Genomic DNA, 288,358 nt, shown 5'->3' on the forward strand with positions numbered 1-288,358 from the left:
AACTGCAGGAGAGTCTATAGAAAGATCCCAGAACTGCTCTCATTAATAAACGGTCACAATGCCCACATAGTACTAGGGACAGAAAGTTGGCTGAAACCAGCTGTAAACAGTAATGAAATTCTAAAATCAGATTGGAATGTACACCGCAGAGACAGGCTGGACAGTGAAGGGGGAGGCGTGTTTATAGCGATTAGAAGTGCAATAGTATCGAAGGAAATTGACGGAGATCCGAAATGTGAAATAATTTGGGTTAAGGTCACGGTTAAAGCAGGCTCAGACATGGTAATTGGATGTCTCTATAGGCCCCTGGCTCAGCAGCTGTTGTGGCTGAGCACCTGAAGGATAATTTGGAAAATATTTCGAGTAGATTTCAATACCATGTTATCGTTCTGGGAGGAGATTTCAATTTGCTGGATATAGACTGGGAGACTCAAACGGTCATAACGGGTGACAGGGACAAAGAAACCAGTGAAATTTTTTTAAGTGCTTTATCTAAAAACTACCTTGAGCAGTTAAACAGAGAACCGACTTGTGGCGATCACATATTAGACCTTCTGGTGACAAACAGACCCGAACCATTTGAAACAGTTAACACAGAACAGGGAATAAGCGATCATAAAGTGGTTACTGCATCGGTGATTTCAGTCGTAAATAGAAATATTAAAAAAGGTAGGAAGATTTTTCTGTTTAGCAAAGATGACATAAAGCAGATTTCAGAGTACTTGACAACTCAACACAAGAGTTTTGTCTCAAGTACAGATACTGTTGAGGATCAGTGGACAAAATTCAAAACCATCATGCAATATGCATTAGATGAGTATGTGCCAAGCAAGATCGTAGGAGATGGAAAAGATCCACCGTCGTACAACAACCGAGTTAGAAAACTGCTGCGGAAGCAAAGGGAACTTCACAGCAAACATAAACATAGCGAAAGCCTTGCAGACAAACAAAAATTACACGAAGCGAAATGTAGTGTGAGGAGGGCTATGCCTGAGGCGTTCAATGAATTCGAAAGTAAAGCTCTATGTACTGACTTCGCAGAAAATCCTAAGAAATTTTGGTCTTATGTCAAAGCCGTAGGTGGATAAAAACAAAATGTCCAGACACTCTGTTACCAAAATGGTACTGAAACAGAGGATGACAGACTAAAGACCGAAATACTAACTGTCTTTTTCCAAAGCTGTTTCACAGAGGAAGACTGGACTTTAGTTCCTTCTCTAGATTGTCGCACAGATGACAAAATTTTACACAGAGTACGCGAAGGAATTTGCCCCCATTCTTGCAGCGGTGTACCGTAGGTCTCTAGTAGAGCGTAGCGTTCCAAAGGATTGGAAAAGGGCACAGGTCATCCCCGTTTTCAAGAAGGGACGTCGAACAGATGTGCAGAACTATAGACCTATATCTCTAACGTCGATCAGTTGTAGAATTTTGGAACACGTATTATGTTCGAGTATAATGACTTCTCTGGAAACTAGAAATCTACTCTGTAGGATTCAGCATGGGTTTTGAAAAAGACGATCGTGTGAAATCCAGCTCGCGCTATTCGTACACGAGACTCAGAGGGCCATAGGCACGGGTTCCCAGGTAGATTCCGTGTTTCTTGACTTCCGCAAGGCGTTCGATACAGTTCCCCACAGTCGTTTAATGAACAAAGTAAGAGCATATGGACTATCAGACCAATTGTGTGATTGGATTGAAGTGTTCCTAGATATAATAGAAAGCAGCATGTCATTCTCAATGGAGAGAAGTCTTCCGAAGTAAGAGTGATTTCAGGTGTGCCGCAGGGGAGTGTCGTAGGACAGTTGCTATTCATGGTATATGTAAATGACCTTGTGGATAATATCAGAAGTTCACTGAGGCTTTTTGCTGATGATGCTGTAGTATATCGAGAGGTTCTAACAATGGAAAATTGTGCTGAAATGCAGGAGGATCTGCAACGAATTGACGCATGGTGCAGGGATTGGCAAGTGTAATGTGGTGCGAATACATAGAAAGAAAGATCCTTTATCATTTAGCTACAATATAGCAGGTGAGCAACTTGAAGCAGTTAATTCCATAAATTATCTGGGAGTAGGCATTAGTAGTGATTTAAAATGGAATGACCATATAAAATTAGTCGTCGGTAAAGCAGATGCCAGACTGAGATTCATCGGAAGAATCCTCACGAAATGCAATCCGAAAACAAAGGAAGTAGGTTACAGTACACTTGCTCGCCCACTGCTTGAATACTGCTCACCAGCGTGAGATCCATACCAGATGGGGTTGACAGAAATAGAGAAGATCCAACTAGAGCAGCGCGCTTCGTTACAGGATCATTTAGTAGTCGCGAAAGCGTTACGGAGATGATAGATAAACTCCAGTGGAAGAGTCTGCAAGAGATACTCTCAGTAGCTCGGTACGGGCTTTTGTTGAAGTTTCGAGAACATACTTTCACCGAGGAGTCAAGCAGTATATTGCTCTCTCCTACGTATATCACGCGAAGAGATCATGAGGATAAATTCAGAGAGATTAGAGCCCACACAGAGACATACCGACAATCTTTCTTTCCATGAACGATACGAGACTGGAATAGAACGGAGAACCGATAGAGGTACTCAAAGTACCCTCCGCCACACACCGTCAGGTGGCTTGCGGAGTATGGATGTAGATGTAGATGTAGATGTAGATCTGTTCTATTTGGGCGTCCATATCCTGCCAAGTAAAGCGTCTCAGTCCCCCAGTAACTGCAACACTTCTTCTGGCAAAGCTGTAGGGATCAACGCAGGTGTCTGTCCATTGTCATTTTGAACAAGAACCACAACTTTCTGTACAGCGAGGCTGTGCCGATGGGCGAAGTATCGGCGCAGTACAGAGTTCGTAATGCTATGCAAGGAACGAGACCAAGATTTGAGAATGTATTTTAGCAAAATGTTTAAATCTGAATCAGCTTCCGAGACCTGTGCAATTTTATTGTAGTTCAGTGGGAAAGATTGAAGCAATTCAGGGTCCTGAGCATCGACGTGACAACAAGATGGAGCAGAAGCGTCGAAGTCTGTATCAGGGGCAATCGGAAGATGTGAAAGTGCGTCCGCATTACCATGTTGAGCTGTCGGGAGATACACAGTCTCGTACCGGTGTTGAAAGAAGGAAAAAGTCCATCTTTGCCATTTCTGCGCAGTTGGTACTGGAACCGGTTTCGTCGGATGAAACAAGGACTGCAAAGGCCTGTGATCCGTTACTAAGTAGAATTTTCTGCTATACAAATAATGGTGGAATTTGGTGACACCATATACAGTAGCCAAGGCCTCTTTTTCAATTTTTGAATAGTTGCACTGAGCTTTGGACAACACTTTTGATACGAAAGCAAGACGCCTTTCTTTATCGCCAGTTCTGTGGGAAAGCACTGCACCGATTCCGTAAGAGGAAGCGTCAACTCGCAGTACAACTGGTTCGTCAGGATCAAAGTGAACTAAGCATCTACCACTGAGCAATGCATCTTTAAGTTTTAAAAAAAAACTACTTGGCACTCATCTGTCCAAACAAAGGGGGCATTCTTTCGAAGCAAGCCATGCAATGGAGCGGTGATTTGCACAGCATTTGGTATGAACCGAATATAATAGTTCATTTTTCCTAAGTCTGAGTACAGTATTGAGATTTTCGAGGTATTGGCAAGTCTCGTATGGCTAACAAATACTACTGAAGAGGATATACACCTTGACATGACCTTGTTTATGACATGACTAGGATACTGCAACTCAGGTTTTTAAAAAAAATTACACTTGACCTGCCTACACTTTAGTCCTGCATCAGATACACGAAACAAAGCAAGTCAATCTGCAGTATGTTCTTCAGGTGCACGACCTGCGACGACAATATCGTCCAAATAGTTTGAACAGTTTGGCACTTGTGCAGTCAGCTGTTCCAAATACCGTTGGAAAATGGCGGGTGCAGAAGTACTGCCAAAAGGCAAACGCAAATCTTTAAACAAGCTCAAATGAGCATTTACTACACACAATTTTTGAGATTCTTCATCGAGCAGTATTTGAAGACATGCGTCGCTCAAATCAATTTTTAAAAAGTAGCACCTAATCTGTCCATGAGATCCTCTGGGTGTGTCAATGGGTAAGTGTCAATCACAGTTCGTGGGTTGACTGTAGACTTAAAGTCAACACAGTGGCGAATGCGACCTGATGGTTTAGGGAGCAAAGCCAGTGGACTTGCCCATTGACTAGCTTATATGGACGCAATAGCTCCACTATCTTGCAATTCTTTAAGTTCAATGTTAATTATAATCCGTCTTGATCATAAAATGTTTATTCATATGACCGGTTTCGGTTCCCCTAGAACCATCTTCAGTTCCCCAATTTCGGTTACAGGAGTAACCCGTCCACACACAGCAACCTTCAGTGGACGGGTTACTCCTGTAACCGAAATTGCAGATCTGAAGATGGTTCTATAGGAACCGAAACAGGTCATATGAATAAACATTTTGCAATCAAGACGGATTATAACATTGTAAAACTACTGATAGCGTTTATCCCATCAGACATGATGTCTGTTTTGCAAAATTTTTAAGTTCAGCTGCGACTTTGTCCCATAATGCAATGGCAACAGTTCTGGCCGGCAAAATTACGGCCGAACGTTGTCTTTCATAGTAATATAAGCAACAAAACTGTTAGCGTTGCCTAAATATTCAAAAAGACCTCCAGGAATTCTTTTAGCAAACTAGCTACACTGTCTTTTTCATCGAATGCAGACACTGAGAACACATTGGCCTGAATGTTAAATCCAAGTATCAAAAGAATCAACACCAAATATGTTCGCACAATCGCGTGATTGCAGCACTGTAAAAGTCACTGTTAGCGTATGCGAGCGATACATGGCAGGCAATGTACATATTCTGAGAACGGGAGTGTCTACTATAAGCCACCAGTTGCGTACTAGTTTAGCCGGCCGGTGTGGCCGTGCGGTTCTAGGCGCTTCAGTCTGGAACCGCGTGACCGCTACGGTCGCAGGTTCGAATCCTGCCTCGGGCATGGTTGTGTGTGATGTCCTTAGGTGAGTTAGGTTTAAGTTGTTCTAAGTTCTAGGGGACTGATGACCACATATGTTAAGTCCCATAGTGCTCAGAGCCATTTGAACCATTTGCGTGCTAGTTTTAGACAGGCGTGGGGACCTAACAGTTCATATGTGTGTCGATTTAGCAATGTGACAGAGGCACCTGTGTCCAACTGAAATTTCACATGTTTCCCATAAACAAGTAAATGAACAAAAAGTTTGTTTAACTGGTGTATCACTGAAGAACTGCACGCTTGCTAGGTTTGCTAATGCCTGTTGCAGACTTTGAATATACTGCATTAATGACATGGGCCTTGTGACTGGATTTTTGTGGGGGGCCGAATTTTTATGTTTGTTCCGTTGCAAATATATGGATTGTTACCACAAGCTTGTCGGGAGGGGCAGTCTTGGGAAGACTTGATTTTTTTTGCCTGTATAGCTGCCGGCCGGAGTGGCCGAGCGGTTCTAGGCGCTACAGTCTGGAACCGCGCGACCTCTACGGTCGCAGGTTCGAATCCTGCCTCGCGCATGGATGTGTGTGATGTCCTTAGGTTAGTTAGGTTTAAGTAGTTCTAAGTTCTAGGGGACTGATGACCTCAGAAGTTAAGTCCCATAGCGTTCAGAGCCATTTGAACATTTTGAACCTGTGTAGCTGCCTTTTTAGTAAGCTGCTTACTCGCAAGCTGCTGCTGAATAGGTCAAGCGCAAATAAGGGACTCAACCTGAAAAATGACTGGCTGCTCAGATTTGTGATGGATCAGACCGTTTCGAAATCTGTTCTATGAATTTGACATCAGGTACATTGTACACGACTGCATCACGCAACATAGCATCTGAATATAAAGCAATGTAAGCACATTTGAATTTGCATTTCCTTGCCATACCCTGTAAATCTGTGACCCACACGCGATAAGTTTGTTCCGACCGTTTTTTGCAATTAAAGAATTGGTACCTAACTATTACCACATTCTCGTGTTGTTCATAATAGTTAGTTAGTGAAGCGCTAACTTGTTCGTAAGCAAGTTCACTTGGAGTGGCGTTAGGAAAAAGTTTGTTGATACGGCGGAACACTGCACTCCTACCATGGATAGTAGATCTGGGGGTTTCACAGTACCTGGTATTGTGAGCGAGTATGTGAGCTTCAAATCGGGACAACCACTTGAGCCATTCCTCTTCTTTTTCACGAAACTGTCGCAAAGGCAGTAGGTGTTGCTGCGGGTGGCGCTTGTTCTGTCGGGCGCGCAGCGTTAGCCAGTAGCTGCTGCCCCGTGTTGAGTAGTATAGATATCTAGTGCATCTGGAACTGAAACATCTGCATTAGTTGTGCAGCATCTAATGCTTGCAGCTGCGGTGCCTGAGTAGGGAGCAGGATAGGTGGGATGGGCATTTCGGAAGAGAAAAATCTACATCTACATCTACATTTATACTCCACAAGCCACCCAACGGTGTGTGGCGGAGGGCACTTTACGTGCCACTGCAGCAAACAGACAAGCCAAGCAAGCAAAATACGAGGATTGGAAATTAAATGTTGTTGTTGTGGTCTTCAGTCCTGAGACTGGTTTGATGCAGCTCTCCATGCTACTCTATCCTGTGCAAGGTTCTTCATCTCCCAGTACCTACTGCAACCTACATCCTTCTGAATCTGCTTAGTGTATTCATCTCTTGGCCTCCCTCTGCGATTTTTACCCTCCATGCTGCCCTCCAATACTAAATTGGTGATCCCTTGATGCCTCAGAACATGTCCTACCAACCGATCTCTTCTTCTGGTCAAGTTGTGCCACAAACTTCTCTTCTCCCCAATCCTATTCAATATTTCCTGATTAGTTATGTGATCTACCTATCTAATCAACAGCATTCTTCTGTAGCACCACATTTCGAAAGCTTCTATTCTCTTCTTGTCCAAACTATTTATCGTCCATGTTTCACTTCAATACATGGCTACACTCCATACAAATACTTTCAGAAAAGACTTCCTGACACTTAAATCTATGCTCGATGTTAACAAATTTCTCTTCTTCAGAAACGCTTTCCTTGCCATTGCCAGTCTACATTTTATATCCTCTCTACTTCGACCATCATCAGTTATTTTGCTCCCCAAATAGCAAAACTCCTTTACTACTTTAAGTGTCTCATTTCCTTATCTAATTCCCTCAGCATCACCCGACTTAATTCTACCACATTCCATTATCCTCGTTTTGCTTTTGTTGATGTTCATCTTATATACTCCTCTCAAGACACTGTCCATTCCATTCAACTGCTCTTCCAAGTCCTTTGCTGTCTCTGACAGAATTACAATGTCATCGGCGAACCTCAAAGTCTTTATTTCTTCTCCATGGATTTTAATACCTACTCCGAATTTTTCTTTTGTTTCCTTTACTGCTTGCTCAATATACAGATTGAATAACATCAGGGTGAGGCTACAACCCTGTCTTACTCCCTTCCCAACCACTGCTTCCCTTTCATGCCCCTCGACTCTTGTAACTGCTATCTGGTTACTGTACAAATTGTAAATAGCCTTTTGCTCCTTGTATTTTACCCCTGCCACCTTTAGAATTTGAAAGAGAGTATTCCAGTCAACATTGTCAAAAGCTTTCTCTAAGTCTACAAATGCTAGAAACGTAGGTTTGCCTTTCCTTAATCTTTCTTCTAAGATAAGTCTTAAGATCAGTATTGCATAACGTTTTCCAGTATTTCTACGAAATCCAAATTCATCTTCCCCGAGGTCGGCTTCTACCAGTTTTTCCATTCGTCTGTAAGGAATTCGTGTTAGTATTTTGCAGCTGTGGCTTATTAAACTGATTGTTCGGTAATTTTCACATCTGTCAACACCTGCTTTCTTTGGGATTGGAATTATTATATTCTTCTTGAAGTCTGAGGGTATTTCGCGTGTTTCATACATCTTCCTCACCAGATGGTAGAGTTTTGTCAGGACTGGCTCTCCCAAGGCCGTCAGTAGTTCTAATGGAATGTTGTCTTCCCCGGGGGCCCTGCTTCGACTCAGGTCTTTCAGTGCTCTGTCAAACTCTTCACGCAGTATCGTATCTCCCATTTCATCTTCATCTACATCCTCTTCCATTTCCATAATATTGTCCTCAAGTACATCGCCCTTGTATAGATCCTCTATATACTCCTTCCACCTTTCTGCTTTCCCTTCTTTGCTTAGAACTGGCTTTCCATCTGAGCTCTTGATGTTCATACAAGTGGTTCCCTTGTCTCCAAAGGTCTGTTTAATTTTCCTGTAGGCAGTATCTATCTTGCGCCTAGTGAGATAAGCCTCTACATCGTTACATTTGTCCTCTAGCCATCCCTGCTTAGCCATTTTGCACTTCCTGTCGATCTCATTTTTGAGACGTTTGTATTCCTTTTTGCCTGCTTCATTTATTGCATTTTTATATTTTCTCCTTTCATCAATTAAATTCAATATTTCTTGTGTTACCCAAGGATTTCTACTAGCCCTCGTCTTTTTACCTACTTGATCCTCTGCTGCCGTCACTACTTCATCCCTCAAAGCTACCCATTCTTCTTCTACTGTATTTCTTCCCCCCATTGCTGTCAATTGTTTCCTTATGCTCTCCCTGAAACTCTCTACAACCTCTGGTTCTTTCAGTTTATCCAGGTCCCATCTCCTTAAATTCCCACCTTTTTGCAGTTTCTTCAGTTTTAATCTACGGGTCATAACCAATAGATTGTGGTCAGAGTCCACATCTGCCCCTGGAAATGTCTTACAATTTAAAACCTGGTTCCTAAATCTCTGTCTTACCATTATATAATCTATCTGATACCTTTTAGTATCTCCAGGATTCTTTCATGATTCTTAAACCAAGTGTTAGCTATGATTAAGTTGTGCTCTGTGCAAAATTCTACCAGGCGGCTTCCTCTTTCATTTCTTAGCCCCAATCTATATCCACCTACTACGTTTCCTTCTCTCCCTTTTCCTACACTCGAATTCCAGTCACCCATGACTATTAAATTTTCGTCTCCCTTCAATATCTGAATAATTTCCTTTAATTCTTCATACATTTCTTCAATTTCTTCGTCATCTGCAGAGCTAGTTGGCATATAAACTTGTACTGCTGTAGTAGGTGTGGGCTTCGCATCTATCTCGGCCACAATAATGCGTTCACTATGCTGTTTGTAGTAGCTTACCCGCATTCCTATTTTCCTATTCATTATTAAACCTACTCCTGCATTACTCCTATTTGATTTTGTGTTTATAACCCTGTAGTCACCTGTCCAGAAGTCTTGTTCCTCCTGCCACCGAACTTCACTAATTCCCACTATATCTAACTTTAACCTATCCATTTCCCTTTTTAAATTTTCTAACCTACCTGCCCGATTAAGGGATCTGACATTCCACGCTCCGATCCGTAGAATGCCAGTTTTCTTTCTCCTGATAACGACATCCTCTTGAGTAGTCCCCGCCCGGAGATCCGAATGGGGGACTATTTTACCTCCGGAATATTTTACCCAAGAGGACGCCATCATCATTTAATCATACAGTAAAGCTGCATGTCCTCGGGATAAATTACGGCAGTAGTTTCCCCTTGCTTTCAGCCGTTCGCAGTACCAGCACAGCAAGGCCGTTTTGGTTATTGTTACCAGGCCAGATCAGTCAATCATCCAGACTGTTGCCCTTGCAACTACTGAAAAGGCTGCTGCCCCTCTTCAGGAACGATACGTTTCTCTGGCCTCTCAACAGATACCCCTCCGTTGTGGTTGTACCTACGGTACGGCTATCTGTATCGCTGAGGCACGCAAGCCTCCCCACCAACGGCAAGGTCCATGGTTCATGGGGGGGGGGGGGGGGGGAAATTAAATAGTGGAAACTATTTATTCACAACTGATACAAAACAGTTACATGTTTGCACCTGTTACTGTCCTTCAAAGCAGTCACCAGCATTGTGCAGAATCCGTTGCCAGTTATGTGGAGGATGTAGTATACCGTTAGTAGACCCTGTTCTGTTGATGGTGCGAATGGAGCGGTCTACTGCCTGTCGAGTCTCTGGAACAGTTCTGAAGCGAATGCCACAAAGCCAAAACTGATACGCCAATCCAACGAGTCACCGCGAAAGTCAAAAATGTGTTCGCAGTTTGTCAATGATTTCAGTTGTACACGAAACGTTTAAGCTTTCGTTGTTTCGATGTGTCACTTCTGTATTCATGAACGCTCGATTTAGCGTACAAAGCATAAATATGGTAGGCACATAGCGCGAGGAAGATGGAACCTGTTCCCATCTGTGGTGTAGTCTTAATTTGGGGAAGTATTTTTGTTTCCTCTTCACTCCGCAAACCCATATACATGAAGGTGCGTTTACACCTGTCCGACTATCGCACTAGGCGCATGCTGCTCTTGCTCGAAGAGTCAAGGAGGCGAATGCGCCGGTGCAGAGTCACGCATGCCTCTGAATTGTGCACACGGGCACTATGTGCAGGGCCAGGAGTTTCCCCACACCAGACGGGAGACACGTGCCTCTACTTGCGTCTGGGGCAACCACCGCCGCACGATGACTAGGTGCAAAGTGTACAAATGTAAATGATCCTCCCTCTTGAGCACTAGGCATATTCGGCCGTTGTATGTAGAGGTAAGGGAGCGCATGTAGTGATCCGAAGTTATGCAAACCTCTTATGTGTGCGCGCAGGCCACCGCGCACAGGTACATACAACAGTCGTGGGGATGTCCATGGTTCTCCCTGTTTGTTGGTTTGTTTGACAGTCACTAATAGTTCAAGGGTTCAGTTTTTCGTACGCATTTTTGTTAGCACCATGGCCGACTGGACCAATATGAAACAAATAAAACTTATGAAGGATTATCGTTCATCTCCATGCTTGTCGTTCCTCAGTTCTGCCGATTATAAAGACTTAATCAAGAAGAATGACTGTTTGCACTACCTGACAAATAAATGTAACATGTAAATAAAGAAGCCGCCCTGCTCCATGTTCTTTTTATTTACTTTTTTTGTTTAATTTGAATACCTACATCTTTTAAATATAAAATTCACCAAATTTGGTAATTAACATATATCTAACCCTCACTTTCGTGAAAAATGCGTGTCTTCTTGTTTCTAATTATATAATGCACACAAAATACCAGAGTTCATTACAAAAATAATGTCTCAATTATCGATATTTTATAAAAGACTGTTCATAAATTTATGATATTCTCTTAATGTAAACAATCCTTCATACAATATCGATAGTTAAGAATTTATATTTGTAATTAAATCTAGCATTTTGTGTGTGATGTGTAATTAAAAACAAGAAAACATGCATTTTTCGTAAAGGTAATGATTAGAAATTTGTTACTTAGCATATATTTGATGAATTTTATATAAAACGATGTAGGTATTTCAACTGAACGTGAAAAACTAGTTTTTTCTAATATGATATGTATGGAAGTTTCACACATTAACAAGATTTCAAAACGATCTTCTCTTTGTGTGCTACCACATGCTAAAAACTCGTTTCAGTATCTTGAAGCATCTGTGAAACATGATGGATATCATGAATAATTCGCTATAGCTGTATCATTGTGTGTGCAAGCGGAAGTGAGTGTGGTACATAAAATCCATTTTCTCGAGATTGGAGACAAATATAGACTTCCTCCCTAGTCCACAGTAAAATTCAATGTGTCAAGTACATTTGAGACACACCAATATATGATCTTATGTGCACCAAACGCAAACTTACAGCGCCCTGTACTTTTCATTCTAACTATCCTAATTTGGTGCAGTGACGTACATAATCCCCAAGTATTACAAGAACTGTGACCATTAACGAAAGAATAGTCAGTTTTCTTGAAGATGATATACAAGGTTGTAAATAACATAAGAAACAAAATTTTTCATCCTGTAGTTCCTATACTATGGTTAGAGAAAAATTGTAGAGTAACCGATGTGAGCACGCCTTGGCAATTGCCAACTGTTGATATTTGTGAGCATGCCTTGCCACTTACGAGGCCAGCCGCCTTACAGGACACCGCCTTGTGGACACTTCTATCAAAATAACAAAGTGACTGATGATCGAGCATGGGATGGGTTGATGTTAACTTTTCTGTGGCGTATACGACGAGGTGCAGTCTCTGGGACCCCTAGGTTTCAAGCGAGATTGAAGACGTAAATCATTTGAAAATTTTAATTAAATTTACATAACATACATTTTTTACTGTTATTTAAGTGTTGTTTAAAATCAAGCTTACAGTATTTCACTTTTCATCAGACAAATTCATATACTTTTGTGCGGTTCTTTATACAGTGTACCTAAACGAACAGTTAGAGAACTGAATTTTACATCATGAAAAATTATGGTACCCCTGTCGCAAGTAAATTCTCACATAAAACTAAATTCCATTGTTTAAACTTCAAAAATAGCACTCCTTAGGTACAAAAAGAAAGACTACAAATTTGATATTCAATGCTGGGATCGATAATTTTCTTTACGACTACTCAGAACACTTTAAGTATTTTACTGGAAAAGCATAAAGGACCTTATCGCCATTGCCCTGCAATTCTTGCTCTGGATGATCGTCGTGTTCGCTAGCAGCATTGTAGTCACTGGATAATGAAAAATCGTCGTCCTTTTTTCTATTTCTTGACCTATATCACTGACATCTTCCTCCATCCACAACTAACAACTTCTTAAAACCTCGGATCGTTAAAATTGACAAGTTTCTGCAATCACATTTTGTACTATACTGAAGAAAACAGATACGTAGTTCATGAGGCGCTGTCTATGGAATCCCAAAGCTTGTCAACAACACGTGTCAACAACAAACAAAGATGGCAATAATTCAACAGACAGTAAAACATTGCAAGATTGGCGCCTTAAGGATGTTATGGGGATTTAGACGAACTCCGCTAGAAATGACCTCGGTGTGTGAGCTCGAAAATTCCTGAAAGACCACAGATAGTGAGTTAAGGATTGTAGTACTGGGTTTGTTTATCAGGGTGGTGGTAGCCTTATCACTTTTCTGCTCACTTTCGCAACGATTTAAGGACATTGTATCACATAAAGTAATCACGCAACACCGAGAGTCAGTGCAAGCAGTTAAAACGAATCAGTTGTTCAAAAGGGGCAGTCAAATGAAACCGAAACACATCGAACAAATTAAGTAAACTGTTTATTATTTCAAAAGTAATCGTCACAGCTGTTAATACATTTATCCCACTGTGAGACAAGACAGTCAATGGCCAGTAGCCTACGGAACCCTGATAGTACCCTGGTGGGAACCTCTTCGTCCAAAGCAAATCGACGGCCACGAATGTCTTTCGTCAGCTTTACAAAAATATGGAAATCCCACAGAGGAAGATCTGGATTGTATGGAGGATGTGTAAGGGCTTCCCAGCGGAATTTCCGCAGCTTACTCGAAACAATCTCGGCAACATATGGACGGGTATTTTGTTGGTAGGTTGACTTGACCACGCTGTAGATTCCATGGCACATTTTTTGTTTTCTGAGAGGATTATTTTGCACTGTGAGCACACTGATTTTGGGGAAGTAAGCGAAATAGAATAGGAAAAGAACAAAGGTGTCTAAATTAGTACGTGAGTGTGAAATGCATGGAGATGCACTGAATTGCAGCGCCGCTTTCCTTAGCGTTATTCCAAAACTTCACACATACGTCGGCTGACACTTTTCGTTAGCCTCTCACTACAACTGACGAGTGTCAGTTTAGAGATTACATACGAAGAAAATAACCTGAAGAAGGGCTAGCATTGACACTGTTTTATTAGAGGTTTGGAAATATTTGGGTTAGTGATGGCCCTGCTTTTCAATATCTGCTGTGTCTCCGATAGTTTCTGATCTCTGCAGTGACATGTGAGAAGCACTGCAAGCATTTTATTGAAGTACCTGTATGGATAATAATGTCAATAAAATATGAATATTGAAGTTTGAGATAACCTCACAACATGTCTCACAAGCTACGTACTAAAATCTGATATGTAGATTGTTACATAGTGTGATCGTGGGTAAACTTCTTTTATTTATCAACAAAAATCTCTGACATAGATTTAGATGCATCAGCCATGTAACTACAGTTATCGTGAACATAAGCAACTGAAACGATGATGCCTTTAATATATTTTACATTTTACTCAGCTTGATTCATATTTATCCGCATTTGTTTACTTTCAAGGAAATTTATTGTGTTTGTCTTGTTAATAAAAAGAAATATAAAGTCTTATGAGCTCTGATCCCGCCTGATGCAAGCATCTGGTGAATTTATCGTCTTTTTCACGCTCCCAGTTGGACCACTGCGTCTTTCTGCAATTTTCTGAAAATTACATTCCTTTTCTTTCGACTTTTTTCTGTAGATCTCTTCGGTCCCAAAGGCACCTAAGAATGCTTATTTCCTCTATAAGAAACATTGTATCCTCCTCAGGCCATTCCAGCAATCATGTAACTCACGTTAACAACAAAAGTGTAGAAGATAGCAAACGAATGCTTCCTGTACTGTACCGAAACGGAGATTTTTTGATGGTTGGCTAAAAGACCAACACCACCGAATGCAAACCGGATACGGCGGAATGCAGTTAGCATACCGTTTCCACTAGAGAGAATTCTTGTTCTCTAACGACCTTTCGCTTGTATAAGCTCCGATGTGAAGCAGGCTTACGTGAGGCAGTGCTCTCGAGCTGAGTTCGAGCAGTACATTCTGCTGCTATTTGCATTCTTTATTGCAGCTTTTTCAGAAAAATGGATCTTGAAATAGGCAGAGAAGTTAAATACTTTGTCACAGGAAAGACAAGATCATAGACATATATACTGACGGAAAAAAAAATCGCAACACCAAAATCGAGTTGTGCGACATACATGAAAGTTGGTAGGAATCTTTCTACATGTGAAAGATAATGTATATTCAGATTTTTGAACCAGTCGTGTTAGAGTGGCACTACTATAAGGATGCAAATCGGATTTGCTTTAAACACACGCTGTAACGGTCGTGAGCGTTAGTTACATTTGACACTGGACGTGGTGAGTTGATGTTAGTCAAGAATGCCTTTCAGGCGACAAAGACGTCATTGTCAGCAGCTCACTCAGTTTGAACGAGGTCTTTTAATACGGCAACAGTAAGCTAGACATTCCTTCTGTGATATTGCAGAAAGACTTGGCAGGGATGTAGCCACCGTAAATTATCGCCGGCAGGGGTAGTCACGAGAACGTACAGTCGCAAGACGACCAGGCTCCGGACGGTCACGAGAGACTACCGAGAGGGAAGACCACCGTGTCCGGATTATGACTCTGGCGATCGTACTGCATCTGCAGCAGCAATCTGAGCAGCACTTGGCACCACAGTGACACAACAAATTGTTGCGAATCGGTTACTTCGAGGACAGCTCCGAGTGGGACGCCCTATAGCGTGCATTCCACCGATTCCAAACCATCGCAATTTTCGAGTTCAGTGTTGTAAGCGAGAGCTCACTGGAGGGCAAGGTGGAGGTCTGTTGTGTTTACTGATGAACGCAAGTTCTGTCTCTGTTGCCGTGTATTGGACCTGTTGAGTGCCTACAACCAATCGTCTGCGTGCTAGACTCACTGGCCCTACACCTGGAGTTACAGCCTGGGGTTCGATTTCGTATGACGGCAGGACCACCCTCGTGGTTGCCCCACGCACCCTGACTGCCAATTTGTACGTCAGTCTGATGATTTGACCTGTTGTGTTGCCAATCATGAACATCATTCCATGTGGAATGGTAGAGAGATACTATGATTGTGATTCGATGAACCCTCTGCCAAACACTTAAATGTGAATTGCAGAGTAGTCACGTAGATGTAGATGTAGATGTAGATGTAGGTGTTTTCCAACGGGAAAAGGAGAGCCGGAGTGCGAACATGTTGTACTGACATGCTCGATCACAAGATCTGTCCCAAATCGAGCAATTACGGAAGATCATCGAAGGACAACTCCAGTGTCATCCACAAATAGCTGTACCGTCCCTGTTTTGACCGATAGGTCCAACAGGCATCGAACCTTATCCCACAAACTGACATCCGGCACTTGTACAACACAATGCATACACGTTTGCATGTATGATTTCAACAATTTGGTGTTTACGCCGCTTATTAATGAACCGGCATTTCACATTTGCAATGGCTTATCTCGTGCTTTAATTAACCTGTGATCTTGCGATGTCAATTGCTTAAATATCTCACCTAGGCAAATGTATCCTCAAAATTTCATTACTCTACATTAACTATTTTTGGAGTTGCGATATTTTTCTGTCAGTGTATAAAGATCACACTGCCACAATGAAGGCCTCGAGAGAATTGTGTACAGCAATCAACAAATAATTTGCGGTCATTGACGAAGTGTAGAGGGGGGCCGGCCGGAGTGGCCGTGCGGTTCTAGGCGCTACAGTCTGGAACCGAGCGACAGCTACGGTCGAAGGTTCGAATCCTGCCTCGGGCATGAATGTGTGTCATGTCCTTAGGTTAGTTAGGTTTAATTAGTTCTAAGTTCTAGGCGACTGATGACCTCAGAAGTTAAGTCGCATAGTGCTCAGAGCCATTTGAACCGTTTTGTAGAGGGGATGGGGGTGAGGTGAGAGTAAAGCCATTTCACGGTTTGTGGTTGAGGATATTATGTACACGGTCACTTTTCCATCTTTGCTGTTCCAGTCACGAATGGTTCGCATAAAGAACGATTGTTGGTAAGTCACCGTGTTAGCTGGAATGTCTAAATTCACCTTCATGGTGTTCTCACGATCTATATTTTGGAGGAAGCAATGTATTGGCTGACGTTTTTAGGAATGTACGCTCTAGGAATTTTAACAGTAAACCACATCGCGATGCCACACGCCTATCATTCAGCATCTGCAACTGGAGTTGGATGAGCAGCTCCGTGACGTTTTCACGAATACTAACTGACTCTGTAACGAGACGCGCTGCTTCTCTTTGGATCTCTTCGGTTTCCTCTATCAATCCTGTCTGGTATGGATTCCAGACTGACGAGCAATATCAGGTAACGGTTTTATAAGTTACCTCCTTTCGGTGGACTACACTACCTGAGGATTCTTCCAACGAATCTCACTCTGCATCTGTTTTCCCCGCGATTAATTTTACGTGGTCTTTCTGCTGCAAATCGCTCCAAACGCGTATGCCTAAATTTGTTACAGATGTGGCTGCTTACAATAATTGCAGTGCAATTCTTTAGCGATAAAATAACAGGTCAGCAATTTAGTTCAGTATAGCGTGAGAAATGAAGAGAAGGCAGGGAGAAATCGTAGGCTCCAGTAACCTTTCGATGTAGACTCTGCATTACGTATGGATTTAATGCGTAGATTTTCTATTTCCAGCTTCCCATAATTAAATCTGCAATCAAAAACTTCAGTGAGAATGATTAAATCAGATTCCAATAGGAGTACTGAGTTTAAGGCAAAATATTAGAAGACAAAACTCTTGCCAGGTCAACCAGCTCAGCATTTTATCGCTTGCTTATTCAAGTTGCCAGGAGGAGACGGGGAGCAGAGGCCAGAGGTAGCAGAGGCCCCCTTCTGCAATATAGGGTAAAGACTTTTTTTCGGTTCAGAATTCTCAAACAATTCTAGATACGATTATCTGTGTTTGTATTTCAGGACAGATGTAGCGCTGCTGAGTGCGACGGGATGTATTGTAACTTTATTAGCAATACTTACACTGAAGCGCCAAAGAAACTGGTATAGGCATGCGCATTCAAATACAGACATATGTGAACAGACAGAATACGGCGTTGCTGTCGGCAACGCGCACATAAGACAACAAGTGTCTGGCACAGTTGTTAGATCGGTTACTGCCGCTTCAATGGCAGGTTATCAAGATTTAAGTGAGTTAGAAAGTGATGTTATAGTCGACGCACGAGCGATGGGACACGGCATCTCCGAGGTAGACATGAAGTGTGAATTTTCCCGTACGACCATCACACGAGTGTGACGTGAATATCAGGAATCCGGTGAAACATCAAATTTCCAACATAGCTGCGGGCGGAGAAAGATCCTGCAAGAACGGTACCACTGATGCCTGAAGAGAATCGTTCAACGTGCAATCCTTCCGCAAAATGCTTCACATTTCAGTGCTGGGCCATCAACTATGACAGCGTGCGAAACATTCAACGAAGCATCATCGATTTGGGCTTTCGGAGCACAAGCTCCAATCTTCTGCTCTTGATGACTGCTCGACACAAAACTTTACGCCTCGCCTGGGACTGTCAACACCGACATTGGACTGTTGATGACTGGAAACATGTCACCTGATTGGACGATTCTCGTTTCAAATTGTATTGAGTGGATGGACTTGTACGAGTATGGAGACAACCTCATGAATCCATGGATCCTGCATGCCAGCAGGGGACCGTTCAAGCTGGTGGAGGCTCTGTAATGGAGTTGGGCGTGTGTAGTTGTAGTGATATCGGACTTCTGATATGTCTAGATACGACTCTGACAGGTGACATGTACGTGAGCATCCCGCCTGATCACTTGCATCCAGTCATGTCCATTTTGCATCCCAACGGACTTGGGAAATTCCATCAGGACAATGCGACACGCCACACGTCCAGAATTTCTATAGAGTGGTTCCATGAAGAGTCTTCTGAGTTTAAACACTTCCGCTGGCCACCAAACTCCTCAGACATGAACATTATTGACCACTTCTGGAATGCCTTGCAACGTGCTGTTCAGAAGAGATCTCCACCCCCTCGTACTCTTACGGATTTATGGGCAACCCTGCAGGATTCATGCTGTCAGTTTCCTCTAGCTCTACTTCAGGCATTTTTCGAGTCCATGCAACGTCGTTTTGAGACATTTCTGCGCGCTCTGGGGGACCCTACACGATATTAGGCAGGTGTATCAGTTTCTTTCGCTCTCCAGTGTATATTACTAGGGCCTCGTACAACTCTCTAATTGGTAGACACACATTGAAATTCATGGTAAACTGAATTTGAATAAAACCACAGGCAAGCATTAATTTATGGTTTATTCACGCGATTGGTTTCTCTGCGTTAAAGCAGTATCTTCAGGTGATAACTAGTGCCACATAGATTAGCACACGAAGACGGGATTTGATTCAAATTCAATTTACTATAATCTGGGTTTGTTTGGTTGTTAGGCTGCTCAAGGGTGACAATACCTTTTCCTGTCCAGCACTGTGCTTTCTGTGCTATCATGACAGATGTGAAGATTTACACACCATAGCCAGAAAGTCCCCAATACATTTTCTGCACATTCTTCGTGCAACCCTTATCCAGCTGCAGAAAGGGATAATACCAGCGTCTATTCCTAGCACAAAATAAATATCATTGCAGTATACACGCCCAACATCCGCCCCGATTTCCGCAAGGACAACCGCTACTGCTGCTGCAGAGTTAAACGCAACAGTAGTTTACCAATTGTCTGTGGTCGAAAATGGCCCTTCATGACTTGCTGATACAACATTCAGCGATTGTAGTAGATTCCGAAAAACAATGTTCTGCAGTACCTCAGATACATGCATCTGTAATTTCATTTACGGACCAAAATATATCAATGTAATAGAGTAACTACCATTTTCTGTGCTAGGAAAGAGCAAAAAAACGTGCTTTTCATATATTAATGAAGTATGCTTACCTTTTAGGTATCGAAGTAATCTACCTTAAAAAATATTGAAGAGAAACTATCGATTGTTTGACATGCAATATGTTTAGTGTAGTTCCTGTCAGATTTATTTCTGGGGTACACGTTCTCAAACTTACTGAATCAGTTATATAAAAATTAAAATTTTGAACTCTTCCCCCCCTCTTGGATAAATTTCTGTGGCATCCATTTATGTTGCCATGTAGTGACATTGCAAGGGCTGGGAAAAATGGGACCGGGGGACCGCCTATACACGCGTCCGCTTGACTGCTATTCATGTACGTAATTGGGAAGAATGTTTCTTTTAATTATAGGCCCTGCCGTACAAAAGTAGCAGGCCCGGTACTATGCACATTCAACTTATTCATTAAAATCAGTTAAGAAGAGAACCTTATGATAAATCTTTTAACGAAAGAGCTGGGGTGGAACTAACTCACTTGAAAAACCAGCCAATATGGCCCTTCTGTGCTGGTACTGCGAGCGGCTGAAAGCAATTTTTCCCAATGGCTTGCATCTCTACTTTATGGTTAAATAATGATGACATCCTCCTGGGTAAAACATCCAGGAGGTGAAACAGTGTCCCATTCGGATCTCCGGGAAGGGACTAATCAGGAGGATGTCACCAAGAAAAAAAAAAAAAACCTTTTGAATCTACGTGGAATGTTAGATCCCTTGATCAGGCAGGTAGGTTAGAAAATTTAAAAAGGGAAATCGATAGGTTGAAGTTAGATATAGTGGGAATTAGTGGAGTTCAATGGCAGGATGAACGATAGGTAACACTTGGTTTAAAAAATCACGAAAGATGGTTGTATACGTGGAAGAAACCTGTAGACAGCAGTAGGTTTCAGATTGGTTATATGAAGTATGACAGAGATTTCGGAACCATATTTTAAACTATAAGACATTCAAGGGCAGATGTGGACTCTGACTGCAATTTACTGGTTATGAACCTTAGATTAAAACTGAAGAAATTGCAAGAAGCTAGGTAACTAAGAAGATTGGACCTGGGTAAGTTGAAAGAATCAGAGGTTCTTGTCAGTTTCAGAGAGAGCATTGGGCCTTGATTGACTAAAACAGGGGGGAGGAATAGAATACAAGTTGAATGGGTAGTTTTGAGAGATGAGATAGTGAACGTAGCAGCGGATCACATAGGTAAAAAGACAAGGCCTAGAAGAGAAAATATAAAAATGCAGCAAATGAAGCAGACGAAAGGGAATACAAACGTCTAAAAAATGAGATTGACAGGAAATGTAAAATGGCTAAGGAGGAATGGCTAGAGGACACTTGTAAGGACACAGAAGCTCACATCACTAAGGGAAAGAAAAACAGCCTATAGGAAGCTTGCAGAGACGTTTGGAGAAAGGAAAAGTAGTTCTATGAATATCAAGGATTCAGATGGAAAACCAAAGCTAAGCGAAGAAGGGAAAGCTGAAAGATGGAAGGCGTATATAGAAGGCTGCAAAAGGTAAATTTTCCTGAAATCAATATTATACAAAGAGAAGAGAACGTAGAAGAGGATGAGATGAGAGCTATGATACTCCGAGAAAAATTTGACACAGCAGTGACAGACTTAGCATGTAACGAGACGCCCAGAGTGGACGACATTCCTTCTAAATTACTGATACCCTTGGGAGAGCCAGACACGATAAATCTGTTCCACCTTATGTGCAAGATGTGAGAGACAGGTGAAATACCCTCAGACTTCAATAAGGCGGTAATAATTCCAGCCGGCCGCGGTGGTCTCGCGGTTAAGGCGCTCAGTCCGGAACCGCGCGACTGCTACGGTCGCAGGTTCGAATCCTGCCTCGGACATGGATGTGTGTGATGTCCTTAGGTTAGTTAGGTTTAAGTAGTTCTAAGTTCTAGGGGACTGATGACCACAGAAGTTACGTCCCATAGTGCTCAGAGCCATTTTTAATAATTCCAAAGAAAGCAGTTGCTGACAGGTTTGAGTATTGCCGAACTATCAGTTTAATGAGTCACGGTTGGAAAATACAAAATATTAACTTTAGTTATTTACAGAAGAATGGAAAACTGGTACAAGCCGACCTCCAGGAAGATCATTTTGGATTCCGGAGAAATATAGGATGAAGCAAGGCAATACTAGCCCAACGACTTATCTTAGAAAATAGATTAAGGGAAGGCAAACATAAGTTTATAGTTTCTGTAGTTTTGGAGAAAGTTTTTGACATTATCGACTGGAATACACTCTGAAGTGTGAAGGTAGAATGGGTAAAATACATCCAGTGAAAGGTTATATATAAATCAGACAGCAGTTATAGGGGTCAAAGCGCATGAAAAGAAAGCAGTGGTTGAGAAGAAAGTAAGACAGAGCTATCGCTTATCCCCAATGTTATTCAATCTGTACACTGAGCAAGCATTAAGGAAAACCAAAGAGAAATTGGAAGAAGGGTTTAAAGCTCAGGAAGAAGAAATAAAAACTTCGAGGTTTGCCGATGACATTGTAATTTTGTCAGAGAAAGCAAAGGCCTTGGAAGAGCAGCTGAACGAAATGAACGATGTCTTGAAAGGAGGATATAAATGGTCATCAAAAACAGATAGACAGGTATGGAATATAGTCGAATTAAATTAGGCGAAGTTGAGAGCATTAGTTTAGGAAACGAGACAATAAAAGTAGTAAATGAGTTTTGCTATTTGGACAGCAAAATAACTTACGATGGTCGAAGTAGAGAAGATATGAAATGTAGTCTAACAATGACAAGAAAAGCGTTTCTGAAGAAGAGAAATTTATTAGTATCGAATATCTCTTGTGGAACTGTTTGTCTGAAGCGTAGCCTTGTATGGAATTATACATGCATATAGAATAATATTTGGTCATAATTTAAATAATTTAAGTATAAAATAACAATGAGGAGGCCTGTTAATACCATGAGCTGCATGAAACCGTGCCTGGTTCCTCGTCTTTTCAGTCACAAACAAAGGTTGGTTTAGCTATAAACTTATATAGTAAATGTATTCGCAATTCTATAAGGGATAGGCAACAATGAAAATTTGTACTGGACTGGGACTCGAACCCGGCTTGGCATCACTTATCACTAATGGATACTGTATTCACATTTGTGAAAGTCTGATCGCTTTACAATCATCCTGGCGGATCGATACAACAGCAGAGCACAGAGTGATGGACTTCAAGGGTACAGATAAACATACAAATGGTAAAACTGAGTTGTGTGTTTCCTTACATTTGTTGCGGTAAGGCACGTTTATGAGACCTCTTGTGAAGGGCAATGGTTTGGTTCATATGGCTCTAAGCACTATGGGACTTAACATCTGAGGTCTTCAGTCCCCTAGACTTAGAACTACTTAAACCTAACTAACCTAAGGACATCACACACATCCATGCCCGAGGCAGGATTCGAACCTCTGACCGTAGCAGTCGCGTGGTTGCGGACTGGAGCGACTAGAACAGTACGGCCACCGTGGCCGGCGATGCCACAGAAAAAGTATATAGTTCGATAACGTAGGTATCACTTCCAACAGCTGTAAACGTTAAAATTTACTTGCCTACGTGTACATATGAAAGTCCGCCTTGTTGCCCACTGTGACACAAATGTAGAATTTCACCTAGCTCGCATGCAAAATTGACAACAAAACGGTATTATGGGCAAAGTTGCTAAGTTAACTGAAGATCAGTTGAAACGTATCAGGAATATCAAACGTAGTAGTGCCTATATAAAATAAGTAGTGCAAGTCGTAAATGTAAGTCGAGTCTGCATAATGCAATTACATAAAATCAGATAAACGCAACATGCTAGTCGTTATGGACGAACAAGGATATAACAGCAAGACCCAAGAGATTTTTAATAAATAATAAAGTTACAAAAATTAAAATCCGCAGCTCGTGGTCGTGCGGTAGCGTTCTCGCTTCCCGCGCCCGGGTTCCTGGGTTCGATTCCCGGCGGGGTCAGGGATTTTCTCTGCCTCGTGATGACTGGGTGTTGTGTGATATCCTTAGGTTAGTTAGGTTTAAGTAGTTCTAAGTTCTAGGGGACTGATGACCATAGATGTTAAGTCCCATAGTGCTCAGAGCCACTTGAACCATTTTTTTTTTGAACAAAAATTGAAAAAGATGCAATTAATAAGTTTAATGCAATGATTAAAATAAGTTTAACAAAGTGAAATGATCTTCTCAACACAATAGTTATTTGGTAAACGTGATAGCGTTACGGAGATGTTTAGCAAACTCAAGTGGCAGACAGGTTAGTTACGTTTAAGTAGTTCTAAGTTCTAGGGGACTGATGACCATAGATGTTAAGTCCCATAGTGCTCAGAGCCACTTGAACCATTTTTTTGAACAAAAATTGAAAAAGATGCAATTAATAAGTTTAATGCAATGATTAAAATAAGTTTAACAAAGTGAAATGATCTTCTCAACACAATAGTTATTTGGTAAACGTGATAGCGTTACGGAGATGTTTAGCAAACTCAAGTGGCAGACGCTGCAAGAGAGGCGCTCTGCATCGCGATGTAGCTTGCTGCCCAGGTTTCGAGAGGATGCATTTCTGGATGAGGTATCGAATATATTGCTTCCCCCTACTTATACCACCCGAGGAGATCACGAATGTGGCTTGCGGAGTATAAATGTAGATGTAGATGTAGACTGTTTAATAATGAACCCCAGAAGTCCTACCCTTACGGCTGAAGCAAACTTCCACACGAGTAAAGTTCCAGTTCGTTCAGTCATTAACTGCATAATTAGCAAAAAACTGAACAATGTGATAAAAAGGCTATATACTTTTGAGACAAATTACTCAGTTAAAAATAAAAAATATATGCATCCCCAGTCGAGGGAAATTTATCTCATTTTATATTGTTAACTAATATTCTAATTTGCCCATGTTGGAAAGAATTACTATTATAAAAGATAATCTGCTTCATTACTGAAGGAATAGCGTAACAGAGGTAGACGAAATTGTTGGCTTACAACAAGTGATCTTATCATTTAACTACGTTTTTTAACTTTCAGGTGTCTCGACCACAGTTATTATTCCCAAAATCGTCTTACGCATTTCGACGTTCTGTCATTTTCAAAGACTATAAGATACAACACAATGTGTTATGTCAGTCTCAGAAAATTGTTGAATAGACACATTGTGTCTCATAAACATTCTTGGCCAAGAGACAAATTCACTCGCCTCATGATTATGAATGTTCACAAGATACATGTATCTATTGAATAGTTTTCTGTGATTGGCATACATTGTTTAGTATTTTATTTTACAGCCTTTAAAAATGACTGAATGTCGAAACGTATAAGGCGATGTTTGAAATAATAAAAAGTGTAGACAAGACATCTGCAAGTTATTCAAGTGCATCCAAATGCCAGCTTCATCTCATAGCATTTTCATGTAAATTGCAGGTAAGTACTTATTATTTAATGACGAGTTGTATTCTCAACCTGATGGAGTAACCATGGGCAACTGTGTAGCAGACAAAACAGCAGATACTTTCGTAAATCACATTCAGAATTGATTTTTTAATAAATACACACACACACACACACACACACACACACACACACACACAGAGCTGAACAGATAATTTACTACAAAAGATATGTGAACGACACACTAGTCTTATTCAACGGAACCACAGATGCAATCGACGTCATGTTAGCTGACCTAAACACTGTACATCCTAAGATAAACTTTACATTGGTAGTAGAGCATTAGTCCAGTATTAATTCCCTTGACACGAACATCAGATTAGATTAGATTAGATTAATACTTGTTCCATAGATCATGAATACGACACTTCATAATGATGTGGAACGTGTCAGGTTAATAAAAGATGTCTGTACAAGATATTGCATTACACAAAATATTGCATGACACTAATGTTTAAGGTTTTTCCCCTTAATTTATATCTAAAAATTCGGCCAATGAGTAGAAGGAGTTGTCATCTAGAAATTCTTTTAATTTATTTTTCAATGTTCGTTGGCTATCTGTCAAGCTTTTGATGCTGTTTGGTAGGTGACCAAAGACTTTTGTGGCGGCATAGTTTACCCCTTTCTGTGCCAAAGTCAGATTTAACCCTGCATAGTGAAGATCATCCTTTCTCCTGGTGTTATAGCACACTGCTATTGCTTTTGAACGGGGTTGGATTATTAATAACAAATTTCATAAGTGAATATATATACTGTGAGGTTACTGTGAGGAACCCTAGATCCTTAAATAGATGTCTGCAGGATGACCGTGGGTGGGCTCCAGCAATTATTCTTATTACACGTTTTTGAGCAATGAATACTTTTCTACTCAACGCTAAATTACCCCATAATATGATGCCATACGAAAGCAGTGAATGAAAGTAGGCATAGTAAGCTAATTTACTGAGATTCTTATCACCAAAATTTGCAATAACCCTAATAGCATACGTAGCTGAACTCAGACGTTTCGATAGACCATCAATGTGTTGCTTCCAGTTTAACCTCTCATTAATGGACACACCTAAAAATTTTGAAAATTCTACCTTAGCTACAGACTTCTGTTCAAAGTCTATATTTATTACTGGAGTTGTGCCATTTACTGTACGGAACTGTATGTACTGTGTTTTATCAAAATTTAAAGAAAGTCCGTTTGCTGAGAACCACTTAATAATTTTGTGAAAAACATCATTTACAATTACATCACTTAGTTCTTGGTTTTTGGATGTTATTACTATACTTGTATCATCAGCAAAAAGAACTAACTTTGCATCTTCATCAATGTGGAATGGTAAGTCATTAATGTATATCAAGAACAGTAAAGGACCTAAGACCGAACCCTGTGGAATACTGTACTTGATAGCCCCCCCCAGTTTGAGGAATCAGCTGTTGTTTTAACATTACATGAACCACTTATTTCAACTTTCTGCAATCTTCCAGTTAAGTATGAATTAAACCATTTGTGCACTGCCCCCCTCAAACCATAATGATTTAGCTTATCCAAAAGAATTCCATGATTTACACAATCAAAGGCCTTTGAGAGATCACAAAAAATACCAATGGGTGATGTCTGGTTATTCAGAGCATTTAATATTTGATTAGTGAAAGCTTATATAGCATTTTCTGTTGAAAAGCCTTTCTGAAAACCAAACTGACATTTTGTTAGTACTTTATTTTTACAAATATGGGAGGCTACTCTTGAATACATTACTTTCTCAAAAATTTTTGATAGAGCTGTCAGAAGAGAGATTGGGCAGTAGTTGTTGACATCCGACGTATCCCCCTTTTTATGCAATGGTTTTACAATGACATATTTCAGTCTATCAGGGAAAACACCCTGCTCCAAAGAGCTATTACATACGTGGCTGAGAATCCTACTTATCTGTGGGGAACAAGCTTTAAGTACCTTACTGGAAATTCCATCAATTCCGTAAGAGCTTTTACTTTTCAGTGAGTTTATTGTTTTACTGATTTCAGAGGGAGGGGTTGGTGGAATTACAGTTGTTTCAAACTGCACAGGTATGGCCTCTTCTATTAGTAGCCTTGCCTCTTCTAGTGAAGATCTAGATCCTATTTTCTCCACAACATTTAAAAACTGATTATTGAAAATATTTTCAGTTTCTGATTGTTTGTTGGTACACTTGTCATTCAGTTTTATGGCACTAAAGTCTTCCTGTGCTCTTGGTTGCCCTGTTTCCCTTTCAATAATATTCCAAATTGCTTCAATTTTATTATCAGAGTTACTGATCTCAGACATGATATATATGCTTCTGGACTTTTTAATAACTTTTCTTAGTACTGCACAATAGTTTTTATAATATTGAACAATTTCGGGGTCAGTACTCCCTCTTGTTGTTAGATACAGTTCTCTTTTATGGTTGCAAGATATTCTTATTCCTTTAGTTAGCCAAGGTTTTTTTATATGTTTTCTTGGAATTACGTTTAACTATTTTCTTGGGAAAACAATTTTCAAATACCCTTAAAAATGTATCGTGAAATAAGTTATATTTCAATTTTGCATCGGGTTCCTTACACACTTCATCCCAGTCTAGCTGCTGTAGGTTTTCCCTAAAGTTTGCAATATTTATATTGTTAATTGAAAGCACTGCTTTGAAAGTCTGATTTGATATACTGCATGGAGCTATGTCATGTACTGTAACTAGCTGTGCACCATGGTCTGAAAGACCATTCTCAACAGGATAAGCATTTATGTCCTTAAACTTATCTTGGTCTATGAAAAAGTTATCTATCAATGTACTGCTAATCTTTGTTATCCTGGTAGGAAAATCAATGACGGAGCTCAAATTGAAAGAACTGAGTAATACTACAAGGTCATTCTTCCTATTACACTCTTTCAGGGAGTCAACCTTGAAATCCCCACAAATGATAATGTGCTTCCCCCTGTCTGACAGATAGCACAACAAAGCATCCAAGCTTTCTAGAAATAGCTGGAAGTTCCCTGAGGGGGACCTATAGACTGTTACAATTATGAAAGTGCCATCATTTAATTTAAGTTCAGTGGCACATGGTTCCATATGTTGCTCTACACAAAATTTTTTAGTTTCTAAATTTTTTACACTGTGGAAGCTTTTGACATATATGGCAACTCCTCCTCTCATCATATTATGTCTACTTACATGTACAGCTAATGTGTACCCATTGATGCTAACCTTTTGCATATCAGTGACAATGTGATGCTCAGACAGGAAGTACATCTATTACATTCTCAGTTTCTATATCTTCTAAACAAAGCAGAAGCTCATCAATTTTATTCTTCAATCCTCCAATATTTTGATGAAATATACTAACATTGACATCTTTGGGTGTCGGGTGTTCTGCCGGATATCAGCGTCGTACTTGCACGATATTTCGGTCACGTAGCTCGTAACCTTCATCAGGTGCGACCTGAGACTGCTCCTCGAGTGGACCTGGTCCAGTATTTATGCCTATGGCCTTCCCCCTCCACCAACGGCTGCAGGTGCTTCCTCTGTGGTCCGCGCCCATTCCCTGCGACCTGCTGGAGCGTTGCTGCTCCGTTTTCCGTCCGCTGCGGATCTAGGTGTTCCCTCTGCGGTCCGCGCCCACCAACCACGCTCCTGGGGGTTTCATCTACGGTCTGGGGTACCAAGCGTTCCCCCTGCGGTCCGCGCCCGCTCACCACGACGTGTTGGAGCGTTGCCGCTCCGTTTTTCGTCCACTGCGGCTCTGGATGTTCCCTCTGCGGTCCGCACCCACCAGTCCCACTTCTGGGTGTTCCATCTTCGGTCTGGTGCGCCTGGCAGTCCGTCAGGGGCTAGTTTTCCATCTCCATGTCTCTGGTTCTTCTGTTTGTGCAGTGTTGCAGCTGGCCCCGTTGCTCCTTTAACAATTCCAGAGCCGGATCCCAGGCTCTGCTTAGCTGGTACCCTGTGTCACGGTTCATAAGATCGTCAGCCATTTTAATTTCTATCGATTCTCTTATAACACTGTCCCAAAATCTGGCTGTTTGTGCTAGAATCCTGGTATCCTCATACTTCATGGCATGATCTAGTTCTAGACAGTGTTCAGCAATGGCTGACTTAGTCACCTGTCTTAATCTAGTGTGCCTCTGATGTTCTTTGCACCTGATCTCCACAGTTCTTGTCGTCTGGCCAATGTAGGACCTGCCACATTGACAAGGTATATTGTAAATCCCTGATTTTCGTAACCCCAGGTCGTCTTTGACACTCCCCAGCAGTCCCCCAATCTTGTTGGATGGACAGAAAACACACTTGATATTGTGTTTACGGAGGATCCTATTGATTCTGGCAGAAATAGAGCCAGCATAGGGCAGATATCCCACCTTCTTTGTTTCATCTTGGTTTTCTTCAGGAACCTGTGGTGTAGTGGCTGGTTGGAGTGACCTCTCAATTTGTCTGTCCGTGTATGCATTCTTGGAGAAAACTGTTTTGAGACGTTCTATCTCTATAGGTAGATTCTCTTGGTCTGACAGGGCACGTGCTCTGTGGACCAAAGTCTTCAGAACCCCATTCTTCTGTGCAGGGTGGTAACAGCTGCTGGCCTGCAGATATAAATCAGTGTGTGTTGGTTTTCGGTACGTACTGTGGCCAATTGATCCATCTGCTTTCCTCTGGACTAGTACATCCAGAAATGGCAGCTGGCCATTCTTCTCCAGTTCCATGGTGAACTTGATATTAGGGTGGCATGAGTTAAGATGTTCAAGAAACTCATTGAGCCTGTCCATCCCATGTGGCCAGATCACGAAGGTGTCATCCACATACCTAAAGAAGCATGTGGGTTTAAATGTGGCTGTCTCCAATGCCCTCTCTTCAAAACTCTCCATAAACAAGTTGGCAACCACAGGGGACAGTGGGCTGCCCATAGCTACTACACCTTCAGTTTGCTCGTAATATTGGTTTCTGTACAGGAAATACGTGGATGTCAGTGTATGACTGAACAGGTCCAACAGAGCACCGTCAAATTTCTCTGCAATCAGTTCTAGTGAGTCCTTCAGTGGGACCCTGGTGAACAGCGATACCACATCAAAACTAACCATGATGTCCGAATCTGTGATGTGCAGTTGCTTGAGGCGTTGCAGGAAATCTTCTGAGTTGCGGATGTGGTGAATACATTTGCCCACATATGGAGACAGGAGACCTTTCAAGTACTTGGCTGTTGTGTACGTAGGTGCCCCAATATTACTGACAATTGGACGTAGGGGCACTCCCTCCTTGTGTATTTTAGGCAGACCATACAGTCTAGGTGGCACTGGCGCTTTTTCCCGTAGTTGTCTGATGATCTTATCAGGCATCCCTGTTTCCTTCAAGAGAGCACTAGTCTTCTTGGCCACCTTGTCCGTGGGGTCACACTCCAGAATTCTGTATGCAGGGTCCTCCAGAAGTTGCGTACTTTCTCATCATAATCCACGCGCTGCAAGATGACAGTGGAGTTCCCTTTGTCTGCTGGCAGTACCACAATGCTGTTGTCTTCCCGGAGTTTCTTGACTGCAAGCCTCTCCTCGGTTGTGATGTTCGATTTCGGCGGCCTGGCCTTGGTGAGGGCCCTGCAGGTCTCTCGGCGGACTTCCTCTGCCACATTAGGTGGAAATGTGGCTGCAACTTGCTCTACTGCACTGACGAAACCTGAAATGTACCCATTTGTACGACTATGTAAACAGTGGTTCTGAAGTTTTTTACTGGAAATTACTTAAGAGATGACGATACTCTACAGATATAAAGGGGCAGCAAAAGTATTTAGCACACTAAACTATCAGTAAATGCACTTAAAATTGCGGTACGAAGTTTAATCTGAAAGCTCAAAAGTTCGGCCTGGCCGCGATATGTAAACAAAACGAACTTTACGTGATTACTCTGAAAATACGCGAGTAAGACAAAAACCTTTAATTGTACGCTTGAAGAGCACTATAATTAACGTAATAAATTAGTTTAAAGTGTTAAAAACAGTTTATTAGTACTTAAATTAGTTATCTTGTACGAGAACTGTGACTCAGACGTCCGTATAGTAGGCGCAGGGCTACCAACAACAAACAATAAAATTAACTACTACTTCAGTATTAATAGAAAACAACAGACACGGTCATCCACAGCTCCTAATCCCACCCAGAATCACACAGAAAGGCTTATTTTAAATTAATATTGAAGGAAGAGATTACCACGGTGTTGTTGATACTGGGAGACGTTGTTGTTGCGGCCGGGTATGAAAGCAATATAATCGACCAACTGGGCAGAAAGAAGAAACATGAGCACAAAAAGTTATATTCAGACATATAAATTACTCCTTGTGGGGAATCTGAGAACAAAGGAAAACCAAAATATGTTATTCTCCCATACTATGACAAAAATATCTGACAGAATAGGTCGTTTGTTAGGAACTCGTTGGGCAAAATAACCCGCCAAGCCACAGAAAAACATAACCCATTTACACAGTAGGGAATTCATATAATAAACTGTGGACAGATCATTTAACAAGAGATTCGGGGAACACATTCTTCGTAATGATAGCAACGCTTCATTATTAAAGGCCCACGTGCATAGTAAGAGTCATGTCACTAAAAATATTAACGATGGTCTGCATACATTGCATAAAGTAGATAAAACAGGTGTCATGAATATTTTAGAAGGGATCGAGATTTACAACCATTTTAATAAAAAACCAGGAAAGATTTTAAACGAAAAGACGGAGTTGAGAAATAGACGGTTTTTAGACAATTTTTTTTATAACTTTGATACAGTTACAATTTTATACTGTTTTCCCTTGTGCTTGGCATCGCTCTTCCTTTGTATAAAAGTGTAGAAGGTGTAACTTTGTATAATCGATCGTCCTGCCACAAGTGACTTTAGGCCAATTATGTGGACCTTCCTGCCACGAGTAGTGTGTTATTCCCCGATACTTGAGACAGTTTTATTTTATTATGTTGTATACATATCTATATCCATTTTAATAATTTATTCGTTATCTGTACTACTGTTTTAAAAGATCCCATTTTGCAGGATAACAAGCAGTGGTTATTTGAAATGGTTCCACTAGCTGTGAGAGTATCACATGCAATCTCTCGTCGAGCCAGCAGAAGACATGGGGAACACAATCCTTTGTTTCATACGTGTATTATAGCTATTATATGACGGACCCATGTTCTTGTTTTTATTCTATTTTGGAAGGCTCTTTGCTCCGTAACACACATAATAAAAGGTTTTTACACCTCGCCCCCCCCCCCCCCCGTCCCCACTTCCCTCAAAACATTTAAAATTCCACGTTTCTACGTTGTAAGCATAATCCATTTACGAAATTTTTGCACAACTTTTAGTTTAGGCATATGCAGTGTTGTGCTTGATCAAGCGTTTATTTCTTTTGTTTAACCTATTTTCATATCTCTGACGACACAATCGTACAGTTAAATTCGTTGACATGTTTGCCATTTGATTTTTAGACGTTGACCATGTCCTGTGCAGTTTTATTTTAAATGTGAACTAGTGGATTTGGTGTGACTGTCGATGTCACAGCGGGAAAAACCCGCATGAAGATTGCATTTGATCATCTTACACGTGGAATTCACATCCGTGTAAGTAACTGCAACGTCATTTGACGGTAATATCAAACGTAACTCAAATTATTACGTTTTTTATATGCAGCGTGATAAGTAGTGATATATGTGCAGGTTGTGTCCGTTACCACAACGTCCATGAGTAACCTTTATTAGAGATAGAGCTTCCACCACACATATGCTTGAGGAATAAGATAGTGATTACAGTTTTTCATTGTGACGGAGGTGTGTAAAAAGCTCTTATATACATTATGACTATTTATCTATCCTTGAAGCTAATAAAATTTTTGTCGTTTGTTTCGCTCCCGTGTCGCTTGAAAATGCTCAAGAGAGCTAATAGCGCAAAAGCATGAAATAAAGCATTTATTTCTAAAATAAAAACGGTCTATGCAGGACAATGACATCCCTGACAGATATACTTTCACCCTTAATTTTAATACTGCTCCTGACCTTTCTTTTTATTTCCTTCATTGGTTCGTCGATGTGTAAGTTGAACAGTAGGGTGGAAGCCGGCACCCCTGTCTAACAAGTTTTTTTTTTTTTTTGTTTCTTTTCATCCAAGCACTTCGTTCCTAGTCTTCCATTCATTTTTTTCTTGTTGGTTCTGGCACATATTATATCTGTGTTTCCCTTTACGTTTACACTTACTTTTTCTCAAAATTTCGAACTTGTTGCAGCATTTTACATTGTCGGACCCTTTCTGTACATCGACAAACCCTACAAATATATCTTTTTTTTAATGTTTTGCTTCCGTTATCAAGCCAATCTTCCATTATCAGCCTTTCCTAAAGCCAAACCGATCGTCATGTAAGACAATGTCCATTTTCTTTTCATTCTCCTCTACATTATCTCTGTATTCTTCATATCAGCTCCATTTTAGTAACAGTATCTAGGCCACACTTACCTGCCGCCACAGGCGGTAGTCTTCCGGCCCACCATCTGAGTGACGTCATCAGGGACGACCTCTGTGAGTGGACGGTGAGCGCTTCATCGCTCCTGGTGCCTTATCTCGTCGTCCTGCTCCAGTACGCCAATAATGCCATCACCTGCTGCTTTGTTGTCGTGCTTTGCCGCATGAAGGGATGCCATGAAATTGACGCCCCACTTTAATAGCACGTGCTTGGATTTCCAGAGCCTCGTGTTAACGGTCAGTATCTACAAAACATTTAAGGCAATAGAATTGTAAACTTGCATAGAGGAAACAGTGATAGTAGTCCACGTAAAGAAAATGAGTTGCATTTTTCAACAGGATTTCTACGATGAGTTGGTTTAAGTTTCCTTTAATTATTTGTATTCAGAGGAATTTCGGTAATAAAATAATAGCAGACGCATAAAGAAGATTTCATCGCAAATAGGCAAGACAATAACTAATTTTTATAGGTGGCACAAAAAAGAACTTACAGTATCCTCGAGAACTAATGGTTATCCTCTCATATAAGATTGTAGGCGGAGGGTGGGGGCGGGGAGCGGGGGGGTGGGGGGTGCCCCTATGCTCTCTTGACAGTTACACTTTTACATGGGAGAGATGATAAGAAGCGAAACAGGTAAGCGATTTTTTCTCTAACATTCCCAATCCTCTTACCTACTGCATTATTCTGTCAAGATTCATGAACCGCCTCTAAGCTTCAGCCTTCCAGCACCATTCCTCTATTTTCCAAATGTTATATTCTCTGTACTGACACCTTAAAAATGAACGCGAAAACAGTACAGGTATACAATTGAAAATGCCTTTACTGGATTTAACAGCCCTAGTGTAAAAATGTAAGAGCTGAATAGATCATCATTAGTGAGGAATATACACTTCAGAGTGTAGGACAAAACAATGTTCACAACCACGAACAGGTCTTTAGCAAAGACACAGTGCGAACATGTGCCCAGCGAAGGCACTATTCTGAGCAAAGTATCGATGCTTCCCCCATTTCTTCACTGGACCCATTGTACACAAACTCCATATAATCACTGTTACATACCATTCGTAGGAGAAAAGATTTCCTTTATTGGCAGTCAAGAGGGAAAAAGGATAGTGAGGAAAAATCACGATCTCGACATTATATCCAGAATGAATCATTCTCTCTGCAATGGAGTGTATGACACGGCTACGTTTCCCGACATACGAAAACTATGTACCAGGTTGGAACTGAAACCTATATAGCACGAGTGTCACCTACACTAAGGTTGATTTGATACACCTCTCCATTCTTCGCGCTGGAGAGTTTTCCTCTTCATTGCAACATTAATGCTGCACCCACCATCACCAACGGTCTGCGGTCCTTTCCCTCTGCCGTACCTCTAACTGCTACTCGGGAGCGACTCGTGTCATAATAAGTGCCCAACCATTTAACCTCTTCGTTTCATTATGTTTTTGGTTATAAGTTTATTCTCATCGACTCTTTGTATGACATTATTTCCTCCTTTTTGTATCAATTCATTTTATCTCTGAGTTTCTTCTGAACACCACATTCCAAAGGTATCTAATCGCCTCATTTCCGTCTTTCCTACTCTCCATGTTTTGCACCCGAACGGCGCTCCAAAATAGCTTTTCATGAATATTTTTATGCTCTCGTGGCTTATAGTTTTGGATGTTAATAGGTTGGTTCTAATTTAACATTTATCCTCCAGCATGTGCACCTGCTGCACTCTCCCATTGCCTTAGTTTTCGTTTTGTTCATGGCTGTTACAACTGTCATCTAGCACGCCTTCCATTCTACAAAGCACCTGATTTAATTCCTGTTCACTATTGGAGACCACTGCCATCTCATTAGTCAACCGTATCATATAAATATTCTGTCTGTGTCAAAGAATTCCCCCAGCGAGATAATTCTTTGCTTCTCTCATTGACTGTTTTATACAGGGTGAACTTGCTAAATGGGTACAAACTTCAGGAAACGACGCCTAAGAGGATAATGAGCAAAATACGAGAGCTATTCGTAAAGTAAGTTCCGATCGGTCGCGAAATGGAAACCACTGTGAAAATCAAAAATATTTTATTTGCTGCTTCTCTTCCCTACTTCTCTACATAGTCACCGCTTTCCACCAATTCTCTACGCTCGTCTACGGCTCGTTGTCTATGCCAAAATGTTGTCTTCATAGCCTGAGGTTCATGTGAGCAGAGATGAAACCGAGGACGATCCAGTTACGGGCAGTGTTAAGGATTATCAAACACTTCCCATCGAAAACGATGCAAGAGCGTCTTCATTGCCGCTGCAGAGTGCGTCCGAGAATTGGCATGTGGAACGGTACGCATGACAGTTATGTGGGCTGCACAACATCAGGTGAAATCTCTCAGTTCGCAGGAGACAATATTTTCTAGGCATCTTTAAGTGCTTACTGTGCACTCATATTTGAAAAGAGCGACGTGCCGATCGACGAGCATACTAGAGACACTACCCAACACATCTGTGCCAAACTTCATCGGATTTTCATTGTGGTTTCCATTTCGTGACCGATCGGAATTTACTTTCCGAATAGCCCTCATAGGTCATATCGGTGTATGGCTGGAAATGCGTATAGCCTCTTGGGAGATAAAAGATCTTTGACAATGTAGGTTACACAATTGAAAGCACACGCGAAAACACACCACGCAGGTGGGAATGTCCTGTCTGTTTTAGTGGTCTATTTCCATACTCAAGAGGGCAGTGAACTGCAACAGTATTATGTAGTGACCACGTTACACTTCATACCATTAAAGACACATCTTTCAACCCCGCCCACGTAATGAGAGAGAACCGGTGCCGATGGTCCACTGCCACCATACCACGGGGTAGCCCACAGGTGGTTCTTGTGAAGGTTGACGATACAACCCTTGTAAAGTAGCCTGTTCTGTGGATGGATGTCAGAGATCCCAGCACAGTGGTGGCCTCTGCGACGAGCCAGTAACAAAAGCGCCGTCGCAGAAGCAGTTCTATAGGTAGTAAAGCTTTTATATGTTGTAACACAGCTAGTGGCAGCTGTGAAGAAAGTTCCAAACATTCGTCTGGCTTACGCCATGGTAATGGGCCACCTGTCCTGTGCTGATATTTGAGTCACTGTCGAAGATCTTTTATCTTCACCTTCAAGTGAGTGTACCTTGCTTGGAGCGCATTTCTGGCCAGATGTCCATATGATATTTTTTGCTTCTTGTCTCATCAGGGATCGATTCCTGCAGTTTGTCCCCATGTAGCAATATCACTTTGTATACAGTGTGTCAATTATAAGTCAGTCGATTGCCAGAGCGGGTTGTGAGGAGCGGAGGAAGCAAACCCAGCCCCCAAATAAGCCACCATTTGGTGAGGAGTTGCACAGAGGGAACAAGCACTGCCTGCTTCCCTTAATGCATACACGTTAACCTGTGCTTCATGCTTACGCGAAAGCAGAAGTCAGGCACATAGGCAAAAATTACTGAAACCGTAGTAGTAATCCAAACTGAACTCGTCTCATGTATTTTCATGTTTAATAAACATCCTAACTGCAACAGTTAACGTACGCTTATCACAAATAATGGAAACAGCATGAAACAGAGCAAAGTTCAAAACAGTAACACAACAGCTCTCTCACAGCCGGCCGAAGTGGTCGTGCGGTTCTAGGCGCTGCTGTCTGGAACCGCGAGACCGTTACGGTCGGAGGTTCGAATCCTGCCTCGGGCATGGATGTGTGTGATGTCCTTAGATTAGTTAGGTTTAACTAGTTCTAAGTTCTATGGGACTAATGACCTCAGAAGTTGAGCCCCATAGTACTCAGAGCCATTTGAACGATTTAGCTCTCTCACATAGTATTTGCAGCTAGGTAATGTTGGCTGTAACCAAAAAAATGACAACCGGCCGAAGCCATCTGACCTCTGACGATTCAGGATCAGGGAGTTAAGCGCCCAGCTTACAGTTAATACGTTGTATTAAGTAAATATCTATGATGACAATGAGCACCTTTGCCACACGTCCTTTCTGATTTTGGACTCTTGTATCATTCTCTCAGTGTTGATGGTTTCACTCTACTTCGCAAAAAGAATGTAGTTAACTTCCACCCTTTCCCTCCCCCCCTCCGCAGTCGATATCATATCGTTTAGTGTTCCCTTATTTCTGTGCAAACTGCCCAAATTCGCTAACCCTACCTTGCTGCTGCATGTTGCACATGTGCGAAAGCTTATGTGACACTGTACGAAAGGTGCCTCTAGATATGGAAGCGTTCACTCACACGTGTGCTTTGAAGCAGTGAAGACGTCCGCAGTACACGCTGTACACGCTATAAAATTATCTCGAGAAGGAAGAAAGCAGACTATGGCAGCTTAGTGCAAAGAGCAAGTGAGTATTTTAATTCAACAAACTGAACTGAAACCGTGTCTTTTTGACGTCAGGATTAAAGATTATCACATCAGGATCAAATATGATATTGAACGAAATATGCTGTACGTTAGAAGATTGTGGGCTGCAGAAAATAGAGTAGGAAATAAAAAAGAAAATAATAATTCTGTAATCACTGTACTGCCGAGAAAGTTGTATCATTTTGACCTCAAATGGAAGTAATTCTGGCAGGCACGATGTTTACGGAATGGAAGTAATTCTGGCAGGCACGATGTTTACGCACCAAAAGTAAAGCTTAGCTGTGGCTTAGAGTCTTGGAGTAGCCGAAAACTTCTCGTAGAAGTAATTGCTTTTCTCGTCACATTGTGCAGCACTGCTAATTTCTGTGGCACGAAGTCCTGTTATAATCGGTTATTATTCATTCTCAGTCATTTCCGAAAATTCCTCTAAGAGAAATCATTTTCGAAAAAAATATAAAGCTTCTCCACTTCTCCCGTCGGCTCATTCAGTTTTCATCAATAATGTTCATTTTCTTCTGTTTGTGTTGTCTACAGCCGTGGCATATAATATAGCGGCCGCAGAATGAGCAAGGATTGCTTTCCTCACACCTCTCGATACCATGACAGTTGCACTCAGTGTGCGCAACATTCAACTGCGCTCTGTGGCTCGTCTAATCGTATACGGCTTTTCCCCTTCGCTTTAGCGTAATCTTTGTTGTGCTCTTTTCTCCTTAATAATTGTAGTCGGTGGTCCACTGGATCATATTCAAAGTGTAAAAAAATCGCATCGGGAGCCACAGTTGCAGCCCGCACCCCCCACCACCACCACTCTTCAAATCTAAGTACCTTCCGGCAGTAAGCTGAAGACGGTGTTCTGTGATGGGTGCGTTTCACTTATCGCTTCTAATGTCGGTGTACGCGCGGGTCCACTGGACACACGACTATGTAGACACGTTATTTATTTGTTTTCTTTTTTCATTTATTTAGTTTTGCCATATTATTTCGGTCAAATCTGAATAGAGTTTCTGGAAACAGATATGACATATTATGGCAATGGCTGAACGATGAATTATGCAGCAATGAAGACGAAATTGAGGAACATACAATACTGAGTTATCATCTTCCGACAACAAATTCAGAAAATGAGTTTTCTGAAAATGACGAATATGTTTGTGTTAACGAGTGATTATGACTGTTGTTGTTGTTGTTGTTGTGGTCTTCAGTCCTGAGACTGGCTTGATGCAGCTCTCCATGCTACTCTATCCTGTGCAAGCTTCTTCATCTCCCAGTACCTACTACAGCCCACATCCTTCTGAATTTGCTTAGTGTATTCATCTCTTGGTCTCCCTCTAAGATTTTTACCTCCACGCCGCCCTCCAATACTAAATTGGTGATCCCTCGATGCCTCAGAACATGTCCTACCAACGGATCCCTTCTTCTAGTCAAGTTGTGCCACAAACTCCTCTTCTTCCCAGTTCTATTCAATAGCTCCTCATTAGTTATGTGATCTACCCATCTAATCTACAACATTCTTCTGCAGCATCACATTTCGAAAGCTTCTATTCTCTTCTTGTCTAAACTATTTATCGTCCAAGTTTCACTGGCTACACTCATACAAATACTTTCAGAAACGACTTCCTGACATTTAAATCTATACTCGATCTTAACAAATTTTTCTTCTTCAGAAACGCTTTCCTTGCCATTACCAGTCTACATTTTATATCCTTTCTACTACGGCCATCATCAGTTATTTTGCTCCCCAAATAGCAAAACTCATTTACTACTTTAAGCGTCTCATTTCCTAATCTAATTCCCGCACCATCATCCGATTTAATTCGACTACAGTCCATTATCCTCGTTTTGCTTTTGTTGATGTTCATCTTATACCCTCCTTTCAAGACACTGTCCATTCCGTTCAATTCCTCTTCCAAGTCCCTTGTTGTCTCTGACAGAACTACAATGTCATCGGCGAACCTCAAAGTCTTTATTTGTTCGCCATGGATTTTAATATCTACTCCGATCTTTTCTTTTGTTTCCTTTATTGCTTGCTCAATATACAGATTTAATAACATCGGGGATTGGCTACAACCCTATCTCACTCCCCTCCCAACCACTGCTTCCCTTTCATACCTCTCGACACTTATAACTGCCATCTGGTTTCTGTACAAATTGCAAATAGCCTTTCGCTCCCTGTATTTTACCCCTGCCACCTTCAGAATTTGAAAGAGAGTATTCCAATCAACACTGTCAAAAGCTTTCTCCAAGTCTACAAATGCTAGAAACGTAGGTTTGCCTTTCCTTAATCTTTCCTCTAAGGTAAGTCGTAGGCTCAGTATTGCCTCACATGTTCCAATATTTCTACGGAATCCAAACTGATCTTCCCCATGGTCGGCTTCTACCAGTTTTTCCATTCGTCTGTAAAAAATTCGTGTTAGTATTTTGCAGCTGTGACTTATTAAACCGATAGTTCGGTAATTTTCACATCTGTCAACACCTGCTTTCTTTGGGATTGGAATTATTATATTCTTCTTGAAGTCTGAGAGTATTTCGCCTGTCTCATACATCTTGCTCACCAGACGGTAGAGTTTTGTCAGGACTGGCTCTCCCAAGGCAGTCAGTAGTTCTAATGGAATGTTGTCTACTCCGGAGGCCTTGTTTCGACTCAGATCTTTCAGTGCTCTGTCAAACTCTTCACGCAGTATCATATCTCCCATTTCATCTTCATCTACATCCTCTTCCATTTCCATAATATTGTCCTCGAGTACATCGCCCTTGTATAGACCTTATATATACTCCTTCCACATTTCTGCTTCCCCTTCTTTGCTTAGAACTGGGTTTCCATCTGAGCTCTTGATATTCATACAAGTGGTTCTCTTTTCTCCAAATGTCTCTTTAATTTTCCTGTAGGCAGTATCTATCTTACCCCTAGTGAGATAAGCCTCTACATCCTTACATTTGTCCTCTACCATACCTACTTAGCCATTTTGCACTTCCTGTCGATCTCATTTTTGAGACGTTTGTATTCTTATTTGCCTGCTTCATTTACTGAATTTTTATATTTTCTCCTTTCATCAATTAGATTCAATATTTCTTCTGTTACCCTTCTGTTTCTACTAGCCCTCATCTTTTTTCCTATTTGATCCTCTGCTGCCTTCACTATTTCATCTCTCAAAGCTACCCATTCTTCTTCTACTGTATTTCTTTCCCCCATTCCTGTGAATTGTTCCCTTATGGTCTCCCTGAAACTCTGTACAACCTCTGGTTCTTTCAGTTTATCCAGGTCCTGTCTCCTTAAATTCCCACCTTTTTGCAGTTTCTTCAGTTTTAATCTACAGTTCATAACCAATAGATTGTGGTCAGAGTCCACATCTGCCTCTGGAAATGTCTTACAGTTTAAAACCTGGTTCCTAAATCTCTGTCTTACCATTATATCTGATACCTTTTAGTATCTCCAGGGTTCTTCCATGTATACAACCTTTTTTCATGAATCTTGAACCAAGTGTTAGTTATGATTAAGTTATGCTCTGCACAAAATTCTACCAGGCGGCTTCCTCTATCATTTCTTAGCCCCAATCCATATTCACCTACTATGTTTCCTTCTCTCCCTGTTCCTACTCTCGAATTCCAGTCACACATAACTATTAAATTTTGGTCTCCCTTCACTACCTTAATAATTTCTTTTATCTCATCATACATTTCATCAATTTCTTCATCATCTACAGAGCTAGTTGGCATATAAACTTGTACTACTGTAGTAGGCATGGGCTTCGTGTCTATCTTGGCCACAATAATGCGTGCATTATGCCGTTTGTAGTAGCTTACCCGTACTCCTATTTTTTTATTCATTATTAAACCTACTCCTGCATTACCCCTATTTGATTTTGTATTTATAACCCTGTATTCACCTGACCAAAAGTCTTGTTCCTCTTGCCACCGAACTTCACTAATTCCCACTAGATCTAACTTTAACCTATCCATTTCCCTTTTTAAATTTTCTAACCTACCTGCCCGATTAAGGAATCTGACATTCCACGCTCCGATCCGTAGAACGCCAGTATTCTTTCTCCTGATAATGACGTCCTCTTGAGTAGTCCCCACCCGGAGATCCGAATGGGGGACTATTTTACCTCCGGAATATTTTACTCAAGAGGACGCCATCATCATTTAATCATACAGTAAAGCTGCATGTCCTCGGGAAAAATTACGGCTGTAGTTTCCCCTTGTTTTCAGCCATTCGCAGTACCAGAACAGCAAGGCCATTTTGGTTAGTGTTACAAGGCCAGATCATTCAATCATCCAGACTGTTGCCCCTGCAACTACTGATAAGGCTGCTGCCCCTCTTCAGGAACCATACGTTTGTCTGGCCTCTCTACAGATACCCCTCCGTTGTGGTTGCACCTACGGTACGGCTATCTGTATCGTTGAGGCACGCAAGCCTCCCCACCAACGGCAAGGTTCATGGTTCATGGGGGGGGGGGGGGGGGGGGGATCATGACAGTACACTTTTTTTGTTTTGTTTTAAGTCTCATTTTGTTCGGTTTCGTTCGTTGCATCTGCTCGGGGTGGAGATCGTAAGACATCCGTTTACGTTCGTTGTTGATCGATTTACTCAGTTTTTTATTACAGAGGCCAGCTAACCCTCTGACCGAGCACGCTGAGCTACCGTGCCGGCGGCATTTGTGCGCTAAGTGCAGGCTGGCCATAAGAATGACTGTGCAGTTCCTGCATGTAACATGTCTTCAATTCGACCATTGTCAAAATTTTTATAGAGGGAGATTTTAAATTGTTTCTTTGCTGCTTTCAAAAACCACAGTTTAAAATGTCGGAAAAATGTTTAGCTTTCTACCCTTGTTTAGTTATTTGGATTGAATTATGAAAGTCTAAATTAGATTAAGAATGAGAGGTTCTATCGTTGATTTTGCTAAATACTACTTTTGCTTACGTCCAACTTCAAAGTTTATACCAAAAATTTTAAAAGCACAGTTTTATTTCTTTTATGATTTCCAAATAGATGGGTCCAGGGGACGGTTATAGAATTGCTATTACTTTTTACGTTTAAAGTTAAGGGCTAAGAAGTGTGAAAATGGGCACAAAGAGAGGAAAAGTTTTTATATCATTTCACATTATCAAAAACTTTGGAGATAAGTGCTTGACGTGTTGAACGACATAGTGATAGCACATGTGGTAAAAGCATTGCGCAAGAACACGCAGGTCCAGTACGTAGTTCTCATCTGCGAGATTCATTCTGGATTTTTCCCCACTACCTATACGTAAATGAAACGTAATAGAAGGTGTGGTGAACGAAATTTGGAGTGGGATTATAAGCAGGAATACGGACTGTCAGATAGTTTAGAATCTATGAGCTTAACGTAATGAGAAGAAAATATCAGCAGGTGCATTGTTGGTAAAAACTCTTAACCAGAAGCAAACATATCTTTGGTTTCCTCCGCATGTTTCAAAAACGGAAACAACAAAATTAATTTCAATGCGCAAGCTAGCGGTCGTTCGGTCTCGTCTTCATACTGACAAAGAACTTCAGCATGGCAGTTACAATTACCTGACTTCTTTCGTGGTTAATATCAACAAAAAGAGTTGTGGATTCCCTGAACAAGATAACAGGCGCTTTTGTTTCTCTGAACACAGAGTCTGTCATAAAAAGGGGGAATCCAGAATACAGCTGCAAAGCCGGATTGTGCTGCTGTTATTTTTAATATTTGCAAGCGACTTCGTACACAATACCAACTGAAAAAGTAATATCAAGCTCGTAGAGGCCGTTACTTTCCGAGAAATCGTCTAAGGAAAATGCTCTCTGCTATAGACAGACGCGGAGGACAGCACAATAAGAAGTGGTATGTGCTGCTATGTTTAAACTCAGTGGAAAAGCAATTTCCTGCTGTAAGTAATACTCTCTTCGTCGTACATTTAACACGGAACTCAAAATTGCACTAGGTCTCCGTACAAGTTTATTATTATAGCAGTTGAATTCTCCTTCCCACCGAACATAAAGCACGGGTTGTGGAGTAATACGGAAACGTAAAACTATAAGGGTACAGCTATGAGTAATCCTCATGCTTTCACACAGTATAGTGGCGAGGCAAACAATAAAATTTCAAATGGCATTTTGTCAAATTTGCAAACCAGATTTCTTAATGAACAAACTGTAAAACTTGCAGTGTGTCAGCCAGAAAGAACTAGGTTAGACAAGAAAAATTAGCTGCAAAATATAGCTTGCCCAAACCTAAGATATTTTACATGCATGAAGTATGTGTAATATGAAAACGTATTGTATCGCCAAATCAGAATTCGAGAAATTCAAAATTGAAGCTGTCATCTGCTACACTGACGAGACGACGATCAACAACAGCATCCATAAGGCTTTCTCCTCTTCATTTACGACATGATGTTCTTCATCCCGCTAGCGTTTGACAGTGACATCCTAAAGAGCTTCGTCTGTTAATTGCGGTACGTCTGATTACTTGGCCGTTTCATTTTGTCTAGCGATGGATCCTCTTCTGTGGCTCCAAATAAACTCTATAACCAGGGCCGGGATTTAAGGCCCAAGAGACACAAGCAGCCGAAAGGGTCGCCAAGCAGACAGGGCCGACACGGCGGCTACATCTATAAGAGTTCTATACAGGGATTCTCACAGTTAGTAGCAGCCGATTGGGGCGCTGACACGGATGAAAGTGCTAGAGGGAAAAGGCGGGCGCGGGGGGGGGGGGGGGGTGGCGTTGAATATCGTTCATGTTACAATGGTAAGTTATTAGCCTAAAAACAAAACAGTGTGACCTGTGGTACTGTCATTTCGTCAACAATGTACAGGTCCACAACATAGACTTCAACGTGATCATGCTATTAGCATCTAACTACAGTAGGACCGACATGGACACTGTTTTTCTATCGGTCACTCTATAACGTCTTGCTTTCCCGATGACTATCGTGGCTTGGAGTCCACCTCGACGTTACGGTGCGAAGCATTGTCCATCATTATAAAGATGGAGGGCTCCAATTTAGGCTGAACGTCACTGCACCATTTTTTAAGACTTCGTAATTCAGGTCTTCATGACACTCTCCAATTCCTTTAGATTCAAAAATCAAATAGGAACCCTCCACAACACGAACGTTCCAACCTAATCTTTAGTATTCTCGTACCTTTCCCACTCATATGACTTCGCACTGTAACAGGACTGCAAGAAAAGCAAGTAACTCTATTGCCAGTCCACAGTTTTACCTGTCGTTTCCTGCAGTAACCTAATTCTCAGGTAAATAAAAAACAGTTCTTTTTCCTGAATTCTTTAATGCGATGAAGTATAGCACCTCAACCAGGAAGAAATGTTTCCTCTCTTATTATGCTACTTTGTTTCCTATTTTCGTACTGAAAACAAGCATGTTGTCATTATTTCGATATTACTACACAGTTTAAAAGTCGGCAAGTTGTTATAGTCACTTACCACATGAAATACCTTATTTATTGTACCAGTTTCATTTCTGAAGATAAATGATTGCAACATCGATCACACTTTTTCACAGAATAATCTAATTTTCTAACAAACACACACACAGTGAAGTGTTGCGCCCCGTTTTTCATCTAGTATATTCGATGCAAAAATACCTGTAATCTCATATGTTATTTCTACATCTACCGTACTGGCAGCGACTCATTTCTTCCTAAAAATTTCTCTAAAATAATGAGCACGATAAATTTTCCAGTGTCTTTAAGGGTTTCTCCATTATTAAGCTTCACTATGGAACACGTAACAGCATTTTCATAGCACAGGCAAACGAACATCAACTGAGGGTGGACAAAAATAGGAAACACTAAAAACACAACAAATTGTCACGACTAATACGTTGTAGGAGAACCATTGTCAATTACAACAGCTTCCTGTCGTCTCGTAATGTACAAACACAGGTCCTGTATGGTTTTCAAAGGTTAGATTAGATTAGTACTTGTTCCGTAGATCATGAATACGACACTTTGTAATGATGTGGAACGTGTCAGGTTAATAAAAGGTGTCTATACAAGATATTACATTACACAAAATATTACATGACACTTAATATTTTTTTTTATTTTTTTTTTTTTTTTTGTAGGGATTGGGGAAATTGCCCACTTACTGTATCCAAAAATTCATCTAATGAGTAGAAGGAGTTGCCATTAAGAAATTCTTTTAATTTCCTTTTAAATGCTATGTGGCTATCTGTCAGACTTTTGTTGCTATTAGGTAAGGAAATGTATATCATTCTTCGTGCAAAATAGTGACATGTTCAGTTAACGACGATGAATAGCGATCACGCACTCTGCGCTCCAAAGCAGAGGACATAGGGCCAGTAATACTGAGGTCGGATGACTGCGGTGGAAAGGGAATAGCCACATTTCGTCTTCGTCGTCACAAAAGAAGTCCTGAACTATGCGAGGAGAGCACCTGTCTTCGTGAAACACAGCATCACCATTGGGGAATAGACATTATACCATGGGATGCAGCTGATCAATCAAAATGGTCAGATAATCCATGATAGTAACACTGCCCTGCAGAGTGTCCAAGGGCCCCATGCAATGCCACGAGATGGCAGCCAAAATCATCACCGAACCCCTGATGTGATTCACTCTTGGGACCTAACCTCGGCTAGAAGTTGGGGAAAAAAATTGAAACAAGACTTATCCGACAAAATGGATTTTTTCCAATACTCCATAGTCCAGGATTTGTGGCTGCTGCATCAACGAATAGTGGTTTGGGAGCTCCAGCTCGCCCTGCAATTCTCTACTTATGAGACATCCTTTGTATTGTTTTGAGACTGCCAGGTTTCACTACTGAGACATTTAGTTCTGTAGTGACTTCTACGGTTGTGATTTGTTTTTTGTTACAGTCCTTTTCAACGCCGTCGGTAACGATCAGTTAACACAAGTTTTGTCCGAGTTACGATTTAGCGGAGGATGTTTTTCAGTTTTCTCTGTATCCGGTATAAATCTTCGATAAGCACCCACCATATGACCACCAACGATTTGTCCACGGTCGAATTCACTTAGTTCCGATATAATAAACTACACAAAATACAGTTCTGACCACGACTGAGTGTTGCAATGTATTGATGACATTGTACAGATGACTGTCATGGTCAAATACGTCAGCGCGACTTGCAGGATTGGTTAACATCTTTATTTACATTCAAGTATACATTTCTCTCAGTGTTTCTATAATTTTTCCAACCCCTATACACATGGCATGATAAGCGGAATCTGTAAAGCGACTATCCACTAAGATTTTAAACACCTTTATTACTGTAGTTAGCACAAAATATTGAAAAGAATCGCCTTATTGTACAATTAGCGCTAGAATAACAGAACATTTGATTATATTACGAGGGTTGAATGAAACGTAATGCCTCCAGCCTCATTAACTGGGTCTGGTTGGGAATATTTTAATAGATCAAACGCAGAAATAATCCTTAGAATGTGATCTTTAATTGGTTCAGACGGCTCTGAGCACTATGGGACTTAACAATTGAGGTCATCAGTCCCCTAGAACTTAGAACTAATTAAACCTAACTAACCTAAGGACATCAAATACATCCATGCCCGAGGCAGGATTCGAACATGCGACCGTAGCAGTCGCGCGGTTCCGGAATGAAGCGCCTAGAACCGCTCGGCCACCGCGGCCGGCTGACGTTTAATTATCAATATTCACTTTTCCACATAATCAACAGACAACTAGATACATTTCTGCCAACGATGAACAAGTTTTCTGAAGCCGTCACGGAAGAAGTCAATACTCTGTTTCCGCAACCACAGTCTCACAGTTCTCGCAACGTCTTCATCAGAAGCATAATGATGTCCCCGCAGATCGTCTTTCATTATCGGGAACAGATGGAAGTCAGGCGATGCTAAATCTGGACTGCATGGAGGATTGCCGTACGGTGGTGAGATTCAGTCTCTGAAGTTCTCCTGTGGTAGCAAGTGAAGTGTGTGGTTGACAATGTCATGCTGCAGGAAAACATTTCCGTTTTCCTTTCGGACCCTTGTTAGCCGTCCTTTCAGAGTTCGCAGCGTTGTGATGTAACGCTCTTAATGTATTGTTGTTCCACGATCGAGGAAATCAACATGGATAATACCTTCTGCGTACCAGAACACTATGGCTATGATTTTTCCAGCTGAGGGCTGCGTCCTGAATTTCTTCTTCTCGGGCGAGTCTTTGTGTCGATATTCCATAGACTTACGTTTCGTCTTCGGGTCGAATTGGTGTACCCACGTTCCGTCTTCTGTCACAATTGATTGGAGAAAGGCGTCACCTTCATTCGCGTAACGCGATAGGTGTTCCTGGCAAATCTCAAGTCTGTGTGCTTTCATTTCAGCAGTCAGCATCCGGCGTACCCATCGCGCACAGGTCTTCCTATACCCAAGCAGAGCAATAATGTGACCCACACGTTCTTGTGAAATGGCGATTGTGCTTGCAGTTTCTCTCTGAGTGATACGACGATCGTCCTGAACCAATCTGTCAACATGTTGCTTGTGAAACTCGGTGGTTGCTGTCACAGGACGTCCCACTCTTTGTTTGTCAAGCAGGTCAGCTGTTCCCGCCTCAGTATCTTTAAACTTACTCGTCCAACGACGTACAGTACTCACATCAGCACAATCACCATAAACTGCTTTCATTCTCTGATGAATCTCCTTTGGTGTGACACCTTCTGCTGTCAAGAATTCAATGATTGCACATTGTTTAAATCGCAGTGACCAACCGTCTGCGCAGGGTTCCCTACTTTACACTGTAACAACACAACCGTTCAATGCTAAGGCTTCCCGCCAACTGGAGCTGTAGAGAAGAGACTACGGAACAAGCCAGTACCTGCCGCATAGCAATGCTGCCAACTATTGAAGAGTTACGAAGGTGGAGGCATTACTTCTCAATCAACCATCGTATTTTCAGTAGCGCTGCAACATCCACTGTGTATTGCTAGCGACGGACAATCACTGACCTTGCTCTCCCTCCCACTAGGCTCGATCTTACGATGGACAAAATACATACTGGAATAATATTGCTTTGCGAGCGGAAACTGGCGTGAGGGTACTCCAGGATTACAGGATTCCAAGTGAAACGACAGTAAATAAAGCATGTTAAAGCAAGCACTGCCAGCATAAGTACCACATTCTGAAATAATGGCGAAATTCTATGAAAATGTAATGCGTTAAGAGAACCTAACGAACTGATGCAGTATCTTGATTTGTCTCAAATTCGAAGACTGGTGTTCAAATTCAGACCCAAACAACTTTATTCAGATCTTCCATGGTTTGTTCAATTCTCTTAAGTTCTGTTTCAGAATGAAACTACGAGTATCAACAAGTCTGTTGCCAATCCTTCATTCATCTGTCCAGACGCGAATGTGGCTCGTTTGTATTGACCTCGATGTTTACCGCATTTTGATGTATTACGTCAGACTTACACAGATAGAATAAGACTAATGTTGCTGCAAAAGAACGTCAAAATTTACACTGTAGACGAATATCAAATATATTCAACTGCCTCTTATACTGCTTTGTACACAAAATATTAAAAATGCTCTACAGAGACTTTATTGTCTGTTTAAAATATGACAATTTTTACCGTAGATAAAAGAAATTATGAATTTGTGGAAATGCAAACAGTTCTACTGGACGTTATTAGAGGTAACTGACTGTAGATTATAATTTATACGCATACATGAAGTAAAGAATTATTCTGGTAGTTCCTATTGATATAGCGGCACTGTTGTTTCATTCATCAACATATGCATTGATCCTCAATTGATATTTAACATTGACTGCATTATCTTACATCACCTTGATGTAATTCTGCTTACTTTTAACTGTAGAATTATTTCCCATCAGTTATTGTTTAGGACCACTATAGAGAGCCCAGTTTATCAAGGGGTGCCCGACATGACAGGTCCCGATATTGTGACGTGTGTCGGCTAGTCCACTGAATGAATAATTGGAGTTTCGACTTCGTGTGGGCAAGATGGCAGGGTCAAGGTGACCTGTTTGACTGCCCAAAACGTTTCCCTGTCGGTCACCACATGTGTCGCTTTGTAACCTCAAAAGCGCGCCAGTGAGGTGAGTGGTGAGGCAGGGAGTGGGGTAACAGTCATCCGTTTAAAAAAAAAAAAAAAAAAAGAATTCTCATATTTTGCAGAACAAAATCACTGTACAGTGGAAACTCATTAATTCAGACAAGGTGCGGCCATACCTGATCCAGATAATCGGAAGTCCAATTAATCTGGAAATTCCAAAAAAAAAAAAGAGAGAGAGAGTTTGAGGGTCTAGGGAAAACAGGAAAAGGGCTTCAGTCACAAAGGGTGCAGGCCGAACACAGGAAGAACGTAGGTACAGGATTGTAAATTGTCGTAGCTCTGTTGGTAAAGTACCAGAGCTCCAAGCGCTAATAGAAAGCACTGATGCTCCGATCGTTATAGGCACTGAAAAATGGCTAAAGCCGGATATAAGCTCAGCCGAAATTTTTGCGAAGAACCTAACGGTGTTCCGAAGGGATAGGCTAAACACGATTGGAGGTGGCGTGTTTGACGCTGTTAGAAGTAGTTTAACTTGTCGCGAAATTGAAGTAGATACTTCCTGTGAGTTAGTATGGGCTGAGGTCATTCTTGGCAATCAGAATAAAATAATAATAGGATCCTTTTACCGGCCTCCCAGTTCAGATGATACAGTTGCTGAAAGGTTCAAAGAATACTTGAGTTTGATTTCAAACACGTACCCGACTCATACGGTAATAATTGGTGGTGACTTTAATTTACCCTCGATATGTTGGCGAAAATACATGTTTAATTCCGGAGGTACGCATGAAATATCATCCGAAATTGTGCTAAACGCATTCTCTGAAAATTATTTCGAGCATTTAGTTCATGAGCCCACGCGAATAGCAAACGGTTGTGAAAACATACTTGACCTCTTAGCAACAAATAATCCTGAGTTAATAACGAGCATCAAAACGGATACAGGGATTAGTGAACACAGGGGTTTCGTACGGAGTTGAATATTGTAATCCCCAATTTCTCCCAAACCAAGCGAAAAATATACATATTCAGAAAAGCTTATAAAAATTCACATGACGCCCTCCTGAGAGACAATCTCCACTCATTCCAAATTTATAATATAAGTGTAGACCAGATGTGGCTTGAATTCAAGAAATAGTATCGGCAGCAATTGAGAGATTTTACCAAATAAATTAACGACAGAGCTGATCCTCCTTGGTACACAAAACGTGTTAAAACACTGTTGCAGAAACAACGAAACAAACATGCCAAATTTAAACAGACGCAAAATCCCCAAGATTAGCGACCTTTTACAGAAGCTCGAAATTTAGCGCGTACTTCAATGCGAGATGCTTATAACAGTTTCCAACGAAACTTTGTCTCGAAACCTGGCAGAAAATCGAAAGAGATTGTGGTCGTATGTGAAGTATGTTACCGGCAAGAAACAATCAATGCCTTCTGTGCGCGGTAGCAATGGAGATACTATCGAAGACAGTGCTGCCATAGCAGAGTAACTAACCGCAGCCTTCTGAAATGCCTTCACAAAAGAAGACGAAGTAAATATTCCAGGATTCGAATCGAGAACAGCTGCCGACTTTAGTAACGTAGAAGTAAATATCCTCGGAGTAGTGAAGCAACTTAAATCACTTAATAAAAGCAAGTCTTCTGATCCAGATTGTATACCAATTAGGTTCATTTCGAAGTATGCTGATGCATTAGCTCCATACTTAACAATCGTATACAACCATTCGCTAGACGAAAGATCCGTACCCAAAGACTGGTAAGTTCCACAGGTCACATCAGTATTCAAGAAAGGTAATAGGCGTAATCCACCAATTTACAGGCCCATATCGTTAACGTCGATATGCAGCAGGATTTTGGAACATATATTGCGTCCGAACATTATGAATTACCTTGAAGAAAACGGTCTATTGACACACAATCAACATGGGTTTAGAAACCATCGTTCCCGTGAAACACAACTAGCTCTTTATTAACATGAAGTGTTGAGACCTATTGACAAGGGATTTCAGATCGATTTCGTATTTCTGGATTTCCGGAAGGCTTTTGGCACTGTACCATACAAGCGGCTTGTAGTGAAATTGCGTGCTTATGGAGTATCGTCTCAGTTATGTGACTGGATTTGTGATTTTCTGTCAGAGAGATCACAGTTCGTAGTAACTGACGGAAAGTCATCGAGTAAAACAGAAGTGATTTCTGGCGTTCCCCAAGGTAGTGTTATAGGCTCTCTGCTGTTCCTTATCTATATTTCCGGAAGGAAGGTTGTTTGCAGATGACGCTGTCGTTTATCGATTAATAAAGTCATCAGAAGATCAAAACAAATTGCAAAACGATTTAGAAAAGATATCTGAATGGTGCGAAAATTGGCAGTTGACCCTAAATAACGAAAAGTGTGAGGTCATCCACATGAGTGCTAAAAGGAATTCGTTAAACTTCGGTTACACGATAAATCAGTCTAACCTAAAAGCTGTAAATTCAACTAAATACCTAGGTATTACAATTACGAACAAATTAAATCGGAAGGAACACATAGGAAATGTTGTGGGGAAGGTTAACCAAAGACTGCGTTTTGTTGACGGCACACTTGGAAAATGTAACAGATCTACTAAGGAGACTGCCTACACTACGCTTGTACGTCCTCTTTTAGAATACTGCTGTGCTGTGTGGGATCCTTACCAGATAGGACTGACGGAGTACATCGAAAAAGTTCAAAGAAGGGCACCACGTTTTGTATTATCGCGAAATATGGGAGACAATGTCACAGAAATGATACAGGATTTGGGCTGGACATCATTAAAGGAAAGGCATTTTTCGTTGCGACGGAATCTTCTCACGAAATTCCAATCACCAACTTTCTCCTCCGAATGCGAAAATATTTTGTTGACGCCGACCTACATAGGGAGAAAAGATCGCCACGATAAAATAAGGGAAATCAGAGCTCGTACGGTAAGATAAAGGTGTTCGTTCTTTCCGCGTGCTTTACGAGATTGGAATAATAGAGAACTGTGAAGGTGGTTCAATGAACCCTCTGCCAGGTACTTAAATGTGATATGCAGAGTATCGATGTAGATGACATGCGATAAACACACAGATTTATTTTCACATGAGTAGTGTGGCATTGTAAGTTCCGGCAGAGACTGTGCTGAGACGGGGGTTTCCTATCTGTGGTGCCATATTACAACTGAGACAACTGCACATGTCATGTTTTGCTGACAACAGCATCAGGACTTCCTTACCTCCAGTGTTATTCCAGGAAACATGATATTCTGCCACCTGCTGTGGTCAGTGAGGGAAGGGCCTCCCCTCCCCGTATGCTTCTGTAAATTTGGTATAAAGCACTCCCTGCCGCAAGGAACCCTCCCCCTGTCTCTGCAGCCCGTGGCATGCAAGCTCAGCTCCCCATTCTTTGAGCATAATGTATAATAATGTCATTGTATGTGCATCACCATTTACTGTCCAGAATAAAGCATCACCAGCAGCAGCGTTCAACTGTCATGAAGAAAAAGAATGTGGGTATGTATTATGTGACCCAGCCGTTGTGCTTTGATGAGAAGCCGAGCCATTTCAACAGTGCCCTGTTCCCTCGACATCTTATTACCCACCCTATGTGGTACGAGTTTGGTTCAGGGTTTCCTGCAGCTTCTCTGTGTACCAACTCCCTGTAATTTCTTCAATATCGGTGCCTTTTAATACATATGTTCTCGGGTTTGTGTCCTGCACCTTGGAAACAGTAAATATCTCTGTTGAACAGTTCAGTAGGTATGACTTCCCAAACGCAGTTTTCTATTTCTAAATATGCACGTAGTCACCTGCACTGAACCTCTGCTTGCAAGGATCCACCATCTTAAAACACTCCTGTACCGTAATTAGGAGTCCATTATCACGGACATCAATAGTCTCTTCTTAATTGTATGGTGAAGAATGCAATCACACTCATCAATGATTTGTGGTGGGATGTTTAGCAATTTGTACGTCCATTCAGTATTAAATTCCTTCCACATTCGGTTTTTGATCATCCCGTGCAGTCGTTCGACAGTACTAGGTTTCAAACTGGAAAATGTTCAGTAATGATTTATCCCATAGCACTCCATTACCGCTTTGAAACTCCTATTGTAAAATTCACCTCAGTGGTTGGTCTGAAGGTTGTTGGGTCCTGATTCATTCCAGTCTGCAGTAGTTGTTGAGAAACCTCTGAAACCTCCTTCCCCATCTTTACCTTCACGTGTAGGATCCAGATAAATTTTTAATGTGTATCTATGAGCATTAGAATGTACTTGAAATTTCTGTTTGATCGTGAATAGTCCCACATATCTACAAATCATCCAGCCTCGTATTACCACATGAATGTACAAAAATATTCTGCACATTAGTCTATGAACCTCTGAAAACTGTGTGTATAATTACTTGATGATGCGTCTTTCTCGAATCTCAGGTATAATATTTCGTTCATAGAACCTGTATGCCCTGTGGCACCTTACGCTGTAAATAGTTGTTACTGATCTATCATTTCATTTGGTTCAATATGATGTATGTACTCTAGAAGTAGACAGTTCAGTCTTTTATGCTGAACTTTAACTCCTTATCCACTCTATGTGCAGCTGCTACTTCTGGTTTAATTATATTCTTGCATTTGACAGTCTTTGATGCTTTCATTCATCCTTTTCGGCTCCTGTGTGGATTGGTTAAAAAAAATGTTCAAATGTGTGTGAAATATTATGGGACTTAACTGCTAAGGTCTTTTTTTTTTGGTCATCAGTCTACTGACTGGTTTGATGCGGCCCGCCACGAATTCCTTTCCTGTGCTAACCTCTTCATATCAGAGTAGCACTTGCAACCTACGTCCTCAGTTATTTGCTTGACGTATTCCAATCTCTGTCTTCCTCTACAGTTTTTGCCCTCTACAGCTCCCTCTAGTACCATGGAAGTCATTCCCTCATGTCTTAGCAGATGTCCTATCATCCTGTCCCGTCTCCTTATCAGTGTTTTCCACATATTCCTTTCCTCTCCGATTCTGCGTAGAACCTCCCCATTCCTTACCTTATCAGTCCACCTAATTTTCAACATTCGTCTATAGCACCACATCTCAAATGCTTCGATTCTCTTCTGTTCCAGTTTTCCCACAGTCCATGTTTCACTACCATATAATGCAATACTCCAGACGTACATCCTCAGAAATTTCTTCCTCAAATTAAGGCCGGTATTTGATATTAGTAGACTTCTCTTGGCCAGAAATGCCTTTTTTGGCATTGTGAGTCTGCTTTTGATTTCCTCCTTGCTCCGTCCGTCATTGGTTATTTTACTGCCTAAGTAGCAGAATTCCTTAACTTCATTGACTTCGTGACCATCAATCCTGATGTTAAGTTTCTCGCTGTTCTCATTTCTACCACTTCTCATTACCTTCGTCTTTCTCCGATTTGCTCTCAAACCATACTGTGTACTCATTAGACTGTTCATTCCGTTCAGCATAACATTTAATTCTTCTTCACTTTCACTCAGGATAGCAATGTCATCAGCGAATCGTATCATTGATATCCCTTCACCTTGTATTTCAATTCCACTCCCGAACCTTTCTTTTATTTCCATCATTGCTTCCTTGATGTACAGATTGAAGAGTAGGGGCGAAAGGCTACAGCCTTGTCTTACACCCTTCTTAATACGCGCACTTCGTTCTTGATCGTCCACTCTTATTATTCCCTCTTCGTTGTTGTACATATTGTATATGACCCGTCTCTCCCTATAGCTTACCCCTACTTTTTTTCAGAATCTAGAACAACTTGCACCATTTTCTATTGTCGAACGCTTTTTCCAAGTCGACAAATCCTATGAAAGTGTCTTGATTTTTCTTTAGCCTTGCTTCCATTATTAGCCGTAACGTCAGAATTGCCTCTCTCGTCCCTTTACTTTTCCTAAAGCCAAACTAATCGTCACCTAGCGCATTCTCAATTTTCTTTTCCATTCTTCTGTATATTATTCTTGTAAGCAGCTTCGATGCATGAGCTGTTAAGCTGATTGTGCGATAATTCTCGCACTTGTCAGCTCTTGCCGTCTTCGGAATTGTGTGGATGATGCTTTTCCGAAAGTCAGATGGTATATCGCCAAACTCATATATTCTACACACCAACGTGAATAGTCGTTTTGTTGCCACTTCCCCCAATGATTTTAGAAATTCTGATGGAATGTTATCTATCCCTTCTGCCTTATTTGACCGTAAGTCCTCCAAAGCTCTTTTAAATTCCGATTCTAATACTGGATCCCCTATTTCTTCTAAATCGACTCCTGTTTCTTCTTCTATCACATCAGACAAATCTTCACTCTCATAGAGGCTTTCAATGTATTCTTTCCACCTATCTGCTCTCTCCTCTGCATTTAACAGTGGAATTCCCGTTGCACTCTTAATGTTACTACCGTTGCTTTTAATGTCACCAAAGATTGTTTTGACTTTCCTGTATGCTGAGTCTGTCCTTCCGACAATCATATCTTTTTCGATGTCTTCACATTTTTTCTGCAGCCATTTCGTCTTAGCTTCCCTGCACTTCCTATTTATTTCATTCCTCAGCGACTTGTATTTCTGTATTCCTGATTTTCCCGGAACATGTTTGTACTTCCTCCTTTCATCAATCAACTGAAGTATTTCTTCTGTTACCCATGGTTTCTTCGCAGCTACCTTCTTTGTACCTATGTTTTCCTTCCCAACTTCTATGATGGCCCTTTTTAGAGATGTCCATTCCTCTTCAACTGTACTGCCTACTGCGCTATTCCTTATTGCTGTATCTATAGCGTTAGAGAACTTCAAACGTATCTCGTCATTCCTTAGTACTTCCGTATCCCACTTCTTTGCGTATTGATTCTTCCTGACTAATGTCTTGTACTTCAGCCTACTCTTCATCACTACTATATTGTCATCTGAGTCTATATCTGCTCCTGGGTACGCCTTACAATCCAGTATCTGATTTCGGAATCTCTGTCTGACCATGATGTAATCTAACTGAAATCTTCCCGTATCTTCCGGCCTTTTCCAAGTATACCTCCTCCTCTTGTGATTCTTGAACAGGGTATTCTCTATTACTAGCTGAAACTTGTTACAGGACTCAATTAGTCTTTCTCCTCTTTCATTCCTTGTCCCAAGCCCATATTCTCCTGTAACCTTTTCTTCTACTCCTTCCCCTACAACTGCATTCCAGTCGCCCATGACTATTAGATTTTCGTCCCCCTTTACATACTGCATTACCCTTTCAATATCCTCATACACTTTCTCTATCTGTTCATCTTCAGCTTGCGACGTCGGCATGTATACCTGAACTATCGTTGTCGGTGTTGGTCTGCTGTCGATACTGATTAGAACAACCCAGTCATTGAACTGTTCACAGTAACACGCCCTCTACCCTACCTTCCTATTCATAACGAATCCTACACCTGTTACACCATTTTCTGCCGCTGTTGATATTACCCGATACTCATCTGACCAGAAATCCTTGTCTTCCTTCCACTTCACTTCACTGACCCCTACTATATCTAGATTGAGCCTTTGCATTTCCCTTTTCAGATTTTCTAGTTTCCCTACCACGTTCAAGCTTCTGACATTCCACGCCCCGACTCGTAGAACGTTATCCTTTCGTTGATTATTCAATCTTTCTGTCACGGTAACCTCCCCCTTGGCAGTCCCCTCCCGGAGATTCGAATGGGAGACTATTCCGGAATCTTTTGCCAATGGAGAGATCATCATGACACTTCTTCAATTACAGGCCACATGTCCTGTGGATGCACGTTACGTGTCTTTAATGCAGTGGTTTCCATTGCCTTCTGCATCCTCATGTCGTTGATCATTGCTGATTCTTCCGCCTTTAGGGGCAATTTCCCACCCCTAGGACAAGAGAGTGCCCTGAACCTCTATCCGCTCCTCCGCCCTCTTTGACAAGGCCGTTGGCAGAATGAGGGTGACTTCTTATGCCGGAAGTCTTCTGCCGCCCGTGCTGATTATTTATCAAAATTTAGGCAGTGGCGGGAATCGAACCCGGGACCCAAGACGTTTTTGATTATGAATCAAAGACACTACCCCTAGGCCACGGGTGCTAAGGTCATGTCAAAAACTTTATGCTTTTTCGACAACATGCTGCTGTATACCAAGTGTTTTTTGAGAGCTTTGAGACTACTGATGATGATGGTAGTCAAATGCCTTAATTATCGCCTTGATATATCCACACATATCTGTCCATTTTCTGTTGACTTCTTCAGTTTTTTCATTGATATAGTTCACATTACTGTGTTCTAACATTCAACACCTTGACATTTGTAGCAGCCATCTCGACAAGACTTTCCAGGTACATTGATTTAGTGTTGATTGTCTCGATTTTTCTGTCAAATACACGTATGTAACTTATGCCCTCTAAATAAGTGTGCAACACACATGCAAATTTTTCCTTGGTCTACAGTATAATTTACGGCTACGTTTCGATACATGCCTTTTATGCAGAATCCCATTAAAGTTTCTCCATTATCAGCCCTCTTCCAGTGTCCTAGTTTTATCTGTGATGCCCCACGGACACAATTGTTTCTGATAAAAGTATGGCGTGCGGTGTGGTCACTTCAAATGTAATGCCTTGTCTTTTATTCTTGCCACTGGACATGGCCTCCCTGACAGTGGATAAAGCTCCGGAGCTAACGACATAGGCGTAACTGCACTGAGTGACAAAACTCGCCAGTCAGCCGTGACACTTAAAATCTCCTTACTTAATTAACTAGGCAACTTCTTTTTAAGCTCTAAACAGGCAACAGTCTTTTTTAATCAGGTCCGATTTTAAATCTATCTAGCTGTCGCTCGGTTAAATCTGCTCTTATCTCAATGGTGCATAAGTTGGTATGTCAGAAATAACTGTGAAAGCCTCACTTGGCTATTCAGTGACTCTAACACTGTTTTCCGAACTCGGGCCATGCAATGGATCCTCACAACTGGCATCGACAGTGGTGTCATCATTGGCGGCAGTGGCTACAGAGATGGTGGTGGCAGAGATGAAGGTGCAAGTCCCACAACTGGGCTACAAGCTGGCAATGGCTATAATGTTGGCGGCTGCGCTACCCCAGCTGTCGTGATATTGTGGACGGTTTGTCGCACGTACACACAGATGTTGACCCATCGCAGATAGTGGCACTTACTTCAGCAGAGACTGCCCTGGAACCAGAGGAGTGAGGATGCACACCACACATGTGTCTGGTCTCTCTTTTGCGTTCTTGCTGAGCCACATGCTCTGCTTCGCAACCTGTCCATCTCGACCTGCTTTGTTGTAGAAGGTAACGAATGGAAAGAAATTTCTCCATCTAAAGGGAGGCAGTCGAGAATACGGTCGCCACGAACTGAATGTGTCTAGCGCAAAAACAGATCTTGGCCAAGTTAAGCTACCAGTGAGTTGAGGTGAATCGTTTCCCTACCATCGTGGGCAACTTGATAGCAGATCTGCCTCACAAATTTGGAAATGACTGACATATTTTTGTTGGTCCTGTCACGGTCGCCAAACCCATAGATATTGTGGTGGTTGAGGGTGGAGCCAAATTAGTTCAAGAATGGCTATTTCAAATAGATCAGTATACTGTATATTGTTGGTTAAAGTAAGATAAATGTACGGTACTCTTGTTACTCGACCTACAATTCTGCATTACTTGGCACACAGCCGACTTGCTGTAGGACGAGTAAAATACATAAGGAACAAACCATAGCTCATCCAGTCCAAAGGGAGTAGTGCTTGTAGAACTGAGATGAACTCTCGGAGGCGAGAATAAGGAAAGAAGGTGGTTGGCCACGAGAAGTTACAGATATAAAGAGAGGGGCAGCCTGAGAAAGCTTACTGGATCTGCATCGCTGAATCGTGGTGTCTGCTGCTCACGGTGCAAGCAGCGTAACTCCTAATAGCAACGGTCGAAATAGTGCAAACATTCTACCATGAATCATACCAACTAAAATTGGCTGATTCCGCACAAGGCTGCTTCCAGGGTGGTGAAACCAACACACTACAGTAAATTGGCGGCAACTACTGCACTACGAACACTAACAGTGTGATACCGATTAAGAACTCTAAAATAATGGACCTGAGAGAGTTTTGAAACATGAAACAAATATAAGTAAAATAAATGATTAGAACAGTAATGACTGTATGTTGTTGTTGTGGTCTTCAGTCCTGAGACTGGTCTGATGTAGCTCTCCATGCTACTCTATCCTGTGCAAGCTTCTTCATCTCCCAGTACTTACTGCAGCCTACATCCTTCTGAATCTGCCTAGTGTATTAGTGTATTCATATCTTGGTCTCCCTCTTCCATTTTTGCTCTCCACGCTGCCCTCCAGTACTAAATTGATGATCCCTCGATGTCTCAGAACATGTCCTACCAACCGATCCCTTCTTCTAGTCAAGTTGTGCCACAAGCTCCTCTTCTCCCCAATTCTATTCAATACGTCTTCCTAAGTTATGACATCTACACAACAAATCTTCAGCATTCTTCTGTAGTACCACATTTCGAAAGCTTCTATTCTCTTCTTGTCTAAACTATTTACCGTCCACGTTTCACTTCCATACATGGCTACACTCATACAAATACTTTCAGAAACGACTTCCTGACATTTAAATCTATACTCGATGTTAACAAATTTTTCTTCTTCAGAAACGCTTTCCTTGCCATTGCCAGTCTACATTTTATATCCTTTCTACTTCGACCATCATCAGTTATTTTGCTCCCCAAATAGCAAACCTCCTTTACTACTTTAAGTACAAATTTTTACTACTTTCTGTACAAATTGTAAATAGCCTTTCGCTCCCTGTATTTTACCCCTGCCACCTTCGGAATTTGAAAGAGAGTATTCCAATCAACATTGTCAAAAGCTTTCTCCAAGTCTACAAATGCTAGAAACGTAGGTTTGCCTTTCCTTACTCTTTCTTCTAAGGTAAGTCGTAGGGTCAGTATTGCCTCACGTGTTCCGACATTTCTACGGAATCCAAACTGATCTTCCCCGAGGTCGGCTTCTATCAGTTTTTCCATTCGTCTGTAAAGAATTAGCCTTAGTATTTTGTAGCTGTGACTTATTAAACTAATAGTTCGGTAATTTTCACATCTGTCAACACCTGCTTTCTTTGCAATTGGAATTATTATATTTTTCTTGAAATCTGAGAGTATTTCACCTGTCTCATACATCTTGCTCACCAGATGGTAGAGTTTTGTCAGGACTGGCTCTCCAAAGGCCGTCAGTAGTTCTAATGGAATTTTGTCTGCTCCGGGGGCCTTGTTGCAACTCAGGTCTTTCAGTGATCTGTCAAACTCTTCGCGCAGTATCATATCACCCATTACATCTTCATCTACATCCTCTTCCATTTCCATAATATTGTCTTCAAGTACATCGCCCTTGTATAGACCCTCTATATACTCCTTCCACCTTTCTACTTTCCCTTCTTTGCTTAGAATCGGGTTTCCATCAAAGCTCTGGATATTCTTGCAAGTTGTTCTCTTTTCTCCAAATGTCTCTTTAATTTTCCTGTAGGCAGTATCTATCTTACCCCTAGTGAGATAAGCCTCTACATCCTTACATTTGTCCTCTAGCCATCCCTGCTTATCCATTTTGTATATCCTGTCGATCTCATTTTTGAGACGTTTGTATTCCTTTTTGCCTGCTTCATTTACTGCATTTTTATATTTTCTCCTTTCATCAATTAAATTCAATATTTCTTCTGTTACCCAAGGATTTCTACTAGCCCTCGTCTTTTTACCTATTTGATCCTCTGCTGCCTTTACTATTTCATCCCTCAAAGCTACCCATTCTTCTTCTACTGTATTTCCTTCCCCCATTCCTGTGAATTGTTCCCTTATGCTCTCCCTGAACTCCTGTACAAGCTCTGGTTCTTTCAGTTTATCCAGCTCCCATCTCCTTAAATTCCCACCTTTTTGCAGTTTCTTTAGTTTTAATCTACAGTTCATAACCAATAGATTGTGGTCAGAGTCCACATCTGCCCCTGGAAATGTGTTACAATTTAAAACCTGGTTCCTAAATCTCTGTCTTACCATTATATAATCTATCTGAAACCTTCCAGTATCTCCAGGCCTCTCCCATGTATACACTCTTCTTTCAGAATTCTTGAACCAAGTGTTAGCTATGATTAAGTTATACTCTGCACAAAATTCTACCAGGCGGCTTCCTCTTTCATTTCTTAGCCCTAGTCCATATTCACCTACTACGTTTCCTTCTCTCCCTTTTCCTACTCCCGAACTCCACTCACCCATGACTATTAACTTTTCGTCTCCCTTCACTACCTCAGTAATTTCTTTTATCTCATCATACATTTCATCAATTTCTTCGTCATCTGCAGAGCTAGTTGTCATATAAACTTGTACTACTGTAGTAGGCATGGGCTTCGTGTCTATTTGGCCACAATAATGCGTTCACTATGCTGTTGGTAGTAGCTTACCCGCACTCCTATTTTTTATTCATTATTAAACCTACTCCTGCATTATCCCGATTTGATTTTGTATTTATAACCCTGTATTCGCCTGACCAAAAGTCTTGTTCCTCCTGCCACCGAACTTCACTAATTCTCACTAGATCTAACTTTAACCTATCCATTTCCCTTTTTAAATTTTCTAACCTACCTGCCCGATTAAGGGATCTGGCATTCCACGCTCCGATCCGTAGAATGCCAGTTTTCTTTTTCCTGATAACGACGTCCTCTTGAGTAGTCACCGCCCGGAGATCCGAATGGGGAACTATTTTACCTCCGGAATATTTTAGCCAAGAGGACGCTATCATCATTTAACCATACAGTAAAGCTGCATGCCCTCAGGAAAAATTACGGCTGTAGTTTCCCCTTGCTTTTAGCCGCTCGCAGTACCAGAACAGCAAGGCCATTTTGGTTAGTGTTACAAGGCCAGATCAGTCAATCATCCAGACTGTTGCCCCTGCAACTACTGATTAGGCTGCTGCCCCTCTTCAGGAACCACACGTTTGTCTGGCCTCTCAACAGATACCTCTCCGTTATGGTTGCATCTACGGTACGGCTATCTGTATCGTTGAGGCACGCAAGCCTCCCCACCAACGGCAAGGTCCATGGTTCATCATGGGGGGGGAGGATGACTGAATAGATGACTGTATAGATGTTTCAATTAGGTATGTTGAAAATATTCCAACAGCACAGCGTGTACAGTTTATTTTCCGAAACTGGTGTTTCTAAAACCAGCTTTATTACACTGAGATGTATAATTTATGTTGTAACAAAAGTTTTCAGTTTTCAAAATTAATTAATCGTGCTTGGGTATTTTTAAAAATTTCAGTTTATTTCAAAAGTTGATTATATCGTTTTTCAAAATCATTAATTATATACGAACTTTGATATGATGAACATTTTTTATATATCATCGATTCAAAGATATTCCCAGTAAACGCAAAATGCAAAATTACCTTTAGGGTGTGTCTTACCCCTTAAAAGTGATATTGGGCACAAAAAAAAAATACATATTCCACTATCTTGCCCTGTCTACACTCGCGCTTACTTTCATCAAGATCGTTTATTGGCACATGGGAATGTTCCCTCGTGAGTAAAAAGATAGCTAGCCAACTTTACTCAGGTGCTAATGAATATAGTTCCTGCTGCTTCTGGCCGGGGGGTGTCTCGTCTTCCTGACGTTCAAGCTGGGTAGCCTGTCGTGGCGCCAGATCAACGGGCATGTTAGAAACTAGTGTTTCTCTGTGATGATGTGTCTGCAGCCGAAATTCGAAGGCAATGGTCCTGAAACTTCCACTGATATTCTCGATCTTGCGGCTTTTCTTAATCAATTGATTAGTGAACGTGAAAATCAATCCACCCATAGCATTCGATATTCCTCTGCTTGGGCAAGCCTTCGATGCTTTCCGCTGGCTGCGGAAAATTGATTTTAATTTATAAAATTTTATTGACCTTTTAACTAATCAAGCAATAGGCTCGTGATTACTATCGTCGAGGTCTCAGAAAAGCCTCAGGATTACACTTTATTAGTTGCTGTTCATTAATCCGCGCAACGACACAGATTTGTCACAAGACCAACCTTCTTGGGATAACCATTTGTGAAAGTATTACCCTTCTGGAAATGTGCTAGTATCTCTCGTGCTTCTTAGACACTCAGCAATGGAGTAATTGAGTAACTTTCATGCTTCGTCTTCTATACAAGATTAAATAACTTCGAATGCTAATTTAATTTTACTCCATTCTTTGTGCTTTTGAAAGTGTCTCATTTTCGTGTTACGACACTTTATCACCTGCTTAATCCTCATCGATGTATTTTCTACCAAACTATTGAATACTTCCTTTTCTTTCTAGTGGCTCAACTTATTCTTTCCATCTGCATTCTCATTCGCTTGTGGGTAACACCAACATACAATTGATACTCCTGACTATGACGTGAACAATTCTCATGTTACATTTGCTGTTCAGTCGATTTCGCCTACCCATTTCTGCTATTTAGCTATTACATACTTGAAATTCTTACAGCTTCGGCTCACTATAATTTCTCTGCATTTTCAAATATTTTTCTTTTAAGTAGTTGAGATATTTCTTAAGTCATCGTAATTGATCTGAATTTGCATCTTTCTATTTACAGCTTAATTTCCAGATCATTTTCTCTTTTCTGTGAGTAACTTACTAACCCGGAAAAAGTAAAAAGTGTTCTCTGTTCTTCAATCTCTGAGTAGTTCATGGTCATATTATGAGGTGAAGAGACAAAGAAAGTATGTGAGGACGCGAAATACGTAATTCCGTACGTAAAGGGAGATGGGGAAATGGAATGAAATTGCAGGGAAAGGAGTAAAAGAAAAGATTGTGGGAGAATATGGACTTGGTACCAGGAATGAGACAGGAGAAAGACTACTTGAGTTTTGCAATAATACTCAGTTCAAGAATCACAAGAGGAGGCGGCACTCTTGGAGAAAACCCAGAGACAGAGTAGCTTTCAGCTAGTTTACATCATGGTCGGCCAGACATTTCGAAATCAGATACTGTACTCATGTGCAGATGTAGACTCGGATTACAATTTAGTGACGGTGAAGAGAAAATGAAGTTTAAGAGAATCGACCAGAAGAGGCATTGTGGAAGGAAGTGGGATACTGAAGTGCTGAGGGACAGTGACGTAGGTCTGAAGCACGCTAAGGATGAGGATACTGGGATAATGAATACCAGAGTAGGCAGTTCAACTGAAAAGGAATGGGCAGCTCTAAAACGGGCAATCACAGATGTTTGACATACAAACATAAGTACAAGGAAGGTAACTGCGAAGAAACCTTGGATAAGAGAATAAAACTCAAATTGATGGAAGAAAGAAGGAATGCAGAACCCTTCAGGGAAAGACAGGAAAGAAACAGTATAATTCTCTTATAAATGAAATAAATAGGAAGTGCAGAGCAGCAAAGGCGAAATGCCTGTACGAAAGATGTGAAGAAACAGAAAAAAATCATAGTCGAGAGGACTGACTCAGCATATAGAAAAGCTAAAATAGCCTTCAGAGAAATTAAAAGGGGGGGTGGTAACATTAAGAATGCAACGTGAATTCCACTTTTGAACTCAGTGGAAAGGGCGGTTAGGTGGAAAGATCGCCCTGCAGTCCTGTATGAAGTGGAGGACCTGCTGATAACGTGATGAAGGAAGAAATTCTAGTCGACAGGGATGCTGTAGGGGATCCAGAATCAGAATTTAAAAGAGCTTTGGAAGACTTGAGATCAATTAAAACAGAATGGATAGATAACATTCCGCCGGCCGGAATGGCCGAGTGGTTCTAGGCGCTACAGTCTGGAACCGCACGACCGCTACGGTCGCAGGTCCGAATCCTGCCTCGGGCATGGTTGTGTGTGATGTCCTTAGGTTAGTTAGGTTTAATTAGTTCTAAGTTCTAGGCGACTGGTGACCTCAGAAGTTAACTCGTATAGTGCTCAGAGCCATTTGAACCATTTGGTAACATTCCATAGGAATTTCTAAAATAATTGGGAAATTCAAATTGTTTATAGAATCTATGAGACTGGCGACGCACCATCAGACTTTCAGGAAAACATCATCGACACAATTATGAAGTGAGCAAGAGCTGATCAGTGTGAGAAGTATTGTACGATCAGCTTAAGAGTTGATGCATGCAAACTGCTGACAATAATAACATAGAGAAGAATGGAAAAGAAAATCGAGGATCTATTAGATAAAGATCAGCTTGGCTTTATGAAAGGTTAAGGAACAAGTGAGGCAATTATGACACAATATAGTGTTTGTCTACCTTCAGAAAGCGATCGACAATGGGGGATAGTGTCGAAGATCTGAGAAAAGTAAGAGTAAACTATAGGGAAAGTCAGGTAATATGCAATATGCAAAAGAACCACGAGGGAACAATAAGACTGGAACACGAAGAAGTGCTCGGATTAAAAATAGTGTGAGACAATGATCCTTTCTTTCGCCCCTATTGTTCAATCTATACATCGAAGAAGCAATGATGGACATAGAAGAAGATTCAAGAATGAGAATAAAATTCAGGGTGGTAGGATAACAATGATGAGATTCGCTGATGCTTTTGATATCCTCAATGAAAATGAAGTAGAGTTATAGAAAGTGTTGAATAGAACGAACAGTCTAACGAGTACAAAATAGGGATTGATAGTAAATCGAATTAAGAACAAAGTAATGAGAAGAAGTGGAAATGAAAATAGCGAGAAACTGAACGTCATAATTGGTGATCTTTGGGTAGGCGAAGTGAAGGAATCGCGGTACCTTGAAAGCAAAATTATTCATGACGGACGCAGCAAGAAGGACATAAAAAACAGACTAGCACTGCCAAAAGTGCATTTCTGTCAAGGGAAGACTGCTAGTATCAGACAAAGATCTTAATATGAGGAAGAAATTTTGAGGTTATACATTTGGAGCACACCATTGTATCATAGTGTAACATGGACTGTGCGAAAACCGGAACAGAAGAGAATCGAAGCTACAGATCATTGATGAAAATGAGATGAACTGATAACATGAGGCATCAGTAGGTTCTCCACAGAATCGGCGAGGCAAGAAATATACGGAAACCACTGAGATGAAGGAGGAAAAGGACGATATGACATGAGTTATGACACCAGAGAGTAATGTCCATGGTACTAGAGACTCCTGTAATGGGTAAAATCTATAGGGAAAGGCAGAGGTTCAAATCCATGCCAGAAATAATTAAAGAGAACGTAGGGTGTAAGTGTTTATCCAAGAGCGCAGGAGGTGAATTAATGACGATCCCTATCAAACTATTAAGGAAAAACAAGACAATCTATCATTACTTTAGTGTTTCCATACTTAAATTTTCTTTATTTCCCGTAGCCATATTGAAACGTACTGCTACACTGCGACTAAATATGATTTGCAGTCTTGAACCTTTTTCTGTATTTTGCGCCATTTCGGTGATACCGTCAAAAAACTCTTCCTAAAGCTCATGATTTCAACAATGCCTAGGAACTAAGAAGAAATTTCGTAAGATAATGAAAATACATTTTAATATTGCAGTGAGGGAAAAGTTTTTTCTTGCACTTCACTTTTGAATAGAGAGCAATAAAAATAGAGACTACTATGTGGTGAACAGCAAATGGGAGTAGCAAAGCATAACAGGTACTGTGCAATTAATTACACGACGTGCAGTATGCTGAACAAGAAAAGCACTGGCAAGTTTGAAGAAAGACTTGGCGTTCTGGTAAATTATTTTGCAAGCGAGAATTTCCTTTCAAAGTAAAACGAGAATCATTTAGACAGCCGCGCCAACTATTGCAGAGGCGCTTCCTCTTTGCAGACGAAATCATTATTTTCTAATATAATGGGTTCGAGAAGCTGGAGACCTCATTTCTGCAGTTTCGTTTCACTACTTTTGTTTGAGAACACCACGTAAAAGTATTTCGGGCAACCCTTTGAAGACTGAGCTAGTGTATGGAGTCTAATGACGGCATTGATAAATTTAAAAACAAATTAAATATTTAAAAAACGCGTCAGGACGTTTAAATAAATCCGAGTTACCTTTTGTGACTGAAGATGCCTTGACACAGTTGCAGAAGTATTTAAAATTATATCTTGGTGACATCTCGTTCTCTTTATCTATCTATCTCCTCTTTCTTCCACGTCTCCGACTCATTCAGTCACACACACACACGTACAAGCAAGCACGCACTTATATCCGAACTCACGATTACTGAGCAAATTACAACAAGGGAATAAGAAAGCAGTACATTAGCATAAGATTCGTGTCAACGTTTCGTACAGGGTGTGATTTGCAAAATTTATAAAATTCATCTGTCTCGAAAACTGACTTGAACTTAGAAATTTAGTTTTACATATTAAATTGAGACAGATACTTTAACATAATCGCAAGGGGTAAACGCTCACTTCAGGTGATTAGCCATGATTTTCCCCATCATGCTGACTAAAAAGAACGCTACCGCTGCAGCTGTATGGTAACTTTACTTCAAAACCATGTCCGATTCACATCATCAGATTTTGTGCTCAGCTGCATCGAAACTGCGGATGTTAGTTTCGCAATATATCACATACGAATAATCATCATATGATATTGCAGTAACAGTGAGTTAATTTCCCTCCTCATCGATATCTAGTGCGCTCAAATGATATCTATCACTTTTGTTACGCGCTTCATTTTGAATTCGTATTCTGAAATTTACTTTTATATGCTAATATATTCATGTATGCTCATTGCTTTTTCGTGTTTTCGTACTTCATGTTTACATAACGAAATGGAATTTTACATTTGCTGTTTCGTTTATTTAATCCCGAATTAATGTTTTCCGACTCGACAATTCGTACCGTACAGTCTTCAGCACTCCAGCGGTAAAACCCGTGGATATCACTGCCGAAGCAGAGGTCCATTAACGATTTCCGGATTTTTTTTATCCTACCATCGCTCTTTCACGTTGCGCATCTGATCCGAACACTGTACCTCTTCTATATGAACCCTTTAATCTTTGATGTAATCCCGAAAGGTTTATTCGTTTATTTCTATAACCTAGTTTGGACTCAGTTAAGCCTTGCTATTGATTAAGAAAAGATTTCTATTTACTGGGTTTAGTATTCTTAAAAGTGGTCCAATCCTTAAATTAAGACTACTTTTTGTATGAAAGAGCAAATAAAGCAGCCATGTAGCTAGCTACATCGCAAAGGAAATATGTGCGGATGTAATTAATTAAAAAGTCGAAGCTGAAATGAACATTTTCCTTCACACTTACACGAACTAAACTCCGTCCGAACAGGCCTTGAAAGGCCCAACGGTACCGACAGGTCGCCGTGCCATCGTCAGCCCTCAGGCGTCACTGGATGCGGATGTGGGAGGGGCATGTGGTCAACACACAGCTCTCGCGGCCGTATGTCAGTTTACGAGACCGGAGCCGCTATTTCTCAATCAAGTAAGCTCCTAAGTTTGCCCGACAAGGGCTGAGTGCACCCGCTTGCCAACAGCGCTCGGCATACTGGATGGTCACCCATCCAAGTGCTAGCCCAGCCCGACAGTGCTTGACTTCGTTGACCTGACGGGAACCGGTGTTACCTCTGCGGCAAGGCCGTTGGCTCACACTTACACTAGTGTGTCGCTGCGCGGGATTAGCCGAGCGGTCTGGGGTGTTGCAGTCATGGACTGTGCGGCTGGTCCCGGCGGAGGTTCGAGTCTCCCTCTGGCATGGTTGTGTGTATTTGTCCTTAGGATAATTTAGGTTAAGTAGTGTGTAAGCGTAGGGACTGATAACCTTAGCAGTTAAGTCCCAAAAGATTCCACACACATTTGAACATTTTTTGAACTAGTGTGTCAATTCATTAAGACTACCAGCTTAATAGCATAATGGTCCTCATTTGGAACGCAATGCAACAGCGATTCTGTATGACATGTATTTGACAAATACTCGATAGATTTCGGAATTAGATAGCAGCCGGTGTCTACATAGTTCCTGTATGTTTTGGGCCAGTGGACTGTGGGCGCGATGCTTATGTAGATAAGTTCCATCAGGTTCAGACCAGGCGGATTTGACAGCCAAGTTCTCAACGTCAGTTCACTGTCATGCTCCTCAAACCATTGAAGACCGATTCTGGACTTGTGCCATGGAGGGTTATCAATCTGAGAGTTGCCATCGCCATTGGGAAAAACATCGTGCATGGAGGGATGCAGGAGGTCAGCGAAAATTTTTACGTATTCCATAGCTGTCATGGTGCTTTCGATTACTATCACAGATCCCATGGAATCCCAGGTAAATGTCCCCCACAGCATAACACTGGCCCCATTGGCCGGAGTTCGTAGCACAGTGCATTAATGTGAGTCACCTGTCAGATGAAACATTTCCATTAATCCACAAACCTATCACAGTTATCACTTGCCCACTGCAGTCATAGTTGACGATATCATCGGTTCAAATGGTTCAAATGGCTCTGAGCACTGTGGGACTTAACATCTGAGGTCATCAGTCCCCTAGAACTTAGAACTACTTAAACCTAACTAACCTGACATCACACATATCCATGCCCGAGGCACGATGCTAACCTGCGAACGTAGCGGTCGCGAAGTTCCAGAATGAAGCGCCTAGAACCGCTCGGTCACACCGGCCGGCGATATCATCGGTTATCATGGGAACACGTATGTGTGATATGCATCATAGCCCCATATTCAAAAATGTGCACTGAATGCTGTGCTATAAAACACTTTGGTCTCCACAAGCGATGTACTCTGTCATCAGATCTGCTACGGATCGCCATCTACGCTGTCATAGTGAAGGGACACAAGACAGCCGGTAACCTGTGTGCCGATTCGACATGCTGTCCAGTGTAGTTATGCATGCCTATGCGTGTACACAGAAGTGCTATTCTGTGTAGAACATTACACGAACTCTTTTTACCTATGTGGGCTTTCTCGCTCTATTTTGAAGAAGCTATTCAGCAAAAAATTTGATTCTTTCGCATCTTGTAGGTTTACATGTCAGTTTCGTGGTGAGGTGACTATTACTTTATTATTTCCTTACAGGTCATAGTCTGATAATATTTTGCCTTTAAGTAACACACTGTGCGAAATTCCAATAGTTTACAGTGAAAAATAGGGGTCATTGTCAGTTAACATTCAATCTAGTAAAAGCCCCGTATTTCACATGTCTAATCCATGCTCGAAATTAGTTGTATATGATGGTACATTTCAATTTTGGTCTATTTTCCGGCATTTCAGTAGGCGCCTGCTTTCTGTTTGCCACTTACATCTCAGGTACATGCTGGTGGAAGACTAAATCATATGCAGCACATCGAAGCGACTACACCACATACACAAGTTTTCTTGTAGAGCTAGTAGGATCATATACGTCAATATCAGCTACTCTGAAGTGGATTGCCAAGGGTACTTTTTATTGCACTATCTATTGCACTGTATATATGTATCATCACAGTGGCGTGTAGAGACAGCTGTGCATGGGGTATGACTTGCTGCCCTCTGGCAAGAATCGAATTGCGGCTGGCACTGCAGTGCCACTAGGAACTCAGCATCAGCAGCAGCAGGCATGGGTGGCAGGTCAGCATGGCTGTGGCACAAAGTCCTTTGAAGGAATTAGCGTTGGTGGCAGCTGCAGCCCAGTCTCGAAACCATAGCTGCTGTTGGCAGAGTCCAGTCATCTCATTGCCCAGCGGTGTTCTGGCTTCGTAGTGGTGCTGCTGATCCCCAGCAACAAGAAGTGATCCCTATCTCAAAATTCAGATGTATTTATACGCCGCTGATGTGCGTTTGTTTCTGTAAAACCAAGCACCTAGTCACGATGCCCATAACAAGAGACATGCCCAGGTGCGGTGACGTTGCCCCACTTGGTCGCTCTGTGGTGCTATTTACTGCTGCACTCCGCTATCTTTGACTCACAGTCAGCTTGCATGTACGTTATTGTGACACACATATCACCTCACTAGCGCCTATCAGCTCGTGGATGCTAAGTAAAACTTCATGGTGGAATTGCTTTTGCAAAAGGCATAATTTTTACTCAAAGACTGCGTAGGAATACTTTTTTTTTTTTTTTTTTTTTTTTGAGTCATCAGTCTTCTGACTGATTTGATGCTGCCTGCCACGAATTGCTCTCCTGTGCCAACCTTCCATCTCAGAGTAGCATTTGCAATCTATGTCCTCAGTTAGTTGCTGAATGTATTCCAATCTCTGTCTTCCTCTACAGTTTTTACCTTCTACAGCTCGTTCAAGTACCATGGAAATTATTCCCTAATGCCTTAACAGATGTCCTGTCACTCTATCTCTTCTTCTTGTCAGTGTTTTCGCTGTAATCCTATGCCCCTCATTCCTTACCTTATCAGTCCACCTAATTTCGACATTCATCTGTGTTACCACATCTCAAATGCTTCGATGCTCTTCTGTTCAGGTTTTCCCACAGTCAATGTGTCATTGCTGTACAGTGCCGTACTCAAAACGTACATTCTCAGAAACTTCTTCCTCAAATTAAGAACTATTCTTGATAGCAGTAGACTTCTCCTCGCCAGGAATGCCCTTTTTACCAGTGCTAATCTGCTTTCTGTCTGTCATGGGTTACTTAGCCACCTAGGTAGCAGAATTCCTTAACTTCATCTACTTCGTGACCACCAATTACGATGTTAAGTTTCTCGTTGCTCTCATTTCCGGTACTTCTCATTACTTTTGTCTTTCTTCGATTCATTCTCAATCCATATTCTGTACTCATTAGACTTTCCATTCCATTCAACAGATCCTGTAATTCTCTTCACTTTCACTGTGAATATCAATGTCATCAGCGAATCTTAACACTTATATCCCTTCACCTTGAATTTTAATCTCACTCTTGAACCTTTCTTCTATTTTCATCACTCCTTCTTCGATGTATAGATTGAACAGCAGGGTTGAAAGACTGCATCCCTGTCGTACACTCTTTTCAATCCGTGCACTTCGTTTTGGTCTTTTACTATTATTGTTCCCTCTTGGTTCTTGTACATATTGTATATTACCCGTCTTCCCTACAGTTCACTCCTCTTTTTCTCAGGATTCAGAATACCTTGCACCATTTTACATTGTCGAAGTCTTTCTCCAAGTCGACAGATCCTGTGGACATGACTCGATTTTTCTTTTGTTTTGTTTCGATTATCAACCTCAATGTCAGACTACCTCTATCGGGCCTTCACCTTTCTTACATCCAAACTAATCATTGTCTAACAGATCCTCAATTTTCTTTCACATTCTTCTGTATATTACTCTTATCAGCAGCTTGGATACCTGAGCTATTAAGCTAATTGTGAGATAATTTTCGCACTGAGGTGTGGGGTTGATCAGTTATTCTGCCCAAGGGATTAATCTGAAATGTGCCCTTTACCCTGTGGCTCTTGGAAGATGCAATTTCCACCCCCACACTACTACAGAAGTCAGACAGACGCTCCTAACGTTCTAAAGAGAAATGCCTGAAAAACTTTCAGCAATAAATATCTTCTGCAGTTGTCCGCTGTAAGGAAATGACACAAAAATTCACAAAATTTCTTACATAACTAGTGGGATACTTGGGTACTGGAGTAGTGCTAGTTAGTGTAAGAAAAACATGAAACTAACGAAAGTTATTATTTACATTGCAAAAATTCTGAGAAATCACAATGGCACTTTTAGTTATGAATTGAACAAGTTATATCCTGGTTCTTTTCGGAATGTGAAGTTACCTCTCAAGGATAGGATTTGCTAATGAAATTTCTATACGAAGTTTAAGATGGTTGTTGACTTGGCAGAATGGCTGAGAGGCGCGCCTACTCAACTTGAATAATTATCCTTTAGAATGTTGCTAGGTACGGTCCAGGCTGTCGTGTGTGAAATGCAGTGAAGTGTACTGTTGTGGAGGAAATATGGGGCTCACAATAGCAGTAGCGCACAAAACTGTAAGCTGCGATGACTGCTGCCTGCGCCGCTCACTGCTGACAAATAAGATAACTCTCGTTCTCTCTAGATTGACCTTCGCCAATCAAACTCTCCCTATGCCTTGATGAAGTCAAGGATTCCTATTCGCCCCTAGTCTAACTATTGGTGTGGTACACTGGTCAGACAACCAGTCCACCGCGATGCCACTCAAAATTCGCTCGCAGGCGTTTAACTATAACTCTGTCCATTCACACTGCACAATAACTGTGTCGGCCAACACAGTGAACAAAACTTAATCGCAAGGACTCAATATAGAGTAGCACTTAGATTCGCTATCGACAGAGGTGCTCTCCCAGTGAAGTACTGAGGAGAGACTCGTTCCTCGCTCCAAGGGCGACAGCGGAACGACGCCTCTCCACACCAGACGTGAAGGGGTATATCTTTTGGTCTCTTTTATTATTCCTTCAGCTCAAGGCGTCAGAAATATCATCCAGCATTGCTCTTCTAAAACGGGAGAATGACGTTTCATTTAAGGCGGCCAATCCGGAAACCTGTAGCATTGGCATTTGGCGTTTGCTGTCTCCCTGTGAAAATCTCTGAAACTGCGTGCTATGTGTAAAGAATGCATAGGCTGGCCGCTCCCACACAATGTAGCGGAATTTGCTTTTCAGCTAAACATGGGGTTGTTCCTCCCTTGTACTTGGGCCCACGCTGTCCGCTACACAGGCGGTCATTGGCTGACATAGGCTGGGTCGTCCTCTGAGGGGTCAGGTGGCCCATTGTGCAGTTTCTCTCCTGAACTAAAAGCTTCTGTGACCATCGTGTCTAGAATGTATGGGTGTACGCCAGCCTTGAGTATTTCTACCACGGTGCGCTTACTTGTTAATAGCATATAGTTTACATGAATTCATACAACATTGACTTTATCTTATCGAGTTTGGGTTCGAATGAAGCGTCTTGATGTGCGGAATATGATTGTGAGGGCGGAATATGCAAGCAATAAAGGTCAGGAGACCGCGACGCCTTACAATGTTTTTCCGAAAGTCTGATGGTATATCGGCAGTCTCATACATTGTAAAACCAACGTGAATAATCGTTTTGTTCCAATTCCCTCTGATTTTTAGAGATGCCATTTGCATGTTGTCTAACCCTTCTGCCTTATCTGATTTTAAGTCTTCCAAAGCTCTTTTTAATTTTGATTTTAACACTGGGTCCCTATGCATCCCCTATCGCTTCCTGTTGCTTCTTCTATCATGTCATCAAGCAAGTCCTTCCTCTCACAAAAATATCCAGTGCACTCCTTCCACCTATCCGCTGTCCCCTTCGTATTTAACAGTGGAACTTCCATTGCACTCTTAATGTTACCGCCTGTGCTTTTAATTTCCTCAAACATTGTTTTGACTTTTCTAAACGCTGCGTCAGTCCTTTCGACAATCATTTCTTCTTTCGATTTCTTCACATTTTCCACGTAGCCATTTGGAGTTAGTTTCTCTGCACTTTCTACTTATTTCCTTATTCCTGAATTTCTCTGAACACTTTTGTTCTTACTTCTTTCGTCGATCAACTGAAGTATTTCTTCTGTTACCCACGGTTTCTTTGCAGTTAGCTTTCTTGTACCTACATTTTTCTTTCCAACTTCTGTGACTGCCCTTTTTACAGATGTCCATTCCCCTTCAACGGAACTGCTTGAGATATTCACTGTCGCAGTATATATAGTCTCAGAGAACTTCAAGCGAATCTTTCCTTTCCTTACTTCTTCCGTATTGTACTGTTTTGCACACTGATTCTTCCTGACCTTTCTCTTAAGCTTCAGCCTACACTTCGTCATTACCAAATGGCGATCTGGATTTGTATCTGCCCTTTGGTACGCCTTATACTCCAATATCTGATTTTGGAATCTGCTTTGCTTCAAAAGCATGACAAAGATGTAATCTAACTAAAATCTTCCTTTTTCAAGTATACCTACTCCTCTTGTGATTGTTGAATAGAGTATTCGCTATTATAGTCTGAAATTTATTTCAGAACTCAATTAATCTTTCACCTGTCTCACTCCTACTACCAAGCCCATATTGTCATGTAACCCTTTCTTCTACTCCTTCCCTTACAACCGCATTCCAATCCCCCATGACTATTTTCGTCTCCCTTTACGTTCTGAACTACAAATTGAACATCCTCATATACTTTCTCTATCTCTGCATCTTCTGCTTGCGATTTCGGCTCGTATACCTGAAATATTGTTGTCGGTGTTGATTTGCTGTCGATACTGATGAGAATAACCCTGTCACTGAACTGTTCACTGTAACTCACTCTCTATTCTACCTTCCTATTCACAACAAATACTACTCCAGTTACACCATTTTCTGCTGCTATTGGTATTACCCAATACTCTTATGACCATAAATGCTTGTCCTCTTTCTGTTTCACTTCACTCAAGCCCACTGTATCTAGATTTAGCCTTAGCATTTCCCTTTTCAGATTTTCTACGTTCCCTACGACGTTCAAACTTCTGACACTCCATTGCCCAACTCATAGAACGTTTTCCATTCGTTGGTTATTCAGTCTTCTTCTCACTATATATCTTTTATTAATCTAATCTCTTCTTCTCACTTTTTACTGGATGTTACCTTGGCGTGGATGGTGGTGGGGTAAAGGGAACGATTATATTACCTCAGTAAATGGTAAAGAAAACAGCAGGCTACTGTTTATTAGTAGATTATTGGGAACTTCAGATTTTCTACAAAAGATTTCGTTTACAGAACACTTGTATTTCGTGACATGTAAACAATGTATGTGGGAACTGTATCAGCTTGGATTGTCATCGAGCTTGTATTAAGAGTAGTGCCACAAACAAAAGAGCCAAAAGAGAGACATAAAATTTAGGAAACATAAAACCACTGAAGATACTTAAAATATTAGGTGAAACTTGTTTGATTAAAAAGGAACAGAAAATTCATCTGCAAAAGACTAATGACAGCTAATCTTATCTACACTGTAATCAGTGTTGAAAGAACAGCCGAAGACGAACGTTTACAAATATTAACAATATCGAATCAAGTAGTTCATTTCGTGAAGTTACAGCCTTACACTTCCCTACGTTGTGGACTAGGTTCTAATGTTCACGACGGACGAATGTTTGCAGACCCGTGACCGATTTGGTTTCGTAGGACTCACAGTTGCAAAAAGTGGCTTACACTTTCCCTGAGTTCATTCCTCTAGATCTACTGTGATCTGTTGAAGCTGAGCTACCTCTAGTTTTTAAACAGGCTCAATGATCTTGGACATGTCTTCAGTTGTCCCTGGAAGCAGTGAGGACTAAATGCTACCCCATACCCCTGTTTTCGATGTTCGTATCGTGTTTCTCCCAATGTTACGTTCTTCAGACATTTTACAATGCCACGTTTCGTCAATATGTATTTCAGTGACTTACTGCGTCATGGGCACAGATGCACCGCTGAATAAAAAAAAAAAATAGCAACTCTGCTCATCACAATCGACGTGAACGTTCTAGAACTTATAAAATTTGAAATTTCTAGCGACTTTATTTGAAAAATTTAGAAAACCCTCACTGGTCAAATTTGAAACTTCAAGCGGTGTTATTTCAAAAATTTAGAACATCTGCAAACTCGTTTGATTTAAATGGAATTTACAGTTCGATAGCTTTCCTCAGTAGACAGTAGAGAAAATTAGAGAACAAAATCTTATGAAATGTGGTAAACAGAAGTATGCTGAAGACTGGATGGCTGGAATGGGTAACAAATGAAGTGGAAGTTCTCGTGTTCTGTCCGTTCAAACTGGTTTGATGCAGCTCTCCACGGTAGTATATATTGCGCAAGTTTCTTCATCTCTACATCACTACTGCAGCGTATACACATTTGAACCTGATCACTGTAGCCAACACTTGTTCTGCCTCTACCACTCCTTTACCCCCCCCCCCCCCCCAAACACACACACACTTCAATCCATCACCAAATTTACGATTTCTTAATGCCTCAGGAGGTGTCGTATAAAGCGCGTCTTTTTTTTAGTCAAGTTGTGCCTTAAATTTATTTTCTTCGCAATTCGTTTCCGTCCTCTTCATTAATTATCCGATACACTCATGTAATCTTCAGCATTACTTTATAACATCATATTTTAAAATCTTCTTTCCTCCTCTTGTCTACACTGTTTAGTACTCACGTTTCACTTCTGCACTAGGCTACGCTCCAGACAAACATCTTCAGAAAATACTTCCAAACAATTAAACTTATATTCGACGTTAATAAATTTCTCTTCTTCAATAACTTTTCTTTTCATTGCCAATCTACATTTATAGCCTCTCTACTTCGACCATCACCAGTTATTTAAATCCTCAAACAGCAAAACTCATCCACTACTTTTAGCGTCTCATTTCCTATTCTGATTTTCTCACTATAACCTCATTTAATTATACTACACTCCATTACCCTTTTTTGCTGTTATGTTCATCTAACGTCGTTCTTTCAAGACGCTGTCCATTACATGCAGCTGCTCTATCAAGTCCTTTGTCCTCTCTTACAGAATTATTATGTCGCCGTGAAACCTAACCGTTTTGTTTCATTTCCTTGAACTTCCATTAACTCTCCAAATTTCTCCTTGGTTTCCTTCATAGATTTCTCAATCTACACCTTGAATAACATCGGGGAGAAGCTGCAACCCAATCCCATTCCCTTCTCAAACTACAGCTTCATTTTCATGTTCTTCGATTCTTATTACTGGAGTCTGATGTATGTGCAAGTTGTAGATGAGAAGCCGCTCCCTGTACCTTACCGTAAATACACTACTGGCCATTAAAATTGCTACACCGAGAAGAATTGCAGATGATAAACGGGTATTCATTGGACAAATATACACTCCTGGAAATTGAAATAAGAACACCGCGAATTCATTGTCCCAGGAAGGGGAAACTTTATTGACACATTCCTGGGGTCAGATACATCACATGATCACACTGACAGAACCACAGGCACATAGACACAGGCAACAGAGCATACACAATGTCGGCACTAGTACAGTGAATATCCACCCTTCGCAGCAATGCAGGCTGCTATTCTCCCATGGAGACGATCGTAGAGATGCTGGATGTAGTCCTGTGGAACGGCTTGCCATGCCATTTCCACTTGGCGCCTCAGTTGGACCAGCGTTCGTGCTGGACGTGCAGACCGTGTGAGACGACGCTTCATCCAGTCCCAAACATGCTCAATGGGGGACAGATCCGGAGATCTTGCTGGCCAGGGTAGTTGACTTACACCTTCTAGAGCACGTTGGGTGGCACGGGATACATGCGGACGTGCATTGTCCTGTTGGAACAGCAAGTTCCCTTGCCGGTCTAGGAATGGTAGAACGATGGGTTCGATGACGGTTTTGATGTACCGTGCACTATTCAGTGTCCCCTCGACGATCACCAGTGGTGTACGGCCAGTGTAGGAGATCGCTCCCCACACCATGATGCCGGGTGTTGGCCCTGTGTGCCTCGGTCGTATGCAGTCCTGATTGTGGCGCTCACCTGCACGGCGCCAAACACGCATACGACCATCATTGGCACCAAGGCAGAAGCGACTCTCATCGCTGAAGACGACACGTCTCCATTCGTCCCTCCATTCACGCCTGTCGCGACACCACTGGAGGCGGGCTGCACGATGTTGGGGCGTGAGCGGAAGACGGCCTAACGGTGTGCGGGACCGTAGCCCAGCTTCATGGAGACGGTTGCGAATGGTCCTCGCCGATACCCCAGGAGCAACAGTGTCCCTAATTTGCTGGGAAGTGGCGGTGCGGTCCCCTACGGCACTGCGTAGGATCCTACGGTCTTGGTGTGCATCCGTGCGTCGCTGCGGTCCGGTCCCAGGTCGACGGGCACGTGCACCTTCCGCCGACCACTGGCGACAACATCGATGTACTGTGGAGACCTCACGCCCCACGTGTTGAGCAATTCGGCGGTACGTCCACCCGGCCTCCCGCATGCCCACTATACGCCCTCGCTCAAAGTCCGTCAACTGCACATATGGTTCACGTCCACGCTGTCGCGGCATGCTACCAGTGTTAAAGACTGCGATGGAGCTCCGTATGCCACGGCAAACTGGCTGACACTGACGGCGGCGGTGCACAAATGCTGCGCAGCTAGCGCCATTCGACGGCCAACACCGCGGTTCCTGGTGTGACCGCTGTGCCGTGCGCGTGATCATTGCTTGTACAGCCCTCTCGCAGTGCCCGGAGCAAGTATGGTGGGTCTGACACACCGGTGTCAATGTGTTCTTTTTTCCATTTCCAGGAGTGTATTATACTAGAACTGACATGTGATTACATTTTCACACAATTTGCGTGCATAGATCCTTAGAAATCAGTACCCAGAACAACCACCTCTGGCCGTAATAACGGCCTTGATACGCCTGGGCATTGAGTCAAACAGAGCTTGGATGGCGTGTATAGGTACAGCTGCCCATGCAGCTTCAACACGATACAACAGTTCATCAAGAGTAATGACTGGCGTATTGTGACGAGCCAGTTGCTCGGCCACCATTGACCAGACGTTTTCAATTGGTGAGAGATTTGGAGAATGTGCTGGTCAGGACAGCAGTCGAACATTTTCTGTATCCAGAAAGGCCCGTACAGGACCTGCAACATGCGGTCGTGCATTATCCTGCTGAAATGTAGGGTTTCTTTGGGATCGAATGAAGGGTAGAACCACGGGTCGTAACACATGTGAAATGTAACGTCCACTGTTCAAAGTGCCGTCAATGCGAACAAGAGATGACCGAGACGTGTAACCAATGGCACCCCATACCATCACGCCGGGTGATACGCCAGTATGGCGATGACAAATACACGCTTCCAATGTGCATTCACCGCGATGTCGCCAAACACGACTGCGACCATCATGATGCTGTAAACAGAACTTGGATTCATCGAAAAAACATGACGTTTTGCCATTCTTGTACCCAGGTTCGTCGTTGAGTACATCATCGCAGGCTCTCCTGTCTGTGATGCAGCGTCAAAGGTAACCGCAGCCATGGTCTCCGAGCTGACAGTCCATGCTACTGCAGACGTCGTCGAACTGTTCGTGCAGATGGTTGTTGTCCTGCCAAAGTCCCCATCTGTTGACTCAGTGATCGAGACGTGGCTGCACCATCCGTTACAGCCATGCGGATAAGATGCCTGTCATCTCGACTGCTAGTGATACGAGGCCGTTGGGATCCAGCACGGTGTTCCGTATTACCCTCTTGAACCCACCGATTCCATATTCTGCTAACAGTCATTGGATCTCGACCAACGCGAGCAGCAATGTCGCGATACGATAAACCGCAATCGCGATAGACTAAATCCGACCTTTATCAAAGTCGGAGACGTGATGGAACGCATTCCTCCTCCTTACACGAGGCATCACGACAACGTTTCACCAGGCAACGCCGGTCAACTGCTGTTTGTGTATGAGAAATCGGTTGGAAACTCTCGTCATGTCAGCACGTTGTAGGTGTCGCCACCGCCGCCAACCTTGTGTGAATGCTCTGGAAAGCTAATCATTTTGCATTTCACAGCATCTTCTTCCTGTCGGTTAAATTTCGCGTCTGTAGCACGTCATCCTCGTGGTGTAGCAATTTTAATAGCCAGTAGTGTACTTTCATAGTTTCAAACAGTTTATCCCAATCAAAACTTTCAAAAGCTTTCTCTAAATCTACAGAATACTGTAAATGTAGCTTTGGCTTTTTTTCTATCCTCTAAAATAATCCGTAGGGGCAGTATTGTAGTGTTCCCTCATTTCTCCTGAACCTAAACTGATCTTTCCCAAAGTTGTCTTACACGGATATCTCCATTCTTTGTAAATGTGGAATTGAATGTAATTGGGGAGAAAATACTTTAATGGGACAAACTGGCTGAAAGAGATGACAGTTTCATGAGACACATCCCGATGCATGAAGGAACAATTACCGTGAGTGGTTGCGACTTAAAAATGTAGAGGGAGACCAAAACCTGAAAACGGCAAACAAGTTAACTGGGATGTAGGATGAAGTATTTACGCAGATATGAAGAGTCTTGATCAGTACAGACTAGTGTAGACAGTTGTGTCAAACCAGTATTTCTACTGACGGCTACAAGATAAGCCATTTGAAAATGACTCTTCCGTCTTTTTCAGTCATATTTATACCTGCCACATAGTCGAAACTATGACTTACTACGATTTTCGGAGATTATTTTGTTGTAAAATGTTAGCTACAGCTGTGACAACTACCATAATGAAAGTGACAACCGTCCGGACGAATGCGGCCAACGGTTTTTTTTTTTTTTTTCGCTGGCTGTGTCGTACCGCTCACTTCCTGGCTCGCCCTCGCGCAGCTTTTGTGTCGGCCACTTCGTCTCCAGGCGCGGCGCTGCATTCGCAGGACGACTGCCGCTGGCAGCTACTCCAGCGGTGAGGCGGAAGTGTGCGAGCAGCGCGCCATCCGGCTGTCGCCCGGAAGCGCCGGGAAATAACTCGCCTCACAAAGCCCGCGCGAATATCCGGCAGCAACACTCCTCCGGCTTGCTTGCAATGGAAAAGAGCTCAAATTCCTGAGTAGGAAGGATCTACGATGACATAAATATCACAGTCTGTCACTTGCGTAGGAAAATTCTGCTTCTCAAAATTTCACCAACGAGCCAGAACATTATGACCATGTGCCTGATGGCATGTTGGTCCACATTTGGAACGAAACGAGGCATCGGTTCTGCATAGCATGGATTCTATACGTACTGGGCAGGTTTCCATGTATGTGGCAGTACATGTTGACGCGCAGATCACGCAGTGGTCGCCGGCCGCTGTGGCCGAGAGGTTCTAGGCGCTTCAGTCCGGAACCGCGGTGCTGCTAAAGTCACAGGTTCGAATCCTGCCTCGGGCATGGGTGTGTGTGATGTCCTTATGTTAGTTAGGTTTAAGTATTCTAACTCTAGCGGACTGATGAACTCAGATGTTAAGTCCCATAGTGCTTGGAGCCATTTGAACGCAGTGGTCGTAAATAACGAACTGGCTATTTGCAAGCTCAGAGATGACACCAGATAGCGTCCCAGCTGTGTGTGATTCATGGGGTTCCGAACAGGCAAGTTTGGTGGCCCAGATATCAACGAGACAAGTCATCGTCATGCTGCACAAGCTATTCTAGCGCTATTCTAAACTTGTGACATGGACAGTTATCCTGTTGGAAAATGCTATCGCAGCCAGGGAAGATTGAAGTGTGAAGTGACGTAGATTGTTTGCAGTAATGTTCGCGTTGTCCACAGCTTTCCTGTGTCGTAGATTACCGCCACAAGTCTCATGGAAGGTCAGGTGAAAGTCCCCCTGGATGATGTGTTCAGACACCACTATCGATCTAGTGTAACAAAGAACGTGATTCATTCGACCGGTTTCATGACCACTGCAATCGTTACTGATGATCCGTTGGCTAGACATGCGAACACTTAACGGATGTATGCTGTGGAAATCCATACTCAGGAATATGCGCTGAACGGTGTGCCCCAAAACACTTGTGGCTGCACCAGTGCAGTACTCTGCCGTCAGATCTGCCACAGATCACAACCATTCACGCTTTACGGAGTGCGCAAACCTCCGACATCCCATTTTCTGCCCTGTGGCATTGACGCTCGGCACCTTCTCGCCTATTCGTGTTTTTACGGTCCTTCATCTTCTTTCCACAGATGCTCACGGCAGAAGCACGCGAACAACCGACCAGCTTCTCCATTCCCGAGGTGCTGGCTCCAGACATTGGGTGGTAACAATCTGTCCTTTCTCGAAGTTTCTTACATCAGTGGGTTTCCCTGTTTCGCTAGAATTATTCCCAACTTGTCTCTGCTCCTCTTGTAAGCTTTCCCTACAGCGTCAGGTGTCCACTACGCGACGAGGCATTACTTAGGCTCGCGGTGGGTAGTGGTCATAACACTTTGGCACATCAGTGTATGTCTGCAATGAAACGCGTAAAGCTACAAGAATTTCGAATCAAATTCATGTAACAACGTTAAAGTGTTCTCACTGCAACCTCATTTTTTCGATTGTGTGGGAGATTCGAAATATAAATGGGCTCTGAGCACTATGGGACTTAACTGCTGAGGTCATCAGTCCCATAGAACTTAGAACAACTTAAACCTAACTGATCTAAGGACATCACACACATCTATACATTCGAACCTGCGACCGCAGCGGTCGTGCGGTTCCAGACTGTAGCGCCTAGGACCGCTCGGCCACCCCGGCCGGCTTCGAAATATAGTCGATACCTGTATTCTGAATAAGAACTGTTTTAGGGGCAATCAAAAAGTTTCCGTTTCAAGGCGTCGCTGCAGCTTATATTCAACGTAGCGCGACTTCGATACGGGTGTGCAAGCACCGACATGTAAGCAAGGGATTAGTGTGGCGTCAGTGAGTTTCCCTGTTTCGATAGAATTATTCCCAACTTGTCTCTGCTCCTCTTGTAAGCTTTCCCTATAGCGTCAAGCGCCCACAACACGACGAGGCATTACTTAATCTCGCGGTGGTTAGTGGTTTTCCGACATGCGTACGTTATATTCGAAAACGTGAAGTAAGACGACGTTATTATCAGATGGGTCCAAACAGGATTAATATGCTGTTATTGTTTTCTTGGATACCGAAGGACAAACCTCGGTAGACATCCATCGGAGAATGTAGTCTGCTTACCGGGCAGCATATCTGTCGAAAATCATCGTTGCGGAATGGTGCGCCAAGTTCCATGCTGGTCGCGATTCGACACAAGACGCCTGTCGATACTGGAGGTCATTCTCATACAAGAGGAGGTACTCGAGCAACCAGTCATTTTACCTGATTAGCGTACCGTTTCCAGACTTAGGACATTCTAACGCAAGCTTTTTGCTCTACCCTTTTGTGACTTTACTTGCTTTCACAGTTGCTTAAATACTGACGTTAGCGCTGCCGCATATCTGAAGTTACTTGTCTACGTATCACGTGATTTTCCAAACATTCTGCCGTTAGTGAACACCCATCATACACTGAAAATTGTGCAATTTGAATATGTTTATTGTCTAATGTATAAGATATTCTAGGGCCTGTGACTTGAAGAAGGAATACGCGTCTCCCAAAAAGATCCAATCGATTTGAAAACACTCTGTCTTCTACACGAAAGACTATAGAAACTTGAGATGGGTTCTAGCTTACGCATCGAAACCTAAGGTTTACCTTGGCGTCACTTGTAAGTTGTATGTTCGTGTAGACACAGGTGGGGCTGCGGTAGCAGAGTTCTTCCTGGTGCAGCTATCTCGCCCTGCCTCGCTCGTTCATGAGCCAATGTACGTTGCACTGAGACGGCAAAAACAGAACAACAAAAAGTGCCTTTCGTTTCACCAGGTGTAATTCAGTTACAGCTGTGCGGCTTTATTTCCGTCGAGAGTGTGGCGCTGCATCGCCTAGAGCGTAAAGGGCGTACTGATTTCGCATTGCATCACTGGCTACCTAGGGCACTGATCTCAACGTGTAAGAATTTTTCTTTTTTTGTGAGGTTTATGAAAGACGCAGCAACAGGTATACCATACTGGATGTGTCCACTCGCACTGAAGGCCGCCATCTCGTACCAGTTACAACTAACCAACGATTGACTCCAGAACTATTGCAAGTGAAAATTCTCTCATTCTGTATACTAACCATATGTCATAAGGCTTTCTCAAATACTTGGTTATCGAAACTGTATTTATATTCAGAAACTCATGGATTCACGCCGGCGATTCACGACAAGATGGCCCCTATAGAAAATCGTTGAGAATTTATTCAAAAGATGTATCCAAAAGGTTTATCCACTGAGTTTTCACTTGCAGAAAAGGTCAAATCTCGTATCTTTTCGCTATTTTTTCAAATTAATTTTCATACGCTCTTCTTTGGTTCCAAGTATCATTCCTTTACACTTTTATAACTCTCATCCATCTGGGCAACATTATCGATGAAATGAGTTGCTAGTCCAGCAACATATGCAGGAGAGATTCTCCGAAGTTTGGAACGTGGGAGAAAGGTACTTGCAGAAATAGTTTAATGCTCGACTCCCGGACCGATGTAGCGTCTTAATGTGCCAAGAAGTTTAGTAATATCACTCATTCCAGTGCAGAATAAAAGATTCATTCTGGAATACTGTCAGTGTCGGCCCTGTGTGCATGGTTCCCTGTTTTCTAATTCTCGATCTGTTTGTGAAGAGTCTTGAACTCACTGTAGCCTAGTTCCATGGATCTGTCATCTGGAAACTATTTGTCTCTAGTTTGGTTACAATTTCCAATCGTCGATGTGGGAGTTGTTTTTTGTCCTTTTAATATGTCGGAAGCAATGGAGAAGTTGCCTCCAGAAGCTTCCAAAAGAGTACTGAGACGGTTCATACCAACGCGGAACCATAGACAGTAATATTGTCTTCTAAAAATATTCCTCATCCGATCCTTTGGCTGTATTTTTTTTCTTTCAAGGTATATTTTAGTTTTCAATGTCTCGTGAGAAATTTTATTACAATTGGATGAACTCTCTTTCTGCCTCATCTTCTCAGTAGCTATGAATGTGTTGCGCTTTCAAAGTCCGTTTTGTAATCGACATAAGCTACGTAAAGATTTCCTCTGTTTCTCTTGCTCCGTTTCAGGACAGCAGAGTCAATAGTCAGTTATTCTTCACATCCTCTTCTGTTATTCATCAAGTTTATTGCAGGTTGTGAAGTGAGGTTTAATATTCTTATTAGTTTTTAGGAATTTGGTAGGTAAGGAAATTACCTTTATTTTGATGAGCAGCTAGGGAATGTTCTTTGAATAATGGTATGTGTAGTACATGAACAGGAAAAGAAACACAGATTCTATGCACCAATTGTATTTAATCTGGGGACGTCCAAATTTGGTATGCCGCATTATTTGACGAATATTTTTTTTAATGTAGAGCTACAGAACATAAGAAAGGCGTCTTCGTTAGTCAATTGTCTGTTATCAGACCAAAATTTCGTAACTTCGAACCAAATAATATCCTGGAAGTCTCCAAAATCTGCGGAATCGGGAATGTTCTTGTCAGAAAATTATTATTATTATCTTAAAGGTTGGATGTGAATTATTATTATTATTTTCTTCATTGTCTTATTAATGAGTTTTTTTTATATATTTCGAGCTTAGTGGCTACTGCCATCTGCTTCTGTTTCAGAATGTCAAGAACGTTGTTGAAGATTTCTTTGTTGACTTCGTATTTGGTGCGTTTTATTTACATTTCCTCAGTGTACGTTTCACATTCGATTTTGTTAATGAAGAGTTCCCTTACAATCTTTCTGTTTCTTTTTCTGTCTGGATGATTTATTTTCTAGTTTTACGTTTTGGTCAAAGGTATAAATTTCTTACTTTAGCAAAAGCTATTTTTAACATAAATATAATTTCTGTTTTTGTTTGTTCTACTGTCAGAATCAAAAGAATTAAAAATCAGACGATTAATTGAATAACAATTGCTTAAGTAACCAATTAATTATATTTAACGATGTTCATTTATAGTTGGAGATTTCCTTGAGTTTCTTCCATCAAGTCACGGTCTGAGCTCCGGCAGCAGAAGCCCAAATCGTACTGTTAGGAACAGCTGAAGATCTTCATCGTGGTCTAGGTAGTGAGTGAGAAATTGGTAATTATCCTATTTTATTTTGCCATATGGTTTGATGGTTCAAATGACTCTGAGCACTATGGAACTCCACAGCTGAGGTGATCAGTCCCCTAGAACTTTGAACTACTTAAACCTAACTAATCTAAGGACATCACACACATCCATGCCCGAGGCAGGATTCGAACCTGCGACCGTAGCAGTCGCGCGGTTCCGGACTGAAGCGCCTAGAACCCCTCGGCCACCTATAGTTTGATGGAGCACTTCAGTTTAAAACTGCTGGATTGGTAATTTCGGGCATTTCTAGCTTGAATATGTACATTGTTAAGTACAGATCAGAAACTTATGACCAGAGAATGTGCTAGACACTGGATTCCTCTTCGGGAGAACGGGGGTTCAAAACCCGTCCAGCCATCCAGATTTAGGTGTCCCGTGGTTTCCATAAATCGCTTGCCGCAAATTGCTGCATGTTCCCTTGACAGGACATGGCCGAATTCCTTCTCTATCCTTCCCCTTTACAAGGTCAGCGCTGTACGGTGAACCATGATATTTTATGCTTTGAAGGGATTTGCTGTGATGGTTAGCTAGACGTAATTCTTATGATAGACATTGTAGGTTGTTCTCACTATCGCTTTAGTTTTCCTGTTGGCCATGTCTTATTTCAGTGTGGAGTTATGATATTTGCATTACTTCATTTTCTGTGCATGTGCTTGGAGAAGATTCTTTACAATTTATATTTGGTCAGAGAGTATCTATTCCATTTGATTGACAACATGTGCTTTTTGAATGCAGAAAAAAAAATCTGTCTGTTGGCCGCGATATTGGTTTCCGGTCGACTACTGTTACGCTCAGACATAAGGATGTATTCATATTTTTGCTCCGTATCATGGGGAATCGTGGTCTCCGGGGTTGGGTTGGGTTGTTTGGGGAAGGAGACCAGACAGCGAGGTCATCGGTCTCGTCGGATTAGGGAAGCATGGGTAAGGAAGTCGGCCGTGCCCTTTCAAAGGAACCATCACGGCTTTTGCCTGGAGCGATTTAGGGAAATCACGGAAAACCTAAATCAGGATGGCCGGACGCGGGATTGAACCGTCGTCCTCCCGAATGCGAGTCCACTGGCTAATCACTGCGCCACCCCGCTCGGCCGTGGTCTCCCTGGTGGATTTGTAGTAGCGAGGAAAGACACTTTTAGTTTACTTTCATTTAGTAAGAAGATGCTGTTGCTTAAAAAGTGACATCAGGCTGGAGGATTACCATCAAGTGCAGATTGCTCTACAGACTATCCCCGTTAAATGTTATGAGAGATCAAACTTCCTGGTGGATTCAAATTGTGAGACGGACCGAGACTCGAACTCGGAACCTTTGCCTTTCGCGGGCACGTGCTCTACCGGCGGAGCTACCTAAGTACGATACACGACCCGTCCTCACAGCTTCACTTCCGCCATTACCTCATCTCCTATCTTCCAAACTTTCACGTGAAATGCAAAAGTCCCGAGTTCGAGTCTCTGTCCGTCACACAGTTTTAATCCGCCAGGAAGTTTCATATCAGCGCACACCCCACTGCAGAGTGAAAATTTCATTCTGCTTATGAGACATGTCACGAATGCAATAGCAATTTTATAAAATTACCGTAATTTTCGACACAAGTAGAAAGTGATGTCCATGTCCATGGAAGAAGGACGCCGTACTACTCCAGTAAGGCTACTTAACAATAGGACGTATGTGCAGTATAGACATTCATCTCCTAATAGCAACTGCTTATACATTGGGTTTTGGTATTTGTTTTCGTGTTTATTCCTCTAGAAACGCTGAGATGTGCTTAAGTTGGACTGACTCGTAAAGGCTGTGGCTTTTCACAACGCAGATATGTCTTGGGCATCTATATCATCTTTCAATTTGCCCATGAAAGCGACGTGGCACAGTATCTATTGTGCCAGATTCTTTTAGCCTTATAGCCCCTGTCAGTCTTACTGTTCTTATCGTTTCTTTCATCGTTATGTTCATACTTCTGTGTTGTATTAGCTACGAATGTGTTATGATGTGCCTTATGAAACTGCGTAACTTAAACAGATTTTCAGTTGATTAGAAATTAGTTAATTAACTAGATGTAAGTATGTATCACAACTAAATTACTTTTTCAGTATTTTGTCCACTAGCGTTGAGAACTTCACGACTGCATAGGAATACTGCATAACAAAGACAAAAGACTGCTGACAGGCCAGATATCATCCAATGAAGAATTTATTTAACCGATATTTTATTTTTTCGCAAAAGAATGTTAACATACTGGTGTAAATTTCTTCTGTCTTCGTACATGTACTTCCTACAACATTCTAAAAGAATAAAAACGGTGAATATTGTTTTAAAAAGTAACATACAGTTATGCTTTCTTCCCGTGAGACCCACAACACCTTGATAGATATATGTTTGTACATGTTGATGTACATTTCTTCTGTAGTTGTACAGCTACCTCCTAGAACATTTTAAATAATTAAAAATGAGCAATATTTCATTAAATAACTTAACGATATGTGTTCTTCACGTGAGCCCCGCAACATTACCATGTGTGTGAACAAACTAGCAAAGGGTCCCGCTAAGACACCCCATGTTTGGCAACGCCGTCGGTGACAGCCACGCACCTCTGTTGAGCACTTTAAAAGTGTGCCTGTCGGAAACTCCGACACCAGTTTAGTCTCACAGCTGCTCTAGCGCCTAATGGTAGGCAGACCCTACGTAAGGGCCGCTGAAGGGGTTGCCTAGACCTCAGGCGTCAGAGCCGCTGTGGGACTGCATAGATGTCGAAGTTCGTGAGGGATACATTTTTAAGATACTCAACAAAGGTACGTGGGTAGTACTAACGGTGTTGCCGATCTGGGAGTCTTAGAGGGACCCTTAGTCATTTAATTCAAGCATATGCTAATACAGCGCCCACCCTTCCCCACGACAGGCCACTGGAGGGCTTGAAACACAACGCTGAAAAACATATAAAACTCCTTTGCTGTTTTGAACGGTCGTTAGTGTTTCTACCTTGTATACCAGACCAAAAATTGCGATCGCACTACACTACTGTCAATGGGGCTGCAGCCCCATGATGACTTTAGAATAGGGTTGAAAGGCCCAGAGGGTGGCAGCAATGTCGAACATTGTCATGAACGTCGTCCTATTGCTTATCGCACTACTGTCGTTTTCGAAAGCGAAATGTGTGGGAATCAGCGCCCCAAGGGAAGGGATGGACCACTTATACCACTCCTGAGGCCTTTTCGTGTCGATTCTGTGCGTCTGAAATGTTTCCCTCGGCTATTCATAAGAAAGCTGCGTGATTTCACAGCTGGGTGTCGCGGTTCTGACCGCCATCGCAGAGGCTGTAAAAGAAGAGGTGAGTGTGGGCAAGAGGGGTGTAACGACCTTCCCATCGCATGTCTCGGCCGCGGTGACATCGTGCGGAATTGTAGTGAAATTCAATGCCAATGCGACAACATTAACCCACCTTAAAGCTCACATGACCTTCTGAGCTGTGGCCTTTTTTCCGCATTTGTCGACACCTTGCTGTTTGAAGCGTCGTTGAACCAAGGGTGGTGCTACAGATCGCCACACGTTTGCACCATTACGAAGTAAGGTTGTAGGCACCTTTCAGACAGATTTCAAACTTAAGCGTTGCAATGGGGAACAATTACGGTGTTTTGGTGTGAAGTGTATTTTCTAGAAGAGCTGTAGTATTACTTGTTTCAAAACTGTCTATCAAAAGCGTAAATATTGGCGGCTGTATGTAAGGCCGCCTAGTTGATATGTATATTTTTAAACGCATATTAATTAAACAATTGTTTCGAAAGACATTTTCAATGTCTTCGAGGCAAGTCGGTGGTTGAACATCATGTAGTCCTGTCATCTGCCTAATGTTTCGCAGCCAGACGTCCTCTTTCTTCCAGTTCCTCTTCTACATTGAGTTTTTTCTCCAGTCTTCAGCTGCAAAAATGAGAATTTATCGGACATTTTTGTAAATCTAATTCTGAGCAGGCACTCCACATATCACATTACCATGCATGGCAAAGGTTGAATATCACTAATATTAACCATTTTGTTTCCTGCTCTAATCACAAATCTCCGACGAAACGAAAACGCACGTAGTCCACTTTATTCACTATAAACTCTTACTGCATTCATATTAGGTCCTACTGAACAGGTAATGGAAAGGAAACAGAAGAAACTTGGATCGGAATTTGCCTTCTGATTACGGGAAACCGTGTAGAACTAAACTTGAGTATCTACTGGCATAAAGTATGGTTTAAAGAAGTATGAGTTGTTAACCTGAATGTGCTTCGTCTGAAATCATAAACTTTGTAGACTTCGACTACAGGAGCCAGTCTCAATACATTATCAATACATTCTCTCCCAGATGAAGGTAGTTTGTAATAGTTACGTCATCGTGGGATTATTTTAAATCATGACTCGATTACACATGCAAATTTTTTTTATTTTAATTGTGCAAATTACGGTATCTTCTGCTGGTTATATTTAATTTTGTTGTTGACGACTTATTTTAAGAAATGAGGTTTAGGACCATGAAATGTGGAATTACTTTATTGAAAACATGTATGTTCACTGTTACATGTTTTCCTGCTCATGGTGCGCCTCCTACAAAGATTGTTTCAGGAAGAACAGTATATATTTTAGGAAATGGAAGTGTAGACCAGTTCGAATAAAACATTGCATACAATATGTAAGCAATTTTTATTGGTTACAGAGATACAGCTAGTAGACTGTAACACAAATAAATATTCATAGAAAGTGTCAAACGGGCAAAAAATTAGGTTCAAACATACTTTCGTAGTCTCTTGGTAAGTCACGTTCTGGCGTCATTTAAGTGTTCTTTTATGAGAACGTCACCACTCATAGTCCGAACGATCGGAATATGGTCCCGAGACGTACGTCGCTATTTCTGCCGATCCATCTTTTAGGGAAATTTAGGTTCAAATGATGCATCACCTGACGACTGGCATCTCCAAGGGCCCTGTCACGCAGGAAGAACATACCCACTCTTGAGCCACAGCAACCACTTCTAATGATGCTGGAAGCTCGTTTTCAAGAAAATCTAGACAATGAGGCCCAGTAATACGATGCAATTACACAACAGACCCAGTCAAATCATTGCCTCTCACAAAGTTACGGAATATGGTTCCGGAAAATGCGTGTTCCAAATGCACGAGGGCTTTCGTTAGACCATCGACATGAGCCAAGAGTGCCGTTGCTACCATCGAGAGTGAAAGTGACTCACTCGGCTAACAGTACTTACGGTATTACAAGGCGAAACTACATTAAAACCTTCTAGATTATTTACTGTCCTTCCTAAAACGCACTATATAGTCAATCATCGTTATAAGAAAATACTTTAAAAATGGGGTAAAACCAGCATGCTAACTAGCTTTTAGTTCGTCGTCCGATTTGTCATGTGCTTATGGCGGTAACTGCTACGTTAAGATCTCTGTCGTCTCAAGCAGTAACTTTTAAAATGGTTCAAATGACTCAGAGCACTATGGGACTTAACATCTGTCATTAGTCCCCTAGAACTTAGAACTACTTAAACCTAACTAACCTAAGGACATCACACACATCCATGCCCGAGGCAGGATTCGAACCTGCGACCGTAGCGGTTCTGCGGTTCAAGACTGAAGCGATTAGCACCGCTCGTCCACACCGACGGGCTGTAGTTATTAACACGTAGACTGTACTTAGTAGTGGTAAAATGTTAAAATTGGTAGTCACATAAATAAATATTTTCTTTAAACGTTCCGGGGTATGATCGCTGTGCTGGTGACGTCGTCAGTCATCTATTTATCTCAGAAACTATAGAAGATGCTTGAACAAGACGTGGCCATTACGTGTTATACTTCAGCGCGAACTACACTGTAGACCTTCAAAAAGTGGTTCAGTTCATTACCAAAGGCGAAAACGGACGCAGAACGATGGCTTTCGAGCTGATTCCTCCTCGTCACCAATTTTGCGATAAACGTGCCAAACGTGCTACATACTCGTAGTTTCCAATCTCACGCTGCTTTCGAAGTAATTCTACTGTCCTGCCTGAAGCAGTACAAAAAGCGCAACCCGGCAGGCAGCAGTGTCTGTGAGCAGGGAGCGGAAGCGGACCGCTCGCCCACTACTCCCGCGGATCGTGCAGCCGTGTCGGTCGTCGCTCTGCGTGCGGTGCGTGACGCTCCTCGTGCGTCAGAGCGCGCCGCCGGAACGACGACACGCCCTGTTCGCCGTCCGCTCCACACCTAATGGAAATCCCGTATGCAGGCAGCAAACCCACGTCTCCAAATTAAATACGCTCACGGGGTTTCGTAAGTCCCCACGGGCTCCTGAATGTAGAATATTAAAGCCAAACTCACACCAAAATGTGTTAGCCTTTGTGGTTTCTGTACGCAGTTAAGTTAATTTTTTAAAACTGGGTTCTACGTCTGACGTCACTAACAATCGCTGTATACACTACTGGCCATTAAAATTGCTACACCAAGAAGAAATACAGATGATAAACGCGTATTCATTGGAGAAATATATTATACTAGAACTGACATGTGATTACATTTTCACGCAAATTTGGGGGCATAGATCCTGAGAAATCAGTACCCAGAACAACCACCTCTGGCCGTAATAACGGCCTTGATACGCCTGGGCATTGAGTCAAACACAGCTTGGATGGCGTGTACAGGTACAGCTGCCCATGCAGCTTCAACACGATACCACAGTTCATCAAGAGTAGTGACTGGAGAATTGTGACGAGCCAGTTGCTCGGCCACCATAGACAATTTCAATTGGTGAGAGATCTGGAGAATGTTCTGGCCAGGGTAGCAGTCGAACATTTTCTGTATCCAGAAAGGCCCGTACAGGACCTGCAACATGCGCTCGTGAATTATCCTGCTGATATGTAGAGTTTCGCAGGGATCGAATGAAGGCTAGAGCCAGGGGTCGTAACACATCTGAAATGTAACGTCCGCTGTTCAAAGCGCCGTCAATGCGAACAAGAGGTGACAGAGACGTGTAACCAATGGCAGCCCATACCATCACGCCGGGTGATACGCCAGTAGGGCGGTGACGAATAGACGCTTCCGATGTACGTTCACCGCGATGTCGCCAAACGCGGATGCGACCATCATGATGCTGTAAACAGAACCTGAATTCATCCGAAAAAATGACGTTTTGCCATTCGTGCACCCTGGTTCGTCGTTGAGTACATCATCGCAGGCGCTCCTTTCTATGATGCAGCGTCAAGGGGAAACGCAGCCGTGGTCTCCGAGCTGATAGTCCATGCTGCTGCAAACGTCGTCGTCGAACTGTTCGTGCAGATGGTTGTTGTCTTGCAAACGTCCCCATCTGTTGACTCAGGGATCGAGACGTGGCTGCACGATCCGTTACAGCTATGAGGATAAGACGCCTGTCATCTCGACTGCTAGTGATACGAGGCCGTTGCGATCCAGCACGGCGTTCCGTATTGCCCTCCTGAAACCACCGATTCCATATTCTGCTAACAGTCATCGGATCTCGACCAACGCGAGCAGCAATGTCACGACACGATAAACCGCAGCCGCGATAGGCTACAATCCGACCTTTATCAAAGTGGGAAACGTGATGGTACGCATTTCTCATCCTTACACGAGGCATCACAACAACGTTTCACCAGGCAACGCCGGTCAACTGCTGTTTGTGTATGAGAAATCGGTTGGAAACATTCCTCATGTCAGTACGTTGTAGGTGTCGCCACCGGCGACAACCTTGCGTGAATGCTCTGAAAAGCTAATCATTTGCATATCACAGCATCTTCTTCCTGTTGGTTAAATTTCGCGTCTGTAGCAGGTCATCTTCGTGGTGTAGCAATTTTAATGGCCGGTAGTGTACATGGAAGGGTAGCAAGTAACTTAATTTTACTCATTGCTCTTGTATGCACATAGCAGAAATAGGTCATGATTTATTTCTTAGCTCATTTGGATGCATCGCTCCTTACATACAGAATACAGATAACGTTACTCATACTTAAGTTTTGCAGGTGCGCTGAAATGCTAATCATTTGCAAATAAACGCATTTAGTACACTTGGTGGCGTTTCGACGTCTGTCGCTTGCGATCTTCACGGTGTTGCAGTTTCAACAGACGACAGTGTACACCAGGAGCAGCCAAGATTACAGCTCACAGGCTGTGCGTTGGCACGAGTGCAAAAGCGTTCACCCTCACTTCACCATTTCCCCCACCGCCAAGACACACTGTTTGATCGCGAGGAGGGAAGAAGGCAAACTGCAAACGTTCCGCAATTCAGTGGCACTGCAGTCGCACTGTATACCACTTGGTCACATATTTCACATTTCTCAGCAATACAGGCCACAAAGAGCTAATTTCCAGTATCATTTAATTATTTTTGGCACGCTGGTGACATAATATAATTTTTATCTGTTACAAACTGTCATCATTCGGACAGACACAGATCATTTCACATACTTTCGCATTCAAGTTGCCTTTTAATCATGACATTTATTTTCATAACTGAACAAAGATATTTCACACAAATATATCGATCGAAACATTGCAGCACTTTTGCAGCCTCAGTATGGAGACTTGGAAACTCTACCTGAGGAAAGCAATGCAGACGTCCTGGACAGTTTTAAAGCAAAAAATTTGTCATTACAACCGGAATTAACTTGTAGGTCACGCCCAGTTAGATCTTCACATGCACAGGGGCGCTTTCAACTGAAGCGGCAAATGGTCTCGAAAACAGCTCGGAAACAGAAGTAAGATTGACAGTGTCTTCAAAATCTCTATAAAACTATCCTTGTAATTCTTTCAAGGCACAACGAATTCTTCAGAGTTCGCGTTTACTTTAACGCCAATGAGCTTAGGGGATTTGATTGTCGTTATCAAAATGTGTCCCTTCTACAACGCGACTTTCTTTTTAAATGCGTCCGTCTCAAATCAGATAGAAGTTACCTTGCAATGTCTTACTGCGGGCAGCGTGCAGTCACGTCCACTTAAAATGCGAAATCTGCCCTTCATTCTGGATGCTTTAATTTTCGTTCCTGACCTCTTTTTTCCTCCACAAATTCAACAATAGATAGTTTTAAATCGAAAGGGTTTTGAATTGAAAAATCGTTCCGGGCATGCCCCTTGATTTGACCGAAGTACTTCGCAATAATATATGAAATCGCAATTCTCTTCATTCAGTTCCATTCAAAATTATTGCAACTGACAATGGAGTAATGCATGGCACTTCAGAAATTTTACTATTCGCACTGTCAGTTTCTTCACGCCTGCAAATTTAGCACAGAGTGCTTTTTAATGTACAGAACAATGATTCCTATCTGTCGATGACTGTAAATTTTTGCTCTTTCACTGTGAACTAAACATTTAAATTTTTTTGCGTGGTATTGTATTGTCGCTTCATAGCAAATATGCAGTACGTGTCGCTTATGCTAACTGAGAGTGCTAATCCCTCTCTTCTGTTATTCCCATTCATTTCAAAGGATTGCGGAAATAGATCGATGGACTGCCTCTTTTTTGTGCAAACAATTACTGGACCTGTGAACGGCCTTCATACCACAAACAAATAGCGAAGGTTAAACAGCGCTGACAGCAAGACAGACAGTTTCGCCGGCCAAAAATGCCGCACCGCAATGCTAAATGATACACTCCTGGAAATGGAAAAAAGAACACATTGACACCGGTGTGTCAGACCCACCATACTTGCTCCGGACACTGCGAGAGGGCTGTACAAGCAATGATCACACGCACGGCACAGCGGACACACCAGGAACCGCGGTGTTGGCCGTCGAATGGCGCTAGCTGCGCAGCATTTGTGCACCGCCGCCGTCAGTGTCAGCCAGTTTGCCGTGGCATACGGAGCTCCATCGCAGTCTTTAACACTGGTAGCATGCCGCGACAGCGTGGACGTGAACCGTATGTGCAGTTGACGGACTTTGAGCGAGGGCGTATAGTGGGCATGCGGGAGGCCGGGTGGACGTACCGCCGAATTGCTCAACACGTGGGGCGTGAGGTCTCCACAGTACATCGATGTTGTCGCCAGTGGTCGGCGGAAGGTGCACGTGCCCGTCGACCTGGGACCGGACCGCAGCGACGCACGGATGCACGCCAAGACCGTACGATCCTACGCAGTGCCGTAGGGGACCGCACCGCCACTTCCCAGCAAATTAGGGACACTGTTGCTCCTGGGGTATCGGCGAGGACCATTCGCAACCGTCTCCATGAAGCTGGGCTACGGTCCCGCACACCGTTAGGCCGTCTTCCGCTCACGCCCCAGCATCGTGCAGCCCGCCTCCAGTGGTGTCGCGACAGGCGTGAATGGAGGGACGAATGGAGACGCGTCGTCTTCAGCGATGAGAGTCGCTTCTGCCTTGGTGCCAATGATGGTCGTATACGTGTTTGGCGCCGTGCAGGTGAGCGCCACAATCAGGACTGCATACGACCGAGGCACACAGGGCCAACACCCGGCATCATGGTGTGGGGAGCGATCTCCTACACTGGCCGTACACCACTGGTGATCGTCGAGGGGACACTGAATAGTGCACGGTACATCTAAACCGTCATCGAACCCATCGTTCTACCATTCCTAGACCGGCAAGGGAACTTGCTGTTCCAACAGGACAATGCACGTCCGCATGTATCCCGTGCCACCCAACGTGCTCTAGAAGGTTTAAGTCAACTACCCTGGCCAGCAAGATCTCCGGATCTGTCCCCCATTGAGCATGTTTGGGACTGGATGAAGCGTCGTCTCACGCGGTCTGCACGTCCAGCGCGAACGCTGGTCCAACTGAGGCGCCAGGTGGAAATTGCATGGCAAGCCGTTCCACAGGACTACATCCAGCATCTCTACGATCGTCTCCATGGGAGAATAGCAGCCTGCATTGCTGCGAAAGGTGGATATACACTGTACTAGTGCTGACATTGTGCATGCTCTGTTGCCTGTGTCTATGTGCCTGTGGTTCTGTCAGTGTGATCATGTGATGTATCTGACCCCAGGAATGTGTCAATAAAGTTTCCCCTTCCTGGGACAATGAATTCACGGTGTTCTTATTTCAATTTCCAGGAGTGTATGTTGCGCGGTTCCGTGTACTTCCAATAAGGACCGAGCAAAGCCGGTTGACAGGCCGGGCCTTGGGCAGCCAGCACACCCTGCACGCGTGGTGTTTGACACGCCGTGGCTGGCCGTGGTGTAGGCAGTGACATTCGATGATGCAGCACAGTGATACGGCACTTCACTCGCATACGGGATGGCAGGAATCCAAAATCCCGTCCCATTTTGGTTTTCCGTAATTGCCTAAAGTCGCTTGACCCAAATGTCGAAATGGTTCCTTTGAAAAAGCATACGCGATACCAGACAATTTGCCACACGTTAGGCGCCTCTTATCACGGTATAAGTGTATATGTGTGTGTGTGTCCACTTTATCAGGGAATAGTTATATATTTTTATTTTATTTATATTTTCTTATATTTTGTGATTTTGGTTGGGATGGCTTTAAATATTGTGGGCTAGCATGAGACTTTTAATTAACCTATACGGTGATAACACTCGTACGGACATCGGCTGCCCCGAAGTACGTACGATATAATATTTTTTAAACACAACGCGCGACTCACCGCCTTCTAATAAATAGTTTGCGTGAGCGCTGCTATTTAGAAAAGAAAATATGCGTATTATTACGCAAACTGTAATTATTAATAAGGGTCTCAGGGTCTACCGGTTATTTATGTACCAAATTTCACAAAGATTAACTGAGATATTGCGGAGCTTATTGGGTGTAATGATTTTCAATATTTCTTGTGCATTATTTGCAAGGCAAAATTGGAGACAATCTCGTCTGCCGTTAGGCGGCCAAAATGAAACATACTGAAGTCATTCAGTGCTGTGGATTTTAGTAAATGAAATTTATTACTACGCTTTTTAACTTTGAAATTAATGAAAGATCAAAATTGAGAAGTCTCTCGCATTTACATTTAATATTATAACATGAAATTATAATAAAATAATACAGTCAGCGTAATGGCCGACTAAACCCTGCTAGGGGAGATGAGCTCCCTGCACTACGAAGTTCTGTAAAAACTTGGTTAATGAGAATTAGTGGTTGCGATCATGAGAGGTGACAACTAAGTCAATAATACACACATTCTAATAACAATTTCTATTATATTTTGCAAAAATGCAGAAAAACTTACATTCATTATTATCCTGCTCTACAATGGCGGCCTACCTATTAATTATTATCCAGTTCTACAATGGCGGCCTACCTCTAGACGAAACAAAACAGGAGCACTTTCAATAAAGCAGTAGTCTCTGATCATATTCATTTTCATTACACAGATAAAAAGAATGTTCTTCAAATGGTTCAAATGCCTCTGAGCACTATGGGACTTAACATCTGTGGTCATCAGTCCCCTAGAACTTAGAACTACTTAAACCTAATCAACCTAAGGACATCACACACATCCATTCCCAAGGCAGGATTCGAACTGAACACTTAGAACCGCTCGGCCACCGTGGCCGGCAAAAGAATGTTCTCTTTTTTTATATATCACATCGCTGTTTGTGGTTTTTGGTGGTATTATTTAACTTTTTTAACCTTTGTTATACATCGCGCACACGTACACAGTCTTGAAATAATATATAATTCACACGTGACATAAGCAAAAACCTTTTTTTCCTTTTCTCCAAATTTCCATTTATGTGACGTACCGTCACACCGATTTCCTCCCCGAACACACGCTAATTCGATCTGGTGTTCCTGTGAATTAATCAGCCGCGAATGTTGAAGTCTAATCTTCCTTCATTTCATAATAGTGATAGTCCACTATTCTGAACAACACGTTCTGGGAAAAGGACAGAAATGAATTGCATTTTTTTTCTTTGGATTACTCAAATCAAACCGATATATTGTGGTAATCAAATGCTATAGTGCCGCTGAAACCAAAAAGGTATCTATTTTCGTTAGTTCCCGTATCCAAAGTAAATCTTTTTCCACTTCGTAGTTACGTCATTCGATTTACTTTTCAACTTTGTATTCAGTGCCCAGATAAACAATAGTACTTAGGTGTTAGTTGTAATGCTGTACAACGGAACTAAATAAGTGGAGGAGAGCATGTCGTAGTCTTATCGCTGCCCTGTTACGGATAAATATTGTATGCATTTTCGTTTATCGCTACAATAGACTTTAGACTGCAGTCTTTGTAGTGTTTATTAAAATATTTCCGAATAGAGAGTTGCATGTGCAATCTTGAGGTAGCCCCAAAAATTTTACCCAGGAATTATGTACTAGTAAATCATAAATGTAGGCAAAATAATTCTCACTCCCCAAATAAATAATTCCGAGCGAGATGTTCCAATGGTTAAGGCACTGACCTTGCGTTCGACAGAAGTGGAATTCAATTACGCATCCAACCATCCGTAATGAGATTTTCTGTAGTTTTCGTAAATCAAATGAGGTTAATTCCGGGACAGTTCCTTAGAAAATGTACTAATGATTTATTACAACTTCCCTGCCCAATCCCAAATCTTTCATATATTCGATTAACTGATTGTCATCCGGAGGTCAAGTACTAATTTTCCGAGCTTTACTTTTCAATAAATATTTTTTGTTTTTCGTATTCACGGATTATTCCGTCACTTATTGATAAAACAACTTCATACTTAAGGTACAAAAACAAACAAATTGTTTTTTGTTCTATTAGTATTTGTTTACGCAAGTTGTATATTTTTAATAATGTGTTTTGGATATGTCCTGTGTTTGATACATCCACTTTGACAAATGTAATTTAAACTGCAATTTAACATGCTTGGTGCATAACAGAGTGAGGAACGGGTGGTTCGATATTTCTCACCTAATGTCACGACCAGAGGTTGTATACACGTTGAAAATATCTTTGTTTCCAATTTTGTGTTCCCTACACGATAGCGTCTCTTGTGGACGCAAGTCCGTCGTTTCTTAACGATGCCCCAATAAGCCGAAAAGTCTGTTCCAAATAAACAAGAACTGGCAGAAAAGAAATTCAGTTTGTTTCTTTTTAAACAGTAAGTTTGTCGATTTCCTTCATTTATTGTTCTCCTCGGAGCAATCGCTCAATAAAACGAGGTTTCAACCACTGACGAAATTGACATGGTGACATGCACCACATCCAAAAATTTTCATTGGTGGGACGGTTCTGAACATACATTGTTCATTCGTTCCTTTCACAAAAAGTTCTGATATTGTGAGGAGTCGTTTGAGCTGTTTCGCATACCCCCGTTGTGCTGCAAGTCCAATCTCCAGTGACTTACAAGGAAGGGAAGGTCAACATAACACCGGAAAGAATTTAAGATTAACTGTCACGAAACGAAAATTTTTTTTATTGATGGAGAACTACTAGGAGTTCCCCACTTAAGGATGAAAGTGCAGGCACCACACCACACAAGTATATATTAATGAAGAGGGTCAACTCACTTCAAAAGAGTCTACAATTAGATTTGTTACTAAAAAACATCAAAGAAATGAATTACCCACCGAATTAAGTATGTAAACATTTAATAAGTAGACAAAAGAATTTAATCATGAAATATAGCCTTGGCACAGATGGGTGTACACATGAAAGCATGACATGAAACTATATCGTGAACAGCGCGCCAGGCTAGCCGCGCGGTCTAACGCGCTACTTCCCGAGAGGAAAGGCGTGCCGGTCCCCGGCACAAATCCGCCAGGCGGATTAGTGTCGAGGTCTGTTTTGCCGGCCAGCCTGTGGGTGGTTTTTAACGCGGTTTTCCAACTAACTCGGCGAATGCAGGCTGGTTTCCCTTATTCCGCCTCCGTTACACTACGTCGGCGATTGTTGTCCAAACACTGTCTCCACATACCCGTAGACCACAATTACTCTACCAAGCAAACATTTGGCGTACAATCGTCTGTATCGTCTGTTATGAGACGTTCCAGGGGAGGGGGGGGGGGGGAGGTCTACTGGGGACCGAGCCGCGGAATAACCCTGGGTTCGGGAGTGGGGTGGCGGGATTGCTGTGGCCTGTTGTGGAGTTGTGAACCAACAGGGGCTACGGCGAGATGAAGCCTCTCCGTCGTTTCTAGGTTCCCGGTTTAATACACAGTATCGTGGACACGATCAATGACTGTGAATGTGGTTGGTAGTTTAAAGGAAGAATACGGAAAATCAAGTACAAATAGCAGTAAAATCGCCAAAGTGCATTATGGAAGCAACTAGCTGACTGCGAACGTTAAAATTGCCAAAAAAAACCTGATGTAATTCAAGTCGCCTCACGTCCGCTTCTCTTCAGTGACTGTATTGCCGGATCGTTCTTACCACTCTAATATGGTGTTAATGCGGACGACGACCGCCGTAACGGCTGGAAATTCTGAGCCTAGCTCCCCTCTGTACTCTGCCTTAAGATGGAGACATCCCTCTCTACAATACCTCAGCCGCAGGTCTCTATTCCTAGACCCCTCTGCAGCAAGTGTCCTATCACTTAACGCTCCGAAACTGAGCAGGTTCTGCCAGCGTAGGAATCTCGCCGACCATCTGCAGCAGACATGCAGCAGAAGTTCCAACCAATAATAATGTTGTAAATAAGTTTTACAAATTGCTGTTCTTTCTGATTTTGTCTGGTTAACCAATGATAGCCTTATGCGGGAAGGAAGACAGAATATCTCTCTCTCTCCATGACAGATTGCTAAACCAGACCAATCGAAAGATTTTCACATAGACACACACGGAAAAAGGCACCTTCTACAGAAATAATTATTGTTAGCCGATCGTAGTCCCTGTTTCATAGATTTAAATGAACATTCTTTCGTGGCATAGCCGTAGAAAAACGATCGATCCCACACTTCCCTGTTTATGAGTGCAACAACTGACTTCAGATGTTATCTTTCCAAAAAGGATTCCATCTAGTGTCTCGTATGATGTAGTCTTATTGCTCACAAGTCACCACAACACGCCTGCCTTGCGCAGATGGGGCGTAGTGAATTCTTTGTCCTCTACCTTCCTGAGAGGGCTGCTTTCAGGAACGAACAAGTTTATGACTCTAAGGTCCTTTTGTGTAAACTTCTACATGTCTCAAGCCAGCTAGAAAGAGCTCCCAAGGCTGCAGAAAATGACAGATCTCGCTCACCGTAATGAGAGAAAAGGAAGAGAAGAAGTAATTAGCTTGCAGTCATTGTCGGTAGTGAATATCGTCTCCAGATGTCATGCAGCGATAAAGGATGAACACATTGAATGTTGGAATGTACATATAACAATAACAAGTTGGTTGTGTGATTGTTTGGGGATATCATTAGCTCCTCGTCGTCTTCAAAATGGATGCTGATGAAATTGCACTGAGATTAATCTGTAGCACAAGTTCAGCAAAGGAATTTTTGCTGGGCTGTGGGTGTTATTCTTATTTTTTGTTTTATATGCTCGTCAGCTGAGGATTTTCAGGTCACAGGTGGAGAAGATTAGCCTGGTGCCAAGATGACTAGGTGAAAATAAACAGGTACACTTATTCACAAGTAGCTTGTCCGCGTAACTGATGGACAACTCCGTCGGATATATGGTCAGGGTAGCATAAAAGTTCATGCCCCTAGCCCGTTGTTGACAACAATTCGTTCCTTCTCACAAAATATACTGTGTCCATTATAATAAAGTTCACGAGCTTCCTGCTCTAATGGTGGTTCAAATGGTTCTGAGCACTATGCGACTTCTGAGGTCATCAGTCGCTCCTGCTCTAATGTCTGACCAGTCTTCAATTAGTGACCAACAGTAAAAGAGTATGCCATTGACTCACATCGAATCTGACGTTGTGTGGAGTGTCATAATAATGCTCATTCTGTCACACAATCAACGAAGAAATACACTACTAGCCATCAAAATTGCTACACCAAGAAGAAATGAAGATAATAAACGGGTATTCATTGGACAAATGTATTATGTTAGAACTGACATGTGATTACATTTTCACGCAATTTGGGTGCATAGATCTTGAGAAATCAGTACCCAGAACAACCACCTCTGGCCGTAATAACTGCCTTGATACGCCTGGGCATTGAGTCAAACAGAGCTTGGATAGCTTGTACAGGTACAGCTGCCCATGCAGCTTCAACACGATACCGCAGTTAATCAAGAGTAGTGACTGGCGTATTGTGACTAGCCAGATGCTTGGCCACTATTGACAGACGTTTTCAATTGATGAGAGATCTGTAGAATGTGCTGGCCACGGCAGCAGTCGAACATGTTCTATATGCAGAAAGGCCCGTACAGGACCTGCAACATGCGGTCGTGCATTATCCTGCTGAAATGTAGGGTTTCGCAGGGATCGAATGAAGGGTAGAACCACGGGTCGTAACATATCTGAAATGCAAAATTCTCTGTTCAAAGTGCCGTCAATGTGAGCAAGAGGTGACCGAGACGTCTTCTTCCTGTCGCGTGTGTAGCACGTCATCTTCGTGGTGTAGCAATTTTAATGACCAGTAGTGTATGACTTTTCTGCAATTTCGTCGTGGCTGCCTCTGAATCACCTGAATTAAAGTTAATTGGATAAACCAAGCAAGAGTTCATAGCATGACCTAGTGGACAAACCAATAATGAATTCACAGACAGTTCCTTGTGCAGACGTCGCACACAGGTTCACTAATAATTCAGGTCGATTTACTGTCCTCTTGATAATTAATGCCGTAGGTGTAGATTAGATGTCCCCAGCAGCTCTGATCCGTGATCAGACTGTCGGCGATATCACGGCTTCTTAAGCCGGTCAGCAGACCATAATCTCCTGTGGCGGCGTCCCTCAGTGAGGGGTTTGGGGTCGCCCAGGGTTAGGAACCCGTCAGGCATGGGTACTACGCTGGCCTGGACAGGCTGCGGGTACAGGTTCCAGCCGGTGGGGGGGGGGGGGGGGGGGGGGGGGTAGAGGCTGACGCCTCGTCGGCAGGAAACACTCTTCGGAAGCTGCGTCTTCATCTCAGCAGTGCGTCAACGTCTCATCGCTTCCCCAGACAGATGTCTCTGTAGTCAGAGTGTCCGCCTCACTATTCTATGCAGCTTGTATTGTTCATGTAACCGCATTGCCACCAAACAGCGTTAATATTAGACATAAGAAAGCAATATTGACGTAATAGCTATTACATACAATATCCTTCTTTAATACAACTACTATTAACACATGTGCCGTCAAGATTTATGGCTAACTGACCTTAGGTAGTGAATAAGTAACAGAATGATGTGGTTCTTTGGCCTTCAAGAAACTGAAAAGTAAATCCATAAGATAAACTCATTAGGTTACAAATGTGCCTGGGTTCCAAGGACCCTAGAAAATGAAAATACTAAGCTCAGGCTACAGGGCCTCTCAACAAATGAACGTTAATTTAATAATTAACATTTTAAGAACACTTTTCAGATGATAATGATGTATCAGTTAAACTATCACAATTCCTGATTTCTAATCACTGGAACACAGTCGACAAATTAGTACTTGTCAGCTGGTTAATAGTTAGTGGGCATGCCGTTAATATAGATCACATGCGACGCTGGTTATCATTTCTTGAGATGTCCACAGATACTAAATGGAAACCGCTCTGCTTAGTGGACCATTCACATTGTTTTATTTATTGGCGCGCCCTACAGCTAACTACTGCGCTGGTAGCGTGCGCTAACATGCTCCTTTATTAATGTCATGATGAGGTTCTTCCCTCTTTCAGATACTTCCTTCTCTTTACAATCCTCAAATAGTGAAAACAATTAGTCATTCAGAAGCTCAGATTACTGTTCCGAAATACATGTAATACACTCGAGCATAACATATGGCTGCCAGCGTAAGAAAACACAAATCATTCTATCATGGCGTTCATTACAACAGTAAAATATTTACGTAGACTTGTTTCCGTACCTGGATTTGTGCTCTCACATTTATTCTATTTTTAAGTTAGAATACTCCTCACCCAATCATTACATTCATGGGTGACATTTGTCTTGCTGTAAAATAGTTTTAACATCACAGTAACGGACTTTTTCCGGATGACAGTCGCGTTTCCTGGAACAGTATATACAAAATTCGCAAAAAATCCTACGTCTTTGGTTGATCGGACTCAAGTATCTGTACCTGACGTGGCTTGTTCGTAATATATCCATTCTTGTATCACCGCTCAGTGCCTCACGCCACGACATACTGAAACAAAATTTTAAAAAATCCTCATAGGCTCGGCACTCCATCAGCCCTACGGCAAAACATAAGAGGCTCGGTGCTCAATCATTACCCGCAATCACCGCTCAGTGCTTCTCGCATCTAATATCTAAAGTATAACCAGCAAAGGACTTTTATAACGTAAACGTATCCAATATTTCATCCAATGCTTTCATCATTTTCATCTTCCAGTACTGTCTCACTGGTTTAAACCTTACCTGGACGGCGTCCAATGCAATTTATAACAGCTCCTCCAAATCTTTCTCTTGTACACAAGATTGCGACTGCGACGCTGGTTATTTGTTCACTAACGAGGCATATTCGATGAATTTCTTGAGATATGACGTGTGTAGCCAGCCTTTCGATTTGTAACTCCTGACGGCTCAATCTCAACAACGTTATTGTGTATTATTTTCCTCATTCTGTATGGTCCACAATAGATGTAATGAATTTATGACTTGTAAACTTGCTTATATCTTTCTTTTCTTTATGATAATTTCATTGTCTTCAACAAACCTGCTTCATCTCATAGCGCTCTGCGGTTTTCAAGACGTCTTACTATTCAATACAATTCATGCGGTTATCCTGTGCATACATGCATGTCCAAGTTCCTGTAACTCGTAATTAGTCTTATCGTATTTCCAGTGCCTAAAACACCTCGTGCCTACTTAATTCATGGAACTAATATAACTACAGTTTAAGTAAAACTTTCAATGTACAACGAAGGCTCCTAGGGTTGAATTCCATCTCACGGCAAAGTCAGAGTCTTGGCCACTATCTTCGTTCAACTCATATTTACCCCTTCGCTCATTTGACGCAGATTCCTACGTGAATCTGGATCGCATGTTTATATGACATCGGCTGTCTCTCGTCTGTAAACATCACGTCCTCCATAATTTCGTCTCTCGTCTGCTCGATATGGAGGCGCCCATGAACCATGAGGATTGTCTCTTTTCCATCTGTTGCCATTTTTACGCGATGTGTGCTTGTTTCGCCAGTTCACATTAGATGATCTGTGTGATGACCCTTAGTGTGTTTGCACAATGTGCACTGTTTCTTTGCGTCTACATCGATACTCTGCAAATCACACTTAAGTGCCTGGGAAAGGGTTCGTCGAACCAGTTTCACAGTAATTCTCTGTTATTCCATCTCCAACAGCGCCAGGAAAATCAGCTTGACGTTCATAACTAAGCTCGAAAAAGCAAATACAAAGATAGGTCTTCATTTCTCATACCACGATCAGCCAACGTAATCTCTTTCTAAATCCTGTTAGGTAATTTTGTTTTGCAGATCCATATCAACTCTTGGCTACCACGTACCACTAGCATTGCTTCAACCCATGTAACAACGCCGAACCCGTAGAAGAAAGGCAGAAGGCAGAAGAAGATGAAGTAGCACTTAGCATATCTAGCTAGCTAGTTATTCAACTGTTTCCAAACCAATCACACTTCGTTCCTTACTGATGCCTCATGGTAGCATCATGTCATCTAGGAACACATTGTTTTCAAATGAGTTTCCTAACTACGAATGATTTTTATATCCACATTAAATCATTTTATGTCTTTCAAATAAGCACGATCGCTCTACTAAACGACAACACGTTTTTCTGTCCCCCAGAACTTGGGAATACAATGGCCAGAAACTTTCCTATTGATTAATCATGTATCACAATACCATCTAAGCACCACAGCCGTAGTAAAATTAGTGTCTGTCATAACAAAAGGCCCTGGCTCAAATGTTATTCATATAAACAGAATACCAGCGATCGTAGGTGGCTGTAACGATGCTCTCCCAAGTCGTAAATACAGTCACTAATCGAGACGGTGCCCTTGAAAAGCGCGCAGCTGCTACTTAGAAGTGCCAAAATTTGAATCCCAGCCAATAGAGACGGGTCCCTAGGTTATTATTCGCGTTTATTTCCATACTTTTGTAAACTCTGATAAAACTATCGAAAGCCATCGTTACATAGGTTCAGTTTTTGTAATCTACTTTCCGTGGGTTTTAAGGCTTGTGACTGCCTTTGTGTATAGCTTCCAACGTATTTATACTCAGAAAATCTTCTGAGCCACAGGTTCTTGATGTGGCAGCGTTTATTCTCCTGGTACACTGCACCCCGAGATAAACGAATAGATACAAGAGCGTCGGCGGAACTGGGTGGGGGAGGGGGCGGGAGGTGGAAAATAATCCGAATTTGTTATGTGAAAACTCAAAGCTTTTTAAATAACACAGACGTTATTAACATTCTATGTCTTTATTCTTCGGGTCTACATATTTATTTCTCAGAATCCCTGATGAAGAACACATTTCTCCCAAAGAGAGGCCAATTTGTTGATACCGTCAACGTGCAATGTTTGAGTTTATTGACAGGACCACAGCTCACTTGCACCTCTTCATCAAAGTTAAATTCTCGAAGATTTAGAAACAGATGAAAATCGGATGGGCCAAGTCAGAACTTTATGGAAGAAGGTTGATGACAGTGAACCCAAGACGTCGGATTGTTGCAGATGTCGCAGCGCCCGTCTGTGGTGTAACATTGTCATGGTGAGGGAGAGGGTGCTCCATGTATGGACGAGCTCTTTCCGTCTCTTATAATAACTTTGTCAGCGGAACGTTAAAGACTAATCTCTTCTTCCCTCCCTCTCCGCACTCGAAACTCGATTACAGCACGCTTTCTCACACACTGACGTAGCTAAGTTACACACCGTCATGTTACACGCTACAGTTCGGAGCCCTCTGGCGGTAAAAAGATGCAGATAGGTACACATAAGGGATAAAGAGTAGAATCCTAACAACGTGTTTTATTTAGGAAGCTTAAAGACTTCTCAAATAATTCAGAGACATTTCTTTTCAGTATGTCCTCGTAAATGCGAAGGATGAACTCTGTATATAAATTTTACATTCGACGCTCCTAGCACCTCCCTCCGCTTGACACCCCAGGCGGTTGCTGTTAACTGTGATACATCCAACATAGAAATCTTACAGGTGTGGCACCTTTGAGTTCGGTGTCTCAGATGTCAGCTTGTGTTGCTTGGGCGTTACGCCGGCGACGATCACCAGTTGTAAACTACTCTAACAAAGTTTCCACTATCACAAAATCTGTGAACGTGTCTAAACTTTAGACTTTAAGATCGATGGGGTAGATGTTAGGAGTTGGTAGGGAATTAAAGAACAAGCTTCATCATCATCATCATCATTTAAGACTGATTATGCCTTTCAGCGTTCAGTCAGGAGCATAGCCCCCCTTATAAAATTCCTCCATGATCCCCTATTCAGTGCTAACATTGGTGCCTCTTCTGATGTTAAACCTATTACTTCAAAATCATTCTTAACCGAATCCAGGTACCTTCTCCTCGGTCTGCCCCGAAATGCTTTATGAAATTTAAAAAAAGCTCGTGAAAAAAAATCATTAAAAAAGACAGTCTGTCAGATAGTGCACATCTGTGAAACAAAAATCTGCTCCTAAAGGTGCTCGAGACGTAATGCTCAAGCCTCTTCAACTCCGCGATGGCTGTTTCCTGAGATAATCCGGTTTGTGAAGTGCGTTCCTGCAATGTTGAACTGTAAATTTAAATCAGTCTCGAGCATGCTCAGCTGGGCTCAGGCCAGCAAGTAAAACAGGCCAGTCACTTCGGATGCTATTATCTCTTGCAAAACAAAGGACCATCATGAGTCCAGCATGATTTGCTCGTATATTATCGTCTTGTAAAACGAATCCATTGTCCAAATGTTGGCTATGGAGTTGCACAATGTGCTGGAGAATACTGTCCCAATACTGCATAGCCCTAAAACTATCCTCGATAGTGACGATAGTCGCCCAACACCCATATATAATAGCACCCAAAAAGTAACTGACCCACCACATTGCTATATACCCATGCCAGAGCAGATAACTGGAATCTGACCTCCACCACATTCTTCTACAACAGTCGTCAGACGTCAAACAAGTCCTGCACTCATCATTGGAGGCTAGCCAGTACCATTAATCCATGTTCTTTTCCAGGTATTCACTCGCTCATCTTCTTCACTCCATATGATGCTGGGGGCAGGGTCTATATTTTTGTTCGCATTGGATGCTAAGGGGCAAGATTGATCACGTGAAGACCATTACTCACTTAAACTTCCTGGCAGATTAAAACTAGGCTAACCTCACAACTTCACTACCGCCAGTACCTCGTCTCCTGCCTTCCGTACTTCACATAATCTTCCATGTGAAACTTTCAGAGTGAAAATTTCATTCTGAAAACATCCCCCAGACTGTGGCTAAGATATGTCTCTGGAATATCCTTTCTTCCAGGGGTACTAGTCTCACAAGGTTCGCAGCAGAATTTCTGTGAAGTTTGGAAGGAAGGACATGAGATACTGGCGGAAGTGAAACTGTGAGGAGGAGTCGTTAGTCATATTAGGGTATCTCAGTCAGTAGAGCACTTGCACGCGAAAGACAAAGGTTTCGAGTTCGAGTCTCGGTCCAGCACACGTTTTTAATACGCCAGGAATTTTCATATCAGCGCACACCCCGCTGCAGAGAGAAAGTTTCATTCTGCAATCGTTTGTTACTGCCTCAGCTGATAACTCTTCTTCTTGCCTTCGAAAGGGCAGCCGCCCAATTTGCAGGTTCCAGTCATCAGCTGATGCTGCTGTCTGTAGATGGGCACTATGGGATAGACCTTTAATATATTGTCTTCCATGAAAGCGGCTGTTTTTGTTAGAATGACTTCGTTATGGTGTACAGTATTTCGACTGCTGACAACCGTTCTCGCCATCAAGTGGCAAAGTACACAAGGCCTAAGGTTGAGGTGACCTGTCAAGGCATGTAGACACGCTAACAGTGCACAATATAGACACAGCACACTCTGATTAATCACATTGAGAATGCTGGCACTCTTATCACCATTGCACAGGTATTAAAAGTATTCAGAAAGATGTTTTCAGCACAAAAAAATCTGTTTTATCTATGTCCAAGATCAAGTCCAAAATCCCTGTGTAGATTTCAACCAAATTTGGCACAGAAACAGCAGGACTCATGAGTATCAACACTCTGTGTTTTATAACGTTCTAGCTCCAATAGGAGTGGAGATGCACGCAAAAATGTGTTTTTTCTAGCCTTCGACAACAGGCATGCTGTGTGGGAATAGTATCAGCTTGCCATATCAACTTCCTTTGCAGGGCAGTCTACATGTCAGGGGAAAGAAACAGTTTTCTAGGCCCCAACATGTCAGCTGCCCTGCATAACAGATGTGTTGTATTCGAGTAGTATCAGCCTGCTTTACCAACCTGTTTTACATGGCAACCACTATGCTAAGTGCAAAGAAATCATTTCAAGCCCCTGAATGTAGTCTGCTGTACATGATAGGCATGTTTTGGGGGTAGCATTGGCCTGCTTTATTGTAGGGGATACATATGCCGATGGACATGGCTGGGGACACGTTGAGATGGATAGAGAAATGGACAGCCAGAGTGAAGGGAAGGAGGAAATGAACAGAGAAAGGGGAGGAGCAGATTCAGGAGGCAGGTGAAAAATGTGGAGAGTGGTGGAAGGAAGAAAGATTGAGTTTAACATACTGTCAACATCGAGATCATTGGAGACAGAGCACAAACTTGGATTGTGTCAAGATGGGGAAGGAAATTAGTCATCTCCATTCAAAGGAACCATCCTAGCATTTGCCTGGGGAGATTTAAAGAAATCACAGAAAACCTTAATGTGGATGGCAGGACACAGATTTGAACCACTCTCCACCCAAATGCAAGTTCATTGTGCTAGCTACTGCACCGCCTCTCTTAGTGAGGGGTGAAGGTGCAGGGAAAAGGCTAGTAAACGTGTACAAGTCGTGAGGATGTTGCAAAATTATTTTTGAACACCTTACCTCTTTCTGCGCTGAAGGCTAAAAGTGTCGAAAATGACATGGAAATAGTAGTTCGTTATATCATTTAGCTTAATTTTATCTGCATTCCAGAGCTTCAGTATCAAGTGACTGTTATCATATCCTAACATGTATCTCGCATTTCCCATATAAGAATACAGAAATCCCTCTCTGAAATCAGTTCCCATTCCTGCAGGAGAACCTACACCTCTCAGTCACGCTCCAGGCGTGCTCCATGCGATTGAGATCGAAAAATTTCACTCGTTCCACAATGACAGTCCTATGCAGGATATCCCTGCTGACACCCACTAAATGCTCTTTTGAAAGATAAACACCTGCGTTGAAGGCCCCCCCCTCCCCCCCCCCCTCCCCAGATGGTCAAACACGATATGCCTGAGGGTCTCCCCTACTGTAGGATAACTACTATCAAAGTCAAGCTTTGTATGTTCCTTAGTAATAATGCCGCGCCAGTGGTCTTGCCTCGTTGAGTACATTGGTTCTCGTCAGGTCACCAAAGTCAGGCAAAATCGTGCGTGGCCATTACTTGGATGGGAGACTGCCCAGGTACACTACGTGATGATGACCCTTTTCCCTTTGCCTTCATACAAAGGGCAAGAAGGGTGGTGGTCTGACCTTCAGACTGTGCCAAACCTCTTCGCAGTGTCTAATGAAGTAAGGGCAATTGCCACTGTTGATAGTGATCTGTCCATCGCATGGGGACTTTAAGCTTGGCGGCCGCCTTGGTGCTACTCCAGAGAAGTAGGCTATGCGCTGACACCAGTTTTCATCCTATCCCTTTTCGTCACACCACACTACACACATCCGTTACGCTCACCTACACTTATCAGATACACCTAAAACACACAACTCACACACACCGCGAAGGAAAGGTACAATTCTGCCCCAAGGACAGAAAAACCTTGCTAATTAGGGGCTGAACCTGTCCTTCCGGTCTCCCAACTAACAATGCCACACCACTTTACTTTTAGTAATAACGCCATTTTATAACTAGTACTTCTCCGGCATTCGCCGTACAATGCCGTAACGCTGTTATGAAGTAAATAAAAGGCAGAAAAGGAATTTTGACACACTCGTGGTCTCAGAAACAAAGAATATTATCCACAGAACAAAACTACGCCAGCCTGTGTCTAATATCATTTACTGAAAGAACTCATTACGTTAACTTCAACCTGTCTCAGAATATTACAGCATGAATGTTTTCGGTGATGCATCCTGTGTACATAAAGAAAAATCTGGAATTTCTAACGCCGACAGCTGCTAATAAATATTTCTTTATTTGCAACCGTTTTCGCTCTTCACATAATTTTCGGGTATCTTAAAGCTATACCTCAAGATGATGTGAAGATCAAAGCCAGTAATGAATAAAGAATTATTTATCAGCCACTGTTTCTGCTTAAAATATGACGTTTTTCATATATGAGCTGTAGAGGTCCACCTCCACAATATACACTGGGGTGACAAAAGTCATGATATACCTTATAATACTGTGTAGGACCTCCCTCTGCCCGGTGTTGTGCTGCAGCTCGACGAGGCATGCACTCAACAAGTCGTTAGGAGTCCCTCGGAGAATATTGAGCCACGCTGCCTCAATAGGCATCCATAATAGTGAAAGTGCTGCCGGTGCAGGATTTTATGCACGAACTGACCCCACGATTATGTCTCATAAATGATTGCTAGGATTCATGTCCGGCGGTCTGGGTGGCCAAATCATTCGCTCGCATTATCCAGACTGTTCTTAAAACGAACGGCGGACAATTGTAGCCCGGTGATATGGCGCATTGTCACTAATGAAATGAAGTCCATAAAAGGCTGCAATTGGTCTCCAAGCAGCCGAAAATTGCGATTTCCGGTCATAATCGGTCCAGTTGGACCATAGGACCCAGTGCATTTCATGTAAACACAGCTCACATTATTATGGAGCAACCCCCAGCTTGCACAAAACCTTCTTGACAACTTGGGTCCATGACTTCGTGAGACCTGAGCCAAATTCGAATCCTATCATCAGCTCTTACCAACCGAAAACGGGACTCATCTTATTACGACACGGTTTTCCGATTTTCAAGGGTCCAACCGCGCCCAGGAGCGGCGCTGCAACGATATCCCGCTGTTTGCAAAGGCACTCGCGTCAATCGTCTGCTGCCATAGCCCATTAACACCAAATTTCGCCGCACTGTCCTAGCGGATACGTTCGTCGTACGTCTCACATTGATATCTGCTGTTATTTCACGCAGTGTTGCTTGTCCTGTAGCACTGACAACTCTACGCAAACGCCGCTGCTCTGGTCGTTAGGTGAAGGCCATCCGTCCCTACGTTGTCCGTAGAGCGAGGTAATGCCTAAAATTTGGTATTCCTGGCACACTGTTGACACTGTACTCCCTAACGACTGCCGAAATGGAATGTCCCATATTTCTAGATACAATTACTATTGTGCTTTCAGAGTATGTTAATTCCTGTCGTGCAGCCATAATCACCTTGGCCACCTTTTCGCATGAATCGCCTGAATACAAACGACAGCTCCGCCAATACTACTGCCGTCTGTGTATGTACACTATTCACCCTTAAAATTACTACACCACGAAGATGACGTTCTACAGACGCGAAATTTAACCGTCAGGAAGAAGATGCTGTGATATGCAAATGATTAGCCTTTCAGAGCATTCACACAAGGTTGGCGCCGGTGGCGACACCCACAACATGCTGACATGAGGAAAGTTTCCAACCGATTTCTCATACACAAACAGCAGTTGACCGGCGTTGCCTGGTGAAACGTTGTTGTGATGTCTCGTGTAAGGAGGAGAAATGCGTACCATCCTGTTTCCGACTTTGATAAAGGTCGGATTGTAGCCTATCGCGATTGCGGTTTATCGTATCGCGACATTGCTGCTCGCATTGGTCGAGATCCAATGACTGTTAGCAGAATAGGGAATCGGTGGATTCAGGAGGGTAATACGGATCGCCGTGCTGGATCCCAACGGCCTCGTATCACTAGCAGTCGAGATGACAGGCATCTTATCCGCATGGCTGTAGCGGATCGTGCAGCCAGGTCTCGATCCTTGAGTCAACAGATGAGGACATTTGCAAGACAACAACCATCTGCACGAACAGTTCGACGACGTTTGCAGCAGCATGGACTATCAGCTCGGAGACCATGGCTGCGGTTACCCTTGACGCTGTATCAGAGACAGGAACGCCTGCGATAGTGTACTCAACGACGAACCTCGGTGCACGAATGGCAAAACATCATTTTTTCGGATGAATCCAGGTTCTGTTTACAGCATCACGATGGCCGCATCTGTGTTTGGCGACATCGCGGTGAATGCACATTGGAAGCGTGTATTCGTCATCGACCTACCGGCGTATCACCCGGCGTGATGGTATGGGGTGCCATTGGTTACACGTCTCTGTCACCTCTTGTTCGCATTGACGGCGCTTTGAACAGCGGACGTTACATTTCAGATGTGTTACGACCCGTGGCTCTACCCTTCATTCGATCCCTGCGAAACCCTACATTTCAGCAGGATAATGCACCACCGCATGTTGCAGGTCCTGTACGGGCCTTTCTGGATACAAAAAATGTACGACTGCTGCCCTGGCCAGCACATTCTACAGATCTCTCACCAACTGAAAACGTCTGGTCAATGGTGGCCGAGCAACTGGCTCGTCACAATACGCCAGTCACTACTCTTGATGAACGGTGGTATCGCGTTGAAGCTGCATGGGCAGCTGTACCTGTACACGCCATCCAAGCTCTGTTTGACTCAACGCCCAGGCGTATCAAGACCGTTATTACGGCTAGAGGTGGTTGTTCTGGGTACTGATTTCTCCGGATCTGTGGACTCTAATTGCGTTAAAATGTAATCACATGTCAGATCTAGTATAATATATTTGTCCCATGAATACCCGTTTATCATCTGCATATCTTCTTGGTGTAGCAATTTTAATGGCCAGTAGTGTACATGTCGCTGTCCCACGACTTTTGTCACCTCAGTGTATACCGAATGAAGTGAAGATTACCAGCTGCGCAACCAGTAAGCACGGCATGCATATTTCACACAATCGAACTAGATCATCTGTTGCTTGCATGTGTTAATTTCACAATGAACTATTAGAACAAAAAAGACGTTTTTTTATCAGAGCCAACGAATTTTTGCGTTTTCGTAGCTTTCCCCTAAACGAAAGAGTTGAGGCGGGTGTGCGTGTGCTGCAGGAGCAGATGGCGCGGGAGAAGCTGGTGGCGGCGGCGGCGGCGGTGGCCACGCCGGGCCCCGCTGGCGGGACGGCCGCCTCGCAGCCGGCGGCGCTGCAGCAGCCTCTGGCGCCCGTGTCGGGCCGCGTCCAGCTGCAGGTCTTCTACCACGACGAGCGCCGCGAGCTGGTGGTGTCCGTGCTCGCCGCAGACGACCTGCCCGCGCGCGAAGACACCGGGTTCGGCACGCTGCCCGAGGCCTTCCTCAAGCTGCGCCTGCTGCCCGCCACGTGAGTACCCTCCACGCCATGGCTACCCTCCCCCCCCCCCCCCCCCACCGTCTCCTTCAGCCCCTATATTCATTATGAGCTCACGTGGAGAACACGACAAGTGCCATCACCTGATTTCCCAGGAACTTCACACGCTGGAAGAGGAGTCAAAATAAGCGAACACATGCCTCGGCTTATCGGTGAATACTCACTCGTTTCTGAAAAATGGGCGGTCAGAGTTTTCGAGGTATATTCCACGTACTTCATGCGCCTTTCACCGCGCAGTGTTCTTAGACGAAATGGTGGCTCAGAGCTTTGTTGCCAGGTCGACGAAAGCGGCAGTCTCCTGTGGGCTTCTCCTGTATCCCGATTCAAACTTCTTTCCCAGAACGCAGAACAATACGATTACGTGGCTTACCGAGCATTATGTCATTGCGTAGTGGGGTGCGGGTGTGAACCGGACACTTCGGCCTTTTATCAAACTAGAGCAAATTGGCCATGCAAAGGCTGCCACGCTATCGTGAGCTCTTTGTGAATATGTCGTACCTGGCATTTAATCGTCAAGGAGTAGGATGAAGTACAGAATTCCTTTTCGGATGTTTCATCCTTATTACCGCGCTTTTGCTAACTTTAAAACAAATTTAAAAAACACAGAAAAGTAGTTGAGTTAACTGGTCCTCTTGGTATTTTCCTCATGGTCCCTTTTCAGGTTTATTGCTAGAGAATTATTTCTTTTCTGTGGCCCTGTTTGTCTTTTTTCGTTTAATGAATAAAAATAAACAAAAATTTCTGTGGGCCACGACTGGAAATGCTGTTTTTTCCGTTTAGTGACTTAAACCACGTAGAATTAAGTACGCTTTTGTTTCTTTCTTATTTGAAAAAAAAAAACTGTTTAGCGTCTCGGCTTCTTAATTTTGCACCCCTTATTCGGAACCCCATAACAGTTTTTATTTACTTTTATTTTTAATGCTTTCATTTATCTATTCATGTCCGTGGAAGATTACTATACGATTGTCTCATCAAATTAGGGGATACAAGTGTATTATATTTATTGCGAAATTACAACTGGATTTCACAATAAGTGTCACAGATGTGTTACATAATATATCCGTTTCTATGGTATGTTAATGAGTTGCTATCTTTTTAAAATTCTCATATTGTGATATTTCATTCTCATATCAATTAATTCTCATATTTCATCCATATATTTATTCTCCAGGAAGATTTGGTGAATTCCTTTGCATGATGCCGGTCGTAGAAAAACTGGAAACACTGATATTCCGAACACCACGAGCATCGTGCCAAGGCAGGTTTGCCACAGTGACATTTATTCGTAAAAATCTCACTCGGGAAAGAAACATCATTAATATTCGTGATAATTTCGAGCGTTTGCAGTTATTTCGCGCCAAATCATGTATGACGGATCACTTTTCTGAAAACTGGTGCTTGCAATTGATCATGAACCAAGATACACTGCAGGAACTTCACCAAAAACACTTTTCAAATAATTTTCTCTTTTTTTTTAATTCATTCATCTGACGTACAGTTAGTAGATGAATAAGGACAACGTTTTATCAGTATACACTGGGAAATATTCGTGCAATAATCTTCTGCAGACATGGGTATACAAATGAAAACCAAAAATAAAAGTAATAACCAGGTTTCGAACACGGGGCGCAAAATTGAAAACGCCATGGTGCTGACCACTATGCACATAAAGTACCTGGAAAACACCTCGAAAACCGTGATCGTCGTTTGTTTCAGAAGCGGTCGAGTATCTAAGAATAAGCCGAGGCACGTGTATAGACTATCTTGTGGTGGGGCAACCACAGCTGTGAGTATTCATCTTGGGTATTAACAACCGCTTCAGCTGTATTTAGTCCTTTGTTACTGGATCACTACCGGTTTCGTGGCATTAGAAGTCACGTCTTCAGGTGAACATCTGTACGAAAATAAATCCAGAAGGAATAACCTTGAGACATACACTGGTATTGTAAATTATTTTAAGATTTAAAAAAATTAAATATTAAAAACTTTTACACGAGAATATCAAAATGTTACTACTCACATAACTAAAACATTAGAGCGGAAGAACTCGGAATCTTTTTATCCGACACTCTTTGTCCGTCAAAATAAAACACCGCTAAAAGACGATGTGTCACAGACCAAAAACAGCCAAATTCCAATGTAGTAGATGGCTCCTACACAAAATGGTTCAAATGGTTCTGGGCACTATGGGACTTAACATCTGAGATCATCAGTCCCCTAGACTTAGAACTACTTAAACCTAACTAACCTAAGGACATCACACACATCCATGACCGAGGCAGGATTCGAATCTGCGACCGTAGCACCAGCGCGGTTCCAGGCTGAAGCGCCTAGAACCGCTTGGCCACAGCGGCCAGCGGCTCCTACACAAATGGTGAATGAAAACAGGAATACTGGGATAAAAAGTACAAAAACTTTTTTGAAAAACAGTCTGTTGAATATCAACGTGATAGTGACAGCTGACATTTTTCGTTAATAACGCCCGTAAGTTATGCACAAACTAGAGCTTAAAAGAGGAACATCATGTGCGTATATTTGGGCAACGAAACATATGTGCCGGCAGAGTTCACTGAATAAACCTTAAAACTTTAATACATTAAATTTCTAAAAATTATTCTTTAGTAAAAATGCTTCAAAAAATTCTTCAATTTGAATCCAAGACTGTAGCGAATTTTGATACTTATTAACAGTAGATAAAATTTAAGGAAATTTACAAGAACTTTAAAAACATACTTGCAACGAAGAGGTGGAAAACCTAAGATAATAAGACGGATGCATAGGAAGTAGGGAAGCAAGGTGAGGAAAATCGAAAAGCCGAGGAGTAAAAAAAAAGGACTGAGTGAAGAAAGTGTAGAATATTATGTCCACTCACTTCAGGCAATGGAAATTTGGCAAAATGCTACGATGTCTCAACTCCGTTTGTCCATTCATGATTTGGTGTGGAAAACGACTAATGGATCTCATAATTTCTAACTCCTCCGGGACACTTAAAGTGTGGCCCTTAGTTATGGTGAGATCGGTGACGAAATGCCTCTGCTGACGAAGGTGGGTACTCAAGGCAGATTTTGAGCTAGAAACCCTAAGATGTTCAGATGTTCTTCGAAGCTGGTGCTAAATCTCCTGCCTGTTTGTCCGATATACCGCATGGGGCAATCATTGCAAGTGATGCAATACACCCCGGTTGCATTATATTGTATTTGGAACAAGCGGAATGTTCTTTGTGCCTATACTTTGTGCCAACGTTATTTGGAATGAAGAAATCCGTTTCAATACTTTTAAACCTCAACTGTCTGCCGATCCTTTCGAAACTATTGTCGAAATATATAGTTTTATGATACGTAATACCACCTGTCTTCCGACTACCGGAGTAATATTTTCCTGTTGTCGAATTATATATGCAATATAAGTTTAAATGACAAAAATATTTTTTTGATACGATATAATTACAGTTTAATAGTTTTCGGATTTTTTTTCTCTTTACTTGTACTGTGAAACATTGCCTCCTGCCAAATTTCATGATTGTGGGGCCCTGCAGCGTACGCTATATTTTTTAATGAGTGAGTTTACAACTATCAAAATATAGGACATAAATGACTAAATATGTAATTATTTCCTTGGCTTAGAAGCTTAAACGTTTTACACCGCCTACGGACCATAGACCTTAGTAAGAGAGATAAATTTTAACTTTGCACGTCTGTCGGTTTTTGACAGGAAATGGCATTAACAGACAGACAGATAATAAATTATCAAAGAAATTTTCGAGTGAAATAATTACAAATTAACAATTTTCGTATTTTTTTTCTTTTACTTCTACCGTGAAACCCTGCTTCTTAGCAAATTTCGTGATTCTAGGTCAACGAGGAATACCCTGTGGCGTGCTTGTGAGTATCAAAACTTTTTTGGTCTCATTGTCTTAGAAGCTTAAACGTTTTACATCGCCAAGCTACCGTATGCCTTGGTACGTGAGATACGTTTCAACTTGATACGTCTACTTGTTCCTGAGAAAAAGGGGTCTTAACAGAGGGACATACAGACGGGTAACAAAATGATTTTGTAAGCATTCTGTTTTAAAGGAATAAGGAACCCAAAATCTAACGGGAACACTGATTGTGCTGATCATACGTGGAGATGACTGAAATAAATAGCAGTACTACCATTTATACGATCACAGTTCTGTGTTCACAAATGTAGTACTGAGTTAAATACCAATGATGAAATAACGCTTCGATTTTGTAGCACGTCAATTTTCTTATAAACCGGAAAAGAAAAGACTCAAAGAGTTTGAGAAGATGTGATATATAAATATGTTGAAAATTAGGTAGACATAAGAAATGAGGAGCTTCTCTGCAGAATCGGCGAGAACAACATGTGGAAAACAATTAGAAGAAGAAGAGACAGAATAATACGATAAATATTAAGACATCAAGTAATAACTTTCATGGTACTTAAGGAACCTGTAGAGGGTAAAAACAATAGGGGAAGACAGAAATTCCAATATGTTCCGAAAATACTTGACGAAGATGGTTGCGGGTGAGGCACAGCAGAGGAAATGTGGCATGCAGCACCAAATGTCAGAGACTGTCGACACAAAGAAATGCTACACTAGAGCGACGAACTAAGTATTAATGAACACAATTATTACTATTAGAGTAAAGCATTTTATATATGTTTCTATGCGAATCAGTCACATTAATGTGACCACCGCCTAAGTTCGACGTCAACATGCAATAACCACTCATAGACGGCAGGTGGCAGCACCACGTATGAATGCAGCCGTTGTTTTACTTCTGGTGCACATACGAAATGGAACGAGTACATGACCTTCATTATCATCTCACTAGCAATTAACAATCAGTCTCATGTTGAAGCCACTAATACGATTGAAGATGTGAAACCAAGAAATTCACTCATTGATTACCGTGAATGTAGCTCTCGGAATATTTAGTGGATACAGTAAAGTGCTGTTGGCACAGGATGTTGTTTTATTTGTGCATTGTTATATGAATTAAAATCTTCGTACACAAGTCGTAATGGGTGAAAACCATTCATATTTTGGGAAATAGATAAGGCACGATATGTTCTCACACACATCTGTCCGTCTTCTGTAGAAGTTGTAAGCCGTTAAAATAAAACAACTATTCTGTGAGATCAAGAAACGTCGACCAACAATAGCAAATTTCCTCACCTCATCTGCGGATAAAACGGTATTTGATTTTCAGAAACGAGCAACACGTCGTCAAGTCGAGCGTGGCAGAGCCGACGCAAAACCCAATCTGGAACGCAACCTTCGACTTTCCCAACGTGCCGGGTGAGGACCTGATGGAGCGCAGTCTGGAGGTCACCCTCTGGGACTTCTGCCCCGACCGTGACAGCGTCTTCCTCGGTGAGTACTGTGCTGCATTGCCGTCATATACGACTCTTAACACACCGAGAAGTGAACACCAAAGCTACTGTTGTATACATTCCCAGTTCGTTTTACACTTAGCTGCTCGTGTGACATGCAAAGTTTTCGAGACTGATTCCACATAGTGTGGAGGTATTTTTGTGCTACTACATTGTAGGCGAATGCAGTCAGATAGCGCTACTTACCGAATCGTAGTTTTACAAACGGGATCAAGTTAACTATACGACGTAAGGCGTTGACTACGACGGATAACATGATCAACACAGCAGCTTTCACATAACAATTTTCCTGCGCATTTAGAAACATAACATATCCCAGATTCCTGAAATGCTCAAAAATTCTGATTTATTTTTCATAGAATAATTAATGTATCGCGCCTTTCTTTCACGGGTCCGCAGCTCGTGGTCTCGAGGTCACTTTTTCCCTTTCCGAGCACGGGGTTCCTGGTTTGATTACCGCGGAGTCAGGGATTTTCACCTGCCTCGAGATGACTGGGTGTCTGTATTGGACTCATTATTTAATCATCCTTCATGCAAGTGGGGAGATTGGAATGAACAAAGCTTGGGAATTTGTACGGGTGCTGATAACCTAGCAGTTGAGCTCCCCACAATCCAAACATCATCGTCATTTCTTACACGGAAAAAATTCAGTGTAACGATATGAATGACCCGTAATAGGAAATGGAAGCTGTGTTGGCTTAACAGACTTGTCTTTCTGAGTACCTTTGTTTCCGATACGCACCGCATAACGAGGTGGTTGACTAGGATATGATAAGCCCGTTAAATTAATCGTGGCACTATAGCTTATTACATCTGAGGTATATAGTTTGAGAGAAGTTCTCGTTACGTTATGTATATTCCTCATTATTTTTCACTATTTTCTGTTTCGCTACAGTTCGTGAGCCTTACCTATCTTCCCGGAGTCTCGAATTTGTTACGGTGGTTCAGCTTCATTGTGATAACGATTTAAGATAACAGGTTGAATCGTATAGCTTATCTTCCACTATAAACTTCACATTTGATGTGGACAGGTGTACTGAAAAAAGACAGAACATACAACAGCCCGATAAACCACACTACGCCTAACACGTATTTTCGAACTCCGATGTGGACAAATTAATTATGAAGCATAATATGTAGCAAAGAGAGAAGTTATGATACCAAGTCGAACCCCGATGACACATCAGCTGCGTCTAGTTGTGTTGGAATGATTTTCACCTGTGAAAGTTTTTTTTATTTATTTATTCGTTGTTTCCATTCCCCGATTTGGGTGGAGGTCCGACTGACAATGCCCATGCTGCCACTCTTCGGTTTTTTAGGTAAACAATAAAAAAACATTAAAAACATTGGTCGGAATGACTAGATGATACGTGCGGTATTGAAAACGGTAAGGGTGATGGTACTGTCGGCTCCTGGAAACACTTTTTAGATGAGGGATTTCGATGAAGATATGATTCGGTAAAAAGGTGATGTGAGAAGGGATTTAGAATGCCTATTGGAAAGAGTAAAACCAAGGTATGTTGGCGGTACCGGATTAATAGAAACGCAGTTATATAGTGAATGGGTGCATGGTGTCTTAATTTGGTGTGGTAGAAGATGATGGTTGTAGTTAATAGGATGGTTTGATCTGAGGAATAATTTTAGGGTCTATGAGGGGATAGCGATTGAAATTAACTTAAATAATAACGTGGAATGTGATAGATGTAAGGAAGTCGGGCTGTGGTGAGACAAGCACAACGTCAGGCAGCGTCCTCAGGCATTGGGAACGTTCTAGGGTATCAGGATTCGATTTTGCAGGAAACATACCCTCAGAAAGGAATCCACATGTCTGACGAGGTATGGCAATTTCATCAGGTGATACTGGGTAATGGTGGGAAAGAGTAAAGGGAATGGAAACTTGGTAGGAGTACATGACGTTCAAGGATTTGAAGGGACAGGTAGATTTTGAAACAAGTGGAAATCCTTGCAACACTTGCTTAGGTGATGTAGCGGTATACAAAAAATAATAATAATAAAATTTTTTATTTGGTGGGTGATAATATTATTTAAAATTGTAATTTCCTGTTTCTGTTGTGGTACTTGATTTAAAGGGAAATGGTCATCATTAGCATTGGGTTCTGATTTTGGCTAGCATGAGACTGTTAAGCAAACTCAGTACCACCACAAGCACTTACTTTGGATTTACTGCGGTGCGTACGTAACAATTTTTGAAACAGCGCGCTACTCAGCGACTTCTACGGTTAAGTTTGCGTGAGTAGCTGCTATTATTAATAAAAATCTACGTGTATTATACGGAACGTTGTAAAAAAAATTAGTTCTCAGGGGCCTGATGGCGACTACTTTAATTTTGTACCAATTTTAAAACGACAATTAATACCCGAGATATTTTTATTTTCATGAAAGGTAATAAATTGCTTAAATTATTTTTCATTAGCAAGACAAAGCTAAGGAGTTTCTCATCATCTGTCGTCAAGCGGCTAATCGAAATTTTACCGGACTCAATGCAACGAAAATATTAATGATTTAAGTTTTAAATTAATTTTACTGACTTTAGAACACTGAATGAGAAAAACAGAGATATCTCCTGCATTAACGTTTACATTTAATAAAACATTTATTAAGAATAATTGTTTTGTCAGCGTAATGGCCGACCTAAGCTGCTAGAGAAATTGTGGTCCCCTCCGGTGCACACGATAAAGCAAAAAATTTACACAAAATATTGATTCATTCATATGAGAGGTGCGAGCTTTAAAAAAGGTACATGTTATTACACGGAAATATTGTTTATAATCTGAATAGTTTTACGGAACTTACACACAATTATATCCAGCGTACAATGGCACCTATCATCTATACAAGAATCGAAGACACGAGAGTGAATATCCTGATACAATTTCTTTGGTCTTTTTCGTTGACTAACACAGATGAAATAAAGAAGGTTCTGTATCATTACCTCGGTAAAAATAATTTCTTTTTGTTCCAAATGTTAATATTCGTTGCACAAAACACAGCACACTTTAGCACTTCTAGCGTCATATGACGAATTATTCATTAGAATACAAAAACTCTGTTTCTTTTTTTTTCAATAACTATATGTGGCGTTCCGTCACAGTGAGAATGGAACGTGTGCGTTTCTTGCTGGTATATATCATAGTCATAGAATTTATTTGGCATATTCGACTGGCTAAAAATTTCAGAAGTGTTAGTCTAGGGTGGCATTTTTCTGAACGGTTAGTGGGTGAGGGTTCCAAGTCAGCTATTAATCGAATGTTAGCCCAAAGGATTGTATGATTTTGGCAAACTTCGGATTCGTGGGCTGTGAGGAAGATATCTCACGTAGAGAAAGCTCAAGTGGTTTGCTCATGTATTTGCTGCCCGACTTTTTGCAAGACTGATGTGACTGTGGAAGACGTGACCTATGTCCTACGGACCATCTGACTAAGTCCCTCGAGTCAGTGGGAAGCGGATGCCTTTCCGGTCACCATAATCGTTAGTAAACCTGAGGGAGGAACGTCATAAGCCATCTCTCTGTGAATAGCGTAAGGTTTTTCTGTGTAATCGCATATTAACTGTTTGTGTACCGCGTTTTTTGAGGAGGAGATTGAAGATAATATCAGCGTATGCCTAAAGGAGCGTAATAAATTGCCTAAGACCGACACTCAGACTGGATGGTGTACCGTAGCAATGAACGCTAATGCAGTGTGCGGATTGTCTACCGGTCTGGTTCAAATAAGTGTCTGGTAAACTGGCTCTATGCTCATTAAACTAAACGATGAGCTCTAAACTACTAATTTTAATACCACTGTGTATGAGTCTGTTTTTTCACTGTCTCTGATTCCGAAGAAAATGACGGTACAGTGTTTGCTAGGAAGTCTTTCGCGATGGAGTTCTCGGATAAAAAGTTCTCGATTTATTGTGTCAAGTTCGGATAAAATGCTGAGCTTTCAGTTGTTTCCTTCATCACCATTGTCAGATGACAGAGGCAGTCATACAGAGCTCGGGATTTTATCTGACTTGCCAAGTAAACCGAGAACTTTTTACCCACTGTACAGTGAGGCCCTCATCTGCGAGTAGATAGTTTGCTTCGGCGAGCTGCAAGCCTACAGGAGCAGTGACAGATGTATGGATTGTTGTCGACAGGCGAGTGCTCGGTGGAACTGCAGAAGGCGTTCCTGGAAGACCGCCCAGTGTGGTACCGCCTGGAGGATCCCCGCAACCTGCGCGCCGCGGGCGGCAAATCGCCGCAAGTGTCGCCACGTGGGTCCCTGGCCGGCGAGCTGGCCCAGCGGCTGCTGCGCAGGACAGACTTCCAGCAGAGGTCCTTCTCTGGTCAGTGCACACCTCCCACATCTCACTTGCCAATATTTCCGCATATAGATACTTTTCTTGTCTCGGATTTTTGCCTTTTCAGAACAACTGGTCCAGGTTTTCTGTAGAGTATCTGAATTTCATATTTTTAACTTCCTCTTGCCTACTTTCAAAAATCAAGCGGATGCCATCAAATTTGGTGGAAGTGTTACTCCTCTACATGTTCATGCTTAAATGCGACGTGGGTCGCAACGTACTTACTCAGAATCTCATGCTCATATCAGAGGTAATATGGGATTTGAGAGTATCCGTTCCTTGGTATCCAAGCGGCTACGTACTGGAGCGTAACGGCGATGGAGCCAAGCTGAGATTGTTCAGGTCTCTGTGGTTGCAGACGTTGGCCTAAGGATGTAGATACAACGATGGTAAGAAAATGAGACTCTGGCTTCGCTTACTCGTCCGCTTTTCATTGCTTCTTCAGGAGTTTGCAATTAACATCCAGAAGAGCACAGAGACTGGTTTACAACTCAGTAAATGTAAAGCATAGGTAAAGCTTACTGGATTATCCAGTCAGTTACCAGAACAAATGATCACATCGGCCTATAACTTTATTACGAGTCGAGTACACACAGCGTATGGTACTACAGACCAGTGGAAGTGGCAGATTCTATTGCTCTACTCAAACCCTTACGTTCAACTACTCGCCACAGTGATATTCATACATATAGTAAGTACATGTAGAAAAATTTAAGTTGGAAACCAATAACCTTAGACCAGGGCTATAGATGAGCTTTACTAGTCCTTATTAGAGTACAAGCTAAAATGAATATAAAGCTTACTCACATAGTTTCTACTGTAGGCTGTTGATCGTCTGAGACTTGTGAATCTGAAACTCTTCTGCTCGCTGGAACTCTTCTCGGTCTGGAACCCTGCCTTCCTCGATGTTTGGGGGCCTCTACACATGGCATATGTGACTATTTGCTTACAGATCGTACGTGAATGCGTCGCTTTTTACCTTCAATTCGCAGTCACTGAACGTAAAATCAGTGGTTTCCCCGTGCGTATCACCTCTAAAAGGACTGACGAAAGCAGCAATGCTTGTATCGAATATTCATACTTGGATGAGTTTTCTTTTTTTCTGGTAATCCTGCGAGATTCGGTCATTAAACGACATTTTTTCCTACCATTGGACGTGTTGACGGAGACTTCGGTAGCATTTCCCGAGTGGTGTTATGCAGTAATTTTACTGCCTGTAGTTACCTACTGTTCTTTGCCTTGCCGTGTGTCTGCGGTACTTACGTACATTGGCTACCTCTTACTGCTGTGACTGCGAGAGGCGATGCGTGCGTGTGTTCGCAGATGACAAGGAGAGCGACGAGCGGTCCGGGGGTTCCCCCGAGCCGAGCCTGCTGCACCCGGACCACGCGTGGCTGCTGGGCTCGGCGTGCAGCTCGCGGCGCGGCTCCAGCCAGTCTGAGCAGCTCGAGGTCGAGACCTACCAGCTGGGCAGGGACTTCTCGCGCTCGCTGCCCGGCTCCAGGAGGTCGTCCTTCCAGTCGCAGCAGGGCGACGCAGCCAAGGGCAAGTGTTTGCAAAAAAAAAAAGAAAAAATCATCTTGTCACGAGTCAATTTGACTCTTTCCATTGACGCATTCATATAAATGTTTTATACTGTTCAGCGGTATTGGCCGTAAAATACCATCGTCTCTAGTCTATTATTGTGACTAAGTCGAGGCATGTTAACCCTATTACAGTTGCAGGTTGTCTATGAAACAGGAAAAATTTTGTTTTCAGTATTTCACATAATTAGTGACCGAATTTAAAAATTTAAGATGCTGCCATAATTCGCTTATTAAAAGATGTAGTCAAAATATAGTTTAACACAATAAGACAAGTGTTACAGTTTGAAACTGTGTATGTATTATGAGGAAACATAATTCATGGCACGCAGGTACCCCGAATACATTCACCCATTATTTGAGAAGGACAGCACTTAGTAGCTTCCAACAAACTATAAACATAATTTCAAACAGTTACAAAACTGTGATTCTTCAGTTTCTCACGGCGTATTTGTTGCTCGAACAGTCCATGGGTATACTGAAGGTACATAGTGTCCAACGGGCACAATATTTCGGCGATCAGGCATGTCGCCATCGTCAGGTGCGCTGACGAACTAAGCTCCTGAGGGCGGGCGGCTGATTTGGGGCAGCGTTATAAGGGAGGCTATCGAAATTCGCACCAGGAAAGATCTTATCAACCGAGATTGCAGCTACAATCCCAGCAAGGCTTGGGACCCGGCACTGAATGTAATTAAGAAGACTCTCGGCAAGAAGTGCGAACTGGCGACCAGGGCGGACGTAGCAAGCACATCGACGCTACGACAATTCCGACGCCCACGTCTTCGCGACCGCCGACGCGCGGGCGCGGGCGACGAAGAGAGCGGCCCGCGGGGGGAAGGGGGGGGATTTAAATCGGCCGCCCGCCCTCAGGAGCTCAGTTCGTCAGCGTACCTGACGATGGCGACATGTCTGTTCGCCGAAATATTGTGCCCGTTGGACACTGAACCGGCAGTGTACCCGTGGACTGTTCGAGCATTTACAAAACTATTTTCTCGTTAAAACCTCCCCCTACCCCCACCCCCATCCCCATCCAAATAACCAGGAGTTTGAAGCTATTTTCTATTTGGGACTTCGATTCTTTAACGAATCGAAAGTTTACTCATCAGAAGAATTGGATCAGCACCAGAACGGCCTCCAAGTAACGCTTTTTTGGAATTTATTCAGGACTGTGCCGAAGCTGATTATTTCATCTGGTGCCTGCAGCCTCTCGCGCGCAGATGCCGAACTTGGAGCTTAAAAGGTTAGCACCAGTCCACTCTATTCCACTACTTGTCAGACAAAGCGTTACTTGGAACTAGGGGCGTAAACTCGGTAATGAGGGCGCAGGGCGAGTTCCTAATACGAGGACGACATTCCCTCCTGTCCCCAATCCGTTCTCCAAACAGCAAAAAATCGCGCACACATCGTCTCTCACAGCAGATTTTTGCGAGGTATCAGGTGTCTTGCCTCGATTATGGCCGGGTAAGGTTTTCAACCTCTGTTAATCTCTCTCTCTCTTCAGCTGCACAGTCCTGTGACCGTACACACCGCGATTCTCCTATTCTGTTAACTGTTAGCTGTATAGAACGTAAGTATTTTTTTTTTTATTTTTCGGTGGACATCGTCTTTTCGCCATTAAATGTATTGGAAAATAGATCATTGCTGACAATGGCGGAAAGACGATGTCCTTCAAGAAATTCATTTTGAGTGTGTACCGCAAGCACCATAAGCTATTTTTTTAAATATTTGTAGCTTGGGAAAATGACAGTTAGCTTTTACAACAGTTGTAGTTTCTCTTTGATACATCAGGACTGCTGTGAATATTATGTCAGCGTAGCTCGGTGTCAGATCTGCTTAGCCTTTCTCTCGCTGGAGACTTTCCTTAATTATGCGGTAATTACATTCCGCATGTTCTGCAACAGTAAACAACAAATGGTGAAGTTACGCTGCTCCAACCGATACAGGGTTCCCTAGCACACCGTTCCTTAACACCAATTTAAGACGAACGATTAACGGGATTTATGAATGTGTTCGTCCTTAGTCACACGAAATATGAAGACAACTGTGAAGTAATACAGTAATTGTGTGGTGAAATGTTAGCACTCAGAAGGCAAGCCGTCAACAAGTTCTATCAATCCGTGACTGGAAAAACGCAGGAATAAAATCGATTGCATCTTCCTCCAGACGAACAGCCTAAATTATCATAGGCGCAAACGTGTAATGAATATGCGTATTTTCCACAAGCTCCAGTCCATATTCAGGGTAATATGATTTCGCAAACTAGTCATCTACACTGCTTATGGTGGCTTGTCTGAAGCAGTCTATCTCGGAGAATCTTTTCCTTTAAAAATCCTGTAATTACAGAAAAAATCGGACTACTACAAACTATCCATTGATCTACGAAATTTCATGCCAAGTGCACTTCTGTATATGCTCCTCTAGTTAATTTTGGACCATTGGAATTTTAGAACATTGGCGTCTTGAAACATTCTTTTCCCAAGCACATATCATAAGCAGTAATAAGTTTTATAAGAATTTCTAACCAATAATAGATAGCTTTCATACATGCCGATCTACACTGACGGAAACAAATATCGTAAAACCAAAAAGGAGTTGTCCGACACAAACGAACTTTGCCAGGCGCGTTTCTACATCTGAAAAATGATGTATGTTCAAATTTCGTGACAGTCGAATAAGAGTGGCGTTAGTATCATCACTACGGGATGCAAATCAGGTTTGCTTTAAATATACGCTGTGACAGTCTTGAACGTTATTTACCTTTAAGACTGGACATGGTGAGTTGATGTTAGTCAAGATTGCCTTTAAAGCGACAAAAACGCTATTACCAACACCTCACTCAGTTTGAATGAGGTCGTCCAATAAAGCTGCGAGAAGCTGGATGTTCCTTCTGCCATATTGAACCCAAAGACTTTGCAGGAATGTAGCCACTGATGATCGCTGTCAGTTGTGGTCACGAGAATGTTCGGTCGCAAGAAGATCTGACTCCGGACGGAGACGTGGCACTACAGAGAGGGAACGTTATCATGTTCAGACTATGGATCTCGTGAATCGCATTGCATCTGCAGCAGCAATATGACCAGCAGTTGGCACCACTGTGACGCAACGAACTGTTACAAAACGGTTAATTCAAAAACATCTCCGAGACAGACGATCAGTAACGTGCATTCCAGTGATGCCATATCACCGCCGTTTGCTACTTCTTATAGGAGGGCAGGGTAGAAGTCTGTTGCATTTTCTAACGAAAGCTGGCTCTGCCTCTGTGCCAGTGGTGGCCTTGTACTGGTTAGAAATAGGCCAGTCCAGAGACTGGAACCAACCTGCGTGCATGCTCGACATAATGAACCTGTGTATCTATCTGTGCATATTGTTAAAAAACTGTCTTCTAGTTTTAACCAGTACTTGGAGAAAGCTTTTGACAATGTTGACTGGAATACTCTCTTTCAAATTCTGAAGGTGGCAAGGGTAAAATACAAGGAGCGAAAGGCTATTTACAATTTGTACAGAAACCAGATGGCAGTTATAAGACTCGAGGGGCATGAAAGGGAAGCAGTGGTTGGGAAGGGAGTGAGACAGGGTTGTAGTCTCTCCCCGATGCTATTCAAGCAGTAAAGGAAACAAAAGAAAAGTTCGGAGTAGGTATTAAAATCCATGGAGAAGAAATAAAAACGTTGAGGTTCGCCGATGACATTGTAATTCTGTCAGAGACAGCAAAGGACCTGGAAGAGCAGTTGAACGGAATGGACAGTGTCTTGAAAGGAGGGTATAACATGAACATCAACAAAAGCAAAACGAGGATAATGGAATATAGTCGAATTAAGTCGGATGATGCTGAGGGTATTAGATTAGGAAATGAGACACTTAAAGTAGGAAAGGAGTTTTACTATTTGGGGAGCAGAATAACTGATGATGGTCGAAGTAGAGAGGATATAAAATGTAGAATGGCAATGGCAAGGAAAGCGTTTCTCAAGAAGAAAAATTTGTTAACATCGAGTATTGATTCAAGTGTCAGGTAGTCGTTTCTGAAAGTATTTGTATGGAGTGTAGCCATGTATGGAAGTGAAACATGGACGATAAATAGTTTAGACAAAAAGAGAACAGAAGTTTCCGAAATGTGGTGCTACAGAAGAATGCTGAAGATTAGATGGATAGATCACATAACTAACGAGGAGGTATTGAATAGAATTGGGGAGAAGAGGAGTTTGTGGCACAACTTAACTAAAAGAAGGGATCGGTTGGTAGAACATGTTCTGAGGCATCAAGGGATCACCAATTTAGTACTGGAGGGCAGCGTGGAGGGTACAAATCGTAGAGGGAGACCAAGCGATGAATACACTAAGCAGATTCAGAAGGATGTAGGCTGCAGTAGGTACTGGGAGATGAAGAAGCTTGCACAGGATAGACTAGCATGGAGAGCTGCATCAAACCAGTCTCAGGACTGAAGACAACAACAACAACATCTGCTGTAAACGTATTGGACACTTTCCTTTCCAGACATCCCCTATAGAACCTTTTCTTGTGTGACTATCGCAAATTGTAGCACATTTTATGATTAAACTGTGGAATCTTCTTTCTTTCTAGACTATACACCTGCTGGGATACTTGAGGGATTGAAATAACTCCAGATAATGTTGTAATCAAACTATCTCCTTCGTAGCTAGTAGCCTGCGTGCTGAAATGCTGCTGTTTGCCTGTTGTGGGGCGCAGTCTGTGGTAACCTGTGGTGACGTTTGCAGACCCGGACATCCCACCTGTTACGTACAACAAAGAGCGGCGCCGCAGCAGCTGCACGCGCCACATGCGCGACCCGGATGAGATCCTGCGGAGCCTGAAGGCCGTCAAGGGAGAGCTGGCGCTCGGACGCGCCATGAGCTTCAGCGAGAAGGCGCGACGCCGTAAGTACAGCAGAAACCTCGCCATTCTGCCCTTCCGCCTCAGGCGAGGCCGTTTCTAGCAATTACTCAATTCCTCTTCCTTTGAGCATAATGAAAAAATACAAATTTATTGGCATTTGTTCACAACCTTTTATTCCGTTTCACTTAAAACCAGATTACAAGACCCTTGTTTACTGATCAGTATAAGTGTAGAAGCTTGCTAAAATTTCAACTGCATTAAAAATGTGAAGTATAATATGAAAAAAAGATCAGTGTTTGTGTCACAGACTAAGCAATGTAAAGGTGTTTTCAAGGCATGGCCCTATTGTAAGTGATATTTTCTGTCCTTCCTCTGACCTTTGAATTACCCAGCCAGTGGACTCCGAGCCACTATGCAACTACAGCTCTTCCATTTATACAAATACTTGGCAGAAACGAAACGCGTGATAAGAGACAGAAAAAAGTCCGAGAACTAAATGGAGAACGAATCGAGAACGTTTGGACCTGTGTTGTGACACTCCCGTACTTCGAGCCACGTGTATAATTCAGTTAATCTTTTAGTAATACATGATTTATGGATGCACAGGGTAACGCCAGGTAAAAAAAAGCAAAGGCCTGGTACTTAGCTACGAATTGGCGAAGCCCTCTGGCCATTCTTTGTGCATATGAAAAGAACTTATTTTCACTGCAAGTGTCCACCCCGGTCCCCAATTACACAAACACATACACACACACACACACACACCCAAACACACACACTGCCATCCATTCCAACGACTACCCGAGTAGAGCCCATTCTCAGGTCGGAGGAAGACAACGGCATATCATGTCTGATAGTGCAATATGTAGTAAAGTATTTTAATGGATAGATCAAAGAATTATATTTTTGTTAATTTATTTCACAACTGCAGTGGACACTTGACAAATAAACTGAACAAATGTATCTGGTATGTCGAACGTCTAATAGCCAGAAAAGTTTACCTGCACACCGGCCTCACGTGCCACATATGCTCTCTGTCTCAAATTCTGCCTTAATTAAAGTTCCGTGATTTAAGAACACAAATGTGTCCACATATATTGGCAACACAGTACTACAAGAAACTTTAATATAAAAAACATCAATCTCAAATTTACACCCAGATAAAAAAGTTTCAGTTTATTCACAGTTCCAGTTAAATGAAAATGTATCGGCTGCTCAGAATTGCTATACTCACTGCGACATCAGTGCAGTACTTTCTCTCCACTGCACCAGTCACATTATAATATTATATTACTCCCTAGCCGTAAATTGGTAAAATTATGCAAGCATGAATTTAGAGACTATATCTTCCATTACAAAAAAGTGACTGAAATTTGGCAGCTATTTCGAAAATATATATTGGTCGTACCAACCCTCACGTTTTGTAGAATGATAGCGTCAGAAATAGTACTGCCAGCAAAATTCCCTTTGTGCAGTGTTTTATAGTTCTGTATATTTCTCATATTTACATGTTTACAATAGTGCCTAAAGGGACCATTCATGCTATCCAAGCAGGCCGTGACAAGAGTCTTTTCCATCTGTGAAACTGAGACTTTTATCTGAAGTTTGACCTAGCTATTCTAAAGCGAACTCGCGACGGTCAGACAACAGTCAATTTGGCCACACCACAACGTAAATCATCACCTACTGATACTTTCTGACAGTAGGGGAAGGTGCTGTCGCTTGAGGGTAGAGTATAAAGGAGCACACAGTGTTTCCTGCTCGGTGTTTCAATCCAATGAACGACTTCAGAATCACATGAAGGAATGAGCTCTAAAGATTACCATAAGCCGTTTTCGGCATTGACAACAGTTTCTGTTGTTGTGAGACGTGAGGTTGCGTTTCGTACGACATTTATAAATGTGTTCATTTCTACACATTGAAGTGCTGTATAACATATTGAAGATATTGTTAAATCTTGAGTTACACAATTTTACTTTGAGTGAAATTCTGTATATTTATGAAACTAGTTATATCATAACGTGTAGATAGTTAAGTCATACTTTGCCGGTCTAATATGTGATATTTACAAACTAACTGAGTTTCTTTAATGTCTTCTTGAAAACGAAAATTTTTGTTGGTTTCCAATAGCCTCTGCTTCCAAATGTATTTATCTTGTTACTGTTTTTGATAATACATCTATTTCATTTCATTCCACATATTCATTTTTGCTTGGTATTAGGGTAATAATGTAACAGATAGTCTATTAAATAAAGTGTTGATAAGGTTGTCTCGACTACAACACTTATAAATTTCAATTAAATATTTGATCCTAGGTACACGAACATGTTACACCTTGGAGCATTTTTTCACGTTAGGGAAAACTTACTTTTCCAGAGAAAGTTTTGTACTTTTAGGAAAGAAACTGCAGCACAAAAAGAGTGAATGCTGTAATTTAAAAATGAAATGATAAAATACATAAAACTTCTGTTATAGGCGAAAGTCTGAAAATTATTTCGAGTTACAATACTCTCCCTTTCTATTATTATCTGCACAAATATTTCAACTTCCTCGTAAACAATACATCACGAAATCTCTCCGTTTCCACTGTGCGGAGACATTAATGTCCTTTCCCTGGTCTGCTCAGCATCGGTAACGCTGAATACTGAGTACTGTCAGTTGTTGCCTCCTTAATTGTTTTTTTTCCCTACAGATTTTCTTCTCCAAAAATATGAAATTGTACTACATAATTGCAGACCGACTAGCTAAATTCACGTCTTTGGTGAAGCACTACCAGTGAGATAAATGACTCCTCCAACATTCTGCACAGAACCCAGCGTTCGTCCTGTTTGTTTCCTTTTCTACCTGCTTACACTATTTGGTTAAAAACTTTGTTTGAGGTATAACATAACCAGATCTCGTTTGAAACTAATTATTAATTTGACGTAAAATATCGTTTAATTTATGTACAGTTCACTGAATCTAAATGAACGTATGCGATAATATCAGAGTATCGATGACTGCCATCAGCGCAAGGTATGTAAGAAATTTTTGAACGGAATTCGGAAGAGTAAACTCTGTACCGTTACGAAGTACTGACCGCCTGCCAGTGCCATCCTGACGACACCGACAGTCACCTGGTAAATTCAGATGAGAGCATGAGAGTTTGCTGTCATCACCACAGTTCTAACTTTTTAAAAGAGGTACTGAAGTGACGATAACACTCTATGAGTGACTCAATTTGTGTGAAACCTATCTACAAATTAAACGTCATTTACCAACTGCTTGAATGGAATATTATTATGACATTGCTATACATCAGGTCGCACAGAGATATTGAAGTGTCACATATACATACGTTTCGTTATTTGACTCTGTGTGATATAACCCACTGCATCCTATTAAAAACATTGTTTTCCACATCAGTACTTGTCGCAAATGGAAAATAAGCAGCCATCACCGGCTCTAACTTAAAACAGTGCTTTTTGGGAAGTAATAGCGCAATCCATAGTTAACACGACCACTCTGTACACAGAATGGATTCTTCTGAGAGGTACATCACACGATTAGTGTGTAGAAAAAGGAAGTCTTATAACTAATATTTCCAAATGGTTACTGCTCTTATCTCTTTAACTGATGTTTTATTACTGCTAAACATTCAGCTTCATATCACACACACTCTAGAACACTGCCACAGCAATGAATGCCAATCAGTTCTCAATACTAATTAAGTGCGGTTCCAAGTAAATTGCAACAGTACTTCTTCTTCACTAGGAAATAAGAGACAAGATATGACACGTAAAGTTTAGTAATTATCATTCCTGTAACAGTCGTAAGAAAAGGTTTTGTAATATATAAACATTTCCTCGCCTCGTATATTTACTGAATTCTGCTGCAGCTTTCTGAAGGCTACTTTCCAACAGTTCGTTATTGTCTGTGACTTCATCCAATACAACGAAGGTATTGTATTTCTCTTTTACTTGGAAGGTTAATGATGTTTTGGTTCATCTAATATACCCCTCTATTGTACTATAAATGTCGCTGTAAATGTACTTAATAGCATGGCATTTACTTGTCTCTGTGTCACTTCTCGCCAGACTGCATCTTCTTGTTTCATTGTTCGGTGAAAACTGTGTTTCTTTTCTTTGTAAAATAGATTATGTGTAAGTTTTCAGCTGACATACGTAGCTGATATGTGTTTTCTACTAAGCATGTCACTATTTTTAAACAACATCTAGTACTGCTGAAGTCTGGTCTAATTTCAGAAATGTATTAGATTTTTTCTTAAGTGTTTTACTTTTGTCTTCCTAGACTCATGTTTGTTATTTAACATGCATACTTTTTGTGCTATGTAAACTTGTTACTTTTTGCATGTATGTTCTACATGTGTATTTATATTTTGTACATATTTGTTGTGCCTTAGGTATGTCACTGGCTTGGCGTCCAAACGAACATCATAAAACAGAATTATAATTTATTGATCGTGTTGTGGTAAATGACTTCATGCAATTTTTCATTGCAAAAATAATTTATTGGTAATCTGATGTGAATGAACATACATGGATGACTTATGCAAGTAGTACATTAAGAAATACTTTTTGAAAAAAAGGAATGTTAATCTGAAAAAAAAACATTATAAAGCCAAACCATGAGAAACGATCTTGCATGATAGGATTTCCTTCTTTTCTCGAAATGCTGTATTAATTTGCTTTTATGCCTCATAGCTTGATTCCGTGACATTGATTACTGATAATCCTGAACATTTAACGTAGATTAACAAAATTCACTGTTTTCCATTAAAGCTTATACCCAGAATGTCCCAAAGCCATAGGATCAATATATGACAGCTGGTAAGGGATGTTGAACCGAGTATTTTGTCATGCGGTACGAGGTCTTGAACGAACAAAGTGTGTGTCTGCACACACGATTGGTCATGTTTCATAACACGCAAATGCTTGCTGAATGGCCTTTTGCACAATACGCCAGTTGAAGAGCCCAAAAATCTAAACGAATGTATAGTAAAAAACCTGTAATAGACCTCATATTAGAAATTTATCGCTGTTGACTGAACCTTACGAGCAACTCTATCGCTCAATGGGGAGAGGAGTTGGGACAGCAATTACGTCCGCGAAATAAACAACTTTTTCTAGCAATGGTGCCTAATGCTTTTGAACTCAGTGAACAGTTCTGTCAGAGGATTATGTTGTAACGCATGTATTGAGACTGTCGTTCGGAATATTGATTTATTACGGTGGAATGCAGTTGTTGCTACAAGATGTATATCAATAAAAACATAAATGTTTTCCGACAATTAGTACCGAACTTCAGTCAGAATGGGTTCCTATATAACGTGTTTAATTTGAGTGGTAAAGGTATAACCAATTAACCCCCACTCTCCCCACAAAAAACTATGAATGAGCTAGTACGCCAGATTTTAAATGAAACAAAAGTTGGTCATTTTTCATCCCGCTTGTTTCACTGCTCAGGTGGTAATCACACAGCAACTATCCATAACTGAGGTACTAAAATTCATGTGATTTCTCACATATGGAATTCCTAGAATATTCAGAACTTATTTGCTGCTGAATCTTCCGGCTAAATGGTCGGACATTTTCAGAAGTGCTCCCGGTCCAAATGGCTCTGAGCACTATGGGACTTAACATCTATGGTCATCAGTCCCCTAGAACTTGGAACTACTTAAACCTAACTAACCTAAGGACATCACACAACACCCAGTCATCACGAGGCAGAGAAAATCCCTGACCCCGCTGGGAATCGAACCCGGGGTCGGGAAGCGAGAACGCTACCGCACGACCACGAGCTGCGGACAGTGCTCCTGGTACCACTGTGCTTCGTCGACCTTGACAATGACTCCACCAGGAGTACCTCTGAAGGTATTCAATGCAGCTCGCGACGAAACGTCAGGAACAGAGAAATTTCATGAACCCCGACCAACCAAACCAGAAAATTCACCAGCACCTAACATGACCGGTCGTGAAAGCCTTCATTGTACAATTCAGAAATTAATTTTGTGGTCATTTACAAGAGGTTTCTGGGATGTTGAGAGGAACTTTCGCCGATGATAGAAGAGGACAGATATATCAATCTGAGATAGATAACCTTTATCCGCGAAAGGCTGAGTCGAACGTTACGTAGCCAAACGCGTTGTGGGGTAGAATTGAAACGCAAGAAATCACGAATTATTGTTTGTACACTGTAATAAACATTGTACTACAGGTAAACCTCAGCAACGTGCAATGATAGTTTGCGGTGCGATGTGCAACATAACTACGTTCTTGACGACCTGCTGACACCTCTGGACGATTCAGTCCCTCTCTAAGGACATAGGTGGGCTGCAATCCCATTGAATGCGATCTCACCCCTTTGAGGTGCAGCACGACTGCAGTGTTAGCTTTCGTCTTCAGGGTGAAACCACTAGTAATCGTTCAAAACCATTCGAAGAAATTTGAACGTGGTCCGAAGTAGCAAAGAGTGTTTACACTTTTTAGTCCTCCCGTTGTGCACATTCCTGTGGCGCTATTGTCAGGACTACAACATTAATACAAACATGAATAAAATGGCAAACGTCTTTCTAAGACAGCCTCCCCCCCTCCCCCACCAAGTTTGACAACACCATCATAGCCACCTGCATTCGTTTATTGAGCGCTTTAAAACTGTACCTCTACAGATACAACCCTTGACTTATACCTATGGTCCTGTAGGCAGGCAACCCCTTCAAAGCCCCTCACATTCAACATTCCAGCAAGCAGCTGCTAGAGCAGCTGCGCAGCGACGCTCATGTAAGAGTGTAACAGGGGTTGCCTGCCCACAGGTGACGAGGAATCGGTCATAGGTTGTCTCTGTACAGGTTCCTTTTAAAGTGTTCAACAACATGGCTGGCACAAAGGATGTTGCTGAACTGTGGGGGCTCAGAAGACCTCTTTGGTGTTTTAATCATACGCATTGAAAGTCAGACACCACACCACAGGAGGCCACAAAAAAGGATGGCTGAAAAAGAATAATAAGTATTGTCAATGTTTGTGAAGAATGTCGTTATGTTGCATATCGCTGTGCTAACCGTCGTTGTCGACTGTGAGATGTGTGTAAATGAACACACCAATACAAGGGATGGTTTCATTGACGCCCTCTATGTGCCTCCTGAGGCTTTTCCTGAGCGGCGGAGTCCATAAGAAAACTACATGATTTCAACGTGGTAGGTTGACGACCTTCTCGTCGTGCAACAGGGCCGTAGTGACGTTGAATAGATCTGTGGCGAAATTTGGTACCAATGTGACATCTTTAACACAACTTACAACTCACATGAATTTCTAACGTTAGACCTATTTTCGCATGTGTCGGCTCCATGTTGTTTGAAGCGTAGCCGATCCCCAGGGTGACGTCGCAGGGCACCGCGCTTTGGCACGATTACAGTGGAAGGTTGTAGACGCCTTTGAGCCCAATTTCACAGTTCTACATCGCAATGGGGCAAAATGACTGGCTTTCAAAAAAGTTACCCTTTAATTCTTTCGCGCAGCGTACATCGGCCGGTGACTCTCCATCCAAGATACACTGCCTCGTCCTTACCAACGAATTCTCAATCTGGTACTAATCTCGCATAAAAAGCACACAGCTGTGTGGAACATCAGCGTCACCTGAAATACAGGTATCTAGAAAAATCGGGGGTGGCTGAGCACAGTTTGTTAAATAAACATAAGACTTTATTCGATGAAACAAGACTACTTGCTCACGCTTCAAACTATTGGGACGCTGTCATCAGGGAAGCAGTTGAAATTAGACTCTGTGAAAATAATTTCAACAGAGACTCCGGTTATGCACTCAGCAATGCATGGAAGCGTGCAATTGATATAGAAAGAGCGCAGAGGGAGACTTCTTACATTCCTCGCAGTTCTCCGCCTGTTGCGATGGATGGCGCTGCAAGCGACGCTGGATAAAGCGCGCAAAGAAAATCTGTGGATATAGAGGCCTCCGCCTCAGTACGCAGCGGTTTCACCGTGACGTCATCCAGCCATTGAGAAGCCGTCCACTAGTTATAAAAGCGGAAGCCTCACCGGTCTACGACAGTCAGTTTTACCCCTGACGAAGATGACGGAGGTAGTCATCGAAAGCTTGGGGTTTTATCCAAATTTGAAGCGGCAAGTAAACCGAGAACTTTTTATGTAAGGACTCCGTCGCGAAAGACTGCGTAGTGGTACTAATCTCGTTTGACAGTCATTACGATCTTACTTTGTACAATAAATGTAGACGTGGTACTGAGGCAACTGATATTCGGAAGTCAAGAAATACTGCATCAAACTGCCTGCGTTTTTTACGCAAAGGATTGAACTCCATGGTCGGCTAACCCAGTGACATACTTAAGGTGGCATTCAGTGCGTGTGGTATAACTCGCTTCTACATAGCGTACGTAGAGTGTGTAGAGATGGCCGCCAAGTCCGCAGGGATGCCGGCGAGTGGTAAGGCGAGAGTGTTTCTGCCGCCAGGGTGCAGCGTGGACAACGCCTCGTTGTCTAGGCCGCGCGGCGAGCACGCCAGGGCGCAGCTGTACCAGAGGAGCCAGCTTGTCAGTAAGTGCCTCGCCCCTCCACAGCTGCCAGCTTAGCTACACTACACTACAGCCACGCGCTCCACCGGGAGGACTCTGCCTCGGCGCGATCCAGCCGAAAGCTCGGTCCTACACCGTTTTAACATACGCAGATGGGTAGACTGAAAAGAAGTGCTTAACTGCCTACATTCGAAAATTTCTCTTCTTGGCTTCGTCGTCCAGTAATCTTCAAGGGTGTTAAAAGTTACTACCACGGCTGAGAGAGGGAATAAAAGAAAACACATATTGTCAGCTTAGAGATTTCTTAACCTCGGTACCCCAAACAAGACGAACAGCTATTACAGTCCGATTTAAATTAGTTAACATTCGGCATCATGTAGGCTGAACAGCTCTCGCCAGTAGTGCACCAATGGGATCCTTGTGTTGTATGCTCCAACCTTATCGTCACTTCCGCTGCGCAAATAATTGTGCCCGCATCCCTCACTCAGCTCAAGTAGGAAATCAGTGTAATAGATGGTTTAGCGCGCCTTATTGGCCCGTGGAAGCACTCGAAACAACACTGAACGTTTGTTTATAAGCTCCAAGTTTTAATGAGTGAACTTATTAAAAAATTTTATCCTTACAAGGTTTCGTCCCGCATCACCCAGCCTTTTCCAAGTACGGGAAGATTTCAGTTAGATTACTTCATGGTCTGATAGAGATTCTCAGTTCAGGTAGTGGATTGCAAGGCGTACGCAGGAGCAGATACTGACTCAAATCACAATGTACACTATGTGATCAAACGTACCCGGACACCTGGCTGAAAATGATCTAAAAGTTCGTGATGCCCTCCATCGGTAATGCTGGAATTCAAAATGGTGTTGGCCCACCGTTAGCCTTGATGACAGCTTCCACTCTCGCATTCATACGTTCAATCAGGTGCTGGAAAGTTTCTTGGAGAATGGCAGCCAATTCTTCACAGAGTGCTGCACTGAAGCGAGATATCGATGTCGCTCGGTGAGGACTGGCGCGAAGTTGGCGTTTAAAAACATCCCAAAGGTGTTCTATAGGATTCAGGTCAGGACTCTGTGCAGGCCAGTCCATTACAGCGATGTTATTGTCGTGTAACCACTCCGCCGCAGGCCGTGCATTAGGAACAGGTGCTCGCTAGTGTTGAAAGATGCAATCACCATCTCAGAATTGTTCTTCGGCAGTGGGAAGCAAGAAGGTGCTTAAAACATCAATTTAGGCCTGTGCTGTGATAGCGCCACGCAAAACAAGAAAAGGTGCATGCCCCTCCACGAAAAACACGATCACACCCTAATACCACCGCCTCCGAATTTTACTGTTGGCACTATACACGCTGGCAGATGACATTCACTGGGCATTCGCCATACCCACACCCTGCCGTCGGATCGCCACGTTGTGTACCGTGATTGGTCACTCCATACAACTTTTTCCACTGTTCAGTCGTCCAATTTTTAAGCTCCTTACACCAAGCGAGGCGTCGTTTGGCATTTACCGGCTTGATGTGTGGCTTGTGAGCAGCCACTCGACGATGAAATCCAAGTTTGCTCACCTCTCGCCTAACTATCGTAGTACTTGCAGAGGACCCTGATGCAGTTTGGAATTCCTGTGTGACGGTCTGGATAGATGTCTGCCTATTACACATTGCGATCCTCTTCAACTGTCGGTGGTCTCTGTCAGTCAACAGACGAGGTCGGCCTGTACGCTTTTGTGCTGTATGTGTCATTTCACGTTTCCACTTCACTATCACATCGGAAACAGTGGACCTAGGGATCTTTAGGAGTGTGGAAATCCCGTGTACAGACGTATGACACAAGTGACACCCAATCACCCCACCATGTTCGAAGTCCGCGAGTTCAGCGGAGCGCCCCATTTTGCTCTCTCACGATGGCTAATGACTACTGAGATCGCTGATATGGAGTACCTGTTATTAGGTGGCAGCGTAATGCACCTAATATGAAAAACGTATGTTTTTGGGGGTGTCCGGATACTTTTGATCACATAGTGTAGTAGTGATGAAGAGTAGGCTGAAGTTTAAGAGATTAGTCAGGAAGAATCAATATGCAAAGAAGTGGGATACGGAAGTATCTAAGGCTACAGATATAGAAATGAGGAATGACTCAGTAGGCAGTACAGTTGAAGAGGAATGCATATCTCTCTAAGGGGAATCACAGAAGTTGGGAAGAAAATCATAGAAAGAAAGATAACTGCTAAGAAACCGTGGGCAACAGAAGAAATACTACAACTGATCGATGAAAAAAGTACAAAAATGTTCATGGAAATTCAGGAATACAGAAATACAAGTTGCTGAGGAATGAAACAAATAGGAAGTGCAGGGAAGTCAAAACGAAATGGCTGCATGAAAAATGTGAAGAAATCGAAAAATAAATGATCGTCGGAAGGATTGACTCAGCGTATAGGAAAGTCAAAGCAACCTTCGGCGACCTATAAAGCAAGGGTGTTAACATTACGAGCACAACGGTAATTCCACAGTTAAATGCAGAGGAGAGAGCAGTTGCGTGGAAAGAGTACACTGAAGGCCTCTACGAGGGGCGAGATATGTCTTACATGACAGAAGAAGAAACAGGAGTCGATTTCGAAGAGGTAGTGGAGCCAGTATTAGAATTTAAGAGAGCTTTGGAGGACTTAAGATCAGACAAGGCAGAAGGGATAGATAACATTCCATCAGAATTTCTAAAATCTTTGGGGGTAGTACCAACAAAACGACTATTCACGTTGGTGTGTAGAATGTATGAGTCTGACGCTCGGAAAAATATCGCACAACCTACTTAACATACTTAACAGCTCATGCATACAAGTTGCTGAATAGAAAAATATACAGAAGAATGGAAAAGAAAATTGAGGATGTGCTACATGACCATCAGTTTGGCTTTAGAAAAGGCAAAGACACCAGAGAGGCAATTCTGACTTTGCGGTGGATAATAGAAGCAAGAGTAAACAAAGATCAAGACATGTTCATAGGATTTGTCGACATTGAAAAAGCGTTCGACAATGTAAAATGGTCCAAATGTTCGAAATTCCAAGAAAAATATGGATAAGCTATAGGGACAGGCGGGTAACATACAATATGTACAAGAGCCAAGGGAGAATAATAAGAGTGGTCGACCAAGAAAGAAATGCTCGGAGTAAAAAGTGTGTAAAACAGGGATGAAGTCTACTGTTCAATCAGTACATCTAAGAAGCAATGATGGAAGTAAAAGAAAGTCTCAGGAGTGGAATTAAAATTCAAGGTGAAAGAATATCAATGATACGATTCGCTGATGACATTGTTATCCTGAGTGAAAGTGAAGAATTACATGGCCTTCTGAATGGAATGGACAGTCTAATGAGTAAAGAATATGGATTGAGAGTAAATCGAAGAAAGACGAAAGTAATGAGATGTAGCAGAAATGAGAACAGCGAGAAACTTAAAATCAGGACTGATGCTCACGAAGTAGATAAATTAAGGAATTCTGCTACCTACGACGGAGCAAGGAGGACATCAAAAGCAGACTAGCACTGGTTAAGACGGCATTTATGGCCAAGAGAAGTCTACTGGTATCCAAAATAGGCCTTAATTTGAGGAAGAAATTTCTGAGAATATACGTTTGGAGCATAGCATTGTACAGTAGTGAAACATGGACTATAGAAAAACCGGAACAGAAGAGAATCAAAGCATGTGAGATGTGGTGCTACAGGCTAATGTTAAAAATTAGGTGCACTAATAAGGTAAGGATAAGGAGGTTCAATGCAGGAAATAAATATGCGAAAAAACTGACAATAAGAAGGGTCAGGATTATAGGACATCTGTTAAAACATGAGGGAATGACTTCCATGGTACTAGAGGGAGCTGTAGAGGACAAAAGTTCTAGAGGAAGACAGTGATTGGGATGCATCCATCAGATAACTGAGAACATAGGTTGCAGGTGCTACTCTGAGATGAAGAGGTTGGCACAGGGGAGGAATTCGTGGAGGGCCACATCAAACCAGTCAGAAGACTGATGACTCAAGAAATAAAGTTTTTGACCTCTTTAGCCCGATAATGTATTATAAACATTCTTCATTCTTATGTTCCTTTTATCTGACTTACATATCTGATAATAGCAGGAGCCGTAACAACGTTATAAGTAAATTAATATATTAAGGAATCTAGACGGTTTCATCCACAGAATATCCATAACGTTAGCAGACTCATTCAGAAAATATATTTTCTTTATTAACATAAATCTGGTCCCAATTAAAATTAAAGACAGATTTTTTACACGATTAGAGATGCCGTGGAGATCTGTACCGTAAATTTCAGGTTTTTTTATGTAGAAGACAGATTTTAAAGTGGTTTTCTGTCTGCGCTAATAGCGGAGCGCAGTGGCGGTTTCCAGCAGACAGCAGTACTTGTCGCGATGCCTTCGCAACTTTGTACTTTAAACGTCAGATGTCAACTAATTTAAATCACACTGTAGTGCAGAGAATCTAATGCTTCTTCCGCCTAAAAGGGAACAATGTCAACGAATTCCTTCATCCACTGTCACTTTGCAAAACGACTTTTTCGGCTGTTAACAGTGTGGGGTGATCGGATCTATGAAAATTAGAAGCATTTGTTCTTTTAGTCTCTTATTGTTAAATTAATAAGGTATTTCCTAAGCTGAAGTTCAAAGTTAGATATGATACTCCAGAGTTGTCTAGTGACGAGCATTTCTTCCAAATGTCTGTTGAATGAAGATTTATGTCTAACCATTCTGGCCTCCACAGTAATTAATATGGCTAATCCGAACTCCAACTACGGAGTTACGGAGGTTGACACGGGTATTTTGTAAGAATTTTGGTATACGGGACTCTTAGCCCATGGCTGGTCGTTACGAACTGCATTTCGTTTGAGTTCTGCAATCATTTATCATTGTATGTGTACTGCAAGGAAAATATCTACACAATATAGCAAATGCTGACGGTATGCACCGTATCTTATCAGCAAAACGGACTTGTTCAATTCACTCGCTATACTTGACGACTAGACTAGACGAAGGTAATGCCGACATTGCTGTTCACCCTCAGCCTTGCATTCAGTACTACTCGTTTTGCAAGCGCGCCTGCTTGATCTGTATGTAACGTAATGTTCGTAACAATTCCTGACAGTCCGACTCCCGTGATGCAAAGGCTCCCACAACCTTTAGTACTCATTACGTCTGTGTGCGTTACGGAAACGCTACTAAGTGGTTAGCTGGAGTAAAATCTGCAATTAAAAGTGGCCGTAATGCTATGTTGTGATTGCAGGACCAAACTAAAATCAATATTTGTCATAACTTTGATAAAGAGGCGATACGGATAAGAGATTTATTAAGTAAGAACAAACATAAAATTCGCGTCGCCACGCTTAAAATAGGGTCTTCGTCGGTCATTTGTGCACGACAAAATAGGAGTACATTGCCACAAAATTAAACCTGAAAAAACTATTAATTATGTCATGTAACTGCAGATGAGGAGACAAGACCATGGTCGAATTTAAACAAAAAGCTCACGTGCCTTAACTTCTCTCGTACGTGATAACTTCTGACGGAGCAATGAGTGAGTATCTGATTCTAAACCGTTTTAGAAATATCAAGACTAATTTTATCAGTACAGGCTCATGTTCTATTTTCCCCTACAGACATTTCACTGCTTAATGAACCCCATATTAACTACACAGAAATTTAACTATCTCTCTCGAACCGACATTCGATGCTTCGCATAGCGTGGCGTCCTTACCATGGCTGAATCTGCGGCAGCGGCAGCAGACGTCATATTGCGACTGCGAGTTGCGCCTGTGGCTAGTCAGCAAGTAATATATCGAAGACGTTTGCTAATGATGTCGACCTCCACACACCGAAATCAATAGTTCTGCCCTTCAAAAACGGATATCTACGCCTCTAAATTTGGTAAGCTATTGCTGACCGAAAATTCGGTCATGCAAAGGAACGCGCGAACATTAACGGTTCACGCTAAGTGTTGATTTTTACAAGCCTAAATCACAGGAGCAGTCCGAAGCAAAAGCGCTCGTGACTAGAAAATGCTTAAGTGCGACGATCCGACCCTCCAGTAAGGTCCTCGCACAGGTGGTGAAAACAGTGACTCCCTCTTTCTACGGGCGTTACTTTCCTCTCCTTGGGCCAGTCCTCGCTGGACAGCCCACTTAGGAAGGGCTCACAACAGCTTTGCATTTCTTCCAGCAGTAGGAAGCCAGGTAGGTGAGTGGTAAGGCGCTGGATCATAAAAACTGATAAAGTTTCAGTTGGTATATTTGACAATAAGATCAGACATATGAAAAGAAGAAGTTTTAGCTCTATTAATATTTCAGGGGGACTCTGTAAAAAAAAAGTTATTTACAACCAATTAACTTTTCCGGTAAATACTCTTAATACTAAGCTCACAAGCAGTCAAATATGAAAAAATAGTTGCAACTTTCTTTTGGTCTTCAGTATTCTGACTGCTTTGATGCGGCCCATCACGAATTCCTGCCCCACACTAATTTCTTCATCTCAAGAGTGGCACTTGCACCTTACGTTCACATCATTTGTTGGATGTATTCCAACCTTTCCCTACAGTTTTTACCTTCTATAGCACCCTCAGTAACATGGAGGTTAATCCCTGATATCTTAACACATATCCGATCGTCCTGTCCTTTCTTCTTGTCAGTGTTTTCCATATATTTCTTTCCTCGCTGGTTCTACTATGGAAGTCCTCATTTCTTATCAATTCTCAACGTCCTTTCGTTGCACCACGGCTCAAACGGTTCGATTCTCTTCTTTTCCGGTTTCCGACAATCCTGATTCAGTATAGTACTGTGTTCCTAACATACATTCTCAGAAATTTCTTCCTCAAACGAGCCCATGTTTTATATTAGTAAACTTCTCCTGGCCAAGAATGCCCTCTTTGTCTGTGCTCATCTCTTGTTCCATGTCCTCCTTGCTTCCCTTGTCACATGTTATTTTACTTCTAAGGTTGCAGTACTACCTCACTTAGTCTATTTCGTGGTCATTAATTCTGATAAATTTCTAATTATTCTCATTTCCGTTACTCCTCATTACTTACACTTCCTTTGTTTATTTTCAATCCGTAGTGCACGCTCATTAGGCTGATCTCTCCATTCAACAGATTCTCTAATTCTTCTTCACTTTCCATACAGCAGTTCCTTCACTTTCACTACCATCGGTGAATCTTATCATTGATATCCTTTCACCTCGAATTTTAATTCCCCTCTTTAACTTCTTTTATTTCCTTCATTGCCTCTTCCATCTGTAGATTGAACTGTAGGGGTAAAAGACCCCTGTCTTACACCCTTTTTAATCCCAGCACTTCGTTCTTGATCTCCCACTCTTATTGTTCCCTCTGGGTTCTTGTAGGTATTGTACATTACCCGTCGTTCCCTATAGCGTACCCTTATTTTTCTTAGAATTTCGAACATTTTGCACCAGTTTACATTGTCGAACGGTTTTTCCAGTTCGACAATCCAACGAACATGTCTTGATTTTTCTTCACTCTTCCTTTCATTATCAACCGTAACGTCAGAAGTGGTTTTCTAATGTCTTTACCCTTTACCTCTCCTAAAGCCAAACTGGTCGTTATCCACCACGTCCTCAATTTTCTTTTCCATTCTTCTTTATATTATTCTTGTCAGAAACTTGGATGCATGAGCTGTTAAGCTGACTGTGCGATAATTCTCGTACTTACTGGCTCTTTCTACCTTCGATATTGTGTGAATGATATTTTTCCCAAAGTCTGGTGGTATGTCGTCAGTCTCATAGATTCTTCACACCAACTCCCCCCCCCCCCCCCCCTCCTCCCCCGCCATCCCTGATTTTAGAAATTTTAGAAATTCCAGTGGAATTATGCCTATCTCTTCTGCCTCATTTGATATCAAGTCTTCCAGAGCAATTTTTGCCTTTGCTGCCCAGGACTCCCTACATATTTCATTCCTAAGGGATTTATACTGCTGCAGTCCTGTCTTTTCCTGAACATTTTTGTATTTCCTTCTTTCGTCGATCAGTTGAAGTACTTCTTTTGTTATCCAATATGTCTTTGTCTTTACTTTCCTTGTAGGTAGCTTTGACTGTCCAACATATGTGACTGCTATTTTTAGAGATGATCACTCTTCTTCAACTGAATTGCCTACTGAGATTTTCCTTATTACGGTATCCACATCCCTAGCGAATTTCATACGCCTTTCATCATTCCTCAGTACTTCAGTACCCCACTACCTTCCACACTGATTCTTCCTCACGATTCTCTTAAACTTCAGTCTACTCTTCATCTTTACTAAATTGTGATCTGAGTATGTATCTGCTCCTGGGTACGCCTTACTTTCCAATATCTGATTTCTGAATCTCTGCCTAACCTTGATGTAAGCCAGCTGGAATCTTCCCGTGTCTCCAGTTTCTTTTCTAAGTATGCCACCTCCTGTTGTGATATGTAACAGAATATTCACTATTACCATCTGCAGTTTATTGCAGAACTCAGTTAAGATCTCTCCTCTCTCGTTCTTAATGCCGCGCCCATATTCGCCCATAACTCTTTCCTGTATTTCTTCACGTACAAACGCGTTCCAATCCCCCATAATTCTTAGATTTTAATTTCCCTTTACATACTGAATTAGCAGTTCCATATCCTCATACACTTTCTCTTTGTCTTCATCTTCTGTTTGCAGCGCCAGCATGTATACCTGAACTATAGTTGTCAGCGTTGGTTCGCTGTCGAATGATGAGAACAACCCTATCACTTAACAATTCACTGTAGCTCACTATCTGCCCTATATTACTGTTTATAACAAATCCTACTCCTGTTATACCATTTTTTCTGGTATTGATGTTATCCTAAATTCGTATCACCAGAAATCCTTATCTTCTTTCCAGTTCACTTGACTGAACGCCACTATATCTCGACTGAATCTTTGCATTTCTCTTTTCAGATTACCTAGCTTTCCTACCACGCTCAAACTTCTGGCATTCCTAGCTCCGAGTCGTAGAATGTTATCCCGTCGTTGGGTACTTCATCACTTTCTCATGGCCACCTCCCCCTTGGCAATCGCCTCGCAGGGATCCGAATGGGAAACTATACGGAATCTTTGCAATTATTAGCTGCCTTAAAGTGCATTATAATAAAGAAACACAGTAATTAACTTAGTCCCTTCGTGTCGACCAGTGGTAAAATATAATTTTAAAACAGTTACAATTAGTAGGTCGCCTTGATTAGCATCAAGATAAGAAAATTTTTAAACAACAGCTCCGGCAAATAGCCCTGACTGCTATCAGATTAAATTACCAAAACAAAGATCATCAGACGTTAACTATCCGCCTCAGGTGGCCAACTCCGTTTCAAATGAGTTACCGAAACTAAGAAAACAGCTTCTGAACAAAAACGAGGTCCTCCACTGAGCTACCATTTAAAATTTAAATTCCTTACGATGTCAAGGCTTTTAAACAGCAAGATGCTGCCTGAAACACAGAAGAAGTCTTAAAAATGAAAATATGCATCATCTACAGAAAGTCTATTCATTGCAATCAGCGGACTTCCAATGTCAGAGTGGAGTTTACAGACTGGTTCCTGCAGCAATGTGCAGAAAACCACAGTTTTCCTGGATCTGTGTTGTTTACGGACGAGGTCATTTTTATAAGGGAGGTCGTGTTCAACAATACGGATAGTGGTGCGTGAATCCTATTTATACAAGATCGCTGTCAATGTATGGGGTAGTACGGTCAAAGTTTATGTGATTTTACCTTATGCAAACTGAACGGAATCGTGTACAAAACAATACACACCGTCCTATAGTGCCTAGAAGACATGCCGCTGAGAATTTGTTAGCGTAGGTGGTTTCAGCATAACAGCATGTCGGAACATTTTGCTTTCGTCATTAGAAACCACGTTGATCTAAATGTTTGGAATGCTTTGGATTGGCCACGGTGGTCCTGTTCCTTGGGTATCTCGATCATCAGATATGACATCAAAAGACGCCTTCTTTTGAGAGCATGTGAAGAACCTAGTTGACGAGCCTCTAGTTAATAAGCACACGTTCCCGGTTTCTAGGGTTGTCGCACCTGTGGATGTAGTACACCAAACTCCTATGAGTATGGATCATAAAAGACACTGAATAGTGCGTGACTTTACGCTCTGCTGTGATCATGGTAATCGACATTCTGAGCAATACACCGTACTGCACACTGACACACCAAACTGAACACACTGTACTAAATTTGAACTTGTTTCGCCTGAGATTTGTTGCATTACTCCGTGCTTTGTGTTGTATGTTTTGATGATTGCATTTTACAGCACTTTGGAGGCATTTTCACAGATACAAATGTAACTAGGGTCACAAACTGATGTATTTTAATTAAATTATAATTTTCCGAGCCACCACAAACCACAGGTCCCTTATACCAAAATACTTAGAAAAAATCGCTGAACAACCTCAGAAATTTTGTCGATAAAATTCAATCACTGTGTATTTACGACAGGTATTCTGTTTAAAGCCCACCTGTGTAGCTAAGTGGTCAGCGTATCTGACTCCTATACGGAAGACCCGGGTTCAATTCCCAGTAATGTGAGGAATTTTTCCTCGGTAGGGAAGACTGTAACTGTACGGTCAGCTTCCTGATATCAATTTAGGACCTATTTGTGCGATAAGTAGCTACTCCAAGGTATGGGAAACTCATAACGACTGGGTGAGCGCTATGTTAGTCCAGAGCGCCTCTATATCGCATCTGACTGACGACATTGGCATCGGATGGCACGGTGGCCGGTTGGTACTGACTAGTCCGTCAGTGTAAGTCTGCGGAACTGGTCCATTCTGTTTAAAACGCTATCGATGGTGGTGCTACACTTTTTTATGTATTTCCTCTACTGTTGGCTCATCACGTCGATTTTGTTATCGCACTAGGTCCTTTACTTTCCGACTGATACGTACATTAATATTGTGTCGAAAATTGTGTTCCAATAATCGTTTCCATTCTTTAGTTTGCCATTTATAAAGAAGCCTTCCAACACAATAATTGTGAATATTAAAATGTCTCCCTACTCATATGATAACAGTGACAACATCCTTCTCTAGTGAATTGTTATCGATCGAATTTGTTAGCATCATTTAGAGACAGAGGGCAACTTTTACTTCACTAATCAAAAACGACACCCACCCAAGAAACCACATTTTATAGCAGTTCTCTTCATGTTAGTGGCTGAAGACTCCGCTCTCAGCTACAGCAATATTACTTCGCCATAAACCAATTACTTTTGTGATATAATCCTCAAAGTTACTCAAAAAGAAAATCTTCCATCCTCTCTTCAGAACAATAAATAGCCTCGTAATTGATTAGTTCCTGCAAGGTCGCCTTTTTTTTATAAAACCAACAATAGTTACTCCATAAAATTTCGTCTTCTTCCAGCAGTGTAGCTCTTCTGAAAACAGTAGCATTTTCCGACGTGATTAACCAACGCTGTAGCGCTAGATGAATCTTACTGAAATCCAAATCTAGTAGATACGCAAGATGCTGAGGGCTATGTTTTCGCATTTATCAGGTATAAAATTGAAATAATAGAGTCTGAACAAGTAATTAGACCTGAATGACCAGTCGACGAAGCTCTTTGATTCTCTGATTATCGTTTTCACTTAACTGTTACAGCCCCTTTCGTGAGACACTGTTAGATGTTTTGTTTTTACGTAGACAAATTCCTGGCGCTCAGACGCAGAGCGGCAACTTTCAACAGCAGTGTGCTGCCACGCCATAGATCCATGCCGCTAGAGAAAGCCGGTCCTCCGTTTCTGAGTTTTCCCTATCCATAATAGAAGCAATGTCTGATAGCTACCTTCTGTGGGACATGTACCTTTACACGACTGTAAACTGTGCATTATACGTATCCGCAAATAGAGTGCGTAACGCAACATTAATATTTATCTCAATGATATACAGGGGTGTCAACCACTCTCCAACTGCTAACAGTAACGACTGAAGCCAAGTAGTTAAATGATATATTCAACCTGACAAAACGCATTTCGAGAAGCCATAGCGCCTTAGCTTTTACAGAACACACTTCTGTGTTGATAAAATTTTGTTCCTGTCCTTTTCCTCGATCTTCGGTCTTGTATCAACAGATCACAAAGATGTTGAAAGATTTCTTGTTCCCAGTTGTTTTAAATGCCATGTACAATTGGACCTTTGAAGTGAAGGTAAGATATTTTATTATTGTTTTATACGTTTTATTGGAATGATGTATTCTGCTAGCTGTTTAAATATGTTGTTGAGATGTCTGACTGTTGTCTATCATACTATTCTGCATGATATCGTCAAACTTAACTGTTTTTTTCTAAATTTCTTGTACAAGAAGTTACAAGTGAATCATTGTAAATATTATTAGTTAGAATGAACGGTGTATAACTATTGAACACTTGGCATGATTCAACATGTTAATTTTGAAATTGTTGTCTTCTTAACATACGTAGAGGTTGTGTTAAGTTACTCTAGAACATAGTTTACTTGTCTCTCTACGCCATTTCATATGAAGGTTCCCGTTTCCTCGATGACGATTGCAACGAAATTTCTCGGGATGTGAACTGTACAATACCACTGATCATTTGCTACGTGTACATCAGCTGCCTTCTTGCCATTTTGCCAAAGAACGGTAAGAGACGATGCTCTGACTTTATGTCAGTAGCTAAATCTTTACGCAGAAATATTATGGGATCTGTAAAAATTTTAAGTTTCCAAACAGTTCATCTTTCTTGTCATCAAGCGCGAGCTTCGATCATTGGATGCAGTTCCCCTTCATACTGACATTCCTTGCCTACTCTAGCAGCTATGAAAAATGTTACTCGACTCAGTTCGAACAACGCTTGAAATGTCAACTAATGAAGTACCAATTGGCTCCTGATTCAATAATAAGTTTATCCTTCCAATGACAAACATTTGCAAGAAGGTATGAATATCCGCATACACAACCCCATAACCAGTTAACCATGCTTATGGAAATATATGGCAGCCATGTTTATGAGATGGATTACCTTACGCTATCTGTGTCCAACGAGTGTTTGGTACAGAAAACCTCTAGAAATTTCGGTGTAAATCGTCGAAAATTACTTACTGAGAACTGGCGAATTTGGAAAATGTTACTGACTACTATTGTAAGCATGCATAGCTAGTTTCATACCCTGAGTAAATGTATCTTTCATTCGGCATGCTGAGGGTCTTGACATGATAATGATGCACCTTATTAGTGAACTATCTCTTACATCTGTATGTTATAATTAAGAAGATAAGCAGATCAGGCCACGGAAAACAGTTTTCAAGAATTCTTACAAAAATTTTTGGATTCTTGTATGAATAATACACAACCGTTCCTTGTAAACTGTAAAAATGCGATGGATCATATACACATAACAAATAAAGAGATATTCTAAGAATTATGACTTTGAGCATCCCTCGTTAAATTAAGATTATTTTGAATCATAGGCTATTTAATGGGTGGAAACAGAAATTTTTTCAGTCTTTATTGCACCATGAATGTCTGACAACTGAAAAATATTTAGACACTCGGCAGTAGCTGTTGCCAAATGACGTAAAAGCGGTTAAAAGCTGTGGTAATGAATTTTAGTAATTTCATTTCATGATCATTTGACCGGTGTTCAGTGCACCTAAGCTATGCCTACAGGCTACAGACGTTTTATCTTTTACCCAGAGTTTAAAAACACCTAGTTAAATTTTAAAAGCAAGTACTTGTCACTCCTCCACTCAGTTATGGATTTAGTCATAACACACATATGTTTGATTCTAAGACTTTTAATTCAAACATTGCTTTTGATGTCTTTAAATTAACTGAGAATCCTTCTATCAACATAGCAGACTGTTCTTGATTTTTTAAATATGCTGTGGCAGCAGATAACATTGTTCTTAATTGACTACTTAGGATATTGCTTAGTAAAGTAAAGTACTTAAAACAATTAACTAATAACTGACTGATGTATTGTACGGAATCACAACAAGCATTAATTAATATCCTTATTCTATACTGACCTCACTTTCGGAATTTAGTCTACTATGTTGTCTTGTCATGTAGGAGTCCCCTTCTTGGCGAAAAAGATTTTGTTGTTATTCTCTTACATTGCAGCAATAACAAAATATTCAAAATATCACCCAGCTACACACTCACCTCGTGATTTCTCTTTTCCTTTTTCCTTCACTTCCTCTCTCTCCTTTTACAACCAGTAAAAAAACAAGTAACATATTAATATTTGTTTCTTCCATAGGTCATAACGACAGACTGGTAAACACACAGTAGCTCCGAAACCCATTGTTTCCTGTACTGCTAAGAAAATTCATTGACAGCAATGAAGTAGGCTATAACAGTATAAACCACTTGCCGCTTTTTGTACACATCTCCTCTGTCCTTGAACTTGTTGTTGTGGTCTTCAGTCCTGAGGCTGGTTTGATGCAGCTCCCCATGCTACTCTATTCCGTGCAAGCTTCTTCATCTCCCAGTACCTACTGCAACCTACACCCTTCTGAATCTGCTTAGTGTATTCATCTCTTGGTCTCCTTCTACGATTTTTACCCTCCACGCTCCCCTCCAGTACTAAATTGGTGACCCCTTGATGTCTCAGAACATGTCCTAACAACCGGTCCCGTCTTCTTGTCAAGTTGTGCCACAAACTCCTCTTTTCCCCAATTCTATTCAATACCTCTACATTAGTTATGTGATCTACATATATAATCTTCAGCATTCTTCTGTAGCACCACATTTCGAAAGCTTCTATTCTCTTCTTGTCCAAACTATTTATCGTCCATGTTTCACTTCAATACATGGCTACGCTCCATACAAATACTTCAAGAAACGACTTCCTGACACTTAAATCTATGCTCGATGTTAACAAATTTCTTTTCTTCAGAAACGCTTTCCTTGCCATTGCCAGTCTGTATTTTATATCCTCTCTACTTCGACCATCATCACTTATTGTGTTCCCCAAATAGAAAAACTCCTTTACTACTTTAAGGGGATACGGAATCACCTATCCCCGCAATGTTAATATATGCCTACTATAGGGAACATTTTCTCACAAACTACTGGAGACAGAGAGGTAAAAATTTTACTGTATGTGCATTCATATGTTACAACAATACTGAAACAACAGTTTATTGTCAAAGTATTTTCTTACAGAGATATTGTACATTTATTTTTAAGTAAATTTTTTCCATCGCTTTTTACTAGACTATCACCCCTAAGTCTTTTGTAAATCAAGTAATTAAAAAATCGTTGTTTCAGTATGTAATAGGGACCTATGTCACTACGTCATAAAAATTTCAGACTTCTAGGTTGACCAGTACCTGAGATAATGTTCCTAGATGAAGTGAAAAGTAAACTTACGGGAAATGGAGAAAGAAGATTAAAACATTCCTGATCCGTAGCTAATACCCCCTTCACAGTCTTCATAATCATCTTCAAGTCTTCTTTTGGCACCCCTCTGCACCTGTCTTGCTTTTTTCACTAATGTCTTGATTATATTATCAGCATGCCTTAGTCTGTGCTGATCTAAAAAGAACATAGCACGTACCGTACGGGAACCAACACACATACCCAACTTTTGAAGGACCTGGCATTTAGTTATATTTCCAAGATTGAAGGTTGCCACAGCATCATACACACCAAAATGTAGTGTATTAATTCCGACAAACACTGTTTTTGGGAGACGATGCCATATCACACTATTCAAGCACTCGTTGGGGTTCTGCGTTTTTCCGTGAAGACATTTCATCAGAAGACTTCTGTCAGCCAGATCTCTGAAAATGGGCTTTATTTCTGCCATGATGGCTGATGGTAGACTGTGGTGGTGAATGTATTTCTCTCCTGTTGTTAGTCCCCTATTGTATTTACACCAGCTGTTTTCACCTTTGGGGCACAAACCATGTTGTGGATGCTCATCCGTGGATGCGGTGTGGAAATATAAAGCCCATATAGCTCTCCTCATTTCTTCAAGATTGCCTGTATTTTGCCTGATTGCAAGGCCATAGCAGTTCTGAATGTGGTCTATTATGGAATCAGTCAATCTTCCTCTGCCATCCAAGGTTTTCCCATCATCTAGTTTTTTCCCTTTCCTAACTGATTTTAACCTTCTCAGCCTGGCACCCATTCTCTTCTGCACATGTCCTATACATTCAAGTTTGCTTATATTTACACTGTTCCCATATGGTTTGCTTTCCAAAACTTCTTTGAATGCTTTAGAGTCACCATCTCCCAGATATTTGACATAGCGAACATTATACCACTGTGAAGAGCGATGAAAAATTTTCTTCACCCCAGCAACCTCCATGCCACCACTACTACCATAATAATTAGCAATACAGTCATCACTGTGTTCATTTTTCAGCCTGCCTGTGCACCTACAGTATTTAGACATTATTACAACATCAATAACCTTGCCAATATCAACACTAGTTGCTGTTACAACACCATTGTTGGAGGTGTGGCCCCTTTTCTGCCACGTGCCATCAAACGCCACTGTGAGGTCACGACTGCCGTCATTTTCTTCCACTGCTTCTTCCACAGCAACCTGCATTGACTTCTGTGCTACATCTTCAACTGCAGATCCTAGTACATAATTGTAAGCTTCAAACTTTGAAGGTGCACTTGGAAGATTTAGAACACCACATAGCATATCACCAGCTGCTTTGCCCTTACCAATTGCTCGCAATCCATAAACTAACCTAATATTTACACTATAAAGTTCAGTTTTCTTGTATCCATTATTTACAGTTACTGAAACCGAACTTGGAAACTTACAGCTGTATTTACAAACACTGCATATTAAATTAAACTGGGCAGCCAGGCCAACATGGGATTCTACTTTCAGAGAAACGTTTCCATGACATTTTTTGCAGCACAAACTGTTTTCAAGAGCTTCACACAATATATTCGTATCAATGAGTTCAAAAACTTCATTCCCTCTATCAAGTAAATTATATTTCTCTTCCAAATCTCTTAGTTTTTTATGAGAAGCACTGTTTTCATTTGGTGTAAGTTCGTTCGGCAAATCAGTAATAAGTGGATTCACATTTTCCAACAGTGATGATGATGAACTGCTTTGCTTTGCTAATGAATCATTATTTCTTTTCTTTTGCCAGTTCACACGCTTTTTAAATACTTTTGCTTTAGCTCTAGGCATTTTCACTGCGAAAAATGAAGCACTAAATACGAAATAACTCAACAACAACTACTTTCTTATATCACACTGTTTACAAAACAGTCCCGCCACAAAGTCAAAGAGTAACTTGAGGAAACCAGAGAGAAACATTTTCGGGCAACTAGTGTATAAATAGTCGCTGGAAACCGGGATATTTGAATTCATGTCACTTTAAAGGTACTGCCAAAAAGTTCATGGTCAGCCACGAGAGACGTGTATAACTAAAGCGCAATACCCGATCTCACAAATATATAAAAATAAAATAGTTATAAGTGTAGTAAAGCTATGTATGATACGTCATTTTAAAGAGGAAACATGGCAGAATATAATACGCCAATAAAAAAAAATTCGATTTTTTAACCCAAAATCCGATTCCGTATCCCCTTAAGTGTCTCATTTCCTAATCTAATTCCCTCAGCATTACCCGACTTAATTCGACTACATTCCATTATCCTCGTTTTGCTTTTGTTGATGTTCATGTTATATCTTCCTTTCAAGACATTGTCCATTCCGTTCAACTGCTCTTCCAAGTCCTTTGCTGTCTCTGACAGAATTACAATGTCATCGGCGAACCTCAAAGCTTTTATTTCTTCTCCATGGATTTTAATACCTACTCCGATTTTTTTTTGTTTCCTTCACTGCATGCTCAATATACAGATTGAATAACATCGGGGAGAGGCTACAACCCTGTCTTAGTCCCTTCCCAACCGCTGCTTCCCTCTCATGCCCCTCGACTCTTATAACTGCCATCTGGTCTCTGTACAAATTGTAAATAGCCTTTCGCTCCCTGTATTTTACCCCTTCCACCTTTAGAATTTGAAAGATAGTATTCCAGTCAACAATGTCAAACGCTTTCTCTAAGTCTACAAATGCTAGAAACGTAGGTTTGCCTTTCCTTAATCTTGAACTTAGCTCCTCGTAACACAATACTGTACTGTACTGGTACAATGTTTGAAACAAATTCTGCACAGAATGTATAAATTCCTATTTCTATCATTGAAGTCACATTCGTACTTTAAATTACTTTCGGAAGCTGAAAATCTTTCTTCGCAGTTTAACCGTTACGACAGAAAGGGGCTCTCTCTCTCTCTCTCTCTCTCTCTCTCTCTCTCTCTCTCTCTCGCTCAGTTGTCCTCTAGTTGCCATCAGAACACCGTTGTCCAAGTGAATCAACTTAAGAACTTGTATTCGCATGTACCAACTGAAAGCAAAGTAGGGGAACTAACTCTGTTTTTACTGCAATGGGACATGTTTTCTCGGTAATTCTGCGAAAAATTTATTTCTGTAAAACAAATATTGTACAAAATTCTAAAAGAGTAAGTAAATAACCTTACTTTGATGGTAATATGAGTCAAATTTTCAGTTATGTTTGGGCGAACTATGTTGTAAATATGCAAAATAGTTATTACGCTGTAAATAACTACAGAACCTAGCATGCTTGTATATTACCCTGTCCTTGCACCATATGTCTAAGTCCGCAAGAAGAAATTTCTAGCTCCGTTAGTCTTTTACAAACCAAATTATGATGCCTAATTTTGCGTAAAGATACCGCTAATGGTATGGTTTTTTACAGTTTAGTAGTTTCAAGAATTACAGTTAACTTCCGATTTCACATTTTTTTGCGAACGCATGAGCCGTAAAGACCTGATCTGCTTTCCTTCGACTTTCTATATTTTCTTTATCTCAAGGGCAAGCGCACACGCATACGAGTCAGCTAGCATTCGTGCCCCTGGCGATTATACGTCAAGTAATACGCGCAGTACTGCATGGCTCGATCACAAGATCCAGATCGTTATGAAGTACCACTTGCAATCTTGATGCATTCTGTTATCCGGCTGGTGGTTCAGGTGCCAAACCCAGAAGACGATAAATGCCACCCGAAATAAATATTTGTGATTGTCTCAGAATACAGCCTCAGGCAGTCATTATTTACTTCCGAGGATTTTTTTCTTTTTTTTTAATTTGGTGCTCACAGTTCCGATCTACTAAATAGGTTCATATTTTAGCTTCAGTGACGTTGTAATCCCCCTCGCGAATAAGTTGCCCAGTATTTGATATATCTGGTGACTCTGTCTTAGTGGGCTCCAAAATATCTTCTAGATTTTACGCTTTCATTTTTAATACAAACGTATATCCGAAGGCGCCTAGAACATGAACTTCATCTCTGAGTCGTAGATTATGTGGAAAAAGTGACTGTATGTTTAGCTGATGGAACCATGAGTGTACTGTTCATAATAGTTAAAATATATGTACTGAGTTGTTTCATGAAATGACTGCGCGGTTTAAGGAAGTGCAAATATTGAATGGCTCCAGAGCTTTACAACTGATTTATTCCTCATGAGCACATGATGTCGAAATAAAAATAATTACTCTCTCTTACAAGGGACTTCAGTAACTGACACTCGTCGATTTCCTTCATACCTGTCGGATTTGAAGTCCAGCGCACGGAAAAAAGCATTTATAGTTTTCAGACACAGACACCGGTAACTGTCAGTCCGTTCCCGGTCGCCGTGGTGTGCAATGGTTCGCGGTGGCCTTCCGAAAGGAGCGGCCATGATTACAACGAGCTCTCGCATCGCTGCCTTTCTTGATGTAGCTTCGTAATTGCCAGTACAGTGAAAATGTCTTTTTCACAAACAGCTACGTCGAGGTTTTGCCTTTTAGAGGAATAGTGTTCGTCTAGCTCTGCTCTCCGTTTATAACTGACTGGTAGATGAAATAAAATTGAATTATGCTGAATTTTTCGGCGTTCGAAAGGTTAACGTTACAAAAACTGTATTTATGTAGTGTATCAGTGTTAGAGTTTGTGAAAGAATAGTACAACATACGAGTAGTACGGGTAAATTTAAGCACTGTGATGGTTTAGGTTAAGAATCTGTCACAATTTATAATTTACCCTATGATTTCCATCTGATAAAACTCGAAACAGTTTTCGATTTATGGCACTGCCTACGATTTTGGCGGGATATGTGTTTAGATAATTGAATGTGTAGTAAACTAAATGGATTCAGGATAGCCAGAGTGGACTTGCGGAAGTATTGTTTGGCTAACGAATTTTATTAATGTAAAAAGTGGCATGACTGTGAGGAAAGGAAAGAAACTTAATTAAGCATAATATTTAAGATAAAGCACAAGACATCAGAAAATGGACAGTGCTCTGTATGAAGTCAGACTAATTGAGAGCCTGCTAATGAAGCGGTGGTACTGCAATAGCTACGCGAGGACAACACCCTCGGCAACCATACGGCCAGAATGTTCGAGAACCTTCTAGAACCTTCCTGAAGCATCTCTAGGAAGATCTTCTGAAGAGCCACGGAACATATCTCTACAGGAAAAGCCCCGCACAAAAATCCCTGAAAAATGGTTCAAATGGCTCTGAGCACTATGGGACTCAACTGCTGTGGTCATAAGTCCCCTAGAACTTAAAACTACTTAAACCTAACTAACCTATGGACATCACACACATCCATGCGCGAGGCAGGATTCGAACCTGCGACCGTAGCGGTCGTGCGGTTCCAGACTGTAGCGCCTTTAACCGCTCGGCCACTCCGGCCGGCCAATCCCTGAAAAATCAGTATACGCGGCCTGTTAGAAAAGTAACGAGACCGACAAAGCTGCGAGCGATCTGGGAACGCTGTATTGTTCTACTTGTGTAGACCGGTGTGTTAATCCCTTCCAGATGCTCAGTCCGAGTTTCAGCTTCGTACAGCCCTCATGTGACGTTTGAGAGCTCCATCAGTGAAGTTGTGTTTTTGTTGTGTGTTACAAAAATGGAACAGCGGAATTTAGAGCAACGTTATGCCATCAGTGTAGTGTCCCGCGGACGGTAGGAAAGAACTAACAATCAAATTTGAACACATTTTATTATAACTAAAACGCCTTCTTGGCGTGCACTAATGTCCAAACGCAATAAGAACAAGAAGCACAAAAATTATTGTGGTGGCAAAAATCAGATAAGAGTACAAGACAATGAAAAGAAAATAAAAACCAAAATACTACTCTTCACAATTGCAAAGATACAACGTTCTACTGAATGCTAGGGCGAGTGTCTACTATGCTAGAGCCGGCGTAGGTATTTGCCGCAGCTGTCCTAGCAGTATGTACACACTGGCTGTCTGACCCTGCTGGCGTGCTTATAACGCCAATGCGGCGGAGTGCTACACGTAGTCACGTTAGTTCGAATTAGTGGATTACTGTCACATGGCTTTTCACGAAATAATTCCGTGTTTATGCAGGAAGTCTTCTGCAGACAGAAGCGAAAAAACACAACGACTAGAATAGAACATACTGCCGCGTCTGTAGTTTCCTGCGAGCGAATGAGGATGGGAGCTACACGCTAAATCCAGTAAAGAGGTGGCTCGTCCAACTCGAAACCCTGGTGCTGGAAAACAAGCCGGAAATTCTTTGCAGATAAGGGAACTCGGTGGGATAAAGGATGTATACTTCTGATAAAATAACTGAGGCGAAGCACGAGGTACGATAAGACCACTGCCGAACCCTAAGAGGCACATACACATTGAATGTAAGTTGTGCAATCCTGCATGTAACCTGAACAGCTAAGTGCCACGAGAAACTAAGTCCCGTCCCGAGGGCAGAGTAACACAGATGCAGCGTCTGAGACAACTGTCGAAGGCATATCCGAACAACACCAGCGGTCCTGCTTACATAGGCTCGTCTGATGCATCCACCGCGATCACGCGCGTCTCCCGTGTCCTGTCGTCCTTCCAGAACATTCTGCCGTAGCTGGCCATGTAGCTCCAGCGTCCCTTGCTACAAAACGCAGCCTCTCCTGCTTCCCAGCGCCCTCGCTGACGTTAGGTTGCTATCCTACAGGTTCATCTTATGCAATCTTATGCATTTCTACTCACATCCGCGACCCATTCGCGACAATACTATAGAAATTCAGCAAGAAATTCATGGAGAGGAAATGACTTACACCAATGATCAAGAACTAAGTGAATCGTCAATAAATATGGAAAAGGAGGGGAAAATTACGGAAACTACGAGCGGGGAAGCAAACGATTAACAGGCGAATAAGTAACGACGAAATTGGAGCAAACAAACAAGATGTTGTAATTCAGTCTGAGGACTGTGAAATGAGAGAGCTCCTTGTGACTAGTGATGCAGGAAACAACACATGACAGAACCGAATAGGTAGGATTCATCGGTTGCTACCGGAGAAAGATCCAGAAGTAGACAACGAACAGCGTCATTGCGATAACAAGGAAAGACTCTGAGAAAGGATACTGACATTTCAGTGGTACAAAAAGAAACGTGAGGCTGAAAACAAAGACAAAGTGGACATACCAGTAAAGTTCTCCCAGTACAAAAATAAGACGACGTGGGACAGATAAAAGCCATTAAGGAACACGGATCCTGGGTAGCTCAACCTCCAGACTCACCAGGAGGTTTTTCATTTTTTAATCAATCCCAAAGTAAGCTGGAATTTAATGGAACAGACCTATACCATTGTAAAAATAAATGTTAATAGAGAAACAAGTAAATTAAAAATGTCATCACTTGCTGATTTTCGTGATTACTATGCCTTTGACTAAGCACTCTTACAAAAATATTGTACAGTGGAAATCCAGGCGACGGACTACGAACTGTATTTGAATATCTTCAGGAATGGTTGTAGCACGACAGGTATACTTGTGAGAGAAGGAATTCCGTTTTCTGAAATACGAGGGATACTCGAAATGCAGGGTCCGATCGGGCGTGAAATGGAAACCACAGTTGAAATCTGATAAAGCTTTGCACAGATGTTGGGTAGTGTCTCTGATAAGCCCATAGATCGCCTCATATCGCTGTTCTTAGTTCCCAGTGCACAATGAGCACGAAAAGATACCTAGAAAATAGTGTCTCGCGGCAAATATAAGGACCTAGTGAGAGATTTCGTCTGATGTCATGCATCCCACATGACGTTCTGATATGAGTATATTTCTTCATGCCTATTCCCGGCCACACTCTGCAGGGGCAATGAAGATGCTTTTGCAGTGTTTCGGATGCAAAGTGATCACCCGCAATACAGCCCGCAACTGGCTCTCCCTACGGTTCATCTCTGCTCACATGAACCGCAGGCTATGAAGATAACATTTTAGCGCTGGTTATGAACTGCAGACCAGCGTAGAGAACTGGCAGCAAATACAGGCGGCTGCCTTCTATGACGAGGGTACTGGAAAGTTGGTACAACGCTATGACAAATGTCTACGTCGTAGCGGCGATCAGCGACTACGTAGAGATGCAGCTGGAAGCTGTAGCTAACTCTTTCATGTAAAACATTTTCGATTTTCACAGCGGTTCCTATTGGCGATCGATCGGACCTTACTTTACGAATAGTCCTTGTGGAACAGTTGGATTCACGTCGTGGAATATCAGGACTCCTTTTTGACCACTAATAATGAATGCATATGCCCACTATGGGTTAGGTAATAAAAACAGAGAGAGTAAAATTTACTGTGACGGAAGTGGTATCCCTGTTGCGTAAGATCCTACAGAAAATTATCTTAAGCTTTGATTTCAACTGCTTATTAAATTTTACTGATCAACATCAAAAGTTCATTACTTCCGCAGAACTAAAGACACTTATTATAGCCCTTGGCTTCCATGACATTGGAACCCAATAAATGCATCAGCACCGAGCTACATCTATGAGGCGAATGCAGCAGCAATTATAACGGATAGAATTTATGTAACAGAGCAGTTAAAAACCAATGTAATTAATTCTAAAATAGCTTCTCCCGTCTCCTCTGACAATTTCTGTCATATGATATAATATCAAGACGTTACCGAAGTAAATCGAACGCACAAGAGAAATACGGAAGTTTAATGTCAGTGCACACTTGGACAGAGAATTAGAATGAAAATTTAATAGTGTAGAATCGACCTGTACAAAACAAGTACATAAATATCCTAATACTCTGGACTGATAGATAAAAGCGAAAAAGCTAATGATTATTAAGGTTTTAACATACGTTTCAAGCTACAAAAGAAGGGAATACTAAGACACCTGTATCTTCTAGTGTTCACGTCTCCGTGCATTACATGGCAGACGTATAGACCCAGTGTGTGATAAACAAAGTATTAACAAGGTTAAAGCTAAAATTTTACGTATCAAATTGCAATAGCTGGATGGTCTGAAAGTAAGAGCTAAATAATAAACAAAGTCGAGCAAGAACAAACATCTTTGTACCAACCTCTAAGAAACAACAAAAGGAGAAATCAACAGACAGTAAAGGAAATGCAAAAGGAGAAAGATTCACAAATTGTTTCGAAACCCTTATGGAGAGGATATTACCGATAATAAAGAAGGTCATAGTCTTTTGAGACATAGAACAAAAAAACAAACTAGGCTAGATGATAATCGATCACTGTGCAGCCTCTTCACTGGGAACGAGATTCTCGAAACGCTAAGACAAGTAGCAAAGGGAAGTCAGAAATAGCGTATCACTAATATCATGAAATGTATTTGAACAAACGATGCTATCCCGCGAGATTTAAAGAAAGACTAATCATGTAAGTCCCAAAAGAGACGAAGGCGAAAGAATTATCTAAGTTCAGACCCATCTCCCTTTCGAACTCTTATTATAAGGTACTAAATAGGGCACTGAAGTTTATACTAGAACAAGTGATAAAGAAAACCATATCAACCAGACAGTCACTTGGCCAGGCAAATACGAGGGCTATCCACAAAGTACATTACGTTTTGGAATTAAAAATAAATAAAGTATTGGAAATTTTTTTATTATATACAGATGAAAGCCACACTTAAATACTACTTTTCTACTTAGCTGCCATTTAAATTAAGCCACTTATCGTAGCGATGGACGAGCTTGGAAATTCCTTCGTCGTAAAATTCGGCCGCCTGCGCCTTCAACTACGTGGTTACCTCTTCTTGAAGGTGTGCGTCGTCATCAAAACGCTGCATAGCCAACCACTTCTTCATTTCTGGGAATAAGTGGAAGTCGCTCGGTGCCAGGTCGGGACTGTGCGGCGGATGAGGAAACAACTCCCACTTAAAAGATTCGAGAACTTCACGAGTGGCATTTGCCGTGTGGGCCCGGGCGTTGTCGTGAATCAGCAAGATCTTTGAGACCAACTTTCCCCTGCGCTTGTTTTGTATTGCTCTTCTGAGGTTGTGCGGAGTTTGGCAGTACCTTTGAGAGTTTATTGTAGTGCCTCTTTCCAGGAAATCCACAAAAATCGTGTTTCTACCGGGTTTCTGATTAACCGCGTGGTTGAAGGCGCAGGCGGCCGAATTTTACGACGAAGGAATTTCCAAGCTCGTCCATTGCTACGATAAGTGCCTTAATTTAAATGGCAACTATGTAGAAAAGTAGTATTTAAGTGTGGCTTTCATCTGTATAGAATTAAAAAAATCCAATACTTTATTTATTTTTAATTCCAAAACGTCATGTACTTTGTGGATAGCCTCGTATATGGTACAGGCTGTAGCTGATTATAAAACTTGATAGGGGCAACGTACTCAAGAAAGGAGAGTACTGCCATATTATCAGTTGAATTCTTGAAACCCTTGGACAAAATGAGACCCAAATGTCTTTATAGTGTAATGTACGCAAAAGGGTGTAGTCAAGAACTCATAAACGTTATATACCAGAATTTTGATAAACAGTCAGACGATGGATAGATTTAACAAATATAAATCTACCCATTAAACAAGGACGCAGTAGAAGACCAAGTTTGAGCATTAAGTATCTTTTGTGTTGATTTTACATCTAAAACTTATGCAGATGACGCATAGATAGTAATAAAGCATCAAATGGATCTAATGAAAGTTATGAAAATTCTCCATAATTATAGCACAGCATCAGATAATAAAGGAAACAAATTTAATATTATCAGACCAAAAAGATCTATGATAATCACTTAAAAAACGCCACGCGTTCATATGCTCAACAACAAATGGATGTTTTACATCAAAATGTCTATTATTTCTACAGAATCGCGCGTCCGCGATTCGGCTTTGGCACAGCGCCAGTGCTTACGCAACGCTGACCTCCAGCGTTGGTGATGTCATAGAGTGGTGCTATGATGCAAAAAATTGTTCACACTCTATGGCCCCCGTTTAGTGTAGCGTACCTCCATGATCAATAAATAATCAGTAGTTTATTTTTTATGATTTTTATTTAAATAATAATATTAGATATACAATCAATTGAGAATAAACATATTAATTTCTATAATAATGTATTACATCTCCAGTAACTTGAACTTTGGCACATCTTCCTGCACCTTTAATCCACAGACACACACTCTCCTGTTCACTTATTTTACGATGATTCCTTGTTCTCAGGGAAAACGGCTGGTTAGATGTGAAGTAGGAAATACCCAAGTCCCTGTTAAACACTTCTCCAACATGAAAAGTACGGAAGGCTATAAGATCTCTTGCATTAAATGATTCCAAACCAGTCACATTTTTAACTTGATTACCATTATAACGAACAACAGCAACAGTAATCCAACCATTACCAGCTTGATGTGTATCTAATTGGGTAAGTGCAAAGTTAATAATACAACCACAAAACACTGATGGACCTTGCAAAATAACCTGCGCTCCTTTGTTGGAAACTTTGACCTCCAAATCGTCTAAGGCCAGTTGGTGATGTCATAGAGTGGTGCTATGATGCAAAAAATTGTTCACACTCTATGGCCCCCGTTTAGTGTAGCGTACCTCCATGATCAATAAATAATCAGTAGTTTATTTTTTTATGATTTTTATTTAAATAATAATATTAGATATACAATCAATTGAGAATAAACATATTAATTTCTATAATAATGTATTAAACCTCCAGTAAATTGAACTTTGGCACATCTTCCTGCACCTTTAATCGACAGACACACACTCTCCTGTTCACTTATTTTACGATGATTCCTTGTTCTCAGGGAAAACGGCTGGTTGGATGTGAAGTAGGAAATACCCAAGTCCCTGTTAAACACTTCTCCAACATGAAAAGTACGGAAGGCTATAAGATCTCTTGCATTAAATGATTCCAAACCAGTCACATTTTTAAATTGATTACCATTATAACGAACAACAGCAACAGTAATCCAACCATTACCAGCTTGATGTGTATCTAATTGGATTACTGTTGCTGTTGTTCGTTATAATGGTAATCAAGTTAAAAATGTGACTGGTTTGGAATCATTTAATGCAAGAGATCTTATAGCCTTCCGTATAGAGTGTGAACAATTTTTTGCATGACACTCAGATTTTTATCCTAGGCAAGAGTATAAGATTAAACAACAGCCGTGGATTTCAGGAGACAGAGGCCCATAAAATACTAGGTGTAGTTATGTGTAACAACGCTCAAAAAATGACTGAAACTAATAGGACAAATATATTAGGAGTTCCTAGAGGAAAACTGAAGCAAAATGCAGATAGAGACATCTCGCTACAACAAAGGAAAGATCCTTAACAAATACATTTTTGCTACAATATGTTATGTGGCACTGATACTACCCGTACCAGAACAAACTGCAGATAGGACTAAATCTGGGATAGGTTGGTTTATTTGGCCGTATAATTTCTTCAAGTTTAAAAATCCAGTTCCAGCTTTATCGAAGAGTGAAGCAGGATTAGGACTGTTGGATCATTAACTGTCGATGTGACGCCTTACTTTTGTATAGATCGCGGAAGAAAGCAACAGCGTTACCGAAATGTCCAACAGCTGCGATGCTAAAACGGATGCGACCATGAAGCCTGAATCCGCCAGTGAATAGTTCTCACATCAGTCACGCCTTGGACGGCGTTATACTATAATATATTACATGTAATACAGTTATATAATAGATCAAACAAGACACACCATTAAAGCTGCGGCTGTGTTTAAAAAGATGCTCGATTAATCCAAAGTCAGCAGGATGCAAATGTGGACAAGGAAAGGACTCGAGACATATATGGATAACGAAAACTTTACACCCAGAGAATAAACGTTATGCTACAACAAAACTAAATGCTATAGTGTGGTTAGCGGGAAACTTATCCCATCTCATCGTAAGTGAAAGCGACAAAGCACTGGAGAATTTTGTAACATATCGCCTAATCAAAGGCACTTGGAAGTTGTTCTTCGATAAAAGATATTTGCGACAGTAAAATTGTTTCGAGGCTGCAAAGATTAGCACTTTTCCTTCAGATTTATTTTTTATTACTTTTCATTTTATTGTTGACTTTTTTAATCAAGAAGAAGCACCAAATTTTTTAACATCTTTTAATTTTTTCATATAAAAGATCATCTCGTCTTACATGTGAACATAAAATTTTAAGTTCTAACATTACGTCAAGGACATTATGTCAAGAATGGCAGCCGACGACAGTCAGGAAAGTAGGAACTTAGATATGGGATAGGGATTAGAAAAAAAGTGCATAGCGTAATACTCTTGAGATCGTGAAGTTGTTGGTTGAATCTCACTAGCAACAATTTTCTTGTTACATTTATTTAAATTCCGTATTCATTAATAAATGGAAATTGAAATGTTAGTTAACATACACTGAACATTAAATGTTTAGAAAAATAAATATTTTTGTTTTTGCTATTCACAGTGAATCAGAATCTGGTACAAAAACGCCTAACATTAAATGGAAAATAAAATATATTCCAATTTTTTGACTGTGGCACCAGGATTTGTACTAGTATTAGGGTGAAGGGAACAGTTTCGAGAAGCCAAGGAAGAGAAAAGAAATTAGCCAGTGCTCGGCACTTACCCCGTAGATTACAACACATGAATTAATTGATCAACAATAGCTCAGCGGTAGTACCAAACAACGGAAACAAAAACGGATTTTGACTGTTCGGATAGGCTTTCTTATCTTCTATAAACGAGGAAATGTGACCAGCTTTTTTGAACATGGCATATTAAGCATTCCCAACGAAAAAATTTCGTTGCTACCAAGAGCGACAACTATGAATGAAACATTGTGGAAGACATTTACCGAGTACCAAGCGATGAACGCTCCGTTGCGTTAAGGAAGACTGAGGTTGCTTCTTTCTCTCGTGAATGAACGAACGTTTTACACAACTGGTTGCATAAGAGAACGAAGAGCGCGCTTTGCTAAATGTTGAAATAGCCGATCACAATATTGTCCTGAGTATTATAAATGAAACTAAGATGTCTTTGCGAAACTTTATTGTCTGAATCAGAAGGCATGGGCTACAGCTACATCCTGGAGAAGGAAATAACAATGGCAGTAGCCGAATAGTGGAGGTCTGAGCTCAAAGAAGGAGAAATCAACTCTGTCATCTAGCGAATCATGACTGTCAGGGATTATCACACAGTATGCGAAAGAATGTTTTAACAGCATGTCAGTACCAAGATAAAAGAACCAAGGCGAAAAAATCTATATCTTTGACCTAAAGGAATTGTAAGTCATCAGGTTTGGGGTGTGGTACCGATATCAGCAGAATTCTACTTCTTTATCTTCGGCAATCTCTTCCTTTTCTCAAATGAGAGCAGAGCACTAGTTAAGAAACAACTATCGTTAAGAAGGACGTCTAATAAACTGCTAGCCATTAAAACTGCAACGCCAGGAAGGACAGCAAATAAGGAAATTGTATTTACACTGAGGTGACAAAAGACGTGGGATGCATCCTGATATGCTGTCAGACCTCCTTTTGCCCGGGTAGAATAGCAACTCGATGTAGCATGGGTTGAATAAGTCGTTGGAAATCCCCTGCAGTAATACTGAACCATGTTCCTCTATAGCCATCCAAAATTGCGAATGTGTACCCGGTGTAGGATTTTTTGAACGATCTGACTTCTCGATTATGTCACGTATATGTTCGATAGGATTCATGTTGGGCGATCTGGGTGGCCAAATCATTCGCTCAAACTGTCCAGAATATTCATCAAACCAAATGCGAGCAACTGCGACCCAGTAACAATTCCATCGTTTTTTGGGAACATGATATCCATGAATGGCTGAAAATGGCATCCAAATATCTGAACATAAGCATTTCGAGACAATTGGGCCAGGAGACCCATTACATTCGACGTAAACACAGCCCACACCATCATGAAGCCACAACCAGCTTTCACAGTGTCTTGTTGTCAATTTGGGTTCATAGCTTCGTGAGGTCTGCGCCACACACGAACTCTACCGTCTGCTCTTATCTGACCAGGCCACCCTTTTCCATTCGTCTAGAGTTCAACTGATATGGTCATGAGCCCAAAAGAGACGCCGCAGGTGATGTCGTGCTGTTAGTAAAGGCACTCGCGTCGGTCGTCTGTTGCAATAGCCTATTAACGCCAAATTTCTCCTCACATTGATATCTGTGATTATTTCACGCGGTGTTGCTTGTCTGTTAGCACCGTCAATTCTACGCAAACGCCGTTGCTCTCGGTCGCTAAGTGAAGGCCGTCAGCTTTTCGTATTCTCGGCACACTGTTGACACTGTGGATCTCGGAATATTGAATTTCATAACGTTTTCCGAAATGGAATGTCCCACGCGTCTAGCTCCAAGTACCATTCCGCGATCAATGTCTGTTAATTCCCATCAGAAACCATTTTACATGAATTACCTTAGTATAAATGACAGCTCCGCCGATGGACCGGCCTCTTACACCTTGTGTACACGATACTACCGCCATCTGTATATGTGCATATCGCTATCACATGACTTTTTCCACCTCAGTGTATAGTGCGTTTACAGAGTAGTAGGAAAAGTTATTGATAAATTTGTGTGATTTTGGGGGTCTACATGGCACGTTAGAAGACACATTTGCCACGTGTGGCAGCAACGGTGGGTCTAATCATGCCGGACACGAATCAAGCTGAGCTTAGATAGCGGATACAGGTACGTTATTCGATGCTTTTTCAACTCTTTACCACATGTCATCAATCTTAGAAGATAATGAGTTGTGACATGCCATTTTGACAGCAACCTATAACCAGCCCTTTCTAGTGGTTGTGTCGAACGCCTCCTGAATCACGATAGGTCAGGTCAACAGGGACAACGCTCACTCTCGCGTTATCTTTTTGGAAGATACATTCACGGAGACGTCAAAGTAGGGGAACAGCCATCGGCCTGTCGAAATATAACGCCTGCTGTCCTGCTTTCCAAATCAGAGATGGTCATGTTGTGTACCCGGTGTCACCCCCCGCCCTTCTCGCCCCCCTCCCCCCCCCCCCCCCCGCCCTGCTCCGTCCGTCTTCCAACTGCATCATACCATGGTATGGACTGCAAAACTATAACGTATGTCATCTGGAAATGTCCGTTCTCTTCGGAGCGTCCATGCAAGAATGCGTCTGACGTCATGATAACGAGGAAACCTCCATGAGCCTGTTGCCGAATTATACTTTCGTATACAGAGAAGTCGCAACTCTAAGAAAATTAAAGTGAAATGCAAGTAGACATGCAGAGGATCGTCGCTTGGTGCAGGGACCGGCAGTTGTTCCTCAACATAAACAAGCATAATATTCTGCACATAAATATGCAGTAAGACTCATTATTGTATGATTAAACGATTACAATATTGCAGTGCCTGTGTTATTCCAAATTACGATGCAATGTTCCTTAGATACGCGGAGACTACAGCAGTTCTGAAATACCGTATTTTGTGTACCTCCAAGTAAAACGTCTCTTCCATATGGGAATATACGTAAAAGATGTACGAGTGCAGGTTGTTGAGACTCGGAAGTTCGTGTCTAGCCGTGAGTCATGTTCGGATAGTCTAGTGGTAAGGCGATCGCCCCCGGATAAGAGGGGAAACCGAGTTCGAGTCAAAGTCCGGCACAAATTTTCACTGTCGTCATTCCATTATACAGCTGATGGTTATCCATATTTGCTACTGCGAATACATTTCATGATTACACTATTGCAGTACAATCACTGGAAGCAGTCCAGGCATACAATATCTGCAATTATGCGTAAAATGCGATTTAAAATGTAACGGCGACATAGAATAATTCGACGGTGTGGCAGGTGCCAGACTCATATTCATTAGAAGAATTGTCAGTGAGTGTAGTCCACTCACCAAGGATATAGCTTATAAGATCCTTGCTCAACCAGAACTTGAATATTCCCCGTCAGTCTAGGATCCGTATGTTATAGAACAGGCAAATAGAGAAGATCCAAAGTAAAGCAGCACCCCTCATTTAGTAAGTAACGTGGCAGTATCATTTAGTAAGTGTCACAGAGATGCTGAGCCAACTGCAGCAGCAGACACTGCAAGACAGGCGTTCTGCATCACGATGTTGTTTACTGTTGAACTTCCGAGAGCGTTCGTTCCTAGAAGTGTCAACCAATTTAATACATCCTGCTACGTATATCTCGCAGAAAGATTATGAAGGTACAACTAGAAAGATTCAAACTCACGTGGAGGCTTACTAACAATCGTTGTTCCCGCGAACCATTCATTATTGCAACAGGAAAGGCGAAAAGTAGCAATAGTTCATAAAGTACCCTTCGCCAAACACCATAAGGTGGCTTGCAGAGCACATATGTAATCACAGAGAAAGTTTCACTCTGCGGTGTAGTGTGCAGTGATATGAAACTTCGTGGCAGATTAAAACTGTGTCCTGGACCGAGACTCGAACTCGGGATCTTCGCCTTTCGCGGGCAACTACTCTACCAATCTACCTTCTTTTTTTTAAGCGATAGTGAATCGGTGGGGACTCAGGAAGCAAAGTGGGCAGGGGTCGAAACCCGAGGCCTGGTCACAATGTCCCTCTCATCACCACCGACCTTGCGGAGTACAGGAAAGTGGGAAACACAAGAATCAACAAAAGTGGAAGGCGCTGTTGTTATTTATTTGCATTTTGTTTTTCTAATATTCACTATTATTATGAAATTATGTGGAACATACATCAGCGAAAAAGTAAAAAATGTAAATGCTGGGTAAAGAGAAAGAAATAGGACGTAAAACCCGCGCAGTCTACGACGCGTTGTCCCATCCTCTGAGGTCGGAAATTGAATCGATCATAGGTGGATTAAGCTTAGAAACCGCAAGGGGCAGGAGGGGGGGGGGGGGTGCGTAGGTACCCTCAGCTCCATGCACCCCCCCCAACTTAGTACCTGTCTAACAAATACCCCCTCGAGGATAGCAAATAATGTTCGGTAACGTGGCATGTTTACGAGAGCTGCATGGGCTGTTCGTAAATAGATCCAGAAGTCGAGGCGGGATTTAGGTCCCTCATGAAAGAGACAAGCGACCGCCCACCCCTTGACCCATGTAACGGCATGATATCTGGCGGCGGGAAAATGTTTGTCCTCCGGGTACAGAAACATTTGCGGATCGATTGTTTCTGGTGGCACTCGAATACAGTAGGCAATGATTTGCTGCACGAAGCGCCAGGCATCTGGTGAAGAGGCGCTCGTCAGACGGTGGTCATCAGTGTCGAGTTTCTGGCAAAGGAGACAAAGAGTGGATTTTGACAAACCAATGTTGTTCAGTGGCTGTTTCGTGGCAAATTTCCTGTTGACTATGTGATACCATAGTGTCCAGACATCCGTAGGGAGGAAGGGCTGGTGGATGGTAGTCCACACTGTTTGGTCTCCATCACATTCCGGGGAATACGGCGCAATAATAGGCTGTAAAAATCCTTATTACTGGGTGGGCACGTATCTGGAACGAAAAAGGTCGAAATGTGAGACAAATGAGGCGCGATGTGGCCGACAGACACCGGTGGTGAAATGGAAGCAGGCACGAGGACTTCAACTAAGCTGCGTATTATAGATGTGCCCTGTCTAGTCCACTGGCCTCTTTTGGCGCTCATATAAAAGGCTGCAGTTCGCATACGGACACTTACGAGCCCGAGGCTACCATCGTGTGGGGGCAAGGGTAAGTGTCTCGTAACGGACGTTAAATTTGGAACCAGTCGTGAGATAATAGCCTAAGGCTGTCTGAAGATAGCGCCCAATCGCCGTCGGCAGAAGGAGAACTTGCGCGATGTGGGCCAATTTTGATGCCACATAACGATTAAGAAACTCAACGCGTTGAAGTGTGTCCTGGTGGCACAGGATGTTCTGGCGGACGTCCTTGCGAATGATGTGTAACAGGCGACGAAAATTCGTTGCCACTGTGAGTGAGACCTCCGCACGAGAGGCAGGGGTGTCACTTCACCTTCCTCGAGGCCTCGTCCAATGTACATCGCGGGCGACGAGCTAGCCAACCACGGCAAACGACTGCTTCTCAGAGCTTTACTTCCGCCAGTACCTCGTCTCTTACTTTCCCGTCTTTGCAGGAGAGCTTCTGTGAAGTTTGTAAGGTAGGAGACGAGGTACTGGAGGAAGTAAAGCTGTGACTGTGGGTTGTGAGTCGTGGGTAGCTTAGTCGATGGAGCACTTGCCCTTGAAAAGCAAAGGTCCTGAGTTCGAGTCTCGGTTTGGTACAGAGTTTTAATCCGCCAGGAAGTCCCATGTTTGTAGAAATAAACGTAGATGCCGTACTTAGAAGCGAGACAAGACTGAAAAGACAACGCTGTGCCAGTCCTATCTCTAATGTTGTCACTGTTCGCACCATTGTCTGCCCGCCTCTCTCATCTGCAGCTTAAGACAAGTCGCAATAACAGTCTCTGTGCTGACAGTGTTTCAGACGTCGCCGAACTATCCGTATGGTTACTTGTTTTGGGAACAAGTCCATTTTCTGACTCAAGGTTTGTGATGTAGCTGTACAATCCGGCGCGATAGAGAGAACAATATCTGCCCTCTTGGGCGCTGTTGATGCAGAGTTGTTGAGATCCATCATAGCTATGTGTACAGTACCGCAGAAACCATCAATCCCATATTCTCATGAGGCCATAAACCTGCAGCTGTCACATTCCAACACATGATAGTTGATATTTCCCTTTCTTACTTGAGGCATAACACGATCTTCTTACAAACAAACAGCATTTGAATGCGATTTCTGAATGAGAAATACGCTGCATAATCTTTTCTTGCATGCAGAATCTAGATGGTGTCATTTTATGTGCTTAGTGCGGTTACACTAAAATACTGATCATTTTCCTATCCAAGCACGTAGTACATTCACGGTAATTGACCTCTGTTACATGCAGACTTCACGTTGTTGCAGTTTTAATGGCTAGGGGTGTGTATGCTCTACGCTGTTTTACTTATCTGTGGGATATGAGGATTCACAGGAACTTCTGTACCAGAAACATAAATTTCGCACGGCAGAAAAACGCATGTCAACAATAATTTAACACTTTTGCCAATCCATGGTGGCGTGATACACCAAGCAATGGTAACAGTATGAAAGAACAAACAGATCTTTTTTATTTTATTGGTCCTCGTAAGACATGTTTCGCCTTACACATAGTATCTTCATATTGGCCTAAGAGAGAAAAAAAAACGAAAATAACCTTTCATATAAATGACATGACCCTGATTTAGCAAAATTGGAGTAGTAAGAAAAATAAAACAACTCATTAGTAAAATATGGTGTAAACACGTAGGCTGGCGCGAATACAAATTTCCCAGCAGGAAATCGGTGTGATCAGAATTTGAGATAACATTGTGTGATATCCAGTAAAATAAGAGTAAAATATATCCTGCGAGACTAAGCCGGTTATTAGTTTTTGAATATTTCTTGGTTATCCTCGAGGTGAAGTGTTTTTAGGACACCAAAACACCGCACAACGCCTTTAAAAAACTGACAAAGGCAACTACCTGTTTGGGCTCTCACGTGTTTTAGATATGGTTTCCAGTGTATTTCACATCTTCTATATCAGTAAGTTCTTTTATATATTTTTAAACTTTACTTGAGTATGTTTTGGGTATGTTTTTAGTGTGTTAGACTGTTTACTGGCGTCGGAGCATTTTATGGGCCATATCCAATGTATTTCAATTTTATCGGATAGCACACAATGCTTTTTTCTTCTTTTTTTTCAAATTCTGACTACAGCGGTTTCATGTTAGGACATTTTTATGCGAGGTATCCTATGCGGTTAACACCATATTTTGTCAGCATGTCGTTTTATTCTTTCTAGCTAGTCCAATTTTGCTAAATCGGGGTCATGATATTTATATGAAAGGTTATACTTTTTTTCTTCGAAGGCCAATCTGAAGATGGCTTGTATAAGGTGAAACGCTTCATTGAAGGATAAATAAAATAAAAAATCCAGTTCTGTAACCAAGACTGTTTGTTCATTCACAGTAATTTAGCAGTTCATTATCAATGTAGTTACTGCTTGTAAAACCGCTCTGTCGTAAGTGTTTGCTACAGAAACGAGTAGTAGGTGGACTGATAAGGTAAGGAAAGGAATATACGGAAAATATTGACAAGAAGAAGGGATAGGATGTTAGGACATCTGTTAAGACATCAGGGAATGACTTCCATGGTACTAGAGGGAGCTGTAGAGGGCAAAACCTGTAGAGGAAGACAGAGACTGGAATACATCCAGCAAATAGTTAAGGAGGTAGCTCGCAAGTGCTTTCCTGAGAGGAAGAGGTACGCACAGGAGAGGCATTCATTGTGCGGTAGTTCAAACCAGCCGGAAGATTAGTGACTAAAAAAAATGCGAAGTGATAGATATGGGTGGAATATTGTTCCGCATTCGCAATTTTCAGTGCTTAGAAGAGCTGCCGGTGGGTGCACATGTTTGGGGCTCCGACGAATGCTCAGTACCCCCAGTCGCGCGATCGCCACGTTTGATCGGCCGCTGAAAAACAAAAATGGAAAAGGGCGTCCGACTGCCCGACAGTGGTGTCCGTTTGGGTGGGAGGGGTGGTTGCTACCGGCTAGCAATCCTTCTGTTAGCGGGTGAAGTGACGCGAGAGAGGCGGCGAGTTTAGCGCCTGCCTGTAGTCTCCAGCCGAGTGCAAAGCCGTGTGACGTGGCGCGAGGAGTGGAAAATGCCCGGCCGACGCGTATGTGCGTGCGCGCGCCCGGCCGCCCGCCGCCGGAGCACGTGCTGGAGCTGGCAGCGTGCGTGTGTGTCCAGCGCCGCCCACGCTGTTCGAGGAGCCGGCCGATGCATGCGAGGCCGCTAGCGCGGGCCCCGCCGCCCGCCTGCGCTCGCCACTGGCCTGACGCAAGGCCCTCCGCAAAGGTAAGGCAAGGGAGGAGCTCCCCCTGCTCGCATCTCACCGCCACCGGCACCGGCACCGCTACAGCAGGAGCACCCCACCGCCGCCTGTACACCTGCTCGAGCATTGCAGACAACTGCGCTTCACGAGTAACCTTCATTTGCTGTCGTTTATTTTCATCAGTACCATCACTGAGATAAAGTCTCTAAGAAATTTCCAACATCTATGAAGGATATCAGATTACCAGACTGCGGGATGTCTCATTTTTCTTCACCACATCAAATAAATTTTTGTCCTGAAACAAAATAAAAATCCGGACGGTCAAAAAGGACTTTACAGCCTTGGAATGCTATAGAAATTTATTGAGATAACTTAGCAAACAAACTCACCTTTCATTTGAATGTGTGGTGTCTGTTCTTTCGGACAGGTCCGAAAGAGCCTACACCACGTATTCATACACATATCAAAAAAAGTTTTGCATCACTTCGGTTCCGAGAGTTCCGGAATCTTACAGAAAATTGGAATAGAGATCAACGTAAACATCATTTCCTCCCTTTTTATTGCTCATGAAACACACACATTGCATGTTGTACCACCATACAGAGAGACCTTCAGAGGTGGTGGTCCAGATTCCTGTACACACCGGGACCTCTAATACCCAGTGGCACGTCCTCTTTCATTGATGCAAGCCTGTATTCGTTGTGGCATACTATCCACAAGTGCATCAAGGCACTGTTGGTCCACATTGTCCCACTCCTCAACGACGATTCGGTGTAGATCCCTCAGAGTGGCTCGTAGGTCGCGTCGTCCATAAACAGCCCTTTTCAACCCATCCCGCGCGTGTTCGATAGGGTTCACGTCTGAAGAACATGCTGGCCACTCCAGTCGAGCGATGTCGTTATCCTGAAGGAAGTCATTCACAAGATATGCACGATGGCGATGCGAATTGTCGTCCATGAAGACGAATGCCTCGCCAATGTGCTGCCGATATGGTTGCAATATCGGTCGGAGGATGGAATTCACTTTCCGTACAGCCGTTATGTCGCCTTCCATGACCACCAGCGGCGAACGTCGACCCCATATAATGCCACCCTAAACTAGCAGGGAACCTCCACCCTGCTGCACTGGCTGGGTAATATATCTAAGGCGTTCAACCTGACCAGGTTAACTCCAAACACGTCTCCGGCGATTGTCTGGTCGAAGGCATGTGCGACGCTCATCAGTGAAGAGAACGTGATGCCAGTCCTGTATGGTCCCTTCAGAATGTTGTTGGGCCCATCTGTGCCGAGCTGCATAGTGTCGTGGTTGCAAAGATGGACCTCGCCATGGACATCGGGAGTGAAGTTGCGCATCATGCAGCCTATTGCGCACAGTTTGAGTCGTAACGCGACGTCCTGTGACTGCACAAAAAGCATTATTCAAAATGGCGGCGTTGCTGTCAGGGTTCCTCCGAGCCATTGGTAGGTAGCGGCCTGAGCGAGGCATGTCATCGACAGTTCCTGTCTCTCTGTATCTCCTCCATATCCGAACAACATCGCTTTGGTTCACTCTGAGATTCCTGCACACTTCCCTTCGTTGAGAACCCTTCCTGACACAAAGTAACAATGAGGACGCAATCGGACGGCGGTATTGACCGTCTAGGCATGGTTGAACTACAGACAACACGAGCCCTCCTGGCGCAATGACTGGAATTGATCGGCTTTCGGACCACCTCGTCTAACAGGCGCTGCTCATACATGGTTGTTCACATCTTTGGGAGGGTTTATGGAGATCTCTGAACAGCCAAAGGGACTGTGTCTCTAATACAACATCCACAGTCAACGTCTATCGTCAGGAGTTCTGGGAACTGGGGTTATGCAAAACTTATTTTGATGTGTTTATAATTGATTAGCCTAACTGGGCAATGGATCCACCTTCTTCAGTGCAGGTGCACAAATACGTCCGACTGCCTGTGGGAACTCAGAGTAGTGAACATGGAGGAAATGGACAGGGACTGCGAATAGGTGGCGCTCGATGGAAATGTATGTGGATATGCTGTGAGGGGTGCCGAGATAGTCCGCACAGTAGAGATAACGCTGTGTCCCGGTTGATGCATTGGTTAACGCACCTGCCTAGTAAGCAGGAGATCCCAGTTTTAAACCTGGTCCAATACACAGTTTCACTCGTCGCCGTTGAGTCCAACTCATTTCCCGATAAAGCTGACAGTAGTGATCCCCTTCCTTTCTTACCTCCACACCTTTAATTTACATATAAACACCAACTCCGATTCAGGTAGTGCAAAAGTTAGCCATTCCGCCACCAGGGGCGCCAGCGTAGAACACAACTAAAGTGGCTACTTACACTGGTACGGAGCACGCTCGCTGTGTGTTTTAGTTTCGTGAAACGAACTCTGCAACAACTGTTCGCTGTAAATTTCGCACCGAATACCCTAAAGAACCTCCAAGTGGGCCTACCTAAAATTTACTTTGGCATAAGAAATTTGTTGAGACGGGTTGTTCACTGCCGCATGATAAATCACCAGGTCATCCGCGTGTTGACGATTGTGTCGAACGGGTTATGCAGTGTTTTACCCACAGCTCACAGAACTCAACGCGGTGTGTGTCTCACAAGACTGACATTGCACGGAACACTTGTTGGCGAGTACTGTGTAGATGTTTACACTTGAAATCACACAGATTCACAATGTCACAGCATATTATTGACGCAAATAAGGTTGCTCATGGGAAATTCCGTGCAAAAATTGGAAGTGAACGGCCTTTCTTCTTCAGCGAGAAAACTGTCACTGGTATTGTGTATCTGGATATGATTGAAAACTTTTTAGTTCCACATATCGATGAATGTGACAGAGTTGGGATGACTTACTACTAGCAAGATGATGCACCACCTCATTTTCTCATGGAAGTTCGAGGTTTCCTCGATAATCGCTTACCAGGTCGGTGGATTGGCAGTGAACAGCCAATCGCCTGGCCACGTCGCTCCCCAGACTTGACACCACTGGATTTCTTTTCCTGTACTTTCATTAAGGACCGTGTGTATGTTCCTCTCCTAACAAACAATTTAACCGACTTGAAAAATGGAATCTAAACCTCCCTTGCACGAGTTACGCCCGATTTGCTGTAACGAGTTTGGTAAGAAATTGATTACCGGTGGGATGCTTGCCGCATCGTAAATGACAGTCACATCAAACTAATATGACACTTGACACTTTTATGTAAAACTTGATGTTGTTTGCTAAAAAATGACACATCCACCGATTCTGTAAGTTATCTCAATAAATTTCTGTATCATTCCAAAGTTGTAAAGTCATTTTCGACTGTCCAATTTTGCACGTACAACTTCTATTCGTTTATTAAGTTTCAGTCGGTTGCGTAGTGGAAACCACAGTGGGAAGCCATTTTTTTTTTTATTTTCAATACCTTACAAATTCTAGCTACTTCTCTACATAGTCGCCTCTCCGTCTTAGATACCTGTCGTAGCGTTGGGCAACTTTCCAGTACCATCGTGACTGAAGGCATCCGTCTTTGCTTGCCACCAATTCTCTATGCTGGTCTGCAGCTCGTTGTCTGTGTCAAAATGTTGTCTTCTTAGCTAATAGTTCATGTGAGCAGAGATAAAACTCACAGGGAGCCAATTCTGGACTGTGATCAAACACTTCCCAACAATTACACTGCAAGAGCGTCTTCATTGCCCTTGTATGTGCGGCCGAGAATTGTCATGAAGAAGGAAATGTATGACACATTACGTGGGCTGATTGGTATTAGGTGAAACCTCTCAACAGTTGGCGGGAGACACTATTTTCTAGGCATTCTTACGTTCCCATTGTGCGCTCTGAACGGAAAATAGTGACGCAATGATCGACGTGCGTGTTAGAGACACTGCCGAACACATCTGTGCAAAGATTCATCGGTTTGTAACTGTGGTTTCCATTCCTCGTCGGATAGGAACTTAATAAACGAGTAGCCCTCGTAGATAGACCATTTACGGGATTTAATGAGTGAGTTTGCGATTAGCCCAACCCAACACCTCCTATCAGAATATGTAACATAAATGATCTTATCTTTTGATTACCTTGAATTAGAAGCTTAAATTTTTTACACCGGCCGTGGACTGTAGATATTAGTATTTGTCAGCAATTTAAACTTGATGTCTCTTCGGTACCTTAGAAAAAGAGGTCGGACAGGCAACAATGATCATATAATGGTTCCTGTTTAACAGACTAAGGTACGGAAGCTAAAATGTATCGAGCTAATGTCGTTTAACTAATACGTGTGCATTAACAAGCAAGACTGCCTTTGTTGTGTCTTTGTTCGTTACGAAAATATGAGCAGCAATACATCTTTTTTAAATAGCACTCTGTATTTTTTCAATTCGGTAGTCCACCTCCTCAATATCTGTGTAAATACCTATCACGTAAACGCAACATTCAATCCAGTAAGTAACAGAAACTAGCATCTTTCATAATGTTTTGTAGAGCTGCGCAAAAAGGAGTAGAATATTCAAATGGTCCTCAAAGTGATGACCAAGGACAGTGATACAATGGACCACGCGTTGGCTGAAACAATTCATCTTTGCTTCCAGCGACGTCTGCCAAAGAGAATTACAAGTATGCACGATATGTTCCGGCATATTCTCTAGAGTTATAGGAATATGCATTCCCAAAGATAACAGGCCAGTCAAGTCAGGAGACCGAGCAGACCAATCCACAGTACCTCCATGACCAGCCCATCTGGTAGGATACCTTCGGTTCAGAACACAGTGGGGTACGCTAGGCGTTAAGTGCTTGACATCCATCGCATTTTTGCCACATAAGCATTCTGGTTTTTAGCGGTTCTTCATCCAGAAGACGAGGAAGAATTCATGTGAGAAAGTTGATATATGGCCTGTCGTTTTAGTTATCATTGATGAAATAATGCCCAATAATTTAGATGCCTACAAGGAGTGGACAAAAATATGAAAATACCAAAAACACGACACATAATCATGCCTAAAACGATGTAGGAAGTCCGCTGGCATTCTAAATAGCTTCCAGTGTCTCTGAATGGGTGAAAAGAGGTCTCACTTGACTTTCACGGAAGTCTTATATGATTCTTCATGCAAAATAGTGGCAAGTTCAGTTAATTATGATGGAATTCGATAGCGATCACGCAGAATTCTCTTCAAAGTAGACCACAAAAGCTCAATAATAGTGAGATCTGGTGACTGTAGTGGCCAGGAGAAATGCGATAATTCATCCGTGCTCACAAAACCAGTCCTGGACGATGCAAGCCGTGGAGCAGATGCCCTGTCGTCTTGCAACACAGCGTTATCATTGGGGACAAACATTTTAGCATGGGATGGACCTGATAACCCTTGGCAGTACTTACTGCGACCTTGCAGAGTGACCATGGAGTTCATGGAATGCCATGTTAAGGCTGACCAAATCGCCACCGAACCCCCACTCCGTTTTACTCTTGGGACGTAAACTCGGCCAGAAGTTGAAAACAGTGTCAAACAAGACTCATCCGACCATTGACTTTCTTCCAGGGATCCAGAGGCCAGGTTTTATGACTTCGGCATCACGTTTTCCTGTTACGGGCATTTGCGTCACTGATTCACTGGTTTTCGGATTCCAGCTCGCCCTGCAATTCCCTTCGTGGTATTTCGCCACTGATAGGGTGCTATTTAGAAAAGAACTGTTGCTGTTCAAATCGTCATAACGAACAAAACTGAAAGAAAAGCAATCATTCTCGCAGCTAAACAACATTCGCTTGATGTATCTTTTACTTTGCTTCTAGACAAAAAGGTATTTGGAGCAGTTAAGATAAGAGGGACTACCCGTATACTAGTTCTGGAAAATTTTGCAAAAATTTATATTCTCTCTTTCTCTTTCGAAAATCCGCAGTCAGTAGTTGCACAACAAATTTCACTGTCCATCTAGACTGTTTATGTTGCTACCGTTACGATCGCTTTTAGTCCGGTCTAACTATCTTGATATTATAATATTTGCTATGATACCACCGTTTCAATTTCTATAAATAAGCGTGCTGTGTCACAGAACAATACATCGGTCAGGACTTACTATTAGCAAATTGCATACTGCTATCATAGAAATTGATAGACTACTCTTGTACGGTACGACGGCGCCGAAATTAGTTGTAACATTAAAAATACAAGGTGAACTCGCAGTCCACAAATAAAATTTTGGAGGTTGTTAATGGAAATTTTCACAGTATCTCGTTTTAAGAGACAAGTGATTCCGTCGAATCTTTACAGAATAAAAATGTAGTTATGACTCATTCCGTCTCTTACGCCAGTTACCTTCGTTCCTATGAAAACACCTTTGAAATAATGAAAGAGCCTGTAATATTCAGTCACCTAAACATACGACACAAAACGACGAGTAATAACATAGGAACGCAAAGCGACTGTGATCTGGTTGCCGTCGCTGCGGAAACAGTTCTGTATAGCGCCGTTGTGACTTTCTTCTATTGTGTCCAGTGAAACTGTGTGCAAGGTGCACCGTCAGTAATACTTCCGAGTATTACTCTTAACGAACAACTAAATCAACCGTAAAAACTAGACCGAGACAGAACTGCTGGATGTGATCTTGAGGGCGAAGAGTAAAGTAGCCATTACTGTCGAGTACGGTCAGTGAACGGAACAGGTTTCTTCCCAGACAAGGTATAGCGCAGACCGTGTTCTGAACTAATTTTCAGTGCAGTACAGATACAACGCTAAATGCAATGAAATCAAACGAAATTCCACTACAGGGCACTCAGACAATAGCCTTGAACATTCGAAATTTTGTCGGCGGAGTTCCGGTTCATCGTCCATGTGCAGTCTAGGTGGACAATAAAATTTGTTGTGGGAAAAACTGTCTATGCCGAATATACTCATACACTGATGTCTCGATCACAGTTCTAAGCTGAGTGTGGAAGATTTTAAAACAGCTCGTTCACTAAATCATTCGCAACGACGTTCTTTCTCCTCTGCTATTTATTCCTTCAAATGTAAACTAGTGAGTCATTCGACAAAGGTACATGGATCTCAGATCTCTGTCCGAGACAGAGATCTAACTGCGTTTTAAAAAAAGATGGTTACTTTTTCCTATCTACTTTCCAGGACACGTGGAACAACTCAGCGACTGTACTCTGATACACACTCTAAAAGACACATAGACACGCAACTACCACAATTACTTATGTTTGGAGCAATATTGTGTCAACTTCCCTACCACCGAAGAAGGGCTTCGGAAAGTTTTCCTTTGTCAGGAAAATGATGGAACTGGCAGGACACTACAAAATATATCGGAAACCAGGAGCTTCGCTCTCTCCATCTAAATTGCGAATTAAACTGGAAAGTTGACAGTGATACTTAAAAAGAAAATCCTTGATATTAATCATTTCCATACACAATGATTGCTTGTACACAGAAGGGCCATTTTTTTTGTCTCAACAATAAATTAGGTACCAAACCTTCAGTTCTGCTGATCCAGATGTGTAAGTCCCTACTCCGTCGCGAACGCCACTGAACCATTCCCAGCTCACTCCGTTTTGACCTAATTATGCCTAATAAGTTGACCAGTTGGGTAAGGTAAAAAAAGTACAAACAATCGTTAGTCATCACATGAGACTCAATGGCATTCTTCGAACACATCCTCGAGATTACTTTTTTTTTAACAGATAGAAAAACGGGTAAATACACAACGATGATCTTAGCAATGTGTAACATGTCAACAGATTTTCTTGTTGGTTTTTTCAACTTGCGCCACGTCAAGCAACGCATATATATTGCAATGTTTTATCCGTGTGGGAAGCTCTTGAAAGCATCACAATATCATCCCATGAGCTGTGTTTGATCGTGTCTCATGTTTCGAATGTGATTTTTCTCCTGTTAGTCATAGCATCTTTTTTTACATCGTCCTTCATGAAGTTGTGCCCTAGTGTATCACTTCTTTTCCGTGGTAACATTAAATACAGGTACTGCTTCTTGTTGAAGTAGGGAAAACCTCCAGTTAGATGGTGAACGGATGTTTATGTAATGAATTATTTATTTTCTGTGAGAAATCTGTGCCTTTTTCCTAGCTTCAAAACATCTCGATAACATTAAATTACCATACGCTTCATTTCAGCACCAAATTTATTAAGTAAGAATCTGAATGAATTGCGTTTTACAAAGTAATGCTATTGACGTGCCCTGAAACTTAAATTGTTTTCCGACGTCCATGTAATCACACATACAGCAGGTAAGCTATTCATTACTTCTATTTAATCTGTACTTCATCTCACCGTTCGTTTCTCTTGACAGTCTCAGCACATTTTTCATAACGCATGAAGATATCTTCGCTCAATTTTCAGCATTTTCATACAGCAACATTTTTTACTATTCGCTCCTGCAGTGCTCCCTCCTCCATTTCATACTCCCAGCAGCTATCGTAGGAAACATTCTTTGCTAATTTTAGAGGTAATAAAATAGTAACGTTAGCCGCTTCTTCTTTTATGGAGATATAAGACACGCTAGAAAGAGGATTGCACTTTTCTTTGCTTCAAAATTATTACTCATGAAAGTAAGTTTGTGACAATTTTTTTGAATATTTTTAAATGACAAAAGGCAGTCTTTAACATTAAAAGAGACATACATTAACTGTAATCTTCGAAAACAGTATAACACAGACTGCAGAACATGGTGTTTTCCTAAGCATGTTTCGGTGATGCAGGTGCTCAAAAAGCTACGTGTGTAAAGAGGAAAAGCTTTTTTAGGTATAAATTACTAAACTTTGATCTAAAGGCAAAATGGGAAGAAGTACAAATCAGAACAAATGCATGATTCTTTCTCGAGTATATCATTATGACTTGCAAGCAGCTTCCTTTGGCACAACCTTGAGATGTGTTGTTTCTACGGCCACAACATTCTAAAGTGTCATGCACATGCTTTACAGTTTCACAAAATCCCACCTTCTCGAATATCCTATCGCAGTGTCGGAATTTGCTGAATAAACACTAATATTTTAAGGATTCTTATTTACGCTATATAGATAGAAACAGATAAAACAGGCAGTATGTCTATGATATGTCTGAACAGCAAAGTAAAAACTGAATTCAACTCTTAATACATTTTTTATTTAATACATAATCACCTGTAGAACACAATGACTACTTAAAACGCCATACATTCCTTAAAAAACTCAATTGCAGATTAAATCCTTGAGTTTCACTATATGATTAAGTGATGTAGCCATTCTACAGCGAGTATCACATGCGCAGTAGAAACGGAACGGGGCTGGGGGCGTAACTTACATGCAAGCAACATCTTACAAGTTGCGTCAAATAGATTCCCTTAAAGAAGAACAATTTCAGGTTAAGTTACAATGGCCTCAAGAAAGTTCATCTCCGTTTCACTTATAGTTAACATGAAAACACCAAGTCTCATATATCATAAGTTTAGGTGCAAATACTAGGGTCTAGTACCGTAGGGGATTGCTGAATGCGAAAACTTACTGCATGTATAAATGCTGCGCAAGTGAATAATATCTAACAATATATAAAAAAATCTCCGCAAGTCCCCATTTGCACCGTACATTGTAATATTACGTCAACCACGCAAGAGGGTTCAATCATTCCCCGAACATCTTTTGAGATCAGACTGGTGTTGGTTGGATCCAAAATATCTGATATTTCATCAGCATTCCACATGTTTCGGCATCCTTCTTTGATGCCGAAGCTATGATTCAAGGCCTCTACAAGAGGAAAGGACTTTCAGTTGACGTGAGAAAGGAAAGAATGGTAGTGGATATAAAAGACATATGGAATTCAGTATCTGAGTCAAAGTTTTGATGAAATAAGGCGGAAAGCATAGATAACATTACTTCAGAATTCCTAAGTAGGTGGCACAAGTGGCAGCCATAGTGATATTCACGTTGACTTTTATAATAGTCTGGAGACATACCACCAAATTTTCCGAAAAACAACTCATCCACACAATCCAGACGATAACAAGGACAAACAAGGGCGTGAGTTTTCTCACAATCAATCTAACATCTTATTTATGAAAGTTGCTGACAAGAATAATGCAGAGAACAACGGAAACCTAATCTGAAGATAAGTTAGATGGCGATTGTCTTGGGTTTAGCAAAGATAACGGCAGCATGGAGGTAGTTCTGACGTTGTACTTGATCATGGAAGTACGACTTGAGAAATATCAAGACACGTTCGTAAGATATGCCGATCTAGAAGAAGCATTCGACGACATAAAATAGGGAAAATATTATAAATTGTCATAAAAGTAGCAGTAAGCTATTAGGAAAGACGGGTAATATACAATATGCACAAGAGCCAAGAGGGAACAATAAGATTAGAGGACCGAGAACAATGTGCTCAGATTAAAAAGAGTTCAATGTATACTTTGGAGTAGCAATGACAGAAATAAAATAAATGTTCAGGAGTGAGATTAGATGTCAGCGCATAAGGATATAATTGATATGATTCTCTGATGACACTGTTGTTCTCCGTGAAAGAGTGGAAAAATTCCAGGATCTGTTGAATGAAATGAACAGTCTATAGAGCATACTATACGGACTGGGAATAAACCGAAGAGGCAAATGTAATAAGGAGCAACAGAAATGAGATTATGGATAAACTTAATTTTAAAATTGTGAACAACGAAGTAGACGGCCAGAAGAAAATTTGCTGCCTTGGAAGCAAAATTACTTGAGACGGACGAAGCAAGGAGGATATAAGAAGTAGACTATCTCAGGGAAAGTGGGCATTTCTACCAAAAATAAGTCTACTTGTATCAAAGAAAGAATTATGGAAGAAATTTCTGAGAATATGCATTTGAAGTAAAGCAATGTATGGATGTGAATATGGACTGTGGGAGAACGGTAAAGGAAGATAAGCGAGGCGTTGGAGATACTGTGATACAGATTAATTTTGAAAATTAGGTAGCTTGATAAGAAATCCTCAGAATTGGTGAAGAAAAATATTAGGTCTACAACTTTGCTTCCGCCGTTTTGCAATAGACGGCAGTAGTGGCAAGCGGAGTTCAGGTGGTTGGTCATAGGTGTAATACAATAAGCTTAGGCATCTGTAAACATAATACCATAAAAATATTAGTCGATTTGTGATTGCATCATTAGGTTATTCTCGGTAAAGTGCGTCAACTTACGTACCCATTTCTCGCCATTTGCGGGAGTTTTTAATTTTCTACTTTAACATGAAGAAATCTGCGACTGTGGCTCTAAAAATGCTGGGTAAGACCAATGGTGAGGGAACTATTAGTAGAAGAACGTGCAGAAAATGTTTTCAGCACCATAAGAACGGTGATTTTGATGTCGAAAACCGGTATGGCGGTGGAAGGCAGAACGTTTTCTTAGCTACTGAAACAGGCGAAGACAGTCACATGACATCATTATCGAAAGCAATTGATGCGTTCGAGCCCAGCACTGAAACACAAACGGCCACAATACAGCGATAGACACGTAAAGGTAATTTGCAGCGGGTCAGTGCTCGACCCCATGTCACAAAACACGTCAAAACATACATGGAATCGTTGAAATGAGAAGTCCTATCCCTCCCGCCGTATTCTCCATACGTTGCTCTCCCTGACTACCACCTTTTTCGATCAGTGGCATACAGTCTGGCTGACCAGCACTTCCGATCATATGAACAACTGCAAAATTGAATCGATTCATGAATCCCCACAAAAGACGCCCAGTTCTTCCGCCACGGGATTCGTATGCTGTCCGAAAGATGGGAGAATGTAGTGGCCAGTGATGGCCAATACTATGAATCATAATTTTTTGTACGTTTTTCACAATAAAGCCCCGAACTTCGAGATAAAACGGCGGAAGCAAAGTTGTAGACCTAGTACGTTGGGAAAAAATTGAAGAGAAGGATGGGATTATAAGGCATGTGTTAAGATGACAAGAAATAACATCGGTGGTGTTTGAGGGAGCTGTAGAGGATAAAAACTGTTGCGGAAGGGAGGTATTGGAAAATATCCAACAAACAGCTGTGGACGTTAGGTGCGAGTTCTGCTCTAAGATGAGGCACAGGAGAAAACTCGTGAAAAAAATACTGCTACGATGGCTTACGCGAATTGAAGTATGTCCCAAATGATGCTCACGCATCAGAAGACTACCCTACTGCTGAATATTGGTTCCACATCACTAAGTCACTGAGGTTCTTCTTGACCGCAGTCGTAAGATGCAGAACATACGTTTCTTATTAGTGTCCACGCCTTCCTGTTAGTGTTTGAGATGTTCAGATTAGATGACAAATCAAGCTACCGTTGTATCCTTATTCCACTTAGTTGCTCTAGTATTCGTTTCCTGTAATTTGTATGAATTATTTGTTGATATACTTACAGCCAGCTGAATCAGCCAACGTTTTGTCTTACTCTCCTTGATATGTATCGTATAGCTGCATCCGTAATAGCTCCCACAAATCTTTTTTAATGTTCTGTTGTCCCTCGCAATTTACTATCCACTTTTCGGGTGCAGCATCCCTCATGCTCTTCCACTGTCATATCTAATGATAGGAAGCCGCCCAAACTTCCTTGTATAACTTAGAGAAAATATCTTCGTGTCACTGAGGAAGAACTAAATACTTTCCACCTAGAAAAATGTAAGGATTTGGGCCGCTTGGCAGTTTAGCTTCGATGTCATTTTCCTCTGTCGGTCTCATTCTTCCTAGTTCGCTGGCTGCTGGCTACACGCTACTATACTACATGACGACAGTTAAAATGAAGTGAGTAAATGCAGACGGCGAATCACTTGGGACAATGAACATCGTATAGCTTACAATGTAAGACAAACTTAGACTCCTTAGCTCTTTCTTGACGATTTCTTCGTCATTTATCTTTTAAAACAGTGCTTCTTAAAATCAGTAACGTCTTTCTTTGAGTCTTTGATATGGTCTTGCTCATATGGAACAAAATTTCATATGCTTTTGTACCTTCAGAGATGCTCCCTAATTTTCATCAGTGTTTTCATTATTTAAATGCGTATTATAACTTTGACAATGAACTGTCATTATTTAATTCAGTTAAAAAACAATGTTACTTGATACGTTGTCTACGTTGATTTCTAAAATATGACTACTGCTTACGGTAGCACTTTTGGTTTGCTTTGAAAAGAACCGTTACAAGCATTTCTGGTTGCTCTTTTGCTTTGGATCAGTGACAGCTCTTCTGTTCAGTACGGTGCAGACGTAAAGCGGTCCGGAGCTTGAAGTCCGCTGTCCACGCAACAGCATCTTGCAAGTTGAGTCGTACGCTTCACATTAGGAGATTTGTCAAGATAATTGAACGCTAATAACTAGTATTTTCAATAATACACAGACAATACAGATAATTTAGTGCAGTTGAAATACTGGGAGTGACTAGGTGCTTATTTAATGGGGTATGCCAATACTCAGATGCATACAACCCTCAACAAAATACCGAAGGTATTTTCCTACAATTAAAAATAAATTTTATCAGCATGTATGACAGTATGGTCCAGGTGCTGAGAATTATTTAGCTTCGAATATTAAGCTCTGCGGGTAAAATTTTCTTCCTCTGTTTCTCTAAGATATCACCGTTATGGAACCTTAACAGCTTGGGCGCAGATTTTTGTTGCGTTAAACTTTTCGGAAAGCTACTGCTGAAATTTATATGCACCCATGCTTGTGTCTTGGTTGAAAAATCACCGGTTTTATAGTAGATTAACTCAGCTGCAAGAATATGTAAGCTTCACTATTGTATTCTGTTGCACTGTTGTGAGAGTTGGCACAAAAGATGCATGTCAGCACTGCATTTACACATATGTGAAGGTAAGCATCGAATACGTAGTACTTTTGTATCGCTACAACGACTGATGTTTCTTCACACACGAACACGGTGTGTTGCCTCTTGAACGTAGTTTAATTTGTATTCTAGACCAGTTTCTGCTATGAACTGCATCGGAGCTCACACGCATCAGAACACGAAGCAGACGTTCTGTGATGAACAATTGCATTGGCATGGCTTGTCGCGAAAGAAACTTTTGTACACGATTTCATTGTATGGTACAACATACCACTTCCGTCTCCAGTATCAATGTTACCCAATAAAAGCGGCAGTAATTTTGAAAAAGCACCACTATCTCACAATCAATTCGCGAAAGCAGTTGTCAAATCTAAATTCTCAAGATATTTTTCATAGGAGTCCGTGTTTATAGCGTATGTTGCGTTCCTCAAAGTGGTTGTCATAGACGTGGACGCACCAATCTAATTTTTAAGTAGTAAAACATATTTAACAAAAAATAACTAACATTCCGATGAAATAATAGTGATCCTTTCTTTAAAAGCTTACTTCAGATTTCTGTAACTCTGCATGATATCTTCCCATTTGTAGCCTGCATTCTGTCATACACTCTCTCTGTAAATCTTTCTTCAAATCATCTTCCTTGTATTCTTTACAAAAGTAGATGCAAGAAATGAAATGCTGTATTCTACAAATCATTCATTTAGCTTATTATCTTGTGCTCGCGTTACTAAATTCTACACTAATTAACCTGCTGAACATCAGCCGAAAGCAGGAAATTTCGAAATAAGGATAGTACTGTAGACACATAATATGTGGTTTCAACGAATGGTTTTCAGTCTTGTATTGCGAATAACTTCCATTCCTATAACATGAACATTGTTTGGTAGATTATATCTTATTGATTTTTTTTCTTTTTCTTGTATTGTATTGTAGAAACTGGCCGTGCTGAACTGTACTGCGTCTACAGCTCTAGTGTATGCAATTTTGTTTTGCAAGGAAATTATGGCAGAAGATATGCTCTGAATTTAAATTTGTCTATAAAAATTAGCGTATGCATATCTTTCTTTTGCAAGACGAATAACTGCAAGATATTTTAATTGTATTTTTCACATTTCTTTTTTCTCTTCACTTGCCTTCTTGTAATATAATTATTTTTCTTCTTTCCTACACCTTCTGTATCAACAGCGGACAAAGTGTAGCACGTTACCATGGTAAGCTCTTTCTCTCTCTCTGTGTAAGACTTTCCTTACTGTATCTTTCCCATCTGCTTTTCTGTCTGTCTTTCTGTGTGTGCCTGTCTGCCTTCTCTCCTTCTGTCTGTCTCCCTGTTTCCTTAAACATGTCCTTCCTTCTTGGCCTCTGTTTGTGCTCGGTCACCCGCCCTTCCCGTTATCAACTGCGCATGTACGCCCAACTTTTAATTGGTTAGCAGCGCAACAACTAAGATGAGTGCCCGCCATAAAACTCTGGTAAAGACCGTCTTGCGAATTTTTAGCTCAATTAATTTTTACCTGAATTAATTAAAGCGCTCTTCACACAAAGTATTCTGAATTACTTTATCATCATTCTTCCTTAAAAATCGGGTAAATTAAGTGTAAGAATGTAATATTTGAGGTAAAATATTTAAATTTAATTCCTATTTTGGTCTGTCTGTAGTCTTTATTTTCGAATAGATCGGACTTTGTGGTGGTATATTTGTCCCAGGCATATAACTGTTTTCCAAATAAGAGTTGGGTTTGCATTTTCGTTTTTTTAATTTTTGTACATAATTCATTAAATATAATATAAATCATTCTATGTATAATTACTTTTATAAATAATTTCTGCATGATTTTCTTGACTTTTTACAGTAAACATAAAGCATTCATAAGAAATTGATATCAGTTTTGAAAATACCTGCATCAATTTCAAGAAAGCTGTTCCTGTCTCTTTTCATTTAAATGTCTTGTTATGTCAATAGAGCTAGCTGATTATTGAAAACGAATAATTCATATCTAAATGCTTGAAAGGAATCCCAACCATTCTGAAACCAACATTTGCATTAGAGATAATACGTGAGAATTCTGTGAGATATTGGATTTACAAATGATGCAAAGTACATGTTCTAGAATCGATTTCTTCTTGGGAGGTTAGTAAGCTCCGGGAATGTAAATTCGTATATCAGTCTCAGGAATTTGTACACTTCAACAGTGAAGCATCAGATTAAATGGTTTATATGCTTGCAACTATCATTATGGCATGAATCTGTAACTATAGCGTGAATCATTATACAGCTCAGCTCGTGCTAAACGTGAGCCTGATCAACAGTGTCGTGGTAAGTCTGTGTCATTGTCTGTTCAATTAGAAACATTTAATTTTAAGTCATTAAGGATGTGTCATGCTTCTAGTACTTTAATCGAACGTTGATACTAGAAAAACTGATTACTCAAATGAATGACTCTCACTGCCAAGCCTAATGATGTGTTTTGCCATAAGCGCTCCCAAAATTTCATTTGCACCGATGATAATTAATGAACAAAACGAGTGTACACTGGATTCTCACTGCTAAAACTGTGTTTCAGTTTGTCTAAAAAAGGCAGAACTGTCACTTGGAACCTACTCAATAATTAATCGAGGTATAACTCAGTAACTGGCTACATATTTTCGTGACAAGTGACGACGAAATCTCCTGGCTGTTCTTTACAAGGTACCGCGCAAGCGCAAGTTGACCTTTCCTGTCAAATCAGCATTCCCTTTTGACATGAATCTCACAAAGTAAGTGAATCCTCTCGTGTAACATACTTGTAATGGCACTAAATTATGTAGAAAGATTCTGATGGAAAGTTAATTCTAGTAGGGTCCGTCGCCGAGCCTATAATTTATATAACATGGACCATACTTAATAAAATACAAAGACCTGAGGCCAGTTCTGCACTTGATTCCTCCTTCATGTCCTCCATTTCAAAAGTTAAGGATAATCGCATATAGTTTGAGACCAAACACGATAGGCCTGTGAAGTGTGTGTTGATTATAACCTAACTACGATTATACTACTTGGCACTAAAAGTTCTCGGGTCTTCCTTGTTTTCTGTCGAAATAACAGCGTATATTTAATGTAAAGAACAACAACACAAAAACAGTACAATGAAGACTTAATAGGCGCAACCCGGGTACGGTGTAGGACATGGCCGTCAGTAAAAGAATCATACATCAATTGTAATCTTTAGAATGGGCTGAGACTTTGTCGTAAAGAAATATAAGAGACACACTACCGCGACTAGTAACTTTCACAAGACGGTCTAAGATTAATCCAAACTTAGACCAACAACGAAGCACGGATACATGAACAATGGACAGTAAGATTAAGCAAGAGACATAGATTTCATGATGTGATGATGGTTATGACGTTGGTCAGTCGTGGTTGGCGTTGACAGTGGAGTCTGTCATTCACCGAACACAGTGTGGTAATACACCGCAGGACAAGGCAACGCTGTCGGAATCGTCATTGTAATGGTCGTGTTTAGTTATACCACACAGTTTTGTTAACATTTATTATTTTCAGAACAGATAGAGAAGAGTGAAGATGGAATCGTAGTAAATGGAGACAAACCTTCAAAGTGAGAATAGAAGGACTGACATAGTGAACAGAAAATTTTGCAGAGAAATTTCACAACGATACTGTACGCCATTTTTTAAAATGCTGTCCGACAAAAATTTCGTTTTGAGGTTGCTAGTAAACAATTTTATCTTAGCGTAAGGAATTAGATACTTGCATATATGTACTCTAATAATTGTCCACCTCCGCAGCTCAGTCGCTTTTTTCATTTTCTTTGCGTAGACGGCAAGGTATCTCAGTGTGTCAGTGTGTTCGGTCAGAGAGTTAGCTGCCCTCTGTAATTAAAAGACCTGAGTGAATGGACCAAGTATGAACCTGAACGGGTGCCACTGGACGTCCGTTCCGACCATACGCAACGAACAATTACAAACAAAATGAGATGAAAAAAATTGGTGAGCGAGGCTGACTGCATTGCAGGAGACCCGGATTCGATTCCAGCTACTGCTAAGCATTTTCCCGTGGTTGCAGGACTGGTAAGGGTGCACTCATCTTCTTGAGGCCAACTACGCAACTACTCGAGCAGTTAGCAGCAGTTCCAAGTTCAAGGAATGTAATGTACAGATGCTCCTGCGTACTGCATCTGATGAAGCCATTGGCAGATGATGACATGGCGGTAGTAGGGCCCCATTGGCGCGTCTAGGGAACTCTTTTTCTTTTTATTTACTTAGTGGTTAGACAGATAAATCCACTCCAGTTCGTCGCGAACGGAAAATACTCCATCCATCATGAACTAAGGTCTCTCTATCCTAGTCCGACAAAACTGGACCCTCCACCACGGTATTTAAGACTTCAGTGCTCAAAAGTATGTAGATACCAACACTAAGAGGTCATCCTTAACAAAAAACATAAAGCTAGGCCGTGAGGAAACAGGCAAGTGTAGGGAGATTCAGATAATCTGTTAACCTCACAGTATTTCCTGAACGGTTTATAATATTCCAGAGGCACGCGGCATTTCTCTGTAGCTGACATGTGTGTTCTGACCAACAGGTACCATAACATCTTTTTCGTTCGGTTTGCTCATTGAAGACTTGTTCCTATTTTCTTCGTAGTACTCCATTGCCCCTCCAAAAGCAATTTCTTGCACCGTCGTTGAACTTCCATTCTTGTTTGGAATCGACGTTGCACGCACAACTCAACAGTTCTCTTCGCTTTCCTTCTGTCCTTCTGTATTCTTTGTATCTGAAGTAGCGTATGTAGCCTGTCTTGGTTTATGGAAGACATTAATTTGTTCAGACCAGTCAGCGATCAACACAAGTGGACGAACAAACAGAATTAAAGCTACATTTCCTCTACGGCAGAAATTGAGAAAGAAGGAGTTGCCACATTCATCAGGAACTGTCATAAATTTAAGAACGTAGACATTCATAAATTTTGCCTAGAACAGCATACGGAAGCATGTGCAAAAGAAGCAGAATTTTACAAAAAGTCCTTCATAATATTAAGTGTATATCGAGCACCTGCTGGTAACTTTAATTGTTCGTAAACCACCTTGAAGCTGTACTAGCCCATTTAACAACCAAAAACAAAGAAAGAGTGGTTGCTGGTGATTGCAATGTAGATTTCCTTAAAGACTCTTTCAATAAGAACTTATTTGAGTTAGTAACACTATCATTCAACTTAATTCCCGCTGTGAAGTTCCCCACTAGGGTAACCAATTGCTCACAAACAGCCATTGATAATGTCTTAATGGAAAAGTCCAATGAACAAAATTATATTACAAAACCAATAGTCAATGGCCTCTCAGACAATGACATGCAGTTCCTTCTGTTAAATGTTAATACTGAACAGAATATAAAATCTGTTAAATCTGAGCTCAAGAGGGTAATCAATAAGCCAAAAATTGATTATTTTAGGACAGTCCTCAGAGACATTCATTGGAACAATATTTATAGTACTCATGGCATGAATGAAAAATATAACACTTTTGCTAATAAAGTGCTTACCTTATTTGAACACTGTTTTCCCCCAAAAGTAGCCAAGGTTAGAGCAAATTCTACAAAGAAGCCATGGGTTATTCAAGGAATAGGTGTATCTTGTAAAACAAAAAGGAAACTGTATCTTCAATCAGAAACAGTTCTGATGTTGATGCTATAGCACATTACAAGAAATATGGCAAAATATTAAAGATTGTAATATGGACAGCAAAGCATAAATATTACAAGGAAAAGATAGTCATATCAGATAACAAAATAAAGACAATATGGGATATTGTGAAGGACGAGACTGGTAGAACCAGGCATGAAGAGGAACAAATAGATTGAGAGTAAATGATACATTGGTGACAAATATGTGTAGTGTTGCAGAACTTTTTAACAAACATTTTATAACTGTATTACTTTTGAATGCACTACGGGAACAGCAGTGATCAATGTCTTATAAATAATTACTATTAAAAACAGTCTTGATCACGATTTATTTAACAAGGTGACCGGTTTCGACCACTACTGTGGTCATCTTCAGACCTATAAGTTGTATACAAAGCTCTAATTAGAGGGCTACATACATTAAACAAAATACATAAAGTTATAAAGCTATAAAACGTTGAATTACCATTGAGTAGGAACCTCTTTCTGTTGGAGAATCACTACTGGAGAAACCAGTTTTTTTTTCCTTTATTGTAATTTTAATCACCTATACAGGCGGGCTGTCAGCAGCATAGTACACTGCTCTTCAGCCTTAAGTGGAATAATAACATGACATAGAGGTGATACAGGCAATGCAAAAAATGGCGGGCAAAAAATGGAGATACAAAAAACAATAAAAACGAAGCCGTTCACGCTGGATGATAAAAACACTAACACTTGTTGACACGGCACACAAAACACGGAGAACGGCGACGGCACATGTGAACAGTAGAGTTGTAACTGCAAAAGAACACGAAACACAAAACGAAGCACACACACGAGACACTGACGGCGATGATCTCCGGCGTGCGAATGTTCACTATGCGTGTGCGAGTCCGGGGACCTGCCAAGAGAGGAGGCGGAGGAGGTAGGGGAGTGGGAGAGCGAGAGGGGAGAGCAGAGATGCCACGGGCATGGGAGAAAGGGGGAGGGAGGAAGGGGGAGGGGAAGCCCGGGGGAACAGGGGTGGAGGGAGGGGACGGGGGAAAAGGAAAGAGAAGGGGTAGGGAAGAGAAGGGAGGGAGGGTGCCCAAAGGAAGGGACACTGGAAGTGGGGGGTGCAGCAGGGTCAAAGTTGATAGGAGGGGTAGATGGAGGGGAGGAGGACATCATCAGGGAGGGGGAGCTGGCGGAAGCCACCTTGGGAGAGGGTAAGGAGGGTGGAGAGATGGAGACCGGGTGGGACATGGGAATACAGGCGCAGCAGCGGGCGAGGGTGGGAGAGGATCGGGGAGACGAGAGGGTGAGGAGAGTCGAGTTTATGGGAGGTGTACAGGATCTGTATCCTTTCAAGGAAAAGGAGGAGATGGGGGAAGGGGATGAGGTCGTACAGGATCCGCGTAGGGGAGGGGAGACGGATGCAATAGGCGAGGCGGAGAGCATGGTGTTCAAGGATTTGGAGGGATTTATAAAAGGTAGGGGGGGCGGAGATCCAAGCCGGATGGGCATAACAAAGGATAGGGCGGATGAGGGACTTATAGGTGTGGAGGATGGTGGAGGGGTCCAGACCCCACGTACGGCCGGAGAGGAGCTTGAGGAGACTGAGACGGGAGCGTGCCTTAGCTTGGATTGTCCGGAGGTGGGGAGTCCAGGAGAGGCGACGGTCGAGGGTGACGCCAAGGTACTTAAGGGTGGGAGTGAGCGCGATAGGACGGCCATAAACGGTGATGTAGAAATCAAGGAGGCGGAAGGAAGGGGTGGTTTTGCCTACAATGATCGCCTGGGTTTTGGAGGGATTGACCTTGAGCAACCACTGGTTGCACCAAGCAGTGAACCGGTCAATATGGGATTGGAGAAGGTGTTGGGAGCGCTGCAGGGTGGGGGCAAGGGCAAGGAAGGCGGTGTCATCGGCAAACTGGAGAAGGTGGACGGGGGGTGACGGCGGCGGCATGTCTGCCGTGTACAAAAGGTACAGAAGGGGGGAGAGGACGGAGAGGGGGGAGAGGACGGAGCCTTGGGGCACACCGGCGAAGGGGAAAAAGGTGTGGGAATCTGTGTTATGGATGGTGACATAGGAAGGACGGCGGGAGAGAAAGGAGCCGATCAGACGGACGTAGTTAATGGGAAGGCCGAAGGTTTGGAGCTTGAAGAGGAGACCGGAATGCCATATGCGGTCATAGGCACGTTCGAGGTCCAGGGAGAGGAAGATGGCGGAGCGACGGGAATTAAGCTGCTCGGAAAGGAGATGATTGAGGTCAAGGAGAAGGTTGTCGGAAGAGAAGGACGGCCAAAAGCCACACTGGGTAACGGGAAGGAGGCGGTGCTGGCGGAGATGCTGGTGGATGCGTCAGGTGAGGATAGATTCCAGGACCTTGCTGAAGACCGAGGTAAGGCTGATGGGACGGTAGGAGGAGACGGCGGACGGTGGTTTGCCGGGTTTAAGGAAGAGAAACCAGTGCACGTCTTACTATATATAATGGAGGCTCCACCCACTTCTGACTGCATGATGTCATTATTAACCAATGAGTTATAAGTCGAATTACAATTTAAAATTTCTTAGTTAAAAGAACATTGTCAAGAATTAGAAATAAATACACACTAAACTTAGCTTATTAAACAGCTATTGTCAATTAAGAAGCGTTAAAAATATTTAAATATGTAGGAAAATGAACTTCGGTTTGGCAGTACATGGGTTGCCCTCTCAAGGCCTGTCAATGAACCATTTGGAACCACTGGTTGCTATGGTGAAGTTAGACGCCGTTGCAAAGATGAAGCATCAGGCTTTTTTCACTGAAGTTGTTGTAAAGTCGATAGTCGAACTAGTGGTTGCCATGGTGAGGACAAACGCCAGTGCAAGGATGTGGCAGCAGGCTTCTTTCCAACGAAGTTGTTGGAAGTAGAATGGCAAAGACTGTGGCGTCGGACGATGTATTATTGAGCAGCAACTTGTCTTTATTGAAACGAAAAGAGTAAGCTACAATAATCTGTAGCTGACATGTATACTACATGCTGCCCAAATACGATAAGAAGTAGTTGTCCGTATATATGAAATATTATCTATGAAGTTGATATGTAGATTACATGAGCCTTTTTTTCATTTAAGGCATTGCTATTCCTCAAGTTATATGTCAGTCATATAAGAAAATAAAAATGAAAGAATTTAAAATTATAAAATTATGAGCCAGTGTCAAAAATAAAACGATGTGAATGAGCAATATGCAGTCTAAAAGCATAAAAGCAAAAATTCTAAAAAAGATATTCAATCATAAAATAATGTTTGGTAAAAGACAATTAGAATGTAAAGATAAAATATTTGCTAAAAGTCTTTATAATTAATTAATATATATATATATATATATATATATATATATATACATATATAATTATAAAGACTTTTAGCAAATATTATATATATATATATATATATATATATATATATATATATATAATTATAAAGACTTTTAGCAAATATTTTATCTTTACATTGTAATTGTCTTTCACCAAACACTATTTTATGATTGACTATCTGTTATAGAATTTTTGCTTTTATGCTTTTAGACTGCATATTGCTAATTCACATCGTTTTATTTTTGACACTGGCTCATAATTTTATAATTTTAAATTCTTTCATTTTTATTTCCTTATATGACTGGCATATAACTTGAGGAATAGCAATGCCTTAAATGAAAAAAAGGCTCATGTAATCTACATATCAACTTCATAGATAATATTTCATATATACAGACAACTACTTCATATCGTATTTGGGCAGCATGTAGTATACATGTCAGCTACAGATTATTGTAGCTTACTCTTTTCGTTTCAATAAAGACAAGTTGCTGCTCAATAATACATCGTCCGACGCCACAGTCTTTGCCATTCTACTTCGCAACAACTTCGTTGGAAAGAAGTCTGCTGCCACATCCTTGCACTGGCGTTTGTCCTCACCATGGCAACCACTAGTTCGACTATCGACTTTACAACAACTTCAGTGAAAAAAGCCTGCTGCTTCATCTTTGCAACGGCGTCTAACTTCACCATAGCAACCAGTGGTTCCAAATGGTTCACTGACAGGCCTTGAGAGGGCAACCCATGTACTGCCAAACCAAAGTTCATTTTCCTACATATTTAAATATTTTAACGCTTCTTAATTGACAATAGCTGTTTAATAAGCTAAGTTTAGTGTGTATTTATTTCTAATTCTTGACAATGTTCTTTTAACTAAGAAATTTTAAATTGTAATTCGACTTATAACTCATTGGTTAATAATGACATCATGCAGTCAGAAGTGGGTGGAGCCTCCATTATATATAATAAGACGTGCACTGGTTTCTCCAGTAGTGATTCTCCAATAGAAAGGGGTTCTTACTCAATGGTAATTCAATGTTTTATAGCTTTATAACTTTATGTATTTTGTTTAATGTATGTAGCCCTCTAACTAGAGCTTTGTGTACAACTTATAGGTCTGAAGATGGCCACAGTAGTGGTCGAAACCGGTCACCTTGTTAAATAAATCGTGATCAAGACTGTTTTTAATAGTAATTATTTTATAACTGTGACTGAAAAGATGGGGTTGTCAGGTTCTGTAGATGATGCTATGGAATACCGGAGACCAGACATTTCAAGTAACTTCCATAATATGAATTTGACCATCACTACCCCAGCAGAAATAATTTCCATCTTAATATCTTTAAAATCAAAAATATCTAGTGGGTGTGATGAATATCAACAAAGTTAATTAAAGAATGTGATTCTGAGGTAAGTAACATATTAAGCTATCTGTGGAACAAAAAAGTCGTTTATCAGTGGAATATTTCCTGAATAGTCGAAATATGTTGAAGTTAAGCCACTGTTTAAGAAGGGAGATAAAGAAATGCCATCAAATTTCCGTCCAATTTCACTTTTGCCAGCATTCTCAAAAATTTTAGAAATAGTAATGTACAATCGGCTTTATAACGATCTTATTTCAGATAACGTACTGTCAAAATCACAGTTCGGATTTCTAAAGGGTTCTGATATTGAGAAGGCTATCTACACTTACAGTGAAAATGTGCTTAATTCATTAGACAAAAAATTGCAGGCAACTGGTATATTCTGTGATCTGTCAAAGGCATTTGAATGTGTAAATCACAATATCCTTTTAAGTAAATTAGAGTATTATGGTGTAACAGGAAATGCTGCAAAATGGTCCAAATCTTATATCTCTGACAGGAAACAAAGGGTGTTGTTAGGAAAGAGACATGTATTAAGCTACCAGGCATCATCCAAATGGGAACTAATAAATTACATGTGGGGTCCAACAAGGTTCCATTTTAGGGCTCTTACTTTTTCTTGTGTATATCAATGACCTTTCATCAGTAACATTACCAGATGCCAAGTTCGTTTTGTTTGCCGATGATACAAACATTCTAATAAATAGCAAATAAAGTGTAGTCTTAGAAAGATCGGCTAATAAAATATTTGTGGACATTAATCACTAGTTCCTAGCCAATTCTTTGTCACTAAACTTTGAAAAAACACACTACATGCAGTTCAGAACTTGTGATGGGTGTCCTACGAGTGTATGCCTAACATACAATAACAAGCAGAAAGAAGAACCGCACAGTGTTAAATTCTTGGGATTACAGCTTGATAATAAATTCAACTGGGAGGAGCACACCACAGAACTGCTGAAGCGTCTTAACTGATCTCTATTTGTAATGCGATTATGTCAGACATAGGGTATATAAAAATGATAAAGCAGGCATACTATGCTTACTTTCATTCCATAATGTCATATGGGATTACTTTTTGGGATAATTCATGAAGCCAAGATAAAGTTTTCTGGGCGCAAAAACGTGCAGTAAGAGTTATATGTGGTGTGAACTCAAGAACATTCTGCAGAAGCCTGTTTAGGGAACTAGGGATACCAACTACTGCTTCCAAATATATTTATTCCTTAATGAAATTTGTCATTAAAAATATATCACTTTTTCAAACCAACAGCTCAATTCATGGAATCAATACAAAAAATAAGAATAATCTTCACAAGGATTTAAAATCACTTACTCTTGTACAAAAGATGTGCATTATTCAGGAACACACATTTTCAATAACTTGCCAGCAGCCATAAAAAGCTTAACAACCTATGAAATTCAGTTTAAGAGAAGCCTTCGGTACTATTTCCGTGCAGTAATGTGTACATTTTAAATAAATGTGTGTGTGTGTGTGTGTGTGTGTGTGTGTGTGCGTGTAAGTACAATTTAACTTCCGCGCCATTTCAGTGCAGTAAGTATTCATTGTAAATAAGTATTATAGTAGTACTATTCCATGTTTATTACTTTTTTCATATTAAATTCAGTGCATTAGTGTTTGTTCAAATGGCTCTGAGCACTATGGGACTTAACTGCTGAGGTCATCAGTCCCCTAGAACTTAGAACTACTTAAACGTTACTAACCTAAGGACATCACACACATCCAAGCCCGAGGCAAGATTCGAACCTGCGACCGTAGAAGTCGCGCGGTTCCAGACTGCAGCGCCTAGAACCGCTCGGCCGCTCCGGCCGGCTATTAGTGTTTGTAAAATGATTCTTTCATAAAGTGTTCATTAAAAAAAAGTGACGCTCGTTCCACTTGTGACCTGTGGAAGGTACATAAGCTTATTTGTTTCAGTTGTAGATATTTGTCATATGTTATTGTTTTTCTGACATGTTCTACGTCCTGGAGGACCTCCTCACTACGGATGAATTGGAATGAAAGTGAATCTTATCTAATCTACGGCTCTTTTATACCGGTATCGCGGTGGTGCAGCGCTCTTTTTCCTCCTTTACCGAAGTGATATAGTTTCATAATTGGATATGAAATCACGAACTTGAGCACAAAGTAACAATCGGTTTCGTGTTCAAAACACATAAACTCTGCATTCTGAAAATTGTTATTACTTCGAAACTAGTACTTAGAATTAAGATATTAGCAACAGAAATTACTGTAGTTCCACTTCAAAAAGTTGATATCGACATCTCCGTAATTATTACAGCTATGAACTGAGACTATACGTTGTTTAGTGAGAGGTTTCTCACGATTCATCTAACCAGAATATAACTTTTCTGAGTGACTCTGTATGAGGTTTAGTAAATAATTTGATTATTGCTTGCAGAAGTGCAGATTTTTAACATATATTAGAAATTAGAGGCTTCCAGAATGATATGAGTCTACAAAAGTAAAGGCTAAAAATTAGCATAGGAAATTTGACTGCCGCACTGGCATTACTCCTCTGACGACATTAATAGACAAAGTGTAATTATTCGGATTTATCCACCTCATTAACTCAGCCATTTTAATTCTGAGCTTTGGAATTTTTATGGTGACGAGAAATGAATGGGAAACAAAATAAAAACGCACAGCTTTCCGCAGAGTCATACAAGATAGTGCGATTCGTGACCATTAGGCAAACTAACTTTAATTGATATACAGAGTTCGGATTATTGAATACTTCCTGATCTATCGAAATAAAGGTTTTGTTGTTTTATTATTTTTTCATATATTTTTCGTCCTACCCCTTTTTTATTTCGTTGTGTTTCGGTAGAATGAATGCTGGTGTTTTATGTGGGTACACCGGACACACCTAGAACAGAGGACTCTTTGTTGCCACAATCGTTTCTATATTAATGCAATTCGTTGATTAACCTGCACGATTGTTCTATATATAATGCGTGAAAATTCTGTGCATGTTTCATTTAGTTAAAATCTGTTAAGCAACTGACAGAGTTTTCTACAAACTTAACGATAAAAAGTGGCATTTTTATTCTTGTATACAACTCAGTTATCTACTGTTACTATTTTAGAAATTCACTAGAGCTTCGTTATGACAACAGATTATTACATTGCGGTGAAGATCTTCACAGTTAATGAAGTATATTAATTATTATAACAATCCACAAGTCAGACATAGGACCATAGTGTAAATCTCCGATGAATAATGATGAAGTTTATGACAACACAGTTGGTGCCAATGAGATATTCGCTGTCAGAAGTCAGGAAGTCTGTGGCGCTACCAGATGAAGGAAACTATACTTTCATACTCTGTCGCAAAGAGCGAGACATGAGCTCTGTAAAACAGTTGGCTGGACTCACTATTTGCTGGAAATGAGTTCTGGGGGTATAGTATTTCATGTTGAAACTACCTCTGTGATGTTAACACAATATTTCGTGTATGTTAAAGATCAATTCAAGATGACTCCAAATAGAGCAGCATCGTGTCCCATACTGCACAATTGATTTAAATCTCATACAATCATTGCTAATCTCGTCAATTGACGGGACTTGAAAATTTCGAAGATTGTCGGTCCAGACAAGTGACGATGTACAGTTTCTCCCAGTTTGAATGTGAAACGATGTACATTGACGGACTCGATCCGTCTTCACTGTTTAGCGAGAGGAATGCAGTTTCTAAAATGGGCCGTTTGAGGTGTGAAGTTAAACTGCTGGAGGGCGGCAGCTGTTCGTTCTGACCGTATAGAAACGAAGGACACGGTTTCGCGATATCTTACGGTCGACGAAATGTTGCGTGAATTGGAGCAACAATTTGTTGAAAATGGCAGTGAGGATGACGACATCGACGATTCACATGACGATTCTAACTCTGTGCAGGAAAAAGTGTGTCAAACTTCAAGTGAGTATTTCTCGTTTTGACTGCGTAAAACGTTAGTTTGAACATTGCGTTCTTTTCTGATGTTCCCTCATTTTCTGAACCATGAAACATACTTTTTAGTTGCTGTAGGCCAACACGAAAGGCTGCAAGAAAATACACTGCATAGCAGTGCAGTGAGTGAGAAATAGCCATGTACAAGAAACCTTGCTAAAAAAAATTGCCCTATGTGAAAGGAACGTTTAGCAATTTATAAGCGTAATCCAGAAGAAGCACAGCAAGTTTCAGGCTTTCATAAAAGGTTATTATCGTAGTTAGATGTAGGCTTGTGTTCTTAATAAAAAATATTGAAAAATGATAAAAATGTTCGGGATTCTAAGAAACGGCAAGGCTTACTTAGCCGGCAGTCAAAGTGTTAATCAATTAATAATCTGCTTACGCAGATAACACAACAACACTTCGCCATCGAGTTACAGTGTCACAACTTCGGAGTAGCTGAGGACAGTAGTAATGAAACAGAAGAGTCGCACGAAGTGTTCTGAATGGTGCTGACTTTTAACGATCAATACTTGGGGATCAGCGGCCAATTTATTGCGCCCGTGCTACATTGCTTGTCCATTGGGGGCTCATAATGTATTAATTTATGTAGGTTACCCATTAATAATAACATCGGTACATACACTACTGGCCATTAAAATTGCTACGCCACGAAGATGACGTGCTACTGACGCGAAATTTAACCGACAGGAAGAAGATGCTGTGATATGCAAATGATTAGCTTTTCAGAGCATTCACACAAGATTGGTGCCGGTGGCGACACATACAATGTGCTGACATGAGGAGAGTTTCCAACCGATTTCTCATACACAAACAGCAGTTGACCGGCGTTGTCTGGTGAAACGTTGTTGTGATGCCTCGAGTAAGGAAGAGAAATGCGTACCATCACGTTTCCCACTTTGATAAAGGTCGGATTGTAGCCTATCGCGATTGCGGTTTATCGTATCGCGACATTGCTGCTCGCGTTGGTCGAGATCCAATGACAGTTAGCAGAATATGGAATCGATGGGTTCAGGAGGGTAACACGGAACGCCGTGCTGGATCCCAACGGCCTCGTATCACTAGCAGTCGAGATGACAGGCATCTTATTCGCATGGCTGTAACGGATCGTGCAGCCACGTCTCGATCCCTGAGTCAACAGATGGGGACGTTTGCAAGACAACAACCATCTGCACGAACAGTTCGACGACGTCTGCAGTAGCATGGACTGTCAGCTCGGAGACTATGGCTGCGGTTACCTTTGACGCTGCATCACAGACAGGAGCACCTGCGATGGTGTACTCAACGACGAACCTGGGTGCACGAGTAGCAAAACGTCATTTTTTTCGGATGAATCCATGTTCTGTTTACAGCAACATGATGGTCGCATCCGTGTTTGGCGACATCGCGGTGAACGCACATTGGAAGCGTGTATTCGTCATCGCCATACTGGCGTATCACCCGGCGTGATGGTATGAGGTGCCATTGGTTGCACGTCTCGGTCATCTCTTTTTCGCATTGACGACACTTTGAACATTGGACGTTACATTTCAGATGTGTTACGACCCGTGGCTCTACCCTTCATTCGATCCCTGCGAAACCCTACATATCAGCAGGATAATGCACGACCGCATGTTGCAGGTCCTGTACGGGCCTTTCTGGATACATAAAATGTTCGACTGCTGCCCTCGCCAACACATTCTCCAGATCTTGCACCAATTGAAAACGTCTGGTCAATGGTGGTCGATCAACTGGCTCGTCACAATACGCCAGTTACTACTCTTGATGAACGGTGGTATCGTGCTGAAGCTGCATTGGCAGCTGTACCTGTACACGCCATCTAAGCTCTGTTTGACTCAATGCCTAGGCGTATCAAGGCAGTTATTTCTCAGGATCTATGCACACAGATTGCGTGAAAATGTAATCACATGTCAGTTCTAGTATAACATATTTGTCCAATGAATACTCGTTTATTATCTGCATTTCTTCTTGGTGTAGCAATTTTAATGGCCAGTAGCGTATGGGACGCGAGGTGCCGCCTCCCCATATCAGAACTAGCTGTTTAGAAAAAATGTTTGACGACCACTGGCCTACAGTAAAGCTCTAATTAGCCTCTCTCTCACAACACATGCTCAAAGATTTTGCCACGCGGGGCAGCCGCGCGACCTTGGGGGCGCCTTGCCTCAGTTCGCGCAGCTCCCCTCGTCAGAGGTTCGAGTCCTCCCTCGGCCATGCGTGTGTCTTTTGTCCTTGGTTTAAGTTGGATTAAGCAGTGTGTAAGCTTAGGGACCAAAGGCCACAGCAGTTTGGTCCCAAAAGACCTTACCACAATTTTGCAATTTCCTCAAAGGTTTCAAGTACAGAATACTGCTTAAGATGGAAATTCTAATACACATTTCTACGTTTCCATTGTTATAACATAACTTTTACTTAAAAATCACTTTCAGTAGACAATAATAAAAAGTCAGTCGTGCAAGCCGAGAGCCAGTCTGTTTGCCTGTCTGTAGGCCATCGCCTGGGGATAGCTGGCTGAATAGAATGGGGCCATCCTCGAGGGACTGCAACTAGTAAAAATCCCAGCACCTACCCCGCTTTCAATCTGTGATCTCCAGGAACGGAGTCTAGTGCTCTACCCGCTAGGCCATTATGGCCACACATTGTAAAATAGCATACCGAAGTATGTCAGTATTAGTTCTTAAGTTTTCGTGAAATAGTCGGGACGAGATGTTTAGAAATAGAGACTCAATGCTATTCTTAGCGCATTCGATAAAATAATTTTATGCTTACTGGCATTCAGATCAAATTCTAGTTGCTGAACACAAAATTAACTGACGCGTCTATTAGATATAAATATGATTTTTATCAACGGAAATATAAGGGTGTAACAAAATGATACCGATAAAATTGACAGTGTAGTAGAATGTGTCGTGGGCAACAAATTGAGGGTAGGAATCTATATTTGGAAATGTCATCCAATGAAGCTGCAGAGCGCAAAGTTACAGGAATCAACACCTACCGCAAGCCCACACCACTTCTGTAAAGCAAACCTGCGTTTGTACACTGAAGTGACTGCACTTCGCAGTCGCCTCTGTGATGTGACCAGCATGGACGGGTTCGCTCTGAATTATGTCAAGCTCATTGGGAGAAGTTTCGTTTGTTGTACGCAAACGTATAAACGTTGTCTGCCAAGGTGGTGGACCAGCGGAAGACACTGATCTATTCAATTTCGATGATCTGTACCTTCGTCGGATGACTTTTTTCGGACATGGTTTTTCCTTTAACTTTTTTTGCAAGACACTCCATACAACACCTCGAAGTTGCCAGTATCCTTTCGTTATATCCTGCATATGCCGGATGTCTCCAGCGACGCCCACTCGCTACGCAATCTGCTGTTGTATTTGTCGCCACAGCCGGCCGGTGTGGCCGAGTGGTTCTAGGCGCTTCAGTCTGAAACCACGCGACCGCTACGGTCGCAGATTCGAATCCTGCCTCGGACTTGGAGTGTTTGATGTCCTTAGGTTAGTTAGGTTTAAATAGTTCTAAGTTCTAAGTGACTGATGACTTCAGCTGTTAAGTCCCATAGTGCTCAGAGCCACAAACAATATGATTTCTAAAATGAAATGTTATGTACGAAATCAACAGAATAATACTGAATTAGACTAGTGCAATGTTGGATTTCATGGTATCTATTAACAAGGAGGTCAAAACACAGCTACAGTAATGTACAATTTCAGCAGCGACTGAGTAGCATTGCCGTCGAGATGGGACAAGTCAGGTGTGGTTCAAATGGCTCTGAGCACTATGGGACTTAACATCTGAGGTCATCAGTCCCCTAGAACTTAGAACTACTGAAACCTAACTAACCTAAGGACATCACACACATCCATGCCCGAGGCAGGATTCGAACCTGCGACCGTAGCGGTTACGTGGTTCCAGACTGTAGCGCCTAGAACCGTTCGGCCACTCCGGCCGGCCCAGGTGTGGTCAAGACATTTTTGCAGATCAGATCCAATGTGATAACTTCAGTGGGTTTGTTTCAGTACTGTTTTTTATGGTTGGTATCGATCGGTTGATAATAACTTCACTATCGAAATATCGGTAAAAATTTGAGTGCATGTCTTTCTTTCCCAATATCATTACCTATTACTAGCACAACTCGAGCAGCCATCGTAGACGGTTTGCAGATGATGCTGTCGTTTGCCATCTATCAATACTATCAGAAAATCATAACTAATTACAAACTGATTTACACAAAATATTTGCATAGTGCGAATCGTGTCGATTGATTGACCCTGAATACCAAAAGTGTGAGGTCCTCCACATAAGTACTAAAAAATCCGTGAAATATGATTACACTATAAATCACACATATTTATATTAGATATATATAGTTAAGATCAACTTAAATTGTTATCATAATACAGAAAATGTTTCACGAAAAGCGGACAAAAGACTGCATTTTATATGCGGAACGTTTACAAGACGCAACAAATCTGCTAAAAAGACATTCTGCACTACACTTGTCCATCCTCCGCTAGAGAGTTGCAACGTAGTATGAGATCCTTACCAAATAGGATTGACAGGGGGCACCAGATAATTTCAGATGAAGGCAGTTCGTTTTGTGTTATCGTGAAGTAGGGGAGAGATTGTCACGGATATCAGAAGCAATATGAGATGAAAATCGTTAAAGCAGAGGTACTTTTTACTTCAGTGAGATCTTTTCAGGAAATTTAAAGCACCAACTTTCTGTTCTTGGTGCCGAAATATTATGTTTACTCCCACGCACACATGGGGAATGATGGTCGTAATAAAATAAAAGTACTCGGAGCTCGCAAGGAAATATTTAGGTCTTCAGTTTTCCCACGTGCTATTTGAGACTGTTGTACATAAATAGTCCAAAAGTAGTTGTATGAACCGAGAGCGAAACACTTAACTGTGATGTTTCCAGAAAGAAATTTTCACTTTGCAGCGGACTCTCGGCCCGACTTACAGTTCTGACCCGCCAGGAAGTTTCATTTACATGTGAACTGCAGTGGATGTAGTCTCCTTCCGATTTGAGTTAAGGACGGATGATGATCCACCAGACTTAGGCTTGGCAGTGCTGAGAGTATGTTGCCCGCATTGTGACGTGGACACCTTGCAGACGTTGGTGTGTGTGCCGTTGTAGGGGGCAGCAGGCGGGAGTCAATGGTGGTGGGCGAGCTGCCGGCGCAGCTGCCGCAGGCGTCCGCGGGCAGCCCCTCGGACGAGGAGGACCGCTGGGGGTAAGTCGCTGCTGCTTCGTCTCCGCCCAGCTGCTGGGTTTGCACAACAGCTCGGCACGTTCAGGAGCAAGCGTGTCAGTGTGTGCCCACAAGCCCTTACACATATATATATATATATATATATATATATATATGTGTGTGTGTGTGTGTGTGTGTGTGTGCGCTTCCATTGCATCTCAACAATACAAGTAGGAGTCATAAAGTTTTAATTGTAATATCGAAAAAATAAAGTTACATAATTTATTTTTTGTTTGCTTGCAGGTACACATTTGCAGTCTTGGTATTATTCGAGAAACTTAATCTTAGATCCAATAGTACCAGGAACTTACACGCTCACGTGACTAGGTAGAGTCACGTTACAGTTCAGAGTAGTGCCAGTTCGCAGTTTATGCCACGTAAAGTGACTGCAGAGATAAGGGCTCCGCAGGCAACCACGATGGCTCTTAACATCATACGAGTTACTGACAGCGCTAAGGCAATGGCGATGGAGAAGCAAAATGTTGTGCAAAGATGTACACAGTGCTGAACAGAGTGGGATTCAAGTACGTACGCCAGAGAAGAAGGCACAAATGGCACACAACAAATATCCTGTCGACGATACGAATAAATTTGGTATTAGACAGCAATTTCTCCAATATTATGAAAAATACAAATAAACACCTACTAAAGAGGGCTGGAGGTGTGGCCTTCTGCTCTCCTAGCACTGTCAACCGTGAAACAAGATAAGCCTGTATCCATGAATAATAAATGTACATTCTGATAAAAAAGTCTTACTAGCGTCTCCGGGCTTTCGACAGATCGTCACTGCCGCTCAGGACTGCCAGGATTGCTTGAAGCTGAGCCGCAATAAGGATCTGTCGAAATGCCAGAGAGGCTATTAAGAAATTTTTAACGGAATATTCATTTATTATTCTCGGATACACACTTACCTTGTTTCACGGCCGACAGTGCCAGGCGAGCAGAAGGACGATAGCTTCACTGGTATGTGCTGACCTCTGTGTGGCTCGCAGTCTTGGCTGCTGAGGTGACGGAGAGCACGACGCACTGGGCAGCTACGTCACAGGAGTTTGCTGACAGAACACACTGTGGACATTGTCTAGTGGCCAGCAGCTGGACTAACCGGTTACCATGGTGCTCTCGTTCACGCAGCTGTGCACAAAGTGGCCATAGTCATCAACAGTTACGTCACGGCCTCTCAGCGAGAGAACACCCAGCGACGTCCGTGTTTGTTCACAGATACAGGCAGGTCGAAGAGCAGGCGGAGGGGGGGGGGGGGGGGGGCAACTACTACACGTCCTGTGATGATGGTAGTTTGGCAACTCACCAAGTACCGTCAGTTAGGGTTCCCCAGGACTAGTGGTAGGGTGAACCCAAGTCTTCTCGTCAGCAATCCTTGGCAACCAAGTCCTTCAGGGCGGGCCGGCTGTTGCATGGTAACCGAAGACTTCTAGACAGACCGTGAATAGAGTGTCACAGGTTCCACCTCAGGCTTGGTTAGCTGCAAACTGAGAATGAATTACATCCATAACAAGAATGGCAAGAGTGAATGAATGTGGCCCAGTTTTCTAGACCTGCACTGCTCCACAGGGTCACAACTTTTCTCTTCAGGCTTTCAGATTAGCTATTTCTGCACAGTTATTAGATGAAAGTCACTCCTACATAGGACTTACGTGTTGTTACTTGTATACAACTTGCATGTTGTTACTTCACTGCGTGTGGTGATACAGTAACAATCATCGTGAGGTCACCCTGCCGCATCAACATCTCGGTCAGTCAGCTTAGATTGTTCGTATGCAATATCAGTGTTCTTTGTTATTGTCATTCTGGTCTAAATATTGCGTATTACCCTTCTTTGTCTTCAACTCTGCTGATAGTGCTGGCCAGAGAAAATTTTAAAAGTTTTTCACATCCGCTTGGAATATCATTCTGGGCACAACACAACTTTCAAAAATTTCATAGCTTTTGTTACAGTGTACTAGACTGCAATGTTAGAAAAGAGACAGGAAAAAAATCTGTCTATGGAATTTTAAAAGGTGAAACATAAAAAACATAGTTTCAAAAAAAATTCCAAATTATATTTTTGCGGTAACTTGGTTACAACCGCCTGAGCTCTGGGGTTGTAATATATCAGAACGACCGAGAGGTATAGTTTGGGAGAGAGGGATGGCTCACGCCGAAGCGTGCAGAGAAACACAGGCAAGTATATCATTCACTTTATTACATTAAAGATACACGCGGGGCCTTCTGCTGAACTCGGCGATGGCGCTGTACACCGTGCTAATGCCGGAATCTGCAGCGTCGGTGCCCCGTCGCCCAGCGTTGCGGACTTAGCGCTCCTATTCACGCCACAGCTACGTGGCCGCCGCGTGCGTTAGCCGCTCCCGATAGCTCGGAAAATAGTTGACTGTTCCTCAAGCGCGACTCGTGGATTCTATGTAGAGCGCCGACGCGAAGCAGTCTTACCAGCTCCGGCCGTCCGCCCAGGCAGCTCGTTCAGTTCCTGCAGACAGCTCTGCACCCGGGAGGCCGCGAGTTCGCGCTCCGGCCCCATCCCTGTGGACGACAGCTTGCAGTCCGCCGGACGATGTCACTCAGAGAGCACAGGATAGCGGCCCTCTCGCTCCTAGCGCCGGCGTAGCTCCAAGGTGTGACGCGCCCCGCCACAACAATGACACGTCCGTGCAGTGGAGATTGGAGGCAGCTTCAGGGAGCGGTTGGCAACCGATATCCATCACCTAAAGGTCGTCGTGGTTGGCCTGCAACTTAAATAATCGTCATTCTCTTCAGTTCTAGACGCATATAGAATGGCGACACGACTGCCGACTTTGAGTCTCCGGACTCTTATTTATACGTCTTTTCCCTACGCCTCTGACGTAGTGGGACAAGTGGAGTGCTCTTTGATAATTAAAACGTCAGCATTCCTCAGCCAGTTTCAGCCATTACACACAGCGCATGGGTTTTTCACAGCACGTCGGTGCCCTGTGCTAACCTGATTACTTCACATTTGTATACAGAGCCGGCAAGGCCGTGCATTCTAGCCTGCGAGCGGTGTCGTAAACCTACCTCGCAGCCTCGTTTGCAAAACATGAACACTGCCCGCGCCTGCCATCCGACGTGACAATCACTCCCTTACACACTGCCGTCCAGCCATAACTGAGCGACACTTGCGAGAATTCCCCAAATCCACGCCTGTACTTATTCGTGGTGCAGCAACATAAAACATCAGAGTTGAAGGGATCAGTCGTTTGTACAAAAACATTGTACTGTGAATAACTGTTGTCACAGTAATACTGTGGTAGGAGTATAGTCAAGTAAAACTGTCGATCAGTGTGTAACACTTGTGCTAGGCAGGGCATTGGCGTATAGAGTTGTAACGTGTGCCAGTGCTCCACTTGTATGTACCGCGGTGTCCACCAGTGAAATTTCCGAGGTCGTTCAGGGATATTTGCTATTTTTGGACAAGGGTTCCGTAGTCTCTCACTCTATTTCTGTCTCCATTTACCTTTGTACCTGTATTGCACTGAAAATATCTGCACAACAGTGCAAATATCGACGGTCTGCACTTATGATTTTTCTAGAAAATAGTTTCTCCATTCATTCACGATACTTATTGTTGACAACAGTAATGCCCACTTTACTCTTCTCCCTCAAGCTTGCATCCAGTACCACGATTCTGTCGCCAGTCTGTTTTTCAGGCACAGTGAGTTGCACCTTAATGGCGATACACAGCTGTGTGGGTAGGTTTACTGACGAGGAGTTGGCCAGTATGCAAGTCGTGTATGGATTCGCTGAATGCATTAGAAGAATGGTCTATGACGCTATGCTGAGCCTGAGAATTTTGCTCATTTTGTGTGAAGACCGTTTCACGGAAATGGAGATAATCACTGTAAAAAAATCCACTCCATCATAATTACGTTATTACTCTGTAATAAACCACTAGAAACCACGGATCCTTTATACCAAATACTTAGAAAATATAACTGAGCAAACTTCGTAAGTTTATAGATGGAGTTCGTGTTTGCTCTTTAAAACATACGTATTCTAGATTGGAAATCTTCTTCCAGGAATTTGGCCAAACATTATGTTCAACAACTTGAAACGCTCCGCCACTGGAACTTGTGACCCACTTGTTGGCAGCGTGGTGGACCTGCAGCTGGGCCCCGGACAGATCCAGCCGCGCGGCTACCGCCTCACGTCGGCGCGCTACGGCGAGGTCTACCTGGGCCTGCTGATGACCAAGGGCCAGCTGGAGGTCGAGGTAGTCAGCGCCCGCAACTTCTGCAGCGAGGACCGCGAGAACCCACCAGGTGAGCCACACTGCACCAGGTTCCGTAGCTTCCAGTACCACGGCAATTCACCACACTCTGCAGTTCTACTGTGTGAACTTAAATTTGTTGGCATTTGACAGCGAGCACGCTAGACTAATCCCGCCAGCACTACACCAACGGTAGCCTGACATTTTCGGCTCTCTTTGTGTTGCAACTTTCACTTCAAAAAGCTTTTGTAGGCTATAAAAGTTTAAAGGCAATTTTCAATCACCAGCGCTGTGGGCTGCCTACAGACAGTATCGTGTGAAGGCAACGTCGCGATTTGAAACTTAAAATTCAGATGCCCAGTAAATCGCACTGTAGTAGCTGTAAACAGCGTATGTAGACCCGTATTCTACACCACTTACCAGTCGCGTGGATTTCTCTGATATAAAATCTCTAAGTAAAATATGAATTTAATATGCAAAATGCTTAATAACTATGGAACCTTAGGTCATCCTCACCCCTTCCAGGACCATATCATCTATCAGGACTTGTTCCATGAAGTATTTCGTTACTGTGTGTTAATTTTTGTCTCAAGGTGTCAGAATGCGATACGTGCTAAAGGTACCCTTTCTTCCTCCATCCTCTGTCTAGATTGTAGCCAGCGTCACTTACTTGCTGATATTTGGTTTAACATTGGCTTAACAAATAGTTATATCCTTACATCATTGTTTGTGGTGTCATCCAAAGGATTACATGTTTTGAGAGCACTTACAATTTTTTTTCTGCTGCATGTTTCAAAACCATTCAGTACAGTCGTATCTCTTACAAAAATTTCTTTTCCTTTCGCATCTTTGCCTGTCTGGCTTTTCTTCCGCGCAGTAGTATTAATTTGCTGTTGATATCACTGCCTGGCTCTGAGAACTATGGGACTTAACATCTGAGGTCATCAGTCCCCTAGAACTTAGAACTACTTAAACGTAACTAACCTAAGGACATCACAGACATCCATGACCGAGGCAGGATTCGAACCTGCGACCGTAGCGGTCGCGCGGTTCCAGACTGAAGCGCCTAGAACCGCTCGGTCACTCCAGCCGGCTGATATCACTGCCTCTTTGATTCCAAATGTTTCAAATGTGCGACTTCTTCGAGTGGCTTATTATACTTTGGCATGTTTGTTGTTTCTGAAAATTTCTCCTAATGTCATTAATTTCAGTTTTTCTACTGAGATTCTTAACTTACAATTATAACGTCTTATGTAGTTAGTGTCACCCATTTTACTTTCCTTCTATTTCCTCATCATCAACAAATTAATTCTTTTCTCTTAACTTTGACCTTATTTTAATTTCCTAAATACTTCGCACATAAACCGGTGAGGTGTTGCGCTTATAAGGCACTGGGCACGCATTCAAGAGTACAGCAGCAGTTCGTCACTATTTGGTGATCTAGATTTAGATTTTCTGTGATTTTCCTAAATCGCTTAAGTAGAATGCCAGAATGTTTCCTTTGCAATTGCTCGACCGATTTACTTGCCCATCTTTTGCTAGTCAGGCCCTGTGCACGTTCTCTTGTGGTGTACGAGCCAATGCGTGATACTCGGGTTCGATGGTTTGAAAATGGCAGCAGCCACGACACCTCGATTCGATACGCTTGGTGGTAGTCTACTGTCCACAAGCAGCTAGCAACTGAAAGCTCTTCACCTAGTTCCAATCCGTTTTCAGGCACCTGAAGGAGCTGTTAGCTATGACGAACAACCTGTCTTTTTTTGTGGATGATCTGAGTTAGTGTTTCATTCTGTCAACGAACAACATTGGTTATGTAACCTCACGGAACTAGAGAAAGTATCTGCGCTATCTGAATAGAAATGTGGGAAACACAAGTGTGGAATCAATTTATTGGACTCACCAAAACGAAACAATAATACAACCTCCCAAAAGAACGACAGACTCGATCCCATCTGCGGATCGTCACCAATATAAAATAACAAATAATAATAGAAAAGACCCGACTCTTCACGGGGAGAGATCACGATCAAACAATTCTACAATGTCAAGATGTTCGTCGACAATACCAAATCCATCTGTAAGAGATCAGCCAGCTAGAAGAGGCGTCTGGCCGTCGCTGCCGGGGTGGCAGCTCGGTATACTTCCAAGTGGTGCTCGAACTGCCCTTTTGCCGGCAGTGCGTCGCCTTATAAAGCCCGTTTGCCGGATGTACCTGCCGGAAGTATTTGCGATCACGTGCCTGGCGTAGCAAAGTAGTTCCTGGGTTAGCTGCGACCTCTGGTGAAGCTGTTCTGCAGGCTCCGCGGAAGGGTAGCGGTCCCTGTGGCGGCCGTTGGTAGAGACCTGATGTTGTGATGTGTTGTTTTGTGGCCGCCGGTAAATATTTGTGTTGACAACACAGACGACTTAGGTTTTTCTGGTGAATTAACGCCCTGTGATGCAGGCATCTCGTGCTGGTTGGACATGTAGTGGGATGCCGATGCAGTAGGAGCTACGATGTTTGAAGTGGGTGGCCACACCATACTATAAGCCACTACAATTGCAGCACCAAAAAAAATAGCAAGTAACGAGTTACTGAACCTACTATGTGTATTTACTATAGTAGAAAGAATAAGTGATTAAAGTTTTAGGTGATCTGGGGCTATGCATGTGCCACATTTAGCACATGGAGCTGCCACATCTGGCAGCAACAATGACTATAATCGGGTTGACGTCTAGTCAACTGAGCTTGGATAACAGATACATGTACATAGTTCCATCTGTTCCAGAGTTCATCAGTTACTGCAATGGGTAGGGATTGGTGAGAGCCGGCCGTGGTGGTCTCGCGGTTCTAGGCGCTCAGTCCGGAGCCGCGTGACTGCTACGGTCGCAGGTTCGAATCCTGCCTCGGGCATGAATGTGTGTGATGTCCTTAGGTTAGTTAGGTTTAAGTAGTTCTAAGTTCTAGGGGACTGATGACCACAGATGTTAAGTCCCATAGTGCTCAGAGCCATTTTTTTTCTTTTTTTTTTTTTTTTTTTTTTTTTTTTGATTGGTGAGACGTGAATCTCTCGGCTACTCGCGATCAGAGGAAACCTGTGGTACCGCGTGATCTTGCTGAAAGATAAGGTCACAGAGATCTTGAAGATAGTGCTCAACCACCAACCTTAACACGTAAGGAGTGTAACATGTGTTATCCAAATTGCTGACCATGCAAATCGGAACTAATTGTGTTGTGCACCCGATAGGACCTGTACCATCATGTAAGATTCTAGGCCCTTATGACTATGATGAATGCAGTCTGGTAACATTCGTTCTCCTCAGAGGATTCGCACAAGATACGGTCATCGTGGTGTTTTACGTAGAACCGGGACTCATCTGAAAAGTTGATGAAGTGTCTCTTCTGTGTCCAGGAATGTCGTTGGACGCCTCTCTCAGCTGCTGCACCATGGAAAGCAGCATCAATTTACTGTCGTCATGCTGACAGTATGTAGTGTCCCATTCTTTGTCGCAATGTCTACGTAGATACTTGCCCGCTGCATCTACTTGAATATTAATGGAATCCACTCTAAAAAAATCATTTGCCGAAGCCATATGCTTAGAAAATAACAACTCTCAAAACTTTCAAAGTTCTGTGGTACGTCGACTTCCGCTTTATAATAGGGACTTTTCGGAGCGGCGAGCTACCTATTGCGAAATTACAGTATTCATCACTGTCTACCAGCCCTTAATGGTAAATCGCCTGAAGTTCCATGACTGTTAAGTGAAATTTTTAGTTTTAGTTTCCCACTTGAGTTCCCGAACTGTCTCCATAATACTCCTGTATTGAGCAAACCCACCAGTAACAAATCTAGCAGCCTACCTCTGAATTGTCGACCATTTGCCTTCCATACTACCGTCCTTACCTGCTGGCTCCATTTCACATCGATCTGAGACGTTTCGCCTAGATATTTAATCGACATGAGTGTGTTCTGTAATCTAGCATTATATGATTGTTTTCTCCTACTCACCTGCTTTAATTTACATTTTTCTACATTTACAGCTAGCTGCCATTCATCACCCCAACTAGAAATGTTGTCTAAGTCATCTTGCATTCTTCTACAGTCACCCAACGACGACGCCTGCCGAACACCACAGCGTCATCCGCAAACAGCCGCAGACTGCTACTTACCCTGTCCGTCATATCGTTTATATAAAAATTGAGTAAGACTGGTCCCATCACATTTCCCTGAGGCACACCCGACGATACCCTTGCCTCTGATGAACATTCGTCGTCAAGGACAACGTACTGGATTCTGTTATTTAAGGGAGAAACAACATTAGGAGGCTGTTTGATACGTATTTTTAGGGATTTTTTTTGGTGGGAAGAATTAACTGGAATTTAATCAAATTTTGACATCATTTCATTCATATCTCGAACAGCTTTTGTGAATTTTTTGAATAATTTCAGCGAACAATAACAAAGTTACGCTGTGATGTCCATTGCATGTTGTGTACAGTGTAGCCATTCTGATTTTCATTTGAAATCAGAAAGGTTTTGATTTTACATTAATAACTTATTTTCCAAGAATATGAACCTCAATGCAGGTGGAAATAGTGAAAATTAAAAATTTTGCAGCCGTTGGAACAATTTACTTCGAATTTCACGATTTTTTCCTCTAATTATGCGAAGAAAAATACCCTTAGAATCATATCCTCTCAGAAGTTGGTTCATATAATTTTCATGATTATCTGTTCTATACTTTTTAGGATAGGCTGCACGCAAATGTGATAAATGTCATTTGGAGATAAACGCGTTTGAAAAATAAATTCTCGGAAACTAGAAATTCAACGAAGTTAACAATAATGTAAAATGCTTACCGACTAATCTGCGATACCATCACCATATATTAATCCTTCTTTTTCCTCATAGGGTTCGTTTTGCGCTTGCAGCAGTGCTTTCCGAGCTTTCCGACCTTCCTTAGATTCCAATGAGCTACGTCGATTCTACCGGATCACGCGCTGGTTATCCATTTGTTTGGCATAATTGAAGCTTTGCGTGTTACTGCCTCGTTCATGCTCATCAGAAGGGACGAATTTCCTTCATTGAATAAGACCGCTGCTAAATATGACGCCAATTCAACGACTTTTAGTCCGGAGTGCAAGCGTTTAGGGGTTAGTCGCCAAATAGCGGGATTAAAACTTTCATTCGCATTTTGTGTGTGGCCACCTAAACATGTCTCCAGTAATTCACCCCTTGATAAATCTTCATGTATTGGAAGAACTTCCTTCTGTACGTCGGTGTGCAATGGAGTAAGGTGCTGTTCATGTTCCATTGCAAGGGCTGTTCGTTTCTGCCACTCGCACCAGCTGTCTCCTCCCTCTGCGCAGTAATCGTGTCGAAGATTTTCATTCCGTGGAAAACATATGATAGTATGTCGCCATAACTGCGCTCGAGCCTGTACCCTATGTGCACTCGGGTTTATCTTCATAAAATCTAAACGAATGCGAATTTCGCTTTGAAATTTTGAAAGTATATTCTTGGTTAGTTAAGCTAACGATTTATGCAATAAAAAAAATCGGATTTTTTGAACGTCATAATGTGATTCTCCCCCTTAAGAGGTGTTGCAGCCACTCACGTATCTGGGAACCTGTTCTGTATGCTCGTACCTAATCGTTGGCCCGACCGGCTAGCCGCGCGGTCTAAAGCCGTTACCACACGGACCGTGGTGCCGAACGTTAACGTTGAGCGTGCCTAGTTCAACGTGCTGCTGAACGATCAAGAATGATGCGACTTGTGCATATGGTACGTGGACCCCAACGTGGTATACGCGATCGCAACGCACTCCAGCGACAGTTGAGGGATGTTTCTAGTTCGTTAATCACACTGTTTACTCAACGGGTGCGCGTAAAATTCCCACATTAGCTCTATTAAAATGCACATTTCTTCCATCGTCCACGGAAAGGAAAGTACCATGTCCAATCAATAAGGAAACAGGCATATAAAAGTTCCATTACAAACTGTGCGTTACAAATTTGGAATACTTCTCCGCATAAGATAAACATTATTTCAGCGTTCCCACATTTTAGTAAAACACCAAGGTCGGTCTTACTTGATCACTATTCCTACCCAGTAGCAGAATCTTTGCAACATGTGAATTACGAAGCGTAAAAGAAGGAGGAGCAAAATATCTCTGTACAAGTAGCGTAAGCTGTCCTTTAGATTAAGTTAGTCGAACAAAGTCACCCCTCAAAAAAAGGGGATCTTGTATTTACATAACATAAAAATATTATAGTCTATACTTATATTAAACTAATAATAAAGTATCAGAACCTAATAAAAACGCGAATGTTAGGAAAAAAAACATTTAGTTGTGTTAGGACGCGAACCACCGCCCCTACAAAACCACCCAATGATAGACAGTGCCACTATTCATTACACTAAACCAACATCACACATTTTTCATCTAATCATAGTGTCTTACCGCTCCCTAAAAACCTTAATCGTAGATATTTTATTAACTGAAATTTAATTATAACACATTGTACCAAGAACAATGCGTTTTGGGTGGATCTTCAGTGTGTCGCTGCCTTCAAATAGCCTACTCTCATTATAAGCAAGTTATAATGATTCTCTTGCCACGAATATGATGTTTCTCATTATTTTATTGGAACGAATCACATAGTTAACAACGGGTTTTGCAGTGATTCTCAATTTGCTGGTGCTCGGAACGGCATATATACAAATAGGCTTGAAATGAGTGCCAATATGGTGCCTCACAACTCTGTACTGAAGGGAGACGGCGTGCCTGTGACGTAGATGGCGTTGTGCCATGTCATTGGTCAACGCTCAGACGCACGGTCAGAATATCTGACATGCCAGATATTGCTCTGCGCGTTCGGAAGGACTCCCGAGCGTGCTACTCCATGCTGTGACGTCAGAAACTCGGCTCGCTCAACGCTCGGATGCACGGTTCTTGCGCCAACGGCTTAACGCGCTGCTTCTCGAGTGGGAAGGCGTGCCGGTCCCCGGCACGAATCCGCCCAGCGGATGCGTGTCGAGGTCCGGTGTGCCGGCCAGCCTCTAGATGGTTTTTAAGGTGGTTTTCCATCTGCCTCGGCGAATGCGGGCTGGTTCCCCTTATTCCGCCTCAGTTACACTACGTCGGCGTTTGCCGCACAAACACTGTCTCCACGCACGCATACACCGTAGTTACTCTACCACGCAAACATTTGGGGTTATACTCGTCTGGTATGAGACTTCCCGGGGGGTTCCACAGGGGGCCGAACCGCACAGTTACCCTGGGTTCGGTGTGGCGGGCGTGGGGTGAGTGGACTGCTGTGACCTGTTGTGGGGTTTTGAACCACTGAGGGCTACGGCGGGCCGAAGCCTTCTAGATCCCCGGTTCAATACACGCAATACACCTAATCGTTGCTGCATGCCGTCTTTGGGGTTTTGTAGTCTTGATGACTAGCAGAGCAAATGAAAACTAGGAAGTAAGTGTGTGTGTTGTGCTTCCGCAGACACCTACGTGAAGACGTACCTGCGGGACGGCGAGCGGTGGCTGCAGAAGCGCAAGACGCGCGTGGTGCGGCACAGCCTGGAGCCGCAGTTCCGGCAGACGCTGCGCTACAGCGCGTGCGACGTGCTGGGCCGCGCGCTGCTCGTCATGCTGTGGGAGCGCCAGCCCGGCTTCGAGCACAACGTGGGCCGCGGCGGCGCCGAGGTGGCGCTCGACAAGCTCACGCTGACGCAGCCCACGCACGCCTGGTACCCGCTCTTCCCGCTGCACTCGCTCGGCTCTGACTCCAACGACTCCCCATGACCGCACTACCTGCAGTCCGCCCGCCCGCGCTGGCTCCCACCACACTGCTCACCGATCCAACCGCTCGCCCACCGACTTCGACAGCTGTCGACTCTCGGCGCGATCGCGAACGCTGCCCGTGCCGACGTCTGCGCCCTAGAGCTGCTACTTCGTTCCGGTAACTACTCGGTCCTCACTCCGCGTGCCGTGGAACATCCCTGCCAAAGATCGTCTGAAGCAAAAGTAGAGCATCAGCTGGTTCCGTTTGCAAGTCTGACCCTCGTGGCAGTTGGTGAAACTAGCACTGCATCGCAGGCCGACTCGCAGGGCTACACATTCTGGGGCAAGCGAATCTGGGCGTCACCTTTTACTGAGACCAGTAGCGCATTTGACCAGCTGACACCAGCAAATGTGTACATCAAGAAGGCCGCCTTTACAGCATTTAACCCTTTCTGCGTCGCGGTGGGGGAAGGTCTAAGTCGGTTAGGTTGGGCTCGTTAGTAGGTCGCCACAGAGTAAGCCATACTTGCTATCGATGGTCACTGATGGTAAACAAACTTCTCTATTCCTTCGTCTGCCAAATGAGCCTGAATTACCAATTTTTTCCAAAAATGTAACGATAAGGTTATTTTCCCTACCCTCCCACCATCGAACTGACGAACTTACTATCACGTCACCGCTTCTTTACGACTCAGGTTTATATCCAGTATATAATCGACCATTGGGGATACAGCAAGTGCAATAGTTTTGACAGCTGGTAATAATCCCCTTAAATATGCCGCATTGCTACTACTGTAAGTTTAATAAGCAGACTAGACCCAGATTGTGCAAAAATCCCTCTGGCCCACTGGTTTATGTAGATCACAGACAAATAAAGGGATTGCGTCCATCTTTGGAATGTCGCACACTGATGCAAACTGGGTCTTTTCTTCTGCTTCACAGCATTACTTTTCGACATCCCACATGTAAGCAAAAAGATCGTCAGGGAACACGCGTAGTATTTGCATTTTAAAGGGTTCCTGATGTGAATCTCGAATTGTCAGAAGTTCTGTTGACCTCAGTCTAATATGAGAGAAATAGACCACTTCCACGTTATCCAGTGTAATGCTTCCTAATGCATCAAAAAATTATATGGCGAAAGAAAAACATTGCTACATTACATCGCTAAGAACAACATCGCAGTTCTTCAGGAGGGTTTATGGTTTATTGAACGTGTTATGTAACATAAATTCAGCAACGACAAAACCATATGGAGAATTGAAGCTATGTATATCATTCTAGTGCATTTCGTAATGTGTCCATATAATACGTCATGTTCTTAAATGACGTAAAACGGTAGTTTCGCAACTTATCATCATCTCATACTCATAAAGCCCCATTCGCACTCAGGCCTCCACATTGTCATCTGAGCATTAATTGTACCAGTACGGTTTATTTCTGGGATTAAGCGTAATGAGTGAAACTAGTTATCGTTGTGATGTACCATGTGTTCATCGACCGTCGATGCATTTCTACGCCACAATTTTGCTGACAATTACCCCGCACATTTGGTTGAAACTTACAAATACTGAACCCGAAGTTTCCGATTATTCCAGTTCTGTTACTGACGGCATGTGATGTTTCTTGCAATCATCTGTGGTACCTTATTTTCGCAAAACAAAACCGAGTCTTACGGCTGACATGATACTTTCTAACTGAATTTTTTTGCTTTGTAATTTTAATACCAAACCGTATTCCCTACTAGCTAACAATCTCAAAAACAGTTTCATACAACCGATGATCTGCCATGATTCGCAATATCCTTAGACGAAAATTTAACCTTAGGTTTATGTAAAGCATAATTAATTTCAGTACTGTCCAGCTTTTGCATACAATGGTCTCCAGTAACCTACCAGTTTCATTGTGCACAAAACCAAGAATTTTGAGTTTTCTCTATATTTTATGGTCCGACAACAGTAGACCACAACAGCTTCCTCATTACAAATATTTTTTTAGCCACTAGTCTTCTATTTAGTTTGATGCGATACGTCACGAAGTCCTCTCTTGTACCAACCTCTTCATGTCAGAGTTGTACTTGCACCCTTCATCCAATTATTTGTTCGGTGTATTCCAATTTCTGTCTTTCCCTACGGTTTTTACCCCCTGCTAGTCCCTCTAGTACCAACGTGTTAGTCTCTAGCATATTATTTTTTAACATCCATTTTTCTTCACGGTATTTTCCATATATTCATTTCAGTGCCAATTCTGCGGAGAACCTCCTCCATTCTCATCTTATCAATTTTCAACATTCTGGCACAGCACCACAGCTCAAACGCTTCGACTCTCTTCTATCCAGTTTTGCCGCTGTCTGTAATTCACTACCACACAGTGCTGTGTTCCAAACGTACATTCTCAGAAATGTCTTTCTCACACTAACGCCTATGTTTTATAATAGTAGACTTCTCCTGGCCAAGAAAGCCCTTTTTCTTACGTCCTCCTTGCCTCTACCATCACGTTTTGTTTCCAAGGTTGCAGAGCTCCTTCACTCTATCTGATTCGTGGCCACTAATTCTGATGTTAAGTTTATCGCTATTCTCATTTCTGCTCCTTTTCATTTCTTTCGTCTCTCTTCGATTTACTCGTAATCATACTGTGTAATTAGACTACTCATTACATTCAGCACATCCTGTAATTCTTCATCACTTTCACTGAGGATAGCGATGTCATAAGTGAATCTTATCGTTCATACTCTTTCACTCTGAATTTTAATCCTACTCCCGAACCTCTGTTTTATTTCTGTCATTTCTTTCTGTTCCCCCTTGGTCCTTGTACATATTGTGTATTATCCATCTTTCTCTGTAGCACACAACTATTTTTCTCAGAGTTTCGAACATTTTCCATAATTTTACATTGTCGAGCGCTTTTTTCTAGGTTAACAAATCCTATGAACGTGTGGCGAGTTTTCTTAAGTGTTACTTTCATTATCAAGAGCAGCGTCAAAACTGCCAGCAGCTTGGATGCATAAGCTGTTAAGCTGACTATGCGATAATTCTGGCACTTATGTATTGCTGTCTTCAGAGTCATGGATGATATTTTCGTCGAAATCTCATGGTATGACTCCAGTCTCATAGATTCTTCACACCAGTTTGAACAGTCTTTTGGTTGCCGCTCCCCTCCAATGGTAGTAGAAATTTTGAAGGGATGTTGTCTATCTCCAAAGGTCTGATAAAATCTGACTCTCGACTTCCATTTCTTTTTCCGTCATTTCATCAGACAGATTCTTCCTTTCGCAGAATACTCTTTCGACCTGTCCACTTGTATGCGTTTAATATTGGAACTCTCATTGCACTCTTAATGTTGTCGCCCTTGGTTTTAATATCGCCGGAAGTTGTCTTGGCTTTTCTATATACTGCACCTGTCCTTAGGACAACCATTTCTTTTTAGATATCTGACAGATTTCCTGCAGCCATTTCGCATTGGTTTCCCGGCGCTTTATTTCAGTTGCAAGTGGCTTACACTGCTGTATCGCTGTCATTCCTCGAAAACTTTTGTACTTTCTTGTTTCGTCGATCAGGTGAACTGTTTCTTCTGTTACCCAAGGTCTATTCGTGGCTATTTTCCTTGTACCTATATCTGCTCATCTTTTGTACTTGCTTGTTTTTTCAGAGATTTCCAATTCTCTTCAACTGAACACCCATCTGTTGAACTCATTATCACAATATCTACAACCTTCGAGAACATCAAACACGCCTCATCATTCCTCAGTATTTCAGTATCCCATTTCTTTCCAAATTACCTCTCGCAGAGGATGATCTTGAACTTCAAATGTTCTAAATTCTGATCTGAGCCTATGTTTTCTCCGGGGTGTGAAAAAAAGTGCGCTATCTAATTTCGGAATCTCCGTCTCACCATGACGTAATGCATCTGAAACGCTCTCGTGTCTCTGGACCTTTTCCATGTATACCACTTCCTCTTGTGATTCTTGAACAATGTAGTCGCTATTACTAGCTGAAATTTACTGCAGAACCCAGTTACCCTTTCTCCTGTGTCATTCCTACTACCATGTCCACATTCTCCTCTAATTGTTTCTTCTATTCCCTCCTACTATCGCGCTCCAATCCCCCAAGATCATTAGATTATTACCTCCCTTTAAATACTAAAGTATGTTTAAAATCTAGTAAGCGCAAAAGAGCGGTCAGTAAACAACTTATCGTCTCTTTCGCGGTAAACGTCTTCCGCGGTAAACATTAGAACAAGTGTATTCTTTAAGTCGTTAGCCGCTTGAAGACGACAACAGCAAATTTGCTGGTATTTTGGGATACCCGGCAAAAAATTTGCCAAAATTTAACGAATCGAAATATAGTATACATACTGTTGACACAGAAAAAATGTTATGTAAATAGCTTACTTTTAATTTCGAGCGAAATTCAGTACTAGACAACGAAGGCGAATGACGAAATAACCTCTGCACTCACAAGCAGACACACTAGGTAACATATTGTTCAACGAGTGATATTTGATGATACGTGCGACAACGCAGAAAATCGCTTTTGTGCAAAGGTTTCTCTCCTTACCTAATTATTGCTTTTTAAAGTAATAATGGAGGACGGTTTTCATCGTAGTGGTCAGCAGCTGAGGTATGTAGCAACAGATCCAAAAAAAAAAAAATCGACGCCTTTCATTTTTTTCGCTCCCCCGTACACTGTTTTGAGAAACGTTTTAAGCAGAGTCTGTGACTTTGTACATTTATCAAAGTTATTTTCCACTAGTAATTCATATGGAGGGTTTTGTTCCTGACATAAAAGCACAGCACAAGAATTGCATAATAAGCGTGCTAAAATCAGATTGCATTTGTTACTTGCCCTCTGTTTGTAACGTTAGTGAGTAACAATGGATTTAATCCCTCATATGTACTTGCACTGAGTGCTCATGATCCCATTTCATATCCAAACCCTCCACTCACTGCATGATGTGGCAGATGTTGTTTCTGTGCAGCATTCGCTGCTGCACAAAGAGTTCCAAAACAACCTGTATCACTGCCCTGGTCTTACTGGACTGACGTTGACATAGCGAGGCGTATAGAGGCCCAGATAATAAAAAGCTTTTCCATAGTCTCTTCAAAATGCACAAGACCAAAAGCCAGTGTGATCGTATGAATACTACAAAATGCTTCTTTTAGACGATGTTTTGACGGTGAGTGAAGTCAGATTTCGAGTCAAGTTAAAAAGAAAGATATCCTTTTGCAATGAAAGTTAACATACATCTGTTGTGTAATGGTTGAACCTATGCTTATGTGTGCTTACTAGTGTTAAAGCTAAAGTAGAAGCTTCATGTTTTGTGAAGTGTGAACGGTAATAACACTACCGCTACTGTAGAGCAATCGTGAGTGGAAGAGTTCTTTGTATTCTTTATTCTTTAATGTGCACTGGCACATTATTATAATGCACTACCAGGAAACTAAATACTTTTACTATCCTCAGAAAGTCTAGATAAAATATATATGTATGTACATCAATAGATGTAGGCTAATTACAGCACGATAACGTGCTGGAGTCACTGTAGTTTAACACCAAATTGTTTAGTGTTATTTATGCCTGACGAAGATTCAGGTAGCCCTTAACCTACTACTGTCTTGCTAGTTGCGTGTAATGAATCATATTAAAGTAGTCACTAATATTTACAACAAAAACCTGAATAACTTTTTTTTCTTAGAAACTAGCAAGAAAATTTTAGTCTTAAAAGTAAATAATTAAATAAATCAGAGAAAGAGCTGCTGGAGGAATTACATAATTCTACCGCATGAACTAAGAGAAGCTGCATTTTCATTTAAATCATCAAATAAAATTTGTTTAATTTTCTGCAAACTGTCAGCTATAATCCTTTCAATTAAATTGGCAATTTCATTTACCGTTTAAGCGAAAAAACGTTACATTACAAACTGACTTATGTTTTGTAACTTAAAAAAGGGATTTCTCACAAACACCAAGTATTATGACTGCTTTCAAATAAAATGTGATTTGAAGAGGTGCTATGTTAAATTGGGTTCATGTGTTGTTAGATGTACAAATATAAAAATGTATATAAATATTTTTAACGAAAATAATATGTTCCTTAGATTTTATTATGTAGTTGAGAGAAGAAACCATCTGTAACAACACCACTAACATTAATACGTGAAGTCTGCGAACTAAGAACACCAAATATGAAACAATGAACGTCTGTGACCTACATAAGCAAATAACTAAGATTTTTCCAAGGCTAAATGCATTTAGTGTGAACCAACTCTGGCTAAAGTGCGTGCACATTTAATTCCGTTGACAACTGAGATTTATATTTACAACAGTCACATGGAATGCTACACCCACGCTAAGACAAGTTGCTAAGGTTACTGATACAAGGATGTCTTCTATAATAATCAAATTAGGCATAACATTTCAACAACCCGGTTACGTCATTATCCTCGTCTATTTTGGTTAAACGTCATTGTGCCATACATTTAAAATAATACATTATTTTATGCACAAGATTTCGGGGGGATGTGTTTCAGCTTCCAGTTTCTACTGATTTGCAGAAGTAATTTTAAAGAACATTGTTACTCAGTCTAGCTTAGTGATCAACTTGTGAAATTAGCCTTCAGAAACCAAACAGTAAGTTTTGAGTGCAGATAACATTCTAATGCTAACTACCACGTATGTCCTCCACATAATTGGTTTTGTTTTAGCAGGGAAACCAAAATAGTTTACTTGTTGGACACAGACCTTCCTTTCACCGCCGCAGTACTTACACAGACCCATCGGCTATCTTGCAACTGATCTCACTCTAAATGCTCTTTTCTGAGCGGTTCCAGGCGGCGTCCGATCGGAAGCGCCGCATCCCGGGCCAGGCTGCCGCACTGACGACGCAGATATTGACGGAGCGCATAGCGCCGTTGGTCACGTTCCCCGTCTCTACCCGAAACACTGTCTTTCTGGCCTAATGACTTCGTCCGCGCGATCACAATCAGACAGACCGGCTGGAGAATGTGATATAGGTCCCTTCTCGTATCCAAGAAACAATTTTTCTATTTTCATGGCTAGTTTTCTAAACTCTTATTTTCTTCCTAGCTTGTATATTGGCCTAATATATTATAGTTCAATTAAAATAATAAAGAAGTACTTAGCCAGAGAAAAACTGTAATAAAGCATGTCCTGGTAGAGGAGACTTCAGAGACTCAAGATTCCACCCGACACAGACAATCATGTTGTTTATAATTGTGTATAAATATCATCGAAGTTAAGTGCTTAACATTAAGGATATGATGCCGGCATAATGTGTCAGTTTCATTCTGATTAACAGAAACGTTAATGGATGGTGTCTAGTAGTACAGTTTCTAGTAATTGATAACAATAAGGTTAAATTAGGTAAGTATCGAACGAGTCGAGTGGTGTAATTGTTTCATAAAATAGAACGCAATCCACAAAACACAAGCAACTGTTTGGCTATATTACTTATCAATATCGCAAATATTATAAATTTCTCATAAAATTTGTGTACCGGCAGCCTCCTGATAAAATAGAAAATAACTTGCTCAGACCACTCCATAATGAAAGTAAATAACGAGATCATATAGACATCATTCCCTTGTTAGATACAGTAATAGATCATATCATAAACCACAGATTTCTAAAACTTATGCTCTTGATAAAGTACTTGAGCTCTTGTGAAGGACCTTTGACTGCAAAAAATATTTATACTTGTTTACTAGTCTATTTACCAACATTACGGTTTCGCCATACGAAGTACTTTTTCAGATTTGGCTATTTTACATGAAAATTATTTTGGATAGGTAGAATATGATTCTTATCAGTTTTCCTTTTTATATCGCACAAAATTTTTGGTCGAGTCTGTAAATCGATACTTCCTGATCTAAACTGCAGCATGTCCTGCGAAATGACACGTTACTCACTTTAAAGAAATACCAGAAACTATGCATTTCTATGACTTCCCAGAGAAGAAGTGTAGAATATACTGCTACTTAACTGCAATCACTACGCTGGGACAACTTATTAAGGATTCTGGCATCATATCCTAATGTTACGCGGCGAACATTGTGAGGCCTGTCAACAGGCAAAATAAATGGTTGTATATATATATAGAAAGAGAGACATATATTTTTTTTAGATCCAGAATTGTAACACAAAATATCTATAGCACATAAGTAGCACAGACTTGATGCAGAATATTCTTTTGAACACTTGAAATTATTTTGCTGCGTTATGAGAGATTAAATCAGTCAAATAAAGTTTTTCGCTTCCTCGCTGTCTCGTGCTGGAGGAATAAACACAACTTAATGTTTTTGTTTCCTCTTTGACAGGGATGAAGTTCTGTTAAATTAGGTGTGGTCGCAACATTTTTTTTTCATTCCGAATAAATATTTATCTTCTGCACCAAATATACGCGGCTGCTGTGGGCATTTTTTATGCATTCACTCCTCGCACATAATCCGATGCAACTTCAAACAAGTTATGCATTTCTTTTTTTTTCCTGTAATTTTTTTCCACTGACCTTGCATACAATAGTGATGCATTAACCTGTGCTAATTTTGTGCATATAATGGAGTATATTCTGAAATTGTGAAGAACAAGACATGTGTCTTAATTCGCTCTACCATATCACAATTATATAGATATATAAATTTGTGATTCAAAAAATAAAAGCTTAGTGGAGCGACAGAAACATCTAGTTTAAATGTAACGAAAATTTAAATAATTATAATAATTATATAACTTGTTGTTTTAGGTGATTGATGTTTCTTTTTTGTAATTTCATGTCCGTTTCAAACGTAGAATTTAGTATCTGTCTAAAGATTTCCTCTCTTAGGAAAAATTTATGTACAGTTTGATTCATAACAGTTTAGGAATATAATTGTACATGTAAATATAACTCACATTTAACACACAATGTATAGCTAACTATTTCACAAATTATCGTTCTGTTGACCTTACTTACAGTATGCCCTAACAAGATAACTTACCGTCACGCATTCTGATGGTCTGAAATTCACCAAATAAATGTCTAAATTATTCTCAAATACTTGTAAGGTTACATCTTTTTCATTGTACCTACAGTAGCATAGCTCATGTTTCTTAGGAGAAAATAAATACGGAAATACTTTATTCCATCTTAATGATATACATATATATGAAACATGTACTGTTTAAAATATTTTTATGTTCATCTACTATTGACAGTGAATATGTAGATGTAAGTTCCGTGAAATCGTAGTTGATCAGTACTATATAAATAGTTTAGATTTACGTAATGAGCTCTACCTTCAAAACGAAATTACAGAGGGAGAAACTTCAACGCACAACCTCCCCATGACAATCTCCCAGACAATAACTCTTGAAGCGAAACATGCGATGCTACTACCTCACATTTAAAGAAGCTTTTGACTCTGACTTTCTGACTTTGTCTTCCTCCTTCACATTTTACAAGCAAAAGTCAAAAACCAATATTCCGAATATGAACCAGAATACTCTAGGATGTAAAATCTTTCTCCCTATCGAGGTAACTACTGCAGTAAACGCTTGTGACCATTTGAAATTGTGTCCCGAGCCAGGCCATGCGTCTGCATTTCATTGACAATGCTCTGAAATACGGGTAGGAGCTACAGACTAGCTGTAGCTTTGAGTTGGTCAAGGGTAAGTTCTCAGCTGACTCAATTGTACAAACTTGGACTATGACAGTCGATGTCTAGGCTCGAATCCCGGCGTTACAGACAACTTTGGCGTATCACTGAAGTTGATAATATACTTAAAATTGAGCTTGTTTTGGGAGAAATTTATGTATTGGTAAGAAAAATTTATGTGTTAATAAAATTCCACCGTGCTTTATTATGCACCAAAATCTGAGAGGAAATACTTATAGAAATTATTTATTAAATTTCAAAGTCGAAGACTACGTATTCGAGCTGAATCTATTTTAAACTATAACACTGTTTCACACATATTGCAGACTTCAATCTTTTCATCTGTAGATTAATGAAAAGTTTTGTGTTTCTAACCTGAGACCACGTTTCTACTTTAAAAAATACTTTACACGCTGATGCATAAAATGTGAAAGAATCAGTGTTCCCACACTGGAAACTTGCATCCCCTTAACACATAAATGAAGTAGGTACAGCGAACATTATTCTCGTCGAAAAGTACCGCTATACTTGTGTCAGCTGATCCGCTTTGGTCGAGATGGCAGTCAATCACTTCTCGCCTAGCTTCTCCACCCATTCTGATGCACGAGGACAAATGACACAACGGTAGTAGCATCTCATGGTTCGTCTCATCCATTCTGTAGTGTCCATTACACCGCCCCTACTGTGACTAGAGGAAATGTAAAATGGTTCCACATGGAAGTCCTGTGGTAATTCGAAAAAAATTCAAAAATATATAACGATAACATATAAATATATATATATTTGTTAGTTATTTACATCTGGGATATTTTCTTTTCAGATTGATTAATTTCCCAGTACTTATACGAATGTATGGGAAAGCTATAAACGCTTACGATATTTATGTGAATATGTACATTCCAGTACTCTAAATGGTAAAAATAAAGTCATCAGACACTTATGTTGACGTCGGCTTCTCTTTGTGTCCACACTATTACTTCATCAATTGCATCTAAGTTTTCTATTACATAAGTAAAAAGTATTATAGTAAAGAACATTTGTTAAGACGTATAACTGAATATTGGTTAAGACGTATAACTTCTCCAAGTCCTGTCAGCAAAATGCATTTCTGTGGCGGCCGTAAGTGCTTGAATTACTCAAGTCTTTTCATGCAATCATTTTACTTTTACGCACATTTCAAGTGAAAGAAAGCAAGAACAGCAACCATTTTCTGGTGTTATGTCCTCCTCACACCGATTTCAGCACAGTCTTACCGACATCATCTTCATTACATTTAATTTAGCCCTTTCTCGCATGTCATATCACTAAAGTGGTGACTTCTTTTCATGTACAACATGATACTAGATGTGTCTGAAAAATCTGTCGTTTAACCACAAAGCTGAATTACTAAATCATGTACAGTTTCCTGACGATACCATTAAACGTAAGTACATTACCCTTTGACTTAATGTGTACCATTTATCTTAATCATTTATTCTCGTTTTTAAGGCTGTTTTACAATTATAAAATACTTAATCGAATTGTCGATACCTAACCATTTGTAGAAAACGCTTAAAGGCTGCTAAAACGTACAACAGACTCCATAAAAATAAATTCGACAGCACTGAGACAATCTTATGGTGTACGTGTGAGGATGATATTTAGATTTCTTCCTCTTGCTATTTACTGACCTTACAGATCTTGCGCCCAAATTTCGGCCTGAGGTGCAATGCATACAAGCGGTATCTTCATCCGAGGTCTATCCCCGGAAAATCCTATCGCAGTCTATGATGGCAATAAGATAACCGTATTTTCACAGCCGATATACAGGCATTTGTCCGTCTCAGTGCATTCCAGTTTTCGACATTATTTCGTTCTCTTAGGAGTAGAACGGGAGAAAGAAATACAGTAGCTTTGAGAGATGAAATAGTGAAGGCAGCATGGGATCAACTAGGTCAAAAGACGAGGGCTAGTATAAATCCTTAGGTTATATAAGACATATTGAATTTAATTGATGAAAGGAAAAAATATAAAAATGCAGTAAATAAAGCAGGCAAAAAGGAATACAAGCGTCTCAAAAATGAGATCGACAGGAAGTGCAAAATGGCTAAGGAGGGATAGCCAGAAGACAAACGTAAGGACGTCGAGAGTTATACCACTAGGGGTAAGACACATACTGCCTACAGAAAAATTAGAGAGACATTTGGAGAAAAGAGAACCACTTCTATGAATATCAAGAGCTCAGATTGAAAACCAGTTCTAAGTAAAGAAGGGAAAGCAGAAAGGTGGAAGTAGTGTATAGAAGGTCAATACAAGGGCTTTTTACTTGAGGACAACATTATGGAAATGGAAGAGGACGTAGATTAAGATGAAGTGGGAGATATGATACTGAGTGAAGACTTTGACACAGCACTGAAAGACCTAAGTCGAAACAAGGCCCTGGGAGTAGACAACATTCCATTAGAACTACTGATAGCCTTGGGAGAGCCAGCCTCCACAAAACTCTACCATCTTGTGAGCAAGATGTATGAGACGCGCGAAATACCCTCAGAATTCAAGAAGAATATGATAATTCCCAGCCCAAAGAAAGCAGGTGTTGACAGGTGTGAAAATTACCGAACTATCAGTTGGCTGCAAAATACCAACACGAATTATTTACAGACGAATGGAAAAACTGGTAGAAGCCGACTTCTGGGAAGATCAGTTTGGAATCCGTAGAAACGTTGGAACACGTGAGGCAGTACTGACCCTACGACATATCTTAGAAGATAGATTAAGAGAAGGGAAACCTACGTTTCTCGTATTTGTAGACTTACAGAAAGCTTTTGACAATGTTGTCTGGAATATTGTCTTTCAAATTCTGAAGGTGGCAGGCGTAAAATACAGGGAGCGAAAAGCTTTTTACACTTTGTACAGGAACCAGATGGCAGTTATAAGAGTCGAGGGGCACAAAAGGGAAGCAGTGGTTGGAAAGAGAGTGAGACAGGGTTATAGCCTATCACCGATGTTATTCAATCTGTATATTGAACAAGCTGTAAAGGAAATAAAATAAAAATTCTGAGTAGGAATTAAAATCCATGGAGAAGAAATAAAAACTTTGAAACGGAATGGGCAGTGTCCTGAAAGGAGGATATAAGATGAACATCAACAAAAGGTAAACGAGGACAATGGAATGTAGTCGAATTAAATCGGGTGATGCTCAGGCGAATTAGATTAGGAAATGAGACACTTAAAGTAGTAAAAGAGTCTTGCTATTTGGGAAGCAAAATAATTGATAATGGTCGAAGTAGAGAGGATATAAAATGTAGACTGGTAATGGCAAGGAAAGCGTTTCTGAAGAAGAGAAATTTTTTAACATCGAGTATAGATTTAAGTGTCAGGAAGTCGTTTCTGAAAGTGTTTGTATGGAGTGTAGACATGTATGGAAGTCAAACATGGACGATAAATAGTTTAGACAAGAAGAGAATAGAAGCTTTTGAAATGCTGTGCTACAGAAGAATGCTGAAGACTATATTGGTAAATCATGTAACTAATGAGGAGGTACTGAATAGAATTGGGGAGTAAAGAAATCTGTGGCACAACTTGACTAGAAGAAGGGATCGGTTCGTAGGACATGTTCTGAGGCATCAAGGGATCACCAATAGAGTACTGGAGGGAAATGTGGAGGGTAACAATCGTAGTGGGAGACCAAGAGAAGAATACACTATGCAGATTCAGAAGGATGTAGGTTGCAGTAGGTACTTGGAGATGAAGCATCTTTCACAGGATAGAGTAGCATGGAGAGCTGCATCAAACCAGTCTCTGGACTGAAGACCACAACAGCAACAACAAGGAGTACAAGTACAGTAAACTATAATAAGGAGTGGTTGTTTTCTACTACAGAGTGAAAACATTATCGTACAGAGTCCAGGTACCGAAGACGAATATTTTGATTTCTTTTAAATTATACTTCGGTTTCAACTAGTCACACCCTCTCTTCTTTTTCATGCAGATAACACTAGTTACACATTCGAACTACCTCGAAACCAATAATCAAATACACGCACTGTCGCAAAGGCAAAGACACCGCGGTTATGCCTGCACGTAACTTCCACAGATCATGGTAACTTCTATGTGGTCATTTCTGTAAGGGTTGGTTACTGTATAGTAGTCTGCTGTAACGACCTGTACTGATAATAGTTACTTCCTTTACAGTTCTCGTGCCGTATGTGTTTAATTCCTATACTGAACTGCCTCGAAACACCACAGCTTCGTGATCTTCTTTTCTTGTCTTACAGTAAAATTTGGCACTACATAATGTTCTCTTTTATTGAAGAAAGTGTTTTCCAGCAGCAAGTTCTCGCACTCTACACATCTTGCGATTCGTTCACTCGTTTTGTAATTTTGATTTATGGGAAACAAAACGTCTTCGCCAGTTTTGAGACTTATCATTTCTATTAATTTAAATACGCAATTAACTGTACTAGACGACTTTTCATGGGGTTTTACACGTAAGTTGAGCGTAGCTTGGGGCAACATATAGGCTTCATTTCATCAAAATTGGACCTCAGAGAAAAAGATATCACAATTTAAAGTTTTATCTAAAATGATCTGCTCAGCCTAGTAGCTCGTATTTTTAATCATCACGGTGTAGTATACAAAAGAACCAGTTGATGGTGGTCTTAGTTTTTTAACTCAATGTCAGAGGTATTTGCGGAAATTTATGTCAGTGGTGGAACTAAATACTGCAATCTTATATTTACGAATACGAACTAATATTGAATTTCCTTGGACTAGGATATACGGGTTTAATGATATCATTTTGGTAGTAAAATCTTAATGACATTACTTTGCATCTTTCGATAGGTTTCATTTACATTCTTTGTTAAGGTAACTGAATTTATTAATTCTTCTTTCTTATTTAATGCCTGCTCATTAGATTTTGATTTCATTTGTTTACAAATAAAAAAGCTTAGAAAAAGCTCGAGTCTTTCTGAATACCCCACAATGGCTAAAAGAGAGGACTTTGTGGTCTCAAGAAGCCAATGAAGATCGTTAGGCAAAACATGCTGCGGCACGGGAACATCCTACTTTAACTCACTCTTTGGAAACTCCTACCGAAAACGAGGTGCTGCGTAGCTCTGACCCAGAGCGACAGTTTTAATTTCGCTCCTCGGAACCGTTGACACACAGGGGCTTCATGTTACTTCTGTTCTAAGTAACATCATACATGCGGAAATTTTTACGGGATGTGGCGCAGGTGACAGAGATTTCTACCGTAATTCCCAATTATTCTTAACAATTTACCATTTCGCTTTAAACGTGCACCATTCACCGTGAGTTTACATTACGCCATCACTATAAACAAAGCACAACGCCAGATGCTGCGTTTAGCGGGCGTAGACCTTAGTGTCAGTTGTTTTTCACGTGACTCTCCCCATGTTAGCGAAGCAAACAAGCTCCTCTTTCACGTTCCCAATGATCCTACTTCAAACTAAGTGTGCAAAGAAGCTTTATAAGTCGAAAATAAATTCTACATGCATGAAATCTCGGGCACAACTAAAAGTGAATACTTGGTCAACACGGGGTTTCACAGCTACTGTACAAATATGTTTGATGCTTGAACAGAAATATAAACTCACCAAGTTTGCAATTTTCACTCTAAAACAGTTCTATGACTGCCCCGGGGATCACACGACACAAGTCCAAGCGGTAGTCAAGTTCGTTCCATACCTTATGCAGCTACTTCCTGTTAATGGTCGTCACAGCAGCATTGACGCATTCTTCCAGCTGTGACAGTGTTCTTGGAACTGGGGGTACGTAAACACGATCCTTAATGTACATCCAAAGGAAATTCACAAGGCGTTGGGTCAGGAAACCTAGAGGGACAAGGAAACAGACCCACATTATCTTCACCACTATGCCCAACCTGTTGAAGCGCAAGTTCGTCTTTTGGGTAGCGACGAACATCGATGCTCCAATTTTGCAAATTTTGGGAATCAGCATTTAGTTGTGAAACAATCACAACTGCAACATATCAAGGTGAGAGGTACACATCACAATCTTCTCACAGAAGAAAAATGCCACATGCAGCTTCATCTGTGACATCGCAGAGAAAACAAGTACCTTCGACGAATCTCGTTAATGCGGAAATAATTTCATGAGGATGTTCAGTGCCCCACACTTTCACATTGTGGTGATTAACTTATCCAGATAAATGGAAGATTGCTTAGTCCCTGAATATCAGCTCCTGCCTTGTGATGCAAAGCTGAAACAGTCGACCATAATTTTCAGATTTTAATTGTTGCACGAATTGCAGACGGAACGGTGTGAAATGTTACCGCCGATGCAAAATCTTTCACGCGATTTGCTGCTGTATTCCAAGTTTATATCCATTATTATAGGCGATAACTTCTAGGGTTCGTAACTCGTTCTCCATTGCGTCTGCTGAAAGAGGAATGGCGAGCGCTCGGTGTGTGCAAGAACGGAAGAAGGCCATTTTGTGGGCTTGGGGGTGTGTAGAGTCGGCTGGGATATTATCGAAAAAGGTATTTTTCCGAAAAATGTTAAACCTAATACGGTTCTCCTCTATTTCCAAATTTAGGTCTAAATAATTCAAAGATCTATTGGGAGATTCATTTTCCAGCGAAAAGCTTATTTTCTCGTGGAGTTTATGGGAAGCCCTCTGGCAGGTATTTTATCTGAAATCTTTGTAAATTCTATGGAACGTCTTTTCTTTCAAAATAAGGCAGATTTACCGAGCAAAAGAATCTTTTACGCAAGATATGTAGACGACTTACTCTTCATAATTAACGGCTCTCAAGATTATATAGATCAAATTTTCACAACTTTTAATAACCTCCACGAGAAAATAAGTTTTACGCTGGAAAATGAATCTCCTAATAGATCTTTGAATTATTTAGACCTAAATTTGGCAATAGAGGACAACCATACTAAATTTAACATTTTTTGGAAAAATACCTTTTCCGATAATATCATCCCAGTCGACTCTACACAGCCCCAAGCCCACAAAATGGCCTTCTTCCATTCTTGCATACACCGAGAGCTCACCATTCCTCTTTGAGCAGACGCAATGGAGAACGAGTTACAAATCCTAGAGGTTATCGCCTATAATAATGGATATAAACCAGAAATCGTGAGACAGCTCTTTAACACGAAAACAGGTAAAAAAAACTGCGACCTCATCTACACTAGGTGTCGCACCAGAGGATAACTCCACTAGCTTCATTTCTATTCCCTTCATAGGCAAAGCATCTTATAAAATAGGGCGACTCTTAAAGAGCCACGGCTTTTAAGATTGCATATTCTACGAATAACAGCCTCAAAAAGAACTTAGCCCACTCGTTAAAGAATACTAGTGACATATTATCTCGTTCTGGAGTGCACAAAGTCACCTATAGTGATTGCCCGAGTTATTACATCGGCCAGATAGGGCGAGCCCTCACAGCTAGATATAAAGAACATACACCCACGAAAAGTGGTGATGACACACGTGGCTCGACTTTTGCCGAGCACCTTGTTCAGTTGGCCCATGCTCCCAATCCACCAAAACACAGAGCTAATAAATTGCGAGGTTAAAGGCATTAGGCTTGACATCCTTGAGGAGTTGCAAATCTTTAAACACCTGTTGCTTGATAAAGAAAACGTAACTTAATGACCAGCTACTATTAAGAAATAAGAACTTTTCGAAGGTTTTTCACCTTTGCTTCACCGGCCCTGATGTTACGTTGCCTTTGCAGTCGCCGACGCCTGACTCCACTTCCTTTAGTCGAAAATAATGTATTCAAAATTGAGGAATAATTTTCCGAGTAATAGCTAGTCTTTCTTCCGGGCTCCGAATCCGTTCGTAGGGTTCTCGTTCTCCTCAGAAGTAAGTTCACAACTGTGGCTGACGCGTTATATGTTTAATTATCACAGTTGCTGACGGGGCTGAACGATGTTAAAAATTCTTTGTATCTAATTTGTCTATATCAATGCGCTATACTCTGCTTCGTTTCCACGATTCATTATGAAAGCACGCTGTACTGCTCTAACATCTCGCTGACACTAACCATAGAGTAAATATCTCTGGAGTGAGTATTCACATGCGCAGAACAGATTTTGTGTTGTCAACATACATTGCCGGCCTGGTCACGTGATCTCGGGACATCGTGTGTTTGTCCGTATAGCACCCCGTATATTTCGAATGTCACTACATCCCTAGTACAGACGGATTCTTTTCGTGCGTGTCGTGGATTATTTATATATGTTGCGCAGACATTTTAACTGTATCCAATTGATACCGGGAATAAACCAGCTACGTAATTTTTAAGGGCAAGTGATATTGCACTCTGCTTCTTTGGGATAGGTGTCACAGTTCAGATGCACTCGATTTTTGGTAGTTTTCGGTATGATACGGTACTTTATAGTATTACTGTGCCTGACGTACATTTTTGCAGTGATAGTCTTGCAAAACGACTTGGCAGTACGCTAGTACTTTTGCAAGTGTCCGAAACACGCCGAATTTGCCACACATTAGCGATTATATCCCTGCTAATTCGTCCTTTTTTTCTGCTATTTCTGCGTATTTGTTTTCTCGTTTTTGCGACGTAAAGCACAATTTTTCTTACTTGTGACACTTTGAAGTGTTTATTTAACGCATTTTACGTACTTGCTCCCAGTTTATTAAATAAATAGTGGACTGAGTAAGAAGGGGCAAAAAAGGCGATCGGAGAATAAATGTACTGTAAAGCAAATACAGTTGGTCATGTAACAGTCAACCCATATAACACCATTAAGGGAAGTGGAAAATGACACAAATGAAAGAGTTTGGGTGCATGTTTACTAATATTTTACGCCTCATAATCAAATGGTGAAGAAAATAAATTGAAGGCAAAATACACCAAAGAAGATGAATGTGTACTTTGATTAGCTACACTATTGTGTTTTTTATTTGATTTGTGCAGAAAATGATTTAAGCTGAACGCAGAAATTGGTAGTAGGTGCTGTGGAAAATAAAAAATAGTTGGTATAGCATCTACCTTCGGCCACACACGTCCAAATTTTTCTCTGTCTAAACATTCCTCATCAAAGTGTTTTGAACATACTTTGGAATATTTTGTGAGGACAAAATTACTCCTCCTCATTTTCTGGAGCCAGATCTTTACTCGTTGTTCATCCTTCGGGAAACTAAAATATAAATCACACATAATAATTCTCCACGTCCTAGAGACACTTAACAGGATCTCCTACTGTAACTTTATAGTAAACAAAAGGTTTCGACACACATATTATACGAAGACAATTACAGACTCCCACTCTATTGAATTTATCTGTCTCCAGTCTTTCAAATCTACATACATAATCGACAAGTCACTGATAAATGCATGGAGGTTAGTATTTGCTGAAACAACAAACCATTCCCTTTCCTGTTCCACTAGCAAAATTACGAGAGGAAGCGATTGTTTGTAAGCTTTTGTACGAGCCGTAATATCTACTGTATAGTCATAATTGGAGAAAATAGGTCTACAGAATCGAGTCTTAATTATAATGCATCTCGAAATTTTTAAACATAGAACCCATGAAAAATTACTACCCCTCCTTTCGCATATTTTTCGTTGCATCCGTAGCAACAACAGTAATTCACCATCGCTATTACACTATCAACAAACGGTGAAAACACAACAAAAACTCTTGATATCATAAACTTCAAACTCTGAGGAAAGCACAAACGCACAGCGAAGTCCCGAAAACACGTGACAATCCTGGTTTAATGTTGACAACATGCGCAGAACGCAATGCTCACTCCAGAGTTATTTACTCTATGACTCTAACACGTAAAAACTGTTTTCTTGCTTTGTTGCCATTTTGGTATGGTAATGCATTCGTGCCGCCAACTGGTGGGCACAATTCATGCATCAATCATATTTGTAAATGTAATACTTTGGAAAATAAAGAACTTTGAAAACGAATGAATCATTCGTATTTCAGCTGGTGTTTATGATTGTCAAGGCTACGTTTAACCTAAAATGTTCGCATTTATCTTTATCATTTCTGCTTCTGCTCTCCACTTTTATAAGCCTTAAACGAACTTGTATGTGAGTATATGTCCAGTACACTTGTTAATTGTAATTTTTTCCCTCGCAGCTTCACTGTGCCAGTACGAGTACGCTGAAGTACCGCTAATTGTCTTCCGTCACATCCTTCTTAAATAGATGTGGCAAGTGACTGTGAGCTGTATTGTTTGGTTGTCGTTGAGAATATTTGCATTGTCGTTTTTACGTGAGTCTGCGGTTTTGCGATCGCTTACCTGAAAGAGTAGTGTATCTCTAAAAAGATTTGTTTTAAACTTAAGTAAAAAATTTCAGGAACGCAAAAAATTACGAAGCAAGCTTTTAGAGACACCTCTTTCAAGCGGAAATAGACTTACAATTGGTTTCAGAAAAGACCCCTGCTAATGGTGAGGACCGTTCCCGTTGGTCGTCAGCTTATGTCATAAAGAAATGATTCAGTAAGTGAGGAGTAACCATCCAGTACCGCTAAAACATCATGAGAATAAGTTCATCTCAACGTATGCTGTCAGAAGAACTGAACATGAGGAGGATTACGGCGAAGTTTGTGCCACTGTTGCTACAAGGCGTTCTGAAGCAACAAAGATCGAAACTTTTCAGGAAACCTAATCAGCGGCTTCGACAATATCCAATCCATCTTTTAAAAATTATAAGCATTTCCGTCGCTATATTGTAGGATGTCTGAGGGAGGACACGGGAAGAAAAATCCACGGTAGTGTCGCACGAACCAGGTACCTCACCATGAGAATGGACGACCGAACACAGTCTGAATTATTCAGGCATTTTCGATTAAAAGCAAGATGCTACATCTCCCCCACTCGCCATCTGACCAGACACTGCTTGGTGTTATTTAGAGACGAATATTTGATACATGGCGAAAGACAAGCGGAATAGCAGAGTAATGTAAACAGCCGAACAACGACAGACTTCCACAATGCATTTCATACGGGACAGAAACGGTGTGATCGGTGTATTTTCACCCTAGGGGTCTACTTTGAATAGAACAGAATAAGATCTAGTTTAGGCGCAATAATTTTAGTTAATACATTTCTGGAATCTCGTGAACGACCTCCTATTTTGGTTTATAGAATTATTGTATCAGTCAACGGAAATTACATATTTCATTAGGCAGAGACACTATTTCTATATTAGTTGCAAATTCCTTTCCTGTGAAAGTCAGGTTCGTCGAATAATTTAATCTATAACAACTAATTAACAGTCCTCTAAAGATATGTAGTACCATAGATTTCAGATGTGTGTCAGCTTCGCCGCCATCATAGTGCAGTTCAGTGTGTTCTCTCTTCGTCGTACTAGGAATGGCACCCAATTTCACACAATGTATAAAATCGTGACGTTAACTGCTCGTCACCACTCACACTCTGACATCATTAACTTATTCGCCTCAACTTCCTTCCATTTCTGCATATTATCACGTCGAAATCACAATCAAGTTCGAATCCGAAAGAAAAGTCGTCAATGAAGTAAAACTATTAGCACTGAAGTGCCTTTATTATGATACCAACGAACAGCCAGAACAGCACTGAACCCCTGGATGGAAAGTGCATTGTTCCGTCTCCTGAAGAAACAGCGACTCTTTCTTTCAGAGGCACTCACACAAACCGATTACAGCTCCGTCCATATAGATCTTGTCAGGGGTTCTATGTATTGTACCACTGCAGGATCCTTTTCATTATGATGAGCACTAAAGGTAGCCTCTCCGGTTGAAGCTTCGCGATTGTCGAGAAGGTCTTCATTTTCCTTGGAACAACAAGCCTCCATCGCCGATCTGCACCTGAAGACTGTAGTAGAGCTTCCATATGGAGGACATGGACGAGGTCTCTACACTTCCGTCTTCTTGATGAAGGGTCTAATCTTTGTATGCGACGTCCGACAAGTTACAAAGAATACGATAAGGCCCAAAGTAGCGCTTAAGTAACTTTTTCTATAGTCCTACCTTCCGCGCGGGGCGTAAAAATCCACATCAGGTCTCCTAGGCTGTACCTCACCGATCGGTGCCTGACGTTATAGCGCTCTCGACCTTTTTTCTGGGCGCCCAGGGTTCATATGCGAACCAGCCATCTTGCTTCTTCGGTCCTGTTCCCGAGGTGTTCCGTGTAATGATTTTGAGTGTCGTCCGGTTACGACCTTGCGAACATACTGCAGGAAGAATGGTCTGAAGCATGCAGTGTTTCGATTCGCTGTATTGTATCTGAACGTCATGGCAGACAGTATTGTATCCCAATCTCTCTTCGACATCAATGTACGTCAAGAGCGTATCTGTCGTCTGCCAAAGTCCTATTAAAGTGTTCTGTGATACCATTAGTCTGTGAATTGTAGGCAGTTCTCATCATGTGGGTGATGTTGCAGGGTGAAATTACCTCTGATATTAGTTTCGACTGTAAAACCGTTTCACGATTAGACACCATCATAAGGGATGTTCGGTCCTTCACAATGATGTCTTCTAGAAGAACCCAGCAACTTCCAGAGCTACAGCAGTTGGCACAGATTTGATAACAGTGTATTGGGTGAGGTCGATTCCAGAGGTGGAATTGGTACCTGATACTCAAGAGCTAATTGCAATACATGCTTCAGTCGCTGACATTCCATACATTGGTTCATAAAACATCTGATAGATCCTTAGAGACCAGCTCAGTCATACTAGCATTCAAATCTGTCTAGAGTCTTCACGAATCCCTGATGACCAGGTGTGTCGTAGCAATACTTCAAGACAGCTGGCCATAAGCGAACTGTGATGACAAGCAACCTTTTCTGCCGTTTTACTTACAGTTCTCCTTATATCACGTTCCATTTAACAATCGGAATTCTCTTTTGGCGGTTCCTCCTCTTTCACGGCCTCTTTGACTCTCAGCAGTGCTAGATCATTCCTCAGTTCAGTAGCAGCCATTTACTCACACCAGTGTGACACTGTACTCCTGTAGCCTCAGCACCACTCTTATCAATCGAGCCGACAGATTCTTCAGACTATTCAGCCAATGTAGAAAATGTAGTTCATCGAAACAGCAAATGAGTTGCCAAATAATTATTGCAATTTTGCCAGTATTTGCTGATCAGGTCACCAATGTGCCGAGAAGTCGGAAAATCGGAATTAGTCTTATCTCCGGATTGGGGCAGACTCGATTGTCATCAGCTAGGCGCACCAAGATTTTTGTTTTTTATTTCGTGAATGATGAATATGCCCTTTTTCTAATTTAGACAGAGGCCTGCAGTCTGAAAGTACTTCAACACAGTTATCAGGCGCTTAGATGGTCTTCAAATGTCTTCGGGATAACGACAGTGTCATCCAGATACCAAAGACAGGTCATCAATTTAAGGTGTCGTAGCAGGTTGTCCACCAAACACTCGAATGGCCTGGAGCGTTACTTTCCAAATGGCATTGCTTTGAACCCATAGAGGCCAACACAAATTATTAAGACAGCTTTTTCAAGGTTAGCTTCGTTATCTTTAATTAACCAGCAACATGCCTTCATGTCCATAATTTAAAAAAGCTTTTGCTCCTTTCGAACAGTTTAGGCTGTCATCAGTACACGGCTATCGATAGCCATCTTTTTCGTGATTTTGTTCACTCATTGGTAGTCGACGCAGAAACTCCAAGTACCATCCTGACCTCAGATGTTAAGTCCCATAGTGCTCAGAGCCATTTGAACCTTCTTCTCCACTTCCTCTCAAATTATGCGTCGTTCAGCCAGTGACATCCTATACGGACGCTAGCTAATTGTTGGATGATTACTACTGTTGATATGGTGTTTTACAGTAAGCCACTTGGTCTTTTTTTTTTCGCCCCTCCAGATTCGAAAACATCCGAAAACTAGCGCAGTACGGCCCACACTCGCCGACGTTGTTCCTCAGGCCAGATGATATTGACAGATCGATATTACTTTCCTTTGTCTGTAATGGTAGCAGAGCACAACACTTTGTTGATGGCACTTCTCTGTCTATCCTGTACCGGTTTAACTGTTCCTATACTGATACCTTTAGGGATGAGTTGTGGCTGCTCGTGACCAGTAGTGATCTATTGTTTCCTTTGACCTCCTGCAATGCAGTGCTTGTGATCATCACTGATAAGTAGATTTATTTGGTGAGTCTGAATAGCTCTTTGCTGTCGAGAACATCTTCACAGTTTAACAGAGCATCTATTGCCTACTTTAGCTTCTCTCACTGACTATGGCGGAATGACAATGTCTTCGATACATACAATAGCCCAGAGAAATCTTCGTAACTTCCACTTGTGGAATAGCTTCATCAGTCAGGATCTGATCTTCCACAGTCTATAGCTACTTGTGCTGCCTGCAAGAAAAACATCGTGACTACATTCTGTTAAAACAAAAAATTCTAAGGGCTGTGTTCTGCCATTGCGAAATATATTCTTATCGGCTGGACATATTTACCATTTGCGACTTTCAGCTCAATCGTTTTCATATCACAGAAAACAGTCTTCTCCAGCTGGTGACAGTAAGCATTCGACAGTACAGGAACAGAAGACTTTGAGTCGTCTAGCGCTCAGACAGGTTTGCTTCCCATGACATCGTTGATGAGATTCTCTAAAATCTTGGCAACTGTCGTCCTTGGGGGATTGTCGTCTTCCAAGGTACCTGTCTGACGGGCAGGTCAGTGGGCACATCTAATGAATTTCTGCATTTGAATATTCTGCGACACAAAACTATCCTCAGTTACACCACTGTGAAATTAAACGCAACAGAAAGTCTTTGCATAAATGACAAAGTTTGACCCTGAACAAAAAAAAACTATATTACATTGTAAGATATTCCTATTATTTCCCATGTAAATGAGTTAATATAATAAGGGAACAAGGGAGTACTGTGTACTAGATTAACAGACGGCAATCAAAATAATGACAGATTTACTACCAGTAAGATGAATGACATTGGACAAGGATTATCATACACAATACTGATTACATTTAAGCTTCTGATGAATAAAATTAATTTTGTACTGACGAATGGTTGAAAAAATTGGTGGTAAGGTGGCAAAATAGTCTGACACAAACTTTAATTATGGATAAAGTGATTTCACTGTAATGACTTCGTTTGACAAAGATTGTGAGCTCCAGAACTGCAAGCTACCACCCTGTGGCCAAACTGGACAGTGACAGCTACTGGAAGAGCAGTCTGTGGGTGTTAAAGGTGCCTCATGTGCTGGTGCTACGAAACGCTTACCACACGCCTGTGGTGGTCTGCAAGGAGAAGATCAGTGCGTCACTGCGTCGACTCGAACAGTGGCTCTACATCTCCTCTATGATCCTCTCTCCAAAGAAAAACCTGAATATATCATCAGACTTATTTCCCAACCAAGGGCCGAATCTACGATCCATCTCGCCTTGTGGCCAAAGCCTGAATGTGTGATCTGTCACAATTTGTAGCCACTTTCCAAAAAACTCTACTCTGTCCCCCTTCACAGCCACAAACGGAATACTCTTCTCCATCTCTTTACCATGATTTCTGAAAAACACCCCACTTGGAATATGCTCCAAAAGCTAAAATCACCAATCGAAAATGGCAGTGCTTTCATGCGCTAACTGCAGAATTCTCTGAATTCAGTATAGCCTTCCTCCACAAGATGGGCAAAATTCACTCCTCCAATCCTATCACATCTTATGACACAGAACAGGTGCTCACCATTACGTTTCCTAAAGTCACTGTTAGCGTCCAAATCAAGGCAATGTTTTCTCATTCATGCAGAAAGCAGTGTGGCTTGGATGACTCAAAAGATGCAACAGGGGAATCTGATGAAATTACGAAAATTTATGGAAAATACTAAAACCTGATGAAAATACGACAAATGTGGATACATGAGGGTTCTTACATGCCCGCCTAGGAGTATGAAAATCATCCCATTCCTCGACTGGTGCTGTTCACAACTGGTGGTCCATATTATCAGCCCTCTGTGGGTTTAAGTCGTGCAGAGCACCTACTTGTTCCACATGCAGTTATGCACTGTAAGCCATAAAAATGAAGACACAGTGTTCAAAGATTAGGCAGTCATGATGACCACCACCTAGGATACTGAAGCCTGAAGCAGTGATCACATACCTCGGATATACACCATCAGTATGAGTAATCGATGCTCTGGGTCTCTTCGAAAACAGAACACCGAGATATCTGCTACTCCATCACTGTGGAAGATGAGATTAAATGTACGCATCATCACCTTCAGATAGCTGTTTGGAAGCGATCTACAATGCCTCGAACTCTTCCAGTTTTCATATATTGAAATGTCTTCCACATTTTTGTCAATAACAAACACCGCCTCTGTCTTTTATTTTAACCATCCTGCGTGTTGTGGGAGCAGCTTAATTTACACCATGTAATATCCAGCATTCTGTGAGACCTAATGGATCGAAACGATTTAATGCCTCGAAATCGCGGTAGAAAACAAAATCTGTACAAACATGTAGTCTTACACTGCGTGGATGTGTTACATTGGAAAAACAATGTTCAAACTGCTGATGAAAGAACAACACAAAAAGCGTCTCTTGTGATTGAAAGCCGGTGGGATATGGTCCACCTACAGCATGAGTGATAGAACTTTACACAGGCCTGTGCAAGCAAATTTGATCAGTGGCCACCTGCTCCAATGGACCAGCATGAGTATATTTAACATTCTCAGTGTCAACATGCAGACAGTATTTCTTTCTGATATATGAGAAGAGAGACACGCAGTAACACCTTATTGAGTTCTTTACCAGGTGAAGTTAGTGAAGTTTTTATAGTTCGTAATTTCACTCTTTGGTTGTTATAAAAATAACGAGGAGAGGGAGAGCGAGAGACTGTGCTGTAAGCGAAGTCTCTAATACGATCACACTTCCGTATTCCTAATGTAGTAATCATAGGGATTTGATAAAAAAGATGCTCATTTGATATTGATGAATTATAGGTGTTATTGTTGTTGTCGTTGGCTTCAGTGCAAAGAATGGTTTGATGCAGCTTTCCATGGTACTGTATCCTGTGCAAGCTTCTTCATCTCCATGCAACTACTGCAACCTACATCCTCCTGAATCCCCTTACGATTTCCCCTGCCCCCACCCCCAAGTCTCCCTCCAGTACTAAACTGGAGATCCATTGACACCTCAGAATGTGTCCTACCAATTGATCCCTTCTTTTAGTCAGGATGCACCACAAATTTCTCTTCTTCCCATTTCTACTCAGTATCTCCTCATTAGTTACATGATCTACTCATCTAATCTTCAGCTTTCATCTGTAGCACCACATCCCAGGAACTTCTATTCTCTTTTTGTCTAAATTGTTATCGTCCATGTTTTCAAACTTAATTCTACAGTCAATGTTAATAAATTTCTCTTCTTCAGAAATGCTTTTCTTGCTATTGCCAGTCTAAATTTTATATCCTCTCTACTTCGGCCATTATCACTTATTTGTGCAAATAGCAAAGCTCATCTTCCAGTTTAAGTGTCTGTTTACCAATCCGATTCCCTTAGCATCATTGGGTTAAAATTGGCTACATTTCGCTATCCTCGTTTCGGTTTTGTTGTATCCTCCTTCCAACTTTCCGTGCAACTGATCTTCCAAGTCCTTTGCTGTCTCTGACAGAATTACAGTGTCATCCCAAAACCTCAAAGTTTTTATTTCTTCTTCCTGAATGTTAATTCCTAATCCCAATTTTTCTTTGATTTCCTTTACTGGTTGTTCAAGGTACATATTAAATAACATTGTGGACAAGCTACAACCATCTCTCACTCCCTTTTCAACCACTGCCTCCCTCTCGTGCCCCTCAACTCTTATAACTGATATGTGGTTTCTGTACAAATTGTAAATAATCTTTTGCTCCATGTATTTTACCCCTACCACCTTTAGAATTTGAAAGAGAGTATTCCTGTCAACATTGTCAAAAGCTTTCTCTAAATCTACAAATTCTGTAAAGGTAGGTTTGCCTTTCCTTAACCTATCTTCTGTCAGATAGTAAGCATAGTCTCGCATGTTCCTAAATTTCCCAAGAATCCAAACTGAGCATCCCTGAGGTCAGCTTCTACCAGCTTTTCCATTCTTCTGTAAATGGTTCGCGTCAGTATTTTGCAGCCGCGGCTTATTAAGTTGGAAGTGGGTTATTTTCACATCTGTCAGCACCTGCTTTCTTTAATATTGGAATTATTATATTTTTCTTGAAGTCTTTGCGTATTTCACCTGTCTCATATATCTTGTTCACAAGATGGAAGAGTTTTGCCATGCCTGGTTTTCCCAAGGCTATCAGTAATTCTAACGGAATGTTGTCTGCTCCCGGGACCTTGTTTTGACTTAAGTCTCTCAGTGCTTTGTCAAATTCTTCACGCAGTATCATATCTCCCTTCACATCTTCGTCTACTTCCTCTTCAATTTCTATGATGTGGCCCTGAAGTACATCTCCCTTGTATAGACCCTCTATGTACTTCTTCCACCTTTCTGCATTCCCTTCTTTGCTTAGGGCTGGTTTTCCGTTGGAGCTCTTGATATTCACACAGGTGGTTCTCTTTTAACTTTCTTGTGTGCAACATCTATCTTAGCACGAGTGATATATGCTTCTGCATCCTTACATTTGTCCTCTAGCCATTCCTGCTTAGGCATTATGCACTGCCTGTCGAACTCATTTTTTAGACGTTTGTATTCCCTTTCACCTACCTCATTTATTGCATTTTTATATTTTCTCCTTACATCGATTAAATTAAATATCTCTTATGTAACCCAAGGATTTCTACTAGACCTCGTCTTTTTATCTACTTAGTCCTCTGCTGCCTCCTATTTCATCTCCCAAAGCTATCCATTCTTCTTCTTCTGCTTTCCTGTCCCTGTTCTTGTCAGTCGTTCCCTAATGCTCTCTCTGAAACTCTCTACAACCTCTGGTTCTTTCAGTTTATCTTGGTCCCATTTCCTTAAATTCCTACCTTTCTGCCGTTTCCTCAGTCTTAATCTGCAGTTCATAACCAATAAACTGTGATCAGAGTCCACATTTACTACTGAAAATGTCTTGCAATTTAAAACGTGGTTCGAAAATCTCTCTCTTACCATGATATAATCAATTTGAAACCTTCCGGTGTCTCCAAATCTCTTCCATGCATACAACCTTTTTCCATTATTCTTAAACCAAGTGTTAGCTATGATTAACTTACGCTCTGTGCAAAATTCTACGAGACGGCTTCCTCTTTCATTCCTTTCCCTCAGTCCATATTCACCTACTACTTTTCCTTCTCTTCCTTTTCCTATTATCAAATTCCAGTCCCCCATGACTATCAAATTTTCGTCTCCCTTAACTATCTGAATAATTTATTTTATCTCATCATACATTTCCTCAAATTCCGTCTCATCTGCAGAACTAGTTGGCACATAAACTTGTACTACTGTGGTGGGTGTGGGCTTCGTGTCTAACTTGGCTACAATAATGCATTCATTATTATGTTCATAGTAGCTTACCCGTGTTCCTATTTTGTTATTCATTTTTAAACCTACTCCTACATTTCCCCTATTCGATTCTGTATTTATAACCCTGTATTTACCTGACCAGAAGTCTGTTACTCCTGTCGCCAAACTTCACAAATTCCCACTATATACAACTTCAACCTATCCATTTCCCTTCTTAAATTTTCTAACCCACCTGCCCGATTGAGGAATCTGACATTCCACGCTCCAATCCATACAATGCCAGATTTGTTTCTCCTGATAATGACATTCTCCTGAATGGTCCCCGAACGGAGATCGAAATGGGGAACTATTTTACCTCCAGAATATTTTACCCAAGAGGATGCCATCATCATTTAACTACACAGTAGAGCTGTATGCCCTCGGAAAAAATTGCGGCTGTAGTTTCCCCTTGCTTTCAGCCGCTCACAGTACCAGCACAGCAAGGCTGTTCTGGTTGACGTTTCAAGGCCAGATCAGTCAATCATCCAGACTGTTGCCCTGCAACTTCTGGAAAGGCTGCTGCACATTTGTCTGGCCTCTCAACAGGTACCATCCGTTGTGGCTCCACCTACAGTATGGCTATCTTTATTACTGAAACATGCAAGCCTCCCCAACAACGGCAATGTCCAAGGCTCATGGTAGGTGTTATGCTTCTGAATTTCTTTGTGTAGTCCGCACGTACTCTGCAGGATTGTGAATTTCCTCCTACACTTTACTGTGCTATTTTTCTCGTTGTAATAGCCCTCCACCTAGTCAGTGGTAGGTGGAGGACTAGACAGCCTTCTAAGTAATGGGATCTGTTGTTAGAACATGTCGGGATTTCGATAGAATTAGTAGGATTCTGTGACTTATTGGGAGACCTCCCTTATTCGTGAAAATCATGTGGATTCACATGCTATACAGGGTGTTACAAAAAGGTACGGCCAAACTTTCAGGAAACATTCCTCACACACAAATAAAGAAAAGATGTTATGTGGACATGTGTCCGGAAATGACTAATTTCCATGTTAGAGCTCATTTTAGTTTCTTCCACCTACGCTCAATGGAGCACGTTATCATGATTTCATACGGGATACTCTACCTGTGCTGCTAGAACATGTGCCTTTACAAGTACGACACAACATGTGGGTCATGCACGATGGAGCTCCTGCACATTTCAGTCGAAATGTTCGTACGCTTCTCAACAACAGATTCGGTGACCGATGGATTGGTAGAGGTGGACCAATTCCATGGCCTCCACGCTCTCCTGAGCTCAACCCTCTTGACTTTCATTTATGGGGGCATTTGAAAGCTCTTGTCTACGCAACCCCGGTACCAAACGTAGAGACTCTTCGTGCTCGTATTGTGGACGGTTGTGATACAATACGCCATTCTCCAGGGCTGCATCAGCGCATCAGGGATTCCATGCGACGGAGGGTTGATGCATGTATCCTCGCTAACGGAGGACATTTTGAACATTTCCTGTAACAAAGTATTTGAAGTCACGCTGGTACGTTCTGTTGCGGTGTGTTTCCATTCCATGATCAATGTGATTTGAAGAGAAGTAGTAAAATGAGCTCTAACATGAAAAGTATGCGTTTCCGGATACATGTCCACATAACATATTTTGTCTATGTGTGTGAGGAATGTTTCCTGAAAGTTTGGCCGTACCTTTTTGTAACACCCTGTATATCGAAGACTGGAAGATTCGTGAGGATATGGCATGTAAGCAACACTTGGACAAAACAAGAGTTGACAGGTGAGCTCTACACTGCTTCTTCTAAGTGTTGTGGGCATATTTATTACAACCTCTCACATTCGTCACGTGAAGTGACTGCAGTGAGTTAATTAGGAGGTAATATGAAGACTTTTGGCGAGAGACAATCATCAGTAGAAGTTCCGCCTTTTGTTTCCTCGATAAATAAGAGACAACATTCTTCTGGGAGTTTTGTGTTCCTATAAACGTATGGAGTGGCATCTCAATAGGTAGATTACATTTACGTCTACATCTTGCTTCGCAAGCCATCGTACGGTGAGTGGCGGAAGATACTCTGTACCAATACTAGTCATTCCCTTTCCCATTCCACTCACAAATAGAGCAAGGGAAAAAGACTGCCTATATGCCTCCTTATGGTCGCTATTTTCTCGTATCTTATCTTCATGGTCCTTATCCGAAATGTGTGTCGGCGGCGGTAGAATCCTTCTACGGTCAGCTTCAAATATCGGTTGTCAGAAGTGTCCCCCCCCCCCCCCCCCAGGGATTTCCATTTGAGCTACCTGTAATCCGACTGCTAGAAGAAAAAGTACTCTACATGCAAAGTGACTCTCATGATCAAGTTCATTAATTAGCTTATCAATTTTCTATCTATGACTCGCCGCCAGGTGGGTAGAAACGAGGGTTAGAGTACCTCAGGTATGATTCTGGAGTTGGACCGGTAACCAGGAGTTTTTTCGCTGCGGCGATATCTTTTAACGACATATCTATCTCCCACTGCACAGGGAGAGATGACCATCGTAATAAAATCAGCTATATTACCGAATTTATAAAGTGATGCGCAGTATAAACTTGATATTTAGAACTTCTCTGTGCTGTTACCTAAAGAGACTTCGTATGTAACGAAGCATTTGGTTACTTTAAGGGTTTCGCAAGTGAGGAAGCATCCTTTGACAAAGGTAGATCTTAGCACACCGCCATTAGCCAAAAAATGGTTTAGCATTCTAGTCCTGTGATGCAGGACTGATTACAACACACTTTTTTAAATGATGAGAGAATACTTAGAGGAAATGTTGTCTGTGTCATAATGTTACAAAATTTTCACATCAAGTAAAAATACTTTAATGATGTGAAAACGCATGTATGCCTCGATTTCTTACGTCTTCGAAAACAACTCGTATAAAAGGGAAAAATCTACATTTCGCGTGAGAAATTCTAGATGTGTGGTCAACAAACTCCCTATCTTGGGTAGGGTAAAGTGGATTTTCTAAACTGGAGGGAGTCTATACTGGGGTGTAATTGCAATGAGAGCCATATGTCCAAGCCACACCTGCTTGTCTTGCAGTGCGCTGCGGCCTGTGGCACGAGTGGGTAAGAGTCTTCAATCACCTGGAAGTCGCGGATTAGCTTAGCCTGTGTCAGCTCTTGCCCACGGCCTTGGGGAGAAGTATCGGCGGCAGCGCTCTCTGGTTGTCTAGCGAAGTCACCAGTATGCTAGGTGAGGCGACAGCAGCGGATGTGTGTGTTGCGTGAGAAGAGTCAATATGATGGGTGTTTGCGCTGGACGATTATTCCCCCATGTCAACTGATCGGTTGACTACCTGATGAAGTCTCTCCGACATCTGATCGTTCGCTGAGAGCACTATTTTGCTCTACTTTTGATATCGAAATTGCGTCAGCTCGCCCTTTGTACCCACCATTAGAAAATAAGAACATAATATTGTGAGGAGAAATGAAAACCTCCATCTGCGTGTTAGGAGATGTTGGTTCACTCACACAAACAGGAAGTAGCCTCTTGATGATTCATGGGTGGGAAACGAGTCTGGAATTTCCTGATCAACAGAATGGCGCCAGTTGATGCTTTGTTTGGTGCTGAGAGATCAAAGGAGGCTGACGTCTGGTCTGTTGTAACTGGTATTTAGTATCACAATCTCTAATTAGGACATTGGGTGGTATATGATCGTTGTGATGGCGTCTAGGCGACAGACACATGCCCAGTAGATCCCAAATGGTGGCTACTATACCGCACTTCATTCCATTCCTCGATGATTACATTTATTACATCATGGGAAATGGGGGTGGGGCTGCAGGCGTGACTCTACCGAATTGGGGGAGCCCTGTCACTATCATACTGATTAAATAAAGAATATGTATCAATATTTTATTGATATTGATTTGAATTTCGTGTTATGAGATACTTCCTCTCCAACACAAACTTAGTTTTTCTCCTTCCAGTTTTTTTCTGTGAGATGTGGGGAGAGAGGGGGCGAGTTGTAGCGTGGTAGAAGTCCTCTGGTGGTGGCATTGTGCACTAGCCCAGTCGATCCCTGCATGTCAAAGTGAGCACACACATGAAAATCTTCGAACAAGACATCACCTCTAATCTGCAGTGGTGTAATTAGATAATTAGGATATATAGTTGCTGGACAAGATAATACTTGCACCTTCCAGTCTAACAGTTCAGCGCAGATTCAGGGTTTCCCAATTTAATTACTTATTTTGATGTATTTCACAAGACCTACATCTTCCAAACAGCAAAGAAAGATGAGCTTTTCATGCTAAATAAAAGAGAGATTCAACCCCTGCTAACTGAATTTTATAAATAAACAATATATTATACATCCTCTGTAATGTAGTTGAATTTCCTGTCATGGGATCCTTCCGGTCCACCAGCTCAGCGATTTTTCCCACCATTTTTTCTGAGAGGCATGGAGAGGGACAGGGTTTATGGGTGGGATGCTTCTCATGATGTCATTGTGCGCTAGCTCTGCGAGTCCCTGCCTGTCATGGTGAGCACACACACAAATATATTCCAAAAAAACAACGCCTCCCATCTGCCATAGTGTAATTACTTAATTATGACATGTAGGTGCTGGACAGAGTAATACTTGCACCTTCCACAACAACAGCTCTGCTCCAACTGAGCGATTTCCCCACTACTTTTTTCTGGGTGGGGAGGTGGGAAGTGAGGAGCAGAGAGAACGACTGGTGAATTTCCAAACAGCGGGAGGGGTAGTGATTTGATTAATTTAGTTAATTAGTCATTTAATTTGATATCAAAAGTGTGCACATATTGGTGAGGGTAATGGGGGAACGTTGGAGCTTTCCCACAGTGGTGAGAGAGAAGGAAGGAGAAGGAGGGGTGGGGTATTCTCAGAAGGATGGATTATCCCTTAGGGGTTCAGAAATTCGTTAACAGATTAATGGGTTAAGGGGAGGGATTACATGAAGAACCACATAACAGAACGATTGGTTAGGGACATAAACCAATCATATGTCACAATGTAATTAATTTGCATATCAATTTGATGTCAGAAATGTCCCAGATTTGTCTTTGCTCGACTACTATATTTTTGCAACCTATGCCTGGCGAACTTCTCTTCACCTATCAGCAGCTGTAACTGTTCAACAAAACATAAGCTCAGCCCTGTCATGTCAAATTACTACATGCAAATTACCATCCAACCACTTCAGCTCTCTTTAATAAACATCATATCGATCACATTGCTTTCCTTACCGATGTAAATGCCTTAATTGTATGTGTTTGCTTGACTGAATAAATAAAGTAAAATAAAAATATGAGCAAAAAGGTCTTGCCACATTTAACAAGCCTTCACTTGCAGTAAGTTTTTGCATGGGTCATGTTGCACTCAAATCATGGTGGTGCAGCATGGATGAGAAAAAGTTTGTATTTGATAATAATTTATACACCAGTTAAACTGAATAAATTTGAAAATACAAAGGGACTACTTTGACAATTTCAAGATAAACGAGACCAAATAAATCAACACCCAACACACAAATATTGTCAGGGAGCCCAACAGATACTGCTTAATACAGGACTGAAGGCCATGCTAGATGTTGCTGACATTTTTTGTATATGATGTTATGGTCTTGGTAAGCAAATCAGACAGGCAACTTAATAATTGAAACATAAATAGAACATGTCCAGCATGACAATACCCTACCTCTTCTACTGAGGCCAGAGTAGAAATATCCTAATACAATTCAAAATATACTAATGACTGCCTGTATATTCATAGAACATCTCCTCCCTGATTTCAAACAAAGGAAGTAACAAGAATTTGAATTTACTGGAAGTCCAAACATTTGACAAACCCACTCTCATCAACATACACACAAGACAAATGTAGTAAAACGTGTGTGATTAATGCTATATGACATCTGTAAGAATAAACCAAAGTGGACAAACTTTCAAATACACACTGTAAATCAAGGTACATGGAAAAATGTAACATACCAACAAATGTCAACATAATTATATGAGAAACTTGTGTGGAATGTGACATGTGCAAGCAATAAAACTAAGTGAGCAGGTGTACATGTACAACTGATAAATTGCTTTATTTGAAAGAAATCAATCATACAGATAAATGCAGACAAACAGTTGTATATGAAACATGTGTGAGTGTAAATGGTAACACCGAATGAAACATCTGAACTGTGTAACGACAGCTTTAAGTAATGGCATATTTGTTACACAATTATTATCCACAATTATTAACAATAGATACGAACAACAAAAGGTGTTTCATAGCTGTGGATACATATGAACAAAATGAATATAAAGAAATCATGTGTCAGATGTGGCCACTAAATATAAGTCTAAGGAAAGTGTTAAATGTAAGAAATCAAAATATAAAAACAACATGTAACAAGAAAAATAGAAAGTAATATAAATAATTTGCCACAAGTAAAACCTTGAAATTACACTCAATGGTATGTATGGGGTAAAACAACAAGACCTACTGATCATAGCACTGAGAAAGCATCACATGTCTTCACAACGATTACCACCCTACTTCGCACCACGTGTCACTTTCACTTAAACAAAGTGGTGAATTGGAGCAGAAGTTCTTAGGCGGATGTATTGTTCAAGGCTCATGGACTGTGGCAAGAACCAGCTCAAATAGTATCTCTGGGTACAGGACAGCTGTGGGCAAAGGTGGACATCATCCTTTCCTATCAATGGTAGCACAGAGTAGAGAGTTTGGCTCTCATCAATGTGCTGGCAGGACAGCATCCTGGAGTTGCACTTAGGACCATCTGAGTAATTCTTTGGTAGCAACCCATATAAAGTGCGGTTCTTGAAGTTGAACTTATTGTTTCTGAGTAGCTTACAAGATTGGCTGTATGGTATTCGTGGCTCTATGATAAGCAAAGTGCATACAATAGTGGAATAGCTCAACAACAGCCAGTTGGTAGTTAGTCAGTCCTGATCAATCCCGTTTTCTAATGTCGTTTGGTAACAGTCTGGATGAATGAATGAGTCGCAAGAATTCAATTGTCAAGATAGTGTTAGTGTGGATTGAGAAAAATCATTACAGAGAAAGGTCGCTGTCATGGGTCTTGGTGAAGTACGTCAAACAAATGTTAATCCTTTCAAGAACCCTTCAGACATAGTCAAGCCCGAAGGGCAGTGCTTTGCGTTTGCGCCACCCAAGGCGCCATGCTGTCAGCTACCTCTACTGTTTTCCAACACTGAGTCATCCCTCTGAGTCGCCTGCAGTTATTCATGTCCTCCCTCACTTGGCCGCTCAGGTAGATAAAGCTACATGAATCAGAAGTTCTACTGCTCCAAAAGCTGCTAGCAGCTGCCAGGAATGTTGTTCAGCTGTCAACCATCAGCTGGGTCGCCTCCTTTACCCAATGTCCAGGTGCTGAAACGCTGCCCAGCTGCGCCACACACACACAGAAACAATTAAGAAAAACTTTAAAACAAAAATTACAAATTTAAGCCTACATAAATAGGCATCGTGTGCTCCTAGCCACACCAATGTATTGATAGGGACTACAACTCATAATGATAAAAATGTGGTCTCATACCTTCGAATAATGCAAACTCATTACTTCTGTAAGGCTGGATTACCCTCGTGACGACACCTTCACTTTGCTGGGATATGCCCTGGCTTAAAATAGTTGTGATAAAAATAGTAAACGTATTTTTAGTATTATCGTCCATACACCGACTGCTTCCTGAAACTCATAGTTGTGTGTTGACGATACTGTAAAGACTCTCTAAAGAACAAAAAAAAAATTAATGTCTGTGTTCAGGTCTCCACTGGTTTTGGCATACTAATAAGGAAAACTTATGTCGTTCCCAGAGTGTGATCTGCTGCTGCATGATGAGTTGCCATTCAGAATGACTCACACTGTCTATGTCATCAATTAATACTCCTTGGAAAAGAAACCAACTGTCTCACACATTACTGCCACGACTGGCATTCACAAGAAGTACTCAATGAAAGGGTCCCTACAGTGCACTAGCGTGCACGAGGCTCAATAGCTGACATCATGTCAGACACATGGTCATGGTATGGATACAGTAAAAGCACCAGTGATAACACATCTCGGGCAATCACAGCAACACAACTACAAGTGAATATATGAATAAGTCTATGAAATGAAAACGACCTGTACATTCCGAATTTCGAGTAGGATGACAAGATATCCTGATTCTATTACAAATATGGAATGATAGAAGACAGGGAGAACGTCTCCGCATAACCTTGTCGTTAAGTTTTATTACAGAAATTGCTGTGTTGAGTCTGTATTAGATCTTCTTATCTTCTTTCTCCAAGGAGTAGAATCGACAAGCAACCAATGAGATTTACATTATTCTCAGATTCTTTTCAGCTGAATGACACCACAATAACCATCGCAAACCTGAGATGATAAGAGTTATTACATAAAGTGAACCATGTACTAAGACTACAATTCCTGCACAACAACAATTTACACCTAAATAAAGTAATCCTATCCTAATTGAACCCAAACCATCCATCTGTTAATCATGGGGTGGGTTTCCATTATGATGTTCGACTGACGGATTCAGGCCTACTGATGCCTCCTGTCCAGTCTCTCCAGTTTCATTTGAAACGACCATTGTTACTGCCCCCATGGAGATTATTCCATTGTTTCTTCTGTCAGATGTTGGTACTTCTGCTTGCAGTCGTTCAGAACCATGTCCTCCTGATGATCCATTTCTATCATTAGTTCTCCAGTTATTGTTTCTATTTGATGGCTTGTACATGTTTTCATCATGATTCCTCCTCGTCTCTCTAATGTGCTGTGTTTCAAAGGCGAACTCCAGGTCTCAGCAACGCTTTTGAATGCTTCCGTATCATCTCCATACCTTCGTGTTGAAAGTTGAATGATATCTTCATGTAGCAGAAATGTAATTTTTCGCTTGTGCTACATGGCTCGTCCAGAGAATGGTTGTTTATGACCAGTGATTCAAGGAGTTTTACACAGCTTCTGCATCCCGATGATTCCATGTCCTGATACATCATAATTTCTTTTTCTATTGGGTCCTGAGTCATATGTGACCAATAGCTGGTGAGCAAAGCTTCTCTGAATTCTTTGTATGTTCTGTAGCTGGCCAAATACCTCACATTTTCTTGGATATCAAGCGTCCATATCTTCACAGATATATTCCAGTTTCTACCTTAATGGCCAAGAAGGGGACAGCAACCTATCAAACTGTGTAAGCCAAGATTTAGGATGCAATTTATTAACAATGTCTCCATAGTTCTGAAATTTCTCAACGGTGACAGAATGCTTATGGACGAATCCCATATAATTACTTTTACTCGTTCTTTCCCACGCTTCCGGTACACATATTTCCTCCATATAGTGGCTGACCTTTTTTTTTGTGATACACATCTCCTGAATGGCACACAGTTGTGCAATGGTTTGGACTCCGAGTCAGGGCTCGCGACTAGTGGTGCACTCACTTTTGGGGTTGCTGCAACAGCTCATTGACATACTGATGATTCAACTGCATTCACCAGTTACATTATATCTGGATGAAATCCACTCCCATTCACTACGTGTTCCATTCATTTCAAACGATCGCAGTCCTCTTTCGGTTTCCTTGTACACCTCCTTTCCTTATGTGATTTTACGTCTCTTTGACATATTTCATAATTTTGGGTTGTACACTAATCAGTGAGTGATCTTCCGGAAATCCTGTCACACGTCCGTGTTGCTGTTCTGAATGATCTATTCTCTGCGAATTTTTCGATAGTTCCTCCTGGGTTTCTTGTACTATTTTCTTGTCCTGTGGTGTGGCCAGCGTTTTCGTCGTTATACTTACAGCACTTTTTGTTTGCTTAGGATGTTTCTTCGTAACTAGTGCCTCTTTCCTTGTTCCTAATGCCTCAGTCTTAGCTACTCTCATGTCTTTCTCTATGTTATTTTCTTCACCTTGTTTTTGATGTCTCCTGCATTTTTCTTCAATTCCGTCTCGAACTCCTTACTTTCCTTCCGCATTATCTTTACTTTCTTGCCTTCTCTCTTATTCCTTTTGCCTCCTCTCTTCTGTCTGCTTTAAGGATTCTAAGACTGTGTTCATCTGCATATTCTTCCCTTTCACTAATTCTCTTTTGGAAACGTTTGAATTCAGTATGCTACTTCCCTTTAGCAGCGAAACTGGCCTATCACTATTTCTGACTGAAGCATTTCTGATTGTGACTTCCTTCATGCTGGTAATTAACTCACTGTCATCAAATTCACAATTCAATTCCTCACAATCTGACATTGCCTTCTCCATATTGTCACCGTTTCTGTCTGACACTTTCATACGAAAATCAGTCAGTCCGTCATCAGACACGTCTACCTCCCTACTTTTAGCCTGGTCCATACTGAAATTTCTGTTTATCATGCTCTGTCCATGTTTTACTTTCGTTATTACTCACATGATCCTCTAACGTATAATTATTAAAATGGAATGAACTGCGTACTATTCTTGCAAAATCTTCACTATTAGCACACATATAACACAAGAAATAACCCCTACCAAAAATGAGCAACGTGTTATCGACGCTGTAAACAACAACAGGCGTGTAGAGACCAAAGACCGAACACCAACAACCATGAACGCACACACACACACACACATACAAATTCAGGTGAGGAAGAAACAGACAGATCAGTACAATCACACCAACAACTAAAATTACCACAAATCTAAATGTTCATAATCCTGTAACATATAACTGACTGGTAATTAAACTGAAAAGTATCTGACTGCAAATCTAATTTATATACATAACGATCCTGCCAGTCATTGACTTATACAAGATATTAGTTCAACAACATTGGAGTTGACTGTGTCACAAAAATATTCCAAAAAATTCTGAATTCTGGGGGGGGGGGGGGGGGGGGGGGAACGGCGTTGTATACCAAGTACCCTTCCGGTGGGTGGGTCTGTGGGTACGTTTAATGAATTTTTTCATCAGAATATTGTAGGACATAGAACCACTCATGAGTTGCACCACTGTGAAATTAAGTGCGATGAAATGTCTGTACTCTGATGACAAATTTTGGCCCTGAGCAGTGAAACTGAAATTGACATAATGTATTATATTTCAGGATAACTCCTGCTATTTCCCATGTAAAAATTTATTAAATGAGCAATTGTGTACTGAAATACCAGATGGCGTTCAAACTAACGACAGATTTACTGCCAAAAACGTGCGTGAAAATGGACATGGACTGACATAAACATCATTGATTGCATTAAGGCTCCCATTGAATGTATAGTTGACAAAGTTGGGGAGGGGGAGTAACTTATCTTTGACTCCAACTTTAATGTTGGATAACGCGATTTGACTGTGACTACTCCGTTGGACAGAGCTGCAACTACGCCTAATCAGACAGTGACTGCTACTGACTGAAAGAGCACATTGCTAAGGTGTCTAATGGGCCAGAATGCTCATCATACACCTATAGTGGACTGCAAGATGGAGATCAGTGCACCGCAGTGTCGACTCGAACGGTGGACTTCCGATTCCTGCTTTCGCCGAGAATCCACGTCTATCTCTCCCAACAAAAACCTGAATATTCGTTCAGATTTGATAATGATCGAGACATGAATCTATTATTCGTCTGAACTTGTAGAAAAAGCCAGAATCTGCGATCCGTCTCAACTTGTAGCCACAACCCAAGGAAAATGTACTCTGACCTCCTTCGCAGCCACAGCCCGAATACTTTTCTCCGTAACTCTACTATTACTTCCAAAAATCATTCCACTGGAGTACACTTGAGTAGATAAAATCACAGTCAACATCGGTAGCGCTTTCATGAGCTAATCTCATAATTCTCTGCAGTCATCACAGTCTCCTACCAGAAGATGGGCAAAATACGCTCCTCCAATCCTGACATAGAACAGGCACTCACCAGTACAGCTGGCATCGCGATCGAGCCGCTGCTTTCTCACGTGCACGGAAAGCACCACAGCTTCTGTGTCTACGTGACGCAAGGAACGCAAAAGCTACCCTGACGATTTGTGCCAGGCGTCCTGCCACATCAGCCCATTTCAGTCACCAATGTGAAATGTTTTCGCGAGGCTAACAGATACTGATCTCGCAGGAAGGTCCACGGGAAACATCAGCTCGACACCTGTGGAATTGGAAGATTGCACTCTCCTTAACAGAGAACAATTCTCTGGGCACCGGTCTGTCGCAACTCGGCGAAAAAGTTGTAAAAAGTTCTTCCGCATGTGCTTGAGACAATGTACTGTGCCCCGCTAAGAGATCTCCTCTGCCTATGGCTAGGTGAAACCCTATGTCTCAGGCCGGGTCCACCACAGAGCTTCCCACTGCTTGAAAGCAGCGACCCGAGGCCCCCAGACCTGACCGATATGTTTCTGCGTCCCTCCACAGTCTTCAGACTAGCACCAATAAAACGGCTTTTCTGCCACCAGCTACTCCTGGCGAGCTTCTCTTCGCCCGGCAGCAGCCGTAACTCTGTCACCTCTAATTACTCCATGAAAATCAGCTACCAATGAATTCATTACCCAGCCACTGTCAACCCCTTCAATAAACATCCCACAGCGATCACAGTGCCTTTCGTACTCAATGTAAGTGCCCTAACTGGGTGTGTTCAAATGGATGAATAAATGATGTGCAAGGAAGTCGAGCCCAAAGGACTTGCCGTCTTTCAACCTGTCGTGGCTTTGCCATCGTAAACGGTTGCCTCATTTAATTCGACACAACTGGCCCACTAGGCCGCCGGTTGGCCCCTCTGTACAGCGATGTACAGCTTCGTCCCACAGGTCGATTATAAATGTCTGCTGTTATCTGGCTTCAATAGGACTGTTGTGATGGTTGACGTCTTGCGGCGTAGTATTCATCGAACATTCGTCTTTCTTCTCTGCAGTAGCGAACAACTTTTATAGTGCGTCCACAGTAGAAAGAAACCGTCGTACTGTCCCCTGTCCTCCAAATGTCTGCTCATCTGAGCGAAGAAGGGGGAATTTACTAATCGAAAGAGTTGGTTGTACCTAAGGTGGTCAGATTCTGGGTTATTGTTCGATGGCTGCGGCGAAAATACGACGCCACCGATTCCATTTTTCAAGGCAACGTCCCACTGCTGGCTGAGATTCGTGCTTAAGATCGACACATCTCTTCTTTGACATTGTCTATTACCTCCTGACTTATGAGGTCGGCATTCACGTGTACTATCTGTTGTGCACTAGGTGCGGCATTTCTGGTTGCCATGAACTGTTCCATTTCTTCTCTCACTACCTGGTGTATGAGAAAGACGAGGTCATTGTGCCCTTCCAAAACTGCCATAGGAACCACATTCAGTTATTTTCAGTGCATTTTCTGGAGGCGTGACACGAATTGGTGGGTTCTCCTGTTGCTGTGACATTCTTGGTCTTTCTGAGACTCCTTTCATCAAATGTGAGATTTTGTCAGATTTTATCAAATTGGGTTCAAAATTTTGCCTATGGTCAAAACATTTAGTACTTTCGGTTGGGTATTTCTCCATAACAGTGGGCCTTGTTCTTCATATGTTAACGCGCTTATCAGACTGTAATCAAATGTTTCTTCAGTTTGTCCTGAAATTTGTCCCAGCTTATGAACTTCTCTTCTTCTTGTCGATCAACTTCTGGGGTTTGCCGTCCAAGAAAAGTACCTGTTTCCCAAGCACGTGATGTTGTCCCACCTGTTGCATTTGGCGACGTTACAAACATAAGAAGTTTCGAAAACCTTCCAGAAACGATAGATGCTAAGTAACAAATATTTTCTTGTGATGGGATTTGAACTGGCAAACCGAAGCACGCCATCCTGTGACGTTACGAGCTACGCCACAAGGCATGCAGCATAGATAGCGGCAATATAAAAGCGCATAGCCCTGATTATGCCTTACGAAAATTTACAACGAAAACAGTAAAAATGTTATTTTACCATTGTAGAGAAACATTAGAAAGTTTGCTGCTCGTATATGGTAACGTACAGCGCCCTAGACTGCGACACAGAAATCTGAGTCAGACAAGTACCAAATCAGCGGCTTAACGATAGTGTCTGGTGCACTGGCCAGTCTGAGTGTGTTTTCAGGCGGTTTCCCACGCTCGTTTAAGCAAATTCTGGGCTGGTCGCCAACTTCCAAGTCAGGAAATCCGATAGAAGTTAAAATACGTACGATCACACATACAACTTTGTCTACACAGTTCACAGACAAGCGGATCACACGACTTCAGTTCCCTTTGATAAGTGACAACTGTGGTGATAGGAAGTTAAATAAAAAAGAGGTTCCCAAATCCAGCATGCAGCATACCCTGTACTAGATGGAATTAACGCTCAGTAAAAGAAGAAGAAGATAAATGTTAAAAGATTATTTAAACTCCTTAAAAATAATATTAATCTTTATCTTGCGTATTGTTTAGGTATTTTATGATACCGAAGTCAGATTAACTTGAAATCTTTTGTTGTAATGGTCGACCCCTCGTAGTGACAAATGCATGCGACTTGCAGCATTCCGATTTAGCAGTGTAATTTCAGTTTCACTCCTTAGTTCCTTGCATTTGTATTCTAGGTTTTAATTTCTCTAGGCACTCCTACATCTATACTCAATTAATACATGAGCTTTAAATATTCTGTCATACAATTAAGCTTTTCTGCTTTACCATTCGGTAGCTGTGAGACAAACATTAGATACCGTATCATATAGCAAAACCAATACAACATTTAAAATAACTTACATTTCTAAACAAGCTAAAGCAGATACAAGCAGTTTATCTTTATTGTTTGAATTTTCATGTGCAGTTGCCAGTTGAAGGACATTATTTTTTCTCGTTTTGTAGGTTTACAAAATTACTTTGAATCTGACATTTATTGTTTTAGGAAAGCTAATTAGCTGCTTTGCGATCATCTCCAATATTTTGTTAGTCATATTGCGATTACTCGTTGTGCCCACTAGAAAAGAAGAAGTGATGCAGGAAACAAATAGTTCAAGATTTATGGTAACGGGACGGGAGCCCCAACGTAGCATCCACGTTTCAATTTGTTTGAGTCAGTTTCGTTATACTGGGGATAAAATATTATTGCCAAAAAGGCAGCTAATGGCAAGGCGTAAGAAGCATTTATATCCCACTCGCCTCACACTTATAGTTGATAAACACTATGCGAACTAATAAGCAGGAAAATTTGTCTATTACGTAATACAACGGTTCTGAATTTACCTTGTGATTAAAGTCAATTGGAAGAAAATGATGTTAACTATGGAACAAATGTTGACAATGATATATGTTTATCAAATTTCTTCCACTCCTTTAGGCCGTCTTATTGTGACATACTCTTTACGAAGTTGGATATGGCTGATTGATTTAAAGAACAATGACCGTACATCGTCATGATGACGGTGTATAAAATACAGAACGAACGTAGACGATGGTGTATGTGGAACAGAGATTGTATTACAGATACCTCTGTTATTACAAACGTTATTCTGTATTCACATTCGTTGGCTTTGTCATCCAACAATCCAATGTTCCAGCGGGAGGTACTTGCAGAAGTTGACGCAGGAAAAGTTTCCCTTTCAGTGAAAGAGTGTTGCACCAATAAAAACTTAAAGAGCGATATGTGACTGCAGGGGTGTGAAGTTTGTCAACCCGCTTGCTTTGAAATTAGTATTAAATTCTATGGTATTTGATACAGTGTAAGTTCAATAACACAATAACACATGAAATAAATGGCAAGTGTGCAAATCTGGATGTGGGAGTAGGTGACGATCTTATTACCCAACTATTTGATTAATGTGAATTATACGTCAACAATTAAGTGCTACAAGAATCTGCTGTAACTGGAACGGAGGTGGTGAGACAGGATCATTAAAATGGTGAAACTGAACGAGTAAACGACAATGAACCTTACCGCATGAAAAATGATTAGTGCTGCAAGTGATGTATGACATGGTATTTATATCAGCCAAGATTATTCCAGCTTTAACGACATACCAACAAAAGTTCTCTCAAACACAAAATACCTCGAAATTACGGTTACCTACTCTTCAACACTGCATCCTAAAATTCCGCCCCTACTCCTGTCTTCTCGTTCAACATGTATGTTCGACACCTCAACTGTTTTCGTTTAGATTTGTTACCAAGTAAGCTGAGGGAAGCGTTAAGAACGTGCGCCGCACACCAACGACGTTTAAACCAGGCCACTTCGTACTTGCAGCGCGTAGAAGCAGCCTGCCCGCTACACGTGCACCAGCTCTTCAGGCGTGATATCTTCAACCAGCTGTAGCTCTCTCAAGATAAACGTTCTGGGTAATTCAGTCTTCCTTAAATGTATTACACCTATACTTTCTTGCACACACAATTCACTCACACTACAGCTCATTCACTCAACCCAACAAGTATTTCATTCGTTTTAGGAACTATCTTCACAAAGGATTCCGTGCACTAACCTCTCTGATAGGATATTTACATGTAAAACTACCTCATATTGCAGGTTGTTATAATTTTTGTTGGGGGATTCAGAGGGACTATTAACATTTGCAGCTCAGAAAAAATTTGATTGAACCGCATAAAGAGGGATTAAGTTGAAACTGTAATATTAGTCGTAGCCTCTGACCAAAAAGTATGTTTCGAATTGTAGCTATAAGCTATATGACATCTTAATAAAGAAACGCTAATCCGAAAGGAAACAATCGACTATCGCAAAAACAGCTCTAACAGCGCTAGAACGAACTAAAAGAAAAATATTTATCGTGAAGAAATCGAAACTCGTATCGCAAAATGCACTTTATCTATTTATCTCAAGTGGAGACTGCGATAAGCTGTTGTTAATATGCGTATTTATCAGGAGTACCCAAACGGTTATCACAAAAATACTTTAACTAGTTATCAGAGAGAAAATGATTTGAATACTGTTAAAAATCTTAATCACATCTAATTTTTCTTCACTTCTGATTTCTGAAAAACAAATTCCTAGCTCATATCGCAAAATAAACTTTTACAATGAAGCTGAAGTGAAGAGAAGGATAGCTAGATTTGACTACAACATGAATCTTGTACATATTTCTCATTAATCAAATGGCCGACTGTCATATACGGTGGAGAGGGAAGAGGGGGGAGTCATAGCGCGAAAAGTCGTGCACGGTTCACTATTCTGATAACAAATTCTAATTCGTGTGTCTCCAAATACGACCTTTCGAAATCATGATATGAATACTATAACAATACTATAACTCGAATTATTATTACAGAATATTTAGTAGTGGTAGTTACCAATAGCAGCTGACTATCTCTGTACATAATAAATTATTGCTAAATATGAAACTACACTCCTGGAAATTGAAATAAGAACACCGTGAATTCATTGTCCCAGGAAGGGGAAACTTTATTGACACATTCCTGGGGTCAGATACATCACATGATCACACTGACAGAACCACAGGCACATAGACACAGGCAACAGAGCATGCACAATGTCGGCACTAGTACAGTGTATATCCACCTTTCGCAGCAATGCAGGCTGCTATTCTCCCATGGAGACGATCGTAGAGATGCTGGATGTAGTCCTGTGGAACGGCTTGCCATGCCATTTCCACCTGGCGCCTCAGTTGGACCAGCGTTCGTGCTGGACGTGCAGACCGCGTGAGACGACGCTTCATCCAGTCCCAAACATGCTCAATGGGGGACAGATCTGGAGATCTTGCTGGCCAGGGTAGTTGACTTACACCTTCTAGAGCACGTTGGGTGGCACGGGATACATGCGGACGTGCATTGTCCTGTTGGAACAGCAAGTTCCCTTGCCGGTCTAGGAATGGTAGAACGATGGGTTCGATGACGGTTTGGATGTACCGTGCACTATTCAGTGTCCCCTCGACGATCACCAGTGGTGTACGGCCAGTGTAGGAGTCGCTCCCCACACCATGATGCCGGGTGTTGGCCCTGTGTGCCTCGGTCGTATGCAGTCCTGATTGTGGCGCTCACCTGCACGGCGCCAAACACGCATACGACCATCATTGGCACCAAGGCAGAAGCGACTCTCATCACTGAAGACGACACGTCTCTATTCGTCCCTCCATTCACGCCTGTCGCGACACCACTGGAGGCGGGCTGCACGATGTTGGGGCGTGAGCGGAAGACGGCCTAACGGTGTGCGGGACCGTAGCCCAGCTTCATGGAGACGGTTGCGAATGGTCCTCGCCGATACCCCAGGAGCAACAGTGTCCCTAATTTGCTGGGAAGTGGCGGTGCGGTCCCCTACGGCACTGCGTAGGATCCTACGGTCTTGGCGTGCATCCGTGCGTCGCTGCGGTCCGGTCCCAGGTCGACGGGCACGTGCACCTTCCGCCGACCACTGGCGACAACATCGATGTACTGTGGAGACCTCACGCCCCACGTGTTGAGCAATTCGGCGGTACGTCCACCCGGCCTCCCGCATGCCCACTATACGCCCTCGCTCACAGTCCGTCAACTGCACATACGGTTCACGTCCACGCTGTCGCGGCATGCTACCAGTGTTAAAGACTGCGATGGAGCTCCGTATGCCACGGCAAACTGGCTGACACTGACGGCGGCGGTGCACAAATGCTGCGCAGCTAGCGCCATTCGACGGCCAACACCGCGGTTCCTGGTGTGTCCGCTGTGCCGTGCGTGTGATCATTGCTTGTACAGCCCTCTCGCAGTGTCCGGAGCAAGTATGGTGGGTCTGACACGCCGGTGTCAATGTGTTCTTTTTTCCATTTCCAGGAGTGTATTTAAACAAATAACAAAACGAAACAGAAATCAGTAAATAAACAGCACAAAATAAAAAGAGTAATTAATGAAAATGTGGGAACGATATGAATAAATTTAAATTATCTGCCTACCCAACTGAAACCGACCTTTTCTCCTCTTCCCCTTCACCTCCTCCCCCCCCCCCCCCTGCAAAAAAAGAGAGAAAGAGAGAATTAAATCCTTAACCTCCACAGGTATTTTTTTACACTAACGCCACAAACTCATTTAACATACTTCATCAGTTGCCAGCACAAAATAGAAAATAAAACAAAAACCACAGTTTTACCCACTACACCCAAAAACTTTAAAATAAATAAAGAACTTAACTGTCATTCTTTTTTAAATTCTTATACACATTGATCTTCTGACAAGCTTTTCGTTCAGACACTTTCATTTAAGTGGAATTTCAGTCCCATACAATAAAAATTTTTACTTGGTCCCCCTCCCCAATAGCCGTGTATTCTATTGGTACTTGCCCTCGTGCTCAAAAGTGGTTCAAATGGCTCTGAGCACTATGGGACTTAACATCTGTGGTGATCAGTCCTCTATAACTTATAACTACTTAAACCTAACCAACCTAAGGACATCACACACATCCATGCCCGAGGCAGGATTCGAACCTGCGACCGCAGCGGTCGCGGTTCCAGACTGAAGCGCCTAGAACCGCACGGCCACACCGGCCGGCTGCCCTCGTGTCTTTGTTTCTAAATTCGATACAGATGTTCAACGTTTAATATAGTCAACATCTCGTGGTCAAGAAGTTAGCGCCGCCCTGGGTTCCATTTAATGCTGAATCGCACAGTTTCTTCGCACGGGGACTGAGTATTTGTGATGTCCTGAGCATTTCATCTCACCTTCTTCGAATGGCAAGTCGCCGAAGTGGCGTCAGATAGAAAGGCTTGCACCATTCGGCCGAACTACCCAAGACTGGGTCTTCCCGCAGGTAATGCCTTTCGATCATTGGTAGTTTTGTGAATCACTCCTACTACAGTACCTGTAGAAGGGTGCGACCTTCGCTTACTTCCAGCCACTGTTACGGTATTTTGTTCGAGGAATCTACGGGATATTATGGTTAAAAGTGGCTAACTCAGCAGCAAGTTCTGTAAGGAACACTATTCGGATTCGATCCAGCACCGGAGCTTTATTCACGTTTAACGATCTCAGTTGTTTCTTAACGTTACTGGCACTAATATTGTTTCACTCTTCGCAGTGCTATGAGAATTAAATTGGGAAAATACTCCTGGATTTTGCTTTGCTACTCTAAATTTTAGCTCTGACACTCACCTGTGAATGCCTGGATACTAACTTTGGTGCCAGCAACACATAAGATCTAAAATCTTTTGGGCTTTGCGAGCGATCTTTCGATAATATTCTGCTGCGGTAGTACTTGTAGGCTTCACGTCAAAATGTTTCGTTCAGCAACATTGCGTCTATAATACTACACTTTGTTTTGCTTTTACAAGAGCTCTCCTCCAATGCTAGCTGGGTTGTTGTCCTTTCCTAACAAAATTTTCTTCAACTCGGGAACTTTCCAGTGATTCCTTAGAGGTAAGAGGTAATGTCTTTTGCTAAGCAGTAGTTTCAGTTTCCTTAGAAATGTCTTTATGTACGTAAATATCTATCACGTGCACAGTCAACTATCCTCTTAAACATGATTCACTATTCTCCTACATGCTACTCTCCAGAGTTAAATATTTCAAGTTATTTATTGACACTACTGCCTCTTTATCTAGTTTGCGTAGCGTATAAATTCTTCTACTTGTTTTAGTTGCCCTTCGAACTTTGGTAATCGTTGTTGCTGCAACTGCCTCACGGTCAGTGATACCAGTTTCAGTGTTGACATCCTCAAATAGCTCATGTTCAATATATTTCTGTCACGAATGAGCTTCCGAAAAATGTGTTCCCGGAAGAAGTCTTTTAGTAACAGCACATCCACCACTTAGAAAACTATAATTTTGTCGAGTGTTGGATGATTAGTGTGTTCTCCGGATTCTGCCAATATGATTGGGGAACTTAGCTAGTGGAGAAGGTTTGAAACCAGGAAACCACGTCTCAAAGGGGTAAAGGAGGTGCTGCAGACTGTTAACCAGGACGGTACCGCTTGTTGATGGAAGATACCATTGAGCAGTTGGAACCTTTCCATCAAGTAGTGTGGATGCAGCGTCGGTTATTGTGCGACCTGATGTTTGATAGATATACGAAAACGTTTTCTTTTCGTGTCCTTACGGTTAGTTTAAAGTAATTTCACAGTAATAGCCCAAAGGAGAATCCTAAGCTACTTTTAGAAACACAGTTTTAGTCACCCATGTCTTTAGATTACCTGTGACAGCAGCCACATTACTCACGTGTGGCTAGCGTAAATTTTGGTCCTCACTTAAAAACCGCAGTATTCCATGAGGAGTGCAGTTGCATTTTCTCTGTTCGACATATCTCCTGTGTAGCAGCACCACCGTTTAGGATAGGGAAAGTCAGTTTTGTGCGATATTCGGAGCACGAGTTACAGCCAGGTGTGGGCTGGATTGCAGTAAGTTACGCATACCAGCAGTTGCGAAGGCAAATAGAGGCCACAGGGCGTAGAACTGCTGGAGAGGGCGCACACAGCAGTTTCCATGGCGCAAATCACAGGCAGAAGAGGGCCACTGGCCAACCTAAGTGTTATGCATACGTGACACGAAGTGGCGCCCTTGGCAAAACAGAGGCGCACAGCCGAGTATAAATAGGTGCCGTTTTCTAACGAGATTCACTGAAGTGTGGCAACTCTCCTGGACGGTAGCACGTGTCGCACCACCGGGATACATTCGGCAACAGATGGGGCGCCAGCATCCCAGTCCACAGTGGGTCACTGGTTCGACCCTCTGAGGCCGATGCGGGATCCACAGCCAGCTGGCAGCGGGCCAGTCTTGAGCTCGCTACAGCGGGCAGTCGTCTCAGCTCCCGACACACGTCGAAGACTTACTGAGGCGAGGGCCACAGATTCGGACACCAGATAGCGGGCGCTTGTTCTTCGCCGCCATCTCAGTCATGCTGGCGAGAAGGACACAGCTGGCCAACCGCAGAGCACACCGAGCAGTGCTGAGTGGGCAGCTGGCGCAGCCATCCTGACATCGTCGGAACTCAGCGGGCTGGCCAAGGCCGGCATAACACAGGGTTGTGTTGCGCAGGCCCCTGGGGTGCTTCCTCAGCACTGCGGGGCCCTGACGCAGACTGAGGTGAACGGAGCACTGTAATAGAAACAAATAGATCATTTGGAAAGCTCGGACGAGTTTTAATACGGCACCTCCAGGCAACCATCCACTACATTTGGTGTTTTCCCACTACATATCTCCTAACATTAAGAAGAGAACCATCACACAGGGACTCAAAGCTGCAAGCACCAGCCTCATCACTGGAAGCCATACCAGGATCAGTTGACGAAATCGCTTGACAGAAGTGCTGCCAAGAAGATGTTGTCGATTTTTTCCAGAGCTGCGTACTGGCTATTGTGCAGGGCTGGTAAAACCAAAGGTCTTCAGAAAAAGAAAATTTCACCCATCAAACGATCCAACTATTTATGAGATTCCTGTGACACTCATCTTGTGGACAGCAATAATGAACTTTGGTGATAAAAGTTCTTTCAAGACACTTGCGAAAATGTGAGGGTTAATGTGTCATGTGCCAAACATGGATACATTTAGTCTGGTCATGGGCAGAAGGAGCTATTTAATTTCGCCATTTCTATAAATAATCTTGGATTTATTGTTTATTTAAAAGACTTAAATAAACAAGCTATTCCTTGTAGAGTAGTCTATTGTTTTGTAATATTCTACAAAGCTTCAATAAAGTATTCAAAAGATTTTTGTGAGATTTTTGGTAGTGCCATATTTGCACCCGATTTCAGTGTTATTTTACAAGCTTTTTGTAAATCTTCATTTTTGAAAACATATAACCGTCATTAGTCACTATTTTTTCTCCAAACAGTTAATAACCTCCTTATAATTCTTAGTGAAATTTAAAAAGTCTAGAATTTTACCTCTAAGTCAAAAACAATGAGGGTGCCCATACTTACATCTTTCCTCTAGTAGCAAGCTGAAGTTTTCTGTGAAATTTGTGGTTACATCTAGAGGTATGCATTGTGATATGTAGACAGATCAAAATACACATTTATACTCCACTTGATACTGATTCTTGCCTAAACAATTTCGGAAGCAGCTCTAGTTTCATCTCGATGGAGTAGAAATCTCATCCACAGTGAGAAACACAGAACCTCCCTAAATATTACCTCACCCTTTCGATATACATTTACATTTTTTTCTCGAAAATCACAATGCTATCAATTTCAAGTTTTAGCCAGCTTTAAACAAAACTGAGTGCGCATCCCACACACGGTCACCTGCATTGGGAGCTGCCTCTGAAGTGTAGTGCACACATGACCCACTAAGAGGCACCCTATAGTTCTCAACCAATCGCTGGAATGATCCAAGTATCCTCTCGGAGTATATACAACAAGCATTGTTTGTTCCAATGTGTGCCACAGTCTGCACTTCGCTATCTCCTGTTTCGTCAATGGCTGCCGGAATAGCTCCTTCACCATGTTGAATGAGACCCCCAGGCATACATACAGTGAGCACACCGTCTTTTCATGGCACAAATGAGACGAGAGATCATTGTGCATGGAAACCTTAAACCTCGGTGGGCAGCGCTACGTGAAACAGGAACCAAAAGACGATGTATGCAAGAAGACTACGATCACACCATAAACAACTAGCACAAGTACACAACCAAAGATCAGCAGCGTCAGGCGTTTTTTATACTAACAGAGGGTGAGCGAGTAGCGCTAACTCTATCCCTCTGTTGTCTGAGCACGGAAAGAACAGGATACCAAGTAGAATTTAAGCAAATATCTCCCTCTCTATTTAAAAGATTAGTTGGTAATTAAAAATCAACTGTTTTATTTACAACACTGCACCAGTAACTAGAACTCAAAATCTCTGTATTGATATATTCCATTGGACATCCGGTACCAAGGCAACTTTCGATGCTGAAACAATATTCTTCACTAGCACATTTGCTCAGCTGTTATAATCGCGTGTGATACGTAGCTCTACACATCGGACCTCCATGACCCTGATGGTCTGACCAACATATGACTTACTTACCACGAGATCAGGGGATACAGTAGACACCCACCTTATGCAAACCGATATCATCCTTTACAGATCCTAATCATGGAGCAGAAACTCAGTTCACACCATGATTCCTCAGAATATGACTAGTCCTGTAGGAAATACCACCTGGGTAAGGAAAGTAAGTTACAGATTTAGAAATGACCTCATAACACTCATTTTTCACTTTTAGTTGAACACATACAGCATATTCTTCATATCTCACACCCATTGAAAACTTATGGTCATGAAATCCTTAAATGACACCCACCACCCTTTATGGAGTCTTCATAGCCCCATCGCCAATTTTGGGCGATACTGGATGAGAAGCTGATTCACTGCAACCATACGTGAGGCAAGCAGGCAGACGCAGAGATTCTGATATGCAATTTGACAAGTGAGACTCGTACTGCACAACAAGGTGGCCGGATCAAGCAGTGCAATCGTGGTGACATTGCAGAAAGGCCATGAAACTACAAACCAGCCTGCAGAGTATTTCCATACCACTGAAATGCGAAAGTGTTGATGTGCACATGCCTGGCAGTACAACATTATCATTATAAATACCCTCCGATTCTAGGACAGGTATGCATAGACTGGCAACACCTTCCGCAATATCGTGTCTACGCAAATTTCCACTGTGCTTTAGGTCAACCAGCAGCAACACCGGGCTGGGCAGAATCTCCACCAGACTAATTCACAGTTCTAAGTCCACACCTCTACACTTAGAGCAAGATGACAGATGAACCCTCCCCAAACCCCACTTTAGCAAGCTATTTCTTGTCCTGAATGGCAGCAGCGCACAGCCAGAGCAGTATTGCCGATGTCCATCCACACCAGAGCAAGCTTCTAACCCAATGGCAGTGGATGCCAGTTGTAGGGTAATGTTAGTTCTGGTGCACTTTTGATTTCAAATTGATATGCTAATTAATTAAATTCATCAATTAAACAATCTCTGCCCATAACCTACTGTTCTGCTAAGGGTTTATGTCTCCCTGGCGATACCTGTTGTTATGCAAATTGATTTATGACCCCTGGGGATAATCTATCCTTCTGAGAAACTTTCCACCCCATCCCCCTCCTCCTCCTCCTCCTCCTCCCCCACCCTACTGGGAAAAGTGACACTTAGTTCTGAGATTCTTTTCCTCCCTCCTAGGAAATCCCCCAGCCCTCCCCCCTCCACATAATCTACCCCTACCCATCTGGAAATTGGCAGGAAAATACAATCTGTGCTGTACAGGAAGAATATCGTTACATGAATTTCAAATCAGTGTCAATAATACACATATCAAAAAAGGTTTTGCATCACCTCAGTTCTGAGACTTCTGGGACCCGTACAGAAAATTGGAATAGAGAGCAACATAAACATAAACATCATTTCTGCCCTTGTATTGGTCTTTACATGTTGTAATCCCATACAGCGAGACCTTCAGACCTGGTGGTCCAGACTGCTGTACACACCGGTACCTCTAGTACCCAGTAGCACACCCTCTTGCATTGATGCATGCCTGTATTCATCGTGGCATACTGTCTACAAGTTCATCAAGGCACTGTTGGATCAGATTGTCCCACTCTTCAATGGCGATATGGCATAGATCCCTCAGAGTGGTTGGTGGGTCACATCATCCCGAAAGAGCCTTTTTCAACCTATCCCAGGCATGTTCGATAGGTTTCATATCTGGAGAACATGCTGGTCACTTTAGTCAAGTGATCTCGTTATGCTGAAGGAAGTCATTCACATGATGTGCAAGATGGCGGCGCGATTTGTCGTCCATGAAGACGAATGCCTCGCCAATAAGCTGCAGATATGGTTGCACTATCAGTCAGAGGATGGCATTCACACATCGTACAGTCGTTACTGTGCCTTCCATGACCACCAGTGGTGTACATTGGCCCCACATAATGCCACTCCAAAACCTCAGAGAACCTCCACCTTGCTGCACTCGCTGGACAGTGTGTATAAGGCGTTCAGCCTGACTGGGTTGCCTCCAAATACGTCTCCAACGATTGTGTGGTTGAAAGCATATGCAACACTCATTGTTGAACAGAACATGATGCCAATCCTGAGCGCTCCATTCGGCATGTTGTTGGGCCCATCTGTACCGCACTGCGTGATGTCGTGGTTGCAAAGATGGGTCTCGCCATGGACGTCAGGAGTGAAGTTGCCCATCATGCAGCCTATTGTGCGCAGTTTGAGTCATAACACAACGTCCTGTGCCTGCACAAAAAGCATTTCTCAACCTGGTGGCGTTGCTGTCAGGGTTCCTCTGAGCCATAATCTATAGGTAGCAGTCATCCGTTGTGGTAGTAGCCTTTGGGCGGACTGTGCAAATCATGTCATCGACAGTTCCTGTTTCTCTGTATCTCCTCCATGTCCGAACAACACTGTTTTGGTTCACTCCAAGACATCTGGACACTTCCCTCATTGAGAACCCTTTCTGGCACAAATTAACAATGCAGACGTGATCGAACCGTAATATTGACCATCTAAGCATGGTTGAACTACAGGCAATACAATTCGTGTACCTTCTTCCCGTTGGGATGACTGGAACTGATCGGCTGTCAGACCCCCTCCATCAAATAGACGCTACTCATGCATGGTTGTTCACATCTTCAGGCAGTTTTAGTGACATCTCTGAACAATCAAAGGGACAGTGTCTGTTATACAATATCCACAGTCAACATCTACCTTCAGGGCTTCTGGGAACTGGGGTGATGCAAAACTTTTTTTTAATGTGTGTATGTTGCTACAAATTCTTTATTTGATCACCCTACAGTGGAAAAGACTCCTTCCTGGTGGAAAATAACTCAGTTAGGGCACTCCCACGCTTATGATTGTCACCACACATCCCATTCATGGATACTGATGCAGTTAGGTCAAAATCCTTACAGCATCAATCCCACAATGCATCAGTCCCTAGAAATACTCTGATTAAATGTTGGTGGTGTGAATAATATATCACTAGCAAAACATAGGTAATAAAGACCTAAAAATGCAAGAAATATCCCAAAAAAAACCACCTAACACATATACCAAAAATAGACTCCATAAAACAATCTCCCACTTACAGCTCCAAGCAGAAGCACAATGCTAGAAAAATAACTCCCTTACTGCACTTTGCTGGGCCATCATGACAACATGTCTCATTTCCACGGCGTCTGGAAGCCTAGTGCTCAGGCCTGTAGACAGCTAGTGAGTGTTCCCAGAGTCCCAAGCGACATTGGTGGGAACTATTGACTGGTGATCGCTTCACAAAGAGTGGTGTAGTCCATCCGAACATGTATGGACAGATGAAATCAAGTATTTAAATTTCAAAAACACCCGCCTCCTCAACGCATTGCCCATAACCCACACGATCAAGGAGGCTGCCAAACACATACTGAGCAGTAGTTCGAGAGAGGGCCTCTCAAGTGTCGCCACCTGGACAGTCCAGCGACCACGGAGCAGAACTCGCCGTCTTTTGATATTTGATATCTGGGAAACCACCTCTGCTCTCTCTCAAGTGGCTACTAACAAGGAAACCTCCCCATCGCACCCGCCTCAGATTTAGTTATACGTTGGCACAGTGGATAGGCCTTGAAAAACTGAACACAGATCAAACGAGAAAACAGGAAAACAGGAAAAAACAGGAAAAAATAAGTGAAATATACAAACTGAGTGTCCGTGTGGAAATTATGCAACATCAAAGAGATTGTGAGCTCTGCAGCGCCGTGGTCACGTGGTTAGCGTGAGCGGCTGTGGAATTAGAGGTCATTGGTTCAAATCTTCCCTCGGGTGAAAAGTTTAATTTTTTATTTTCAGACAATTATCAAAGTTCAGGCACTCACACATAATCAACTTCGCTCTCCGAAATTCCAGGACATGTTCAGATTTGCTTGGACATAAGCAGGATTTGACAGTCTACACATGGAAAAATTTGAAAACGTTAAAAACATGTTTTGACAGAGCACAGGGAAAACTGTGCGACTGTGAAACTGTTGCATTCATTTGTTGCAGTTTATGTGACAAACTCTTGTGTTTTCATCACTTTTTTGGGAGTGATTATCACATCCACAAGAAAACCTAAATCGGGCAAGGTAGAAGAATCTTTTTACCCATTCGCCAAGTATACAAGTTAGGTGAGTCGACAACATATTCCTGTCATGTGACGCACATGCCGTCACCAGTGTCATATAGAATATATCTGACGTGTTTTCCTGTGGAGGAATCGGTTGACCTATGACTTTGCGATCAAATGTTTTCGGTTCCCATTGGAGAACCACGTCCTTTCGTCTACTAATCGCACGGTTTTGCGGTGCGGTCGCAAAACACAGACACTAAACTTATTACAGTGAACAGAGACGTCAATGAACGAACGGACAGATCATAACTTTGCGAAAATAAAGAAAGTAAACTTTTCACTCGATGGAAGACTTGAACCAAGGACCTCTCGCTCCGCAGCTGCTCACGCTAACCACGGACCACGGCGCTCCTGAGCTCCGCTTTCCTTGATGTTGCTTATCTTGCGCATGGACTACTCAGTTTGTATATTTTGTTTATTTTTTTCATAGTTCCACACAACTTCATCCTGTTTTCTCGATTGATCTGTGTTCAGTTTTTCAAGGCCTATCCACTGTTCCAACTTATAACTAAATCTGAAAGGGGTGCGATGGGGAGGTTTCCTTGTAAGCTGTGGCTTCCAGTCGGCCGCTGGCTGCAGACACTGCAAGACAAGTAGGTGCGGCTTGGACATATAGTTCTAACCGCAATTCCACACCCAACATACACTCTCCGCAGTTAAAAAAATTCGCTATTTCCCTTCTGAGAATGGATGTCATTGTCCATACAACCCAAATTTCTCACGCAAACTGTAGATTCCTCCCTTGTATACGAGTTATTTCCGAAGACAGAGGAAATCGGAGCACACACGCGTTTTCACATCGTTAAAGTATCGTTATTTGTGAAAATCCTGTACAATAATATGGCATTGGGCATATTTCCTCTAAGTACTTTCTCATCACGTAAAAAATACCTGTTCTTAGCATATTAATATCTGCTATGTCCTTCATCACAGGACGAGAATATTAAGCGCATTTTTGACTCATGACGGAGTGCTAAGATCTACCTCTGGCTCAGGACGCTTCCTCACTTTCGAACTCTCTTAAAATAATCAAATACTTGGTCATATATGAAGCCTCTTAAGGTAGCAGCAGGAAAGAGGAGCCGTAAATATTAGGTTTATACTATGCATCTCTTTATAAATTCGGTAATATAGCTTATTTTATTACGATGTCATGTAGACCTGTGTAAATGGGAACTGAAATCCCATTGAAAGATTTCACCGCAGCAGGAAACTCCTGATAACCGTTAGAACTTCCGAATCATATCCATAGCAGTCTCTCCCTCACTTCCACCCACCCAGTGGCACATCACTGATATCAAATTAATTGACTAATTCATAGAATTGGTCATGAAGTCACTTTGCATGGTAGTAATTTTTTTTCCTGCAATAGAATTACACTCACCAGATTGCTCAAATGGATATCCGTGGAGGGAAGACCATGTTCTTTTCGAGGAACGCCACTGAGAAAATTTAGAGAACCGACATTTGAAGGTGACTTCAGAAGGTTTCTACTGCTGTCAACATACATTTCGTATAAGGAGCAGGAAGATAGAGAAATTAACTCACATACAGAGCCATACAGGCTGTCCTTTTCTCTTGCTCTATTTGAGAGTGGAACAGGAAAGGGAATGACTGGTACCCTTTGCCACTCACCGTCTGATGGCTTGCGTATAGAAGTAAATCTAAATTTAGTCTACTTATTGATATGTCACTCCACCGTTTATAGGGCCACAAAACTCATGGACGAATGTTGTCTCTTATTTATCGAGAAAACAAAAGACAGAACTTCTGCTGCTGATACTCTCTTCTCTTCATATTAGCCGCTAATTTTCTTATTGCAATCACTTCACGAGACGTATGTGAGAGGCTCATATTTGCCCACAACACTTAGAAGAAGCGGTATACAGCTCACCTCTCAACTCCTCTTTTGTCAGATTGTCGCTTACCTGCCTTATACTCACGAATCTACCACTCTAGGCTGTGTAGTCCTCCATCCATCATAGACTAAGTAGAGATCTGTCACAGGAAGAAAACTAGCCCCCTAACATACAGGAGGAAATTCACAACTATCCAGAGTACATGTGGATTGCTCAAAGAAATTCAGAAGCATATCACTTACGATTTATCAATATCGAATGACTGTATATAAAAATCCCGCTCTTATGTTAATCTCCTTTATCGTATTCCTATGATTACTACGCTAGAAATGAGACAGTGTAATAGTGTATGTGTCTTTGTTGATAGCACAGTCTCTCTCTCTCATTGTTATTTTTGTAACGTCCAATGGAATAAATCTAAAAACTATAAAAATTTCGCTAATGTCACATGGTAGAGAACTCAGTAAGATTTTACCGTGTTTCTTTCTTCTGATATTTCAAAAACCTATACCGTCTGCGTGTTGGCATTGAGCATATGTGGTGATCCGATTAAACATCTACATATTGGTCCTTTGGAGCAGGTGACCAGTGATCAAATTCGCTTCCGCTGACCTGTGTAAAGTTTTCTCGCCTTTACTGTAGTAACACCATATCCCACACACTATCAATCGCAAAAGAGCGTTCCTGTGTTGTTCTTGCATAAGCAATTTTATGCTTTTTCTTTCTTTTCTGTAACACAACCAAGTGGTGTATGACTACAGCTTTGTACACCGCCATACATTTTGGTTTTCTACTATGACTCTGATGTCTGTGTCAGTAACCGACATTAACATGTTTCAGACCATTTGCTCCCACAGAAAGCTGGATATAGCATGGTGTAAAGGTAAGATGCTCCCACAACACACAGGATGGTTGAAATAAAAGACAAAGACAGTGTTTCTTATCGACAAATATATGGAGGATATCGCAACATATGGAAACTGAAAGAATTTGGAGCATTGTGGAGCGTTTCCAAACAGCTCTCCGAAGGTGGCGACCACCAGATTTACTCACAAACTCATGTTCCACAGAGACGGGATAGCAGATGTCTTGATGTTCCGTTTTCAAAGAGACCAATAGCATTAATTCTTCATACTGGCAGTGTATATTGCACCGAGATATATGATCATTGTTCCTGTAACCCAGCTGGTGGTCATCATGACCTCCACATTTTTTAACACTACGTTTTTCATTTTTATGGCTTAAGCGCATAACCATATGTGGAACGAGGTGGTATTCTGGATGATTTAAACCCATAGAGAATGGATAGTACGCACCATCAGTTGTCAATGGCACCGGTCGAGCTAAGGTCAACGTCACATGAGTGGAATCGACAAGTAATTAGTAAAATAACTACATTTACGAAAAACATATAAGTTGAGGAAAAATATGACAAAATGTGGGAAAATTGAGGGAAAATGAGGGAGTACTTACATGTCTTCTTAGCGCAAGAAAATTCTTGTACAAGAAAATAAGTGTGAGACAGCAAGAGGAACACGAGAAAAAGTCGACATGGAAGCACTGCGAAACAGAAAAACACTGATTTCTTGTGGACAGCGGTAGGATGGCTAGAATATATTATTTAATGTGGATGACCACCAAATGTAGAGTAGTAAATTCATATACGTCGAATCACCAGTCCAGGTATGACCTGAAAGTTATTGGATTCTGCCTTTCAGATTTTTATAAAGTGATTGGACATGTGAGTACGATAAACTTTACGTCCTCCTTAGCTAAGGAGCACTGTACTACCAGCTTAGGGTGCAATATAAAACCACCGAATGGATGTGTGTTTGATCTAGTCTAAGACTGTTGAAGTGTTTTAAACGCTAACAAAAAGTGTTTACAATGTGCTTCTCTGTACTTTCTACTAGTGACAACCATGCAGAGTCAGCTAACAGGTACCTAACAGAACAGTCGCTGCACGGTTTTTGACAACGTTCCGCTGTATTTTTATTGAGGTAATAGGGATACATGTCCGCCCATAGTAGCTAAATAGTCAGCACGACGGCATGTCGTACCTAATGGCCCGGGTTCGATTCCTGGCTGGGTCGGAGATTTTCTCCGCTCAGGGACTGGATGCTGTGTTCTCCTTATCGTTTCATCCCCACCGACACGCAAGTCTCCTAAGTGGCGTCAACTCGAAACACTTGCACAATGCGAACAGTCTACCCGACGGGAGGCCCTAGCCACAAGGCATTTCCTTTTCCGTAGGGATACATACAAATTGACTGTTGTCTTTGATGCTTTTCTGTAAAAGAGAATCATCTGCCTCTAAACTGACATGGATCTGCGTTAAAGAATGGTAGAAAGTAGATGGAGTAATCGGTTAAGAGAAGTTGTAACGAGATATGATTTAATGTTAGACTGATAATGCATTATAGAAAGAGGGATATGTTGCAGGAGGTCATGTATCATGTATTTAACCAGTCTTTCCATTCCTTTATCATGGTGTATCAGTTGTGTGGTATGACCTGCGTTGGACTCATATACAATTGCGTGTTCTGTGTGTGACTTAGAGTGCTATGTACTTGCAATCGTTAACAACAAACCTCTCCATACCCCAGTCATCAGAGGACTTCCAATGCATTTGTGATGAATCATCTCCACTAAACCAACAGAAAACCCATTTTGGCATTCTCCTCTAGGCGAATGATGTATGCAAAGTAATCCATTCCCCTGCCACATATTGGATATCAATCGAGACTTCAATTTCATAACTGCAGTGATTCCAAATTAGTGACAAGGGTTTGTGAAGTACTGCAATCCCTGTGTACACATTTGATTGACAAATGTCGTGTGTGGAAGAGACTGTGTTCTGCTCCCCTGCTGTCGATCATTTTATAGAACTTGATGTGGGATACCAACACAAGTACAAGAATAGCGTACCAATAGGGACAAGAAAGAAGGCATGAAGGGCGCCAACACAGAAATAACAATCATCCATTTATTGAACCATTACACACGCACATCATGATATATGAGACATCATGAGAAATAGTGTGCATAATGAAGGCCGCACAATTTTACCAATGTAAGAAATTAAAATAATTCTAGCATAAAATTAACTAAAGTGCCTTGAAGGAAATGTTTATGAGAAGAACACGACGGGGCCGCAAGGGAGGAGGCAACACAATACTTAACTCAGGTACACCAAAACAAACAACGGACACCAGGCCGCGCCAACAACGGACACGTAAGGCACGCAACTACTCTCTCCGTTGCGGTTCCACGCGTTCCACCCAAGTAACAGCTACTTGAAACATTTTAATACTTGGAACAGTACACCAGTAATCAGCAAATTTAAAAAACAATAACATGACATAAGAATAAAATAATTTAAGAAAATCACATCATATGAGTAATTAACGGATTACGAAAGGTAAAGGGGCATGTGCCACTATTAAATCTTGCATAATTACACTACTAAATTTCTCAGTAACCAAGTTGCAATTAACGCAACAAGAATTAAATCATTTAAGTGATAATGTTACTTTAAAATAATAATAAAATTATTTCATACAAAAGAGGACCAAGAATGGCCCGATCAGTACTCCCCAGTGAAGCAGTTCACACAAATGGTACTCCACGGCTCCGAGCACACAGCACACAGTACCATACAAAATGCAACACAACCACAGCGACCCGGCGTACTACCATAACCACCAGGCTGTAAACCAAAATCGTACAAAGCCAAAACAAGGACCGACTATTAAAATAACGAGACCTAGCCTGGGCTGGACAACAGACCAAATGCCGGGAAATCCATAAGAAACCTCAGCCAACTTAATACCAAAACAACAATTTATGAACAATATGTAAAACACAAAACCTCTCAGTCCAAAGGCTTCCGTTTAGTCGCGAAGGTGGCTCCGACCCGCCTGCTGAGGTGCCAAGCGTTGTACGGAGTGCCGAATCAAGCTTAACCTTCGTTAACGGAAAGCGGAAGCACCACGAGACAAAATAAACTCCAATCTAACTGCGCAAGGCAAACTAAGCAATGCCACTCGAAGACTATACACTTGAAGATCAAACATAAAGCACCCAGTCTAACGTGCCGCTGAACGACGCACTTCCATCACCAGCGTCTAGTAGAGTACATCCATGGGACGGTAAACGGGGATAGTAATCCCAGCGATGGAGAGACAGGACGACGAAATGACATCCCGCCGCACAAAGAAGGTATTTCAAACTCAGGCTCGATAAACTACAACAGGCGAGATTTTGCTCCCCTTGCGAATCAAGTTAAACGGCACACCTCGCCGCTGTCCACACTATTAATCGTAAAATCACGGTCCGGTCTTCCCAACGGGCCCCACTCGGCGTCCGGACGCAAACAACCCCAGCCGAGTCGAACTGTCTTCACGCCGAAACAGCCACCTCTTACCTCCTCACACGCCTTCAGCTAAGCCCCGGCCAGCGATCACACACGGAAACAACCGCTGTGGTGTGCGTACTGTAAGACCTTCGGTACTCACACCATCAGATTATTTGACTTGTCGCTCTAACGAAGTAGGCGAGTGTCAGCAATATGTCTCGTGGTCTTATCGTGGCGTGTTTATCTTCTGCTGTTAGGTCAGACGATAGAAATGCCACTTGCACACTTAGAGTAGCAGATTGACGGTGACCAACTTTAAACAGAAATTGATTAATTTTCACACACATTTATTAAAGTAATAAAAAGCATAGACGTTCGTAACTTGATTCTGTATGCTGTTTACAATTGACAATCTGAAGTTCATTTGGTCTTGGTACGTTAATCTTATTCTCACATATCTATGATACTTGACAAAGTGTCTGTTCATTTATCTTCATGGCTACGTACAGGAATATGGTAATCTTATTAGGCGTAGACTGAAACTTGACTATAGACTGGTACAGACTAATGTTGACTGGTACAGACTGGTGCAGACAAATGCAGACTGACTGATCGGAGGTCTGTACACTCGTTATAATACCTCAAGCATTCAGGTATCACTGCGCGAGTGTGATCGGCGAGGAGAAAAGGTTCTACATTAGCAGCAATCTCATTGGCTGCGTTACATATTAATATGCGGATCGGCGGAAGCAGAATTTGGTCCGTCTCTATGGCAGCGCCATCTCGTAGTGCGGAGACGGACAGGCGCTGCGCCTGTGCTGTTGTACTTAGCGGGGCGCGCTCTAGTGGGAAAGT

The 288,358-nt window shown here is 41.8% G+C and overlaps 1 protein-coding gene and 1 pseudogene across 1 annotated transcript; one reads left to right on the forward strand and one right to left on the reverse strand.

Moving 5' to 3' along the window:
* Positions 1 to 58,837: 58,837 nt before the first annotated feature.
* Positions 58,838 to 224,213, forward strand: LOC124788715 (regulating synaptic membrane exocytosis protein 1-like). The gene is made up of 11 exons (XM_047255993.1): positions 58,838 to 59,008; positions 116,716 to 116,900; positions 122,147 to 122,310; positions 126,471 to 126,659; positions 127,998 to 128,219; positions 132,991 to 133,149; positions 141,505 to 141,669; positions 212,054 to 212,174; positions 212,436 to 212,454; positions 216,220 to 216,481; positions 223,912 to 224,213. Exons 1-11 carry the CDS (start codon positions 58,838 to 58,840, stop codon positions 224,211 to 224,213), a joined length of 1,959 nt encoding a protein of 652 aa, XP_047111949.1.
* Positions 69,359 to 69,476, reverse strand: LOC124790379 (annotated as a pseudogene).
* Positions 224,214 to 288,358: the final 64,145 nt, after the last annotated feature.

Source organism: Schistocerca piceifrons, chromosome 3 (genome assembly GCF_021461385.2).
Source record: "Schistocerca piceifrons isolate TAMUIC-IGC-003096 chromosome 3, iqSchPice1.1, whole genome shotgun sequence".
Lineage (NCBI taxonomy): Eukaryota > Metazoa > Arthropoda > Insecta > Orthoptera > Acrididae > Schistocerca > Schistocerca piceifrons.

Excerpts from the sequence above, each read along its gene's own strand:
- LOC124788715 (XM_047255993.1), top strand. The coding sequence starts at position 58,838 with ATGCAATGGATCCTCACAACTGGCATCGACAGTGGTGTCATCATTGGC. Across the intron at positions 59,009-116,715 it reads CTGTCGTGATATTGTGGACG|CCGGCGGCGCTGCAGCAGCC; the intron begins GTTTGTCGCACG and ends GCCGCCTCGCAG. Across the intron at positions 116,901-122,146 it reads CTGCGCCTGCTGCCCGCCAC|AAACGAGCAACACGTCGTCA; the intron begins GTGAGTACCCTC and ends TTTGATTTTCAG.